The sequence below is a fragment of the Lepidochelys kempii genome, chromosome 8 (assembly GCF_965140285.1).
Source record: "Lepidochelys kempii isolate rLepKem1 chromosome 8, rLepKem1.hap1, whole genome shotgun sequence".
NCBI lineage: Eukaryota > Metazoa > Chordata > Testudines > Cheloniidae > Lepidochelys > Lepidochelys kempii.
Genome location: NC_136387.1, coordinates 75119096 through 75382522, shown reverse-complemented (window position 1 = coordinate 75382522; position 263427 = coordinate 75119096). Strand labels below are relative to the sequence as shown.

At 41.5% G+C, this 263427-nt stretch overlaps 1 protein-coding gene across 7 annotated transcripts; it reads right to left on the bottom strand.

The window, feature by feature from the left end:
• Window positions 1-83150: 83150 nt before the first annotated feature.
• TGFBR3 (transforming growth factor beta receptor 3) lies at window positions 83151-261596 on the bottom strand. Of its 7 annotated transcripts, XM_073357091.2 has the most exons (20): window positions 261291-261596; window positions 241298-241477; window positions 211534-211632; window positions 179384-179568; window positions 168350-168376; window positions 150369-150506; window positions 133936-134119; window positions 126935-127103; window positions 124439-124586; window positions 119141-119330; window positions 115315-115640; window positions 114480-114632; window positions 111917-112057; window positions 111601-111774; window positions 106879-107178; window positions 105355-105475; window positions 97285-97326; window positions 94859-94966; window positions 88238-88275; window positions 83151-86919 (listed from the first exon to the last, which is right to left on the bottom strand). In XM_073357091.2, the coding sequence occupies exons 2-20, from the start codon at window positions 241356-241358 to the stop codon at window positions 86869-86871; spliced, it is 2655 nt and encodes an 884-aa protein (XP_073213192.1). In that variant the 5' UTR covers window positions 241359-241477; window positions 261291-261596; the 3' UTR covers window positions 83151-86868. The 7 variants fall into 7 exon arrangements, with proteins under 7 accessions (XP_073213192.1, XP_073213190.1, XP_073213189.1 ...); XM_073357089.2 differs by lacking the exon at window positions 88238-88275 and having other exon boundaries at window positions 83151-86917; window positions 94859-94963; XM_073357088.2 differs by lacking the exon at window positions 88238-88275 and having other exon boundaries at window positions 83151-86917; window positions 115315-115637.
• Window positions 261597-263427: the final 1831 nt, after the last annotated feature.

Here is a 263427-nt window from a genome sequence, read left to right as displayed (position 1 = left end):
TTGAGCAAGTTTTTCAGAGTGAAAAGGAGTGACTACTTTGCCTGTAAAGTGCTCCAGGCTGAAAATTGCCCTAAAGTATCTCAGCCTAAAAGCAAGTCTAACTTCAAATTGGCTAAACCACAATTTTACTTATTTCTTTGTAAATGTTACCTTGTTTTAAAGTTGGACTGATTTTAGATATATTAACTCAGTGTTTAATTTGATAAGTGAGATAGGCAGTAGATGTTTTATAACTCATCTCCTTTCTCAATATTACTCTGTATACAGAACAGTAGTTGAAAGATTTTTTTTAAATGCAGTTATAAATGAATCAAGGTGGAGGCAAAAATTAATCCATAACGCTGCATTTGTGGAATGATTAAACACGGACGCCAGGTTTAGAGGAGTGAATCACTAATGCCATTTACTAGGTGTGCACTTGCATAACTATCAAACTCACAAGGAGGTAAATGGGGAAATATTTATGGTATGCTTCTCTTACTTTCCATTGATCATTGGGGATCCAGGCTTTGCTAAGTTGATCAAAGGCTGGGGTGAAAGTGGACAGTTTTGTGAGAGAAGACTGAACAAGTTATGTGCAATTCCTGTATACTAGCAGATAGAGCTGTCGGCATCAAGAGTTGTCAACAATGGGTCTGTCATCTGGTACTGAGAAGGGTTTAGCCTGTTATGGGGGCAGGGAGAGAACAAAATTTTCCGGACCTTTAAGACATAAATCTTAACCATGCTTTGTGGAATTGTATTGAAAAGTTTTGTCCCATTTATGGTAAAAGGAACTTAATAGAGTAGGGGTGACCCTACCGTTGACAACCATTATTAAATGGGTTTTCCAGCTCCCACTGCCTCAAAGGCAGTTTAAGGACCTGATTTCTTACTGATCCAAGCCATATTTCTAGCCTTGCTTTAGTACTAGTAATAGCAGCACTGTTGTACCATCTTGGGCTGCAGTCATGGAGCAGGGCTGTACTGCTATTCACTGTACAAACACCTACTACTATTGAAAAAATCATAGTGAGGAAATATCCTCTGGTCTCCTCTCTGAACACATCCAGGCTTAGGGAAAGGTTTTGTGGAGAAGAGGAAAAGGTTTCCATTACATAGTATAAATCTAAATACCCTCCACCTGACATGTCTACAGCTTATCTTCTCTGTGGCTACAAAGTTATGTAAGTTGAGCAAGAACTATTTCCCAAAGTGATGCAACTTTAGCACTCTGCATTGCATTTTGGCTATATCACAGTTGTGGATATACAGGGTTTTCCTCATGAACACATAAGTTTGTTATAAATTAAGGGTCTGGCTCTGCAAAACCTTATAACTAGGCATAGTTCTGACTATCATGAGTTGGCCCACTGAAGATACAGTAATACCAGGCATAATACTAAGTGCTTGCAGGATTGGGGCCTAAGCAACAACTGTCCTGTGACTTCTGAAGAAATGTGGGGGTTGTATTTAAAATGGTTAGAGTGAAACCATAAAATTAATAGATGTCACAGATCTCGCAATATTTTCATTATGCAAAGTGAAGTTGGTCTATTTTCAGCAGTTTGAAAAAAAAAAACTATTCATGCTTTCTACTGAAAGTTTAGTACAATGTCTTTCCATATAAATTTCTTGAAATACTAATGGAATTGCCACTATAAAAGGTTATGAGTAATGCTCTTTGAAAAGGTTACTGCTCTAGCATTTTTATGAAACTTTCCCATATAAGGTGGTGATTATGATAGTGTAAATGCCCTAACGAGGGCTGAAGATGAAAAGCAATTATTTCAACATAGTCAAACTTATAAAGATCTTGAATTGAATAAGAATTACTAAATGATGGTAATCTCACACCATTTCTGGCATCAGCTGTTAGAGAAAAATGTCTGCAGATGTCAGAATATTGATTGCAGAAAATCTTGAAACCCACAAAACCCTGGAGCCCAGGCTTTAGTAATTTCTGCTGTTTATGTAATTTCAGTACAGCGCATCACTGAGAAGTTATTTATCTAAAGGAACTGTGGCCAAATTTGGCAGGCAGTGCTGTCTGCCAGTGTGTATTGTTTCCTCCTACATTCACATGTGCTGTCTGTGGTCTTTCTAGAATACAAGCTGACACCAAGCAAAAATATGTCAACTGCTTAGGTTTTTGGGGTTTTTTTGGTTACTTTCTGTTTATTAGTAATAGTATGGCGCACCTTTCCATACTGGGTGGTGGAAATACTATCCATTGTATTGGTTGAATAACCAAAATGGGGAGTAATTTATTAATAAATTATTAATGTGTTACGTCAAATTGTTAGGTTTTGAGAAAAGTTCCACAAGAGACCACGCTAAGTTCATTGTTCAATATATTCACTAACAAACTAGACAAGGAGTTGCAATTTGTTACTCTAGGTTAGCCAGTGATTTGAAACTTGGAGGATAAAGTGAAAAAAATATATACGTATAAAAGATTTATAGCACTTTTAAGTTCTAGCTAAGACCTATCAAAGTACCTTGTAAAGGGAAGGAAAAAAAAGAATTGATGAAATTCAGTAAGGATAAATGCAAGGTTGTTCATGTAGTGAAGAAAAAACTTAAGGCTTAGGTAGAGGATAGGGAGATTTGGAGAAATGATTTGCCACCAGTATTTTAATGACTGCCATGCATCTTTCTCTCCTACCCCCAAGCGTAGTCCCTATTAACCCCCACCCTTGCACCATAGATGAACTCCCAAGATTCCTCTTCAGCACATCACTGATTTGGGTGATCGATAACTGAACCAGAGGCTGCAAAGGAATATTGTTGCAATAAAAGCCATTCTATACTGAGCTCTCTCAATAGAAGTACTAAAAGAGCAAGAGGGTAATTGCTGCTGCAGCATATGTTGCGAGGCCATAGCTGGAATACTGACTTTTAGACACCATACTATGAATAGGATTATTAATAAATTGCACAGAAACCAAAGGAGGTCAGCAAAAATGATTGACTTGGGAAGCATGACATATGCCCAGAGACTAGAAGAAATGAATATACAGAACCCTGAGAAAAGAAGGTTGTGGGCAGATACAACTATCTGAAAATACTCATATGGATGTAACAGGAAAGGAGTGGATTATTCTCAGTACTGTACAAGCATAGAGCAGGAATTAATCTATACTAGACTTCAGCCTCCTCCCCATCACAACTCATGCTGTTTTTTCCCCCTCATTGTAATGGCAGTTAATAGGGCAGAACTACCAAGAGAAGTTGCGGAATTGCCACCTCTAGAGAGATTCAAAGCAATATTAGAAAAGTCAGAGAGAAATATCATTTTGCCATATCATTACAGTACCAGTGCAACTGGAGTAGATGTTCTCTGTGCTCCCCTGCTTTCTCACCAGTGCAGTTCGGTTGTGCAGGGGAGGGGGAGGTATGACTTGGAGATGTGGGTGCCCACAATGTGCAGATGCAAGTAGGATCAAGATGATATGTCTTACATAGATCTAATTTTCTAACATGCACCTCAGCAGAGGCAGCTAGATCTGTGATGTATAGGGCCCTACCAAATTCACGGCCATGAAAAACACGTCACGGACCGTGAAATCTGGTCTTTTGTGTGCTTTTAACAGATTTCACGGGGAGACCAACATTTCTCAAATTGGGGGTCCTGACCCAAAAGGGAGTTGGGGGGGGTGTCACAAGGTTATTTTACAGGCATCGTGGTATTGCCACCCTTACTTCTGCATTGCCTTTAGAGCTGGGTGGCCGGAGAGCAGTGGCTAATGGCTGGGCACCCAGCTCTGAAGGCAACGCCCCGCCAGCACAGTGCAGAAGTAAGGGTGACATGGAATGGTATTGCCACCCTTACCTTCTGCGCTGCTGTCTGTAGAGATGGGCCCTCAACAGGCAGCATTGCAGAAGTAAGGCTGGCAATACCATTCCATGCCATCCTTACTTCTGCGCTGCTGTTCGTGGCAGCTCTGCCTTCACAGTTGGACTCCTGAGTGGGCAGCTGCTGGCCAGGAGCCCAGCAGTGCGGAAATAAGGGTAGCAGCACCACAACACCCCCTACAATAACTTTACAACCTCCCCCAACTTCTTTTTGGGTCAGGACTCCTATAATTACATAATCATGAAATTTCAGATTTTTAAATTTCTATGACTGTGAAATTGACCAAAAGGGACCATGAAATTTGTTAGGACCCTAGTGATGTAGCATGGTAGGGTGGATTCCTTTCCATTTTCCCTCTGTATACCTCTCCAACACCCAAACCAGCTCCTTGGCAGGATTTCGGCTTTAATATAGAGCAATCATTTATTTCCTTCAGCAGCCCTTCTAATACATGTAAAATGTAATTAGGAACTATTGCATCTGTTATTCTATTGAACTGAAATGTTTGTATCCTGTTCTGTCTTTCGTGAAGTTTTGTAGTCTAGAGAATTTTTGCTTGGCATTCATATTTCCTATGATTTTTTTTCTTAATTATTTTCATTTGTATCTTTCTGGCCATTATGTTCTAGCACTCAGTAGAAGTACTACTGAAAGTATTATGTAAATACATCCGTGCCTCTTACATGCCAAAAAGTGCTGTAGAGACAAATCACATTCTAAAGTGGGGGACACCAAAAAAAGTTTACATTAAAGGGATGCCAACTTAAATGTCACTGGTTTCCTAATGTACTGTTGATATAAGTAACCCTAAGATAAGAGGAATCTATTTGTTCAGAATTTACTATTGCATTTGACAGCACTTTGGTAATTTTTTTGTATTTCCCCTGGTGAGTCTCCTTTTGCAGCTGGTGACGTTCCTGGAAGACGCTGTTTTAATGGAATGGAGATTGGGGCTGGGGGGGACACGGGATAACTGTTTTTATGGTTTCCAGTACTTCAGTTATTGAAGCAGACAATGATCAATCCATGGAATGATAGTAAGACTACAATTCTGAGACATTACTCAATGTTCTCTACGCTATATAGTCTCTGTGTGTGTGTGTGTGTGAGAGAGAGAGAGAGAGAGAGAGAGAGAGAGAAGCTTAGAAGATAGGCTTTTCTACTAATGTAACTATAGGATGTTCTGATTTCAAATTCACTTTGTATTTTTCCCCAGAAAGTAGTACATGTACTGGATCAGTGGCTCATACTCATTTGTACGACTGCATTCCTGCTTGGCCAGTTCAAAGGGTAGTAAATGTTTAAATTGGCAGCCTGAACAGTGAGTGGAAAAAAAAAATCTGTCTTTTGGATCATATGCTTACTAAAGCTGGCATGTATAATTTTGTTATTCCTAAAGCCTCTAGTGTCATGGAGGTGACACAGGTCTAATAAATTTGTGTTTTTGCATCAGGTTGATTGTAATGTAGCCTTTCTGAAAACCTCCTCCAAACTATGTTGCAAGTTTCCTATGGTGAATTAGTTTGGAGGGATTTTTCAGGGCAACCTGAACATAGTTCAGTGTGTTGTGACTGTCCATATATAGTGACTCTTGCAACCAGTAGATTCACGTACTTGTATTACTGTGAACCTGATGGACAGAAGCTTGCGTTAGGTCATGCACACCAATTCATAAAGCTATGAAACAGGCTTTAAAAGAAATTACATGAGGGTACCTAGTAAGTAAAGTAAACTAAATTTGAGAAATATGCATGGAACTGCATTATCTATTCTGAATATGTTCGCTTTCCAAAATTGTAAACTCCTTGGAGTAGAAACCAAGTCATTTTATTTGCTCTGAAGAACAAGCACATTTTGGGGTTCTGTATACATAAGTCAAAGCATGTGGTGGATTTGACAAGTACGTACCCTTTATGGGCAGCTTATCTTGGCGTATTACTTGCTGTTTATCAAACCTCTTTTTAATTTGTTATGGCTTGCAAAGTGTCCAAAATAGTAGCCATGGGCAGAGTACGGGACATCTTGGATTAACCAGGACTTTTAAATGGAACCATTGTGTTTGATTTTTACAGACTCTCCCTCTCCATGACCCAAGTCTTTTTTTATTTTCATATCCTTTGACTCTCCAGGAAAGTTATTCCTATACAATACCACTGTACCCAGTAATGAATACTAGAAAAAAAATTCCATGATAACTTTTTCTCCTTACACCATAATGCATCCTTCCTGTAATCTTGCATCTGCTGAAGTCCTTCATGCCTTATTTCCTTGGCCATTTCGATTTCTCATTTTATGCCTTTCTTGCATAATGCTAAACTGAGAATTTCAGAACGCTAAAAGCCAGCCTCTCTTGTTTAGACTAGTCAACAGCCCTTCTTTGGATTCCCATCCATCTCTAAAGTCAGTTCAGAATTGCTCTCCTGAGTTTCAAAACTCTTCAAGGATTCATTTCGTCCTACCTCTCTGATATCACTTCCACCTACTGTGTTCCTCCAGTCTTGGCCTCCTATCTGACATTCCAAAAATGGGGGTTGTCTTGGTAACTAAATTCCTGGTTTGACACCTAAGTACGTATCTCATAAGTGGTTACACACTGCTGCTAGGATCTTAATTTTATCAACCACTGCCACCAATTCTTATCTTGCAGTGTTTTTAGGATGTCAGTTTAAGTGTCCTTAGCTTCATCCTTTTTCATATTCTCTACTTTGAACTAGAGAGTATACTACTCTGTTCATGCTTCTAGTCATTGACTTTTTTTTTTAAATGGTAAAGGAGGTAAAGATTTAATGGTTTACTGGTATTTGTCAGTAAATTAAATAAGTTTTCCATCTTCACTGATCTCCTGTTCATTAAGTATTTAAGACATGTCTGCTGTACCTTAACCTCTTACATCAGCTTCCTTTCATTTTCTACCTTTTCCTTTTAGTACTTTAATAACTGACATTTACAGGATTGCTTATAATGGACAATGAATTACAGCTGCCTGTACGCTGCTCATGACTCGAAAACAAAAGAATCATCACCTACTAGAATCCTCTACTTGTGCAACTTGGCATACAGTTTCCAGCCCTGGCCAGCATACTGTCAGCATTGCAGCTTGAGACGCACCCATTACACTTGCTTCAAGTAAAGAAAACTCTTATATCCTGGTTGGGATACCCAGAATTCTGAGCATCTGTATTACCCCCTCTAAGTAAGAGTTTTGCTGCTGCTGCTGCTAAGCCGTGTGTCAGCTCCCTGACACATCAGCTTGTTTGCCTTGCCAAAAAACTCTTCAGGACTCAGTCTAAATAGTGCCTTGCAGTAATGAATCAGTGAACCCTAATGCCAATGTGTCTCTGCAGTGATCAACTTACCTTAATCTTCTCAGGGAGTCGGAGTACCGGGGTCAACCGGAGAGCGCTCTGCCTAAATCAACCCCTACTCAGGAGTGAAAATAAGGCGATACGGGCCACTATGGCGTACTGGTAAAAAGTGGCCACTGGTACCAGCCCCATCACCTTACTTTGTGCTTCCCCGTCGGCAGGGCCGCCAACGGGGGAGCGCAAATGGGGCAGCGACATTAAAGCACTGCCGGGGCAGTGCTTTAAGCAGGGTCCTTAAGCACTGCAATGGCAGCACTTTAAAGTAAAGCCATAGGGGCTGGTACCAGCAGCCACTTTTTACCGGTACACCGTACCAGTCCCTACCACCTTATTAAATCCCTTTAAATCGCTGCTGGAGCCCCAGGGGACGCCGACCCCCCCACCCGCCCCTTCTGAGGGGGCCAGAGCCGGCCCCCATACTGGTAAGTTTTCAATTTTACTCTCACCTCTGCCCTTGCTGCAATTGATTACAACAGCATTGATCTCCCCGTTGTGAAGACCAGCCCACTGACTCAAGGAGTTCTGTTCCCTATGCCCTCTAAGTGATTATTACGAAATGATTTTTGCTTACATTTCCCAGAACTCATTTTGTCCCCAGAGTCAGGATGACCTGCTGTTCTTCCCTTCCTCTTGACTTCCCATCCCCCTGCTGCTTCATAGTAAATGGGGCTTCCATTGTTTTGATTCCATAATGTCTAATTTACATTGGAGATAGGTAGATAGCAACCTTTCCTCCTGTCTGGGGGAGAACCTGTTTCTCCTTGTTTGGAGAGACTTTAAAGCATAATATCCATAATTCCTCACATATTGTTAATATATACATTTCACAGTAATCAGTCACCAGCATGTCACCAGCTTTCCTAAAAGCCATTACTCATTACACTTTTGTAGTTCAAAACTATTGCATACAAGCAGTTGATTCAATTGCTTATTCCTTAGAGTTCAGACCCCTGTTCTCCCCGAGTGCAGGCCCTGTTCACCACAGAATTTTCACGTTTAAATTTTTAAGTGCTATCCTCCCTCTAGCACCTCCCCCCCCCTTTTTAAAGTGTGCTGGAATAGTGCCAGTGACTTCTTAGAGTGCATATATTCACTTCCCCACAGTCCATCCCATAAAGGAAGTGGCTCAAACTGTCTGCAAGTTTTGATGTTTTAGTTCTTGCTAAAATCAGCACTTTGATTAATTTAATACAATGATTTTTGTATGCAATATTTTAAATCTCCCACTAAACAGCAAAAGGGGAGAGAAATTGTTGGTAAATTATTTTGGGTGCGGCTGAACCTACAGTGGACTGAGATTGCTTTCTCTAGCTCACTGTGAGATCCCATGTACAACAGGTCTAGTTTAGAATTTTTATGTGAAATACTCCAATGAAATTTCATTAACTATGAAATGTATATGGATTGCACTACAACTGGTAAATAACATTGAGTTACTGTCCAGCAGTACTAGATATTAAATGTTTTATGGGACATACATAAACATGCCACTTCATCTGTCTTCTGGAATGTATGCAATTAATGGTTTTGCTGCCCTACCTCCTTTAAGTTACCGCATACTAATTCTTCGAGACTGTTTTCTTGTTTCTTTTGCTGTAACAGTTAAAGTCATATACTGGAATAGTAAAACCCATTCGTCACATTGGAGTGGCTATTGGCCATCATCACTGAAAAAAGCTGAATACCATCATCTTTGAATATTGATTCAATCCCCTCCCCTATTCATAGTGGAAGTCTAATGGAATAATTTGGTAAAACAAATGTCTAATGTTAAAGGTATTGAAGTCTCAAGTGGAGAAATACAATTCTGTGTTCCAGCCAAGCACACGTTTGAGTTAATCTTAACATGGTTCTAGTCTATATCATCTGTTACAGTTTGAAGTTTGGAAGAGAGTTCCTGCCTATGATTTTACTAGAAAGCATAGAAGATGCTTCTGGAAAAAGTGAGACTAATAAAAGGTCAAAATAAATATTCAGGTGGTTTCAATTGTGCTATCTGAAATTCAGTAAAGAAAATGAAAGACAGATGCTCACTTTTCAAATGACATATGAAAAAAGCTCAGGCCATTCGTAGTCAAAAATGACTTCATGGCACATAACACCCTTCTCTCCCCCCTCCAGCGCTGTGAGCCTCTCTGCCCTGGTTTAATAGGCATTAGTTATCTAGGCTTCCCAATTTTAGAAGCTTTCTATGAGAGGCATAATTGCTCAACAGAAAAAAAGCTGGGTTGATAGGGAAAAGAAAATGAATGCACTACCTTAAAGTAGGGACCTACTAAAAAGCATTCTAGAATTTGGACTTCCTGTGCCAGGTTTGCACTGGCCAAGGATAGTGGGGCTGCTCACTGTTAACTAAATCCATTTTTATAAAAAGTTTAGCTTTGTGATGGGGCATGACTCACCACCTCAGTGCCTCCTGCTGGTTGTGCTGGGAATTAGCTCCTGGTTACCAGTGCACCTTCTTCTAGTGGTGTCTCACCGCCATCACTTTTGCTCCACCTCTAAGATCCGCAGCACTCCCCAGACTGTCGTGTCCTCTTCTGAGCATGGCCCTCCAGCTGTGCCCCACTCCACTTTCTCCACACTTCCAGGGGAACCGGCTGTCTCAAGTCCATCCACTTGCCACTGTGGCCTTCAGTCTAGCCTCTCACCTCAAGGGGTAAACTGTAGTCCAAATACTGGCCACCCCTTTTGGGGCAAGTGGGCAGGGGGTCCAGGTCCACTCAGTACTCCAGGACCCGACCCAGGGACCCTATAGCCATTGGCCACATGCTGCTGCTCCTCCAACTCCCACCACCTATTTCCCTGGGCCACTTCCCCATAGCCCTAGCACCTTCCCAGCCCTTTGTATCAGGGGCCTCAGTCTAGCAGTCCTCAGTTCCCTATTGCTCTCCTGACCCTGCCCAGCAGTGCTCTGTCTAAGGTACTCCTCTCAGGCAGCCAATCCTTCTCCCTTGCACTCCAGGAAGAGACTGACTGTGTGCTGTTGAGCAGCCCTTCTTATATGGCCCTCCCTTGCCCTGATTGGCTGCTCCAACAAACCTTCTCCTGATTGGCTCTCTACAAGCCCTCCTCCCATGGGTTGGGTTTGGTGCAGCCTCCCTGAGGGCTGCTTTAACCCTCCATCTATCTGTGTGGGGCAGTTGCCCCACCGCAAGCTTGTATGGCTATTTTCTTAGAGCCATGTGGTAGCTAGCCAGGGAATAGCCCACAGGAGGGGAATGAGTATGGGAAAGTTAGTGAATAGTTTGATTTCAATGTGTTCCCTTCCAGATGCGGGGTAGGAGTTGCAGAGGGACCTTGCAAAAAAATGGTTACTAACCTTTTTGTAACTGTTGTTTTTCTAGATGTTTTGCACATGTCCATTCCAATGTAGGTGTTTGCGCACCCCAAGCACAGTTGCCAGAATTTTTTCACCCAATAGTATCTATCAGGTCTTGTTTGTGATGTGGACCAAGAATGCCTGACAAGTCAGGTGGATTGCTCTAAGTTCTCTGATATCGATATGGAGCAAAAACTCCTTGAGACCCCAGACTCTGAGTTTTGAGGTACAAACAAACCCAGAGTGTTGTGATCGGATATACCTGAAGGGAGCTTATCAAAGTCGAGATTGCATATAAGCGGTCCTCCGGAAGCAGGGTCTTTGCCTGCACGGAGTAGAGAACTGCCCTGAACTCTATTGTTTGTATGGGGATAAGAGTAGACTTCTGGCCATTTATTAATAGACCCAAAGCCTGGAATGTCAATTAGATGAGATTGATGTCGACACCACTTGCAATCTGAACCGACCCTTGATCAGCCAGTTGTCGAGATACTGGAAAATGAGAACTCTCTTTCTTCTGAGGAAGGCCACTACTACTGCCATACACTTGGCGAAGACCCACAGGGTGACCGATAGACCAAATGGCAGAATTGCAAATTGGTAATCGGCTGGTTCACCACAAATCTTAGGAACCTTCTGTGGCACTCAGGCACCTCGAAAACTGATATGTAGAAGTATGCATTTTTCAAGTTGAGGGCAGCATACCCATCCCCTGGATCCAGTGAAGGAATGATGATGACCAAGGAGACCATGCAAAACTTTATCTTCTTGAGATAGGTTTCAGAGTAGCAGCCGTGTTAGTCTGTATCCGCAAAAAGAAAAGGAGTACTTGTGGCACCTTAGAGACTAACCAATTTATTTGAGCATAAGCTTTCATGAACTACAGCTCACTTCATCGGATACATTCAGTGGAAAATACAGTGGGAAGATTTATATACACAGAGAATATGAAACAATGGGTGTTACCATACACACTGTAATGAGAGTGATCAGGTAAGGTGAGCTATTACCAGCAGGAGAGTGGGCGGGAGGGGGAACCTTTTGTAGTGATAATCTAGGTGGGCCATTTCCAGCAGTTGACAAGAATGTCTGAGGAACAGCGGGGGGGGGAAGGGGGGAATGAGGGTGAGGGAGGGGTAATAAATGTGGGAAAATAGTTTTACTTTGTGTAATGACCCATCCACTCCCAGTCTTTATTCCAGCCTAAGTTAATTGTATCCAGTTTGCAAATTAATTCCAATTCAGCAGTCTCTCGTTGGAATTTGTTTTTGAAGTTTTTTTGTTGAAGAATTGCCACATTGGTAGATGTGCAGGTGAACGAGCCTCTGATAGTGTGGCTGATGTGATTAGGCCCTATGATGGTGTCCCCTGAATAGATATGTGGACACAGTTGGCAACGGGCTTTGTTGCAAGGATAGGTTCCTGGGTTAGTGGTTCTGCTGTGTGGTATATGGTTGCTGGTGAGTATTTGCTTCAGGTTGGAGGGCTGTCTGTAAGCAAGGACTGGCCTGTCTCCCAAGATCTGTGAGAGTGATGGCCTAATCACATCAGCCACACTATCAGAGGCTTGTTCACCTGCACATCTACCAATGTGGCAATTCTTCAACAAAAAAACTTCAAAAACAGATTCCAACGAGAGACTGCGGAATTGGAATTAATTTGCAAACTGGATACAATTAACTTAGGCTGGAATAAAGACTGGGAGTGGATGGGTCATTACACAAAGTAAAACTATTTCCCCACATTTATTACCCCTCCCTACCCCCCCGCTGTTCCTCAGACGTTCTTGTCAACTGCTGGAAATGGCCCACCTTGATAATCACTACAAAAGATTTCCCCCTCCCCCACTCTCCTGCTGGTAATAGCTCACCTTACCTGATCACTCTTGTTACATTGTTTCATGTTCTCTGTGTATATAAATCTCCCCACTGTATTTTCCACTGAATGCATCTGATGAAGTGAGCTGTAGCTCGTGAAAGCTTATGCTCAGATAAATTGGTTAGTCTCTAAGGTGCCACAAGTACTCCTTTTCTTTTTGCGGATACAGACTAATACAGCTGCTACTCTGAAACCTATCTCAAGAAGATAAAGTTTTGCATGGTCTCCTTGGTCATCATCATTCCTTCACATGGGAATGAAGGGTAACTGAATCCTGAAATGAAGGGCTTGAAAAGTTGTCCTCAAGTGTCTCATCAAAACGAGTGTTTTGAGGTGCCTGAGTGACAAGGAGCAGACTGAGATAGCCCCAAGGAGGACTACTGTGGAGGGCATCTATGCCCAATTCCTTTATTCTTTCTCCTCCACTGGTTGTGTCTGGGTGGCTGAGTGTAGTCACACCCCATATGCCGGGGCCTGTAATGCCTTCTGGATGCTGCAGGTGTATAAAGGCCCTGGGATTTCAGGGTTGCCTTAGAATCCTTAAGGCTGTGCAACTTTGGGAATGGGCAACGGTGGATGGATCACTAGATGATTACCTGTTCTAGTCATTCCCTCTGGGGCACCTGGCATTGGCCACTGTTGGAAGATACTAGCCAAATGGTCTGACCCAGTATGGCTGTTCTTAACTTGGCATCTGTGTGCTCCAAAAAGATTGAGTACCCCTCAAATGGGAGGTCCTGAACAGTCTGCTGCACTGGTTGTAGCAACACCGAGGATTGTAACCACAAGCTCCTGTGCATTGTGACAGGTGTGGCAATTGATCTGACCACAAAATTGGCTGCATACAAGGCTGCCTGTAGAGAAGCCTGGGCCACTGTCTTTCCTTCTTCAACAAGCGAAGGAGATCTCTTGTCTAACATCTTGAGGAAGCATGTCCTTAAATGTTTGCATCGTCTTCCACATGTTAAAATTATGGTGACCTAGCAAAGCTTACTGGTTTGCTATGCAGCGCTGCAATCCACCTGTCGAGTAGGCTTTCCTGCCAAACAAGTCCTGCTTTTTGGGATCCTTCATCTTGGGTGCAGGTCCCGCTTGACCCTGACAGTCCTTATCATTGGCAGCTGCCACCACTAGAGACCCTGGGAGAGGGTGAGAGAATACAAATTTGCATCCCTTAGCAGGCATGAAATACTTCCAGTCAGTCCATTTGGCTGTAGGTCAGAGGGAGGCGAAGATCTGCCAGAGTGTCTTACCCGGCTCCATAATCACTTCATTAAGGGGTAGAGCACTCTTGAGGGACCTGCCGCTGATAAGAAGTCCAGTAGGCTAGAAGTTGTCTGTTTGACCACCTCAGCCTGGATGCCCAAGTTGGAGGCCACCCACTTCAATAAGTCACGGGGACCCTTGTGCTCGTCCTGGAGTGGGGATATGCCAGTAGCCACCAGTATATCATCTGGTGAAGTGGAGGAGAAGGTGGGTAAGGCTGGTAGATCCTCTGTCCTTTCCTCTGTCTCAGCTGAGACCTGCGGAACACACTCCTGAGATTCATTACTCAGCACCTGAGTCCGGATCTGGTGTCTCACAGCATGGTACCGGAGGCTCCTTACTCTCTGAGGCTACAGCGTCTGAATACCTCAAGATGGTGTCCTGGCCCGGGCAAAACCCCCACGGGTTCCAAGAAGGCCACTGCATAGGCCCACCCCCATGGGCCAAGCGTTCAGGGCATCATAGCACTCGATGTCCTGGCAGAGTATGGAGGGCGCAGGGAGTAGCTCGGGCGGTCCTGGTGGTGGGAAGAATAGGACTGCACTTCAGACCCGATGAGGAAGACCAGCTGTGACGAGGAGACTATGGTGGTGCCAATCCTCTCTGTGCCGGTGAGCGGTGCTGCAGGAATGCCTGGGGCGAGACTATCAGAGGGAGTTTACCCCTGGAGAGTGGTCATGGTGCCATTCAGAAGCCAGGGGAGGGCTTTTTGCTATTCACTGGTGCCAGGGGTACAGAGTCCTATATCTCAGGGTACTCTGGTACTGGCATAATTCCCTATGGCATATGCCTCTAGGGGTGGATGAAACTGAGAATTGTCCAGTATGCTGCCTCCTGGAGGATGGTGCCTTCCTTGCTGGAGTGTGTGGAGCCGGTGTGGGTCCCAGTGCTGATTGGCAGACAGGGGGTGGGGGGAGCTGCTGCGGTGCTGGGGAGGGAGAGCGGCCCAACGCAAGTCTTACACTGTCCCAATCCTCCTGTCTGCTCCCTTTCATCACTGGGAAGCAACTTTTGTCTTGGTAGTTACGGTGCCTCTTCTCAGACACTGGTGAGGAGGACCAGGTCTCTACTGGCAGGAGGCATGCTCCAAGCTGAAGCCGAGGTGCTTGGTACTGAGACCGATCACAGCTCTGAAGTTGGTCTCAGGACTGCCTCCAACAAGAGGATCTTCAGTCTTGTTATCCGGGTTTTCTGGGTGCAGGGCTTGAACTCCCTGCAGATCTGACAATGATCCTTCCTGTGAGTTTCCCCTAAACATTTGAGGCAACTCGAGTACATGTTGCTCAATGGCATGGACTTGCCACAGGAAAAGCTCTCCCTTTCTGTTCCCACTAATCTCGGTTCCCATTTTGTAAGGCTGACAAAAATAAACAAACTAATATACAATATGTAATCATTAAAGGAAAATATAAAAGATCCAATTTGTTTATTTTTTTTCTAATGAAGTGTACTACAGGAGAATAAGATTTTTGCTGTCAATAGAAAACAATTAACTGAGGGATGGATACTTCAGAGATCACGAAGAGCTCAGATTCCCATTAAATAAAATGGAACAATAAGCTGATCAGAAAAATACTCTCCTCTAGGTTGTGCTCATGTCCAAGAAAGGATTAGGTTCATAAAAACTTTTAGTTTGATCACATGTAATCTAACAGAATAAAGCTGAGTGCCATTATATCAAGTGAAATATTAGGAGATTTTAAGTACTTAACTTTTGTCTATAAACATGTTGTCTATAAACATGAGTTCTCTACATTTACAAATAAATTTTGTTTTTGTTGTGATAAACTTTTCTTAGATACAGCATTTATCTAACCATCCCCTTCCGAAAGTGAGCCTAATGCAATAATATGTTAGATAAATCAGACCTTGAGAGATCCGTGCCTTGAGCAAGTATTCCCAATCTTTGCTAGAATCCAAAGAGCTATAGTAATTCCCAAAAGGAAGATCAGTGCTACAACATAGCCAAGTTTTTTGAAGAATCAAAGTTCCCAAAAGGCTGTTTCCCTTCAGCACCTTCTACTAGGCTAAGTTCTCTCAGGGTGCAGTAGTTAGCTATGTTTCAAGGAATCTGATTTTTTTATGAAATAAGACACTTCTCATAAAGCAGCAGAAACCACCCAGTCTCAGACTGAATCATATTAATATCAGATAATGTTTTCATTTCACCTTCAATTGCAACAATTTTTCCATCCAGTTTATCTGAATGAGGGATCAACAGGATGGACTTTAGGTTCTAATTTTACCTCAAGGACTTTAATAACCTAGCGCAGCGTTTTCTGGAGTGTCTCAATGGCTTCACGTGGTGATACTTCACTCAGACTTTCAAGATCCATCTCACTTCAGGCACTCCTCTTCCTTTTGGAGTCAACCAACCAAAGTCAACAGAAAATATGTATTTTCCCAGCTCTTTTTTGGAAAATATTTTGGTGCACTCACTGCTCTAACGAACTCCAGCCCCTACACCAAAGAGTTTATGTGGTATACATATAACTAATCCCATTCTTGCTGGCAAAAAATAACCTGAAAGAGAAACTCAAGATTCAACCTCAAGAAATACTGCAGGAATTAAACAAATGCTACTTTTATGCTATTTTACAGCAAAACATGACCACTTAACTCTTCTCATTCAACCAGTAGATTGGTGGGGCTTATCTTAATGCTCACTATTCCTAATATTTTTAATTCTTACTTATATAATAAGTCTTTGCACTTTCTTCTGAAGATTTCAAACCATTTTAAGACATTAAGGAAACTAACTCAACTGGAGATAGGTAAATATTATCCCATCCTACTGAGCTGGGAACTGAGGCAAAGAGAGATCAAAGCCTAAGTTTTCAAGGGTCCTCTAACTTTGGATGCCTGCAAAGAGCCTGACTTTCAGAGCTTCTGAGCACTCACAACTCCCAGTGAAGTGCAGGTGCTAAGCACATGTAAAAATGGGTCTTTATGCATTTCAAGTTAGACACAGAAAAAATGAGGCACCCAAAATTAGACACTTCAGAAAATTTAGTTTTAAGTGACTTGCTCAAGGCTCCAACCAGAGTCTGGGCATGTAAACCAGGTTTTCTGACTCCTACTCCTGATCTTTAGCCACAAAATTATTAGTCTCATTTATGTGTGCTTTTTCCACCATGATTTGGACAAACCAATTAATGTCAAAATTCACTTCTAGAACCCTATGCTTCTTGTTTCAATGTACTTTCTTTGTTTTTGGATTACTATATAAGAATCTTGCAAATTGCCAAATGACTATTAACAAGGCTTATAACCATGCAGACATACAGAAGTTTATGGTATTTAGAAATCTTTGCCCTACGTCAGCCATCTTCAAGACACAGTAATTATTAGAATCAGAATATTCTTACTCGAGGCACCATTTAACAATATTTGGTCAAGCTCTGAGTAATTAGTTGTTCCAAATATTACTATTTTTATCCCTCCAGGAACCTTTGAACATCACCTGGTTATCTTTAAAAAAGTGCTTTGGGATTGAACACATTTGAATGCCGTTAGAAATCCATGTTGAAAATACCTTTTCCCCAATTAAGTGTATAATAAGCATATTATTTAGACTCCCTCAAGCCAGAGATTAAAGTCCTGCCAAATTGAACACAGCCTTTCAACCTTCCAAGATAGAAAGAGAGAGTGCCATGCATTTTATGTAATACCCATGTAATTAGGGGTAAAACCTACAGGGACAATGGAGTGGACCAACTACTGGCATGTTGAGAAAGAAACATTCTTCCATAAGGAGATATCTCCAAAAAGACAACTGCAACCATCTTTCCCCACAACCCCAAGAGAAGGTCTAGTGACATAAACCTATGGAGTCATGAGTCAATGAGCCACGTAAGGAGAGGAGTTTAGGAGAAATTCTCTCCTTTTTGGTAGCTAGAGAGCTAAGCATTCATTAGTGGAAACAGTGAACAGAATACCAAATTTCTGTAGTGTACACAAGGTCATAAAAGCAGCTATATTTCTAAAAGTACAGCAAAAGCCCTAAGCAATGAGGTGTCAGGAATGTACTGTATCTACAGAACCTACAAGTGAATATATGCTTTACACATACTTGAGTTGATCTCTTGCCTATTGTTTGAAACATTGTGTTGACTGTAATTTATTTATTCTTTCAAAGGGGCTGAATTCACTTTAGAAGCTAATTGCATTTTAAAAAAAGTTATTCTCTCTTTGCCCAGTCTTTGGCAAAAAGAGGCCTGCAGCTGGGCATGTCCTCTACCCCATGGAAACTGAACTAAACAAAAAACAAAGCCACAGAATAACTAAATTAACTGCACCCAGTCCCACCCTGACAACTGTAGGCCAACTTCCAGGATATGGTGGCTTGCAAAGCAATTGCAGAGATAATACGTTTCCAACAGACTGGTGTTCATTATAGAAAACCATCTCAACACATACTTAATATATATCATAGGATTCTGTGCATTTATATTTGAGAGTGGGGGGGAGGGTGTAGTGCGTGTTTTGTGAAAGTTTGCACATAAATATGTTGTGCTCCTATATTCTCTGTAGAAAACAGTACATCAATTACAGTTGGCAAAATATACACACAGGATGTGGTGAAATGGATTGGTATAGCCACTGCACTAACACACAAAACTCTGCCTAGGGTAACCCTGCAGTTAGCAGGCACAAAGGGTCTTTCACCAGCCCTCTGCACCAAGTTATTCAGGTACAGTGTAATAATATATTTGCTAATAAAAGGTATGTAGGGACTGGGAATACAGTATATTTTCAATTTGTTTTTATGGACATAAGGAACCGACCTCTGTGACTGTACCATACAAAAAAAACCTGCTTGGGTCTAACTGCATTTGTTCTTGATTTCCCTTTGTGTCTGATGAGCACTTATAGCAACCAGGATAATGATCCATTTCAGTAGTACCCATTTATCTGTGCTCTTCCCTTAAGGTGAAATGAATCTACTGCCTACATGTGCATATAAGGAACTGGTAGCACAATGTGCACTGACTTTGCAGAAATAGATAAACACTGAGCATAATTACCCAACCCTGCTTCTGCACAGGGCATAATCATCATGCATCAATACAAGAGATTAGAATTAGCCTTTACGTCTGTTTAAAAACAAAACAACCCTATATATTCACTCTGGTCTCTTCCCTTGTCTCCTCTTCCTGTCCATGGAAGCATGAAATTTAATATACACGCTAGTTCTTTTTTTCCTTTAAGAAACCTCCTAGGGAAAGGATGTATTATGTAACAACTACATAAAAGCTTATTATATTGGAGTATTTTTGTTTAAAAGATTTTCCTAAAATTATATTCAGAGATTAATAAATTTCCAGCCAGTCAGTAGCCTTTATAGCATATTGCAGCTTTTATACTTGTAGTTTTAGTGCTCAAACTGAGAGAAGGAAAAGACTGAGTGTGATGTAAGAGAGTTAGGGCTATGCCACATTATCATTTAGATGTAGATATGCAATATGGTGCATTTTTAATCATATTGAAAAATATTTTGTTTTCAGCTATTATAGTTATAGTCTTAAAGTAGACTTTAAAAAATCTGGATGTTTGTGTTTTCAATCACAAGAAAGCTTTAAGAGAGGAAGTAGTCAGAATTACATCTATTAACCATATCCTATGCATTTTTAAAAACATCAGATTATAAGTTTTTACAAGGCAAAGTAACTTATTTGCTCTGATTACTCTGCCAGCGCTGGTATGTCTGTTAAATCTAAGTGTGAAAGAACCAAGCCATGTTTGGCATTTCATAAAACCTCTACAATTTTTTGAAAAGTTGTAGATAACTCTCAAGCCTTTTGTGTTGTTACTTGGCCGGTGATAGCTTCCTGCAAGCCTAGTTTGGTATCAGAAATCCATATTGAATTTTGTAGGGAAGATTCCAGTATATTTTCAACAGACCACATTAGAAAATTCATTTTTTACAAGACTAAGATTTTGTACAAAATTGCAGAGTGCACCTCCAGTATCACAGAATCTATGGTGCCTTTTTCAGATCTGATTTTGCCATTTGCTTTGATAATAATAAACACATTGCTAAATTGTGAAAGACACTTATTCTTATCTCTGGAAACTTACAAATATGAAGTGATAGCTCAGAAGGGGTACATTTAGGACAATGGAATTCTTCAGTGCCTGGTTAACTGCCCCTTCACAGTACCAGTGAATTCACCTCTGGTAGGATACAATCAGTTGCCACTGACACTGTACATGTCTTTTACATAATTTAGAAGCTCTAACAAATTTGTTGATGAAACATAGTTCACAGTGATTCCAACAAGCACTTAGGGAGGCCAGTAAACTATTAACTCCAATCCACTCCTTCTTCGAGTGCTTGCTCATGTCTATTCCATATTAGGTGTGTGGTGCTCGCCGCAAGCACCGGTTCCAGAAGTTTTTCCCTCAGCACTATCCATAGGGGACCAGCTCTGGTGCCCTTTGGAGTGGCACCCGTACGGCACAGTATAAGAGGCACCGCTGACTCCCTCACCCTCAGTTCGTTTTTGCTGCCATTGATAGTGCTGGAATGTCTGCTTCTTCGGCCAGCATTGATTCCTTCTCTGTTTGTGCTAGGGTTACCAGATGTCCCGATTTTATAGGGACAGTCCCGATTTTGGGGTCTTTTTCTTATATAGGCTCCCACCCCCATCCTGATTTTTCACATTTGCTGTCTGATCACCCTAGTTTGTGTGAACTTTGAAATCCTGTAAAATAGTTATATATAGTTACTAGTTTTCTTAGTTATCCTTAGTAGTAGTTCTCAAACTCTTTGTTAGCCCCTGACGGGACCCGGTCGGGGCATGCCCCAGTCCCCAGGCTTTAAGCCCTGCGATCGCCACAAACGGCCTGTGCCTATCAGCGATCCACATACCAGCAGTCTAAGGTGCTTAGGCGAAGGGCACATAAGTGACAAGTGTCACATATGCATGTCCTTTAAACCTAGGCCAAAGGAGGAGCGCGATATCCATTTGAAAGCACTCCTGATGGAGTCAGCACTCACTCCGGCACCGGAGCAGCAGTCTGACTCCGCACCAAGCACCATGGCCTCCTTGCACTGTGCTCCACTGGCACTGTCCATGAGCTGATACCGGTCTCCCTCCATGGCTCCGATCAAGAAGCCAAAAACGACTGTGAGGGGAAGTTCTCCTACCTCCTGCAAGGGAAAGGAAAGGGCAGGGGGAGAGCCAAGATCCTTATCGGGCAGCTCAACATCCCCCTCGGGAAGTCGGGCCCCAGCTTAAGTCAAGCAGTTTAGCCCATCCCATGCTTTGCCTGCAACTCCAGATAGCAATGCAGGCCCCAGCTAGCTTCAGGTGCCGTCGACGCCCGAAGCCCTTCAAGCAGCTCAGGAGATCCTGACGCTTCCGGTGCTGCCCTCACTGGTTCCTGCAGTACCTCGGTCTCAGGGAAAACCCACGTTGGGACCTATACGTGTGTCTCCGCCTCAGCGGTACCATTCCCCATTGAGAAGGATGTCCTGCCAGTGTTAATCATAGAATCATAGAATATCAGGGTTGGAAGGGACCTCAGGAGGTCATCTAGTCCAACCCCCTGCTCAAAGCAGGACCAATCCCCAATTAAATCATCCCAGCCAGGGCTTTATCAAGCCTGACCTTAAAAACTTCTAAGGAAGGAGATTCTACCACCTCCCTAGGTAACGCATTCCAGTATTTCACCACCCTCCTAGTGAAAAAGTTTTTCCTAATATCCAACCTAAACCTCCCCCACTGCAACTTGAGACCATTACTCTTCTACCACTGAGAATAGTCTAGAACCATCCTCTCTGGAACCACCTCTCAGGTAGTTGAAAGCAGCTATCAAATCCCCCCTCATTCTTCTCTTCTAAACAATCCCAGTTCCCTCAGCCTCTCCTCATAAATCATGTGTTCCAGACCCCTAATCATTTTTGTTGCCCTTCGCTGGACTCTCTCCAATTTATCCACATCCTTCTTGTAGTGTGGGGCCCAAAACTGGACACAGTACTGCAGATGAGGCCTCACCAATGTCAAATAGAGGGGGATGATCACGTCCCTCAATCTGCTCGCTATGCCCCTACTTATACATCCCAAAATGCCATTGGCCTTCTTGGCAACAAGGGCACGCTGCTGACTCATATTCAGCTTCTCGTCCACTGTCACCCCTAGGTCCTTTTCTGCAGAACTGCTGCCTAGCCATTCGGTCCCTAGTCTGTAGCTGTGCATTGGGTTCTTCCGTCCTAAGTGCAGGACCCTGCACTTATCCCTATTGAACCTCATCAGATTTCTTTTGGCCCAATCCTCCAATTTGTCTAGGTCCCTCGGTATCCTATCCCTGCCCTCCAGCGTATCTACCACTCCTCCCAGTTTAGTATCATCCACAAATTTGCTGAGAGTGCAATCCACACCATCCTCCAGATAATTTATGAAGATATTGAACAAAAACGGCCCCAGGACCGACCCCTGGGGCACTCCACTTGACACCGGCTGCCAACTAGACATGTAGCCATTGATCACTACCCTTTGAGCCCGACAATCTAGCCAACTTTCTACCCACCTTATAGTGCATTCATCCAGCCCATACTTCTTTAACTTGCTGACAAGAATACTGTGGGAGACCGTGTCAAAAGCTTTGCTAAAGTCAAGAAACAATACATCCACTGCTTTACCTTCATCCACAGAACCAGTAATCTCATCATAGAACGCGATTAGATTAGTCAGGCATGACCTTCCCTTGGTGAATCCATGTTGACTGTTCCTGATCACTTTCCTCTCATGTAAGTGCTTCAGGATTGATTCTTTGAGGACCTGCTCCATGATTTTTCCGGGGACTGAGGTGAGGCTGACTGGCCTGTAGTTCCCAGGATTCTCCTTCTTCCCTTTTTTAAAGATTGGCACTACATTAGCCTTTTTCCAGTCATCTGGGACTTCCCCCGTTCACCACGAGTTTTCAAAGATAATGGCCAATGGCTCTGCAATCACAGCCGCCAATTCCTTTAGCACTCTCGGATGCAACTCGTCCGGCCCCATGGACTTGTGCACGTCCAGCTTTTCTAAATAGTCCCTAACCACCTCTTTCTCCACAGAGGGCTGGCCATCTATTCCCCATGTTGTGATGCCCAGCGCAGCAGTCTGGGAGCTGACCTTGTTCGTGAAGACAGAGGCAAAAAAAGCATTGAGTACATTAGCTTTTTCCACATCCTCTGTCACTAGGTTGCCTCCCTCATTCATTAAGGGGCCCACACTTTCCTTGGCTTTCTTCTTGTTGCCAACATACCTGAAGAAACCCTTCTTGTTACTCTTGACATCTCTTGCTAGCTGCAGCTCCAGGTGCGATTTGGCCTTCCTGATTTCATTCCTACATGCCCGAACAATATTTTTATACTCTTCCCTGGTCATATGTCCAACCTTCCACTTCTTGTAAGCTTCTTTTTTATGTTTAAGATCTGCTAGGATTTCACCATTAAGCCAAGCTGGTCGCCTGCCATATTTACTATTCTTTCGACTCATTGGGATGGTTTGTCCCTGTAACCTCAACAGGGATTCCTTGAAATACAGCCAGCTCTCCTGGACTCCTTTCCCCTTCATGTTAGCCCCCCAAGGGATCCTACCCATCCGTTCCCTGAGGGAGTCGAAGTCTGCTTTCCTGAAGTCCAGGGTCCGTATCCTGCTGCTTACCTTTCTTCCCTGTGTCAGGATCCTGAACTCAACCAACTCATGGTCACTGCCTCCCAGATTCCCATCCACTTTTGATTCCCCCAATAATTCTTCCCGGTTTGTGAGCAGCAGGTCAAGAAAAGCTCCCCCCCAGTTGGCTCCTCTAGCACTTGCACCAGGAAATTGTCCCCTACGCTTTCCAAAAACTTCCTGGATTGTCTATGCACCTCTGTATTGCTCTCCCAGAAGATATCAGGAAAATTAAAGTCACCCATGAGAACCAGGGCACACGATCTAGTAGCTTCCGCGAGCTGCCGGAAGAAAGCCTCATCTACCTCATCCCCCTGGTCCGGTGGTCTATAGCAGACTCCCACCACTACATCACTCTTGTTGCTCACACTTCTAAACTTAATCCAGAGACACTCAGGTTTTTCTGCAGTTTCGTACCGGAGCTCTGAGCAGTCATACTGCTCCCTTACATACAGTGCTACTCCCCCACCTTTTCTGCCCTGCCTGTCCTTCCTGAACAGTTTATAACCATCCATGACAGTACTCCAGTCATGTGAGTTATCCGACCAAGTCTCTTTTATTCCAATCACATCATAATTCCTTGACATCACCAGTACCTCCAGTTCTCCCTGCTTGTTTCCAAGGCTTTGTGCATTCGTATATAAGCACTTGAGATAACCTGTTGATCGCCCCTCATTCTCAGTATGAGACAGGAGCCCTCCCCTCACAGACATTCCTGCCTGTGCTTCCTCCCAGTATCCCGCTTTCCCACTTACCTCAGGGCTTTGGTCTCCTTCCCCCGGTGAACATAGCTTAAAGCCCTCCTCACTAGGTTAGCCAGCCTGCTGGCAAAGATGCTCTTCCCTCTCTTCGTAAGATGGAGCCCGTCTCTGCCCAGCACTCCTCCTTCATGGAACACCATCCCAGGGTCAAAGAATCCAAAGCCTTCTCTCCGACACCACCTGCGTAGCCATTCGTTGACTTCCACGATTCGACGGTCCCTACCCAGGCCTTTTCCTTCCACGGGGAGGATGGACGAGAACACCACCTGTGCCTCAAACTCCTTTATCCTTCTTTCCAGAGCCATGTAGTCCGCAGTGATCTGCTCAAGGTCATTCTTGGCAGTATCATTGGTGCCCTCGTGGAGAAGCAGGAAGGGGTAGCGATCCAAGGGCTTGATGAGTCTTGGCAGTCTCTCCGTCACATCGCGAATCTTAGCCCCTGGCAAGCAGCAGACTTCTCGGTTTTCCCAGTCAGGGCGGCAGATAGATGACTCAGTCCCCCGGAGGAGAGAGTCCCTGACCACCACCACCCGCTTCCTTCTCTTGGGAGTGGTGGTCATGGAACCCCCATTCTCAGGACAGTGCATCTCATGCCTTCCAACCAGCGGAGTCTCCTTCTCCTTTCTCCCCCCAGACATATCATCTGGTCCACTCTCCGCAATGGTACCTGTGGAGAGAACATGAAAGCGGTTAGTTACCTGTGTCTGCGTTGCTGGAACCTGGACATTCCCCCTTCTTCTTCTGGAGGTCACATGTTGCCAAGCTTCTTCACTGGCCTCTTGGCTCCACTGTGCAACCTGCTCTAAATCTTTAGAGCTTTGTGCCCGTAGAAGCATATCCTGACTTTTGTCCAGAAAATCCTCAGTTTCTCGTATGCAACGCAGGGTCGTTATCTGTTGCTCCAGACCTTCAATCTTCTCTTCCAATATGGAGACCAGCTTGCACTTTGTACAGACAAAGTCGCTTCTGTCCTGTGGAAGAAAGACAAACACGGCACATCCAGTGCAGATCACAACAGCTGAACCCCCCCCTTCCATATCACCTTCCTACTATGAGCTTCCTCAGAGAAGTTGGCAAGATGTAAGCCTCACTGGGCTCACTCCAGGCAAACTCCCAGGCAAACTCCTGCTGTGTGCTGCTCTGCTGTTCCCCGCTGCTCAGCTGGTTCGCCGCCGCTCAGCTGGTTCGCGAAGCTCTGGCTATTTTTAAACAGCCAGGCTTCCCTGAAACAAACAAACAGACAGCCCCAATGCCTGCCCCCTACAGGCTACCAGCCAATCAGGCACTCGCTCAGGCTCTCACACTGCCCTCCCGCCCACCCGCACCTGCCATGCCTCAGGATGGGAGAGGCAGACTCAGCGGAGCCCTCTTCAGTCCCCACACCGGGAGCACCAATCAAGGGACTTGAGGTATACTTCACCGGTAGATTGGTGCAGACCCTCTGAGGCACGCACCATGTGGCAAGAACTCAAGGACCAGCTCCGACCATCTTCAAGGGCCAGGTACCGATCCCAGGACCGATTGGACAACAGAGACTGCTGAGCACCGGGCCACCAGCACCAGTCTCCAAAAGGAAGGTCGCCCTATTCAGGACGATCCTCCCAGCAACCGGCCCATAGTAGCTCCTGGTCCTGTTCGACGTCCCGGTACCGGTCGAGTAGCATGAGGCATGAATCGCCGAGTATCCAATGCAGATCCTCCGAATGCTGTCGGTCCCCAAGAGCCTGACCAAAACAGTCTCACTCGGACAGGTCGGCTTCGGGATGCAGTGACTGGCACTAGTCGGACAAAAGCCACCACCCAGCCCGATCCTGGTCGCCCAGTACTGACCACTCCACTGGTAGCTCCGACTTGGAGTGAAGTTCTCTGACTGTGGGACAGGCTCCAGTACTGGTGGTGCCAACTACATTATCAGCACCAAAACCAGCGCAGTGGCTGGTGCCATGGTACCGATGGAACCCTTGGGGGTTCACCCAACCTTCCCAGGTTGCCTGATCAGTGTTGGGAGCCTCGGAGAGGCCAGCAGCCTCGGTAGCTCATCCCCCTCAGGTGCTTGAGACTTTGGGGGATAGGACCGCGCCGGTCCAGGAGGACCCAGGGGAGGAAGCTGCTGGACCACCAATGGATGTAGAGGCTCCTGTGGCATCGGCATCATCCTCACCAGACGAGGCTATCATGGGGCCCCCTCACCCAGTTCCTCATGATGACGCCAAGGTGCACCAGGAACTTTTGAAGAAGGTCACTTCTAACCTCAGGCTTCAGGCAGAGGAACTGGAGGAGCCCTCGGACTCTCTGTTTGACGTCCTCTGTTCCTCGGCTCCTGCCAGGGTGGCTCTACCCCTTCATCAAGAGGTTTCCAAGATCACTAATGCCCTGTGGCAGACCTCCTCTTCCCTGGCCCCATCTCTAAAAGGGCTGAATGTAAGTATTTCGTGTCAACCAAGGGTAATCAGAATTTTTACTCCCACCCAACCCCCAATTCCCTTGTGATCAAGGTGGTTAACCACAAGGAGAGGCACCACCCACAAAAATAAAGACTCAAGGAGGCTGGATCTTTTCAGACATAAGATTTATTCATCTTCCAGCCTTCAGCTGAGAGTAGCCAACCACTAAGCCCTCCTTAGCTGATATGACTTCAACATGTGGCAAGCCATGGCCAAGTTCGAAGGGTCATTCCCCGAGGCTTCCAAGAAGGAGTTCTGAGCGATCCTTGATGAGGGCACGACCGTGGCCAGGGAGGCCCTCCAGGTGGCATAAGATGCTGCTGATGCTAATGCCCACACCAGGGCTTCCACTATCTCCATGCAGTGAGCCTTTTGGCTGCTCCTCTCTGGGTTGTCCACCGAGGACCAGCAGTCAATGCAGGACCTGCCCTTTGATGTCTGGGCCCTATTTACAGAGCAAACAGACAACAAATTGCATGGCCTCAAGGACTCCCACACCACCCTGACGACACTGGGTCTCTGTGTTCCAGCCCCGGCTCGTAAGCAGTTCAAACTGCAGCAGCCACAGGGCCAGGGGAGTCAGCCTCGGCAGGACCAGCCCCATAAATGAGCTGGGGGGCTCGGGTGGGAAAAGGCAGGGGGGGCGGGGACTTTGGGGAAGGGGTGGAATGGGGGTGTGGCGAGGGTAGTGCAGGGGTGGGAAGAGGCGGGGCAGGGGTGGGGGGCAGGGCAAGCACCCACCGGGCAGAGGGGAAGTCAGTGCCTATGTGTGTTGCTCATGTCCATTCCATATTAGGTGATTCCTGGCAAGAAGGAACTGAGGGTGAGGGGAGTCGGAGGCACCCCGTATACCGCACCATGCGGGCACCACTCCACAGGACACCCCTACGGATACTGCTGAGGGAAAAACTTCCGGCACCGGTGCATGTGGAGAGCACACACACCTAATATGGAATGGATATAAGCAACACATCTCAAAGAACACAAATTACGGAAAACGTAATTGTCTTTTCCTGTACAACAAATTCTACAAGACTGAAATACTGCTTCATTACTAGCATACACAGCCTTCATGATACAATCTCCCTGTTTAAAAGTTTTTTGGTCCGCTGTTGCCACTATTATAGAACTGTAATAAAAAAAAAACACCAAAAAACCCTTCAGTAAGATTCTTGCTTAGGATGCTGATGGTCAAGGTATGTCATTTTAAAAACAACAAAACAAAGTTTTGTTCATCTTTCAAGAATGTATTTTTCTGATGACAAAGACAACCTCTGAGTAACTTGTGAAATAACCAGCTCCCACAGCAGCATTAAATGCATTCCTTTTCTGTGAAGTATATAGGAACTGTTTATTTCTTCATGTACTCAGAGGCAATCTGGATTTTCATTTAGCTAGTGCTGTGGCAAAGTGAAATGAGAGCTACAGCATCCTGGTAGATTAATTAGGGGGAGTTATATTGTTTTATACTTGATCCCAATTTTGCAATGGCACATGAGATACAAAAATCCATAGTGATATTTTTCTGAATACTCTATTTTTCATTTCATATTGAGAAGCATATCTTATCCATCAACAATTCAGCTGTTTAGGGTGGCAAAAACTGCAGTTTCTATATATTGTGCTACCAGGATTAGAGTTTTGAATTCACTGTACCATCAATTATTTCCTTTTTGAATTGCAACAACATTTTGAGCAATATATTTGTGTTAGGTCACAGGTTTATTTTTTAATGTTGTTTTAATAGTATTACTTTTTAAATTATCAGATAAAATATGTCCATTGTATTACTGCTAAACTCTAATCTCGGCCTTAGTTAGGGTCAGACTGCTTACTCTGTAAAGTGCCTTGCATTGGGAGCAGGCTGTAGAATCAGAGACTCAGATGGGGCTCCCGGAGAGATTGTGCTTTATATGACATAATCCATTTTAAAGCTATCCAGCTTGCAGGGAAATGTGCTTGCTATACCATCTTATAGTATGGTACAGCCTGCTTCCCACCATGCACCCAGCCAGCTGTACTGTCTGGGTACGGAGGGGGTGAGAGCATAGTCTTTGTCTGCCCTTTGGGATGTCTTGTCCCCTGGGGATATTAAGAGGGAGCAGTCCTTGTGCTCCCCTGAGTGCTGACATTGTGAGTGTCCCCAACACTTATATAGGGGGCAGGAAGGGCAAGAGAAGCATCCTCCTTGAACTTACTCTTTCATTGTGTGCCTGAAGAAGGGGCCAAGGATGAAATAGACCTTAAGATTCATAAAGGGCATGATCCTGCTCCAATTTAAATCAATTTCCAATGGCTTCCATATGAGCTAGATTAGGCCAAAAATAGTTTGACAGTCAAAAGTGCTACACTTAGAAATTAAATATGATTACATACTAGTAAGCCATCCTTAATTTATGCCATAAAACTAATTTAAGATGTTATCCTGCAGGCTGTAACAGGGAATACGCTTACTGAAATCAAATAAGCAGTGCAGGATCCTGCCCCTAATTGTCACAATCTCCCTTCAGCTTGTATTTATAAAACTAAACTAGCCATCATCTCCTTCTTGGTCACTCTTCAAGAAGAAATGCAGCTGTCTTGATACTTTTCTTTCTCCCTCAGAAAAGAGCTGTTATTAGCCCAGCTGTTAAGGTAATTTAAACCCATGCTGTCAAATAAATTGACCATGCAGTTTCTGAGGTTTGCTTCATTTAAACTTTTAAAAACCAGCCTTAGGGACTTCTGAGTTACTGTTTAAACTAAAATGTCACTGCTTTGACTTATTTTAAATATATTATTGACTTCTTTCATTCTGTTTGGACATTTTACATAAGGAAGTTACTACTATATCACAGCATTTCATTTTTGTTTTCTCTATATAATGAATCTCAAAGCCCAGTGCATTTCTGCTATACAACTTTCTGCTACTTACAATATAGCACAATAATTCTGTATGCTGAATAACTGACTGATGTTTTGCTTGCAGATTTGGCAAGTCCATATTTTACTTCCTGTAAAACTGGAAGCTGGAGTATCTAACTGAACTTTGGCTCTGGGTGTGCTGTGTATGGTAATTATTCCGTGAAACAGTTGGTCTGGGAAAGGAAAATAAGGAGGGCATCAAAGCAAACATGCTGCCTGTTTAGTGGATCAGGACTCAGCTGGAATCAAGTATGGCAATGTAGGTCAGGCTTGAGTACATCATTTTGTAAATGTGAATGACAAGTCATTTTGGTCAAATTACTGGTACTTGTGGGTCAATTGAGAAAATGTTTATATATTAATGCAGACTGCACAATAGAAGGATTCCAACCAATTGTAGCCCAGAAGAATCAAATATCATTTTACAAAGACACTGAAGTACAGATTAAGTACATGCCCAATCACATCACTTTTTCCATACAGGCTGCTCATTCAAATAAATATTCCCTTTTTGAACAAATGTTTCTGATCAATGGAAAATTGCAAAAGGGAGCAGCAACACTGAACTTGCTTGAATGGCCATCATGGTGGTAGACTAATAATGACAAAATCCATTTATTCCCTCATTCTCCTCTATCCTTTACATTAGCCCTTAAATTTGACTTGTTAAAATCTGTCATGTGCCTGGAATGATTTATTAATATCTTTATGAAGCCCAGGATTAGGAACAGGAGACCTAGATTCCCAGCCCTGTCACTATCTTCCTGTTTGCAATGTTGTATCCCTGTTGGTCCCAGGATATTATAGAAACAATGTGGGTAAAGTAATATTTTTTTATTGGACCAAATTCCGTTGGTGAAAGAGACAAGCTTTTGAGGTTACACAACTTTTCTTCAGGTCTAGGGAAAAAAGCCACCGCCCTAAGCGACGTAAGTTACATCGACTTAAAGTGGTGTCTACACCGCGCTATGTCGGTGAGAGGCGCTCTCCCGCTGACATAGCTTCTGCCTCTTGTTGAGGTGGAGTAACTACATCAATGGTAGAGTGCTCTCCCGTCGACATAGCATGTCTTCACCAGATGCACTACCAGCATGGTGTATGAGATCATTCAAGGTCAAGTGGCCAGTTAATACCTCTACAGTCATAGGACAAAAAAGGAGGGTTAGTGAGTTACTAGGAAGATCTGGATGACCTTGTAAACTGGAGTAATAGTAATAGGATGAAATTTAATAGTGAGAAGTGTAAGGTCATGCACTTAGGGATTAACAACAAGAATTTTAGTTATAAGCGGGGGACACATCAATTGGCAGTAACAGAGGAGGAGAAGGACCTTGGAGTATTGGTTGATCACAGGATGACTATGAGCCACCAATGTGATGTGGCCGTGAAAAAAGCTAATGTGGTCTTGGCATGCATCAGGCGAGGTATTTCAAGTAAAGATAAGGAGGTGTTAGTACCGTTATACAAGGCACTGGTGAGACCGCATCTGGAATACTGTGTGCAGTTTTGGTCTCCCATGTTTAAGAAGGATGAATTCAAACTGGAGCAGGTACAGAGAAGGGCTACTAGGATGATCCGAGGAATGGAAAACCTGTCTTATGAAAGGAGACTCAAGGAGCTTGGCTTGTTTAGCCTAACCAAAAGAAGGCTGAGGTGAGATATGATTCCTTTCTATAAATATATCAGAGGAATAAATACCAGGGAGGGAGAGGAATTATTTAAGATCTGTACCAATGTGGACACAAGAACAAATAGATATAAATTGGCCATCAGGAAGTTTAGACTTGAAATTAGACAAAGGTTTCTAACCATCATAGGAGTGAAGTTCTGGAACAGCCTTCCAAAGGAAGCAGTGGGGGCAAAAGACCTATCTGGCTTCAAGATTAAGCTTGATAATTTATGGAGTAGATGGTATGATGGGATAACGTGATTTTGGCAATTAATTGATCTTGGACTATTAGTGGTAAATAGGCCCAATGGCCTGTGATGGGATATTAGATGGGGTGTGTCAAGGTTCCTCCCCCACTCTGAACTCTAGGGTACAGATGTGGGGACCTGCATGAAAAACCTCCTAAGCTTATCTTTACCAGCTTAGGTCAAAACTTCCCCAAGGTACAAAATATTACACCCATTGTCCTTGGACTGGCCGCTACCACCACCAAACTAATACTGGTTACTGGGGAAGAGCTGTTTGGACGCATCCTTCCCCCCAAAATACTTCCCAAAACCTTGCACCCCACTTCCTGGACAAGGTTTGGTAAAAAGCCTCACCAATTTGCCTAGGTGACTACAGACCCAGACCCTTGGATCTTAAGAACAATCCTCCCAACACTTGCACCCCCCTTTCCTGGGGAATGTTGGATAAAAAGCCTCACCAATTTGCATAGGTGACCACAGACCCAAACCCTTGGATCTGAGAACAATGAAAAAGCATTCAGTTTTTTACAAGAAGACTTTTAATAAAAAATAGAAGTAAATAGAAATAAAGAAATCCCCCCCTGTAAAATCAGGATGGTAGATATCTTACAGGGTAATTAGATTCAAAAACATAGAGAACCCCTCTAGGCAAAACCTTAAGTTAGAAAAAAGATACACAGACAGAAATAGTTATTCTATTCAGCACAATTCTTTTCTCAGCCATTTAAAGAAATCATAATCTAACACATACCTAGCTAGATTACTTACTAAAAGTTCTAAGACTCCATTCCTGGTCTATCCCCGGCAAAGACCCAGCATACAGACAGACACAGACCCTTTGTTTCTCTCCCTCCTCCCAGCTTTTGAAAGTATCTTGTCTCCTCATTGGTCATTTTGGTCAGGTGCCAGCGAGGTTACCTTTAGCTTCTTAACCCTTTACAGGGTTTCCCCTGGCCAGGAGGGATTTCAAAGGGGTTTACCCTTCCCTTTATATTTATGACAGGGTGGGATCTGAGTTGCTACAGAGAATTCTTTCCTGGGTATCTGGCTGGTGAGTCTTGCCCACATGCTCAGGGTTGAGCTGATCACCATATCTAGGGTCGGGAAGGAATTTTCCTCCAGGGCAGATTGGCAGAGGCCCTGGAGGTTTTTTGCCTTCCCCTGCAGCATGGGGCATGGATCACTTGATGGAGGATTCTCTGCACCTTGAAGTCTTTAAACCATGATTTGAGAACTTCAATAGCTCAGACATAGGTGAGAGGTTTATTGCAGGAGTGGATGGGTGAGATTCTGTGGCCTGCGTTGTGCAGGAGGTTAGACTAGATGATCACAATGGTCCCTTCTGACCTTAAAGTCTATGAGTTACAAATTGTTGTAATAAGCCATAAATCCAATGATGTACATTTGTAATTTTTAGCATTTGCCAAAGTTATGAATTTAAACTCCCAGGCTTTTTCCTCATAGATTTCCACCACAACTTCAACCACCACATCTTACCCTTTAAACTTTTTCTAGAACACTCCCACACCAGCATCAACTTCCTGGACACCACGATCAGCTTCAACAATGACACCCTACAGATAACTATATAAAAGAAACCGATGGATCATCACATTTACTTCATGGATCCAGTAACCACCCCAAACACACCAAGAAATCTATTATCTACAGCAGGCACTCAGATACCACAGAATATACTCAAGGAGAAAGTTTGGGATATTCACTGTACCACACTTAAAAGCACCTTCATCAAACAAGGATGAAATGGGCCATCCAAATATTCCAAGAGAACTTGCTTCAATATTGGGGGAAAAACACACCTTGTTGACCACACATCCCTAGTTGTCACCTACCACCCCATACTGGAACACATAACGGGGTATCATTAAGGTTAAGATTTAGTCATGGGCATTTTTAGTAAAAGTCATGGACAGGTCACAGGCAATAAACAAAAATTCACGGCCCCATGACCTGTCCCTGACTTGTACTATATACTCCTGACCAAATCTTTAGTGTTTTGGGGGGCTCCGGGCACGCAGCTGCTGCTTCGGAGGAGGGGTGATGGGGCACTCCGAGGTGCCCGCTGGTGCTCAGGGTGGGGGTTGCTGTGCACTCACTGATGCTGGGGAGGCTCCAGGGCGCCCGCCGGTGCTCAGGGGTGGCACGGGACTGCTGGCCTGAGACCGCCACCAACATTGCTGGCAGGGGGTGTCCCAGGTCCATCGCCACTGTTGCTGGTGGGGGACAGACCTGCCGGCCTGGGACTGCCACAGCCGCTGCTGGCGGGCAGTGGGGCACGGCCTGGGACAGGGCTGGCTGGCAGGGGGCAGCCCTACCTGTCCGGGATTGCTGCACTGCTGCTGGTGGGGTGGGGGGGCAGCCCAGGACTGCCACTGTTTGCACGGGGAGGCTGTGCGGCTGGCCCCGGGGCTGCCCGAGCTGCTCAGGCAGCCCTGGGGTCAGTCGCACCTGCTGGCTGCAGAAGTCACCGAGGTCCTGGAAAGTCATGAAATCCGTGACTTTTGTGACCTCCATGACAGACTCGCAGCCTGAGGTATCATTAAACTGTTAAAGCCCTTACTCTATCAGGATCACATCCAGAAGGAAATCTTTCCCAAATCCCCTCTCTGGCTTTCAAAACAACCCTCTAACTTCGCCAAGCTCATCAGAAGCAAGCTACCCAGAGTCCAGGTCTCATGAAGTCAAAGCAGCACCAGACCCTGTCAGAACAACAGATGTAAAACCTGTAGACACAGCTACAATGATCAATACCACCTGCAACACACCTTTCAAGATCCATGGGTCCTACACATGCCTATCAGAACATGTGGTAAACTTAATGCTCCAATAACAACTATGAGGGTGCAATGAGACAATTGCTGTGCCCTTGAATGAACTCATAGAGAACAATGATAAAAGACAAAACCACCACATCACCCTGGGTGAACATTTTTCACAAAGTGATCACTCCCTATCTGACCTCTCAGTCCTTGCCCTCAAAGGAAACCTGAACAACAACTTCAAAGATGAGCCTGGGAGCTGAAATTAATGTCTTTGCTAGACACTAAAAATCATGGATTTAATATAGACTCTGGATTTATGGCTTATTACAACTATCTGTAACACCCTAACCCCTCTTTTTTTGCCCTCTGACTGAGGATTTGTTAACCTGCCACTTCACCTTACTGGTCTCTTACAATGTGTGTATCGTAACTAAATACATGGTACAACAGATTGTTTAGCACGTGACACTCTAAGTACCTTTCCCAGACCTGTGTAAGCTCAAAAGCTTGTCTCTTTCACCAACAGAAGCTGGTCGAATAAAAGATATTACCTTACCCACCTTTTTTCTCTAATATACTTCTGTGTGAACTTTGCTGCATCACTTAACTTCTCTGGCCCTCAGTTTCTGGGTCTAAAATATTAATCTCTACCTCAAGTGGGTTTGTCGGGGATTAGTTCATTAAGGTTTACAAAGTGATTTGACATCTTCTGTCAGAAGACGCTATAAAAGTGCGATAGAAACATTAATTCTGGTTTTTCCCAACTTCTGAGTGCTCAATTTTGCAACTTCAGTGTTCTTTTTACACAGGAAATAACTTATTTTTAAAGAATAAATTTTTAAACAAACCCATCATGTGGAACCATAATGAGCCCACATGGGTAATCATAAGGATTGAATCCTCTAGGGCTGCAGCACAAACCTCTGACACTTGAGTTAACAGAATAATAGGGAGCAGTAGTAGGATGCTGTTCTCTACGTCAATCAGCCACTAGAGAAGGATGAGAATCACACTTGCTGTGGGTTTCACAGATATTTACCAACAGCAGAAGACTGCTGAGACTCAATTACCCTGGATTAAATTCCAGGTTCTGGAGGGGACTGTGCTGAAGTGGTTACAGACCCTTCAACCTCCTTCCTAACCTACTCCCCTCCAGTCTGTCCCAGTTTTCTCCCTCTTTTCCCTGGTTCCTATTCCAATCTCCACACACCCCTAAGGTCTTAACACCCCTCTACATTCCAGTCAGGCTACTCTTCTCCTCCACATTGCCTGAGCAGTAATGTCAGTCACTGAGAGCACACTAAAGGCAGTCTCCTTGCTCTCAGTTCTGGTGCCTACCACACAGCAGCCCCCAGCTGCTAGCAGAAGTCATTGCAGAGACAATTCTGCTCAGTTCTGTGGCCCTAGGATAGAGCAGGCTCAGTAACCCTATGAGGATGGCACATGCGCAATCTGGAGGTCGAGCATGCTCAGTGCAGACAGACTCTTTGGAAAGTTTAGCTGCCCAAATCTAACAATCTTCTGGTCATGTGCTGATTTTTCTGACAGCAACCTCCTGCTAAATTTCAAATCCCTGCTCCAAATCATAGAGATACTTCTCAATTAAAGGTCTAAGAATGTTTTACTGTGGGCAAAAGAAACAAAGTATTTTTCCATCATCTTGTTCTTGGAAATGACTGAGCTGCTACCAGCACCACACCTATAATGAACTATATAATAACTGTGCTGTTATTATGCATCCTCCTCCAGCAGTGCACTCAAAGTGCTTTACAAACATTGATGAATTAAGCTCTTCAGAAGGAGAGCAATTGTCCCCATAGTAGAGGGGGGGGACACACTTTTTTTTTAATTGCTTCTCCATGTTTGAATTGTTGATCAAGCATTGCCAGAAGATTTGGATATTCTCCCTTGGCTAAAATCTATATGTAAAAATAGAGATGTGTTTTTCTTTGATTTGAGCACTTTTTTCTTCAATTAATAAAAAATCTGATAGGGCTCTAATTCATGCCTTGTTTGAATTGCATCTCCTTTAAGTGAAGCTTCTAGATACTCTTAGGGATCAAGGGACATGGCATTTCAATCTAATTAAACCAGTTTCAGCAATTCACCAGTTTCAACTTTCATTTAGAAAACCTCAGGTGCTTAATGTGGAATCTCCACTTGGGATAGAACTATCCCACATTTCTTTAGAATGAGGGTATATCTCAAAGGGTTGATCTATTTGCTATAACTGAAATTTAGTTAAACTACCTACCACCTTTTCTTCATATTCCTTTCATACCACAGAGCAGGCAGCAGTATGTTAGAGCAGCCCTAAGGCTGCTCTAAATTTATGCTGGGGGCTGCACTGGTCCCCATAGCCCTGGGAACCATTGGAGCACAGAGGTGCAATAAAATAACTTTTGATCCCTCAGGTACTTCATTGATAAATATATATATGAAGAAGATAGTTCTTTTCACTAAACAGTTCAAGTCACATAGCTGTGATACCAGTCAGCTATTATTTTTAATGTTTCAATCCAACTCTCAGCTTTACCAGAGAGAATCAGTTTTTTACCTCAGTAATTTTGCTGAATCTTCTCTACAATGATCTCAGAAATACAAGATAGCATTTTATAAGAACACACAGTAAGTATTCTGTTGAATTTTTGCAAGTCTATCCATGATGACTTTTTGTGCCAGTAATTTAGCTAATCATTCACTTGAGAAGAGAGGGTTAATTCTACATCTCTTTTTTAGATCTGCTTTTCTTTGGATTTTAAAATAATTTTTAATGGCTTTACAAAGTGATATCAGTTAATATTCTCCTGATTCTGGAATTTTTCAGTTTGCCTGCATTCCTATCTAGAGGAAAATCTAATCTGTACCAGCAGCTAAGGACTTGATCCTGCAACACTTACTCATGCAAGCAATTCTAACTCACTGGAAGATTATGGTACTACTTGTTCGACGAAGGCTTCAAGGATCAAGCAATTTTTTTTTCGTATTTCTGTTTAAAATTGAGTTTGTAATTAGATATCACAAGTTTTACAGCATCACAGCAATTATCTGTCTGACTAAGTCCAGGTCTCTTTACGGCCTTCCCTTGGTTAAGGTTTTCAGTGAATTACCGATTGCAAAATCTCAAGGTTTGTTCTCCTACACACAGATTATTTTGCCATTTTTTATTCAGTCAACTAATTTAGTTTTGTTTGTCCACTTTAGCTTACTTGGCTTAGTTTTCATTTTACATTATAATTAGGGCTCTCGAACAATTAAAAAAATTAATCGTGATTAATCACACGAGTAAAAATATTAATCACACTGTTAAACACTAATAGAATATCATTTAAATATTTTTGGATGTTTTCTACATTTTCAAATATATTGATTTCAATTACAACACAGAACACAAAGAGTACAGTGTTCACTTTATATTTTTTATTACAAATATTTGCACTGTAAAAAACAAAAGGAATAGTATATGTCAATTCACCAAATACAAGTATTATAGTGCAATCTCTTTATCATCAAAGTTCAATTTACAAATGTAGACTTATGCACAAAAAAATAAGTGCATTCAAAAATAAAACAATGTAAAATTTTAGAGCCCCTGCAAGTCCGTTCAGTCCTACTTCTTGTTAAGCCAATTGCTCAGACAAACAAGTTTGTTTACATTTGCAGGAGATGATACTGCCCGGTCCTTGTTTACAATGTCACCTGACAGTGAGAACAGGCATTCTGATGGCACTATTGTAGCCAGAATTGCAAGATATTTACGTGCCAAATGTGCTAAAGATTCATATGTCCCTTCATGCTTCAACCACTGTTCCAGAGGATATGTGTCCATGCTGATGACGGGTTCTGCTCGATAATGATCCAAAGCAGAGTGGACCGACACATGTTCATTTTCATCATCTGAGTCAGATGCCACCAGCAGAAGGTTGATTTTCTTTTTTGGTGGTTCGGGTTCTATGGTTTCCGCATCTGAGTGTTGTTCTTTTAAGACTTCTGAGAGCATGTTCCACATCTCGTACCTCTCAGATTTTGGACAGCACTTCAGATTCTTAAAACCTTGGGTCAAGTGCTGTAGCTATTTTTAGAAATCTCACATTGGTACCTTCTTTGCGTTTTGTCAAATCTGCAGTGAAAGTGGTCTTAAAATGAACATGTGCTGGGTCATAATCCGAGACTTCTATTACATGAAATATATGGCAGAATGCAGGTAAAACAGAAAGGAGACATACAATTCTCCCCCAAGGAGTTCAGTCACAAATTTAATTAATGCATTATTTTTGTAATAAGCATTATCAGCATGGAAGCATGTCCTCCAGAATGGTGCCTGAAGCATGAAGGGCCATAAGAATGTTTATCATATCTGGCATGTAAATACCCTGCAATGCCAGCTACGAAAGTACCATGTGAACATCTGTTCTCACTTTCAGGTGACATGGTAAATAAGAAGCAGGCAGCAGTATCTCCCGTAAATGTAAACAAACTTGTTTGTCTTAGCAATTGGCTGAACAAGAAGTAGGACTGAGTGGACTTGTAGGCTCTAAAGTTTCACATTGTTTTGGTTTTGAGTGCAGTTATGTAACAAACAAAAAAACCCTACATTTGTAAGTTACACTTTCATGATAGAGACTGCTCTACAGTACTTGCATGAGATGAATTGAAAAATACTATTTCTTTTGTTTATCATTTTTACAGTGCAAATATTTGTAATAAAATAATATAAAGTGAGCACTGTACACTTTGTATTCTGCGTTGTAATAGAAATCAACATATTTGAAAATGTAGAAAAACATCCAAAAATATTTAATAAATTTCAATTGGTATCCTATTGTTTAACGGTGCGATTAATCACAATTAATTATTTTAATTGCAGTTAATTTTTTTGAGTTAATCAAGTGAGCTAACTGCTATTAATCGACAGCCCCAATTATAATTCTTTGCTTTCAGGCTGCATGGTGTCAGGTTGGTTAGGGGAAGGGTAGATGGTCTTTTGATTTCCATTTGAAGCTCCTCAGGGTCACGGGGAATCCAAATCTACAGTTCAAATCTGATGGATAGATCTACTCCACAGGACCGGGACCTTCCTTCTTACTTGTGTTACTACTAACAGATCATTTAAAATTCAAGAATTATTTAAAGAGTGTAGTTTATTTCTCATGCTCTTTTTATAACTAAACCTAGTTTTTATCAACAAAGCACTTACAGGGATCAGTTAACTAGAGAAGAAGCTCCCCAGGTTAGCCATCTACTACCTTGGTTTGACTCAGATACGTTATGATCTACTACTATAAACAGGCTCCAAACATACCGTGGTGTACCTGTTTTCTCATCAGCCCCCATGGAAACAAGGGTTCTCCCTCTGCCCCGAGTCCCAATGTCTAGGCTTCTTTGGTGGACTTTGGGTGGGCGGGTTCTGGGCACCACCAAAATTTCTACAAACCTGCCACCCCTGATTCAGTAAACTATTAAAGCACATTGAAATCATTGAGACTACTCATGAGCTTAAGGTTATGCTCCTGCTTTAGTAACTTGTAAATACCTAATCCCTCGAAACACATCAACAAACCTATATTTTACTCCCTTTTTGTTTCATAGAATCATAGACTATTAGGGTTGGAAGAGACCTCAAGAGGTCATCTAGTCCAACCCCCTGCTCAAAGCATCATCTTTACGTTTCCTTATCTTTCTGTAGGTTTTTTTTCTCCAAACTTTTTACACATTTTAAATCAGATTATTGGTGGTCTGTCCCCTCTGATATTACAATAGTGAGTCAATTCACTTTGCCTTTATATTCTACCTGGATTTCAATTCAATTTCATGAAGGAACCCCTTCTGCTATGTAAATGTCTCATTGCCTTAGATATTGTCATTCATTTAGTACTCAGATTCTTCAAATTATGTTTTGTAAGCAGATTAGTTTGAGATCTAATGTGCAATTTGCATGTAATAATGGTATTTTTGTATCAAGTACAAATTACTTTATTCAACTTTTAAAATGCTGTTTGTGGTTTCTTTCATTAACAATCCCAGTGAAAATCTCTATTTTGAGTCTGTGGTGCATTCATTTTCAGCAATATCTGTTCCCATTCTGCTAGTGCAAAGTAGACTTGTATACTGCCTTATAATATTATGTATTTTCTCATAAGCAGGACATTCCCTCTGGAAATACAGTTTTTCTACAACTTTGGAACCACCTTTGTGCTTCATTATCCCATCCTTTACATTTGTTCAACTTTTCTTTCTTTTAGCTAACCTTGGTTTTTATTTTAGCGAGCAATGTTGATTGCTGCTATACTTTTGTCTCTTTCACGTGTTCTCACTTGAATTTGTTTAATTTCAGTGGCTTGACAAATTTGTATTGCTTTGTCTAGGATTAATCTTTTGTCCCTTAACAGCCTTTCACTTATTTAGGTACTATTAAATATAATCTCATAACAATCTGATCATGAATCAAGGGAACTCCCAGATTTCCAAAATAACAACTGGATGTTAAGCCTAAAATTAGTTGCCAGTCAAATTCTTCACTGATCTCATTTATCCTATTGCATACTTGGTTTGAAAAAGTAGTATTCATAATTTTAAGTCTTTGAAGAAATGCAAAATTCTTAACATTTTTTCATTAGGGCATCAAAATCACATTGTTTTCCATCTTGAACTAAAAGGAATTGTGTACCCAAGTTCTTGCTTACAACCAGCCTTTCTTTTTCAATCAATGATGCTTCAGGCAGGCAGAGTTGTAGGAAAGACAATTTAAGAAGTTTGCTGAGTGGCCAATGTTATGTGCTGGGGCACTGACATCTGATAGTTGGCAGCCTGGACTCAATTTACTGTGAGCCCCTCTGGAAAACACAAAACTAGATCTCTCCTGAAACCTGACCTTCTTTCTCCAGTTCCAGTCATCACACTACATAGTTCAGAAGGATTTGTAATCATGGAGTGACTTATCTCATCACCAAGAGAGAAATGAATGGACACAGGTCCATGATAGTCTCTCAATACAATAGGCACATACAGTACTTCCTATAACTACTTTGAACACAGATGAACAGGGAAAGCCTGAATGTACAAGCTCATACATTGGTGAGAGCTTGCTCACATTAACAGTCCTACTACAGCCAATGGGACTACTCATGTCAGTACTTACCAACACAAGTAAATGTTACACAACTGTGGCACTAAAAATAGCAACAACACTTACACAGACATATTACTATTTTCAAGACTCCAGGCAGAGAGCCCAGAGTTCAAATTCTCTCGCCAAACTGCTTTTCACACACAGACTCTCTGAAAACACACTGTCTGGCTGAATCCCTCTCCAACATGTTACAATCCTCTCTGAGTGGAAAAACTTTCAGTCAGAGTTACCCTCTCTTCAGCCAGGGGTATTTTTCCCTCAAAGGCACCTTGACCTTATGGTCTCCAAGTTTTTAAAGTTTTTGTCTGGGTCAGAGAGTGTAAACATTTTTTTAAAATATAGAAATTGACATATCCGATTAGACCAGTTGTTCTATTGAATCCAGTATCTGGTCTCAGAAGAAAATGCAATTTAGCCCCATAGCGAACAATATAGAATAATGTGACTAAACAAGAATTTTCTTCCTAACACCATCAGTTAGTGGTCTCCAAATTTTGCCACCTCACCTTTTCCCATACCACTTATAAATATAAACACCACCAGTTCTAGAGTGTAACATTTTGCCACATTGAGAACTGACCATTTAATTCTCCTCTTACTGTGTTTTAAGTAGTTTCTAACCCTTGACAATGCTTTGTCTCTCACCCTATGACTACTTAGTTTCCTTAATGTCTTGTAAATGACTTTAACAAGGTTTTTTAAGAGTCTAAATGAACTATATCATCCAGTTTTCTTTTTCCTCTATTTTGTTAACACGCACAAAGAAAACTAGTAAATTTAAGAGGCACAACTGTCTTTTACAGAAGCTATGCTTGCTTGTTACTATCAAATCATGTTCATATATGTATATAAGAATTCTATTTAATTACCATTTCCTGGGACTGAAGTAAAGATTTCTGGCCTATAATTTCTAGGATCACCTTAATGCCGTTTTAAAAACAGGCACACATTTACCACTCTCCAGTCATCTAGGACAACATATTTTAATGAGATTGCATATTTTTGTTAGCAGGTTAGCCATTTCATTTGTGAGTTCTTTCAGAACTCAAGATTGAATATTCATAGAATCATAGAATATCAGGGTTGGAAGGGACCTCAGGAGGTCATCTAGTCCAACCCCCTGCTCAAAGCAGGACTAATCCCCCACTAAATCATCCCAGCCAGGGCTTTTTCAAGCCTGACCTTAAAATCTTCTAAGGAAGGATATTCCACCACCTCCTTAGATAACTCATTCCAGTGCTTCACCACCCTCCTAGTTCCTAGTAATATAGTGTTTCATATTTATTCCTGCATCTATTCTTTTGACACGCCATTCTGACAGTAATTCTTCTTTATTACTTGAAAAGAGTGTTTGGGCTGGGTCTATTCCCAAAATCCTAAACAGCAAAGGCCGACGGAAAGAAAACATTGAGCTCTTCTGAAGTGTCCTTCTCCTCCTTAATTACTCCCTTTTATTTCAGCGGATCTACTGATTCTCTCAAAGATTTCTGACTCTGATATACTTAAAGACTTATCATTTGTATATCTTTGTCTAGTTGTTCTTCAATTCTCGTTTAGCCCTCCTAAATTCCATCATACACTATACCAGCCATACTTTATTATCCTTTCTGTTGGGCTGGATTTCCAGTACCTATGTGGTTCAAATAACTCCCGCAAATTTGCCATTTACCCACACTTTTTTGAAGCGTACAGTATACTGCATTAAAAAAGGAAGTTATGTTTTTGAAGTAGGTCTGTCTATTGTTAATATATTAGCTTTCCTATTCAAGTGCTTCAAACAATTACTATTCTTTCTGTATACTGGTATACAGCATGACACCATTCTTCAGACTGGATGGCTAAGGAAGCACCTTTCAAACTTCATAAACACTGCTTCAGCCACAAGATTCACTGCACTTACCAAGACAGGACGTGCCATACATACAAGACCTCTGGCCTCTGCCAGGCTAGAGAATAAACTGAAAATGTATTTATTTGTTTTGTTTTTTCACTCTGTGCAGTCAGTTATTATTCTGTCATGTATGTATTTTCATGCATTCCATGTTTCTCTTCACAACACAACGTTCCTAGCATGCACAGAAAACTGATTTTGACAAGAGACTTTCACGAGATAAAGCTTGTCGTTTTTCTCTCCTATTTGTATTTTACTTATTTTTCAAGGATACAAAACTTGTTAGTTATAATTTGTACAACTCTGGAGATGAAGTATCTGGTTTTATACCACAAACTGCAATATACTTCCCACTAACTATTTAATTAGCAAATGTTCATAGTTGATGTATATATAACATCTCATAATTTACTAGGTAGTGTTCTTTTTATCAAATTGTATATGAAATATAATTTATCTGGCAAAGTACAGTTCTTTTTTACTAGTGGAAATCACAATGGAAATCCTACTATTAAAAAAAAGCATAAACATTGTCAAAAAATCATAACCAAATAAGGTTTGTAAGGATCTTTTTATTTAAGTAGGTAACACATTATTTATACTTTTACAAGTCCTTCCTATTTTAGTAAATAGTTGGCAAAGTTACTTGATTAAGAGAGCAACCTGACCTTCATTCAACATAGTTATTTTCCATAACTAACTCTTCCATGAATTCAATTAAACTAGACAATTTTTTTTTAACCTAATGAAGAAGGCATTAAAGTAGCACTTGTTCATAGCTGGTTAAAAGTCTACTTAATTTAGGCACAATTGGCCAGGTGTCTTTTAAGAACTTAACATATACACACACAAAGATTTGTGATCACAACACAGTAAAACTAAAAAACAACCTACTATGGTGCGGGTCATGGGGACAAGGTGAACTTTTGTTTGGTTGCAGGATTCCTCTTTTATTCTCTTTACAGAGCTTTACTGCTAAAGATTTTTTTTTTTAAACAAAAAGTTATTTGATCAGAGGAAGCTTTTTAAGGGCTATGGAAATGCTGTTCCTTGCACAGGTGTCCCGAGGGAAAAGGGGGAGAACACAGTGACCCTTCCCTCCCCCACCTGTGAAACATCACAATTGCAGTCCTTGAGCTCACATGAATATAAAGACTGCCTGGTGTTAGCACTACTGAAGTGTTGGTGAGCAGACAGGGCCCTGAATCCGCACTCCCCTCTTCAATGGTTTAGCGGAGTTTGACAGTTAATGGAGATAGGACATGTTGCATCTCTTAGCCCTGGTCTACACTAGGACTTTAGGTCAAATTTAGCAGCGTTAAATCGATGTAAACCTGCACCCGTCCACACAATGAAGCCCTTTATTTCGACTTAAAGGGCTCTTAAAATCGATTTCCTTACTCCACCCCTGACAAGTGGATTAGCGCTTAAATCGACGTTGCCGGCTCGAATTTGGGGTACTGTGGACACAATTCGATGGTATTGGCCTCCAGGAGCTATCCCAGAGTGCTCCATTCTGACCGCTCTGGACAGCACTCTCAACTCAGATGCACTGGCCAGGTAGACAGGAAAAGAACCGCGAACTTTTGAATCTCATTTCCTGTTTGGCCAGCGTGGCAAGCTGCAGGTGACCATGCAGAGCTCATCAGCACAGGTGACCATGATGGAGTCCCAGAATCACAAAAGAGCTCCAGCATGGACCGAACGGGAGGTACGGGATCTGATCGCTGTTTGGGGAGAGGAATCCGTGCTATCAGAACTCCGTTCCAGTTTTCGAAATGCCAAAACCTTTGTGAAAATCTCCCAGGGCATGAAGGACAGAGGCCATAACAGGGACCCGAAGCAGTGCCGCGTGAAACTGAAGGAGCTGAGGCAAGCCTACCAGAAAACCAGAGAGGCGAACAGCCACTCTGGGTCAGAGCCCCAAACATGCCGCTTCTATGATGAGCTGCATGCCATTTTAGGGGGTTCAGCCACCACTACCCCAGCCGTGTTGTTTGACTCCTTCAATGGAGATGGAGGCAATACGGAAGCAGGTTTTGGGGACGAAGAAGATGATGAGGAGGTTGTAGATAGCTCACAGCAAGCAAGCGGAGAAACCGGTTTTCCTGACAGCCAGGAACTGTTTCTCACCCTAGACCTGGAGCCAGTACCCCCCGAACCCACCCAAGGCTGCCTCCTGGACCCAGCAGGCGGAGAAGGGACCTCTGGTGAGTGTACCTTTTAAAATAATATACATGGTTTAAAAGCAAGCATGTGAAAGGATTACTTTGCCCTGGCATTTGCGGTTCTCCTAGATGTAGTCCTAAAGCCTTTACAAAAGGTTTCTGGGGAGGGCAGCCTTATTGCGTCCTTCATGGTAGGACACTTTACCACTCCAGGCCAGTAACACGTACTCAGGAATCATTGTAGAACAAAGCATTGCAGTGTATGTTTGCTGGCATTCAAACAACATCCGTTCTTTATCTCTCTGTGTTATCCTCAGGAGAGTGAGATATAATTCATGGTCACCTGGTTGAAATAGAGTGCTTTTCTTCAGGGGACACTCAGAGGAGCCCATTCCTGCTGGGCTGTTTGCCTGTGGCTAAACAGAAATGTTCCCCGCTGTTAGCCACAGGGAGGGGGGAAGGTTGAGGGGGTAGTCACGCTGTGGGAGGAGGCAAAATGCGACCTTGTAACGAAAGCACATGTGCTATGTATGTAATGTTAACAGCAAGGTTTACCCTGAAAGAGTGTAGCCACTGTTTTATAAAATGTGTTTTTTTAAATACCGCTGTCCCTTTTTTTTTCTCCAGCAGCTGCATGTGTTTCAATGATCACAGGATCTTCTCCTTCCCAGAGGCTAGTGAAGCTTAGAAAGAAAAAAAACGCACTCGCGATGAAATGTTCTCCGAGCTCATGCTGTCCTCCCACACTGACAGAGCACAGACGAATGTGTGGAGGCAAATAATGTCAGAGTGCAGGAAAGCACAAAATGACCGGGAGGAGAGGTGGCGGACTGAAGAGAGTAAGTGGCGGGCTGAAGAGAGTAAGTGGCAGGCTGAAGACAGGGCTGAAGCTCAAATGTGGCGGCAGCGTGATGAGAGGAGGCAGGATTCAATGCTGAGGCTGCTGCAGGACCAAACCAGTATGCTCCAGTGTATGGTTGAGCTGCAGCAAAGGCAGCTGGAGCACAGACTGCCACTGCAGCCCCTCTGTAACCAACCGCCCTCCTCCCCAAGTTCCATAGCCTCCACACCCAGATGCCCAAGAATGCGGTGGGGGGGCCTCCGGCCAACCAGCCACTCCACCACAGAGGATTGCCCAAAAAAAAGAAGGCTGTCATTCAATAAATTTTAAAGTTGTAAACTTTTAAAGTGCTGTGCTTAAAGTGCTGTGTGGCATTTTCCTTCCCTCCTCCACCACCCCTCCTGGGCTACCTTGGTAGTCATCCCCCTATTTGTGTGATGAATGAATAAAGAATGCATGAATGTGAAGCAACAATGACTTTATTGCCTCTGCAAGTGGTGATTGAAGGGAGGAGGGGCGGGTGGTTAGCTTACAGGGAAGTAGAGTGAACCAAGGGGCGGGGGGTTTCATCAAGGAGAAACAAACAGAACTTTCACACCGTAGCCTGGCCAGTCATGAAACTGGTTTTCAAAGCTTCTCTGATGCGTACCGCGCCCTCCTGTGCTCTTCTAACCGCCCTGGTGTCTGGCTGCGCGTAACCAGCAGCCAGGCGATTTGCCTCAACCTCCCACCCCGCCATAAACGTCTCCCCCTTACTCTCACAGATATTGTGGAGCACACAGCAAGCAGTAATAACAGTGGGAATATTGGTTTCGCTGAGGTCTAAGCGAGTCAGTAAACTGCGCCAGTGCGCCTTTAAACGTCCAAATGCACATTCTACCACCATTCTGCACTTGCTCAGCCTGTAGTTGAACAGCTCCTGACTACTGTCCAGGCTGCCTGTGTACGGCTTCATGAGCCATGGCATTAAGGGGTAGGCTGGGTCCCCAAGGATACATATAGGCATTTCAACATCCCCAACAGTTATTTTCTGGTCTGGGAATAAAGTCCCTTCCTGCAGCTTTTGAAACAGACCAGAGTTCCTGAAGATGCGAGCATCATGCACCTTTCCCGGCCATCCCACATTGATGTTGGTGAAACGTCCCTTGTGATCCACCAGAGCTTGCAGCACTATCGAAAAGTACCCCTTGCGGTTTATGTACTCGGCGGCTTGGTGCTCCGGTGCCAAGATAGGGATATGGGTTCCGTCTATAGCCCCACCACAGTTAGGGAATCCCATTGCAGCAAAGCCATCCACTATGACCTGCACATTTCCCAGGGTCACTACCCTTGATATCAGCAGATCTTTGATTGCGTGGACTACTTGCATCACAGCAGCCCCCACAGTAGATTTGCCCACTCCAAATTGATTCCCAACTGACCGGTAGCTGTCTGGCGTTGCAAGCTTCCACAGGGCTATCGCCACTCGCTTCTCAACTGTGAGGGCTGCTCTCATCTTGGTATTCATGCGCCTCAGGGCAGGGGAAAGCAAGTCACAAAGTTCCATGAAAGTGCCCTTACGCATGCAAAAGTTTCGCAGCCACTGGGAATCGTCCCAGACCTGCAACACTATGCGGTCCCACCAGTCTGTGCTTGTTTCCCGAGCCCAGAATCGGCCTTCCACAGCATGAACCTGCCCCATTAGCACCATGATGCATGCATTGGCAGGGCCCATGCTTTCAGAGAAATCTGTGTCCATGTCCTGATCACTCACGTGACCGCGCTGACGTCGCCTCCTCGCCCGGTATCGCTTTGCCAGGTTCTGGTGCTGCATATACTGCTGGATAATGCGTGTGGTGTTTAATGTGCTCCTAATTGCCAAAGTGAGCTGAGCGGCCTCCATGCTTGCCTTGGTATGGCGTCCGCACAGAAAAAAGGCGCGGAACGATTGTCTGCCGTTGCTCTGACGGAGGGAGGGGCGACTGACGACACGGCTTACAGGGTTGGCTTCAGGGAGCTAAAATCAACAAAGCGTGTGCCTGTACATCAAGGAGTATTTCAGGCAGGACTTCACGGAGGGTTCCAATAAGAAATGGTGCACCTAAGTTATCGTTCTTATTGGAACAAGGAGGTTAGCCTGGCCTCTGATTGATACATGGCTAGATTTACCTCACTGCACCTTCTCTGTGAGTGACTGCAGTGTGACCTAGAGGAATGAGTCCCCTAGACAGGGGAGGAGGCAAATGAGTACAAAACAAATCTGGTCTATTTCTTGTTTTGACCCACTCCATCTATCTTTTACATCTTTGGCTGGCAGCAGACTGTGCAGAAGGACTGCATGCCATCCACATCTCATGGCTGCTCGGCAGAAGATGGTACAGTACGACTGCTAGCCATCCTCATCTCTTGCCTGCCTGGCAGAAGATAGTACAGTACGACTGCTAGCAGTCCGTATCGCCTGCCTGCTCACCATAAGATGGTTCAATAGGACTGACTGCAGGACTACAGAGAATGACCTGGTCAAGTCACTCCAAATTTAGTCCCTGCGCTCATGTCTGCCCAGGCGCTCCCAGCCGACGTGGCCAGGAGCACCTCGGACACGACGAGGACGACTACTAGTCGTATTGCACCGTCTGCTGCCAGAAGGCAATGGGTTGCTGCTACTGTGCAGCAAAGCCGTACCGCGTCTGCCAGCACCCAGGAGACATAGGGTGACGGTTATCTGAGCGGGCTCCATGCTTGCCGTGGTTTGGCGTCTGCACAGGTAACTCAGGAATAAAAGGCCCGAAATGATTGTCTGCCCTTGCTTTCACGGAGGGAGGGAGGGAACGGGGGCCTGACGATATGTACCCAGAACCACCCGCGACAATGTTTTAGCCCCATCAGGCATTGGGATCTCAACCCAGAATTCCAATGGGCAGCGGAGACTGCGGGAACTGTGGGATAGCTACCCACAGTGCAACGCTCCGGAAGTCGACTCTAGCCTCAGTACTGTGGAAGCGCTCCGCCGAGTTAATGCACTTAGAGCATTTTCTGTGGGGACACACACACTCGAATATATAAAACCGATTTCTAAAAAACCGACTTCTATAAATTCGACCTTATTCCGTAGTGTAGACATACCCTTAAGGGCTGTAGCATCTGCAGCACTACCTATGCTTGCCACGATGCTCAATGCTTCCTAAGGTCCGTATTGTTCCCAGACACAAGTCACAAACTGTACCTACAATCACAGAATCATAGTGCACCATCTTGCCCTAAAGATTTGCAGAGATGAATTAAAAACAAATCAACAATCTTCTGTCACCAAGCCTCATTAAGTTTAAGACCCAGAGCCCAATTTCTCATTTCTGATTACAGCCTAATCCCCCATCAACTTCAAGGAGAGTTTTGGGTGTTTGAGGGAATGCAGGATCAGGCCTCTAATAGAGTTCTGGGATGGATGAATTGTTCCAGCTGAACCTTCTGAAAGAACTGTTTCAGATTTGGCCCTGACTACTTCAAAGTTTAAGCCGGGCTAGCCAGAAGGCTGTCTGATCGCTGTACACCACTGGTCACAGACTCTCAAATAGAAGAATCATAGGTGTCAAACCCAGTCAGACCTCCTGGGCAAGCACAGTTGATACACAGTACTGTAGCCCAGAGCCTGGTCTAAGAGTGAAAGAACTGCAGGACTGTACTCAGAGAGAACTCAAAGGGGACAGAAGTGCAGCTAGCCCTGGAACCATGATGCCTGTCTACACTACAAATTTGGAACATGTTGTAATAGGGTTAGGGGACAACCGTGTTGTAACTGGGCCCCTGATAGGTTCTACCTGTAGTGCAGATAGGGCCTTAAGGACTTGCATTTGAGTCCTATGAACTTCTGTATGTCTTATGAAGTTTAATCAGCTTTGTCATTCAATTCCACATGTTTCTCTCAGTTGCAACAATCTGTGGGAAACACTTTTTATGCAGACTGTTTTAGTTACAGTAAACCAGGCTCTTTGTGAAATTTATAACAGTTCTTTAGCAGTGGTGCCAGAACCCGGGAGACCATGAGGCCATGGCCCTCATATTTTTGAAAGTGGACGGGCTAGGCCTGTCCACTTTTCACTGGGTGGACCCCATCCCCTTCTTCTCCTCTTCCACCCAGAAGCCCCAGCCAGGCTAGCGTGGAGCCCAGACGGGGAGGGGAGCCTGGGCAGTTGTGGGAGCTGTATGCATGGACCCTCCATCTGCCCCTGGTGTGGGTGCAGTGAGAGCAGCCCCCAGGCTCCCCACCTGACCCAGGGCAGGTGGAGGGTCCACAACTCCACACCGACTCCCACAGCTGCCCGCGGGCCTCTCCCTGACCCAGCTCCGGCCAGGTAGGAGGACCTCAGAGCCACAGCCTAGCCATGGTAAGAGCCGCGTGGGCAGCTGTGGGGAGTTGTGCCGTGGACGTTCAACCCACCCTTGGCATGAGTCTGGGGTTGGAGACATGGGCTGGGGGCTGCTTTCGGCAGGCTCCTCCCCCGGACAGGTAAAAGGCAGATGAAAATCAATGTTGATAAATGCAAAGTAATGCAGCTGGAAAATATAATCCCAACTATACATATAAAATGATGGGGTCTAACTTAGCGGTTACCACTCAAGAAAGAGATCTTGGACTCATTGTGAATAGTTCTCTGAAAATATCCACTCAGTGTGCAGCAGCAGTCAAGAAAGCGAACGGAATGTTAGGAATTATTAAGAAAGGGATAGATAATAAGACAGAAAATATCATACTGCCTCTATATAAATCCATGGTCAACCCACATCTTGAATACTGCGTACAGATGTGGTCACCCCATCTCAAAAAAGATAGATTGGAATTGGAAAAGGTTCAGAAAAGGGCAACAAAAATTATTAGGCATACAGAACAGCTTCCATAGGACGAGCAATTAATAAGACTGACTGGGACTTGTCAGCTTGGAAAAGAGATGACTAAGCGGGGAAATGATAGAGGTCTATAAAATCATAACTGGTGTGGAGAAAGTAAATAAGGAAGTGTTATTTACTCCTTCTCATAACACAAGAACAAGGGGTCACCAAATGAAATTAACAGACAGCAGGTTTAAAACAAACAAAAGGAAATATTTTTTCACACAACGCACAGTCAACCTGTGGAAATCCTTTCCAGAGGATGTTCTGAAGGCCAAGGCTATAACAGGGTTCAAAAAAGAACTAGATAAATTCATGGAGGATAGGTCCATCAATGGCTATTAGCCAGGATGGGCAGGGATGATGTCCCTAACCTCGGTTCGCTAGAAGCTTGGAATGGGCAACAGGGGATGGATCACTTGATGATTACCTGTTCTGTTCATTCCCTCTGGGGCACCTGGCATGGGCCACTGTCGGAAGATGGGATACTGGGCTAGATGGACCTTTGGTCTGAACCAGTATGGCCATTCTTATGTTCTTAAGACAAGTTGGCTGAGGCTTCTTCCAGATAAACTGAAGTTATGCTGGTGAGATGAAGGAAACAAACTTAAAGAAATATTAGAGGTGTCATTAGCTCCCTCCATTACGGGAGGGTGCTTGCCTTTTGTTACTCAATTTTGCAACCTGGGGTATCCTGTTGTATCTCCAGCTGCTTCTGCATGCCCAGCTAGGAGCAGTATCTGAGAGTGCTTTTTATCAACACATGGATCTAAACTGTTGTTGCTGTGCGTAAATAATCTTTAACAATTTACCCATCCAGGGCATTAAGTATATCAAGTAACTCTAATAAAATAGAAGAAAGGAGTAAAAGAATCAACATTCAAAACAAATAGGTGCACCAAATGTAAATAAAAAGCTCCAGAAGAGACTGAAAAGGCAACATTTGTGTTTTTATTGAGTTGTCAAGATTTACCAAACCTTTTCACTGTAATAGAAAATGGCAGCAAACATGGTTTTAAAGAGACTGACTTGTGGGAAGACATCTTCAGTATAGGGGCAGAGAGTCTGGAAAGATCAGCATCTGAGAAGAAGGCAGGTTTCCTGAGGGAGAGTGGATTTCAGAGCTATCGAGGGATGTGTCTGTGGCTCAGCTCCAAAGTATCCACACACACCCCCAGCCTCCTCCTATGTCCTAATCTACAACCCCCAGAACCTTCCCTGAAAAAACAGTCAAAGAGATTTAGGAGACATATCTATAAATAGGACTAATGACACCACTCCTATAATGAGGTAGGAGTTCTATTTAATGGAATACAAGCAGTATGCCTCTGAAATAATTTCACAAATGCACTGAAACAAACAATGTTAGACTAAAATAGTACAACTCCTGAAGCACTAAGTTTTTAAAGGAAATCAGCAGAGCCAAATCAGCCTCTGTTTCTTCTGTGGGCACACAAAAAAATACACTGTACTTCTCATGGTAGAAATTTGTGCGGAGAGCAAGATCAAGATCAGAAAATGGATTCTTCAAATTCCTCTTAACCAAAGATCAGTCTGAAGAAAGCATGCTGAGAGAAGCCTGAAGTGCAAAGGTAGCTTCCCCTTTTAAAAAAGACCTAGTACAGCAATATGTGCTGTTGTAAACTGCTAATGTTTTGGACCATTGTGGGAGTATTTTCTCCTAGGAGGATTACTTCCAAGAACATGGAATGAGGAGGTCATGTTGTTGCAGCAGTGCTTCATTTGGCTACCAATACATTAGTAAATAAATAATAAATAATAAATAGTTTAAAGTTTTATTAGGTTTACTGGACTACCACATGGTCTCAGCCTGTTTGGAGATGAAATATCCATGTATCAGGGTTAATCAGCAACAGCAAATGCTAAATCTATGCAAATATCAGAGAACATTCTCTCCATGAACCTGTAACGCTTTTTAACATTAACAGGAGTTATGCCTCTGCATTGAGAGGAGATGATATTGCCCAGAGAGGTTACTTTAACCCCAGAACTCTGCAGAAGGGAAGCCTAGTAGGCAGTTGTAATCCATTTCTTAATGTTCCTGTTCTTTTGAAGTATAACAGTCCATAGGCACGAAGTACATTTCCTGAAAAACAGAAAATTCTCTGCTTTCTTTTCTGATTGTCAGATATTTCATTTGGAATCAGTCTAAGGACAAAATCCTGCAGTCTTTACTCAAGGCAGTGGTAATGTTGCTTGAGTAGAGAATTGCAAAATTTGACCCTAAGGGCCCAATCCTGAGAGGTGTTAAGATCCTTGTACAGCAAGCTACACAAGTACCCTGCAAATGGCAACAGGTTTAAAGTCCAACACAACCCAGGAACTCTACTACATATTGTTCAGCATTGGCACCGTAACTTTTTACACATGTATCACATTCAGTGTCTGGTCCAACATCCCTTGAAGTCAATGAGAGCCTTTCCATTGACTTCAAAGGGCTTTGAATCAGGATTTTAAGAGCACTCATGTAAAAAAAGGTGCTGTGATTGTCCATTCCCATTGGCTCCAGGAAGTTTAAATTATGAACCTGTTGACATTCAGAAGATCTCAATGGTTTCCAGGGGAGCTGAGGAAACTCAGCACCTCAAAAGATCTCTGTATACAGAGCCTGATGCTGATCTTCTTAGATCAAATTTGTTTCCCTTTAGGGAACACTTTTTCCCATAACATAATTTTCTATTCTTAATTCACCAAGTGCAGCACCCTTGTTGCATACTGCTGTAGTTTACAAAAAGTAAATGTGGCAGAAGCCTCCCCTCGGGAAGAGATTTTTAGAAACAGCCTTAAACCAAACAGAGGAAAGTGAAAATTATTACTGATATTATTTGTTTGGGGTAGTATCAACGGGCCCCAGTCAGGAACCAGAACCCATTGGACTAGGCACTGTACAATCACAGAACAAAAAGATAATCCCTGCTCCAAATAGTTTACAATCCAAACAAAAATACTTGATTAAAAAACTTGTTCTATAATCACTCTTGACAGTACAGTGCCTCTGCTTTTGTCTGTGAGGTTAAAACTCAAGAATTCAAGATCAGAAATGAGGTTTTAATTAAAATTCGGGTCCTCTTTTTCTAAGCACAGGTTTAAAAAGAAGCATAGAACAAAGATACAGTAAAATATGCTTAGTATGATCATACCAAAATAAGAATGCAGTAACAACATGCCTAAATGCCTTTCAGACACCAAGCAACTTCCATTCAGACTGGAGGGCCCACCAGATCAAGCCTTAATATTGTACTGATAATTCTCTCTATTCCTGGCCAAATGGGGTTAATTTACACTGCAGTGTATTAAATCATAAAATATAATATAAAACATGTGCTTCAAATCCACACAACTATTTACACTTAATAAATACTGCAGTGTAAATTCTGCATCTCTGCATCCATTATGCAGAGCTCCTCAGTGTCAATTACACTCTGGAGACTTAAGGAGCATCAAGTTGGTTCATAAAGAGGCACTCCTAGCAACTGCTAATGAAATGCCTCTACATAGGAAGAAAATCCACTGTTGTGAAAGCTAAAGAAAAGGAATTTTAGGGGTGGAAGGTGACTCGATAGCTCATTATTTCCAGCTCCCACTGTGAATTAGAACATTTTTTCTTAAGAGAATCCTTCACTGTCTTAAGGTTTCTACTGTCAGGTATATGCACTTAGTTTTCCTATTAAATACCACTGTTTTAATTTTTAAATTATTTCTTTAAATTTTTATAATTCAGGCATAGGTGTCCATCCAATGCATCCCGAACAATTCTAAATTACAGTATGCATATATCCACCTCAAGAGAAGGAGAAAGATTGACTTTGCATCATGCCTGGAATCTCAACAACCTCAATCTCTGGCAGACCATTGGGGATAGAAAGTTCCCAAATATATGACCTCTCACAGAGAGCACCTTGCCCACGTCTCCCCCTCATTTATACTGAAGGAGCTCCAGTTCAAGCCCCTCTACTGATCTCAGCTGTGGCACTATACTGCACACAGAGAGAAAATCTCTAAGATAGCCAGGTCCCAAACCATTTAGGGCTTTATAGGATAAAACCAACAACATGAATCGAAGCAGTGCAAATCATGGACCACTAGTGTAATGTGTTCTCCCAACATGAGGGAGTAAGCACTCTGCACTAGCTTCAGCTTCCAAATGGTCCAAAGGTGTAGTCCCATCCAGAAGGCATTACAGTAATGGAATCTTAAGTAACAAAATCATGCTTAATTGTGGCAAGAAAAGGTTGCACTCTTTTTGCCAAGCATATATTACTCCTGGGGGCATTCTGCACCAAAAAAATAAAAATAAAAATTCTGTACCAAAAAATTAAAAAGTCTGCAAAATTCTGCATATGTTATTTGTCAACATAACACTACATACTCACGCCAGTTTCAATTATTTTGGTAATTTATTTCAAAATACCTGTCAGCAAGTATGTCTGTAACAATACAGACACACAGAAAAATTCACCCAGGAATAGAGAGTTAAAGAAACCCCTACGACAACCCAGTTCCTGTTTCTCTGCCCCTTTCCCTCTCCCCGCCAGAGCCCAGCCAGGGGGCCAGACATCCACAACCCTGCCCCGCCAAGCCCAGCTGCGGGGGCCTCCTGGCTCAGATACCCACACCCCCTTCCCACGCCCCCCCAGAGCTCAGCCATGGAGCCCCTCCTTGTCCAGAACCCCCGGAGTCCAGGGATTCAGAAGGAGAAACAGCCTGATGCTTGGTTCCAGGCTTGCACAGAGTTTCCCGCGCGCCACCATCTCCTTCCCTCAGGGCACGCTGGGAACTGCAGCTGTGAGGAACCCACTAGCTCCCTCCTCCTTCCTCCTAACAGTATCTTTTATGCATGAGCTGGGCTCTGGTGAGTCCAGCGGCCCCTAGTGGCGGCTAGCAGCACTGCAGCCCATTTCTGTAGGGGGAAAGGAAATACTGCACATACAACGTTAATTTCTGCAAAATTCTGCATTGTGCGGTGGTGCAGGATTCCCCCAGGAGTAATATATAGAAAAACACTCTTGGCCATATCTTCTATCTGAGCATCCAAGAACAGCCTAGGATCTAACAACTTGCTCACCTGTTTTACAAATGGCAATCACACTCCGTATGTGGGGGGCACTGATATAAATTCTGTCAACCCTTTGGCTGCTTACTGTGGCCCAACATCATTCCATAGCACCTTTCATCTGAGGATCTCAAGTGCTTTACAAATATTGATTATCCCTCACTGTGAAGAGTAAGGGACCTCTTCACCTGTCACTGAAATGCCACTAATGCGGGGTGGAACACAACAATTAACAATTTGCAGTAAGGATACACAAAATTGGAATTAATTTGCAAACTGGATACAATTAATTTAGGTTTGAATAAAGACTGGGAGTGAATGGGTCATTACATAAAGTAAAACTATTTCCCCATGTTTATTCCCCCGCCCCGTTCCTCAGATGTTCTCGTCAACTGCTGGAAACGGCCCACCTTGATTATCACTACAAAAGGTTTTCCTCCCCCCGCTCTCCTGCTGGTAATAGCTCACCTTACCTGATCACTCTCGGTACAGTGTGCATGGTAACACCCATTGTTTCATGTTCTCTTTGTATATAAATTTTCCCACTGTATTTTCTACTGAATGCATCCGATGAAGTGAGCTGTAGCTCACGAAAGCTTATGCTCAAATAAATTTGTTAGTCTCTAAGTTGTCACAAGTCCTCCTTTTGTTTTTGCTACACAAAATGTGTATGACTATCCTGACTTGAAGGAGTTTGATCAGAGAGCAGTGTTTGAAAGAGTACCACTGCTTCTCTGACCCTGCCATCAAATTGACCCCTGTAAAAACAAAATAAAACAGCATTTAACATTTGAACCTCATTATTTAACTTATTAACCTCATTTTGACCCATATGTTAACACCTCGCTTCTACCCATCAATCTGCTTAAGGTCTTTTGATTTCAGAAAGAGAATATTTACTTATTGGAATATACCCAGTGTATAGCTCACAATAGCAGGCACCTCTACTCCTTCCTGAAGGGCTGCTTAACTTTTCTTTTTCTTTTTCCTGAATTACTCTGTTGAGATCGAGTAACAAAGATCCTCTTGTAGGAGAATTTTTGTTTGGGGTTTCTCTTAATATGGTGAGATCTTGCTCTTTGTTGCCCTCAACCCCCTCCCCAGTCCAGAAAGATACATTAATTATGACAGACACTAATTTCCTCCTTTTATTCATTTGTGCCCTAGTTGGGTGAATGCTGCAGGCGCAAACTTAACAGTTCTGAGTTGGCACTTACGTATCCCTCTTCACAGTGCAAACCCAGGACCTTTAAGTTCACACAGGAGAGCTCCTGCCCAGTACTTCAGGGAGCACTGCTACTCAGATCTGCTTAGTCCAAATTGCAAGGCACTGCAGACATGCCTTAGGCCACAAGCTAATTATCCCGGGGCAACTAATAACATTTCTTTGTTCCTAACTGAAGCCAAATTTCACAGAGTATTTATTGTGCTTTGGTCAGCTATTTACTTTTTCTCCAAATTGTTCTTGACCACTTTAGTTTGCTGTAAATTATTTATCAGAGGGGTAGCTGTGCTGGTCTGTATCCACAAAAAAACGCAGAGCTGGACTCATTGTTTTTGTAAGTTATTTAAATATTCAACTACTCCTTCCACCCTAGCTAGCTCAGCTGTCCAGTTTTCTACATCTGTTTCTCTTATAGTACATGCTCTCTGAAGTAATGACAGCGAACTTTCCTTTCAGTAAGCTAGTCCTAAAAGGGACACAGCTTCCTTCAAGGCTAGCTATCTGGATCAATCAACAGAGACTGTGAAAGCAAGTTCACACCAGAGTATCAACCTCATGGAGTACCAACACCTCTTGCACTTATACTGCTCCCCAGAGCTGCGTATGGTTGAAAATCTCTGGTAATATTAAAGGCTATAGGTAACAGCAGCCGGACACTCAATTAGTCTGTAAAACATTATTCACCCAACCAGAGCACAAATAAATAAGAGGAAATTAGTGTCTGTCATAATTGGGTTTACATATTAAATTGTGCATTATTGGAAATATACATTATCACGGAGACTGCTTCTTCATCCCAAAATTACTTTTAAAAGGGGGCAGAGAAAGAGTTCCTCTTCAGAAATCTTGATAATTTACAGAGCAATGTTCCCTCAGGAAAGCAGCTGAGCAAGAATCACACCCTGGTTTGCTTTTTGTCAATCTAAAAGAGGGGGAAATTGACTGTGATTGAGGTAGAGTCCGATCTAAGTCAGTGCTGGCAACGACTGTATCATGAGTCTTGAATTTTGTCCTGGAGGCATAGTTCATGAAAATCTTAGTTTTCATTTAAGAAAAAAAAAGTGTCTAGTCCTTGTGATTGCAGAGAAAATCTTGAAAGCATGACGCCTAAAAGTGTGAAGTTCAGAGGCTGTGATTTTAATACAGATCCTTTCCCCCAGTTCAGCAGCAAATGGAGTTCAAACACTGGTGCTGGCTATGTGCCATGCTTTGTCCTTCTCAGACCAAGGAATGGGTGCCATGATGCACGGCATTGGAGGAGGCAATGGGGGGATGGGAGAGAGTGGGATGGGAGAGAGAAATGCACAAAATATAAAGGGGAATGCAAGAGAAGAAAATTACCTGAACTGATTCATTTCACTGGGGACTTCAGCCAGACAACATGTGAAGCTGTTTGTGTTTTGTTTTTTGGTTACTACACCAAATTCAATTAATAGTGACAGATTATTGGAGTGATAGCTGAGACTCAGAAATAAAAATCTATTCTCCAAGATATTAGAATTTCCTTCCCCCCAGATTCAAATGCTACCCCGCCACCAGGAGAGACATACATACATACACACACACCCCCCTCTCCCCCCCCCCCCACCACCGCCCCAACTCAGCTCTTACTAAATGCCTGTCAGAAAAACATGAACTTTGAAGTATGCCATTTGGGCTATTTCAGGCCAAATGAGAGTGAATGCTATAGAGAAAGGGCCCTCCCAAAGCCTCTTCAGTTTGAACACTGAGTACTGTATAAGGATAAATGCACCTCCACTACAGATATAACTGTTCCACGAAGCACCATGATCAAACAACCTCTCCCCTCAGACGGGGAATTGTTTAAAGGTCAAACTATAATATTACTTTGTAAAAAGCACAGGTCTACGAGTGCAGTGCTGAACAAAATGTACTTCTTTTAACATTTGATTCTAGTAGTTATCAGCTCAAGGATATTGAAGCGAAAGGTTGTTGTTAATGACCTTCTGTATCTTATTTGATCTGAGCTGCCTTGTCCAAGGCCAGATAATGAAGTATACTAGTCCTTGATTTATTAGTGTGACTTGACTGTATTAAATACACTCTTACTCACAATAATACAGTAAGGATTTGAAAGTTCAATGTCTTATACTTTGTTCTTTCTAAGTAAAAAATCATAAATCAGCATTGCAAACTCTCATTAAACCATAAAATACAAGTCTTTTAAAATATAACATAAAACATGCTCCTGAGAACATGCCCAGTGGCTTTAGATTCAATATTCAGTGGCACACTGATTGTTAAAACAAAATCTTTAAACCCCAGCATCCCCGCTGTGTTTCAGACCTTTACATTTCTAGTTGTGAATGATCAAGGAGTGACTGTCTGCGGGCAAGTCTACATGTAAAATGCTGCATCTGCACTGATGTAGGTGTGCTGCTGTAGAGCTTTAATGAAGATGCTCTGTGCCAACAGAGTTCTCTGGTGGGCGTAGTTAATCCATCTCCCTGGGATGTGGTAGCTAAGTCGATGGGAAAAACTGTCCCACTGACACAGCACGGTCTATGCAGGGGGTTAGGTCGATATAACTACATCTCTCAGGGGCATGAATTTTTCACACACCCCTGAGAGACATAGTTTTACTCATAGGTCTTTAGTGTAGACCAGACCCAAGTCTCCCCTTAGTAGAGGTAATATGGAGAGGTCTCCCCCAGCTTTGTGCAACTGGTTTGGTGTCCACATAACTGAGAGAGCCCCTTGTCAAAGGAGTGCCATGTTCCCTAGTGATCATCACTATAATGTATTTTAAATATGAGGGATTTTTAGCTTATTGTATTGTTTTCATTGGTTGATTTATTATCTCAGTTGTAATAAAAAATTATTACTTTTTTGTGAGATCAGTCACTGTTGCCATACACGTTGATTATTGCTTAGGAATTAGGGAATCCTTTATAGTATTAACATTAGATCTTTCATTGGTTTTTCACTTAATTACTAGTCTTTGTCAAACCAGTGACCAGTGCAAGTTCATCATGGGGCAGATCCACTGAAGTCACTGGAGATACCCCAAACATGAATTTGCTTGTACTTCCCCCAACTTTACTACTAGACCAATAGACAAGAAATTAGAACATTCATGTCATTTGAATACAAAGCTAAACCCACTGGAATTTGTCACTATCACTTACATTGCATAGAACTATTGTTGCAAAAAGAACTTGTCGCATCTTTATCGTCTCTTGTATTAGTATTTTACAACCACAGGAAAGTTTTCTCACACTTGAGTAAGGTCCATTTGGTAGTATCCAATGTGTCTGATCAGCTGAAACAAAGAACATGGATTTGCTTGCTCTGCTTATCCATTAAAAGGTGACCAACAAAGAAAATTAAAGATGCTTCAGCTGTTACAGCCAAGGCACATTTGTGGGGCTGGGGCTTCGGAGGACGTAGACCACACACCCGCGACATGCATGCTTGGTGGGCAGGCCCCTCTTTACAGGGAAACCCCCACGGGGTGGTTCATGTCACCTGTAAGGGAATCAGTGATTGTTTGTCTATGGGCTGGAGCAGCCTGCAAGACGCCCTGCAGCCTGGAAGCTGCACTATGTCATCTTACAAATTAGGCATCTACCTCTGCAAAGTTTGGAATCAAATAACCCCTCAAGAACACAAGCACAACATATGTTATAGAAGACCTGTGACATGCCTCCTTTAGAGACTCGACTATTGATTAGTATTTATGAGAGGCACTCAGATCCTGTGATGATGGGACTATTTGATATTTAGATAGATAAGAACCAGCGATAGATAGAAGTTCCATGTGTACCTCAACGCCTCACTCTAGATCCAGGTAATTTAAATTAAGGTTAAGTTACATACACCAGAAACTCTCAATCATATAACTGAGATTATCGACATTTTTACTGAGGCTAAAATATCATTGCTGTATAATTGAAATTAATTGCACTGTTGTTTATCTCACATTTTAGATGTTTGTCCTATGTTTCTGGGGCCCCATAGTGAATAATTATCCCATTAAGGGTATATATTGCTCATGAAGATTCTAAAACAGAAAAAGTTAGCCCAACAGAAAAGAATGATGTTTCTGTATGACATCAGAGGACTAATAGTAAGTTTCGTTGTGGGCACTAACAACAAGAAGTCTGCACTAGCATTAGAAACACACCTAAACCGGGAAAAGTTTTCATCAGCTGTGTCAATTATTTTTAACTAAACAAAGGCAAACCCTTTAACACCAAAACCAGAGATGGAGGCTGATTGGCACTAACATCAGATTTAAAATCAGGAAGAAATAGTCAGGAGTCCTTGGGGGATAGCTGCATTTTGTAACAAACAATACCTGCCTCTGCTACACACACTGAGGGGGTGGGAAGATAGAACAAAGGGAATGAGAATAAAAATCCTGCCAATCAATTGCACCATTTTTGGGAAACATTACAACACTACATAACAAAATGCCTCCATTGTTTTTCTTCCCTTATTTCATTTCCATATGGTTGAATAATTTTCTTTCTTGGTCCATGGTACTGGTTTCATATTATTAATTTACATTTATGGAGAATCTTTCAAAAGGTTTCCCCAAAGCACTTCATAAACTGATATAAAACCTGTGTAATAATATGTATTCATTATACAATAATAATACAATTCATACAGCACTTAACTGTTTCTTCAGTCTCCCATCCAACAACTACCCCACCTTGTTTAGCTGGTGAAATATTATGGGATCACAGCACAAGGTGAAATGGCTATACTCTTCCTACCCCCTTTGTTTCAAAGATCAGAGAAAAAGCAAATAAACTACCACCTGCATAGGGCATTCAATGGTCATTAAGCAAACATTGTATCCAGGTTACTTTCTATCTTACAAACAAAGGTTTTACTGAAGTCAATACATTACACAACAGTGTCTGTACAAAGAAAGGTTAGTTTTTCCAGACTTGGAACTGTACCAGAGACATTGCAGACACATTCACAGCTGTTTTTTTCTGGCCCTAATCTTGAGGTGACTGAACATTGAGCAGGTGGTGATCTGATGCTCATTTGTCAGTAGAACTCAGTTAAAGGAGAGAGTTCAGCCACCAGGTTTGCCATGATAGTATCGGGGATGCTATTCCTGACAGCTTGTAGTCCCTCTTTGTGTGGAATGTTCATGAAGAGCTTCTACATCCATAGTGGCTAGGATGGTGTTTTGTGGAAGATCACCAAAGGATTATAGTTTCCTCAGGAAGTCAGTGGTGTCTCGAAGATAGCTGGGAGTGCTGGTAGACTAGGGCCTGAGGAGAGAGTCTACATAGCCAGATAATCCTGCGGTCAGGGTGCCAATGCCTGAGATGATGGGGTGTCCAGGATTCCCAGGTTTATGGATTTTGGGTAGCAGATAGAATACCCCTGGTCGGGGCTCTAGGGGTGTGTCCGTGTAGATTTGCTCCTTTGCTTCTTTAGGGAGTTTCTTGAGCAGATGGTGTAGCTTCTTTTGGTAAACCTCAGTGGGGTCACAACAGCCACACCATCAGGGGCTCGTTCACCAGCACATCTACCAATATGATATATGCCATCATGTGCCAGCAATGCCCCTCTGCCATGTACATTGGCCAAACCGGACAGTCTCTACGCAAAAGAATAAATGGACACAAATCTGACATCCGGAATTATAACATTCAAAAACCAGTAGGAGAACACTTCAATCTCCCTGGTCACTGAATAACAGACCTAAAAGTGGCAATTCTTCAACAAAAAAAACTTCAAAAACAGACTCCAACGTGAAGCTGCAGAACTGGAATTAATTTGCAAACTGGACACCATCAAATTAGGCCTGAACAAAGATTGGGAGTGGTTGGGTCATTACAAAACCTAAACCTATTTTCCCCCTACTGTTACTCACACCCTTCTGTCAACTGTTTGAAATGGGTCATTCTCATTACCACCACAAAAGTTATTTTTCCTCCCTTGGTATCCTACTGTTAATTGAATTGTCTCGTTAGACTGACATCACACTTGGTAAGGCAACTCCCATCTTTTCATTTATTTACACCTGCTCCTGTATTTTCCACTCCATGCATCTGATGAAGTGGGTTCTAGCCCAAGAAAGCTTATGCCCAAATACATTTGTTAGTCTCTAAGGTGCCACAAGGACTCCTCGTTGTTTTTGCTGACACAGACTAACACGGTTGCCACTCTGAAACATATCCTCTTTACTGAGTTTATACGTGCCAAATCAACAAATCCTAGATATTTCTTGAGCATTTCAGTACAGATCATTATTACTAATATTAAATTTAAAATGTATTTTGTTTTAGGTGTTATTAATGCAGTTTACAAAACTAGTGCATTTTAATAAAATAACATGCAAAATGTAAAATGTAGTTATGGCAAAATCCCTTCATAGTTGCCTTTACTAATAATCTTTCCTGTATTTTCCTTTTCTCTTACAAACCAGACTCAGTAACCAGAGCGCCGTAGATAAACAACTAGCCATATCCAAAAGAAACAACAGTAAGATTCAGAGAAAATCCTTAGTCAATAACATTTAAAAATGTGATACTTTCAAATCACTAATATTTCAAACAGTCTATGATTTCTTAGATCTTAGCATTAGCATCACTTACAGAATTTGTTTAAAGCTGCAAACTCACTTGGGAAAGAGTATACTAGATTTTGTTGTCTATATATAAAGAGCAGCTGCCTCTGTAAAAAGATTCAATTATTATTTATATTTCAAAAAGGGGCACTTTTAAAATAAAAAAGCCTCACGGGTCTGATCCTCCGTCACTTGAAGTCAATGAGAGACTACTTATGTAGGACCCACTTCTACACCCCTGAAATCCATGGCAAAACTCCCATTGACTTGGTGAAGGATTAGATCACTAACTTTATTACTTTCATGACTGAAAAAGAACTGTGAACATTAGATGTATTGTTCCCCATTCATTCTGTTAGACTAACTTTCAATTTAATTCAGCCTGAACAATGACTCCAGGCTAGCCAGTTCTCCCTTCTGGGTCTCTGGCACTAAGCACAATCCTGTTATGTTGGAGGCTGCAACATTTCTAGGAAATGTTAGAATTTTTTTTAAAAAAGGGTATTTTCTTGAAATTTTTATATAATTTTCACTGAAAGTTAAAATACATGAAAGCCCAATTCCTCATGCCAGCCTCCACCCTGAGCAGCTGGGCTCAGCTCTGGGCAGATGCATGCTCGGCTGAAGAGGGGAGAATCGAATTGGCTGAAGTAGTTCTGTTTCTTCATTCCTTTGCCATGGTGGGGAGGATAGGGAAGGGGGGAAACCAGAGGATTTGCTCAGTGTTGTATCTTTGGCCCATTCCTACTTAGTCTGTCCCCACTGCCCCCACCCCCATTCATTGGCACACAGGGAGCCCCCAGGGGTCAGGACTCTGTGCAGTGTAATGGGTATGGCCCCACCCTGTGCCATTTTAGAGAGTCTCTTTTCAGCGTATAATCACAGCTTAAAACAACACACAATAAACAGATAATTATTTTAGTCTCTTCCTTGGAGATAACTCCCTTCCTCACTGCAGAAAATGGCATGGTTGACATAGGTGATTGGTCCTCATTAACAATAGTGACAAAATTCCCTATTACTTTGCCAAAAAATAAAAAAAAATCTTTTAGATGCACATCTCTTTACATAGAACATTACTAGTCAAAATATTAACCTCATCGTACATGCAGTAAGAAAATGTAACTCAGAAAAGTAAAGAACCAGATGTTGTTGCGCTTATTGACTGTTAAAAGATTTCAGTTACAGTCATAGCTGGATGATTACATAGTAAGAGAAATATTTCATACACCCCCCAACCACCCATAAATTTCACTGAATTATATACTTGGCTTTTGATTAAATCCTTATTTTGCTCTCCACTTCTCCCTGCCTCAGTATTTACTTTGCTCATCTCCCTCATGACCTTCGCTGCAGGCTGCGTAGATAGTTGAGAAAGTGTCTTCCTTTGAAAGCAATGTCATGCTTAGTCTCAGAATAAGAGGGGAGTAGTTCAACTGAAATGGGAAAGCATGAGTTCCACAGGGAGTTGACTGAAAAACCTCTGCAGTGATATAGCCAGCCTCTTCTGTTTCTCTCTGATCCCTATGCACCCCGACAACAATGAATGAGTCACCTCTATGATACATCCACTAGTTAGTTCACACAGATCCATCCCAAAAAAATAATGTGGAAAGGGAATCTGTGCTAATGTAGATTAACATTGTGAGAAGGGTGTGTGCGTGACCTATTTCCCAGAGAAGTCCCAGGAGAAAGTGCTTTATGTTGGGCCACCATCTTCTTCCATTCCCTAATTTCACAGTGGCCAGGCTGGACAAAGTGCACTCACACCATAGAAGCATTTGCCATACCCCTCCCATTTTTAACTGTTCTTGGTTTGTTTGTTTAGAACTTACCTGTTTCTGACTGTTCTCAACCAAAGGATCTGTGAGAGGAAGAGTCCAACATGGAGGAGGACAGGCAATTGATAGAAGGAAGTATTTCTGTGGGCTGAACTATGCTAATTGGTAGGTGGAGTTATGGCTCTCTCTCTAGAGAGAGAGTTCTGTACAGTACGGTTTACAGCAGATTATTAAAGTAGTGCTAGAGAAGGGAGGAGCTGGTGAACCCTCAGCCCCTGGAAACCCTTCTGTCTTTTTCTAGCATAGAAAAAGCACAGATTCAAGCATAGATTCATAGCTGTTCACACCAAAAGGAACCACCATTATGTTCATCTAGTCTGATCTGCTGCTTAACACATGCTATAGAATTTCACCAAGTGATTTCTTCATCAAGCCTATAACTTCGGGTTGAGTTAAAGCAATACATTATGTATATATTTATTATTTTTTCTTTCTAATTTATACTGTCTTTATAATAAATGACCCACAAGCACTTTGTGCTAAGCCTAAAAGTTTAGAAACCTGTTATTACGGATCATTCAGCATCACATGATATATGTGGTGTTAACGAACAGGACAGTCCGACAGATGAGGACCTGAATCAAGGGTGAGGCTTCAAGAGCTCACCACCTCCACTAGCCACAAGCCATGCTGTGTGTATTCCAGTCTGTATACAGGAATGGGGAGTAATGGAGAACAGAAAAGAGAGTCTCCCCTCTCTACAGGCTGGGGCACACAGAAAATCTATGAAGTAGTGCTCAGTAGTGTTCAGAATCACACACTGCTACATGGGGTCCCCAAATCCAGTTTTGTCCCTTCTAACTAGAGACAGGGAGCACCACAGAGAAATGGCCACATTATTTAGGTTTCCTCACACCAGTCTAGATATCCCTGTCAACACTAACTAAATTCTGAAGGTGCATGTAGCTGAGCATTAGTTACTGAAGGGGAAAGACACACAACAGACGTCTAAGGCAGGTGTTCTCAATCTTTTTCTTCTGAAGCTCCACCAAACATGCTATAAAAACTTCATGGCCTGCCTGTGCCACAGCAACTGGTTTTCTGCTTATAAAAGCAAGGGCCGGCATTAAGGGGTAGTAAGCAGTGTGGTTGCCTGGGGCCCCATGCCACAACGGCCCCCATGAAGCTAAGTTGCACAGGCTTTGGCTTCAGCCCCCTGGTGGCGGGGCTTAGGGCACCAGGCTTCAGCCCCATGCAGTGGGGCTTCAGCTTTCTGCCCTGGGCTCCAATGAGTCTAATACTGGCCTTGCTTGGTGGACTCCCTGAAACCTGTTTGAGGCTCCCCAGGGGCTCTCAGACCCCTGGTTGAGAACCACTGGTCTAATGTTATAACAGTGAAGGCAAGGGGAATCTTCCAAAATCAACTCCCTTTTGCTCATACGTGGTCAGAGGAGAACCCAAATGTTCATGCCTGAAGGCTCTATCTATTTGGACCCAAATCCAATCAGCCCTAAAGTTCAGGATAGTTCTAGTTTTGGCTCATTTCTAATTTAGAGGAAGAAGTGGGTAGCCAAGAGCAGATTGGCGCGGGCCGGGCATCTGGCATTAGAGTGTTCTTGCAGCAGTTGCAGGATAGGATCACAGAATCCTAAGATTGGAAGGGACCTCGAGTGGTCATCTAGTCCAGTCCCCTTCACTCATGGCAGGACTAAGTATTATCTAGGCCATCCCTAACAGGTGTTTGTCTAACCTGCTCTTAACAATATCCAATGACGGAGTTTCCACAACCTCCCTAGGCAATTTATTCCAGTGCTTAACCACCCTGACAGGAAGCTTTTTCTACCGTCCAATGTAAGCCTCCCTTGCTGCAGTTTAAGTCAATTGCTTCTTGTCCTATCCTCAGATGTTAAGGAGAACAATTTTCCTCCTTCCTCCTTGTAACAACCTTTTATGTACCTGAAAACTGTTATCATATCCCCTCTCAGTCTTCTCTTCTCCAAACTAAACAAACCCAATTTTTTCCAATCCTCCCTCATAGGTCATGTTTTCTAGACCTTTAATCATTTTTGTTGCTCTTCTCTGGACTTTCTCCAATTTGTCCCCATCTTTCCTGAAATGTGGTGCCCAGAAATGGACACAATACTCCAGTTGAGGTCTAATCAGTGCTGAGTAGAGCAGAATTACTCCTCGTGTCTTGCTTACAACACTCCTGCTAATACATTCCAGAATGATGTTTGCTTTTTTTGCGACAGTGTTACACTGTTGACTCATATTTAACTTGTGATCCACTATGATCCCCAGATCCCTTTCCACAGTACCCCTTCCTGGGCAGTCATTTTCCATTTTGTATGCAGCTGTTTGTTCCTTCCTAAATGGAGTACTTTGCATTTGTCCTTACTGAATTTCATTCTATTTACTTTGAACCATTTCTCCAGTTTTCCAGGTTAGGGATATAAAGATTGGTTAAAAAAAGTTAACCAGTTAAATTATTAAAATTATATTGTTTAACTGATTAACCGTTAACCGAGGTTGCTCTGGCCAGTTGGCAGGGGGCGGCTGGGGCCACACTGGCCTGGCTAGCATGGGGAGACCGGGACTGGGGTCACTCCAGTCGGCCAGCACAGCACGGCTGGGTTCCCACCACCTGGCCGGGGCTGGGGTCCTGCCAGCCCGGCCAGCAGGGCACAGCCGGGGCTGGGTTCCCTCTGGCTGGCCATCCCAATGCAGCCAGGACTGGGGTCCTTCTGGCCAATACAGGGCCGCTGGGGTTAACGGTTACGGTCAATTAACTGTAAGCCTAATGCTTACTGATTTACCGGTTAACCAATTAACCTTTTACATCCCTAGTTCAGATCATTTTGAATTTTAATCCTATCCTCAAAAGCACTTGCAACATGCCAGCTTGGTATTGTCTGCAAACTTTATAAATGTACTCTCTATTCCATTAGGTAAAGCTATTCAACAGAACCAGACCCAGATCTGATCTCCACAGGACGCCACTTAATAGACCCTTGCAGCTTGACTGTGAACTACTCTCTGGAAACAGTTTTCCAACCACTAATACACCCATCTTATAGTAGCTCCATGTAGGTTGTATTTCCATAATTTGTTTATGAGAAGATCATGCCAGACAGTATCAAAAGCCTTACTACAGTCAAGATATACCAAATCTACCTCTTTCTCCCTATCAACAAGACTTGTTACCCTGTCAAAGAAAGCTATTAAGTTGGTTTGACACAACTTGTTCTTGACAAATCCATGCTGACTGTTACTTATCACCTTATTATCTTCCAAGTGTTTGCAAATTGATTGTTTATTTATTTGCTCCATTAACTTTACAGGTACTGTAGTTAAGTTGACTGGTCTGTAATTCCCCGAGTTGTCTTTATTTCCCTTTTTATAGATGAGCACTACATTTTCCCTTTTCCAGTCCTCTGGAATCTCCCTCATCTTCCATGATTTTTTGAAGATAATCACTAATGGCTCAGATATCTCCTCAGTCAGCTCCTTGAGCAGTCTAGAACGTATTTCATGAGGCCCTAGTGACTGGAAGACATCTAACTTGTCTAAATAATTTTTAACTTGATCTTTCCCTATTTTATTTTAAGATGGCTCAGACCAGGCCAGGGGATGTGCTGGTTGGTATGCTTTGCTATTTCTTTTTAGACCAGCAGCATGTGCTCCTGGCTACCATGTGCTGACCATGGCACATATACAAGCTAACTAGGGCGTTGGATGTCTCCTCCTCTGATGATGTTAAAGTGTTAAGAGACTCTTTAACTTTATTTCTTGGCCCCAATCACCTGAAGTGGATCCTAGGTACAAAGTCTAATTACCCCCATCACATGGAAGAGTGAATATTCACTGACTATAGTAGTTACAGATGCATTTGAGATATCCAATATGGCTTGAGTAGTCCAATTCCCAATATTATCTGAAATGCCCTGAAGAGTTCCTGCCCTGCTACTTGTGTATAAGGTAGGGGTGGTGTCTATACCTTCTCTGCACCACGCACCACACACAACCCACCACACACCACTCATGTGGCACAGGCCAGGATTTTGTCCCTAATTTCCTTGAAATTCTATAGTTTAAAATATGGAATACTGTGAAAAGTCTTGTGTAGGATTCAAGCTGCAGGAGTACTGCACAGTGCTGAAGCAGAGAGGCCGAAGAACACCTATTACTTATTTGTATTACAGTAGCACCTAGAGCTCCCAATTGAGGTAGGGGCCTTGTTGTGTGAATCACTGTACAAACACGTAGGGAGAGGCAGCTTCCTGACACAAAAAATATTTATTGTAAGTAAACAAAGGGTGAGAACAAAAACAGAGAGGGAAAGGCCCAGATCCCCAGGAGGTATTTAGGCACCTAACTCCTCTTGGGCAAAGTACTTGTCCAAGGTCACAGATCAGGTTAGGACAGAGCGAGGATTAGAACTCAGTCCTCAATTCCCAATGCAGTGGCCTTATCTGCTAGATAAACTACTTAGGAACCTAAATGTTTGCCCTTGGGAGTGTGATGTAGAGATTGGCTCACTCTCCTCACACTCAGATCTACAAATGAAGATACCATATACTGAATGCCTCAGTGTTCATGATGTGCAAAGCCCTATTGTTACATCTAAGAGTACAGCATGAACAATTTTAAGGTAAACTAGCTTTGGTGGAAGTGATAGATCCAATTTATTTCAAAAACCTTTAAGTATTCATCATGATGATGATGAATTTTAAACCAAATTCTCCTTATACTGACCTACAAATCAAGTGTATTAAGCTAAGATATTTTCTGTCCATTATCAACAGAACATTCTCCTTAAAGTGAAAAGTTGCATTAAGTAAAAAAATGAGAGCCCTACATTCATCTCTCAGAGCTGAAGTAGATTCAGAACATGCAATTAGTTTTGAAATATACAGTCAACAAAACACAGTTGTTTTAAGTTTACCTTGGATAAAGATATTTCCTCACCATGAGAAACCCTTTCTGGGGCCTCTTGTTCCTTCGAGTGTTTAGTTTACAGCATGACATTTAATACTTGTGCAGACTTACTCTTCCACAAATTACATCTGTTGTGACATACAAATGGTTCTGTATCCACACCAGATGCTAACCAAAAAAAAAAGACTAGATAACACTGAGGCTTCTCTCTCATACTCAAGGTATTGTCCTTTTATGTAGCTAAAGAATTTCCGAGTACACAGATTTTCATCTGAAAGGCAGGTATGTCAATAAGGAGATCACTTTCCCATAAAATAGCAGCTCCTTGGTTCTAGTTCTTCATGCAACTACACTTAGCTAACAATAAAACTGCCTCATTTAATTCTAATTCATGGTGTTATTTACAGAGGAAAATACAATTAAATATTTCACTGAGCTTTACTGTTGCAGATAGCTTGGACGAAAATAGATAAATGATTGAAATAAGAAAAGACCCAGAATTTAGTTAAAAATTTAATTAAAGCTTTCGTCACTTAACACCTGAAAAAAGTTCAGAGAATTCTGAAAAAAAGATGGAAAATTAAAATTTTAGCACTTCCAGCTGGCATAAAACATGAAGCTGTTCAGTAAGGGAACCACTTAGTGAAAACAGGTTTTTTTAATAATCTTTGGTTTTGGTGCTAACTCACTTTAAATACTTTATGTAGAATTCCTTGAGCAATCAAGATATAATATAAAGAAGAAAAGAGACCCAATACTTTTAATTTAGATAGTGTCTTGCATCTATGGTTTCACACCCTTCTTTGTAAGGTGCTTTCCACTTTACAGGCAAGAAAAATGAGGCACCAAAAAATTAAACAACTTGGCATTGTTACTGGCAGAGTGAAGAATGCAATCCGGTTCATGTGACTCAACAGGTTTGATTCTCTACTGGCTTGCACCTTGTGTAGTTGTTTATACCTGTGCAAAGTGGGTAAAAATGGTACTCTATCAGAATGTATTTTGACCACAATCACTAGGGCAAACCACTGCTTGTAGGGGCCCGGGCTCTTTAATGAGCATACAGGGGCAGACAAGAAATGCACCAAAAGTGCTGCAAAGAGTAAACTGCATGCATCTCAATTTATTTTCCATAAAGTATGAAGGACTGATTTTCTGGGATTTTTAATCTGTGTTTCCTGAGTCTGGGTGCCTGATTCTGATCTCACTCTGCTGAGAGTCAGGAGTAATGCCACTCAAGTCATTGGCATTACCTCAGTATGAACTTTGAATCAGACTCGCTTGGTGCTTTCAACCTAATAGGCCAGATAATCCGACTTGGTGTCTTCCATGTCTAATTTACCATATCTGAACCTTTTATTCTGAAGGTCAGTGCACAAGTATTGCGGAGCTTGGGGCACATAAAGGCAACAGGAGCCAACAAAAGGTACATTGCTAAGAATTATCTGTCACTGTCAGGAATTGAAGGAGGAAAGTATGCAAGAGTAGCTTTTATTGAAAATAAACTCAAGCTATCAGAGGAGAGGATACATAAATAGAGATCAACAGTAAAGTGGCCTACTGTCCAACTCATCTGCAGGAGACTGAGATTTACATGGGAAATTCCCACAGGAGCTCAAAAGATTTGCACACAAAGCCCCTGTACATTGATGGGAAAACAGATCCTTAATATGAGATTGCATTTATATACTAGAAGGCAATGCATTTTCAATTCCTTGGAATTTGGCTGTTCATATTGACCTTATGGAATATCAAAGAACAACCTACTGCTAGAAAAGGCACTACTAGAGGGACTGTTGTTCTTTATATTCACTGCTAAAAGCTTGTCAAGCTTTCTCGAATATGTGTAATAATTTGCTGCATACACTAGGTTTATATTTTAGCTTTCACCAATCTTTTCTCTGCTCTGCTCCCTCCCCCCCATAGCAGACATCATTTTGTGACAATGTGTGAACTCTTCACAGTAGTATTCAAGAAGTCTCTCCAATATTGTATTTTACTGTTACAGTGACAGCCCACATAAAGAAAATGAACAACGCAATATCTTCAAGTCTCTAAAATAACAAAGCAAATGTGCAACGAGTCGATTTCCTCAGCCGGCTGCATCTGTAATATCAAGTCTCTGAACTCAGAGACAAAGAAATGTAACTGGATGATGTAACTTCATTAAGCAACTTGAAATAGGCTTAGGTTTTAACACTAGAAAGCATCAGATAAAACGAACAGTCCTAAAGAAAATAACCTTTTCCTGTGGAAGAGTTTGACAACTGTGTTTGAATCACATATTATATAAGAGCTATCAGTCAAATATCACTTAACAGGAGTATCTAAGACAGATAAATCTAAAGAAACCGTGGAAAGACGAGAAATGCAGCAAGCATCACTCCTATAACTTAGCTCTGTAAGAAGATTAATCACATTGGGTAGGTTGAAACCGCATCTCATGTTGTATGAACAGAGATTTATTTTCATTCAATTATGTTACAAAACTGCCACAGGCTCTCTTTATATCACTGTATGACAGTTACATGTATCTGTGGAAGATTTATAATTTGAGAATTGAAATTATGATATTTTATTTATAGGACTGGGCAAAGAATTCACAATATGCAGTGTCTTTGGTGAATGTAGTCCTTTTTCCTGTTTGCTCATAGATTGAGAACAGAAAATAACTTACTATTTTGGTTGCCATTTGAATGTATTTGATGCATCTTGTGTGTGAACACGTTTCAGATTATAGATTGGTTGCAGACTCTTCACACAGAATACTTAGGGTGACCAGATGTCCCGTTTTTTGGGACTTTTCCTTATATCGGCTCCTATTACACCCAATCCCCTGTCCCATTTTTTCCACAGTTGCTATCTGGTTACCCTAAGAATACTTAAGATATGTGACTGGTTACCTGAGTCACATGCTATTGTTTCTGTTCTCTGACCGGATGATCTAACTTATAAACTACTGCTGCCAGAAGGTGAATAGCCTATACATGGGTCAAAAGTGGAGAGAAGTTTTCCCCTATCAAAATAGTACTATAGGATGGACTTTAGGTATAATTCTTAACAGTGGAGGGGCAAACAACTGAAGGGAACAAGAGCAAGAAAAGATCCTGTCTGTACTGGTCAAGGAACCATTGTTAGAATCCCACTCGCAACAATTGTGCTTAATCACAGGTAGTGCTAACTAGCATGGTCTCAGCTATAGCATGGATAGGACTTCAAAATAGTTGCCAGTTACACACATCTGGAATCATGCTATCTGGAGAGAATTCATAAATGGGTGGGATGGTTACAACTGACTCATGTGTGACTAATCCTAGCACTTTCCCTAGAGGCCTTACCACATGGATACAAATTTGGTGATGGGTCAGTGGATGATGTCATGATTATCGGAAGTGATTCTGAGGTGGGTGAGTGGCTTGGAACACAATTTGTTCCACACCTTGGGAAGTGATAACAGCTAAGGCAAGCAGATTCCATCTGAGGCATCTTTAGAAACGATTCCTCTATCTGACAGGGGCACAATGGAAGTTTGCCAAATAGCTTTCTCTCAAACTGAATGGGTATATCTGTCTCACTTCAGTTTAAGAGAGGCCATAATTTTAAGCCAAAAAATGAAGGGAAAAGACTTCAAGTGGATGTCCTTGGATAAAGTTGTTACTGATAAAGTAACTACCAAGATCTTTCCAAGAACAGAAAGAACCTGTAAGCTTTGTTGTGAAATTGATATCTAAATGACTAATTAACATTATTCAGCTGTTTGGTTGTACATTACCTAGAACACCCGCTTATACCTTCTTAGGGAGATTTGTACTAATATCTGCATTATTCACTGAGGTCAGAAGAGCCCTTTATGCAGGCACTTAGCATACCCCACTTTGGATTTTGTTTGTTTGCTTGTTTGAATCAAACCATTAAATTTGACATTTGCTCATCCCAAAATGAAACTCCCTGATATAAATACAAACATTGATGCCAACAATGTGTGAGTACCCTTTTTTGGAAATGTGAGAATCTGAGTTGGTCTGGGAAGCATTATGATCTTAGGAAAGAACTTTGGTGCTACAAATTTAAAATCGTGTGTACGGGGAGAGTGCTGGCGTAAAATTATAAGATGTATGAGTTGAGAGAGAGGGGAATAATTCCAGTTTTGAAGAAATGTAAGTAAAGGGGGAGGGAAAGAACTAAAGTCTAGGGAATAATATTTGGATCTGAGTAAATATATTGGCCTGTATTCAAACTGGCTGTTTGTCAGATTTATATTTCTGGTAGTCAGTGCAAAAGAACAGCTTGTACACTTAGGTCAGACCCTTAACTGGTGTAAACTGACATAACTCGATTGACGTCAATAGAGTTAATTTACACCAACTGAGGATTTGGCCTTTAGTGTTGCCGCCAAACTTGAAATAATCATCCTGAATAATTCCTGAATGCTAATCAATCATTCTTCCTGGCACATAGCATTGCGGCTACACACACACACACACACACACACACACAATGTAAAAGTTATGAATAAAACTTGTTTATAAAACCTCACAAGTAGTGAGGCAACAATAATCATTAAATCTTGAATTAACTTATCTGAGGAAGCAGGTAACTCCATACCCTTATTCCAGTAACCTTCATTTTCCTTTATCCCATTCCCACACAGCTGTTTGTTATCCCCATTGATTAAGTCAGAACTACACTTAGGTTGCAAGCTCTTTGTGGCAGAGACCATACCTGCCCATTTCTATTGTATAGCATTCAGCACACACAAATGCTGAGAAAATAATAATTAATAACAGTTACACCACAAGATATTTATGAACTTTTTGGATTAATGTTGCTGCCCCCGCCCCCCAGAAATATTCCAATATTTCAGGTCAGAAAAGACTTAGATACTGTGTCAATAAGCACTACAGAAAATCCCAAGATAAATATTTCCAGAACTAATAGTAAAAGGTAATTAGAATAAATATTCCTCTGCATAGTATGGATCAAATTGTCAGCATTTGCACATACACAATATGCATCCAGGGTGAATACAAGTCCCTGTTTTGAGCTCATCCATGACTAAATATGACTGCGTCTCCATATGTTTATATGCAAAATCACCTCTGTGGGCAAAAGTCCAGCTGCGTGGTATGTAAATGTACATGCACAAATACATGCCTACCTGAGCGTCATATTATCTCATCATATTAAGACATATTGTGTCTTGTTTTAACACAACAGGAACAAGAAAAAAACCCACAAAGGCATAGGTCAGTCCTGAATAACCATATTTATTTCTCATACAGAAACAAACATTCTACTGTTCAGGCTGTTTTCTGGACACTTCTAAAACAGAGAACAAGCACCACTAGAGGGCTCACAGCTAGAGATACATACATACATAAAATATAGTCTTTTGTTTGGCGAAAAAAATTTCCGTGGAACCTAACTCCCCCTATTTACATTAATTCTTATGGGGAAATTGGATTCGCTTAACATTGTTTCACTTAAAGTCGCATTTTTCAGGAACATAACTACAATGTTAAGCGAAGAGTTACTGTGCTACCCTATTCCAAGACAATACACCAACATAGGGTATGTCTACACTGCAATTAAAAACCCAGGGCTGGACCATGTCAGCTGACTCCATCTTGTGGAGCTTGGGCTAATGGACTTTCTTATTGCAGTGTAGGCATTAGGGCTCAGGCTGAAGCCAGACCGTCTACACTGCAATTAAACAGCTCCTTAGCCTGAGCCCCGGGAACTCGAGTCAGCGGACATGGTCCAGCCAGAGGTATTTAACTGCAGTGTAAACCTTCTCATAGAGCCTGATTTTCAGCACACAGTATCCCAGTCAACAGTGTAATTTTATTTAAGGTTCATTTTGTCTTGAAGAAAATCACTGGGCCCATTACTAGAAGGGTTTGCAAAGAGAAGCAGCGGTCTGATTGTTTTGAATTAGCTCAGCATAACCCTAGGGCTACTTTCAAACTTCATTTTAAGCTACACAACTGGAGATGAAAAATAATTCTCACTTCATTAATAGTTATATTTTCTCGGTCTTCTGTGAAGCACTTAGCTCACTACTGGATACTGCAATAATTAATACATTATACCGATTTGTATGGGACTAGCTAGCTGTATTTGAACATATTTTGCTGAACCTGAAATTGAGAACAGCCAAATTGTTTCTTAATTAACGGGAAAAACAAATGTGAAATCATGCTCACTAATACTTTGTTCAATTCCATAAAGATTTCAGAATCCATGCAGTCAGCATATCAAAGGAAAACTTTGAAAGGCATCTGAGAGCAGGTGCTATCACCATTCAGAATATTATAGATTCTGATTTATAAAACAAAATGTGCGCTGTTTCAGATCTCATAACGTCAAATATTCCCCTCCAGTGTAGCAGTGGCTTGTCTCACCTTACTTTTCCTCACAAGCAAGAGTTACCTCAGCTTTCCTCTTTGGTGGGTGATTTAGCTCTCTGACTAAACCAAAAAACCTCTAACCTTCCAATGTAAAGAAAGTCCAAAAATAGAAGCCAAATGTAAGGCCAAACCATCATAGTCTCTGTCCTTGTGTCACAGCTCTCCCAAAATGACTTGTCTGTCTGCCCCCTTTCTGCAGTACAACAGCAATGATCCTCTGTTAAAGGTTTCAGAGTGGTAGCCATATTAGTCTGTATCAACAAAAACAACGAGGAATCCTTGTGGCACCTTAGAGACTAAAAAATTTATTTGGGCATAGGCTTTCATGGGTTAAAACCCACTTCATCAGATGCATGGAGTGGAAAATACAGTAGAGAGGTATAAACACACAGCATTTGAAGAGATGGGAGTTGCTTTACCAAGTGGGGGGGGTGTCAGTGCTAATAAGCCAATTCAATTAAGGTGGAAGTGAGCTAGTCTCAACAGTTGACAAGAAAGGAGGAAAAATCACTCTTGTAGTGCTAATGAGTTCAATGTAATCAAGGTGGCCCATTTCAAACTACAAGAGTGATTTTTCCTCCTTTCTTGTCAACTGTTGAGACTAGCTCACTTCCACCTTAATTGAATTGGCTCGTTAGCACTGACCCGCTACTTGGTAAGGCAACTCCCATCTTTTCATATGCTGTGTATTTATACCTCCCTACTGTATTTTTCACTCCATGCATCTGATGAAGTGGGTTTTAGCCCAAGAAAGCTTATGCCCAAATAAATTTGTTAGTCTCTAAGGGCTTGTCTACACTTACATTTTATAGCGCTCTAACTTGCTGGCTCAGAGGTGTGAAAAATCACCCCCCTTAGTGCCACAAGTCTGAGTGCTTTAAAACGCTAGTGTGGACAGGCTCCAAATGCTGGGACCTGGGCTCCCAGCGCTTGGAGCTAATCCCCTCGTGGAGGTGGATTACTTGGAGTGCTGGGAGAGCTCTCTCCCAGCACTCATGCGTGACCACAATCACACTTCAAAGAGCTGCCGCAGGAGCGTTCCCATGGCAGCGCTTTGAAGTTTCCAGTGTAGAAATACCCTAAGGTGCCACAAGGACTCCTCGTTGTTTTTCCTCTGTTAAAGGAAACTCTAGCAGAGGGGACCTAAACAGTGAGGCAGATGGCAGCTCTAAACCTGGCTTCGCTTTCCCTCAGAGTTCCTTCCTGTCAGGAAGCAGGACCCACAGCAGAGCCAGGTTAGCAGCAAGGCCTGCAGCAGAGCCAGTATCCAGGCCATGTGAGGAGCGCAGCTGGCTTGTAGCAGGCTGCCTGATTAGCCACTTCGCCTAGTGGTTGGAAAAGTCAGCAGACTGGCTCTTAAGCCTAGCAACAGCAGTTCACTGGCTGCTCAAAGTGTTTGCCCATGGTTGTGATAGCCTCTGGGTGCCTGTTCCTTCCTGGCTCTTCTCCAGCCTTGGACCCCGTCTTGCCTCTCTCCAGGTAACCTGGCTCTGATTGTGGGTGTCTGGCTTGAACAACAAGGCATCACTGCGCACATCCTGGTCATATACGATACCTCGTCTGTTCTGCCCCACAAAAAACTTCTTTCAGGGCCCTTAGCAAAGAAACCTAAGGCTTTTCCTTTTCTTGGTCCCTCTTGGCTTGGAGGGAAAAGGTTGCCTGTATCTTCAGGAGCTCCTACCCAGCATCCCTTACTGAGCAAGCCTCTCATGCCCATAAGCCATGAGAACTAGAACTACAAAATTACCTTGTTCTGGATTGAATGGACCACCATCATGCTGGGCCTGTAACCTCTCTTAAAGGCCAGCACACTTTGTTACATCACATCACAGAGGGGAACAAATGGATGTTAATCAAGTGAAAATGACCCAAAAGTTTAGACATTGATACAAGGTCAACACATCAAGCCCCCTTCCTCCCCACTCCAGAAAACCTTCCCTGCAGTTGCAGAGGAGACTTCCCTAGGCAAAGGTGCTGCTGGAGCTAGGGGTGCAGGGGGTGCTGCAGCACCCCCTGGCTTGAAGTGGTTTCCATTCATTATATACAAGGTTTACAGTTTGGTTCAATGGCTCTCAGCACCCCCACTATACAAATTGTTCCAGCACCCCTGGCCCTAGGAGCTAGCTCGAGAGGAGTTTCTCTACCCTGGAAAATCTCCAGCTGGAGAGATCTGTCTGCTTTCTCACCCATTTGCATAGTCACAGCTGCAGAAGGTCCTGAACAGCAATCTGGCTCCTATCTTCTGGAGAGGACAGGGAAGAAGCTTAGTTTCATACATTGGGAGGTCTCTTCTCTTGAGTTTCTGAATGTGTTTATAATATTTGTGAAGTACCCACTGAACTCTGGATCAGTGGTTTAGAAGTGCTTTAGTAAATAACATGACCGCATCCGATTGAATATCATAAGTAATTGCACCTTAACTTGCCCTTTAATTAGGAGGTTTGTTATGGGTACCTTTTAAATTTCATAATGCTTTTTCAACTACTGTAAAAGCCTCAGAGTTGCTGTTACATAGAAAGTTTATTTTCCTAAGAACATAATTCTGTTACTATAGTCAGGCACACATTCTGGAAAGTCAGTTTCACAGGCCCTGCCACTGGAAAAAGGAACAATGTTGCTTAGTTTATACTTCTCTAATATTACCCATGATTTGTGAAAGTGAATTTCTAGTGGTATGCAATCTTGCCTTGTGGTATGGGGCCCTAACCTTAGATGCTGTTGGCATTGGTGTGGTGCAGGCCCTTACTATAACAGACAGTTTTGTATGTTGTGAAAGCTAGCCAAGACACTTAAGTGAAATGTGCCATGGACCTTAAGTTTCATTTCCAGGTCCTTTATAACTGCTTCCTTAACATTATTTTATAGTTTCCTTGGAACGATTTATATTTTTTACCATGTTCTGGCACTCATGAAGTTTTTTAAGAGGGCAAATATTATTGGTGAAAATGCTCTGTGTATATGGCAATTTTAATCCTGTTTGGTTTCTTCTTTTCATTTACTAGTTCAGTAATTACTGTGTTACTAACCACTTACCGTGAAATCATGCACTGCAGAGAAAGGCCTGTTAAGTAGAGTCTTTTCCCTGATCCCAAGTTCCTTAGGACTCTAGAGAATACTTTTACTAAGACTAATGGGTAGTCTAAGAGCTTTTTGTTCTCTTACCAGTGCTTACAAGGAAAATCTGGAAGTTATATGCTCAGCATACGAGCAGCAAACTGCTCACCAGAGCAGCTGCACATTGACTTTAACTGGGACTCCTTCAAAAATTAGCATAGCTTGCAAACTAAGCAAACTAGACTGAGCCACAGAAGGCATCTTTTAAGTTTAGGCACTCTTCTTTGCTTCACCCTCAAATTGGGGACTTGTACTGCAATAATTTAGATTTTTCTTTTATTTTAAAGTACCCTATGTCCTTTGCTGGAACTGTGTCATGGGCAGTTTACAGGCTGGAATAAGTAAGAGCAGAGTGAAAGAGACTCCACCCAAAGGGATTTTTTTTTTTTAAACAGTCTTTCAGATATAGATGCCAAAATAATTGAAAAAAGTTTCTTTTTAAAGAAATGGTTTAAGCGTAACAGCTTTTGCTCTCTTTGTTCGCATGACGGTCTGATAAACTGTTTTATGTTATACTTTTTCTAAGCATATAGCAAAACTACTGGACAAAATTGAATACTAGCTGAGGTAGACATACAACCACATCCATTGTGGTGCAGCAGACCAAAAGCCACTTCAATGTCCAAAGCTCTCCCTACAGGTTGTACAGAATCCCTCATGGTTTCTACTAAATGAAGAAATCCATAAAAATTTAATTTAAGCTGTGACCTTTTTTGGGTTGGTGAAGTGATGTCATTTGATCTTTTGTGTGTGTGGAATCCAGTCCATGTAAACGAACACAAGTTCAGAATGTCTGAAGAACTGGGAATAAAGTACAAAAATGAAGGCAGCAAACTGACTTCAATCCTCATAAATATGTTTTACAACTACAAAATGACAACTATGAAAATGTATCAAAATATTGGACCCTGTGATGGGGCAGAGTGGCCCCGCACTGTTACCGCACGGGTTAAACCTTCCTTCCTGGCAGAGGAAGCCCCACCCTGGAAGCCCTGCTGGGCATGCTCCAACTGGAGAATAGGTATAAAAGCCCGCAAAGGTGCTAAATCTGGGCTGACCACTGGAAGAGAAGTAGGCATACTGCCAGCTCCTGAGGAGGGACAGCAAATGGTCCAGGGGCCAGCCAAGAAGGGATGCACCTGGCATCCCAGACAGAGGTCCCGACAGGAGGGGATGGACCGGAGGACCTCCTGCCCCAGAGTGAAGAACACGACAGTGAAGGTAGGAAGTGACCCAGGCGAACTTTAGAGACCAGCAGCGTTAAAGCTGCACTGACGTTCGGCGTGTTGCGGGCGGATCCCCGCTGAGCTAAGCGCGAGGGGAAACCCTGCCAATAGGAGAGCCCTGGGTCGGGACCTGGTGGAGAGGGCGGGCCCGGGTCCCCCTACCACTCAGACCATTGGCACAAACTTCCCCACCTGAGAGGGGGAGCTATGGACTCTGGCCATCGGGCCACCCTGACCTGATACTTGGGGCGCGATGCATGGACTCTGGCAGTTAGGCCCTGCTGGGGTGAGCACAGGGAAACGGCCAATGGGCCACATCGGAATGCCCTTAAAGAATGGGCGTGGGAACGTAAGAGTGGCAAGGCCCCAATACCCCATCCACCCCTGCCACAAAGGGGAGCTGCGGTGCCGGATCCATCACAGACCCTTTTTGTTGTATATTTTCTTGGAGGGAATGCTGCTACACATTTAATTCTGTTTAGAGTAGAAAAGGTCTGGACTATGTTTTTCTTGAAATAGGCCCATACTAATATTTCTTCCCTCTCCAAAAAGCTTATATAATTCACAAGTGCCTGGCAGAGACCAACACTTTATAAATGTGGATAGTCACTTCGTAATATTGAAGGGTTTTATTTAAGACATTTTTAAAAAGTCATGTAATCAACACATTATAACTTGATAGCTCTGATTTTTTTTAATAAAAACTTTAAGACAGACACAGATCTTTGTTCCATATATCATTCAAAATATAAACCTTTTTAAGACAGGGGTGAAGCGCAGATCCAACTTTTTTTTTTTTTAAACACTGAAAATTAGACCGGGACAGGTCTGTGCCAAAGGAAAAATTGCAGAAACTGAAATACGGTCACTATGAAGCTCTCTCTCTATTGCACCTCTGTGAATTATAACTCCTGCAATCTGCAAACTTATGACTGCATCTTATTAGTGAGGAATTTTGCAGTTTATGGGAGTGTTGGCAGTTACAAAATGTTCAGTGATTTATTTTTATCCCTTTAATAGAAACTTAAGTTTGCAAATTAATTTGCAGGACATTTGAGCAGCTTTGAAGCTACACTCGACATGATCTTGCACAGTGCCGACGTGGAGAGTTGTGCACATAAGCACAAGGTACAAAGGAAGGAGCAGGACAGTCAGTGATCACCAAAAACTCTGGCCTGCATAAGAGCTGATGCCTGGCTGCCAAGCTACTGATGCCTAGTAGTTGGAATAGGACATATGAGGAAAAATGTATACCATAGCTCATTAACCTGATGAAAATCAGGCTTAGACCATGTCTCCCCAGACGATCTCCTCTTCTACCGTGGACACTTGTAATTAAAAGAGTGAGTGTAACAAGACTAAAGACTTCTACTGATCAGTGTGGAGGACTACTAGTGGCTCCTTAATCTTACTTGTGCCTGGCATTTGTGCTGCAGTAAAACACCCTTGTATTTTCTGCTTTGCACTATGTAAGGACTTGTAGGATCAGGATTGGGATGAACAGTAGTGGAGGAATTCAATATTTCTGTGTCTGTTTACTGACTTTGGCTGTAAACCATGGTAATGAGAAGTCTGCAAAAGGCAAGGGATGAAATGTGGAAGGGGATGGAAGGTGAGTAAGGACAAAATAAATAAGAATCAGACCGGAAGACAGAATGCTCTTGGACATGCAGCTCTGACTGAAGCTCATGGCAGGTGAATATGAGCTCTTAAGGCACAATATGGCCTATACATTTTGTCAGTGTTCAATAATGCCAGTACGACTTCAGAAAATGAAGCAACACATTTATTAATTGATATATAACTTTATTATGCACAGATTAAGATGACATGACACTGTGGTTATCAAAACCGTACAACTAAGCATTTCCCCAAGTCTTCTGAACACACAACTAAATACCAATGGGCTGTTCAGACTGGCCAGAGGGAATAATTTCTCCCATTGATTTTTTAAAAAAATACATCTGTAATGAGATTTTGCTAATTAAGAACTGATTTAAAAAAATCAAAGTACTGTGTTTGGAACCAGTTGAAAACATGATCGCTAATACCAATTAATTTCATGAACACCCCGTCTGACTGACGAAAACAGAGCACAACAGTTACCTCACAGAAAGTGCTGTCAGCATAACCAGCAGTACAAGTCTTCTTGTGAAGCATGAGGTAGATACACATTACAGAAAAGACTGGTGTATACATTACAGAAAACAATTAGAAAGAGGAACAAAAAGAATTTACAATCATCTCGAGAGACATTATGCAAAACCCTCTTCCATCTGGTAAATGCAATGGAAAAGCCCAGTTCAGAATGTTTTGACTTCTTAAAATGATAATGTAACAGCTGCCCAACACCAAATATTTGTAAAGGTTAAAGCTAGTGATTAGAAAATATATGAACACAACAAGCAGTTTGCTTTGGAGTTTAAATATTTCACTAATGGATTTTATCGTCAGAAGCTGTCTTTTTTTTTTTTTAAAGCCCAATTCTGCCATCCTTCCACCAGATATCCCACTGGACTCAAAGAGATTACCTGTAAAATTCACCTTGGGAGAGAAGGCCAGCACCAATTAAGTCTCTTGTGAGCCCCATTTTGAGGAACTAAATGGGAAGTAAATGGCACATAGGCTTTGTGCTGCTCCTCTGAACAAGGTAAATATCTCATTTGAGTAATGATGGCAGGATCAGGCCTCTTGATAGACTCAAACTGTGGCTTTGCAGTGAAACATTCAAATGATATATAACACAATATAACTTTAAAGAAACTTGCAGTAAATATAAATGGCTGTTTTATAAAAAGAGTTTACGTTTGTAGCAGTATTCTGAATTGCAGTAGTCAATGACTGCTGCAAGGTACGGTACATTCTTCTAATAAAGCTATTAACTGGGAAATGCCCTTGTTTTACGTCTCTTGCCTACAGAAGTGACTGTTCAATCCTATAAGAAATGACACTTGCATTTGATGACATCCACTGTCCAATTAACATATTGGTAACTTTCCATGAACTCAGTTTGATATATTCTTAACTCTAAACAGCTGAGTACATCAAGATGAGGCTTAATTTAAATTGTGTCCTGGATAGAAGGCTAAAAATTCAATTTTTTTTTATGCATTTTATATTTTGGTTTGTCAGTTTGGAAATATAAATCTGTAAATTATTTTAAAATTAGAGTAAATTATTGATAAAATCATTGATAATGCAGCATGTTTCTCTCAAAAATATACAATTAACTATCTTACACACAAGGTTTTAAACTTGTCCATCACAACAGAATTTTCTAAGACTCCTTGTGAGACTCTACTTTTTTTTAATCTGAGAAGGAAAGGGTTAAAATGGTATTAAGACATTACAAAAATGTAAAATTCACAGTAACTGAAATTAAACATATATAGAGTAATTTAAATTTATCTAAAACCACTTAAATATATCTTTATACACAAATGTAATGTAGTAAAATATAGCTATGATTGACTTAAAGGCTTTAGTCTTCTTTGAAGACATCTTTAAAGATTTTATACATAGAATATGCTTACACAATACATTCTGCTGAAGGTTAGGCAAAGCGCATTATTTTCAAAGACACAGGTAGCATATTTGTTCTTCCCACACGAAGGACACAATCCTGCAAACACTTATGTGAGTTATCCTGTTGAACTCAAAGTAATTATTCATTGGTCTGATCTTGCAAAGACTTTCACATGTGCTTAACTTTACTCACTGTGAGCAGTCCCCCATTGACACTGAGACTGATCACAGGGCATAAAGTTAAGTACATTTATAAGCCCTTGCAACATCAGGGTCAGTCAGTAAGTTTACTCATGTGCATAAGCATTTGCAGGATCAGAGCCAAATGTGTTTAAAAATTAAGGGCAAAATTCTGCTCTCTGATCCTGAGTACATATCTCTATTGCACATTTTGATCTCATTATACAGACTGAATATCCATTGACAATATGAGTTGTATACATGGCATGAGTGTAGAGTTAGCAATAGAAATCTTGAGTTCAGATTTAGGAGAATATCACCCTAATATAAAGAATCCTATTCTCCTGCTGCAGAATACAAGCAGCTTCTACTGAAATTAATGGGAGTCATTTATATCCTGTGACAAGAGAATAGCATTCACTTAAAAAACAAAACAAACAAACCAGAAACAGAGCAATCAGAGCATATTACAGTTGCAAAGTGACACCATAATATTCAAAGTAATTCACATCTAATTTTTCCCTCCTTTTGGGATTTATTGTAAGGTCAGGGTATGGCAAAAGCACTAAAATACTATGAAAATTAGTGCCTTGTTGCCCATCTCACATTCTAACATTACTTTGAGAATATCCAATTGCAAAGTTCATATGACTAACTAGTAGTTTGACACAAACCACTGTGGACTGTTATCTTAAAAGAAGAGTTTCATTTTTATATGCAGTGTTTTATACAGATAGGCTCAGTTGTATATCCCTTGTGCACTCAAAACCACAGTGATGTCAACTGGAATTCGGGGCGCACAAAGAACGTAGGACTGAGCCAAGTATCTTTCAATATACTTTCTTTGTATATTAGTCTCAAAATATTCATATAAACTAAAGTCAATTATAAATATCTAACAACATTTTCATGGGTAGAGTGGGATATTAAGATGTTTTTCCCAGTCTAAAAAAATAGACATGCTAGATTAAGTAAAATTGTGTATACTGTGGTATATACATTTGCATAAGATATTTCATTAAGTATACACACTAACATTAGTGCATATTATCTTTTCTTTAATCTTTGTGTGTGTATAAGGGTATAGTGGGTAAAAAACCCTAACTGAAGATAGTTTTGGCCCAGTGAACAAGAAAGGGAATGTTGCTTTAGTGAGCATTATAATTACCAAAGGCAAACACATTTTAAACACCTGAAACTGTACACAAAACAAAGCAGGTAAGATGCTATAGCAGTCAAGCTCAAGAAAACAAGGTGCTATTTTGAAGTGGTTAAATATAGCTGAAGTAATAAAATGGTTTTTAACCAAGTAGATCTGAGCTTGAGACTTTCTTCTTCTGATGTGTAGGAATCCTTTGACCGAAGATCTCCGTTGTTCTACTTATCTTGTTGAAATCCCTTTGCAAACACCTTGTCAGTGAAAAGGCTTAGGAACCAAAAATTATTTTGTACAGACAAAGCAGCATTTTTCAAACTGGCATGTGTTTCACACTGACAGCCCACACTCCCTTTTAACAGGTTGCAGTACTGTAGCATAACATGCTGTAGAAAGGTCCAAAGACTGTATTTATCCAGAAGATCAGGTGATTTTTTTTTCCTACAGTGAAATCCCTCCTTTCTCAAAAGAAACCAAATGAATCCTTCCAACTTTAGACAGCCAATGTCAACGTACTGTCTCTCTGAACCTCTGCCCTCCTATGATGCTCCCTGGACTGACTTCCCCCTGGGTTAGGCTGTACTGCTGCTAGAACAGGGGGTGCTTTGTGTGCTGCCGATACTGTGTGCAGCACTGCTGTTTTCAGAGGCTGGTGGGTATGTGGGGACCTGCTGTCTTCCTGCTGTTTCCCCTGGGGAAAAAAAGAAGGAAACTGAAAATGTTACATGCTACAGCAAAAATATTTCTACCAACTCCCAATGTTCTTGTCATTTTTATTTCCATAAAAACTCTGCACTCGATATATATTTCAAATGGAAACGTTTGTTAAAGATGTTACTTGATTTTGACACCTCTGGGTAGTATTTACATAAGAAAAAATCTTTTCTAGCTGCTTTCTTAATTGTATAAAAGCAGCTGACAGTGAGCTCAGCTATGGATGCTTTGTGTATCCTGCCGTCAGCTGCCCATCAACTGAGGTTCAGTCACCATACTCCTGGGGGAATTCTGTGCAATGGGAGGGGGGAGAAAGGGGGAGGTATCTGGGCCAGGGGATCCCCACATCTGGGCTCGGGGGGTGGGGAAGGGTGCAGGTATCTGGGCCAGGGAGGTCCTGTGGCTGGACTCTGGTGGGGTTGCTGGTATCTGGGCCAGCGAGGCCCTGTGGCTGGGGAGGAGATTTCAGTGTATTGGCTGGGAGGCTCCCTTTGAATAGGCCATGGTGAGAGAGGGGTTGTGGGTATCTGGCGTCCCAGCTAGGCTGGGGGGGAGGGGGAAGAAGGAGGCAGAGAAACAGGAACTGGTTTGTCATAGGGGTTTCTTTAACTCTCTACTCCTGGGGGAATTTTTGGGTGTCTGTATTGTTACAGACATACTTGTTGACAGGTATTTTCAGATAAATTACCAAAATAATTGAAGGTGGCATGATTATGTGGTGCTGTTTTCACAAATAAAATTTGCAGAATTTTAAAATATTGTGCACAGAATTTTTAATTTTTCTGGCACAGAATGCCCCCAGGAGTATCATGTAACTCGGATCAGGATCAGACCCTACATTTTTTGTGGTCTTTTCTGTTTGATGGAAAACAGCTAGAAAAGTGTAGTTTTGTCTTAATGCCAACACATGGAGCAGCGTGTACTAAAACCAATGAGTTGGATCTGAAAGCACTCTCCTCCCCCTCCTCAGTCAGGAGGATGGCACATACTGGGAGACAGAGGACCTTCTCCCCCCCCAGAGTAGGAAAATGGCCTATCCTGTAATGCTGAGTTGATTTACATATCCCACTCTAAATGTAATGTAGCAGGGTTACAGCAAGCTTCCACTTAGCTACTACAGTATGAGCAGTAGTTATAGCACAGTATAAGGTACAATATTCTTGCAATTTCATGCTCAGAGTGTAAGTACACACACGCACTATTGTTAAAAGAATGTTATTTGGATTACAAAGTCAAGCACTAAAAAGTTAGAAAATGCCTGATTTTATGGATGCCTGTGCAATATTAATACTTCCCTTTTCTTGTCCATTTTGTGCACTGAATGAGGCAGAGGTCCTGTGGGGGGAAAAATAGTATGATCGAATAATTAAAGATTGTATCACAATGCATATGGAGGGGGGGACGGGGGATTAAGGTTGCACAGGCAACCATAAATCTGGCATTGCCTAACTTTGAAGTGCTTAACTTTGTAACCTTAATGTTCTTTTAATGTAGCCATGTGGTTTCCTAATGGTTTTTAAAGAAAAAGGTTACAAGTTCTATTATGTGGATCTGTAGCCCTCCTCCCAATCATCAGCAATGTCAGAACCCCGAGTCTTCAGCATTACAGCATAGACTTCTGCTACTTGAGCTACAAGATTAACAATGTTGGCTAGCAGTAGGGTGACCATATTTCCCAAAAGGAAAACAGGACACCATGCGGGGCTGGCCTGAGACCCTTCCTCCATCTGCCCCTCCCCCCCCAACGGGGCTGGCCCCAGGCCCCCACTTGAGGCTGTCGCTGGTTGCTTGAACCATGCCCCCCCACATCCACATCGTTCCTCCACACTGCACCGCTTTTTTGACAAATGGGCATTTGTCCCGTTTGCTCTTGCCAACTGATCCAACTTTTGCCAAAAAAGTCCGGATGGCCAGGACAGGGCTTAAAAAAGGGACAGACTGTCCTGGCCAAAACGGGATGTTTGGTCACCTTAGGCCTAGAAGTAAGAGGGGAGACAGGATTGCTGGTTCTGGAGAGTGCTCGGGAAGCCCAGGCCAGCCATAGCTGGGATAGCTACTGTCCCATGAGTTGCCCCCAGATGGGTGACTGACCCCTGGTACCATGTGCTGGATCCATAGGGGCAATTAAGGGAACGCTGACCTGGCTGTCTGTCCCTCCCTCTCCCACTCCTTCCCTGCCCAGGAGTTGGGAGAGCTCCTACCCCCAGTGGTAAATGGACTACAGGGGACCGAGTGTTGGATCCTAGGATTTACAGGGTTGGAGCAGGCTGGCTCACTCTCCTCCTTGCCCCCTAAAAGCTGCTCTGGCAGCTCCCTGTTCCCACTGCAATGTGGGCTGCTGCAGCAGCAACACGAGCCCAGCCTTGGAATGGTTCAGAGATTTTGGTAGGTTGCCAAAAGTTTCCAGAGGAACACGAGTGACAGAAAGGAAGTGGTGATTTTGAACACTTTGTAGCTCACCCAATTTTTTTTATTTAAACTTTATTTGTATTGTTTTTACATAAAATATAAACACTTAACAAAACGCATACAAACAACCGCCTTAAATGTCACTATTTGTAAAACCTGGACAAAACAAAAACAAAAAAAACCTCTGACCCAGTAGCAGTCAGGCAGGGCATCAGAGCTCACCCATATCTGAATGGAATATCATGGGTGAATGAAGATGCACTTCTGCAGCACAAGGGGTTTCCCACCTATTAAATAGCAAAGCCCTGATGCAAACAATGGAGGTATGAGAGCTTGTCAAGTGAAGGGGTCACAAGAATCCTTCACAATGAAAAGTGCTAGGCAACCTAAATGTAGGGGTTGCTACCAGCTCATCCTACAATCACTGCCATATTCCTACTCTCGAAAGAGTGCACAGCTTTTGCCTTGCACCCCACTATTTTCACAAATAGGAAGAAAACTCCCCCAAACACTCTTCCTCAATTAAGTCAATGGCGCTGCATTGCTTTAACAGAGGTCAGAATTTTGCCCATGGATTCACTCAATAAGACATTTAATTTTGTGAGGCAGTTTCTGATCTGTACAAATCCAAAGTGATTCCACAAATTATAGACTTCTTCTATGTGTAATTGAATCTAGCACAGCATTTCTTAAATAAAATGTTTCATTCCTATCTTTTTATTAGAAACAGCTTTGTATATAAACAAAGTAAACTATAGCAGCAGTTTCTTGTTGTGTTATCTTACTATAAGCTTTTCATAAACCTTGTTGGGGCATTTTCTCCTTCATTATAAAATATATAGTTGTTTTGTGTATAAGCCTCCCTTCCTGTCATGTTAAAGGACATATCTATAAGTCAGTGATAAGCAAACTCCCTTTCATAAAAAAATGAAAATAAAAATAGAAAAAGCTGTTACCATTAGAACACAGGAACTGCAGTTACTTCTATTCCCTTAACAGGGCCCCTCAACATCTCTGCCAAGAAAGCAGTTCTGCAAAATGTAGAACTGGCCCATATTCCCTGCTGTTAGGTCTTATTACAGCTTCGCTGTCACCCATTTTACAAACCGCATGATTACACATAGTTTTGCCTCAGCCACAGCATATCAATACGATCTGTATAAACTTAACCATAACTTAGTTTATATGCTGAATACCTCTTCTTTTTTAGGCAAAATGACAAGCACAGCTGTCACAATCTCTTTAGAAGCCAAACAGCACCACACATCCCGTTCCTTTGCTCTTCTGGAAAACTTCCTAGGAGGCATCTTCCTTTAAAAGTTTGGGGGTTGAGCACTTTGCCTCAGTGGCAAAGACTCTGCTGTCATTTAATTTCCTCTTCACTGCTCCATGTCTAGAAAATTATTGGCAGTTCTGACATAACAATCTGTTTGTGTAACAGAGATACCAGCAGAATTTGCACTGCCCTTCAACTGAAGTATCAAAATCTTAGTGAGACTATGAACAGAACCTACCAATATATTTAGACTGACTTTTGCTTGGTCTTACAGTTATTGTTCACCACCTTGATAAACTGTCAAATCCTCTCGATAAAAAACTCAAAATAATTTCAGTGAAGAGAAAAAATGTATTTAATACACCACCACCTACTGCCTTATTTATGTAAACAGCTTCATGTGTCTAATGTTAGTGCTTGATCACGCCTCAAAATGGCCATGTCCTATCTATTGACAGTAAACAAGCTTTTACCCATCTGAATGTGACAACATGTACTTTATTATTCACACTTAGGAAAACTGCCAGTAGTACTCCCTGTCCAGGAAGTCTGAATGTTTGCTTTTCTATCTCCATTTGCCAAATATAATTGGTTGCTATGTCGGTTTATTTTAAATCAGATCCCATTTTAAAAACAAGAGAAGGGGAGGCCTTTAACTTCCAGAGCTCTGGAAAATTTTATCCTGTTAATTTGAAGCATTGTCCGAATAAGAGAAAAATCATACTTTCTAAGAGGATTATGTGACTGATGTGCGTGCCATACATAATGCAAGGTTTTAAATTGTTGGGTTTATGTTTAGCAAAGTCTAATAACTTATAAAGCTGTTCCATGTCCCTTGTATTTATCCTTAAGCATGATAGTTTATTCACTTAAAGCAGAGGTCTCCAGTCAGATAATTTCACAATCACTCCTGAAGGGTTACTGCACACAAACAGGGCTGGAGCAAGACTTTTACTTCTTCTAAAGAGGCTCAGGTAAACAGTATTCAATACTCGCCAAGCTCCTCTGCCTTCATTTGTTCTAGGATCCTCTCCAGACAGATATTCTATTATTGTGGAAAAGTTGGTAGCTACCTTTCAAGTTCTTTAACCATTTAGAAAAAATAGTCTAAAATAGGGAGCTTTTGGCTGAGGAGGAGGATAGAACACCTCTCAATTCCTCTACTCACTTCGATGCCTCTCCCTCCTTAAGTACTCTCTGAGCTCAAAGCCCCGTGTGCTCAATGGCAAACTAGACCCAAATTTTGCAGTAAAGCTCCTAGATTTTTTGTTAACGTTCTGGTGGAAACTTTGCAGCAGTTTCTGATTTTTTAAAAATGTATTTGAATGAAATAATCGAAGTGAGTAATACAATCAATAACTTAGCTGCTGAGTTGTTTGTTTTGATATTCAATTGCATTTATTTTATGCGGTCTCCTCTACATTTTCAGTTATCTTTTGGTTTCAGCATTAACAACACATTAAGATAAATGGGGGAGTTCATTCATTTAGGGCCTGGTCTATATTAGAAAGGGTTTGCTGGTATATACTAGCAAACCTTCCTAATGTAGACACAGCTAATACCAGCAAAGTAATTCTTTTGCTGATGTAATTTATACCAATTCCCCAAACAAAATAAGGTAAACTGGCAAAAATACTTCTTTTGTTGGTATAACCACATCTACAGTCTGGCTTTTGCCAGTATCAACAGTAATTTAAACACCCTTCACCCCCACCACGCATCGCTACTATGCCAGTAAAAGTTTCTAGTGTAGACCAGGCCTAAGAGATTGTTTCATGCTGCCTGCAAACCTAGGATGAAACCATGGCATCACTTTTGAAAGATAATGTTATGTAAAATGAAAATTGGATTATGTTCTGGAATCCCAATTACAAGGGCTGAATTATATGGCTGTAGTATACACAAGACCCTATCTAAGATATGCAGGTTAGCTACATATTTATTTATGCTTTATCAAAAAAAGTCTTCAGCAGACCCCAAAGCCTTTCAGCTGGGGCTGAATTATCTTGTACACTGCAATTCTCCACTGAGGGGTTATGGTGACCAGCGGAAGTCCCTAATAGAAAATCTCTACTACAAATCCCAATTTGTAGATGCAAGTGTGGGGGGGACAAAATATGTGCCCAGGAACAGCAGTCCATTTTGAGGCGCCTTTAAAAATCTGCCCACTATATCTAATTTCTAAAATTCTCTAATCCAAGGAATTAGAGAGCCTGCTTCCTTTCTTCCCTTTTATTCTTTCCCCTTATTTTTGTCTCTCAGGCAATAAGGAACGTCAGAACAGCTGCTCCTCTTGCTGTTTTACATGGTAACTATGACTGATGTAGTTAGTCACTAATTATTTTAATAGGGTTGGTCCAAGTTCCATTTTCTTGAAGGATTTATTATGTCAACTTCCCATTGTTTTTGACAACGGGATTTTGTCAATTTTAATTACTCTCTCGTCTCCTGTATAATGCTCCTATTTATTAATACTGTAAAGTTTAACACACAACTTCTGACATACAACACATGTCCCTCTAGATATCTCTGTAACTGAACAGAGATTCAATACCTATTGATAAAGGATGAAGGCTTAACAGTGGGGCAATTTTCCCCAGGCCCTGGGCCCCACAGGGGCCCCCACGAGAGTTTTCGGCAGCACTTCGTCCTTCAGTCCTTCTTCCGCTCTGGGTCTTTGGCCCGGAGTGGAAGGACCCCCGCCGCTGAAAACCCCAGTCCCCCGAATCCTCTGGGAGGCCCTGGTGGCCAGGAGTGGAAGTGGCCCAGAGCAGAGACTACTTTGGGGATTCTGGGATGGAGAGCAGCCCATAGGGAGCCCAGGAAAGACCGCTGCATGTTAGAATAGTCCATGGTGCTGGTCTAACCATAGCAGAGTGGTTCTATTTACTGTGGCAGCTCAGAATCCAAGTGGAGCAAAAGATGATGTAAAGCCACCTGTGCCTCCCCTTCTCTTCCTCCTGTGTGGCATGTCTCAGGAGACACAGCAGACAACCTAGCCCAGGGGTGGGCAAACTTTTTGGCCTGAGGGCCACATCGGGGTTGCAAAACTGTATCAAGGGTCGGGTATGGAAGGCTGTGCCTCCCCAAACAGCCTAGCCCCCGCCCCCATCCGCCCCCTCCCATTTCCCACCCCTCTGACTGCCCCGCTTAGAATCCATGCCCCATCCAACTCCCCCCGTTCCTTGTCCCCCGACCGCCCTCTCCTGAGACTCCCCCACCCCATCCAACCCCCCTTTTGCTCCCTGTCTTCTAACTGCCCCGACCCCTATCCACACCCCGCCCCCTGAAAGGCCACCCGGGACTCCCACACCCATCCAACCCCCCCTGCTCTCTGTCTCCTAATCGCTCTCCACTCCATCCAACCGCCCCCTGCTCCCTTACCATGGCTGGGAGCTCAAGGGCTGGGCCGGACGTGGGCTGCGGGCCGGACGTGCGCTGCGGGCCGTAGTTTACCTACCTCTCACCTAGCCCATGATTAAGTACAGATTTATCTAGTTTGCCACAGAAGAAACTACTGGATAGGAGTTCCTCAAAGACTGGTTTTCATAGAATTTGCACTGGTTCAACTAAAATTGGTTTTCATATCAATTTACTTAAACCCATGGAAACTCTTGCTTGGCTCACACTTAAATCAGCTATCAGTGGCTATAAATTTAGCTTAACTTTTTAAAAACTGAGAATTTTAATTAAACCAATGTAAGGTTTTGAATAAACAAAGCCTACAAAACATTTTAAATTGCAGCTGGAGTCAGAAAAGGGCCTATGTAAATATGGTGTCTTTTTAGTCATTTGATCTGCTCTTGGTGTATAGTCAAAGTCACATCTGCGTACTTTACTAGCTAAAAAGATTTAATGGATTCTCTTCTGGCTCGCACATCAATAGAATTAACTAAATTCCAGTAACAGAATCTTTATTGGTGATGGCACATGAGCTATAAAATCTCAGTTGGACTTTCAGACCCCAGGGTAAGTTTTCACAGTTAGTCAAAAATCTCCAAATTTCTAAACCAAATATCAAAAGACATAATATGCCCCATTACTGAGAGAGGCAGATACAGCTACCTGGTTAACACCTTCAGTCTGCTGTGGGGAGTTGCTGGAAAGCACCTTAGGGAGAATGTGGAAAGCAGCAAAGAAGACCTAGTCTCCTGATTCATAAGCATTCGATCTCACTGCCTCCATTGTAATGTGCTATGCCAAATGGAAGCCGGTGAAAACAACTGTACTAACCTGTGTGAGAATAGATAAACCACAGTGCTCCTGTCAGCAGTGCTCCAATCACAAATGCTGCAAAGGCGATGCCCACAACGGTCAGAGTGTCCAGACCATAGAAAACTGCTACAAATAAAAACCATTTTTTTCATTTTGAATGCTGAATAGTATTTTTAAAAATTCCTCCTCCCGTTTTCACACAGAGCTTTGACATTTTCATATTTAATTAACCAGCATTTTAAATGCAAGAAAAGAAAGCCCCATGATACTTAGCAGATTACTGTGATTTGTGTCTAAGCAGGACAAGCAATGCGTATGCTGGCAGAGGTGAGTTTAACAAACTGTTTAACAAACTGTTCTGTCAAAAACCCAGCTCAATACATCCCAAATCTAGCAAAACCGGAATGAATTCGAAGTGTTCTCAGTTTCTTGTTAATTATTCTTTGTTTTCAGTTAAATACCAGGTTTCACTTAAATATATATTTAAAAAGCTGTGCAGTCTTACTAAAAGGTTACTTTTTATTCACATCCTACCATGCAAGCCAACTTTACTCTATATCCTCTGTAACTTCAGCCCTATATCTAGGTGGAGAACGGAAGTGCTGTTAAGTGAGAAGTGGTGCCAGCTCAAAAGTCAGCAAAAACATAAATAGGAGCAATTGTTTTTCATATTTGGCAATGTTCTTAATAAAAAATTAATTCCAGATCACAAAAATAGAACAAAAAACTCAGTTTCTAGGGGATGGGATCTTTATGCAGTATAGTTTGTACAGTACTGCATCTGGTTCCTGAATGTATGGCTCCAAATGTTACTGACACAATTACAGCAACTTCCAGCCATTGTCCTGCATATTTCTTCTCTTTGATCAAAAACACCTTAATGTGGTTCTCATACTGAATCAATTATTTTTTGTATTTTTTCTTACATGACTAATTTCAGATGTAGTTTTTCTAGTGTCTCCCATAAACATATGAAATGTTGTAAGCTAGTAAATAACTTTTTAGTAATTGAGTAAATAATGGAAAAGAACTGAACACACAGACTCCAATTCATCCCAGGGTCTGCGTTGGTGGGTGCGGGAGACACGAAGGAGGCTGGCCAGGGCATGCTTAGCAGATCTCCTCCAATTCACCTGCTTTCTACCTCGTTTCCTGCATCCAGCAGAAATTCCTTGGAAAGGCAGGCAGCAGCACTGGTACTTGCTTTCCCTCTGTTATTGACAGGCACACTTGCATGGGTACTGTACCTTTCAGACCCCTGCATCCGCTAAGGGAGTTCTTCAGAACCCCTTTCTGAGTATGTGCAGCCAGATTTGGGACAGAAAGAACAGCCCAGGTAGCGGCTAACTGGAGTTTTCTCCCGTTTTTGACTTGGAGCCATTTCTGAGCCACTTGGTCATGTTTGATTATTTTAAATCCAAACTATAATTGTGTTTGTTAACCAGAGATACCTCTTTTACAACTGCATCATCTTCTTGCCTTAAGATGCAGTTCACAGACAACTAGGTCCCACTCATCGCAGGACACAGGTAGCCCAGCTGGTGGAGGGAGGTAAATGTTATTCTCTGTGCCACCTTGTGTGAATCTAGCTCCAAGACCCAAAGAGACCAGCTCTTTTCCCTCACTTCTTTCCCTCCGCACTTTCTAAATTCTCACCCTTCAGCTACCATTTTTCCTTCCCTCCCATCATGATGTATTTCTAGTGCTACGCACTCTCCTTAGAGCTGATTGGGCCCTTTAGCATGGTTGAGATTTTTGGCTTCCCCAACTCCGCTGATGCTGATGTTGAACTCAGAGTGAAAGTCACAGAGCCACATTTTATCACATCTGTGGTGGTCTTGATGTTGGAGTACTGCAATCACTTACAAATTACTGCTCATGTAATACCCCTCATGAATTCCTCTCTCAAAATTCGTGGGAATGGCCTAGATCCTGGGAGTCATGTGCCTAACTATGTTTGAGGATCTGGGATGGTGTCCCCAGGGGCACTAAAACCAAAGACTTAATTCCGCTCTAAGTTTAAAAAGCTTTACAATAAACTATCTTTGACTTAACCTTTTGTTTGGAAGTTGTTAGATCAGTGGTTCTCAAACTGTGGATCAGGACTCCAAAGTGGGTCGCGACCCTGTTTTAATGGGGTTGCCGGGGCTGGCATTAGCCTTGCTAGAGCCTGGGGCTGAGGCCGAAGCTGAAGCCCAAGCTCCAGTGCCCAGGACCAAAGCCCAAGGGCTTCAGGTTATAGACCCCCTGCCTGGAGCTGAAGCTCTTGGGATTCAGCCTTTGGCTTTGTCCTCCGCCCAGGGTGGCGGGGCTTGGGTGGGCTTAAGCTTCAGTCCCCCTTCCTGGGGTCGTATAGTAATTTTTGTTGTCAGAAGAGGGTACAGTACAATGAAGTTTGAGAACGCGTGTTAGATCAACAAAGTAGACAGATATGTATAACTTACGTGGCTGCAACCCATTGCCTTTTGACTTGTGAATAGGTGGACCTGTTTAAAAAACACGAACACATTAATTGCATGATGTGCCATAGAAATACTACACACTATATAAGCAATCTTCAGCATCTCACTGGGAGGAAAGTCTTTAAATGCTGCATAATGTATTGGTAACATTTCAGGAAATCCTGTCAGAATTTATTAACCTGGATCAGTATGTAAAAAATCCATTTGTATCTTGTTTAGTCTTCAGAGGAATATATCCATAGCACAATGCAAGCAGCATGTTACGGAGTGCTGGCAGATGCTGTGCAAACCTCCCCACCCAGTAGTCATCAATTCTCACCTGCAATAACTCCCTCTTATTCCTATGCTGGGCTCTCCTTCAGCACAGATTGCTAAAATTGTTTCCTGTCTCCAGTCATGAGAGACCAGCACATGAAATCATTTCAAGACCCAGCCCCCCTTTTCCACTCCTGGGAAATGTTGCTTCTAGATATGATGGACCCTGTTCTGACCAGCTTAAATGCACATGTTTTGACTTGTACATTTCCACTGTGCTCTGTAATGTGTATAAATTACTTGGTATTCTATCTTATTTATACTGGAAGACAAAGATCATAGCTATGATGTTAAAGCTACTATTTTGAAATAATAATCAAATAGCATCAGCATGGAATGGAAAGAAATACAAAACTGTCTTTAGAAATGCATCATTACCCCTACTCTCTCTCTTATTTGACATCCCTTCTTCATATACATGCCTGGTATCTCCATGGAGGAACTATTAGATGTCGGGAGTCCCCTTCCTCTCAGGATACCCATGCCAAATTGAGGAATCAGAAACCCAGATTTGGATTCTAATTCAAACATCTTGTTTGGTAACCCATGTTGCACTCTCTAGATCAACAAGCTGCCCGAAGGATATAATTTAAATTCTGACATGTTTGAGTGTACCAGATGCTTCCACTATGAGAAGATTTGGTAAGGAACTGTAATGATACATATTTTTATATCCTTTAACAATTGGGAAAAAATTGCTTTGATCTGGAGGCAAGAGCAGTTCTATAAGTTCCAAAATATACTGAAAGTTATCGGTTTTCTTTTTATTGTTTATCCAGTACGTATTTATATGTCAGGATTAGTGTTCCAAACCTCTTCAGTAGTAACTGCATTAACTAACTTGAACCACACAGGGTACCATGTGGCCAAAATTCTCTCTCAGATTCATTACATGTTCCTCTCAGAAACACATACCTGCAATATCCAAAGCATTTTTATTTACTCTGAGAACAAACTAAAGCAGTGTAGTTTACCAAGTGGTTATCATCATCATCATCATCATCTTTTTTTTTTTAATATATCATTCATGCCAAGTGGACTAGACACACAGGTTAAAACAAGGATGGGGAAATTGGGACAAAGGTAAGGTTTTTTGGGTGACCTTAAGAATTTGTTTCCTGATTTAAGTGCTTTTTTAATTCATGCATTTTGGAATATGTTATTGTTTTTAATATCTCAGCGTTAGCTTTCTCAAAATGTACGGTTTTTTGTTTGTGAATATACTAACAAGTTATCAAATGGAAGTCAAAGCAGAAGTATAAATGAACGTTTATGAAAGGCACTGGATTGAAATACTAGAGAGTGAAATAGTACAACATGAGTAGCAGCACTATATTTGTCCATATATCCAGCTAGCATATCCCAAACTTCGACTAATCCGAACGTCTCCAGTGGTGACAGGAATTAATTTTCCTTGCTAACTCTGTCATTGGCCTCTCCACAGAATAGGAAGGTTGCCAAACAACAACTTTGCCAATTCACTGAATTAGTTATCCAGTTCCTTGGCATTAATGTGTGTTGCTTGCTGCAGCTTTGTGCAACACAAGAAGGGTGAAAGTTCATGAGGCCCAGGGAAAGTGTATAATTTTAAAACAACAGAAGCAGGCTTGAACTAATGCACATGGTTTTCTATATCTTGGTTTAGGAAAAGTGTTGGTCAGTTGCTCACTTGATCTTGTTCCCTTCACTGAAAAAAAAAAAACACCTTATTTTCCACATCTTGCATAAATTGAACAAACAGTGAAAGGGACATAACTATTCAATAGAAGAATATCAATTTCATAGACTTTAAATAAGTTTCTCTCTACACCTTTCACTTAAATTGTGCCAAAGAACAGATGTGACTTAGAGATGCCAGGATATGAATAATTTGTTGTGTTTTTTTTTAAACTTGTATGGTCTTTTTTAGGAGGTTTCACGGGAATCTGATACAATAAGGTGAAGAACCAAGCTTGTAAAAACCTATAAAGCAAAATGCAAACTGTGTGTGTGTGTGTTTTTCTCTAGCTATAGAGGCAGGGTTTCCATTACAGTCAATGGCAGTCATGTGCATGACGTATGGAGAAGAAAACAGACACCTTTGCATTGAACAATTTGTGCTGGCTCCCCAAATGTCAAACATACAAGCTCTTCATTTGGCTTATAGAGCAGATGTAACAGAATAGTTCCAATAACATGGTTTGTAACAATACCCACGAAAGCTGGCCTGTTCCACATCAAAGCAAATGACAACTGACATCTTTAAGATGAAAATACTCAGATTTTAGTAGTGCAATATAATTTGTTCTCAATCTTACAGATTCACTGTGCCAGTCAACCACAGCAGTTATAGAAAAGGGCCATTTGATTCGTTGTGGAACAACTGCATAACAGCGATGTTAAGGTGCTAATAGTTGTGCATTATGCTCAAAATCTGCAATATGCTGGGATGAGTTCCACCAAACATTTAGCCAAACTATTGTTGCATTGTGGGTGATCTTATCAAGCAACTGTCTCTTAGCGTGTAAAAGTAAAACCAGATTTACTAAGACCTCATACTCTTTATACAGACAAAACTCCAGCTGAAGTTATCCTTGGGAGTTGCACACACAGCCCTGCACACCCAAAGGGAGAATAGAGCTCTGGGTGTAAACCTGTTTGCTGAAGGATAAACATCAGTTACACAGTTTGATGTGTTCCGTCAGGAATGGATAATCACTGAGATGAGTGGGCATTTTGCATGAGGAAAGGGTACAGAATCAGGCCCAAAAGCAGAGTTTTAATTGTACTGCATTTACCAATCAAATACTTGCCTTTAATTCTTAGTGAATTTAATTTGCATGAAGAAGAATCGTGTAAAAACATGGGCTGCCTTGCAGAGTTAAACAAAAACAGTTGTTGCTTATGTCCCCCAGCAATGCTCCATGGTACCATATGCTGTTTAAACATTAAAAAGCACGCACTGCAGAACTGAGGTTAAAGGATTTCTGATCCCCCATCCTTTGACTCTCTCTGGAAAGCATTCCAAAATTTCCAACAGACATTGCATGCAAATAGAAGATTTTGATCTGCAAGTGAAGTGAGCTGTAGCTCACGAAAGCTTATGCTCTAATAAATTTGTTAGTCTCTAAGGTGCCACAAGTCCTCCTTTTCTTTTTATGAAACCCTCTAAACTACCATGCTGGAGCTAAAAGAGAATGGACAATGCAATTATTAGTGTTCTAATGTGCATCCCTGCTGTTGTCAGAAGGGCCCCAGTAAGAAATACATTCACAAAAGATGAAGGTCATAACAGTTCTGGTTTTCCCATCTTTTTATACATACACAGGGGCAGAGCCTCAGCTGGTGTGAGTTATCAGAATTCCATTGACTTCAGTGAACAATGACAGTTTACACCAGCTGAGGATCTACCCTGCTGGATCCAGTTTGCCTTTAGATATGTGGGTACAGCTCCCATTGACTTGTTCTGGAGTTGTAGCTTATGCTAGAGGGCAGAACTGAGCCCTCTGTACTAACTTGTATTTGCTACGCTATAAATGTAAACAAATGTTCTCATAAATGTACAAACACTGAAATAAGATATTAAAATGTCAAATGCACACACCATGGGGCTTCACGGGATCCATCACAAACGTGTAGGATCTGGAGGCAACATTTACAGCTGAATTTCTACACAGAGAATAGTTCTGTACTGAATCCCACTTAGGGTCTGGAGTGGGTCAGTGGCCTAGTCACATGCCAAAAGAATGCATCTGATTTTAGCAATCTTGATGGCCACCTTCCTCAGAGTCCAATCAATTAACTATTTCATTTTCCTAAAATCATCAATACAAGTCTGATAATACTACACAGTCTGTTTCCTACCCATGGCATAAAGCTTAGGTTTTTTTCAGGGGAAAACCGAATTATGACACAGTGTAGGTAAAACAATGGGTTAATCAATATGAAGTCTAATTTTCACTTTTGGGACAAATACCAAAAGATGAAAAGCTGCCTTTGTCCTGAAAAAGCTCAAGTTATGAAGGGAGGTTATCAAGAAGCTTAGCTCCTTCATCCATCCACCAGAAGAAAGCTTATGACCTCCAGAAAGTTCTTTATCTAAAAGTTCAGGCTCTCTGCAGCTGGGCAGTGTGGATATACTCTGGTTAGGCTAAGGCAATGGATGCCTGAGAAAGAGAGGAGACTTATCTCCATCAGGAGTTGGTCCATCACCAGTTTCATTGACTGTGGTGCTGAGAGTTAATGAGATCACCTGGAAGTCAGCAGAAGGAAAAATTACTCATGCCCTGTCTCTCCTGGCTTTCTTCATAACTCTTTAATCAGGGAGAGCTGGAGGAAAAGGGCAGGCTCCCCAATTTCCTCGCCCATTGCCAGATGAAGGCATCTGAGTATAGAGCTCTGGGGATGTAAACCCATGAGCAGTAACAGGGAACAAGTCACTGACTCAAACTGAACTGGTCTATGGGATCTAACAGGGACACATGAGGTGCTGGTAGAAACTCAGGAATACTTGGCTTTCTGGGAATTAGCTGGTGATTGCCGAGTCAGTCTGCAGTAGAGCTGATCTTTCCCTACAAGATATAGTGCTTGAAATGAGTGGAGACAGGATTATGTCCTTCAGAAGTCGCTGCAACAGAAGCTACTGATACTGCCCTGATGTTTACATAGGCTATCATTACTTGGTTGTACATAGTTACCATTTGCTGGTCCTGAATCACACACTCATAGGCTTGGAGAACTAAGGGATTGCCTAGAGCTCCAGGAGGGTAATACTAAGCTTCTGCTTCACAAGCAGAAGAGGGAGGTGCATCCCAAGCTGAGAGGGAGGTGCACACTCCAAAAGCCTGCCATCAGCATGGGTAGCAAGGAGGAAGGGGGAGAAGTAAATAAAAGGCACACACATCATGCCAGAAAAATCTTGAATGATTGGGGCAGAAGGAGAATTCTCTTGCAGTTGCAATCAGTGTCTTTTCCCCAGCTGTCACTGTAGAATACAGCCCCACAAATTTAAGATGTTCTCCTGCTGGAGAGTGTGATAGAGGATGGTGGGGACATGGCCACTCATAGGAGAAGGAAGGTGAGAAAAATGGAAACAAGTTTCCTGTTTGTCGTCATGACCAGCCACACTCAGAATATCCTATTTCTCTTTGAAAGAGAAAGCAGAGGAGGAACTATGCACTGAGAAAGGGAAGCTACTTCTAGGAAACCAGCTTAAAAGGGTGAGAAGTGTCAAGCGTGCTGGGTAAAAAAGGGTTACTACATAATTTGGAAAGTGTGTGTTAGTGAGCTTCTGGGGATTCTTCCTTAAAAGTGAGATTTTTTTTCGCATGTAAAAAAGTCCAGGTATTTTAGGGCTTGTCTACATGGGGAGTTATTCACGATTAGCTCCGTGCGTGGATGCTCTTATTCCAGAATAAGATAATTCTAACATTCCTATTCTGGAACATAAGTGTCAACATATGGAGTTAATCTACTTTAAATTCATAGTTAATCCACTTTAAATTCACACTTTACCTTATTCTGGATTAATTTTCATGTGTAAATAAACCCTTAAATTTGGCATGTAACTGTTCCAGCCTTCAAGCCAAATGTATTTTGGGCCACTGTCAAAGGCAATGTAACAAAAGAAAGTTGTGGGCATAATCTATTGAAGTATCCAAGTACCTGGAGGGAAGCTACCAGAAAACAGATTTTCTCCAAGTCTATCTGAAGAGCATGGAAAACAAAAAAGCCAATAGGTGACAATCCTGAGCACCAAAGGGGCAGCCTCATAAATTCTATGCAAGATGAAGTTTAGCCTTATTCTTCACATTTCAGAGTATGGGGGTGGGGCAGAGTGAATGTTGAGGTGGGGAAGAGGGTGTTAGTGGCCACTAAGGACATGGGAAATACCCGATGGAGGCTTGTCAGAGGACAGGGAGCCTCTGTAGGGCAGGGATGAGGTTGAGGCTAGAAGGGTTGAGAGAAAAGGCAACTTGAACCTCTGAAAAGGGTCCCATTTAAAACTCTTATTCCTGGACAGAGCTTTGGGGCTGTCCACACCAAAGATTGCCAAAGTACAAAGGTTCAGAATCACAAGCAGTTGAGCAGGATGTCAGGAAAGGGAGTCTAGAATGGTGTCAGGGTTCTGGAATAGGTAAGTGCTGGACCTGGGTCATCTTCCTGGCTATTGCCCTGCAGCACGGGAGCATTTCCTGCACCAGAGATTGAGGAATCTGAGATGTCCGTAAAGGCAGGATTATGGGTAGGCACAGAGTGGAAGATGGCTCTGATTGTTAGCTTTAAGTGAGCCTGAAAGAAGCCAGTTTGGGCAGGTGGATCCTCATACGAAGGAAATGATGTTGGTTGCTAGGAAGTAGGCTAGGCCCAGCTGCTTGAATGAGCCATGGAGGAAAAGCTGCACCATGGAATCAAAGTGGAAACACCAGAGAAGAGTTCCTGTGAAGCATGAGTGGCAAAGGCATGAGTTGTAACCGAACAACAGGGGGAAGATGGATGGGAGTATCAAAGATGCAATGCCTGAGCTGCTCATAGCTCCAAAGCAGCAGAAAAGTTGGCCTATAGCTACAGAATTGTAGGTGCTGGCAGGGATGTGAGGAGGGAGCAGAGTCCTCATCTCCCAGGAGCAAGCTGCAGTGGGGAGAAAGTATCAGACAGGCTGTTGGAGGCTGAAGGAGCTTCAGGGACAAAGACTGTTGATTACAAGTGAATTAGTTCAGAAATCTGAAGGATGGATTTAAGTGAGGGTTTTGCTGACTCTGGACAGTTTTTGGATTAGACCTTTTCAGTCACCCTCGCTCAGAGCATCTAGTACAGAAACAGAGTTTTCTATCTGCTACCCAGGTTCTTCTCCTTTTCTTCCTGAACCTCCTCTCTTTAGTGTTTAGACTTTTCTTTTTCTTTCTTAGAGCAAGAGAACTAAGTCAAATGCTTCATGTTTACAAGAAGGAGACGACAAAAGAAAACCGAAGAAATGTGGATGGGCTGTCATTTCTATACAGACCTTGTCAGCCCCTTTGCCTCCAGACTTCTTGGCAGGTGGAGCCATAATGCTGTCTGCTCTAACTGCCTCTGGTGGGATGACGGCAGAAATGGACTATTTGACAAAGAGTCATGTGCATTTGAAGCAGCACATCACCCAGGAAACGACACATTTTCATGACTCTGTTCTTGGAGTTTTTTGTAAAGATGCTAAAAGAGTTAAACAAACCCCAACAGAAGAAAACGAATGAAACACTACAGTTTCATCTCTTCATTTTACTGAACTAATCTTCTAGTGGAACTGGTTTCCCTCTAGCTACCTCTTTACTTTACAAACCCCTCAAGCTTTAATATTTCCAATACATTGGCATTTCAATTAAATTATCATGCTTAAATATTTTCAGCCACAAAGAAGAAATTATACAGCAGACAGTAAAGCATTGCTTTCAATTTCCAAACCAGAATTAATTGCTAGAAGCAATTCTTCTACATTAATACTTATGAAACCTATATTGTTGTAAAACATAGGAAGAGTATTCCTTTCTCAACACCAGCCAAATTACATTTCCATAAAAAAAGTAAGTAGCTGCGGGCGTTCAGATAAGATGGTGGACTGTATCACACAAATATCTCTAAATGAACACATTTTATAACAAGAGCACCCTTTAAAATATAAAATTGTATACTCCTAAAGCTATCTTTTTTTGGACTACAAATGGTTATATGTTTTTTAATGCAACATATTTACGTTAAGAAGTTCAAAATGTATGTTGGTACCTTTTGGCTTTTCTTCATGGGTTATTACAGCAAGGGGCTTGGTGAAAGTTTTCTTATTGTGCATCATGGCCAAGATCATATCAACATTGAGTGAGGTGCAGGCTTCGTCAGGAGGAATGCACTGTGGATGGAAACATGTGAGGTCAGGGATTCACTCAAAATAAAACACAATATCAGCCAGAGCAGCTGCACAGCTGCCTCATTATCAGTGTTTGCTCAGTATTGTTTACTAAAGAGAAACAGGAGATCTGAACGTTATCAACCCCTCCCAAAAACAGTCTACGTAATATACTGGCAAAGAAAACTTATTCTCAGCTAGAATGTCCAGATGTCCCGATATTAGGGGCTTTGCCTTATATAGGACCCTATTACTCTCCCTATTCCTGCCCCCCCCAGCCCGATTTTTCACACTTGCTGTCTGGTCACCCTATTCTCAGCTGCATCTTAAGATATAAACTTGCTTTAGTGCTAAATTACTTAAAACTCTATTGAAGTTTTACTATTGAATTGTTGCTGTAATAGTTGCATATTAGGATATCAAAGGCTGATGTTAATTACACAGAGGGTCAATATCTTCAAAGAGCTCTCACCTCAGTTTCCAAAACTACCTTCACTTGTCACAGCTAACTTTTGTACTTATTGAGTAATTAATTGATTTTTCATATACAAATGCTGTGTGTATATGCAAATCCAGGCTTCTATACAAAAATTTGGACACACAGATTTACAACCACAAAAATAAGGGTCCACTTTTGAAAATCCAAGGGCCAGTTCTGTAGCTCACTAGTGCATATATAGCACAATAACGTATGAGTCTTTTCTTATGTTAAAGAACTACTAAAAATAACTCAAATTTTAGAAGTTTACCTAACAGTTCATTTTTTTACAAAAAGATGTATTTTTTGTTATATACTATTTTTAAAGTAATAGTTTGGGCAGCAGTCTCTACAATAATCAAACAGGAAATGTTAATTCTACTTAAATATATTGGAGTGATCATTCAATACAGAGCATTTACTATAAATACAAAAAAGTAACCACACTGAAATCTGGAAAACAAATGCTAACATTTACTTATTTCCCATCGAAGTCCTCCTGAGATGGTCCAACCTTACAGGTCACATATGGATGTTCAAAAACAATTACAATATTATCTCAGCAGGCTCTGGAAAATTAATGTTAATTTTGTTTATCCTATTGCTGTGTGATCTGAATAGAACAGATAAATCTGGACCACTCCCTTAATGAAAAGCAATCTCTGTTTACCACATGTAACCACTTACTGACATTTTAAAGTGGAAAATGTAGACCATGTGATCAAGATTCAGCATAGCTCTGAATAAAAAGAACTTATAAAAATTATCAGGTCCACTGATAAAATGTTCATTACACTAATCTAAGTCTATAGAATCTTCAAATAGAAAAATCAATCTCAGGAACTACTATGATCTGAACTTGTTTATCTTGTAAACAGTCTCATTTTTTAATCTAAATCTGAAAGCTTAAGGAAGTTAAACTACTGACCTTCGGCAGTCCTTGAGTGTCTTTTTCTTTATTTGTACACAAAGTCAGCTCACAATGAAGAAAGAGCAATGAGATGTTGAATATAGGTTTAAACACAAAGCTAAACCTCTTTTTGTCCATCTGTGCATGTGGTATAGGAAAGTTCACCTTCTGGACATTGTAGAATTTAACAGATTCATCTTTAGGACAAATGTTTTCTATGATGGTGTAATCAGATATCATATCAGGGTTTGAATATGGTGAAACAAAACATGTTTGGATTGCAAAGCCCAGGGCTCTGTCAGCTTTCGTCACAGAAACCTGCATATGAAAAATAATTTATTAAAAACTTAGCAGTGGCATTTTTGTTAGCAGCATTCACATTTTGGATGATTATGGGGTTTTCAGATGCCAGTTCCAATCAAATATTTCAAACCTAAATTGTGAGGATGTACGGTCTAGTATATACTTAAAGGACAGATGACAAGTTTTGTGAGTTCAAATCCAACTTAGCCATTGTCTTGGCATGTGATTTTTATTTTTTTTTTTTGGAGGGTCAACCCTCCCTGTATTTCAGCCAGCTCACCTGAAATATCCAGTGAAAAAACAGGCCCACTCAGTAGAATGAATGCTAGATTGGAACTGAGTTTTTGGGAAAGGGGAGGGCACTAACACCACTCTCCCAATAAGTTTACAAACCATAGTAGAAGGCTATGGGAGCTGATTACAAGTTCCCCCCTGTTGTATCTGCATTAATCTTCACTTAAATATAAATGAGAGCATCCATAAGAGGTGGGGTGGAGGGTGGTCACGCTCTTGGTTGATTTCCCTTAGTAACTTTCCTAGGAGAACCTGGGTAGACGCTTCCTCAGGGAGATCCAAACAAGCTAGGTGAATGCGTAACACTGCAGCAAATGAAATTTGGTGCTGAGAAATGCAAAATACACCCTTCTGCAGCAGATAAGACGCTCAGAGTGTGAAGTGGCCCATTCATCTGATGGATATTCTTAAATTAAAAAGTACACTTCAAGGTGATAAATGAAGCCAGTAACAATACCTCTTAGATGTGATAACTGTTCTGCTCATAACAATGGATGTTCTCACTTGCTCCTGAGTTCCTAGATGTCTGTATAATTTACGGAGCATGCCCATTCTTAATCCCTCCCCCCAGGTCCCAGTGGTATATACCTAATGAAAGGACTGAGCATGCCTGTTCCCAGAGCCTGGTACAGATTCAGCAATGAAGTGAGCGCAGTAATTAGAAATAAAAAGCAATACGTATATAACACATGGGGAGAACAGTACAAGCAACATGAATTAGAAGTTATGAAGTGCAGAAAATTGATAACGGACGCAAAAGATATGAGGGGAAAGTCCATAGCTGGCAGCGCTTAGCATAATAATGAGTTTCTAAAATATATTTTATGAACTAAAGAAATGCCAGCAGTAGTATAGCCCCATTACCAGATGTAGATGGTAACACTTAATGATGAAGACAGACAAACGTGTGTAACAAATATTTCTGTATTTGGAAAGAAGCAGGATGATGCACTTGTATCAGATGAGGATGATGAACAATTTTCTAGTCCATTAGAACTAAAGAGGATGTTGAACAACATCTTATAGGACCAAACCTTTTAAAATCTGTAGTCCCAGATAACTTGCACCCAAGAGTCCAAAAAGATTTGGCTGAGGAGATTTCTGGCTCTCTGATGTTAATTTTTAAAAAATCTTGGAACATTGGGGAAAATACTAGAGGACTGGAGGAGTGCTAGTGCTATGCCAATATTCAAAAAGGGCAAGTGGGATGACCTGGGTAACTATAGGTCAGTAAGCCTGAGGTCAATCCTGGGCAAAATAATGGAAAAGCTGATACAGGACTGGATCAATAAAGAATTAAAAGCGGGAATATAATTAATGCCAATCAACATGGTTTTATGGAAAACCAATCTTGTCAAAAAATGTGATTTCATTCTTTGATAAGTTATTATGTTTGGTTGATAAAGGTAACTGCATAGATGCAATAGACTTAGACTTTAGTAAGGTGTTTAACTTGGTACCACATGACATTCTGATTAAAATTAGCACAATACAATATCGATAAAGCACACATTAAATGCATTAAGAACTGGATGACAGATCTCAAAGTAGATGTCAGTGAGCGAATCCTCATCATATGTTTCTAGTGGGGATCCATAGGAGTTGGTTCTGGGTTTGATATTATTCAACATCTTTATCAATGATGTGAAAGTAAATATCAAATCTGTGGGTGACAAAAAGATTGGCGGAGTGGTAAATTATGGTGATGACAGAGCACTCATGTAGAACGATCTGGATCCCTTGGTAAGCTGGGCCCATTCAAACAAAATGCATTTTAATACATCCAAATGCAAAGTTATACATCTAGGAACAAGGAATGCAGGCCATACCTACAGAAGGGGGTGGGAAGAGGGGGGACGACTGTATCCTGGAAAGCAGTGACTCGGAAGGGATTTGGGAATCCTAGTAGACAAACAACTCAACAGCTCCAGTATGATGCTGTGGCAAGAAGGGCTGGTGCAATCCTTGGATGTATAAATGGGGGAGTAATGCAAAGGAGTAGGGAGGTAATTTTACCTATCTGGATGGCACTGGTGAGAGTGATGCTGAGGGGCTGCGTCCAATTCTGGTGTTCACATTTTAAAAAGGATACTGAGAAACTGGAGAGAGTGCAGAGAAGAGCCACAAAAATGATTGGAAGGTTGGAGAAAATCCCTTAACATGAGAGAGAGAGCTCAATCTGTTTAGTGTATCAAAAAGAACGAGAGGTGATTGATTATAAAGTACCTCAACAGGGAGAAAATACCAGATAGTAGAGGGGTCTTTCATCTAGTGGAGAAAGGCATAAAAAGAACCAATGGAAGCTGAAGGCAGCCAATGTCAAATTAAAAGTGAGGCACGGGTTTTTTGGTTTTTACAGTGAGGATGATTAACCAGTGGAACAAACTTTCAAAGGAGGTAGTGGATTCTCCATCTCTTGATGTCTTCAGATAAAAACTGGATCCTTTTTTGGAAGATATGCTTTAGCCAAACTCAAGTTGTTAGGCCCAATACAGGAGTAACTGGGTGAAGTTTAATGGCCTGTAATATACAGGAGACCAGACTAGATGATCTAATGGCTCCTTCTTGCCTTAAGCACTATGAATTATAACATTCTGAATTTCATCCAGTAACCAAGTGATTTTAGAAGAAAAGTAGGTGAGCAAGGATGAGCAAAAAGTCACCACATAAGAAAAGAGATAAACAAGATCTACACAGACAGCATGTGAGATGATTACAGAATTAACATACTGATAAGAAAAACCAAAGCAGAGATAAAGGAAAAATGCACAAGTGATTATAATAAAGAAAACAATTCTTCTAGAAACAGAATCTACACAGGAGAGACAAGTACCAGGTCCTTAGAGATTATGCATGAGTAATTTATTGACGAAAGAGATGGACTTTTTCCAAACAAACACTATACAATGTTTTTTCTATCAGCGGAGGATGGAGGAACAAATGCCTGAAACAGATACTAATTTTCCACTGTGCAGAAAGGAGAAACAGAGAAAAACACATCAAGCTCATCCCAGGACAGGTGATAAAGAAATTAGAGTATGTGTTTGAAGAAATAACTCCAAGACCAGACAAATCCAGAGCCAGAGGGATGCATCCCAGAATGCCAAAGGAAGTTGACAATCTTTGTCCAAGTAAAAAACTAATACCTTTTACTTTAAAAAAAACGTATCTAATGTTGATCTATTTTAACCTTGCTTCAATTTCTTTTGGTGTATTTTTCACAACAGAATTGTAAAGTATTTGAAAGAAAGTAATTTTTATAGGTAGAGGACTAACAGGCAACTAAACATTTACAGAAGCACATAAAATGAACTGTTACACTAACTGAAAGTACTAAAAATCATATTTGAATATTGTTCCCAACTGTGTTTGTTAAATATCACTGGCAATTGCTGCTAGAAAGATGTACTTCTGTTTAAAGAAGGTTTGCTTATATAGTGGACCTTATTTTCTAAGGTCTTCTAAGTACATGGGCAAGCTCCTGTGATATTCTCTTGTCATTCTACTTAGTTGGTATCTTACTAACAAAGATGCATATCCAATATAAAGATTTTCACAGCATATGTTAACCACTGAATAAAAACAATAATTTCTTATAAAAGAGGAAGTTTGACACCTGTTTGGTATACCAAAATGTGACTGGAAGTGGCTTAAAGGTGAGATGGAGTTATGATGACACTGTTAGACCCTTTCCTCCACCATGTAACCAATGGGGGGAAGGGGAAGCTATAACTGTTTTGTACATAGCTTCATCTGGGAAATGCAGCTAAGCCATATTTTTGTATAAAATGAACTCATTCCTCACTGACAACTCTTTGTTTACCAGTGTTTGTAATTATCCAATAAAAGTCTGTAAGAGCTAAGAGACCAGATTCAAATACTGTCCCATACTGCATATCTGATCAGAATGACAGACTTCTTTTAGTTAGATTTACCCATTTTGAGAGGATTTTTTGGTCTTCATCACTAAGTATTATCTTATTAACCTACGATGTCCCTTTTGTGAAACCACAGAAGTACACACCTGTCTGAGAGAGGCAATCACACAATGCCAGTTTACTGCAGGCAAGCACAAACTTGGCTAAATTTACATGGCTTTGCGGAACATTTTGGCTAATCTGAAAGCCTTTCAAAGTTTGTTACCTCAACATAAATCTGTCCATTCTCAGCAACAGAGAAGAGTCCTTGTGAGGGAGCAAGGAAGAGGTCTGTTTTATAAAGCTCCATGTTGAAGGTCACATTGCTGATAGGGGGTTCAGGAGGCGCAGGATTAAGTGAGCGTTTGCCACCCTCTGCCTGGTGGAGTGTGCAGTTAAACTAAAACAAACGAAACACAAATAAATCCCAGAACTTTTGCCCCATGCAACCCTCCAGTAGGGTCATATGGGATGGAAATGAGAACAGAATTAGGCCATAGCTAAAAACTTTAATTTCAATATAAATATAAGGTATTACATACCACAACTATTTCAGGCCTGCTTGGAAAGGTAACATCTGCTTCATCAGTGTCTCCTGGAAATCCATTATCACCCGATTCCACATCTTCATCATCAATTCCCCAACCACTACTTTCCACTGGTGATGACAGCTGAATAACAATCTACATAAAGGAAGTGGGAAGTAGAAACTGAAAACTTTCTTACAAAGGTGATTGTGACTCCCTTTTCATGTTAATTGTTTCTTCCTTTCTTCAGAACATGAAGACCAAGAAGTTGTGACAGCCATCCCTGCAGCCCAGCACTAAGCTTTTAAAGTATGTATACTATATATGCGGAATAACCTTCAGTTTGTTCCCAGATGTCAAAACCAGTAGAGCCATAAAACTGCTCTCTATGTTGGAAAAGCAGCCTGGGTATTGGTATGTAAATGAGCATACCAGCAGTCCAACTCTGCTTCTGGAATTTCTGTATCCAACACTGCTAAAAGAAGCGGTTCTCTGAAATGGATTAACATACCTTCCAACATTCAATAACTGACTCCTGGAAAAATCACAAAAAGTTCTAGCGGTTAACAGGATTTTCTCCTGTAAAATCTCTGTATCCCCCCACCCTCCTCTTTATTTATTTAATATTAAAGGCATAAGCCAGAAAACTTGCTATCCCATTTCACACTTCTCTCTTCTCTGGACCCCTACCTGACCCCTCTTTTCCCCTCTTCCACTCTGTTTTTTCTCTTTCCTCTGAGACACCTTCTCTTTGGTGCTCCACTCATCCTCTGTCTGCTTTTCTCTCTCTCTCTAACCTTCACCACTAAGCTTCTGTGTTTCCCCATCTGCTCCTCCATTGCTCTTTTGCTTCTCTCACAACTTCAGCTTTGTTTTCTCAGATATAGCACAACTTCTAACAAGTGCCATTTTCTTCTGAATTGTTTGGACACCTCACCCTTTCTGCAGACTGCTGAATCACCTTTCAGTGGGAATTCTCCCAAACCCTTGGAAGCTCGGGAAATTGTACAGTAACGTGGAGCTCCAAATCAGTTTTTTTACTGAGAGGTGCTCAGATCAGTTTTAGTTTGACCCACTCTACGGACTGGGTCCAGACACAAAGTTTATATTGAGATGTGTATTTTCCACAGTTTTGGGGTGTTTAGGTTCAAGTTTTTGGTTTGGGCCCATCTCTAAGTCAAAAGCTATTTTGTCTTGCCAGTACAGAATAGTTTTACCCAGGCTAGGTCTGATCAAGTGGCTGTAGCTATTCTTGGGTTTCCTTTATTTGCCAGGGATACTGCAATGTGCTCAAAACCCCCAAAAGAGTAAAACACATCAGTGCTTGTTGGCCTGGCCTGGCCAATATCCATTCAAGTTCACAGCGCAACTGCTGTGCAAATTCTGGTAGTAGAAAGCCTAGAAGCAAAGTGGGATTCTTTCTGTGGTCACTTACCTATCCGTATCCAGATTACATTCCAAGCATGCAGCTGTATGAGAATTCTGAAACCAATTTTCAAACTGGGGGGCCTATCTTGGGTGTTCAGATCAGCACTTAGCTATCTGGGTACCCACAGTACCCATTCAAGTAGTTGTTTGGGTACCCAAATTGGGGAAGTGAATTCTGTACTTGGATTCAAACTTGAAGTCAAGGCCTGTCTTGCACACAAATAGATGAGAACTGAATATTTATTTTAAAACACATACTTGTAATGAGGCTAATGCTCATGTGAAAAGTAATAAGTGACAACAGCATACAATACTGCCTTCCTGTATCCAGAGAATAAACACACTTGAAAGCACATTTGAGGAGCTTATTGGTAGAGTCCACCAGCCTTTCATTGTGGAAGAGCTGGGTTCAGGTATTACGTTAGTGGACACAGGTGAAAGTGTGTGTTTTAGTGGGCACTTGTTCCATTGTAAAATAGCACTACACAATTTGCCATGACCAGCAGTCTGTGCTCAGGAAAAGCCCAGGCCTTCATTGAATGGCAAAAGAGCAAGATAGAAGCCTGCACAGATTGGACCACTCCCCTCAATTTCAGCAGCATTATTCATTCAAAATTGTAAAAGAAAAATGTTACCTACAGGAATTTTAATTTATGTAAATTTATATTTTCTTTTGTGATCATACATTTTTGTTGCTATACCAGCTCAGGGCTGACTTGTGCCAGTAGGGTGGGTGGGGTACTGCAGAGTTGCCCTGGGGGAGCTCAAGGAAGACTTGTGCTTCCCTCTCCAAGCAGCATGGTGCATGAAGGAAGGCTGCATCATCTTTTGGAATAGTGTAGCCAGTTCCCCACAGTGCACTTGGCTTGCTCCAATGCCTAGTGCGGAAGAGGGGAACACACACTCATCTCCTCCCACTCTCTTTGGGATGTCATGTGCACCCAGCAGCACACTGAGGGAGCAGCCTTGCACTTTCCTAAGTACACGGACTGTAACTGTGACTGGCCCTAGACTGGGCATGAAAAGATTGAGAAGGAGGCACACCTCCTGAATACTCATACTAGGGCCAGTCACAATTTGGTCTTTATAGCCTTATTGTGCCATAACAACACACAGCAAAGAAAAACATCTCTCCTTATAAAATACTCACAGAGTTAAAATAAACTATGTTATCCAAGGCATAGCCTATCTGTTGAGTCCCACAGCTGTGCAATGAAGATTCCAAAATGAAATGGGTACCATTCATCTTCGCTTTACAGGCAGGATCTAGTAGTGAGAGTTCTGTCCCTGTGTAACCATTAGCCTAAACAATGACATTGCATAAGTGGCTGAAACCTCGGTGAAAATACAATTGCATGAGATACATACAAGTTATACTCTTATTTTAAGCAGAGCTTAATATATTTTTGCATGACTGTTAATAAGATTGCCATTGAACTGCATGTCCTGTGACATTTACTACAAAATACTGCCACACAATGACATTAGTTGTTGGAACAACAGAAGGGACAAGCATCACATGGAGTAAAAAAAGAAAAAAAAAAACCCTACATTTTCATTGTTTGTCCAAAGCTGAACTTTAAAAAAAAAAAAAAAAAGTCTTATTCTGTACAAGACTTCCATCCACAATGCAAATTATTCCTCCCTAAGGCACAAACAACCTCTGTGTAGAAGGTGAAGGGTAGGAGAGCTGTAGATGGCATTTTTTTTTTTAGGGATCATAGTGGATGTCCATCACAGTCCCAATCTATAGTCTCTGGCATCCACCAATTGCCTCTTCACATTTCCAGTTGTGAAGAGCCTGTAGAACCACCGGTCTACAAATTCTGGGACAGGCCAGAACGCAGAATTGGGGGAAAGAATTTTTGCCATATGTTTCCCCTTCAATCTGTGGGTTATCTGGCATGTGGCTATAGGTAATGGCTGGCCAGGATCTGACCTTCTGTAAAGTGTTTCACAGTCTGGGATTAAGAGAGCAGACTAACCTGCAGGGAGTCTTTTTCTACGGCAACAGTCATCATTTTGTCATCACATTTTACTGAGAGGGCTACATCAATGCTTCCCTGAACCTCTTCAGGTTCTTCAGATTTTTGAAGCAGTTGCTCATAGAAACGACTCATTATTGTGTCTACTGTATCCCTTGATAAGGAGATTCCTTCTCCCATCTTATCATGCCTTCCTCTGTTAATGTGAAAAGGAAAACCCAGGCCGTCGCTTAATGTGGGCTCCTTCAGAGCAGGCAGAGGGTTAGTACCTAGCAGTTCGGTCAGCTCTGGGGGAAGAAAAGGGTGGTCTTCGTCTTTCATCTCTTCTAGAAACAGAAAAGAGTAAATCAAATTATTATCATAGAAGATTAGGGTTGGAAGAGACCTCAGGAGGTCATCTAGTCCAACCCCCTGCTCAAAGCAGGGCCAACCCCAACTAAATCATCCCAGCCAGGGCTATGTCAAGCCGGGCCTTAAAAACTTCTGAGGATGGAGATTTCACCACTTCCCCAGGTATCCCATTCCAGTGCTTCACCACTCTCCTAGTGAAATAGTTTTTCCTAATATCCAACCTAGACCTCTCCCACTGCAACTTGAGACCACTGCTCCTTGTTCTGTCATCTGCGACCACTGAGAACAGCCTAGCTCCATCCTATTCGGAACTCCCCTTCAGGTAGTTGAAGGCTGCTATCAAATCCCCCCTCACTCTTCTCTTCTGGAGACTAAATAAGCCAAATTCCCTCAGCCTCTCCTTGTAAGTCATGTGCCCCAGCTCCCTAATAATTTTCGTTGCCCTCTGCTAGGACTCTCTCTAATTTGTCCACATCCTTTCTGTAGTGAGGAGTCCAAAACTGGACTCAATACTCCAGATGTAGCCTCACCAGTGCCGAATAGAGGGGAATAATCACTTCCCTCGATCTGCTGACAATGCTCCTACTAATGCAGTCCAATATGCCAACAGCCTTCTTGGCAACAAAGGCAAAAAAATCCCCAAGTCCTTTTCTGCAGAACTGCCGCTTAGCCAGTTGGTCCCCAGCCAGTAGCAATGAATGGGATTCTTCCATCCTAAGTGCAGGACTCTGCACTTGTCCTTGTTGAACCTCAAATTTCTTTTAGCCCAATCCTCCAATTTGTCTATGTCACACCGGACCATATCACTACCCTCTGGCGTATCTACCTCTCCCCCCAGCTTAGCGTCATCCGAAAATTGTATTGTATTGTATCCCTTTCATCATGTTCTTTATAATTTGAACATTTCCTACCTAAATGTGAATGCTAATTAATGAAACCACTGTGATGATATCTAACAGGTCACTAGTTCTCTGACGCTGGCAGACCATCTCAGATTAGAGCAATAGGGCAATTCACTTGTGTATGAATACCAAAGAAATGCTAAAAGGTCATAGTGTGTTCAAACTAATTCACTTGCTAGTATAGATCAAAAGGAAATACTAATGTTATTGTATCCTCTTGTCTATTTCCTGTGCTTGCTATCCTTATACTTAATTAACCCTAAAACAATAATGTGTGTTAATTTTTACATGTAAATTTACTTGACCTGTAAAACTACATGAAAACTAATGAAGGATTGTTTCTGGCTATTACATTGTCTTTACATTATATTTACCCATTGGAGACTGGAGCCTCGGAAATGTAAATGAAAGATTTTTTAACTTCAAAGCAAGGGCCATTAAGCAAAAATGGAAGATACACAAACTCTGTTTGTTTAGTCAACAGTGGCAGAGCCCATGCTGTGTTAAAAGCACTTTCCAGACTGTTTTCAACTATAAGAAGGAACTCTGGGAGGAATTCTGCATCTCTGATCTATTTGGATGCTGTCAGGAGGCGTTCCAGATATAAGACAGAGGTCCCCAAAAATATTTTGGGAAACCATGAGAGACTTCTCTAAGGTGCCACAAGTACTCCTTTTCTTTTTGCGAATACAGACTAACACGGCTGTTCCTCTGAAACCTGTCATTATAGGAACTAGCAGACATTACATCTCTGCTATCAATTGGACTTACAAACTGTGACACACCTGTTCTATATTTTATCTTCTTTAACCTCTCAATAACTCTAATTCCTTTTTCTTTAGTTTGATAAAAGACATTGGCTGTCAGCATTGTTTTTGGTATGAGATCCAGAGCATCCATTAACCTGGGGTGAGTGACTGATCCTTTGGGTTGGAAGAACCTACTGTGAGGTGAATTTTGGTTTTAATCACCTTTCATCACTAAGTCCAATTTGTCTGAGTGGCAAGATATGATGAAGAGCCTAAGGGGATTTTCTGTGGCTCCATGGTAAGGCTAATATAATAATCCAGGAGTGCACACTTGGTATTAGTTTGGTAAAATTTAATTATAGAATATAACACCAGTTTGGGGTATCTGTCCTGTTTTCTGACAGGCCGACCTGACTTTGGCACTCTTGGTTTTGAGCCACATCCTAGACACCGTGTCAAACATTATCCAGAATAACTGTCTTGCAGGACCGCAAAAGCAACAGCATCTTCATATTTACTAGATGACTACAACAATTTTTCCTTTATAAAATGCAGTAGTGGATGATGGGCCCAATCCTGTAAGTCTTTAATTAGGCATATCTACTACTGGAATTTTGTTTCAGTAAGGACTGAAAAAGGACTTCAAGGAATGGGCCTATTATCTGCAAAGGGTAAACAAATGAGAAGGAAACATCACAACCAATGAATACGGTATATTCATTTCAACAATGCTGCTGTCACACATCAATTCCTGGAGTAAAATTTTACTGTTACCTGCCAGTGTAAATCCAGAATTAACTCAACTGGAGTTCCAGACATACACCAGGGTAACCTCAATATTCAATCAAGTTCTCTTGATTTACACTGGTGGGCAAATAAGAGTAGTATTTGACCCTAGGCTCTCTGCATTGTTATTCAGGGTTGAAATCACAACATCTGGTCTTAAGCAGTTAATTATATGGAAGCCACACAACTACTCTCGATACACAAATATAAGCTTTTTTATTATGTAAAACATTATTCTCAATGGGCCAAATTCAGATCTAGTGTAAGAGTGGCTATTACTTAACTAAAAGAAAAGGAGTACTTGTGGCACCTTAGAGACTAACCAATTTATTTGAGCATAAGCTTTCGTGAGCTACAGCTCACTTCATCGGATGCATCCGAGGAAGTGAGCTGTAGCTCACGAAAGCTTATGCTCAAATAAATTGGTTAGTCTCTAAGGTGCTACAAGTCCTCCTTTTCCTTTTGCGAATACAGACTAAAATGGCTGTTACTCTGAAACCTGTCATTATTACTTAACTGGCTTCAATGGAGTTTGACCCACTTTTGTCATCAGTGACTTTGGTCCAATAACTATCTTTTAAAAGCCTTTCGATTTACTATCTTTGCCCAGGCTCTTCTGTTGAGACAATTTTGTGTGTAAACCATTTAAAATAACTCAGGGAAATATTATGTTCATATTTGAAAGACAAAGCCAGACTAACTAACAACCTATCCAGCCATTGGCAGTCCCTAATTCCAGGGATCACTGAGTACAGTTAACTGTATTAGCTTCAGGTTGTGGTAAATGCAGCTACTCAATTCCACCCCAATATTTCAGGTAATAGCACAGTCTACTGGGGTTTCCTACTAGAACTCTCATAACTTTTTGGGGGTAAGATTTTGCTGACTGGAAGATGTGAGCTCCCTTGGTGTTTTAAGCTTGGAAGTATTGAGATCCCAGTGAATGAAACCTCAAACACATGAGGCTCTGTCAAAATGTCACTTACCAAAGAGTATGGTATGTTTTTGTATATGATAAAAATCCACATTCATACTTACCACTGTCTTCAATTCGTAGATGGAACCTATTAGCTACAGGGGCTATTGTGTAGGAAGTAACTGGGCTATAGCCATGGTCATAAGCCCACTTAATCAAATCCTCATGAGACGAGGGAATATCAGGTATTACTAATTTATTCATAGTCATAGATCGTTCTGTTTCTTTTCCAAAGCCAATACTGTTTGGTGCCTGCATATAAAACAGAAAGAGACTGGTTCCGTGAATTGGCACTTGAAGCTTTTTCCAGTCATAGAAAAATGAATTTAAAAATATGAAAGATCATCATCTATTGCATTTGGTTTGTCAACATATTTTACCCTTTCCTACTAAAAGTTCACTGGGACAAACATATGGCCCTTAATATAACCATATAATTTTCAGACCATGAGTTGAGGTGAACCACAATAAGAGACCTGATTTTTTCAAATGTCCACCTTGCCTCACCAGTCACTGGGGTGGTGTCATTTTAATTATGTATGCAAAAATCTTCACTGTACCACTAATCAGGTCTCCTGCACAGTATGGTAGCAATGAAAAAGGCACAGCCTACGACCCAATCCTTTATGGTACAGCTGCATATCATCTATTCCATCTTTGAAGCCAATGGGACTTGAGGACACTGAGACCCAGATCCTTTGAGTATTTATGCACTAACTCCCATTGAAATCAGATGGGCCTCAGTGTCTCACTAAAAGAGGCTCTTAGAAATTGATCCTCTGAAGTACTGAATGCCTCCCGAAAAATGCTGAGCATCCTCAAACATCACTGTAAATTTTTCAGTCACTGGAAACCTACAATACTCAGCACCTTTCAAAACTATAGCTAACTATAAGACATGTTTAAAAATATATATAAATACCATGTATATTCTCATAAATACAACTTGTGCATAACTTGATAAGCTACAATATGAATTTATTTGTGTACACACTTTTCATAGTGACATTACACAACAATTTCCAGCTGATTACAGATGTCCGTCATCTTTCATTTTATTATAAATAATTATGCTAAATTTCAAAACCTCTCGTTTATATCTGCAAGTCAAAGGGATAAAACAAGCATCTCTAGCTGTTACAGGGTAAGACAAAATATTTGCTGTTATTCCACTTTAAATTTATTTTAAATATTTGGCATCTTGAGTTTAAACATATATTTACACAAAATTAAGTTCAGTAACAATCACATTAACTACAGACCAAGCTGAATGCGATAATAATGTCCAGTAAAGAGGAAAATGCACCACCTTTTAACTGCTGACATGTGCCTGCATTGTATTTTCTGTATGTAGATCATACTATTTTCGTGCTGCACAAAAAACACTTTCATTTCCAAGCCTGATTATTTTCTCCATCATATACGCTGCACTTTTGCTAAAATCCCCATTTGTTTCCCATTTTGTTTGCCATCAACATGACCAAATCTTAATCCTTTCCCACTGTAGGACTTTAAAAGATTTACAGTGCTGATCTGTCTTTGCCAGCTTGCTGCAGGACATTTGTCATATCTGCCTGCTGCTTCAGATTAAGGTTCAAAGAAATACATTTCCTCTTAAGGTGTCATCAACCAAGTTTTCGGACAAGGAGATATGAGTAGGTAGGTCCGCTGATAAAACTAAAGGTCCAATCCGACATTCTTTATACTCTCAACTTCCAGAAAAGTTAATGGAAATTCATTATCAGGCTCTTTAAACATAAAAATTTGATATCTATAGTTTAAAGATCATGCTATCCGAACAAAGTATAATGAGAAGCGAGCTGGGTGATCTGTAGCCACAAAGTTTTCTGCAGCATTATCAATATAGGAAAATCCCTCAAGAAGGAGGAAAAAAAAGGAAACAAGGGACATCCCAATTTTAGTGTCTCATCTTAATGCCTTGGTTCAAATTTTTACTTTTCAGCAGATACTAATCTGGATACAGCTTCATATACATTTCAAATAAACATAGTTCTGACTGGCTGGAATTACTATATGCCCCAAATTTGCCATTATTTCCCTTTCTGCCCTCACTTTTTAAATTTTGTTGTTAGGACAACACAACTGAACAAATATTTTTGTCATAACTAGCACTGGCCTATTTTAGTATTTGTTTGCACCTCTCCATTGCCCACTGAACCTGCACTCCTTCACTCCTGTGCATAAACCCAGCAAGACTAAGTGTAGTAACAAGGGTTGGCAGAATTGGGCAATTCATTTGTATGCCCTGTCAACATCCTGGTTCACACCTTGAGGACCCATATTCATAAACCATTATGTGTTAGAGATAGAAAGCTATTTACATATTTTCCAGATGTTCTTGTGAAGATGTAACAGCAGTTTCCGCTGGTAGGTTCCAGAATCTTTTCTCCTTTATACTTGGCAGGCATCCCAAAACAAATACACAAACAAACACAGCTACCCCAAATGCAGTCTGAAATGAATGGAGACCATTTCAGAACTTGGCATCATTTATGGTACTTGGTTATTTTTTCTTATCCAAAGCACAGTCCTAACATTTCTTCAAGTGTTTAAATCTTTTGGTTTTTACCCATTCCCACTTGCACTTTTATATGCTAAAATGAATGGGAGATAATAGAACTTGGCAATACATTGTATATTCTCTTCCTCACCCACAGCACAACCTATAGGTTTGCAAAACTTGGTATGCTTGAATGGAGTGGTTAGAACGCCAGGCATTCCAAGTGGTGTTCTACATGTGTGAGAGAAAATAATTTGCATTAATCTACCCAGGTACAATACCAATTCAAATATGTAATGCCGTACAAAATGGGCCAAATTCAGCCACGCTGTGAGTGGAACTGTGCCCACTTACCTCAGGCTGAATTTGGATCAGTGTGCACTATAATTTTGTAATTCCTTTTTCCATACGAAATACATTACTGGGCTGTAGTATTTAATCAAAAATCTCATGAGCATAGCAAACTGTGGGATGGACTAGATGACCTAATTGGTCTTTCCATCTCTAATTTCTACGAGTCTATGAATCTGGACCTTAAACTCCCTTCCCTGGTTTAGAGGCAGCTTAGTATTCACCTTTCACTGTTTGCCAGTACTTTCTCCCAGGACAATTGTGATTTGTGCTGAGGGCAAGTTAGGAAAATTCAGAAGTGTGGAACTGATTCAGCTAATAAACGAAAAAGAACATAATGAAACATTACCTAATTGTTTTGTAATGTTTTTACGCAATATCCAAAATTGGGCTTGGAAAGGACTTCATCTGAATAAAGGAATAAACACAGCCCAATTCTTGGATGAGAACTGTAATGTATAGTCTTCTTGAATGATATGGAGACATTCAGTTCTTTCCCCCCATAATTACTGTAGGCCAAGGATGTATATTCAGAAAGGGACACATTTTGAATGACACAATGGAGGAAATATTTGCCCAAGAACTTTAGCATGGAAATAAAAATGATCAGATGTCCTAACATTTCAAAATGTAATATTGTTTCCTGTTTTTGTTATGCTAAATGAGAAACATTACATTATTGTTCATCCACTTAACCAGGATGGACAGGGATGTTGTCCCTATCCTGTTTGCCAGAAGCTGGGAATGAGCAACAGGGGATGGATCACTTGATGATTACCTGTTCTGTTCATTCCCTGTGGGGCACCTGGCATTGGCCACTGTCGGAAGACAGGATACTGGGCTCAATGGACCTTTGGTCTGACCCAGTATGGCTGTTCTTATGGTCTTATGAAAGAATACATTTTATCGTTTTTATTGAATATTTAATTGAACTATAAAAAGGGACCATGTTAAAAAAATCAGTAATCTTGCTTTGTGCTCTTAACACCCAAACATTTGAGACATTTTACTGTCCTTTAGGATTTCATATGACGGCAAATACATAAGCCACAAATGGCAATTTTTTCAGGTAGCTACATGCACATGCAATTTAGGTTCTAGCTGCCTCTGAGCATGCAGTGGATTTGCTCTCAATCCTACAGCATGCAAAAATACTCCTTCAAAAAGGCATAGTTTCAGTTTATGTCTAAAACATTTAATAGCAAATTCTACGCAGCAATCCCGAATGAGAACTTAAACTCTTTTGTTTTGGGGGGGAGGGGGTGTCCCTGTGCTTACGGATGTGCTAAGCTCAGTAAACTAAGCTTGGGCTTTCCCTTACTGCACATGTCTACCCAGGGCACACTTTACCCTTCCACACACTGGCATGGGAGGGGAATTTTGAGATGTCACACAGGATGTCACAAAGAATAACTTTTCCTTCCATAGCTTGAACATCCTTCCTGTTTTCCCTTTACTTCTCTTACCCCCAAGATGCTGCACCCTGCCTACAATTCTCCCAGGAGATCTAGATTCAGCTCTCTCCAGGGCCTGTAGTACTGCTCCTGAATCAGCAAGAGAGGAGAGCTGCCAAGCAAAGTGATGTTCTTATAAATGCACTACAGCTCACAGAGTGTCCTGCAGTTAGCTTGCAGCACTTAACCATTAGGACATAGGTCTGGCTCCCAACAAAGATATCTTTTATTTAGCTTATTAAGCTAAACAGAGAGCATGCAATGTAACTAATCAAACATGACAGATATGGGCCATGCTGTTTATATGGTCAAGATCAATCTATTTTTCACTAGGGAAAGCTCATTATTGTGTTCTCAACCAATATGGTGCTGAGCCAAGGAATATGCATCAGGTGTCTTTCTGAAATGGAACTTCCAGCTATGCCTAAATATGGATTTAGGAGTCTAACTTCAGGTTTGAAACCCTGTATTTGCAGCCTGAGCAAAGGTGAGGGCGGTCTGGCCAAACACTATATGTGGGTAGAAATGTTGGCAAGGGACAGCCTAGCCATGAAGTCCAGTGTTATTCCCAGCATAAGCAGAACTAACCAGTTCCCACTTCTGTAGGAGATATGGGTGTGTTACTTGTAGTTACGATTATGCCCTTGCAGGCATCTTGCCAACTTCTGAGATGAACTTATGAATTCATTCACTGAGGTACCGGCACATGAGAAGTGAACGTGTAAGGAATCTGCATACATCTCATGGATGTCAGATAAGTGGGAGGGATTTACGTTCTAATCAGCAGCACTGTCCATACCTGGCCCAAATGTCACCAGCTGCGAGAAGAGTTTTTCTGTGTATGTGTTCCTCTGTATATATGTAGAGACTTCTGAATGCTGCTTTGTGAAAAGTGCTAATAACTCAGGGATGTTAGCTAGGAGGAAGAAAACATTCGGCGAGCAGTATGTTATTGTACTCTAACTCATTCACATAACATATTAGCTATTAACAGCATTTTGCCTCTTGAAAAATTAAAAAATGCCTTAACTTACAACCACTTCCAGTTTTCCCTGAACATCATGTGACTTGATAACCCAATTGACAGACTTTTTACACTTGAGGATAAGTATGAGGTCCTTGACAAGCATGACGTCTGGTTGAGATGGTCTAATGTCAATGATTATATCCACCTGGAAAGCACTGTATGTGGAAAATAAAGACAAAGTAAGTCCAGAATGCCAGAAATTTTCAGCTATCAAACTTCTTCCAGTCCATCATGATTCCAGTGTCTGGCCAGCTGATTAAAATCCTGGAGATTATCCCAGGCACCACAACATGTGCAAAACAGATTGCTACTTCACACACTAAAACGATTTTACATAACAGAATCAAGTGCTTTTTCAGACTAATAATTATTGTTCAATATTTATCTCCTATTTACAGAAAGTTTTTGTTACTTGTTCCAGCTGTTTGCTTTATACAATATTTTTACCTCATTTCAGCCAAACAAGTCTTAAATATAGTTATTTCAGTTTTCCATGGGTATAGATATATTGAAGATCAAAATCACTCCATCGTACCAAAAACCAAAATAAACTAGGCAGGTTCAGCAACACAAAAGAGTACAAATAATGTATTTTAGTAATACATCTGCCTGTGCAGTTAAACTGTAGAAATTATTTTCACTTAAAATTTTGCATGTGTTGTAGAGTTATTATACTATCGTGTTTAGTTTACAATACTTCTAGATATATAGTTATTTTAAAAAGAAAAGAAAACAGACATCCAACCTACTGATTGCTGGAAAATTGAGGAATACAATCCAGGTTTTTAACAGCACAGTAAAATAAGTAGAGCAAGTGGATTTGTACCCAGCAATAACATTTCCTGATGCAGAATATAAATTCAACAGAAAATCTTCATTTCCATCATGATTTTACCAAGTCGTAGACCATAAAAGTATGCTTGTTGCCAATTAATAGGCCTCAACTAAACTTTGCATTTTGATTTAGTGTCTCAGGGGCCTTTGTCTTATCTCCTGTAGTTATGCACATGTCCCTCTTAGTTCCTGTTGGTTTTTGTGTAGCTCAGTGGGCATACACTTTGCACAGACAGCTGCCCTTTCAACATAGGCAGCATCTGGGCATATAACAGGATTGAGGCAGGTTCTGAATTAGTACACTTCTTCTTTAATTGTAAGTTTTACTAGTACATTTAAACTAAGAAAAATGTGCAGTTTAAATATCTGAAAAGTAAACTCCCATTACGCACTTTCAGCCAAAACCAAGACCCAGATCTCCACTCAAGCAGAAGGCTGTAACTGGGTATCTCTGCATGAGACCTGTGGTGGCAGTGATGGAAAGGAACTGCTCCATAGAAGCTTTGCTTCAGCACAATGTCTGAAGGAGCCCTTTATTCATGCCATGCAGCAACAAATCCATGGGCCCTACCCTGCCCTTCTTCTGTCATGACCCAGCCCCCCCCTCAAGTTCCCAGGCACTGCTATTTAAGGAACACCTGCAGAGCTGGGTTCAGCATCATGCTGGGTATGTGCAAGCCCTGTGTAGCCCCCTCCCAAGCCAACTCCTTTGTATAATTGAGGTGTACCAATTCCACTGCCAAGGAGATGGATTTGCTCTTAATGAAATAACTAAATTTGGACAAAATTGGGTAACTTTTAGAGATCTGCCTGGTCTCTTCGGCAAGCAGACATTAGTCTCTTTCCATTGTCTTTGAGGAATACACACTTCTACTGGTGCCTGTGGAAAAGTTGCACTGCTATGCTGACAGCGAAAGACAGATTTTATGTACAATAACAGTACTTAGCACCTATATAGGACTTTACAGGTGGGATTTAAAAAATGCTCCACATTGGCCTAACTCTGCTTCCATTGAAATCAAGCAGAAATTTACCATTGACTCCACTGTGACCAGTTAGGCTACAAGTTAATACTCTTTCCAAAAAAAAACAACCCAACAACAACAAAAAAACCACACCCCAAAATTTGCCTTACATCTTCATGGCATTTTAGCTAAGCTGAATACCCTAGAAAGCAATACTGCGAGGAAAACGGAGTCACAAAGGTTAAATGATTTGGCAAGTCACTGATAGTGCCGTGATTACAATTTGGGAGTGCTCGCTACCAGATAATGCTCACTTCTTTGTGCCAGATGAGTCCTCTTGAACACTTCAGGCCAGACTCTGCCACCCTTACTCTGTGGTAGTCCCACAATTTGAATAGGAGTTCTGCCTGCAGAACAATGGCAGGATATGGCCCACAGGAACTACACTTTACTTTTACAGTCCAAACAGGAAAATGAATGTATCATTTTGAGGCATCAATCCAGGGTCGGGCTCCAATATCCTTCTTGTACTAAACATCTCAGATGTCTACCTAATTTAAAGTATAACCGGTCAGATTCTTCAACTCTTTCTTATAATGACCAGGAAGTCCCATTCATTTTATTTTTGATGGACACTAGGATTTTTACTTTAAGTTATAAAGTAAACTTGTGAGGATTAGATAACTAATTTGTGGACACTTTACCTGTAGGGATTGGAGTTTGGAGTGATTAATTCAATTATATGAACCTCTCTCTCTTGGTCTGTGGCAGACATGAGACACCCCTCCGCTGTCTTTGGTTGTAGATATCCCGCAAGATAATTCAGAGAGAGGAAATTCTTTTCTATGTTGCATGTGGGAGGAAAAACTTGATCTGGGGAAAAAAAAAGTATACACATCTTCACTGATATATATGTACCCCCACCCAACACTCACTCACTCCACTTAAATTCAACACTTCCTGATATAAGTATATTTACTTTCATAAGTATGGATGATACACCAAGAATCTTGAAAAAAATGGTGTTACTATTCTAACAATACAGGATATCTCTGAAGCAAAAGCTATAAATAATTTATAATTGACAGTTTCCATTTACAACACTCAGACATCTGAAACAGGTGTAGTAAAGGTGATATCTGAAAAATGACAGGTGTAGTAAACTTTCTTCAGAATTAATAAAAGTACAGTTAATTTGGTGCACTGTGTTAAAAAAATATTTCTTCTGAATGTAATTCACAGAAAATATTTAAAAGGGATACCTTCAACATAAAAGCTAGACTTCCTTCCTTCAGAAATGTTTTTAGTCATTAGTCATAACATCCAAGATTAATATAAGTGAAAGATCAGATATTTTCTCTCTCTATTTTCAGTTTTCTTACTTTGTGTGTTTGACCATACGTATACCCTTCACACAGCAAGAGGGAAAACGGATTATAAAGTCACAACAGATAGGTTCAAGGGCAAATGTGGTACCTGAAACTACTATACTTCTTTTTTTTTTTTAATACTGCTGAGATTTCAAGTTGACGGTGGCCTTTTGAATCTGTGATGCAAAACAACAGAAACAAGAGTTTGGGGGCCAGATTTTTAAACGGGGTCTGTAAAATTGCGTTCAAAATACCAGTATTTCCATAATACTACTTTCTGTAGGACCTTTCATCCAAGGAAGTGAAAGTACTTTAACATAAGAATTAATCTTCATGATAAGCTGTGAGGCAGTTATCCTCATTTTACAGATGGAGACACTGTGGCACACAGGTTTTAAGTGACATGTCCAAGGTCATACAAGAAATCAGTGGCAAGGACAGAAATAAAACCCCAACTCCTAGCCTTTGCTCTAACCACAAGATTATCCTTCCAAAATAGCAGGATGAACAGTTACTTAGTTTTCATGAGCAAACTCAGGATATGGTGCAGACAAAATTGCACAACAGACCTAGCTCAGTTTCTAAAACCACTTGTAACATTTGGTTCTCTATGTTATGGCTGACATCATCCTTCAAGTGACTTCTAGTTTGGTACATAACTTCTTATAGAGACTCCTGCAATCCCTAGGTATAGTGCAACCAGCTAAGATGGCTCCTTTCCCCAACCCTGCACAAAATGGTCTTTGAATACTCACTTTGCTTCCTCCTCTAGATAATCTTTCTATCACAACTATATGAGACTACATTATGCAGGCTGCCCAACAGGCTCCCCCAACATCTGTTATGTGCCGGGCCAGATGATGAGCCCTGAATGCAGCTGCAATTCTGCCAACTCCTCCCACATAGCAGAGGATGGAAAATGATCCATACTGAACTCAAATAAATAGATATTTAACCCTCAGCAGCAGCACTGTAATACATTTCTTGCCATAAAATAATTGCCTCTCAGTAGGTCATGGATGATCACCACATGCTTTATATCATTAGCCACCGCAAAGAGCTTGATTCCTGTTCCTGGCATCTTCATTAAGTGTTTCTAGAATTTTCAATCAATCAATCTGTTTCTCCAGCTGCCATTGGTACTGAGACTCCTCACACTGGGCCTCTTCTTGATAGTACACTCTCCCTCTGCTCTTCATTTTAACTCTATCTCACTGGCTATTTGACATATACATGTCGTTTCTTTTTCCTCCTCAAAAAAACTGTTTACTCTTGCCACTGCTAGTTTCCAAGACACTGATTGTAACACAAGATAAAAGGAACCCCATGCTGTCTGCCCTTGGTCATTATTTTCTAGTTTATGAAAACAACAAGGAGTCCGGTGGCACCTTAAAGACTAACAGGTTTATTTGAGCATAAGCTTTCATGGGTAAAAACCTCACTTCTTCAGATGCATGGAGTGAAAGTTACAGATGCAGACATAAATATACTGACACATGAAGAGAAGGGAGTTACCTCACAAGTGGAGAACCAGTGTTGACAGGGCCAATTTGATCAGGGTGGATGTAGTCCACTCCCAATAATAGATGAGGAGGTGACAATTCCAGGAGAGGCAAAGCTGCTTTTGTAATGAGCCAGCCACTCTCAGTCCCTATTCAAGCCCAAATTAATGGTGTTAAATATGCAAATGAATTTTAGTTCTGCTGTTTCTCTTTGAAGTCTGTTTCTGAAGGTTTTTTTGTTCAAGTATAGCTACTTTATATCTGTTATAGAATGTCCAGGAAGATTGAAGTGTTCTCCTACTGGCTTTTGTGTGTTACCATTCCTGGTGTCCGATTTGTGTCCATTTATTCTTTTACGTAGGAACCGTCCGGTTTGGCCAATGTACATGGTGGCAGAGGGGCATTGCTGGCACATGATGGCATATATAACCTCTGATGGCATATATGATCCTTCTCTTTATGTGTCAGTATAATAATGCCTGCATCTGTAATTTTCACTCCATGCATCTGAGGAAGTGGGTTCTAGCCCACGAAAGCTTATGCCCAAATAAATCTGTTAGTCTTTAAGGTGCCACCGGATTCCTTGTTGTTTTTGTGGATACAGACTGACATGGCTACCCCCCGATACTTTCTAGTTTATGAATTTTCTAGTTGTTTGAGAGGGGGAGTTTACGGTTTTAATAATCTATTTAACTGGTGTTTAAAAAATGATTTATGGAGTGGTTGGTTTACGGCCTCTGCACCTTCCTGTAATCTCCAGACAATACTACTATGGAATTTGTTGTAAAATATGCATGAAAGAATACATGATAGGGTATCTGGTCACAATATACAGATGCCTTGAAACACAGTTTGCCAAAGTGTACCCACCGGAATTCTGCAATGTAGCCGGCAGCTGCTTCATCTTCAAAGCCTGCCAGATTGCTTGGATTAATATGGAATACTGTACATTGGGACCTGTAGTTTCTGTGGGTAGCACTTCCATTTTAAAGATGAGAGAGGCTGCATTCTGCTACATTCTGTATGAATTGGGTGTTACCCTTGGGTTCTTGGCCAATGTGACCCTAAATTAGTGCTCCTGGCTTAAGAGCATTAGGAGCCATTACTTGCATCACCTTTCCATGATAAACCACTGTTGCCAAGGGTTTAGAATTCAGCTGTAAAAATTCCATCCAACTGGAACTCGCCTTTCAAAGTCTAAGTCTGGTATGAGAGAAAGGTTTGGGATTTCAGCCCAGGAGCAAGCAGAGAAATCTCTCTGTCACGCATGTTGGTGGTTTAACTCATTTCTTTGCACACTGCTATTCCAGAATGTTGAAGACAGCACAGAATTGTCAGCCTTAAAATGGTACCAAGGAGAATTTAAAACTACTGTGGAGATTTTGTGCCCCAGCAGGGGAGTTGGTGCAATTCTTCAGTGCAAGGGATGGGGAGGAGTTTGGAAGGTGGGGTGAGGAAGGGGCAGGCCAGGGAGATGAGAGGTGAATGTGATTTCAAGCAGCAACCTCAAAACCATTAAAATGATTCAGTACAAAATTCTGTAGATTAATTAGCAAAAGCTTGAATATTAATTCAGTGAAATATATAAAGCAGTAATCCTGCAAACCATGTAGTATAACATCACTTTCTATTCACCACACCCATCACTGACAAAGAAATTAAACTACAGGGCAGGTACCCAAATATTTATGGAGCTTATACTCACAGGATTTTTGAACTGAACAACAAAGCCATCAACTGTAGTAAATGGTTGGAGTAACAATTAGTACAGTAGCTACACTAATAGCATGCAACAGGCTATTTGTTAACTGATGCTAACCAAACCTGGGTTCTGTCCTACATAGAAGTTTCAGCATCTGCACCAGCAAAGTCTGATTAAATTTGATCCCACGTGTTGTACAGTCTGTGTCTCAAAACATACATGTTTTGTCATAAAAAGTTATCCTAACTTTATCCTTGCCAGACAAGGAATTGCTGTCATCACATCTGTATCAAAAACATCCTTTTAAATATCATTAAAGGCATTTCTCCTTGTGTGTGCCTGGCTGAGGTCTTGTATTGTATTCTTGTATTCTCACTGACATGTCCCTGCAAACAGAATCCAGTCTCACTCTCTGAACTCTGATAATATAGTGATCAGACTGCTCTCCACTTCAGTTCTTTTCTGAGTCCCTCTTCATTTTACATAGTAACACCATTTTACATATGTTTCCTTGGCCCAGGATTTCAGTGCAGTCTGTCTAACGTTCTGATTATGCCCATCCAGCTGATCTCTAATCAGCCAGTTCCATTATATCCTTGAGATATGGCATCCCCATGATTTATATGCTCCTAGCTGACCTGATTTTCTAGATTTCCACCCTCCCTTCAGCAGCCATTCCTTGCTTCAACAGTGTTGTCTTAGAACAGCAAAGTTAGAAGTGATTTTGTTCTGGGAATGAGCTTTCTTCTTCAGGTGCCAGTCTTTTCTTCCCCGTGAACTGAATTTTCTGTTCAAGTTTATTCACAGTTAGGGCCTGAACCTCTAAAGTGCTGAGCTCTTCCTGGACCAGATTCTGCCTCCTTTACTCATGTTGAGTAGTACCATGCTATGTGAACAGTCCTTTTGAAATCAAGTACTACACAACACAGTTATAGGTGACACACTCAGGTGTCCTAATTTATGCCAACCACAATCGACTCTCACTGTAGCCAGTGGAAGTGGAGGGTGCTTAGCACTTTACAGGAGCCAATCATCATCTTGCATGCTGGGCTCTGGGTAGCTTAACCTTTGTTTCAAAAGCCTGAAAGCGCTCATTCAGTGTAGGCTGCATTTTGTCCAGTTCAGTATTTTGTTTCTCAGCAATTCCCTTATTAAACTTGCAAGGAGGGATATTGCAAAGAGATACTGTATGCAATGGATCTTCTTGTCATTAGACTGCTGTGGTGCATACGCTGAAGAAATCTGATTTTTCACTCTTCTGCCTATTTGAGGACTCAAATCTCACAACTTGCCAGGAGTTAAAAGACAGTTTGAATCTAAAAACCAAATAGGGGTTACACTTCAACTTGTTCGTAGGAACTCCTTGAAAAAGTGTTGATCTTGGTTGCCTGCCAAGCCCCATCTCATGTTGATATTCCTAGTTCAATTGTGGTGTTCAACAGTTTTTAGCTGTAGCAAGCTTCTTATATATTTCACTGCTTATCTGATTGGAGACTTGCAGATCAGACTACAAAATTCAGTCAGATTTTTGAAGCATCTAACTAATTGTTCATCTCCACAGCATACAGAGAACTACCACCAGTGTACATATGTTCCAAGAACAGCAGTGAAGGAAGTTTAGTTTAATAAACTAATAAATATATTTAAGAATGACCCTCTGGCATTAAAGTCTTAAACTGGTGCCAAGTAGAAAAGAAATCAAACGGGGGAATCCCTGCAGAAATTTGGCAGGTTTTTTGGATAAAACCAACAGGCATGTTCTGATTTGCGGGGGCAAGACTCATGCTTCAGGAAATAAAGTGATCATATGCAGGCGCTTCAGAAAGTGGGTTTTCTCCACATAGTCTTGTGTAACTGGCTAGGTGAATTACGCAGCAGTTTTGTCTTCTCCAGCATTACTGCAGGAGCACTGCTGAATTAGGCAGCCCACTGGTTCTGGTAAATGCTATATTTCTAATACTTGCTGGAGTTTGCTAAAATTTCCCACTGATTTCTACTATTCCCAGTCATAGTACTTGAAGGAGCCTCATATGGCTGGATAATATTCTGTGCCAGTTTTACGATACCTGGGCACTACCAGTTGTGCTGAAGATGAAGCCCTCATTTTCAACTGCTGGACTGTGCTCAGTGTGTATCTCAATTATTATTTACACTGTGTTTGGATATCAACATTGCTTTGATCTACAACTCTGATTATGCCTTCAGAGCACAAAATTGAGAGTTGCAGCAAGTTAGTGAATGACTCTACTTTTTCTGATGCAAAATATGCATGCAGAATATGCTGGCACCCTCCACCTATCATCCAGGCCTGCATGAAAATTGTCCCCGCATGGAAAGCTGCACTCAGTACTCCCCACCCTCTTTGTGAAGATGTGGGGCATTATATGGCCAGATAGCATGAAAAGACTTTCAACTGCCTTTGTAAGTGGTAAGAATTTCCTAATGGGCTAACTGAATGGGTTCATGCAGTAAGTATGCTGCAGGTCAGCATCATATAGCAACTCTCCTGAACTGACTAACTCACAGAGTGTGTTCAGAAAAAAGGCAGCTGGAGGGAGAAAAAAAAAAAGTTCACATTCTTTTAATTCAGACTGAATCCTTGAGGATACAAAGTACACATGTCCAAGTTGGGGGCTACTTATCTTTCAAAATGGTAGAAGGGAACAATTCTTTGTGCAAAGCAGTTTAGTCCCCGTTCATTTCTTGGATAAAGCAATAAACAGAGAAAAACCTCAGTGACTTTCTGGCTAGCAAAAATAAATCCCACTCATCTTCATTTTTTGAGGATCAATTCTTTAAATGAAGAGTACAGGCTACCTGATTAGTCAGCATGATTCATTTACCCTTTTAGAAAATGTGACTTCTTAAATATTTGACTCCTCTAATGGATTCTGGACAAAATTTCCAAACTCGGCTGCCTAAAATAAGACACCAAAATCCCTACATAGGAACTTAATTCCATGGCCTGATTTTCAGACTTTTTATTCCCCTCTCCCACATGCCTCTTAACGAGGTCTCCATTCTAAAATATTGAGCATTATATTTAATAATTAAGACACAGAATGTAAAATACAAACTAAAATGTGCCTCATTCTCACCACTCCCTGTTCTGTTAAAAAAAAAAAACATACCTTCTCCCACTTTGATGTAAATGTTTCTCGATATTTTGAGTTCAGTGAAAGATGTGACTGCTCCATATTCCTTTTGGGCCCACTGTAACAGATGTTCATTTCCCTGAGGGAAAGGCTTTTCCTCAGTTTCTGCTGCCAAGGAGAAATTTCCCTTCTCAAACTGAAGAACGGAACCTGGAGATACCTGATGGGAACAAAACCCTATTTTTAATTGGACACATTTACCTAGGACAGAAGTATATTTTTTTAAAAAAAGCCATTTAATCTGTCACACAGAAATCCGTTCATTGCAAGTGATGAAGTGACATTTGCATGTTTTAAAATTTGCTTAACAGACAGTTTTTTAACACTGTTTAGACCACATATAATCATTTTAAATATCACATGATCAGAAAGAACACAAGGTCATGCTTGTCCAGGTTAGCCGAAGATAATGACTGAAAGCCTCACCAGATGAGAATACCTTATTAAATAAAAACTCATATTGTTGCTTTCTTAACAGGAGCCTGTGTCTGGAGGCTTGAAATATCTGGTCCAAAATGTAAGAGCAACCATACACCTTTAGAAAGGAGTTGAAAAATACACTACACTATGAGGCCCTGATGGGCAACCTAACACCTCACTCATAACTTTAAAAATAATGAAAACTGAGGAATAGTGCATGTCACTATAATGAGGATATGTGCAAAAGCCTTGGGATATTCAAATATGTCGGCTGCAGAAGCAGAACAGAGTGAAATGAAGAATGAGAGCCGAATAATTCTTAGTTGTGTCATGGTAAGTCCAAGCAACTCCATGGACTTTGGTGGAGCAACAATGGAGTCAATCTGCAGCAGGTGAGATCAGAGGGCCAGACTGGCCCCTGCATTGGGCTGATTTCTGTCATACTGGTGGTGAAAAGCAGCCCTAAAGCAAGCATTACTAGCCCAAGGAAGATCATCCCAGTCTCAGGGGATCGTCTGGTGGCACCGAACTGGCATTACAACTCCTATGACATCCTCTTCCCTGCAGCTGGTGTATGGGACAATTCCCTGCACCCTGGCAACTCCTGGCTGTCATATTGATCCTTTGGGGCTGGCCACTGACAGCTAGGGTAATTTAGAGCATCTGTAGATGGTTCTAATGTACATCTTCGAACTGGATCAGTGCACAGTGGGCTCAGGATTCGAGGAGCTCAAAGGCAGCTAAAAATCATCAATCCTAGACTGTATTTTGTGCTTGTTCAATGTGACTGATAATTATGGCCTGATATCTGCTCCACATGGTCTACCAATGTTGGTCCTTCAAGTCCTGGTTTCAGCAGAGACTATCCAGTCAAGTCTAATGAGAACATGGGGGGGAAGGGGGGCGGAGAAGAGATACAGGAAGATAGATAACTTTTTGTTGTGATATCTCAGTGCAAAAAGGATTACAACCTAGAAAATTTCCTTCTGTGAGAAAGCACGAAACTCTCTGATGCTGGAGCAGAGCAAAGCAATGATAAGGGGAGACAGAGATATTTAAGATTTCTTCAGACTGTATATTTTCCATAGCAGTATGAAAAATGTTTGAAAGAATATACTACTCAAGTCCTGCATGTACCCCAGATAATTAAATCAATGGGCCATTGGTCCAAATAACCTGTTCTGAACAAATTAGAAAACATTTTCCTGACTTCATCCCAGAAGGCCTAGACATATCTTATAACCACACTGGATGTGCATAAAGCTGAGCTGCAATTACATTTAAACAAAGATTTAGGTGGTGGCAGTATGATCAGGCCCCAGCCTGAGAGGGAGATGGTGACTCCAGAAGTCTCCTCACTGCTTTGAAGAAAGAGTACATTGCAACAGGTCTACCACAGTCTATCACACACTCTGGTGCTGAAGAGTGTGTTGGTGGGAATAGGAGGTGTAGAGTCTTGACTCCACCCCCTACCCATCCACCATGCATGATTGGGGGAGGGGGTAACATAGCTGCTGTGCAAAGCTGGAAATGGCAGTATGATGTTGCAGTGCAAGGGAGAAAGGGGGTGTATCATGCACTTTTCTCACTTACACAAACAAGCAAAACAGGCCACACTACTTCTCCAAGAGAACAGATATTTGTTCATATTTCTGCAACGTGAACATCTTTTTACTGCAATTCATCCTGCACTCTTCTTTTGATGGACTGAACATGCAGTCTGGTTTTGAACTGCAAGTCTAATGCGACTTTAAGCATTACAATCAGAGCAATGAATAAAACATCATAATCTCTGCTCTATCCTGCACATTATTTATGCACATGCTTCTCCAGAATAATAGCCATTTACATCTGTCTAGCTTTATAAACAACAAAATACAACAATGAGCTCATTCAAAGGAATAAACTAAAATCGGTTATTTTTATATTAAACATCCATCATTGCAAACCAACAGCAACTCGTTATTAACTTTGCTAGAACCATTATTAAAAGTACCAGTTTGGGACACTGTAAACCAACCTGCTTAGCAAATACAAATGCTCATCGAAGTGGAGAAACAGCTTGTATGTTCTAGCATGTTAAACTCTTCTAAAGTTCTTTCCTACATCCATTGATATTTGTTAGTATTATCAATCATTTTTTGTGAGGACACACTGCACAGATCACATAAACTTCTCTTTTTTGAAGAGAGAAGACCCTTGAACTTCAGAGTTCATTTTGACCAGACCTGTCACAGAAAATAGCTTAGGAATCCTTTATCCCTTTGCCAGAATAGTTTTAAAATTTAGTCTAACATTTGTTTCAACTCTGGATGATCTTTATTTGTTGCTGTTCATATGATTATCATAAAACATTTTTCATAAAAAGGTTATATTCAGCACAACATAAGATACACGAGTTTAGCACATTTCTGAAGCAAGAAAGTAAACTCTGCATACCATAGGAAAAAACAGTGAGGGACCAAAACACTGTCTAAAATGTATTTGACAATTATGGCTTGATTTTCAAAGATGTTGGGCACCTGTATGTCCCCATTAAAGTCTGTCTACAGTAGGATAACCCCAGTTCTATGGTTTTGGGAAAAGGCAGCAACAAGGAGACATATCCTAAACAGAAAAGTACAATTTGTTAAAAGAATTAATCATGTTATAATGCAGATTTTGAAGTCTGCCTTAAATTGGAGCCAAACCAATTTCTGGAGAAATTCCAGTGTCCAAGATGCAGCTACACTATGGATTAATTTGACCCAACACATCTCTAAGGTATGTTCACATTGCATATTAAGGTGTAATACAAGGTGCCTTACAAGTTTTAATCTAGCTACCACCGGTAACAATAGTAGTGATGACATGGTGGCAGAGGTTTAGTATGGACTAACAATCCAAGTACGAGCCTGCTGGGCCACTGCGTGTTCACTGCAGCATACACATACCCTAAAATGTAATTAATTAGGCCCTACAAATATTTATGCACGTTCCTACCTTTACATATGTGAGTTAGTCCCATGGAACAATTCTTGTGCATATAGTCAAGCACATATATGTTTGCAGGATCAGGGCCTTGATCAGCTATGACTTTACACTAGAAGTCAATGGACACCAGTATACCACTGCACTTCCCACTATCAGCAATAAGATAAACCCTGAATTACCACAGTTATGCTACACAGTACTGAAGAAATGTGGGTCCTGATTGTCATTTAAACACTTGAAAATGCCGAGTGAAGGTGCCTTACTATAAATGAGCATCAGGCCTATGAGCTTTAAAGACTAGAGTGTCATGAAACATAATTCATCTGACAATAGAAAAACTTTGGGATCTTTGGATGGAAATGGTTATCTACTATTAATGACCGTAAGTTATTACATCATTTCAAATAAAATTTTAGTGCAGGCATGTTGTTCTGACATTTACTTATCTGATTCATTTTAAAGACACATTGAATGAGAACTTTCTATGCAGAGGAAGAAAGGATACTTTTGAACACTGAGCTGAAAAATATATTAATATGTGGTAGCTTACTGCAATGCACTTGTCATTCTATTTTCCATTTATGTTTCAACTGATCCCATGTCTGTTAACAGCATAGGTTTCCTCCTCAGAATTCGTTTGATTTTCTATTTGTTTGCGAATTAAAACTTTGAAACACTCTACAACATTCTTTGGCATGACAAATGTCTTCCTGTGGGAATGAAGCTGACAACAAGATCTAAGTAGGAACAAACTGAAGGACAGAAGGCAAAACAACTAGCAAATGTAAGGGTATATTATAGAATGTAGATGTTAGATAGTTAATAAAACATCTTTAAATACATATTAAGCTTTTCATTCACTTTTTAAAAAATCATGCACAAGTTTGCATATGAAATTTTGGTCCCACTACCAGATTTGAAAAAGAAGAGCAGAACTCTGCTTTGTCTGCCAGTGCTGGGATTTTTACTACAAGGACTTAAGGCTAGGTTAAGTGAGCCAACCACATTATTTTTTTTGGACTGGGTTCAACAAACTCTTCCAAAAGAAAGAAAGAAAAAATCAACCATCACTTTGTTTCAACACCTGCCTTTGTACATTAACTACTTACCCTATAGAACCAATCTCTCGGAAAGCAGCCTTACTCCTTAAAGCACCCAGGACATGTAGGTGCACTGAAATTAAAAGTACCATCATTCAATCAAAGATATTTATAACGTTTATCTGAGTGCTACACAGCTCAATTGGTCGGCTAGCAACACACTGTGTCAGGCATGCTATTGTCCTCTCACTCCATCTCCTTCTTTATTTGCTGGCTTCATAGCCATGGGGTGGAAAAAGTATTCCCTTACACTCTTTCTTGCTGTTGCATTTGATGTGGTGATTTCTAATGCCCTCAGTACTGCTGTCACCATTTCTTCTCCTTTTGAATGCACTGATCTCAGATGATGGAGTGAAGGGGAATTTCTCAAACTTGACACACTAAGTCTGGAAAACAGTGTGCAGGCCCAAAAGATACCGATGAGGGAAGTTACTAATCACAGAAGAGAAAGTATTTCTAAGGGCTATTCTGCCTTTCAAGTAAATGAGAACTGGGCAGCTACATCCCTTTCTCCATGAAATATTCTCATTCTCTCCCCCCCACCCACCCCCCAAATATCCATTCTTGGGGCTTGGAGAGAATTTCTACAGAAAACAAAAACTATTTAGGAAGAGATATTGTCTTACTGCACACTCCTATCCAGCAGCAGCATATTGGTCACAGAGGGGAACTCGCACTGCAACAGGGATTTCCTTTGATTGTCCAGAGACAAAAAAAACATATGTCCCTGATTCTAAAGAAGATCCTGTATATGTCTCTTAAGAGAGCTATTCAGCCTTATAGAAAATGTGTCCTTGTAATGCTGCCAAGGTCCTTTTGTGCTTGACTTATTTTATGAGTGAGTGCTTATTATGCAAGTAATAGCGCCTCAGGGGCAATATTAACTTGAATGCCCCATTTTAAACAACTTCATAAATATTCCACTGGTGAATGAAAACAGTTTACACATTCAAGATGGTTCCTTCTGCCTCCACAGGTTAGCTATCTTCGCGGGAGATTATCTATATTAATCATATATAGCTAGCCATACATGTCACATTAATTTATCTGAATGCGTAACAATATTCAAAACTGACATGTTTAACTTACACAACTGAATGCACATAAAGATCAACAAACTAAATAAGCCTGTTAAAGGCTTCTGATAGAGTCTACTAGAATATTTCTAGGAACCATTTCAATTTAGTAGGAAGAAAAGAAGGCGAGAACTAAGATATAGACATGCAAGTCATTACAGCTGCCTGGTTTCCACTGAAATCGAGGACTAACACACACTGTAGTGATTTGTTATTTCTGCATTAATCACTAGGCTCCGTTAGTGGGATGCAGAAGCCTTCTCCCCACTTCTGCAAACTTCCACAGGCTACAGCACTAATTCCCTGTGGCACAGTAAACCTAGTCACTGAAGCAAGAGAAGAGGAGGAGGAGCCATGATGATACAAGGGAGGAAGATAACCCTGAATGCCAGCTCCACCCCTTCTAGTTTCTCACTGGAAGAAGGAGGTGGGCGAAACTGCCATCTGGGAACACATTTCACTCTTTGTACCAATATGGCTGCTCATCTTTACCTTCACGTCTTGGCTTAGTGTCAGGCCAAGGATGCATATATGGAGTGGTGGTCCTAAGAGTCAGGCTTCCTGTCACCTGGCATTAGCTGCGGGGTGGGACTTCCTATAAGAGGGAGCCTGCTTGACCAGTCATAGGAAGGGCAGGGACTTGAGGGGATACAGAGGTGGTGAGGGGATACAGGCAGGGGCTCTTCACACCAGCCATATGAAAAGGCCTGGATATAGTGTAAGGCAGGAGCTATAGTCTAAGAGGCTTGAAGAAATACTAGGCAGCAGGACCTAGGTTTTGGAAAGAACTGTTGAGCCCAGCAAGAGGCTGAAGTAACTGGAGTGGGAGAAAGCCATGTTTTGATTTAAGCTGACATTTGACGATATTGTTTTAATAAATTGATCCCAACGAGTGTAACTGGACTCAAAAGCAGCTGGATGCAGAGTCCTGGAAGGAAAACTGAGGCAGGATGCTAGATAGGGTAAAACCTCATTACACTCATGCTGAAGCATAGAGCAGCTTTTCCAAACAGGGAGGGCTCTAGGTTTTTTGCCACCCCAAGCAAAAAATTTGCCGCCCCAAGCTCTGAGAGCACAACTGCCCAAGCAGAAAAAAAAAAGGGTGGCCGGAATGCCACCCCTTGAAATGTGCCGCCCCAAGCACATGCTTGGTTTGCTGGTGCCTAGAGCCGGCCCTGTTTCCAAAGATTCCTGCCTGGCTCAAATCCAGAGAAAGTGATACACAATATAGCTGAAAGGTGTTTACATATTATAAAGTTCAGAACAATATTTTGGGATGTCACTGTAATACACAGATATGTTTGTCATGTACCTCATAATTGTGTAGCTTAGTCGAATTGCTGCCTCTCCTTTCTCGGATTCCTTTGTGAAACAATTTTAAAATGAAAAATCCAGTTATTTAAAGAAACACTAGTGGAGTTTTAGGCTTACATCTGATTTATTGTACTGTAAAATTTGATCTGATTTGGATAGTTCATCAGATTCTAAATATATATTTAACCTATCATTTTCCATCACCCCACCCCATAAATCCTTCATCTATTGCCCATAACTTTAAAAAAGCAACAGCATGAGTGGCCTGAGCTTCCACCTGATATGCATGAAAGTAGAGTAAAGATTCCAGTTTTGTAGCCCCGATAAAAACAATACTTAGTATTCTAAATTTGTCTATGTGACAAAAGTTCACAGAGCAATTTTCTGTCATGATAAAGCTCTACAGAAGTTACTGTACACTGAACACTATTTTTAATTATACCAGTGTATTATGCTGAAGTTATTTCAAAATATTTCTGTGGGAGACATTTGCCATGTAGAAAAGGGTAAAAAACTGGAAGGATGGGGAATTATTTTCAGGCTTCTGAGTGGAAAAACAATGGAGATTTAAAAAACCTCTCAATCCAATATAAATTGTAAATGTCCTTTTAAATTATTCTAAGCACAATTTCCCGACACTGAAAATCAGCTGCATTCTCTTGCAGTCATGAAAGGTCACTATTTATACACATTTTATCACTAGTTATGTATTTCCTATCCTATCTCACTCTTCTTCTAGCAGAGCACTTTGCTTACATCTGCAGCTGTTTAACAAGTGATTGCAAATTTAGCCTCCTGATTTCCCGTTAAATACTAGGCACAGGAAAACAAATAGCACTTGTTTTTCAGTGAGTTTTGTCAATCATCCAAAATATAGTGCAAACCATACAACTGCCTGTGGTTTGGTGGCAGAGACCCAAAATATTTGAGCCATATTTTTTTGTCAAGTAAAGAGAGTAAACCAACTTTTGGCAGAAATAATGAGTACCCAGCTTCCCTCCTTCCCCTTCAAAAATTCATAAATGTTTTTTAATTACTAAGCTTTATTCTGGAATTAATTTTTTTCACTACTATAAGTTTTTTTTTAAATGTCAAGCCTACAGATATAATACAGTTATTTGTTATTTTTTTAACTTGTTCCACCTTCCCCCAGACTCCATTTTACTAACTTTACTGACATGAGTAATCCCTTTAAAGTCATTAGGGTTGTTCACATGAGTAAAGTTACTCATTTGTATAAGTGCTTTCAGGGCTCATATCCGTTACTCACTAGGATTACTTAAGTACGTACCCTTCAAAGTAAGGGTTGTAGGATCAGGTTCTTCATAAACAAACAGTTATAAATAATTACACATGATGATTTCTGCCAGAAAGTCACAAAGGACTGAGTATAAATTTTCTATGGCAATTTAATTCTCATTTCTGCACTAAGATGTTTCACTTTCCTAGCAAAGGTGTTTATACCTTCAAGTCAGCGGGACTGCTAGGGGTACCCGCATGGCCCCACAGTATGCCAATACTTTTATGCCTGACTTAGAACAATGCTTCCTCAGCTCTCGTCCCCTAACGCCCCTACTCTACTTGCGCTACATTGATGACATCTTCATTGTCTGGACCCATGGGAAGGAGGCCCTTGAGGAATTCCACCAGGATTTCAACAATTCCCACCATCAACCTCAGCCTGGACCAGTCCACACAAGGGATCCACTTCCTAGACACTACAGTGCTAATAAGCGATGGTCACATAACCACCACCCTATACCGGAAATCTACTGACCTACATGCTTACCTACATGGCTACAGCTTTCATCCAGACCACATCACATGATCCATTGTCTACAGCCACGCTCTAAGATACAACCACCTTTGCTCCAATCCCTCAGACAAACACCTACAGGATCTCTATCAAGTGTTCTTAAAACTACAATATCCACTTGAAGTGAAGTGAAGAAACAGACTGAGAGCCAGAAGGGTACCCAGAAGTCACCTACTACAGGACAGACCCAACAAAGAAAGTAACAGAACGCCATTAGCCGTCACCTATAGCCCCCAACTAAAACCTCTCCAGCGCATCATCAAGGATCTACAACCAATCCAGAAGGACGATCCCTTACTCTCACAGACCTTGGGAGACAGGCCAGTCCTCGCTTACAGACAGCCCCACAACCTGAAGCAAATACTCACCAGCAACTACATACCACACAACAAAAACACTAACCCAGAAACCAAACCCTGCAACAAACCCCAGTGCCAAATCTGTCTGCATATCTATTCAAAGGACACCATCATAGGACCTAACCACATCAGCCACACCATCAGGGGCTCATTCACCTGCACATCTACCAATGTGATATATATGCCATCCTGTGCCAGCAATGCCCCTCTGCCATGTACATTGGCCAAACCGGACAGTCTCTACGCAAAAGAACAAATCTGACATCCGGAATTGTAACATTCAAAAACCAGTAGGAGAACACTTCAATCTCCCTGGTCACTCAATAACAGACTTAAAAGTGACAATTCGTGAACCAAAAAAACTTCAAACATGGACTCCAACTGAATTGTCTCATTAGACTGACTCCCCACTTGGTAAGGCAACTCCGATCTTTTCATGTACTCTGTATATATACCTGCTACTGTATTTTCCACTCCATGCATCTGATGAAGTGGGTTCTAGCCCACAAAAGCTTATGCTTAAATAAATGTGTTAGTCTCTAAGGTGCCACAAGGACTCCTCGTTGTTTTTGCTGATACAGACTAACACGGCTACCACTCTGAAACCTGTCTTCTGCATGGTGTTTTTGTTTGGTTGTTTTTTTTGCAAGCCTCCCCTCCACCCCCGAGCTGTAGCACAGGCAAGATGTTTTCTACAGGTTTGGGGAGCTGTTTTTATAAATTTTCAGGCATCAGAATCTAGTTATATCAATTGCAATACTCAATTCTGACCTATAGAATCCTGATAGTCTGACCCAGAGTCTCTTGAGCAGAGAGCTGCCAAACTGTATGGTGTTTCTATGATGTGTAAAAATATCCAGTCAGGACCAAATACATTTCATCCTGTGACCTAATTGAGGATTTTAACTTGCATCTCCAGAGTAAAGTGAGTGCACCCATTCTACAATGCAACCCTTTTTGCAATGCATCAGAGGACTTCAAAATACCTAATACCCATAAATCTACTTTTGGAATAAATAAAGCAAATCAGTTAAGATTTTTCTTCTCATACAAATCTCAACTATTTCCCCACTGCTACTAAATTAACCAGTTAGTGCAGTCCTAACTCATGTCCTAACCAAGCGTTTGAAAATAAAGTCTACCTAATGTTCAGTGCAATTTTGTTCACCATGCAAATAAAAAATAAATAAAACCATTTAGTCATCATGCATTCACTTTTTTGTGACTCATATACAGAAATTCATCATTTGACTCACTGCCCACAACTTCAATACTCTTGATCATGCTGCTGTTTCCTAGGTAGCCAGCACAGCTTCAGACAGAGCACACTGTCAGCAGAAACCAGGCCCCAGAAATCTCACCCTTCAAAATACTTTTTGAAAAAAAAAACACAAAAGAAATTATTACTAAGAAATAGTGTAGTAAAAACAAACTAAAACAGTGGGAGTAAGATGAAATTAGCCCATTTAACCTTTTGTACAGCACTATGTACAGAGACTACAATACTGCAATCCTTATTGGGTCACTTTTGAGGATGGGGATTACAGTATTTATGTTGACTTCACCTCTTATGAGTTACTGATCCCATCTTTCTCGTTACAATGAGGACACCACTGGGCTAAATTTTCCTGTGACTTGTTTACCATGTAACTCCATTCATTTCAACAGTGTTGCCCAGGTTGTGAGTTGCTACTGTTTGCTAGATGCCAGCAATTGAATCTCAGTGATGTCCAAGACAATGCAGAGTGGGTCCAAAATTTGCATCTAAATGACCATAATTTTTTATGGATACAATATAATATAATAATATACTGATAGAATAATAATATTTAGCTCTTAAATGCAACTTTCTATCCAAGATCCCAACACATTTTGTCAAGGTCGGTAAGTAATATAATCCTAAATTTACAGATGGGGGAATGAGGCAGAAAGAGATGAGGTGACTTGAGGAAGATTACACAATAAATCACTGGATGAGTGGGAAACTTCTTACTCTCAGTCCAGTGCCCTGTTCATAGTACAACACTATTTTCCTATTTATAACACTACAACTCTATGGGTATGTCTACACTACAAAATTAGGTTGAATTTATAGAAGTCGGTTTTTTAGAAATCGGTTTTATATATTCGAGTGTGTGTGTCCCCACAGAAAATGCTCTAAGTGCATTAACTCGGCGGAGTGCTTCCACAGTACTGAGGCTAGAGTAGACTTCCAGAGCGTTGCACTGTGGGTAGCTATCCCACAGTTCCCGCAGTCTCCACTGCCCATTGGAATTCTGGGTTGAGATCCCAATGCCTGATGGGGCTAAAACATTGTCGCGGGTGGTTCTGGGTACATATCGTCAGGCCCCCGTTCCTTCCCTCCCTCCGTGAAAGCAAGGGCAGACAATCGTTTTGTGCCTTTTTTCCTGAGTTATCTGTGCAGATGCAAGCATGGAGCCCGCTCAGCTCACTGTCATCGTATGTCTCCTGGGTGCTGGCAGACGCGGTACTGCATTGCTACACAGCAGCAGCAACCCATTGTCTTGTGGCAGCAGACGGTGCAATAGGACTGGTAGCCGTCATCGTCATGTCCGAGGTGCTCCTGGTCACGTGTGTGAGGTCTATCAGGAGTGCCTTGGCAGACATGGGCGTAGGGACTAAATTTGGAGTGACTTGATCAAGTCATTCTCTTTAGTCCTGCAGTCAGTCCTATTGAACCATCTTATGGTGAGCAGGCAGGTGATACAGATTGCTAGCAGTCCTATTGCATCATCTTCTGCCAGGCAGGCAAGAGAGGAGGATGGCTAGCAGTCCTATTGTACCATCTTCTGCCGAGCAGCCATGAGATGTGGATGGCATGCAGTCCTTCTGCACCGTCTACTGCTAGCCAAAGATGTAAAAGATAGATGGAGTGTATCAAAACAAGGAATAGACCCAGATTTGTTTTGTACTCAAATGCAAACACTTCCCCCCCACCCCGTCCCCCGTTTAGGGGACTCATTCCTCTAGGTCACACTGCAATCACTCACAGAGAAGGTGCAGCGAGGTAAATCTAGCCATGTATCAATCAGAGGCCAGACTAACCTCCTTGTTCCTATAAGAACAATAACTTAGGTGCATCATTTCTTATTGGAACCCTCCGTGAAGTCCTGCCTGAAATACTCCTTGATGTAAAGCCACCTCCTTTGATGATTTTAGCTCCCTGTAAGCCAACCCTGTAAGCCGTGTCGTCAGTCGCCCCTCCCTGCGTCAGAGCAACGGCAGACAATCGTGCATCTGAGTTGAGAGTGCTGTCCAGAGCAGTCACAATGGAGCACTCTGGGATAGCTCTCAGAGGCCAATACCGTCGAATTGTGTCTACAGTACCCCAAATTCGACCCGGCAAGGCCGATTTAAGCGCTAATCCACTTGTCGGGGTGGAATAAGGAAATCAATTTTAAGAGCCCTTTAAGTTGAAATAAAGGGCTTCATCGTGTGGACAGGTGCAGGTTTACATCGATTTAAAGCTGCTAAATTCGACCTAAAGTCCCAGTGTAGACCAGGGCTTAGAAGCATTACCTCACTTCAACTCACATTGTATAAAAGATTATGTTAAAGCAAACTGAAGTTAACAATGTAAGAGGCATGGCTCAAGTGCATAGCACTCTAAAGAGGATGCAGTATACCCTACTTCAAATGTAAATCATAGTAGATCTTTTGTTGTTTAGTAGTTTTCTACAGGATTTTAGTAATATTTTGGTCCACTGTTTGGCTTAACTGATAAACAGGAACTTCTTGTAAAGAAATGGCTAAACTGTGAGCCACTCACATTATATTTATGAATAGACACTTTACCCAAGTCACTTTTCCCTGAATTAAACTATGTGTATAACAAGGTAAAAAAAAAAAAGTATTTTAATTTTTTTCTATGTGCACCAAACCATTCAGAAATGCTTTTTACATTTTTCTACCTTAAAGTATCTTGCAGGAAGATTTCTAGATACTTATGCTTCTTAATTACATTTAAAATTATACTAAAACAATGGATTCTTTTCATAGTTCAAATTTCCTCCCAAAACAGAGTCAGGCATGATACAAAATCCCAACTCTAAGCATATTGTTAGAAAGTTCAGATTCAAATACTGGCCCTTGTCTGTGTAATGGGCTACAATGGATTGAATTCTCCTGAATTCTGGGAAAGTCCTGATCTGATCTTTGTAGCCTGAGCCCATCTCCATTCCAAAGTGGTTCTATCTTAAAACGGCAACTCTGTGCTGTCTTCTGTTACATTCCTTGAACAAATTAGTTCCAATGAAAAACTGAATACAATATTCCACAGACAGGAGGCAGCACTATACAATGGTCAGAGCACCACAGTGGTAACAAAGAGAAAGAGGTCTGATCCTGGCTGTTGCACTGACTCACAACATAACCTTGGATGAGTCATTTACCTTCACTGTGCCTTACTTTCCCCATCTGTAAATTGGGGCTAATAAAGCTGATAACCTTTGTATAGTGCGTGCAAAGGACTACGTTATGTGCTATTACTATTATCATCCTCTGTAGTACAGGGGCCTTTTAACTAAAGTGTTTAGCTTGGGTGCTAGGTTTTAGTCAGTTCAAGTCCATAAACTAGCCAGCTGAACATCTTTTCATGTCTTCATTTTCCTTACTGGTTGGGGATTAATCTCTAAAGAAACTGCAGATTGCATTAAAACACAATTGGGGTAAAAAAAGTATATCTATTTGTTTTGTGAAATGCTTGAAAGAAAAGCTAGAAAGTCAGCAATTACCCCAGGGAAATGCTTCCATAGAGACAGACACAATAGTTATGATACTGCAGCAGAATGTGTGACTTACATTTCTGCTTTGAACATATAATTTGTGGAAATAAAATAAGGAATTTATTTAAATTTGAAACCTGCTAGGAAAGAACACATTAGTAATTAAGATTCAGAATAATCTGTTTTCCACCTTGACCAAAAGTTCAAGAGAAGTGAACAACAGAGATAAAGCTGAAGTGGTGCATGGATAAGTCAAAATATTTTAACACAAAGAGGGCCAGGTAACATATCCTTCATTCTACACCTAACGGAACCTTGAGCTAGAACTGTGTCAAACTTTGCTAGATGTTGTGGCAAGAAGGAAGGGTGCCTTTCACTCCCTAGGTTAGAAATATTGTGTATGTCTGTTCCATGGTTCACTTTGAAATAAGGATCACCCAAAGTGCTTCCAAACCCTGCAGGCCAGAGAGGGAAGAGTGGAAGCCTCTAGGGTATGTATGTCTTCACTGCAGATTTAGCCTGGATGATGAGCACTGGGGTTAGCCTAGCCACCCTATGAAGCCATAACCCAAGTTACTGTGTCTTCACTGGTGCTGCGCTCCCCCATATGTGGCACTTGGACTTCTGAGGAGCACAGTCTGTGGTTCTGTGTGCCGCTGTAAGCTGAGCTGCTCTGATTCTTTCCCAGTGAATTGTGCGCGAACTTGACTGTCCTTCTTGGCACAGAGAGAGAATTGTGGAAAGGTACTGGAGGACTGACAGAACTCCAGTGATTTAGTCTACATCCTCACTGCAAAGTGGTTGGGTTCCCAGCCCAAGTGAAAGAGAACCCAACCTCTACCTCACACCCTGAGTCAGGGCATCTAGACCAGGTTTAAAGCATCACTAAACTGAGGTGAGAGGTTTTTGTATGTGGACAGGCAGGGAGTTAGGTATAATATCTGGGTAAGAACCCAGGCTAACTGCAGTGAAGACATGCCTGAACAGTGAAGGGAGAGGAAGAGAATGAAATGCTGGGTTGGGAGGCACTGCAGGTCGCGAACTGCAGCAGGTCGTGCTGAGTCAGTGCTATGGCACCCTTTGGATGCAGCACTCTATTAAAAAACAAAACAAAACAACCCCAAACCTCTATTCCTCATGGTTATGGAGAACACCTTACACATGGGAAGCAGGCATAAACCGATGCAGTGATTCCTAACTGCATCTACAGAGCACCTGCTATTCATCCCAGTGACTAAATTAGTGCAGATGCTTAGTGATGATCCTTTAAATGTCAACACTGGTAACTAATTTGCTGCCGTCCCACATGTGAATATGGAAAGGGAGGGTCATGCTCTGCACAGCCTACTGTTAGTAAAGTCTTTTTTGGTGCCATGAAGTGGACATTCTTTGAGAACATTGTCCAGGATGGGCTGGGTCGAAATGGAGACAATGGGTTGCTACTTTACATGCTATTTTGAGTGTATCTGAAATTAGCCATAAAGATGCACAGGATAGAGCTCAATCCTGCTCCTACTGAAGCTAATCTGAATTTTGACAAACTTAACTAGAAGCAGGATCAGGTCCTTCAAAGTTTAAAACATTAAGGGCTCAACCCCCCCCCCTCTTCTCTTCAACAGGGCTTGAGGAAAATAGCAGCCCTTGCATTCCACTGAATACTAGGGTTACTGGAGTCTACCACCGCAGCTGGCCAGCTGCAGGGGCAGTACACAGTGCATCCTCTTCACTTTGCACTCCTGGTGGCATTTTACCTGAGGCACAATGACTCCAGAAGCTCTCACTGGGCAGTGCACCACTGTACTGTCCACCATTGCCAGCTGTGCCTTAAAAGCAAAATTAAGCCCCAGATGGATATCCTGCAGCTATAAATAATAATGTTTACTTCTGAGATTATGATTGAAAATAGTAAAGCTGCAATTCTAATAGAGAAGACTCATCCTTAGACATTATGTCATATGCTAAAAATCTAATCCAAACCACCAGTCTGTTTCACTACAAATAGGAAACTTGAATGTCCTGGCAAACTGAAAGAACATGATTTACAAACAGAAGGTAGCATTTGGAGCTTGCCATATAAGCAGTGCTCCAGCCTTTTGAGAAACACTAATGGCTTCATTTTAGATTTCGTTTGGTCCTTCCTAGCAGTGCAACAAAACCTCATGTAAGAAATAAACTTTGCATTGTACACACGAGAAGCTCAGCTTATACGTATTTGTATTTTGGTGACAGACCACACAGTTAGCAGCTACTTGTAAGATTTCCTATTGCTCTGATGTTTTTAGCATTATAGTGCATTCAAGACTTCTAATCAGGACAGGTGATATGTCCTAGGCTACACAACTTCTCAAACTAGAAGTACTGCTAGAGTTAATAATCACACAATAGGTAGATTCCACAAAACCAGTTATTTTTTTAAAATTCACATAACAAGTAACTGGGCACTTTCCCAAACTGCTTTCCCATGCCACCTAATTGCTCCCCAGAGTCTCACACTGAAACTTGATCTTCTGTTAAGTTTTTTAAAGATACGCTTAAAATCCTTCAAAATGAATACTATTCACTCCACGTGCTGTGTTACAGAGCAGCAGGGGACTTGGTATACTTACGAAGAAAAATCTTCGGACTCCAGATGCCAATCTTTCTGTTTTTAGCTTCCAGGTCAGGGGCTGAGGAGAGTTCAGTAGGAACACCACAGGCTTATGGTGGATGTGCACTGAGGAAATGGGATTCAAATGTAACGTGACCTGCAGAGCAACAGAAAAAGATGTGACTATTTCCCTCTAACTGTTCAAAACAAAATGAAAGATAAAACTCTGATTGAGTAACAGGTCATCTTTACATACATTAAAGTTTCTAGAATTCAGACCTTCTGACCCAGGACTGATGGATTAGCCCTTCCCAAACTGTCAGTCTGTGCTGACATTTATGTTCTGAAGATGCTGCAAAAGTATTTAAGAAAACCTTGGCAAAAGCTGATCAAAAATAGTGTGGGCAGAAGGTCAAACCACTAAAGCTGAGGGTTAGAGAACACAGAGATAAACCAAAAGAACTGCAACCTGCATGGGGAGCTCAGATTTCTGATCTCTAAATGAAAGGCTGCAGAGGTTGTCTAGCAAGAGGCCTGAACCTGCTGATACTGATGGGACTGAAATCACACCTGGAAAATACAAAAAACAACCACCACCAAACAAAAACAAAGCACACACACAAGAGGAACAACAAGTCCAGTAACACAAGAAGATAGCATTATACCAGCCCTGACTTTCCTAGAGAAGGGATTCCAGCAGAAATCTAGGCCTACAAAGGAATACATAAGAAAATTAGTAGAATTTCTGAAATGGCCATGTGGAAAAAGGTATGATAAACAGGACTTTACAGTACAAAATAATGGGCTTTATAACCAAGCCCCTGTATTTCCTTAGACCTGCAGGGAACAAAGGAACAGAAAGAATCATCTGTGATCAACAGGCTAGGAACAAAGCCAGTGCTCTATTCTTTCTAAGGAGAATATCAACAGCAGTAGGGGATTGCTGCCTCCGTAAAGGTGGTCCCACAAGACAATGAAAGGAAAGTTAGATGACCCACATGGCCACCAACGGGAGGGGAGGTGTTCCACATAAAGATTAATGGGAGTGGAGTGCCTAAGAGACTATTTGTGTGATTCACACTATGAAGAAGTTTGAGACTAGCTAGTATTTGGAATATCACAAAGAGTAATCAAATCAGCTACACTGCTGCAATAAAGGTTCATTGTTTATAATGGCTCTTGGTACAGTCTATCAAACTAAGGTTCTATATAGGTAGGGTTCTCCAGCCAATAGACCATGCTCTACCACTATATCCCACAAGCCTTTGCCACACAGATCACCAGTTGCCTCCTCTTCTCCCCAAGCCAGCAATGTCCACAGGTCACTGATCAATCTGTAGTGCCTTCTGCTTTCTTTAGAGCAACAGGATGTGCTGCAAAGACAGCGAAAGACCTTCTGCCACTAAGGTAGCTGGCTGGGGGAGCACAACATATTAATCTTGCTTGGAGAGTGAAGATATCCACCCAACGACTGAGGAGGAGATGAAATCCTCCCCTTTGATCACGCTCACATTCAAAGGGCAAGATGAGAGTTGCAAGCGTGGCCAGCAACTCAGTCTGCAGGAGACAAAGAAAAGGATAAACCTCGTTGTTGGCATTGAGTGGAGAGCAGCCAAAAGGGGATACCCAGGGAAGAGAACTTTGGAGAATTTGTTATTTTGGGTTAAACCAAACCAAACCACACATAACATAAGAACTGCCATATTGGGTCAGACCAAAGTCCATCTAGCCCAGTATCCTGTCTTCCGACAATGGCCAATGCCAGGTGCCCCAGAGGGAATGAACAGGTAATCATCAAGTGATCCATTCCCTGTCGCCCATTCCCAGCTTCTGGCAAACAAAGGTTAGGGACACCATCCCTGCCCAACCTGGCTAATAGCAATTGATGGACCTATCCATGAACTTATCTAGTTCTTTTTTGAACCCTGTTATAGTTTTGGCCTTCCCAACATCCTCTGGAAAAGAGTTCCACAGGTTGACTGTACATTGTGTGAAGACATACTTCCTTTTGTTTGTTTTAAACTTGCTGCCTATTAATTTCATTTGGTGACCCCTAGTTCTTGTGTTCTGAGAAGGAGCAAATAACACTTCCTTATTTACTTTCTCCACGCCAGTCATGATTTTATGGACCTCAATCATATTCCCCCCCTCAGTCGTCTCTTTTCTAAGCTGACAAGTCCCAGTCTTATTAATCTCTCCTCATACGGAAACCGTTCCATACCCCTAATCATTTTTGTTGGTCTTTTCTGAACCTTTTCCAAGTCCAATATATCTTTTTTGAGATGGGGTTACCACATCTGCACGCAGTATTCAAGATGTGGGCATACCATGGATTTATATAGAGGCAGTATGATATTTTCTGTCTTATTATCTATCCCTTTCTTAATGAATCCCAAGATTCTGTTAGCTTTTTTGACTGCCGCTGTACACTGAGTGGATGTTTTCAGAGAACTATCCACAAAGACTCCAAGATTTCTTTTTTGAGGGGTAACTGCTAATTTAGACCCCATTATTTTATATGTATAGTTGGAATTACGTTTTCCAATGTGCATTACTTTGCATTTATCAATCATTAGTGATTTATCTGGACCTTTGGGCACAGGGGGAGAAAGAGGAGAAGAGTATCATTTACACGAAGAAGGAGAGAGAAGAAAGTTATATTTACTACTGGAAAGTGTATGCACCTGCCATCTCACACCCATGTCAGCAGCATATGTGGCTGCGTAGGGCACCCGAAAATTTGGGGCACCCCTGGGTCCTAATGTCTTCCCTCCCGCCTCTTCCTATACCTGTTCTGACCCTTCCTGTAGGCTCCCACCTCAGCTGGCTGCTGCAGCCTGGTGAGTCTTCCTCAGGAGGGGATCAGATACTTAAAAGTGAAAAAGCCTTCCAGTCTGCCAGACTTATTAGCACAACATTGAAACTGTTAAAGAGCCATTCAAGTGGTAATGAAGCCATTTAATAGGCATTTGTCAGTTTCTGAATTTACTGACAAAAACAGTTGTGCATTATGGTAATATTTACTCAGAACATGTTAGTTAAACATTAAAATTTAGCATTTAAATTTAAATTTGATTTAGCATTAAACATGCTTTAAAAATATTCCATTAGTGTGTTGCTGAAGATTATAAAATCATATCTCTAAAAAATCCTTGCATAGATTTTTAGATGCACAATCTGAATATTCATCTTTAGCCTTAAATGCTTGGATCTTCAGAAATATATTTTTTTAAATAAATCCTTCAAAAGACCACCCTTATCTAAAATACACATGCTGGCGTCGGACATAGGGGCACCAGTTTAATAATACTGCATAGGGCCCCATAAATCCTAAGGATGGCCCTGGCTGGAGCAGGGGGTTGGTGTGCGGGATGGGGTAAGGGCTCCGGCTGAGGGTGCAGGCTCTGGGGTAAGGCCAGGGATGAGGGGTTTGGGGGTGTAGGAGGGGCTCCGGGTTGGGGCCGAGGGGTTTGGAGTGCAGGAGGGGGCGTGGGCTCTGAGGTAGGGCAGGGGATGAGGGGTTTGGGGTACAGGAGGGGGCTCTGGCCTGGGGCTGAGGTGTATAGGGTGCAGGAAGGGGCTGGGACAGGAGGTTGGTGTGTGGGATGCAGGCTCCAGGAGGGAATTTGAGTACAGGAGGGGGCTCAGGGCTGGGGCAGGGAGTTGGGGTGCAGGCTTTGGGAGGAAGTTAGCGTGTGGGAAGGAGGTTCTGACCTGGGGCTGCGGATTGGGGAATGGGCGGGGATATGGGGTGTGGGCTCCAGGCCATGCTTACCTTAGGCAGCTCCTGGGAGTGGCTAGCAGATCCCTCTGGCTCTGAGGCAGAGGGGCCGGGGGCTCTGTGTGCTGCCCGCACCCACAGGTGCTGCTGCAGTTCCCAGCCAATGGGAGCGCTCAGAGTGGGGGCAGCGTGCGGTGACCCCGTGGCCACCCCTGAGCCTAGGAGCCAAACACGCTGGCTGCTTCTGGGAGCCACGCAGAGCCAGGGCACGCAGGGAGTCTGCCTTAGCCCCGCTGCACCACTGACCAGACTTTTAGGGCACGTCTTCACTGGCAACATTAAAGCGCTCTCCCAGCACTCTAAAAAAACCCCACCTCCCTGAGGGGTGTGGCTCCCAGCGCTGGTGCACTGTCTACACTGGCACTTTATGGCGCTGAAACTTGCTGCACTCAGGGGGGTGTTTTTTCACACCCCCAAGCGAGAAAGTTGCAGCACTGTAAATTGCCAGTGTAGACAAGCCCTTAGTGGCCCAGTCAACGGTGTTCCTTTTTGACTGGGCATTCTGGTCAAAACCCGGATGCCTGGGAACCCTATTCTTGATGCCGTTTCCACCCATTAATGACAGCTGATTCTTTCTGGACCCTGTTGACTCTAATATACCCCTTTCCTACCAAGTAAGGTAATAAATCATAATTATAAGTCCTCCATGACTTTTTAAAAAATTAAGAGAATACCTCAAAAAACCCTCTATATAGAAAAATTAAGAAACAGGTACTTGAATGCCCGTGATTAGAAAATAATATTAATTTATTAGCCCACATTGTCCTGGTTTTTTTTTACAAGAAGTATTCCCAGCTGATTTTAATAGGGAATTTCTATTTAGAACTCATAACACAATATACACTGTTGAATGCAAAATACTTGATTGTTGAATGTCTTTCTACTGCAGAGAATTAGTAAGAATTCTTACTATTTAGAACCTCTGGGGTTTGCTGTTTTGTTTTTTAAACCACAGAAGTCAAGTCTATGACAAAAGAAGCATTTGTCAAGTTTTACTAATAGACCCAGCAAATTCCATCTCTGCAGCACCTGGTACAGGTCCAATGGGTAATAAGAAAATGAAGCTACATCATTATCTATATTTAAACTGATCTCAAACAACTGTGTTCAAAACTAATAACTAGAGTCCACATAATGAAGTACAAAGTTTGACTCCATCTTAGACTTTCTGAAGATTTTTGCTTGTCAGCAAAGTTGTGAGAGACAAAGAAAAAAAAAAAAAAAAAAACCATATTGCTGAAGCTGGAAAGTCAGAGGGATTACCCTAACTGGATGTGCCATAAGAATTCTTGGTTGTTATTCCAGTAGGTTTTGGCTATTTTACTCTTTAGTTTTTTTTAATCATCATTGCTGAATCTGGCTTTTCCCCACAGGCTTCAGCACATGGGCCCACCTGCCATATAGACACAACACTGCCCTCTTTGCAACCGTCTTGTGGCTCCTAGCTGGGCTGAGGGGATGGGGAGGAGTTAAACTATATGTCAGTCTTCCCACATTCCCAAAAGAAAAGTGCACGCTGGTCCTTGGGAAAAGTCACAGAAAGTTACAATTGAAAAGGAATTTTTCACAAGTAAAATCTGTCTTTTTGTGAAAATTCTCTAACGAAACACAAAACCAGCACAATTTTGCATTGTTATCCTCTCCAAACAAAAACAAACAAAACAAAACTTATCTGAAACGTAGGCCTGGAAGCCTCTTAGACCCAGACTCAATGGAAATAACGTGCAAAAAAATGCACACACTTTTCTAGAAGACTCTGTCATGATGTTCCACCAGAGTGGATAGAATCCTCAGTCCCAGCTGTTTCTTAGAAGCAGAGCCATCCGGACTCCACACTCTCCATCTCATTACTCCTCAGGTCCCACCTAAGTCAGTGAGTCTCCATTAGCCCCTTATCCCCCACCTCCATTCCTGTCATTTGCTATTTTTTTGCTAATGGGTCTGTCAGATTTTAAAACCTGAACTAATAATCTAAATACAAGTACAATGCGATTTCTACAATATATTTAATTTAGGTCTTGATCCAGAGTCAGGTTAGTTTCCTCCTATTTTTCTTTTGAGGCACACTGAGCAAAGAACTTCTCCACTTGCCTCTCTTCTGTAACGCTGTTGACATCACCATCTTCCCCATCCCTCTGGCCTGCAGTGTGGCAGCCATTTTTGATCATGTCACTCCCCTTTTCAAATCCTTCCACTGGCTCCCAAAGTGCTACTGCATCAAGTGTAAGCTATGTCAGCACATTCAAATCTCTGTGTAAAACTCTGCCCCTCTCTGCTTATCCGACCTTGACAAGCTTCTTGCCACCTTGGTTCTGCCAACTGTTCCCAGCCTCTTCTGCTTGTCCATCAGCTTCTTGCACAACTGCCTCCTTGACAATGTTCCTTATGTATGGTACCACCTCCCTGAGGGCATTCGCATACATCTAAGTCCCTCTTCACAAACCACGTCTGCCATGCTGCTCACAATGAATCTAGCATACATGAATAAAAAGAACCCTATTTGTTGTTCCCCTTCTCCTAACCTCTGAGTGCCTGTCTATCTGTTCTTCGACTGTGAGCTCCTCAAAGCAGGGACTTCCCCCTCTTCAATGTCTGGACAGTGACTAGCATACTGTAAGTACTACATAAACAAATTAATAAAAGAGTATTTGACCATTTCAAACCAGTAAGCCAGGGTGTATTTAAAGAAAATGTTAGCAGAAGAGACAAGTTAAATAGAAAGTTTTTCCTTCTTGTTCTCTTTTTGTATTTTCCTCAGACTGAATGCTTATTATTATTAAATATTTATATTATGTAGTGCCAAGAGGCCCCAATAAGAATCGCAGCCCTACCATGTTAGGCTCTGTACAAACAGCTATGAAGACATAGTGTCAAAAATTGGCTCCACTGAAGTTCACAGTGGAAGACCCAGGGGGCCAGAATTTCACCCATGATTTACCTGAAAGCAGTAGGGAAGTTACTGTATTTTATATGATGCCTTATGAAGCGATACTCCCCCATCCATCCTTCTAATTTAATTTATATATGTTACATTTTTATTCCGTTCAGCATCATAATATCTTAGCCAACAACTATTAAGCAGTCATCCTCCATTTTAGATGGCGCTTGTAATTCTATCTGAGCACTTAACTCAGAGAATATCAACATAAAATAAAAAGTGAATAATTAAATGTGGCAAAGAGCTATTAGGTCATCTAGTTCATCTACCAGCCAGCTACAACATAGTTTATATTGCTTTATCCAGCCTCCTTTTAAAATGCCCTAAATGATGGAGCTCTCACCATTTCCCTTGGAATTACTATTAGCATTTTATGCATTAGTAATACGCACATGTCCCAGTATCCTCCCTTGATGAAGGTTTCACTTAGATTATTGATGTATCACAGTTAACATTTTCATAAACATTCATTTAACATTTCTGGGCATGCTTTTAAACAACAGTCCTTTCAGTTAAGCTTAAGTCCCAGAAGCTTTGTATGTCAAAATAGTTCTGTTCTTCCAGAATCTGTCTGCCTATCTCTTCGCCTCCTTTGGGTCACACTCACTCACTCCCCCAAGTAACTCATTCATAGACAAAATTTAACTTTAGGGCTATTCCAAAATGCATATACTCAAAATGATGGCAAATTCATTAAAAAAATCATTCTTCCGTTGGCAATTGTTTCAACAACAAAATATATAGTTGCAGGTGGGAAATGATACATACAAAAGGTCTAGTTGTCAGGTCAGTTAGAAAAATCATTTAATATATGCTGTAAAAGGCTTTAAAACTATTAAACGAGTTCAAAAACATAACATGTTTTATAGGGGACACAGCTATCAAACTAAAGCAAGTATTACCTAGCAAACAATATTTGTGTGGGTGATTATGCATGTAACCACTGTCTATACAGTTTGTAAAAAGCTCTTTTAAGGCTTATATCTAACATACATAGTATCTACAAGGTTAAGACAGCTGCAAAGGTTTCTGTTTCCCTGGAGATGATAGTTTCATGGAAGGCTGAATATCACCACAGCAACCAAACTACAAAAACAGTCCATGGGTTCCTGCCCCATTACTCTGGTAAAGCAATTTGTACTACGTGAAAGGCTAGAGCACAAATGTTGAAAAATGATCAAAGTAAACACCGCTGTTAAAGTACCATTTGTTTTGCTGACTTCAAGGCATCAAGTCACAGATTCAGTTTTGTTAAGAAAGATGAAAGTCAAGTGCCAGGAATTTGTAAAGTTGAATTAACTACTCTAGTGTGAAGGTCTTGCAATAAATTCATAGCACATTTTCCAAAACAACCGTTACAAATTTGTGCTAATAGACCAGGGCAAAAATATGCTATTATATCAAGTTACACTGCCCATACTAAGACAGCTGTTCAGTAAAGCAGAAGAGAAAAAGGAGATTTAACCCCAAGAGCATACACCACACTACATCACGCCATTTCTTCAAGTCACAAAAACTGAACAAGACGCACTGAAGGAGAACTTAGGTGAACGTAATTACTCAGCTGCAAGTATAAAATTGACCCTTTTTCCTCTGACCAAATACAAATTGGATCTAAATTGCATTTAGAATAGATATATGGAAGCATACCGCTTTTCTTCAGTTCTGTCTATAAATACTTTAAAACCTGTTGAGTCAATATTCATAATTAATCATTATCCATAGGTTACAAGTTATTTTGATAATACATACTAATGAACAGAATTAGTGTGATGAGAAGATCAGCCTATCTTAACATTCCACTAAGTCCTACTATCCAATATAAGAGATTCAGAAATTCTACAGGAATTCATTTGATGAAACATAATGCTAATGCACTGGCTACAGTGGAGTTCCACCCAGGATGAATTTCATCTATGAGTAAAATCATGATTTTAAAAACAAGGGATGTAGGATTATGTCATTTCTAGAGAAGTATTTGCTTTTTCAGTTGTTTGGGTTTTTTGTCCACAGGAGACAAGTTACCTTAATTTTCCTCCAGAAATAAAGAGAAAATATTCTTCAGGCAGGGACTGTAAATCCAAAATGGCAGCCACATATTTTACTCAGATTTTCGTCTTATTTTTGTAAGGTTTACTTTACTCTCTTTAAAAGATTTTGGGTGTTACAAATATGAAATTAATAGGTTGCAATTTACAGTTTTAGGGAACCAACAGCTTTTGAGAAACTGAGTGTGCCAACCTTTCAAAGACAGGAAAAGTTGAGTTCTGCACATGGTAATTACACTCATAGTATGTATCTGCACACATAAAACAAACAATTGCATGTGCAAGTATCCATCTGCATATAAAATCCCATTCCACAGTTTCTGGTTTTCAAGGGTACTTACTTCTTCTTACAAATGCAACTTAAGCACTAATTTTTCAAAATTTGGCCCAGAAAGGGAGACAGGAGCATGTCTGTGTACATGCAAGTCTGTAACAGAGATGACTCAATAAAACATATATACCTGCACCCTAAGAGAAATTCTGCCTAGAAACGTTACATATTTTGAAGAGTTTTGTGATCAACTTTGAGAAAGAAAATACTGATTAACAAAAGCTTTTGTTAAAACTTCCATAATGAAGCAAAAGGAATATTTGTCAAGATCTTCCTGCTTTCTCACTTGAAACCGTCATCTAAAATACATTCTTCAGCTAGTGTGGAGAAGCATCAAGTGGTTTTTATTTTCATTTTACCACTGGTTTCTGATACAGTTAAAAACTTTAAGTAGGAAATCAATATGCACATAATGTTATACTCATTCTTCTGAAACTCAGCTGTGTCCTTTACTTGGAATCGGAGGTGGTACTAGACACCCCAAAGCATCACACAGCTGACAGCCATGCTGTTACAGTGAAATCTTAAGTTAACAAAACTAGCAGTAGTCACTTGAATAGAGTAAATGTCATTAGCAAAGCCCTGATGTTCCCTTCCAGACCCTACAGAAAGAGGCTCAGATTGACCAAACAGCAGCTTTCAGCTCGTTTCACCCCTAGCATAATCCCACTGAAACTATGGGAGTTAAGCCAGGGATTACTTTGATCCCAACATGTTTTACCTAAGAAAAACGAATACTATCGCATAACTTGCTGACCATTACAACCTACCACCCTGACAGGAGAACCAGGTTTCTTCAAAAAGGAGGTGAGAGCACAGCAGCTTCAGAGTCAGCAAGGGCTACACGGCTAGAATGCAGGGCCCAATGCATTTGTTTCCTTTGCCCTTGCACACTTCCCATTAGGAGACAGCCAGGAACCAGCAGCCTATAGAAGTCTGTTTTTATTTATTATTATTATTATTATTATTAATTTGTCCTGTAATAGTGCCTAGAGGCCAAGACCTCACTGTATTAGACACTGTACAAATTTAAAGAGACAGTCCCTTTCCCAAAGAGCTTAGAAATCAAGGAGTCCAAATCCTATTCTTTTAATATTTGTTACAAACTATTTAAAATATCTTGAGAGTATCCCTATAATATAGTGTGTATTATGAACAATTCAGAGTGGAAACCCTGGCCACTTTGAAGTGAATCACAAACCTCCCATTTACTTCAACGGGTCCAGGATTTTACCCCGGTTTCAGTACTATAGGCTCTGTGAAGCAAAGCAATGTATTGAAATACAAATACAATCTTTAAAGAGGATCTAGGGTCCATTCTGAAAACCAGACATAAAAGCTGACCTGATCCAACCTCTGTTAACACAGCAGTTTTACTTGTGAATCTCAAGGCCCGCTAAAGTATTGTGCATAAAATGAAAGCTTGAGAGTTTACAGAATATCAAAATATAATCTGCAGCCCCTCTCTTTCGCCCCTCCTCCCCTGCAAGCCACCTTTAGAGTCTGTTATATCTCTAGAACAGAGGTCCTCAAAATGGGGGGCAGGTCCCCCGAGGAGAGCACAAAATGTATTCTAGGGGGCACAGGCACCAACTCTGTGGGTGCTCTGGGGCTGGAGCACCCACGGGAAAAAATTGGTGGGTGCTCTGCACCCACCAGCAACTCCCCGCCCCCCCACTCCAGCTCCGCCTCTGCCTCCTCCCCGGAGCATGCCACAGCGTCCTGCTTTTCCCCCCTCCCTCCTAGCGCTTGCACCGTGAAACAGCTGTTTCATGCAGCAAGCGCTGGGAGGGAGGGGGAGAAGCAGGACGCGGCGCGCTTGGGGAAGAGGCGGGGCTGGGGTGGGGATCTGGGGAGGGGTCCAAGAGGGGCAGGGAGGGGGTGGAGTCTGGGCAGGACCAAGGGCAGGGTCCGGGGAGCGCGAGCACCCACCAGCGCCAAGGAAAGCAAGCAGCTTTAGGGAAGAAAAAAAAAAACTTATTGTGTACATTTTGCCCACAGCAATGAACAACTAGCAAAACTGATTCCTCTGGACAAGTCAGGTCCTCAGATGACGCTGTGCATTTTGATGGATTTCTGTTAAGCTTGCATAGCATTATACAAAGTTGTTGCCCTCTATATGTTAATCTGTTTGTTACGACATGGTGTACACATTTAATAGTAAGCATGGACCACAATCACAGTTTCACTTTTGCTCTTATTACAATGGATAGTTGGCTCATTCATGCAACGGAAAACCCCCCAACTCAAATGAAAAATAAAGAACTTGAAACTGATTCAAGTGAAGCACCACCGCCGCATATCCATATATGTACTTGTGTGGCGGAGGGAGAGGGAGGAGGTAAATTACCACAGACACAAAGAAGGGGAGTGCAATCAAATAAGTTTGAGAACCACTGCTCTAGAACTAAAACACTAAAGGTCAAATTCAGATCTGGTGTAAGAGGATGCAATTCCAGTAAACTTGCATCCTCTTACGCTGGGTCTCCATTCAGACACACCAGCCAGCAGAGCAAAAAAAGTGAACTGCTAGCAGCAGTTCAGTACTGGATCATGGAAAAATAGGTTTGGATATAGTAAGAAACACACTATTATAGATGTAGTAAGTACAACATGTACTATATTAGAACTATTCTTCAGCACCTGGCAACAGCACTATGTACAACTAATTTTTAACAGATGTTTTAGTGTAGCAGAAAGACTTTCTCCTAAATAGTTTTAAAGTAACACAACAATATTGATAGGCTCTTACTGGAGGTAAAGTAGTTCAAATGCAACTTCAAAGGGCACCACAGTTAGCAGAAGTGTGTCAGAAAGTTCCCCACACAAACTGGAATTAGGAAGCGTTCTCCATTTTACTTTATTACAACTATTATCATTTCTGGACAGGACTTGTTCATATAGCATTTACTTTAGACAAAGACTGCTAAATCATTTCTCTTACTCCAAAGCATCTTTTTAAACTACAGCTGCCAACTTCTTCAGATTACATTAAATGTAAATAATTTACACAAATATATAGAGAGAGATAATATACACATTAAAAGAAAGGCCTTTCAAAGTGCTTCTTATACACGTTACCTATTGTCCCATTGGTAGGACAATTACTAAGGGGTTCTCTACACTAGAAAGTTGTACCACTTTAACTGTGCAAGTATAGCTAGTGATACCACCCTTCCACACCCAAGTGTGGACACACAATTATGCTAGTATTAAGGTGCTCTATATATAGTATAGATATTCTTTTACAGAAAGGAACAACTATAGGGATTATAAGGGCTTATCTATACTTGAAAGGCTACAGTGGCATAAGCAGCTGCGACACTGCAGCGTCTACACATGCTGACATGAGGAGTTCTACCATCGGTGTAGGTAATCCACCTCCCCGAGAGATGGTAGCCAGGTCGATGGAAAAATTCTTTCATTGGCCTAGCACTATCTACACCAGGAGTTAGGTCGACTTCACTATGTCACTCAGGGTGCTGAGCATTTTTCACATCCCTGAGCAATGCAGCTGAGTCGATCTAACTGTTTAGGGTAGACCAGGCTTTATACCAGTCACCTTTATACCAGTCTACCTTCATTCACACTAGGACTTTAACCATTTTAATTATTTTGGTAAAAAGATCAAACCCCTAATCAAAACAAGTATGCTGGTAAATCTTGTAAGTGTAGACCAGGCATTCGTGTCTGTGCTGCTCAGCTGCCCATGTTAACTTCCCCTATCTATTTGCTACCAAGTCCAACTTATCCTGGACATATGAAATTGTAGTTTCAATTTGTTCTTAATAATCAAAAACATTAGTAAGGCTCAAGATGCCTCAGGGAAGCAGAGGCAACTAGGATCATCAGAGCTCAGTTACGGGCAAGTTCAATAGGCAAATACTGAACCAGCAAAAAGACTTCAGAGAGACAGTGATGAAGAAGCCCCCCCGAGGAGACTACCATCTAGGTGCAGTGATCTTCCTTTATGTTTTTGCGTGTTTGGGGTTTTTAATTTAAAAAGAATAATTTTCACAAAATCCAGGAAAAGTTTTATGTAGAATTCAAATTTTTGCCCAGCTCCAGCAAATCTAAACTTTAGCCAACATTCTCTCCTCCTTTTATTTATCCTTAATATCAAGAGCAGGCTGCATATTTTAACAAAATGAATAGCTTATCACAAAAAGAAAAGGAGTACTTGTGGCACCTTAGAGAATAACCAATTTATTTGAGCATAAGCTTTCGTGAGCTACAACTCACTTCATCGGATGCATACTGTGGCAAGTGTAGAAGATCTTTTTATATACACACAAAGCATGAAAAAATACCTCCTCCCACCCCACTCTCCTGCTGGTAATAGCTTATCGAAAGCACAATGTGTTTGATAATCTCCTTACAATGTGTATGATAATCAAGTTGGGCCATTTGCAGCACAAATCCAGGTTCTCTCACAACCCCTCCCCCCCCTCCCCCCACAAACCCACTCTCCTGCTGGTAATAGCTTATCTAAAGTGACCACTCTCCTTACAATGTGTATGATAATCAAGGTGGGCCATTTCCAGCACAAATCCAGGGTTTAACAAGAACGTGGGGGGGGGGGGGGGGGGCAGGCGGAAACATGGGGAAATAGGTTACCTTGCATAATGACTTAGCCATTCCCAGTCTCTATTCAAGCCTAAGTTAATTGTATCCAATTTGCAAATGAATTCCAATTCAACAGTTTCTCGCTGGAGTCTGGATTTGAAGTTTTTTTGTTGTAATATAGCAACTCTCATGTTATTACCAGCAGGAGAGTGGGTTTGTGTGTATGTGTGGGGCGGGGCGGGGCGGGGGGGTTGTGAGAAAACCTGGATTTGTGCTGCAAATGGCCCAACTTGATTATCATACACATTGTAAGGAGAGTGATCACTTTAGATAAGCTATTACCAGCAGGAGAGTGGGGTGGGAGGAGGTATTTTTTCATGCTTTGTGTGTATATAAAAAGATCTTCTACACTTTCCACAGTATGCATCCGATGAAGTGAGTTGTTGCTCACGAAAGCTTATGCTCAAATAAATTGGTTAGTCTCTAAGGTGTCACAAGTACTCCTTTTCTTTTTGCGAAAACAGACTAACACGGCTGTTACTCTGTAGCCCATCACAGTGCATCTGTGCTCCAAACAGATATACTTTTCTTGGCCTCTAAGTTAACAGTGAACAAAATTTGCTTTCTGTTTTCTTTTTTGCTCTATTTTATTTAATGTAAATACTTTTAGAAAAAGAGTTTAAAAGAACTGGCTACAGCACATAGTGTAGGCAGACTACGTGCAAACTTCCCCATGTAGTTCTGCCAATACAGTTTAATCCTCATCTGCTATCCTAGTTCTGGGCACCTGCTAAGCAGAAGCTGCCAACAGTGTTGAGTCCTGACAAATTATATGATGGTTTTGTAATATGGACAAAAGCCCATGAGGCTGAGACCACCAAACTTATTTCATCTCTGACCTAAACCACATACAAATGTAGGCTCCCAAAGATGAAATGAAACTATCTGTGCCATTTGCCCCTTCATAACACAATTAGGCTTTCAATCAAAAGGACCTAAAACACTGTATTGTCTTAACTCTGCATAGTGGAATAGAGGTCAATACTGTTCACATACGTACAATGCAGCCTAAGGGGAAAGTCATTCTTTTACACATTTCATGGGGAAGTTTCTTGTTTATTTTAAATCTATTTAAAGGCACAGAGCCCAATCCTGCAGCCCTTATTCAAGGCAGTAGTCATAGTGATGTCAATGGGACTACAATTCTACAGGAATTCATTTGATGAAACATAATGCCAATGCACTGGCTACAGCGGAGTTCCACCCAGGATGAATTTGTCAATTAGTCAAAGGGTCTACTCATAAAAGGAATTATTACATTACTAAGGTTGCAAAGTCAAGCACTCAAAAGTTAGGAAACGCCAGAATTCAGGAGGGGGTGAAGGGTGTGGGCTCTGGGCAGCACCTATCTCAGGTAACTCCCGGGAAGCGGCTGGCATGGCCCTCTGGCTCCTAGGCGCAGGGGCAGCCATGGGGGGCTTCTGCACACTGCTTTGGCCCGGAGGTGCCACCCCCACAGCTCCCACTGGCCATGGTTCCCGGCCAATGGGAGCTGTGGAGCCGGCACTCGGGCAGCGCACAGAGCCCCCATGGCCGCCTCTACGTCTAGGAACAGCAGGGGCATCCAAGAGCTGCATGGAGCTCATTAGGGAGCCTGCTAGCCCCACTCCAACTGGACTTTTAATGGCGGGGTCAGCAGTGCTGACCTGCACCACCAGGGTACCTTTTCGACAGGGCATTCTGGTCAAAAACCGGACACCCAGCAACCCTATTCCCCTCCCTTCTCCCCCAGTCTGGTTCTTGTCCCCTTTGCATTGAAGTAAGGTTGCCAGTTCCTCCACAATGACCGAGTACCAGCTGGGGGAGCACTGAGAGCACAGGACAGAGTGTCTCTCTGCTCTCAGTTCCTGTGCCTTGCACAATACCAACCTGCAGCAGCTGGAAGCAGCAATTACAGGAAAAGTCCTACTCAGCCCCTGCAGTCCTGGGCTGGAGCATGCTCAGTGCAGACAGAATCTGCAAGAATTTAGCTACGAAACTCTAATCCATCTCAACTGAGCATGCATGAAGTGAGATTTTTTGAGGTCTATAACTTGGCCAAATTTGTTTCATAAGAACAATAAAAGGCACAGCTCTGTCCCAAAGGCAACCCCCCTACCTAATTTCTCATCCCTGCTCCAAAGCATAGAAGCACTAGACACTAGGCACTAACTTAAACAGTTATACTAATTGGTTTTAACATGGACAAAACAACATATTTTCCCCCAGTCTCATTCTCAGAAACAGCTGAACCATTTGTGCTGAAAGTTTTCAAAACAATTCAGCCTGAGGCAGACACTTTGCATGCATAATTTCAGACTGAATAGTTAAAATTTGATAGTTCTAAGAAACTGAAAGTTTCCAGCAAGCTTAAACATAGAATTTACTACCAGTTTTACCTATAATTCCCACCTCACACAAAAGTTAGGTGCCATAACTTCCCACCCCAAAAGAGTACCACCTATCTGATTCTAACTCAATCCAATACAATTATATCTATTGGGAACATATGGGATTTGGGGAAAATCTATGAAACGAACATCAACTTGATCCCAAAATCCCAGGATTGCAAAATGACTCTAGAATTCCATTCTCTACAGCCACAATTAGGATTTAATTTCCCAAAGTGTGACAATATCATTTCTACGGCTGCATCTTTTCTTTAAAAGATGTCATAAATCAACATAATGTGGCAGATTAATAGATTTGTTTTTGGATGTCTCCACCACACTCCTTATTTAATTACCAGAAGTTGTGGGAATGATAACTTGGGAAAATCCATAGAATTAAAGGCAGTGATGCCATTACAATAATAATAGTGAAGGATGGTCATGTGACTAAGGCACTAGACTAGGGTCAGATGTTGAATGAGGGCCTCTTGCTTCTACTAGACTACAAGCAGCGACTGCTGTGGAAACAGTGCCATTAATGCGCATGCAATTTAGTGACTTCAACTTGCACAAGTAAGATCAGTGCATGCCATGGTTTGTGAAATAAAGGTTATGTGTCGGTTATTATATCTCCTGGAATTTCTGAATTAGCAGACATCAGAGTGTTGCTTATTTGATTCCTATGTTTGTGACAAAGCATGTTGACACAACTAGGGTTTCCTGCACGTGACTGAATTCCTAGGTCTTCAGATCGGAAAGATCTACATCTATCAAAGAAACAGATATTTTTCACAAAAAGAAAAGGAGTACTTGTGGCACCTTAGAGACTAACCAATTTATTTGAGCATGAGCTTTCGTGAGCTACAGCTCACTTCATCAGATGTTTTAGCTCACGAAAGCTCATGCTCAAATAAATTGGTTAGTCTCTAAGGTGCCACAAGTACTCCTTTTCTTTTTGCGAATACAGACTAACACGGCTGTTCCTCTGAAACCAGATATTTTTCAGAACACTTCAGAGAAAACAGCAGCACACAATGGTGCCTATTTAGTAGTGAATGAGATATTACAAGCACTAGAGGAACAATCATGGTCTCACACATGGTGTTTCATAGTCTGCTCTTTAAAGGGAAGGAACTCTTACTTTTAAATAAAAGACTAAAATTTTTACATTTTAGATATGTAAAAACACAGTAGAATTATTAAGGCCTTTCCATTTTTAAAAAATAAAAAAATGACATTTACTGAAAAATCCAATCTTCGTTACCAAGTCTTAACTTCATTCAAATACATGTCTTCCCCAACTTACAAATGTGATCATCTTTTCCCAATGCTACAATCATATCCATGTGGCTTGAGCCTCTCTCTTATGTGGAGTTTCACTGACTACAGTGGGGCTCTGTATTAGCATAAGAGTCCGGTCACACAGATCTCCTATTGCAGGACTGGGGCCTAAGTGAGCAATTTCAGTAAATAAGATGAAGAGACAAGCTTTAGGTAGGGGACGTGTGAGACTGTATTTACATTATTGTGGACATATACTGTATCAGCATGAGGAAAGAGCGGCACGTATGTCTCTGTAACTCACTTTTATGTGGAGTTACAATTGGATGTAGAGGAAACATCTTCATTAATGGGATTCCACGTAACATTATTTAACATAATTCTACTATCAGCACTGGGAAGATCCTCGGCTATCCAGATTATTTTTATTTCAAATATTCAGTGTTTTTTTATTTTCATGATCAAAGTTTTCTTCCAGGTACAAATAAAAAATGGAATTGTTTAAAAGAAACAATAAATATGGGAATTATTTTAGTACTTTCAGGACATGAATTGCATTTGAATAAAACCAAGGAACCAGAGTTACTCAGCTCAGTGAGACGACTTCTGTCGGTAAAGCTACTCACAAGCATAAATGCTTCCAGGATCAGGATCTACAAAACAGAAAAAAGAATATTTCCAGGAACTATGAGAAACTCATAAGTGTCTTAAGTATGGCATCACTGTTGTGAAAATAGTCTTTTGACCTGCATTGTCCGGCTTCTACTTGTTTACAAATTGATTTATAGCACCAAATACCAGCTTAACTTTGAACTACTATTTAATATCCCTGTGTTACTTCCTGTTTACATTATTTGTGTGCATAACCTCAGGTATATTCTGTGTGGCCAACTTTTCCTCCTGTAACTTCCTTCCTGTAACTATCACTTTGAAATACAAATAAATTGTTGTAGGAGGGGAAAGTCGTAGATATCTATTCAGAGAAGAGTACTTTAAAAAAAAAGCAAGTCTCCTGTTCCCTTGAGTTTTTTCATATAATAATAGGTAACAAGGGACTGCTACATATATCCAAGAAAAAAATAAATGCCAAGGCACCCAGAAAACAAAAAGCAGTACAAATAGAGGCCCCCCCCATTTGCTAATGCACCCCTTTTCAAAAAGCGAAGTCCCACTGAAGTCAAAAGTATTAAGCACATGCTTAAGTGCTTTTCTGAATCAGGGTCATAAGCTCTGACCCTGCAATGCAATATGTCCACAATGGGTCAACTTGTCAAGTGGGCCTCTAAATTACATTTACATATTTTGTATGTGCACAACATACATCTGTGCTTTCAAAACAGATCATGTTCAATTGCTTGACTTGAACATGCATATCTGAATTTTGCACATGTAAACAGGTGCTTAAATGAAATCTGTCAATGGAATTGTATAGGCCCCTTTCTTCATTTGACACGATATGTTTCTGTTACTATAAAAAAAGCAAAATTTTCATGAGGATAACAAAGGCCACATGTTAAAGATCTCTAATGGTTAAGCACTCCAGCCTTTAGTAGGAACATAATTACAAAGACCATTGAAAGAAAAGTATGTGGAGGACATATCTACAATGAAAAAAGTCAGGAAGAATAGAAGTCCAATCTGTAAAGCCACAGAATCAAGGTTATTTCCAGCAAGATAATATGTTTGATTATTAGAGTTCTTTCCCATCACTAGGGTTCTGGACCACCACCAAATTCAGCTCTCATTTCTAGCAATGTTAACTGACACTCATGCTCATCACATATGTGATAGATGGACCATGGCCATCAGAAAACATTTCTCATTTTAAACTATAATGGCATGTAAACAGGAAACATGATTACTGTATTCTGGCAGTCTTCTTGGTAGCTGTTAAAGGGACAGTGTCAATTTAAAATCTAGGCAGCTTCCAAAAACAAGTTAAAAGTATTTTCAGGTACTACACCTGATCCTGAGTCCCTGATTAATACCAATCTTGCTGGCTCGAAGAGTCTCTATAGGCAGTAACTCTAAACAGATGATCTCTCATGACCCTGAGAAATGGTGGCTCAAGCACAAAAACTAGAGCCTGAAGAAATAATAAAACCTACCCAACTTGTCTATGATATAAAGGTGCACCTAAAGCTGTAGTGCTGCCATCACTTTCTTAATTACTTTTCCAAAGACAAGGGAATTGAAGACAGGGTGGCAGTCAACATACTCCAGAGTATGTCATGAAGAGACCTTGTGAGGATGGGTCAGTGACGCCAAGAACTGGAACCACAGTTGATTTTCAGAGAACGCAAACCAAATGTATCTGTCTGAAATTGTGTGTGTCTGCATGCATGAGTGGAAAAGAAGGAAAAGACATCTTTCTACCATACATGCCTTTAAAAAATTAAATAAAAATTCTAAAAATAAATACCTTTTAGGGTCTGTGCCTCAGTGCCAGAAGCCCAGTTCTTGTAAGAACCCTACAATAACAAATCAGTATCTGTGTACACACAGTACAAGTAGGGTGACCAGATAGCAAGTGTGAAAAATCAGGACAGGGAGTATGGGGTAATAGCCACCTAGATAAGAAAGAGCCCCAAATATTAGTACTGTCCCTATAAAATCGGGACATCTGGTCACCCTGAGTGCAAGAGAACAAATGTCAGTAAAACAGATTCTCATTTCAAGGTCCCAACAGGTCATTTTAAATAACGGGGGGGCGAGGCGGGAGGGGAAGAGAAGAGATTTGAATAATTATGAAAGTCACTCTGACATTTTCCTTTTAGCCCTTTTTCTTGTTTGCCTTGCCATTATTTGACAGCCAATTCCAGGCATCTTTGTGAAACTGTATTTTCACTGTCATTTTCAACTGGTGTACAGCAAATCATCTCATTTCTAAGAACAGAAAATACTTGAGGTTTTACATGGAACTTCCACCCCACGAAAATTCATTCCTGTTTCTTTAAGAATATACAGTCATCAATTGATGCTTCAGACGAACATCCTGCTCTAAATAAACAGACTCTTCTGGCTGTCACACAACTTCCTCCTGAAGTTCTGGTGGGTAAAAGTTGAAAAAATTGCCAAATTCAGTGACCAGCGACTTCTGAGCTGACTTAGATAACAATCTACACAGACTTCAGTCCAGAGCAAACAAGATGAAAAGCCACATTAAACATGGCTGGATTTCTATACTAGCATGAATACCTTAAAGTGCTCACAGGAGGCAGTGGGGGCTGGGGTGTCTATCCAGGTTTTTTTGGATATGGGAAGACACTATGCCTCAACCAAAGCAATTAAACTAATGGCACCTGTCACATTATTAGTTGTGTAGGAGTCCCTGCTGTCAGAATGAGAACCTTAATTCTAATATGTACAGCATCACATTTGAAAAGCGATACTGACTGACTTACCACAAGGTTTAATAATGGGCCCAGAACTGTGAAAGTGCCCTTGTTATACCAATAAAATAAAAACCAGCAGGATCTTATTAAAGGGAAAAAGGCAAAATACCACATTTATTGTGAATACAGAAAGAATCATAGTAAGCAGTTAGTTATAGCTATAACATTCCATTCAATCTCATATTTATTCACACATTCATTCATACAAACACACACACACAGGTTCTGCAAGGTTGTTATCATAGTTACCAGCCTTAGAGTTGCTCATGCCAAGCCACTGGCCAGGTGGTCTGGACATGAGGAGGGAGCAGGGCCTTGTCAGATGCTCATCTGATGCTCCTGGAAGTTGGTTTGCAGAATCAGACCCCAAAGTTCTCACTTTTTAGAGTCTATTTTTATAGAAGTTTCTTCCTATGCCAGTCTATGAGAATTGCTTCATCATGCTGTTGCTGAATCAATCAGCAGATAGCACATTCCTGACGGCTCCGTGCCGCTAGATGTTATCTTGTTCTTTGGTTCTCCCATTCTTGAGGCTGTTGGGTGGATTCCAGTCTGCCCTCCGGGGGTCCTCTGGTTATTTCCACTTGACGCCTTCTTTAGCCGATGGACACTGGATTCTTAGGCTGGCACCTCCCTGATCATTCAGTTATTATCCACACCAAGCATCCATCCACATACATCCTCTATCTCTATTTTAATCACAATTGTTAATACAACAAAAGGGCGGGGAGTCTCTGGGTGCTGTTTCTGTTGTTAGAGTATTGCTTTGAGTCTCTCTCTCTGTGAATTGCTTTGAGAACAGACTCTGTCTTAGAATGTACTAACACAATTAGCAGCTTGCAAGATTCACACAGAGGGAGAGAAACAGTACCAAAAACCAAGACACCTCTTAATTAGTAATACTCTGGAATTTAAACTATGGGGAATCAAACTCATTTGTGATTTTAATACAGAACTTCTTTAATATGATCCAACACCCTCTTCTGCAGCCCTGATTCACCAGAGCAGTCTCATGTAAGTCAAATAACCTACTCCAGCGAATATGGATTACAGAACCAGTGCACTAAACAGGACAACCCGAGTATTTTGAATATTTCTGGTGAGACTCCTACCAGCCAGCAGTAGACTTGAAGGTCTGTGCTCTGGGTTCTTTCAAAACTTTTAAGACTGCTGACCTGGCTATCCCCAATTTCAGAGGAAGTCAGTCAGTTTGACAAAGGCTCGTCAGATCTAGGAGGGCTGCAAAAATGGCTGGCCTTATCTTTACTGAGTCTGGGCTTGGAAGTCCCAGAGCAGAGTGAGAAGTTTAGAACAACCCTAAAAGAACATTACTGAGCGTCTATTAAAAGGAGTTTGGTAAATCAGGGCTGTGGTGTATTTTAACAAATGTTTAGAGGTTGAAGTAAATGTATAAATCAAGTCTACACATAATACCAGATTAGGAGGGATCATGAACAGAAAAAAGGACAGAGATAAATTGCAAAAGGATCTTGAGAGCATGGAGACATGGATAATTATTAACAAGTTGAGATTTAATTCTGATAAATGCAAAGCAATATGCTTAGGGGAAAAATAATAATGAGAAGTACCAGAGAAGAGACCAATGGTCAGAATGTAGTAATGCAGAGAAGGATATATGGGATGAATTGTAATACCGAACTGGACACACTCAGTGTGATGATGTTACAAAATAAAAAAAAAAAAAAAGAGCTGATACAATACAGCAAATACCCAGATAACTCAACCCCTCTTAACTAAACGTCTTGATTAACAAATCTGAATTCTTTCTCCCCCTTCCAACACCTCATCAAGAGCTATACAGACATATTTCAGAGTAACAGCCGTGTTAGTCTGTATTCGCAAAAAGAAAAGGAGTACTTGTGGTACCTTAGAGACTAACCAATTTATTTGAGCATGAGCTTCGTGAGCTACAGCTCACTTCATCGGATGCATACCGTGGAAACTGCAGCAGACTTTATATATACACAGAGAATATGAAACAATACCTCCTCCCACCCCACTGTCCTACTGGTAATAGCTTATCTAAAGTGATCATCAGGTTGGGCCATTTCCAGCACAAATCCAGGTTTTCTAGCTATGGCTATCACCAGCAGGAGAGTGAATTTGTGGGGGGGGTGGAGGGTGAGAAAACCTGGATTTGTGCTGGAAATGGCCCAACCTGATGATCACTTTAGTTAAGCTATTACCAGCAGGACAGTGGGGTGGGAGGAGGTATTGTTTCATATTCTCTGTGTATATATAAAGTCTGCTGCAGTTTCCACGGTATGCATCCGATGAAGTGAGCTGTAGCTCACAAAAGCTCATGCTCAAATAAATTGGTTAGTCTCTAAGGTGCCACAAGTACTCCTTTTCTTTTTGCGTATACAGACATAGTAACCCTGGATGAGAACATTCTCAGCCCTAAATCACAGCCCCTATACAACAGGTCAGTCTCTTTTCAGTGTACTGCATGTGTAAACTCTTCATCCAAAGCTCCATTTATCTGAAGGTTGTGGTTGGTCCCAAAGACCATTGGATACTCGGGGTCAACTGGAGGCCCGAACAGGGAATGAATTATTACACTAAATATAGCATTAATAAGGCCACACTAGTGTCCTTTGTACATTAGACTACAGAATAATTCATGAAGGGATGGTGTTAGATACCTAACGTGAAGGGGTTCATTTTCAAAAGGACCTTTACCAGCCCTCCACTTGTATCAGCATAAAACAACATGCAACCATACACAGGCCCACCACCTTTAGCATACCTGCAGGCACTTGAAACAGCCTAAAACTTGGGTGCATACAGATGTTAGATTACTGTTTAAGTGTACACACTGGTATTTTCACTTCTTCAGTGTGTGAAAACTTGGAACATAAACATATTCAACTTGAAGTCTGAAAATGTATCCCTAAACGTGTATCTAAGTTTTCTTTTGAAAACAGCTGAGATTAGTAGAGTGGAAAATCCAGTACTCATGCACAAGAATGGATTAGATGACCCAGGATTCCATTCCAATACCCATCATCCAAAACTCTACAATACTAAAAACAAATTACTTTGATGGAGAATGAAGAATAATCTGTTGTTATGAAGTTCTACAAGAATAACTGAAAAATGTTGGTTCAGGATACGTTGCCAAGGTCTTACGGTAGGAAGAGTTTATCAGATGGTCTATGTTTCAGTTTCTCCAGAACTAGATGAATTAGTGTCTCTTCTGTTCCAAATTTTAACTACTTCTAAAGAGTCAAAGCTGGATCTTTTTGGAGTATCTCTTATAAATTTGGGCTATGATAATTTCCCATTCACATGAAGCAGCCATTACACAATGGGGGAAATTATCATAGCCCAAATTTACTAGAGATACTTCAAAAAGATCCAGCTTTGAATTTTTAAAAGTAGTAAAACTGGGAACAAGACACTAATTCAGCGAGATCTGGACAAACTTGCCACTTTACTGCAGGTACTGCATCTTCAAATTATTGAGGAAGAAGATGTAAGTGAAAACAATGGTGAATGTATTGCCAGGAATTCTGATTTAAATTCTAAGTAGTCACATGAGATTAATTTTGTATTTCTTTTCCTTTAGTATTTTGATCATTAGCTGTGTAATTGAAGAAACTCAGGGCAGTTTAAATCAACATTTAGTAGTAACAGAATCTGCCACTAAGATTGTGTTACACCGCTATATTAACAAACAGTGTTCTTCATCTTTGAAGAATTTTATTTATAATTTTATCTCTGTGTATAATTCTCTGCTGCTAATCTCTCCACAGTGCCTTTACAAACATGAATTAATTCTCCCAACAGCTCACAATAGGCAAAGATTATCCTCTTTTTACAGATGGAGAAGCTGAGGCTGAGAGGCTGCCCAACGCCAAAGAGAAAGTTGGTGTTAGAGGTAAAATTAGAACACATTGGAACCTGGCTCCCGTATTAGTTCTCAGACCAGTCCATGCACTTTCTGGTGACTATTTGATCAAATAAACGGAAAAAAATGGCTCAAATTTTCCATGCCAAAGCCAACATTCACGCTCACATCTATTACGCCTCCTGTATTCAACTTCCCATGGTAAAGTATGGCAAAACTGAAATGTTAGGGCACAGACCATGAAACACTAATGGCTGAAAAATACTGAAGTTCAGTATCAGAATGCTCATTTAAAGAAAATGCTTCAATATTTTCAGATAATGAGATGCCACCCAAATAATTACAAAATTAATGAAGTGAAATGGAAATACAGAAAAGCAAATAAACCCCTTGAAAACAGCAGCTATGAAGTCCCCAGAAAAATCATGGAGCAGGTCCTCAAGGAATCAATCCTGAAGCACTTACACAAGAGGAAAGTGATCAGGAACAGTCAGCATGGATTCACCAAGGGAAGGTCATGCATGACTAATCTAATCGCCTTCTATGATGAGATTATTGGTTCTGTGGATGAAGGGAAAGCAGTGGATATATTGTTTCTTGACTTTAGCAAAGCTTTTGACATGGTCTCCCACAGTATTCTTGTCAGCAAGTTAAAGAAGTACAGGCTGGATGAATGCACTATAAGGTGGGTAGAAAGTTGGCTAGATTGTTGGGCTCAACGGGTAGTGATCGATGGCTCCATGTCTAGTTGGCAGCCGGTATCAAGTGGAGTGCCCCAAGGGTCGGTCCTCAGGCCGGTTTTGTTCAATATCTTCATAAATGATCTGGAGAATGGAGTGGATTGCACCCTCAGCAAGTTTGCGGATGATACTAAACTAGGAGGAGTGGTAGATACGCTGGAGGGCAGGGATAGGATACAGAGGGACCTAGACAAATTGGAGGATTGAGCCAAAAGAAATCTGATGAGGTTCAATAAGGATAAGTGCAGGGTCCTGCACTTAGGACGGAAGAACCCAATGCACAGCTACAGACTAGGGACCAAATGGCTAGGCAGCAGTTCGGCGGAAAAGGACCTAGGGGTGACAGTGGACGAGAAGCTGGATATGAGTCAACAGTGTGCCCTTGTTGCCAAGAAGGCCAATGGCATTTTGGGATGTATAAGTAGGGGCATAGCCAGCAGATCGAGGGACGTGATTGTTCCCCTCTATTCGACATTGGTGAGGCCTCATCTGGAGTACTGTGTCCAATTTTGGGCCCCGCACTACAAGAAGGATATGGATAAATTGGAGAGAGTCCAGTGAAGGGCAACAAAAATGATTAAGGGTCTGCAACACATGACTTATGAGGAGAGGCTGAGGGAACTGGGATTGTTTAGTCTGCAGAAGAGAAGAATGAGGGGGGATTTGATAGCTGCTTTCAACTACCTGAGAGGTGGTTCCAGAGAGGATGGTTCTAGACTATTCTCAGTGGTAGAAGAGGACAGGACAAGGAGTAATGGTCTCAAGTTGCAGTGGGGGAGGTTTAGGTTGGATATTAGGAAAAACTTTTTCACTAGGAGGATGGTGAAACACTGGAATGCGTTACCTAGGGAGGTGGCAGAATCTCCTTCCTTAGAAGTTTTTAAGGTCAGGCTTGACAAAGCCCTGGCTGGGATGATTTAATTGGGGATTGGTCCTGCTTTGAGCAGGGGGTTGGACTAGATGACCTCCTGAGGTCCCTTCCAACCCTGATATTCTATGATTCTATGACCTTTTCATTGAGCAGGTTTTAACCTTAATCTGAGTGATCACCTATTTAGTATTTTGCTGGCTGCTACAAACACTGCAAGTTTCTAAACCAGCGATTGTTTTCAGTTTAACGTGCATAAATAATTCCCATTAACCTTACTGGGAACGTTGTGCAGGTGGCCTGGGAAGAAAAGATGCCCCCAAATGTTTAAGTTCAAGAGATCTTGTTTTCTACATGTTCTAAAAAAGTGTCACAGTAAATTATTTGTGTGTGTGCACGCGCACACCTTGTATATTTATGAGTATCATGATAACTAAACAAACATGTTTAATGCATCAGTCCTACAGAGGATTTACTGCAGGAAGGGTTTACGCTCCTCTCAGTAAATAAGGAATGTCTAACTTAACAGCACCCGTAATAGGGCAAGTTAAAAAAAACAAAACAAAGCAAAAAGAAAAGAAAACCCACACCACACTTAAATCCAAGACTTAAATAATTTAAAGCATTTTAAGTCCTATATTCCATGCTATCAGAACCTTGAGAGATCAGAGTGCATGTGCAATCTGTTTTAAATACAGTTTAAATGTTGCATCTGAAAAGAAGGTATTTGCAAACAAAAAGACTATTTTTATTCCTATAGACATATTGTACTGTAAACAAATAAATCTCTGCCTTTGCTATCAGCATTTGCAGGCATCAGGAAACATCCTAAATGTTGAAGTGACCTGACCTAACCTAACACGAGGTGATGGATGCATTTTACTTTTTAAGTCAAAAGGGCACTTACAGTTGATTTTTACAATGATGAAAAAGATAACATTTGCTCTGCTTTGTTTTCAAACTCTTATCCTAGAAGTAAAATCTGATCTTTGAGTTGTTTACTCTCTTCTGCTCTCCGCTGTTGCCAGAAAGGCTTTCTCGGCTTCCTGTTCATTTTCAGAGGAGTTATCTCCAAAGGCTATGATTGTGGTAGGGTTGGGAGACAGGGGAAGGAGGTTAAGGGCTGCCAATACAAAATATATGTATGCCACTACAGCATCAGTGTGTCACCTAATACCCCAAAGAACACTGGAAAGATAGATATGGACAAACTGTTTTGATAAAATAAGTGAGTTAGATGTGACATAAGCAACCTCTTTCTGCTAGACAGAAAACATTTTGATCTAAAAGTTAAATATTTATCTGCTATAAGTGTGTCTATGAGATGTTAAGTGCAGAGTCCTGCAGCCTTTATATTTACATGACTTCTACTGAAGTGGTGTGCCTATGCAACAACTGCAGAATCAGGATAATCCAAAAACAAGCTTTCAAATTACAGTATGGGTTACATGCCCATATAGTAGAATGTACAGCACCTGTATCTTTCTAGACATTTATACTGCCCTCATCACAGTAGTATGTAAATACTTTATGAATTCTAAAAGTGCTACACCAAAGCAGATCTACTTTTCTTGCCTATCCCTAGCAGGACTGGTATTATATCTGTACTTGTTGCAAGATGGTTAGTCTGAAGCAGATCTCATGTCTGGCTGAGGGCAAACAGTGAGGATGTCCACTGAAAAGATAATGAATCACCTTTCCATCATAATCTGGAATTTTCAGACTGTGTAAATATTTCAGATGTACACAACAGCTGAAATTTCAGTTGGAATATACAATATACATTCCACTGACACCACAGCCTGGGCTCAGCTGCCCTGCTCCCATTGAAGTCAATGGCAAGATTTCTACTCACTTCAGAGGTGACCCTGTATATTAGAAGTCAGTGAACTTTATTTAACATTTTTTTAAGCACAGACTTAAGATCTTAGGCCTCTAAGCAATCAGCTTTCTCCCACTGGATCTGCTTCTTTTTCTAATGTTACCAATTCAGCTACTTATATACATATATGGTGCTTTCACAGGCAGCAGTAGTGGTTTGGGGTTTCTTTTGCTTTGCTTTTTGCTGTTGTTGTTGTTGGGGTTTTGGGGGCATAATATTGTAAGTACAAGAGCTAGGGAGCTGAGCTGTCCTGACATGAAATATTTTCTTTCCACTTCAGCAGTCTGTTTTGATGTATTTTCAGAGTAAACAACAGTACTGCACAAGTTAACATCAAGAGTTTTCTGCTGCTTTCATAGCAACTAGAACAAAAGTTCTCTCCAATCCATCTGAGTGAAGCCTACATAAGTAAGTAATTGCATTGTGCTTAAGAACTACTATAGTCAGCAACACTTCCTATCTGAACTACATTCCTTAGCAGTTAAGAATTAAAGATGTATTACAGGCGTAAAAGAATCTGAATTTAAGTATTTGTTTACAGAGGCCATGGCAAGGATCTGAAGGTATTTGTGATAATTTACAAACACACACATTTTGGTAAACGATGAGCAATTCAATACAGGCCTCCTCCAGATGAAAATCTGTTTCTTATTCTTCATTCTATTTTTCGTTAGTGAACTTCTTGCTTGTGAAAGCTGTAGCTGGACGGACAGCTTGGAACACCAAAGGAATCTGTTCCTCTACTAAGCAAAGCATGGATGGGCAGCAATAGTGCAAACTCCCCACATTTCCCTGTAGTGCTTCTGTTTATGCTGAAGAAAGATTTCTTAAACAAGTAAATGCAAAAAGAAAAGCTATTTTTGTACTTTCTTGTTTGGAAAGTGCACAATCCTCCCTTTACCTCTTTTTCATGATGGCCAAGACCTTCCTCTGGATTTCTGAGGTTGAGGATGTGCACCTCCTGTGGCATGCCCATTGTGCCTCTGCTTGCACAACCAGATAAGACGGTAAAGCTCTCCAGCAAGGCATGAACTGGGTGGGAACTATTGACAGGTGATAACACACATTCGCTCCTAGGCACAGGACCTGTAGAGGAAATCACAGATACACACCATTCAGAGACAAGAGCCAGAGTAAATGACACCTTTTGAACTAGAAAAGGAGTACTTGTGGCACCTTAGAGACTAACCAATTTATATAAATTAAATAAATTGGTTAGTCTCTAAGGTGCCACAAGTACTCCTTTTCTTTTTGCGAATACAGACTAACACGGCTGTTACTCTGAAATCTTTTAAACTAGAACTGTCTTTTTGATTACAAAACCGGTTGGAACACAAACAACAGAGGCTTCAATTAGTTATTTGCAATATATAACAGAAATAACTTTGTTTCAATTACTTTGCGTATTTACTTATTTTGTCATTCCTTTTTGGTGCTAGATCTTTAATTAATTTCTCTGACAATTCTCATTTGAATCTGTATTCCTCTCCTTCCCAAAACTGTAGGAAGTCCACCCTACACCAAGAAAATAAGGAAGGAAATGAGGACTGAGAAAGAAAAGAATGAAACAAATAAAAAACGGGGATTGGTTTGCCTGAGATGCAGATTATTTATGTGAAACATCTTTATGACAAAAACAGAAAACATAACTACACAATCACATATAGTCCTTTTGAAGTAGAGCAGATATATAATGCAAACATAGTTCAGGTGTCCTGCCACATTACTGCAGACATTTATTACATGGCAAACTGAAATTTTGTTTGTCAAGTATATTTTGAGTCTGACAGTGATGATCTAAACTGATAACAGCTATCTAGTCCACAACATAGCCAATTTCAGAGTAACAGCCGTGTTAGTCTGTATTCGCAAAAAGAAAAGGAGTACTTGTGACACCTTAGAGACTAACCAATTTATTTGAGCATAAGCTTTTGTGAGCTACAGCTCACTTCATCAGATGCATACTGTGGAAAGTGTAGAAGATCTCTTTATACACACAAAGCATGAAAAAATAACATAGCCAATGTCCTTTCAAATAATTATTACCATGCTCTTATGTTGTATTTGAGACAGCGTGATGTGATATAGCAGGACAGCCCCACAGTGACTGTGTATGGAGTAGTTTACATATAAACTATATCTGCAGGAAACTAAAGCAAGACAAATTTATGAAAAGCAGCCCAACTTTTCCAAAATGGTTCAAACACACTGTTATAACAACGGATACAATAAGTTTTTGATTGCGAAGGTCACTGCATTAGGCCCAGGTCAACTCAAAGATTACACATAGAAAAGACTGGGCACAGGCTTGAAGAATTGTGATATCTCAGCCTGCTATAAATTTGCTAGAAAAAAAAATGGTTTCCACTAGAGAAACTTTGAAATAAAAAAAACAAAATTTCAACAGAAATATTTTGCAGATTTTTGTATATGGTTCATAAGCAGTTACATATCGCTAAAGATCATCAGATCCAAACTGTATAATCAGCAAGTATATATATTTTAATTCTTGTTTTAGCATTGACCCATAGTTTGCTCATTAAATAAAAAGTACGATCAACAACTGATCATTTGAGAGTTGGATAGTTTCTTTTAAAACAGATTTTTTCTAAAGAAAGCAAAGGTGTCGAGAACAATGAGATTTTTGCAGTGCCTTAGATCATGCAGGTCCTGTCCTGTGAAAGGGGCTGTTTCTATTCTAAAACCCACTGGTACATACTACAAAGTCCTGCCCGCTCCCAGAAGACAGGCATGCTTTTTAAAGGCACCACTTGACGCATGATTTGCACCTGCCCAGACATGGAGTGCAAAGGATGAGCAAACAGCATACTCTCAACATGAGAAGCTTGGCAACAGCACTGAATGAACACTGACACGTGGGAGACTTTGAATTTTTTTTAAGCAAGATTAAATGATACAGCTACATAAAATAAAAATACAGTCCTCAAGCAGTGATATGTAATATACTTTATGAAAGAGTAATAAGAATGTTGTTTCTTTTATTGCTTTAAAAAAGTAGTTATCAGTAACAATAATACAACTGACAAATTAGTATATTACTATTATTATTATTACTGTACCGGTATGATGATAATGCCTTGGAGCCCCATTCATAGATTGGGCCAGGACCAGATTGTGCAAGGCGCTGTACAAACACAGTGCAATGAGACAGTCCTCACCCCAATCAGCCCAACCATCAGTGTAACAGTCTTGCAGCTAAGTGAGTTATTATATGAGCTATAGTCCCAAATGCCATGCCAGATACTTGGGTAAGGGAATGAAACAAGAATTAAGGAATGAATGGTCATTCACTTGAGCTCCTTTTTGCTGGCCAATTTATTGAATGGATTTGGGGTCTGTCACCCAGCCTCTCTTCCAACTGTCGAAGCAATGCAACAGTAGAACAATTCATTCATAAGAAGCGGCTCAAGAAAAATACAGCGCAAGCCAGCAACCTCTACCTAAAGCACAGTCAGGTGCTCATCTGAGCCAGCATTTGCATCAAGGGCAGAGCAGGCGAAGTGAAGGGTGCACACCAAAAGGTCCATGGAGGTGTGATGGGGTGGGAAGAAGTGGAGTTGACGAAGCAATGTTGACAAAAACTTGCACTTTCCTTAGTGAGGTGCTGGAGGAAGAGCAACTATCTGCTTTCCAACAGGATATTTCAAAGCCCCTTAATTCATTTCTAAAAACACCCCCCATCCTTCCCCTCCATCTTCCATCCTGGTCTTCTGTAACAACAATGTGTATTTGTGCTGGGTGCTACATCAAGCTTTCTAGGGCTCTCAGATTCTCAGGAACAGCAATTCCTTCTGATCTTGCAACACTGGAAATTACATGAACATAGAACTGTGCAATGACTGGTGTGATTTTGCACGTCTACAGCCAATGTCACACGAAAACCTGAATGATTTCCATATAGTTCCATATATTTTCACCAGGTCTGAATATGACCTGAAGCAATTCTTTCTAGCACTGCATACAGGGTGCCAATCCTCTTCTCATAAAAGAAGTCCTATTATCCTGCAACCCTGTCTATATAGGTTCTTATACTGCACTCATCACCGTATCGAACATGTAGAATTTATAATGCTGAAAAACCAAACAGATTAAATACAAAAATAAAAAACACTCTTTGATACCACTAATCATCTTATTTATCAAAAAGAAAAGGAGTACTTGTGGCACCTTAGAGACTAACCAATTTATTTGAGCATGAGCTTTCGTGAGCTGAAGTGAGTTGTAGCTCACGAAAGCTCATGCTCAAATAAATTGGTTAGTCTCTAAGGTGCCACAAGTACTCCTTTTCTTTTTGCGACTACAGACCAACACGGCTGTTACTCTGAAACCTGTCATCTTATTTATCTTCCCCTGCACAGCCTGCTCATAGCTGAAGCCTTACATAAAACCACTGCCTCATCCTGCCTCAGCTTTACTTTCCTGTTTAGCCATGCACCAGCTTTAGATCCACTTCTGCCAGCCTTCTCACGACATGCCCACATCCTGGCCTTACCTTTTCTACTTCACTGTCATCAACTATGATAACATGCCACCCATACTTGACATTATCACTGTTAAACAGCTGGTCCCTCCAATTGTAAGTCATCACTACTCTCTCACAAACAACACATACAAAATAATTGATATTCTGCCCCTCCCCTTTCATCACTGGCACTCAAGAAGCCAGAAATTGTATTTTAATGACTTTTTAACCCTCAGTTTAAATTGGGATTGGCTTCAAGCCTTCAGAATACAGACTTACCCCTCTTGAGACTATGTATTTTAAGTTGAGCTTGTACTCACCTGTCTTGCTATTGTATTGCATGTTTCATTTCTTTAACAGTTTTCTTATTTAAAAAGATCATGGCTTGTATTGCAACTGAAGATTAATTAGTTAAGGTTTGTAAAGCCCTCTGAAGATGAGAACCAGGTTAAGTACGCTCATTATAACGGACTAATATATACTCCCACGTAGCACAACATATATCAGGGTAACAATTGTTAGAGAATTGAATTAAACGTTTTTCCAATTTCAATAAATAGCAATTTTTTTTTAAAAGGCCCTTAATATAGATCCAATTCTGTTTGATACTAACATCTGGAAATTATTCAACATAATTTAAGCACTCTGCTTTCCCATATCACCCAACCTCCTAATGAGTAACGTGTGTTCTGTGGTAATAAAATAGGTAGAGATGGGGTGGGGAAATAATATAACCCAAAACCAACTCATAATTATCGTGGATTTGATTCAAAATAATAATATAGATTAATATAGTTTCTGTTATATTTCCATAGGGACTTCTGCAGCTCTGTCAGCTTAAAAGCGTGACCAACTCCCGCAAACTGTGTGAATCTGCATGGCAGGCTCCAAGCATGTTAACATTGTTCCACAGGAATCCCAGAAGGCCCTGCGGGAGCCTGCAAACTGCAACAACAGAATCCAACACTTCTTAGAGGAAAGCACAGATTTAGTCTAATGGATTTTCATATGAGGAAATGTTCCATATCTGGGCATTTTGCATAAAGGCAAAAGTTTAAAAACATCTGGAAACAGCAGAGTCCAGAAACACCAGGGATCTCTGAGCTGTTAAGTCTGAAGTAATGTAAATTACTATCGACCAGCTCTTTAGGCCATTGGGAATCTACCTAGATTTCACCACTTTTAATATCTAAAAAGACTCCCTATGCTTTTGCTGGTAAGACTATCCCAAATGGGCCTAAATGTCCAAACAAGAATCAAATATGCCCAGGTGACAAACTTGTACAAAGAAGTGGCTTGGGGGTGTGTGGTAATTTAGTGGCACTTTTTATTGGTCTGTAGCATGATGAATGGAACTAGACAAAGAGGGTCAGATTTCAGGAGAGATCTAGTTTGATGCATCACCAGTGGGTTCAGGAATACAAGCAGAGGCCAAGCTGCTATTCTAGAAAGCAGGGATTGGCAACCTTTGGCACACGGCCTGCCGGGGAAAGCCCCTGGCGGGCGAAACCGGTTTGTTTACCTGCAGCATCTGCGGGTTTGGCCAATTGCAGCTCCCAATGGCCGCGGTTCGCTGTCCCAGGCCCATGGGGGCTGCGGGAAGGGCGGCAAGCACATCCCTTGGCCCGCGCCACCTCCCGCAGCCCCCATGGGCCTGGGACGGCGAACAGCGGCCAGTGGGAGCTGAGATCGGCCCAACCTGCAGACAGTACAGGTAAAAAAACTGGCCCGGCCCGCCAAGAGCTTTCCCTGATGGGCCACATGCCAAAGGTTGCCAATCCCTGCTATAGAGCGTCAGCATGAAACACCAACCACTCTGCATACTCAGTAAAGATCTCTTTCATACAATTCTGCTGCACCACTTATTACTAATGAAAAATAGCCAATGCAGGGGGTGCAGACAGAGACTCTCCATTCCACAGACAGCTCAGGGAGGGACTGTAATCTCCTATATCAGGGGTGGCCAACCTGTGGCTCCGGAGTCACATGCAGCTCTTCAGAAGTTAATATGCAGCTCCTTGTATAGGCACTGACTCCGGGGCTGGAGCTACAGATGCCAACTTTCCAATGGCCCAGGAGTGCTCACTGCTCAACCCCTGGCTCTGACACAGGCCCTGCCCCCACTCTACCCCTTCCCATGCCCTCCCCTGAGCCTGCCATGCCCTCACTCCTCTCCCTTCCCCCAGAGCCTCCTGCACACCACAAAACAGCTGATCAGGAGGTGCGGGGAGGGAGGGGGAGGTGCTGGGAGCTGCTGACGTATTACTGTGGCTCTTTGGCAATGTATATTGGTAAATTCTGCCTCCTTTTCAGGCTCAGGTAGGCCACCCATGTCCTATATGCTCTCCTTTGATCAAGGACTTTTTACTGAAAAAGCACATTTATCTGAGCATTTACACTGTACTAATATGCCAGGGAGAGATCCAACGCAAAGAAACTGGTAGAGGCCTCAGTACTTCAACTTTTCAAAAGAGAAAATATTAAACTTCCACTTGCCTTTCTTGTATGTAAACTATTCCATGCTGTGAATAGACCACCCTATGTGACTCATCCTGAGAAACTATAGCCTTTGGCAAAAACGAGGAGTACTTCTGGCACCTTAGAGACCAACAAATTTATTTGGGCATAAGCTTCCGTGGGCTAAAACCCACTTTATCAAATGCATGGAGTGGAAAAAAAACAGTAGGCAGGTATCTATACACAGAAACCTATAGCTTTTGGGTTGTTTTGCTTTATGCACATCAAAATTACACACAACAAATTTTAAAGGAACGTCACTAAACTGATAGCCAAGTGAGAAAAAGCAAGTAGTAAAGTGTGGGAGCAAAGGGAAAACGGGGATATCTAGGTAAGGTAAGGGGATAAAGACCATCCAATATCCCCTAGAGCCCAGAATTTCTCTTGGGAACCCAACATCTAAGATCACTCAACTTCAACAAGGAAAGAAAAGTGTTAAAGAATTAAAGAAAGGGAGAGAAAGGAAGAAAAAGAAAAAGGAGAGCCTTCACTCAAAAAAATTATACTGAATTTAAGAGAACTATTCCCATTCGGTACCTCTTAAAAGGATCACAGTACTGTAATACAAATATGACTATCAGGACAAATGAGATTTCTTTGAAGATTTATGGTTTCTGCTGATGGTAATGGCATAGTTTCCATTGCCTCATATGGTAATCTGTTGGCATGGACTGTGCTCTGAAGTGCCTGGATAGTAAAAACCCAAGAAACTGTCAGAGTAGGAATTACACCACAAGTTATTCTTTTTAGAGTATCTGTTTGAGCGAAGGAACAGGAGTAACAGCAGGAGGAAGGCAGCTAGGTAGTTTCTGGATAAGGGAAAGTCAGACAACAGTGTCAAGTTAGTGTATGCACTCAAGCATATTAGATTACAGGCCACATGAAATGATAATTCTAGATCTCTCTGTTTCTGCATATTGCTAATTATATTAGGAAAGACAAATCTTTACCTATGTTAGTGATAATTAACAATATGCATCATTAGCCATCTCATTTCAAGAGATAGGGAGGTGTGTTAAAATTGTATTTACAAGTGAGTAGGAGATATCCATTTACTGTTACAGATTCCTCCATGACAAAGAATTGCACCATCTGCCATCTTTTTGAGAAGGAGGAAGCAAATGAGAGAGAAAATCTACACAGTCACTGTAACACATGGCCAGACAGTCTTTCATCCTTAACTTAGAACCCACCTGAACACCAGAGTTCTTAGATTTAATCCAGAACCTTTGAGGATCCAGTATCATTTGGTTCTGGTAAAAAGCAAGTTCTGGAGACTCTAAAACTTATCTTATTCCTTAGAAGTAGAACAAGGATTACTTTCAAACAAATAATCTTAATTGTTTACATAGCGCAAACATCCATTTAGCTATAGAAGCTATGTTATTAAACTGAAAATGTATTGAAAATAAACTACATTTCTTTTTGCGATAAGTCTAAGATATTTCACACAACCCAACATTTCTGGAGGGAAGAGAGGGGAAAGGGAATGATCTTACGGTATCAAATAACTGTTGTTTCTTTTGTTCTAAATTGTGGTGTTTTCTCTTTTTTGCCATTCTGATGTGCTTGTTGAGTAAAAAAACCAAACCTCTCCCCTCCCCCCCCAAAAAACCCAAACAGAGAATTTCAGAAGTGCTCAGCATTGGCCTAACTCCACTCCGACTGACATCAGTAGCAATACTGCCATAAATGTCAGTGGTGCACTTTTAAACCAACAATGAATACTTTTGAAAAACCCGTCCTGAAAGTGTTAGGGGAGTATTGTGAGGATGCTATCCCGAATATCGCAATACTTTTCCACCGCCACCATCATGGACTAAATCCTGAACACAAATCTCACATGTAGGCCCAGTGAAGGAGTAGGCCCAGAGAAGGCTTCAACAGGTGAAGGGGCAAACTTGATTTCTACAAGACTACTTGTGGATGTAAATTTAAGCAGGATTTTGTCCCAGGAGTTGCTCTTAGGGTGACCAGACAGCAAATGTGAAAAATAAGGATGGGGGTGGGGGGTAATAGGAGCCCATACAAGAAAAAGACCCAAAAATTGGGACTGTCCCTATAAAATCGGGACATCTGGTCACCCTAGTTGCTCTACAACAGTGGTTCTCAACCAGGGTACACGTACCCTGGAAGAGGAGATAGGGTCAGGGGACACAGAGGTCTTCTGGGGGTTGTGTCATTATGCTCCATATTCTTCATAGTAATATTATTATGATATGAGTATGGCATAATTATGATGTATTTTGTGCAAGATAAGGCATGTGAGATATCACTGGAAAGGTAGGTTTCAGAGTGACAGCCGTGTTAGTCTGTATTCGCAAAAAGAAAAGGAGTACTTGTGGCACCTTAGAGACTAACCAATTTATTTGAGCATAAGCTTTCGTGAGCTACAGCTCACTTCATCGGATGCATACTGTGGAAAGTGTAGAAGATCTTTTTATATACACACAAGAGAGTGGTCACTTTAGATAAGCTATTACCAGCAGGAGAGTGGGTTTGTGTGTGAGTGTGAGAAAACCTGGATTTGTGCTGGAAATGGCCCAACTTGATTATCATACACATTGTAAGGAGAGTGATCACTTTAGATAAGCTATTACCAGTAGGAGAGTGGGGTGGGAGGAGGTATTTTTTCATGCTTTGAGTGTATATAAAAAGATCTTCTACACTTTCCACAGTATGCATCCGATGAAGTGAGCTGTAGCTCACAAAAGCTTATGCTCAAATAAATTGGTTAGTCTCTAAGGTGCCACAAGTACTCCTTTTCTTACTGGAAAGGTAATGATTTACTGAATATGATTATCTTGTTTACATGCATGTATCATTTTGGTATCTGAAGTTAGGAATATTGTCTATACATCTATTACAAGTGTGTTTACACCTGGGGAACGCCCACTAGTCAGAATTCAATCAGTCTAGATGGCTGGTTGGGAAGGGCCATTAGGGAGAACAATAGGTCTTAGAAGATGCAAATCTCCCACTGGGAAGCCTTCCTGGGGATGCTGCAAACAGCCTCTGAGACATGGCTGCAGTGACCCTATAGGGGCATGTGACCAAGTCACCTGGTACTAGACTCCACAATACTATAACTAACAGGCATGGGATTCCACTAACCGGGCGTGGGAATCAAATGGGGGGAGACAAAGGGTTCCCCCCATATGCTAAAGCTATTTAAGGCAGGGGAATGACATCATCGTGGTTCGTTCTTCACTGACTCCCTACCCAAGAAGGAGGACTGCTTGAAACACCTGAGAAACAAAAAGACTGAACTAGGGGAGAAGGGCTGAACACAGGTTAAGGGGTTGTCTAGCCTGTGAAAGGAATAACTGGAGTTTTAAGCTATAATGAAGTGCAGCTTGCCTTCAGAATCTCAGCAATCTGCCTAAAACAACATTTAGGGTGAGAATTTGCTAATTCTAACCAATTTCTTTAGTATATTAAGCTTAGATTGCATGTTTGTTTTATTTGCTAGGTAATCTGCTTTGATCTGTTTCATTTCCCTCATAATCATTTAAAATATATCTTTTGTAGTTAATAAACTTGTTTTGTTTTAAGACCAGTGTGCGGAAAACATTACTGGTGGGCAAAAGCTGTTGCATATCTTCCTCCACGTTGAGGGAAGGGGCTAATTTCATGAGCTTATGCTGTACAGATATCTGTGCAGTGCAAGACAGTATAATTTTGGGTTTACCCTCTAGAGTGGGGTGCGCACTTGAGTACTGGGCAGTTCCTTAGCTGAGCCTTCCCATGCAAAGCCGATTTCAGTGTCCTGTGTGTTTCTGCAGTTGGGTCTGTCCCTACCTGTATGTGTGCTGGTAAAATGCAGTCTGAAGCCTGAGGGAGGGCTTGGCAGGCTGCACAGCAGTACAATGTAAAGGGAACCAAGGCTGGTGGAAAGGGAAGCCAGACTAGTGGGTCAGGCAGGCTCAGTGGTACCCCAGTTCCAACTGGCACTCTGTGGGAAAGGGGCAGTCACAGGGGTATGTCAACTTATCTAGATATTTGCCTAGTTTTACAACACGCTACATAAAAAGCGTTAGCAAAGTCAGTACAAACTAAAATTTCATACAACTTGTTTATTATACTGCTCTATATACACTATACACTGAAACGTAAGTACAATATTTATATTCTAATTGATTTATTTTATAATTATATGGTAAAAATGAGAAAGTAAAGCAACTTTTCAGTAAAAGCGTGTTGTGACACCTTTGCATTTTTATATCTGATTTTGGAAGCAAGAAGTTTTTAAGTGAGGTGAAACTATTGGGGCTTCGCAGGGCTCCTGAATGGGGTACAGTAGTCTGGAAAGGTTGAGAGCCACTGCTCTACAAAACTAAAGCTTTTCACTTGTTTATTCTCTGATTTGAGCATTATGCATTCAATTCACCTCACACATTGAATTAGTGTAAGTGAATTTGGGCCAGATCCTATTTTAATTGAAGTCAATGGCAAAACACACATGAAGCAAGATTGAGGTTGAGCAACATTTCTGGAAGCACATGTAGCATGTCTTTCCAAAGAGGAAAGATGAGTAGGACACTAATAACTGCTGATGTAAAGCCAAGAGCCAAACTCCGAGACACATGTACCAAGGCGACATAAAGGAGATGCAGCAAACATTGGGCAGTATATGACCTGTAGTGTAAAACCACAAAGGGCAGGTGGGTAAAGATAAGCAACTATTAGGGACAGCTATATTTGTTTAGTGTAACACTAAAACCGTCTGAAGGCAGTAGATTCAAAAGTTTGACTGTTTCTCAAATGTTACTGGTTTCATACTTTGCATAGAACAGATTGGGAGGAAAAGAATGAGGGGGTGGAATCATAGAATCACAGAATATCAGGGTTGGAAGGGACCCCTGAAGGTCATCTAGTCCAACCCCCTGCTCGAAGCAGGACCAATTCCCAGTTAAATCATCCCAGCCAGGGCTTTGTCAAGCCTGACCTTAAAAACCTCTAAGGAAGGAGATTCTACCACCTCCCTAGGTAACGCATTCCAGTGTTTCACCACCCTCTTAGTGAAAAAGTTTTTCCTAATATCCAATCTAAACCTCCCCCACTGCAACTTGAGACCATTACTCCTCGTTCTGTCATCTGCCACCATTGAGAACAGTCTAGAGCCATCCTCTTTGGAACCCCCTTTCAGGTAGTTGAAAGCAGCTATCAAATCCCCCCTCATTCTTCTCTTCTGCAGACTAAACAATCCCAGCTCCCTCAGCCTCTCCTCATAAGTCATGTGTTCTAGACCCCTAATCATTTTTGTTGCCCTTTGCTGGACTCTCTCCAATTTGTCCACATCCTTCTTGAAGTGTGGGGCCCAAAACTGGACACAGTACTCCAGATGAGGCCTCACCAATGTCGAATAGAGGGGAACGATCACGTCCCTCGATCTGCTCGCTATGCCCCTACTTATACATGCAATGAGGATGCAATGAGAAAACCATGTGCAAAGAAAACCAAATACAGAAAGAGCGTGAAAATGGAGGAAAAAAAACCTTCTATTGAAATAATAAATGGCATAGATATCATATCCAAGTCTACATATACTGCTCTTAGGGGACCTTAACTTTCTGGAGGTTCTTTTATTGCCAACATTTAGCATGAGATTACCTTCAGCTAGAAAGGTACGTTTTCAGTAGTGGTTTTTTTGAATTGAATCACCGCTGAGGCAAGGGAGAAGTTTAGAATTAAAGGGAAAAAGTTCAGACTCAGACTACTTTTGTCAACTCAAAACCCACTATGCACCACCACCTAATCTCTGTAAGGAAGTAAATTTGGCCTTTACATTACCTTCATATTGGTGTACTTCTGCAATAGCATATTAAGATACATGCCAATCTCTGTGATTTGTTTTCAGGTTGTTCAGTAATCCTGCATGCAACCAGAGTACGAATGAATGCATTCCTCATCCCACCCAGTATTATCACCCATATTAATTCCTATTCTGTACTATGATCAATTCTATCCCAGAGTATTGGCATGCAACACCCAATCCACTCTTTTCCTTTAACATTGCACTGCAAGTCAAAAGTAAGTTTAACCAAGATACTATTTTCCTCCTTTATTTTCTGTAGTGTTTTTAGAGGATTTTTACCATATATAGCATAAGTATCTGACTTCTCCTACCTGCCCATTTCAGAACCATCCTAGACTCCTGCAGAAGCTGTGTGCTGTTCTCTTGTTGGATTTAACTATGTATGGCACAATCCCACATATCTGATTTTCTCCCCGTGCAGAGGGATTTTTGATGCCTCTTTTGAAATGTTTATTCCCTCCATTCCTGGCTACTGATAAAACCATATGGCCCACTGCCTCTGTCACAGCAGAAGTAATCTAACCTTCTGTACTGCCTGCATACTTCTGGCATTTTCCCTTACGCAGGAATGCAAATTGCCTTTGGAACTAGAAACTTTTCCTTCCACTTTTTAAAAGCAAGTTTCTGCCTCTGTGTTTTGTGTTTCTGTGTGCGTGCACTGCCAAGAAGCAAAACTGAGGTTAGTTAAATTATAAATGGTGTGCTTGGAACACTGCAGGATTAATTTGAAAAAGATAACTATCAGATAAAACTCAGACTTTGGTGCAAGGTATGGTTACTTATGAAGGAGTAAATTACAGATAAAGGAGTAAGTTTATGAATGAATAAGATGACCAAATCAAATTAGTTCTTGATTATACATTAAAGTCCAGTTCAATATCAGCTGAAGCAGAGGAAAGTTAGCCAGTGTAAACAATATACTGTAAACCAAGTTTAGCAAGAGACTACAGTTGTTTAGATACATAGTAATTTGATTATACAAAAACAGGGAATGAATGAGAAACCTGTTCAGCTCAACATCTGCTGACCACAACTTCATGACAGTATTACAAATACAGCATTACTCTAGAAAACAAACATCTGTACCTGGGGGAAAAAAGTCCTTCCAAACAGATGTACTGTATGTTTTATCAAAGTACTAAATTTTATGCAATTTTTCCTGTACTTATTTTATGAACAAAAACTGTCAAGGTTCAAATTTCTGCTTTTCTGAATTTTGCAGTAACATGCTGTTTACAGGGAACTTTTCCCCTAGTACTTTTCCATCTCCAAATACTACTCTCCCTCTCTTCCTCCCAAGTGAGCTTTCAGGAAATACTCAGGAATTCATCTTTTCTCTGAATAATCAGCATAGTCCAAATGGACTGTTTTCCATTTAAATAATCCTAACATGCAGAGCTTTTGTTTTGAATGCCAGTGAACTAAAGACAGAATCGTTTGTGTTACAGACTTCATCACCGAAAATATTCAGACTACACTGATCCACAACACAAAAGTGAAGTTTCCAGTGACAAAATTTTAATTTAGCTTATTCTACTGTGTGTACCTAAGCTCTCCTTACAGTACTAAGTGCATCTAATATGCTCTTTCTAACCAAATCTGTTATTTAGTGTTGCTGTGTCCTATTAACCATGGTCCACATCCTATTAACCATGGATGCATTTCAGTGATGGCTGACTTCCAGCATGTACAGAGACTGAAAAACACTATAGGATTCCGTCACATGGAAGTCTACGTAAAAACAGGATATGGCTGTTATTTGAACAGAGACTAATGGGGGGGGGGGGAATAAAATGTAATCAATCAAGTGGTGTTTAAATCCATGGCTACTGAAAGAAGAAGAAATGAACAAATCTATAACTACTGCATTATTTCAAGCTGTGGTTAACTTTAAAAATGCTTTTTGTTGTGAAATAGTTCCTTTCCCCAGAGATAGCTCATAATGGTCTTGGATTTTAACCTTCTTACTGTAGAAAGGATAGGAAGTTGCATGGAAACAATGAATGGAAGTGCACTTTTTATCACACAAGGACAGGAAGCATTCAGCTCACTTGACATTAGAATTCCATACTGGGGCCAGAGAAAAAAAATAAACCATGTGGTTGTTTTTTAAAAAGCCTATTTAGATTCAAAACCATTGTATTTTTAATAGATTACTATTGAAACTATACAAACCAACCTACCCACATTACTGCTGCGATTGTATTGCTGAAAATGGGTCATAATAAACTTTTGATAAATTAAAGACAATAAGTAATGAAATTCCAGGCCAATTTCATGAGGTGAAAACAGAACTATATTTGTTTTTATATCCAAATAGACAGGAATTCATAAGGCACTAAATAACACACACACACGAATGAGACTTCAACATCTATGGTAGGAGATTCACAGAAACCAATGTCCGCTGACTTTTCCTTTCACTTAAAGGGAAAGGGTTACTTCTTTAAACTGAGAATAAAAAGACCTCAATTCTTTCGATGCTCTGATCTCCAATCTAACAGACCCTTTTAAGAGCAGCACATGCTATCTACAGTACTTACACAGCCCCTATCTCTGTAGTATCCAAGTGCCTCACAATCTTCAAGGATATATCCTCATAACAGCCCTATAAAATAGGGAAGTCCTAGGATTCCCATTATACAGATGGGGATTGAGGCAAAAAGAGACTCATGGTAAAATTTTCAAAAGCACTTACATGCCTTAAGATGTATCCCATTTCCAAAAAAAGGCCTATTGATTTTCAAGATCACACAGGAAGTCTGCAGTAGTGCAATGAATCAAACTCAAGTCTCCCAAATCCCAGGTTAGCACCCTAAACACTATACCATCCTTTCAGGGGATATTTCATGGAGAGGAACTGCCCTACTGAAGCAGGATAGCGTTCGATCTAGTTTGGTATCCTGTCTCTGGCCATGTCGGTACGTGTACATAAACGTACCAAAACATGCACCAACTTCGTGCCAATGACACTGCACTTAGTTAGTACAGTAACTCCTCGCTTAACATTATAGTTATGTTCCTGAAAAATGCGATTTTAAGCTAAATGATGTTAAGTGAATCCAATTTCCCCATAAGAATTAACGTAAGGGGGTGGGAAGGTAGGTTCCAGGGAAATTTTTTTCACCAGACAAAAAAAAAAAAAAACTAACTAAATATATATACATACACACACACACACACACACACACACACACTCACAGTTTTAAACAATTTAATACCGTACACAGCAATGATGATTGTGAAGCTTGGTTGAGGTGGTGAAGTTTAGAGGGTGGAAGAGGGTGGGATATTTCCCAGGGAATGTCTTACTGCTAAATGATGAACTAGCATTCGGCTGAGCCCTCAAGGGTTAACACATTGTTGTTAATGTAGCCTCACACTCTACAAGGCAGCATGAACGGAGGGAGGGGAGACAACATGGCAGACAGACAGAGAGAGAGAGAGATGTGCATTGCCCCTTTAAGTACGCTGACACCACATTCTAAGTACTTTGCCTTTAAAAAGATCAGGAAGTTGAGACAGCAGCTGTGGTCAGCACTCCCCCCAAGCCCTGTTGTGTCTCCCCCATACTCTATATGGAGAAGGCATAAGCAGGGGGCAGGAGTAGGGGGGAAGAGGGATACCCCAACATTAGTCTCCCTCTTCCCCCCTCCTCTGCACAGCAAGCAGGAGGCTCCGGGAAGCAGCTACAAGGCAGAGGGCAGGAGCAACACATGGCAGTCGGGCCAGGGATATCTGAACTGCTGACAACTGGTAGCCTGCTGGGCAGCTGCTGCACAGGTAACTTTGGGGAGCGGGGAGCCGATAGGGGGGCTGCCGGTCCACCCTGGTTCCAAGCCCCCACCAGCTAGCTGCAATGGGCTGCTCTTCCTGCAAGCAGTGGACAAAGCAGGTGGCTGCCATACAACGTTATAAAGGAGTACTGCACAACTTTAAACGAGCACGTTCCCTAATTGATCAGCAACGTAACAATGAAACAACTTTAACCGGGACAACTTTCACTGAGGAGTTCCTGTATAATATGAAGACTATACATGCCACACTTATTAATTCCCTGGAGTTTTTTTGAAAGTCTGAATGATTGAAAAACCAGGAGAGGAGATATTTTTCAAAGGCACAAATAGCATTTAAGACACCTAACTTCCAGTTGAAAGTCAATGAGAGTCAAACACCTAAGTGTCATTTGTGCATTTGAAATTTCCCCCAACATGTCCACAATTACAAGGTCATTCATTGCTCTGCACTAACAGGGCAGACACAGTGCAGTACAACAGTCTACAGCTGATGTTTTTATACATGCCTAATGTGGATGACCTCAAGGATGCCACACAAGATTGTGGCTGGCTCCTCAAGTTAACCTCTTGCAGCACAGCATACCACACTCATTAGCTACGCTTCCACTTTGGCAATATCTTACAGCTATTGCTCTTGAAGCCAGGCAATTCTACTATAAAGACAGGATATCCAACACATAGCAATGAACCCATTACTGTGTGAGATTATAGCTGCAGTGTTCAAACTATGGGCCTCCCAAGAGAGTGTAGGAATGTGTCAAGGGAGGCACGAGCAGTGTGCTTTTCTATATATATATATATATATATATATATATATATATATATATATATATATATATATATATATATATATATATATATATATATATATATATATAAGAGCTCTGGGTGTCAGCCCCGGGTTGCTGGAGCTCGGGCAGAAGAGCCATGCAGATGTGGGAGGCAGGAGGGAGGGACAGCCAGAGCCCCACTGCCTAGGACTGACAGCTGAAGCCCCGATGCCCAGGCTCGGGCTCTCCTTCCCCACCCCTCCATCCTTCACCAGGAAGCAGCCAGGGATCGGGCTCTCCTTCCTCCCTCTCCCCCAATCCCTAACCTTGAGGAGGCGGCAGCCAGCCTCCGGTGTGGGGGGCTCTACTAACAGCTCAGGCTGCCAGCCCTGGGGTGGTAGCAGCAGCACAGAAGTCAGGGTGGCAATGGAGTGTCAAGTCTACTATGAAAACGGATATTGACAAAATATCATTTTTCACATTGCCACCCTTATTTCTGAGCTGCTGCTGGTGTGGTGCTGCTTTCAGAACTGGGCACCCAGCCAGCAGCCACTACTCTCTGCTCTGCCTTCAGAGCAGGGCGGAGTATACGTACTTCTGTGGTTTGAGGAGCATAAACGACTACAGACACAAAGAATGTGGGCGTGATACAAATAAGTTTGAGAACCACTGGATTATTGTATATACCAGTGATACTCCGATCTCAGTGGTTCAGGAGCCAAGTAGCAATCAACATTACCCAAAGAGCCACAGTAGTGTGAATTCATTGTTTCATTTACTCTCTATATAGAATTCTCACTGCAAAATGACTGATGAAGTATTTTTATTTTATCAACTACAATTGGTTAATAGCATAGGAAAAGCATCCTGACTGGTTAATAATTAAATCACACAGCATTTTAATACCATGTGCTGCAAAGAGCCACTTACAGCTCGCAAGCCTCAATCTGAGTATCACTGATATATACAAACGACTCAAACATTTTCCCTGTGGTTTACGGCATCACCATATCCTCACCCAAACTCAGAGGTGGAATTATAACTGTATAGTTCAATGTTTGTCTGTTTTTATATGGGACAAAACTAGCTTGTCTTTCTCACACAGGCAGAGGCACCGAGCCCAATGGGATTATATGCATAACTAAGGCAATCAGGATTCAGCCCTATGTTTATCCACTCCCTCTTTTCTCTCTATTCTCTCCCTTCCACACCACTTCCAAGCCTCCTCTTCATTTGTATCTTCCCACCAACTCTTCCCCCTTCATCAATTGGCTGCTGTACAGCCCAGTTCGGCTTCAGCTAGGATGTCACCGTGTCACGCATTGTCTCTAAACACAAACAGAGCAGCTCTTCTTTGTATGAACTGGATTGTTTCTACTTCTGCATGTTGGATTAGTGGCAGCCACAGGGGGTATATCTACACTGCAGCTGGGAGTAAGCCTCCTAGGCTGGGGAGACAGACCTACACTAGCGGGACTCAAACCAGCATGCTAAAAACAGCAGTGTGGATGTTGTGGGCTCAGGCAGAAATTCAGGCTAGCCACCTGAGCTGAGACCCAGGAGGTTGGGTGTGCTTGGGAGCCCCAGTTGCCACCTGAGTCGCAGTGTCCATGCTGCTATTTTTAGTGCACTAGCTAGAGCTGAGTGAGCATGAGTCTGACTACTCATGCTGGGAATTACACTTCCCAGCTGCAGAGTAGACATACTCTGTTGGAGACACTTTGTCTGCTCATGCCGGACTAATTTTCTTCTCTAGGGAGCCAGGTAGCAGTGACCCCTGTCCAGATTGGGCTATTGCTGAAGTACCTGGGCCATGACCCCAGAAGATTCACATATCCAGGCACTCAAGGAGAGGGGAGGAGCAGGAGACACAGGGCCTTCCTTTTCCTTAGCCTTGTCTGCCACAATTCTCTTTGCATGGTTCACAGAAGTTCCAGCCACTGCAGACCTTCAAGCAAGGACATTAAGTAGGAGACTTTAAATGTACTCTGCTCTCTGAGCCCAGCAGAGCCATGGAGCACAGCTAACAATTAGAAAGTGACAATTTATTCTGCTAAAAATAATTGGAACATTTTACTTTGAGCTGTATGTCAGGAAGGTCTGATGAACTTGTCGCCAGCTGTGGAGGCAGAATGAAACTGACAGGCTCTGAAAGGAGCGTGATTCTCCCAACTCCTGCATTAATAATCATGGACAGCTCTGATTCTGCCTCACCCCCGTCCCAAAGTGTAAGCAGGCTCAAGACCCACTTTAATGGCTGTGGATCCTCAATGAGATGAAGAAAAAATATGGTTCTCACTCAGGTTTATAGGGTCTGGTTAGCAACTTCAGTATGTCTTAGTAAGTTGCAAGAACGTTACTCCAAGGACAGAATTTGGCCTACTGCTGGTAAAGGTCATATTTACATTGCTCTGTGCCACCAAATGCAGACACATAGGTCTCAGAAAAAAAGCCAGAAGCCAAAAGGGAGGAAACAGGTTTAGGGGGAAGAGGAGTCCATAACTTACAACATGCCAGTCCTTTTCTAATTAAAAATAACAAGATTACAAGTTCAAATGAAGGCTGAATTCCTATAACTGACCCTTTAAGGGTAAGTTCACTATCATTAAATGTCTCATTGCACAAACCTTGAAAACTGATCTTGTTTCCACAGCTTAAGCAAAACAAAACTCCTCCATAATACTCTAAGCTTCAGCCTGGTCTTTGAGAAAATGTTCTGCCAAAGGTAACAAAAGTGATGGCAAATATTTATTTTCTTCTTTGTCCCCTCTTTCACTCAGTAGTCACCGTTACTTAGTAGCTCTGCAATGTGAAGGGACTGCAAAGCTAACCCAGCTGGATAAGTGCAACCATGACATTGGCTATGCAAGCTTAAAGTTTTTTCTTGTTTGTTTGGGGTATTTTTTGTTTCCTAATTATTTTAAATTTAAGAAGGAAGGATGTGTAGGGCTGAACTCTGTGCCCAGAATTGTGAGGGTATACAGTGGAGGAAGAAGGAAGAGGACACGAAGTCCTCCCCAGATCAAGGACTGTATGTGGCGTCCTTGCACTATTCTGACCTTGAGAACTCTGAGTCTAGCACTCTCAGAAGGGATGCGGAGAGAGGGCCCTCCTATTCACTGGCCAGCATGGGCAAGTCATTTGTCTGGTTTGAAGCCAGGCAGTCCTGTTTTTAAATGGTTTGTCCCCTGCTCATTACTGAGACAAAACCCCAGATGAGGCCCAGGGGACACCATTTTGAAGATCCCACTGCTCTGCCTGGCTGGTGTGACCGTACCTGCGAGGTCATGCTGGAGGGGGCAGGGCACTCTTCAAAATGGCATCCTCCATATAGCCTGACCTCGGATGCATGGTTATGCCAGTGGGAGCAGTCACTCAGGCAGCGGTGGGCAATGCCATTCCCAGAATGTCTGGTATTCTGGGTGTGCATGAGTGGCCAATGACCAAACAGTGACAGACTGTGTTCTCAGAGTTCCAGGAGACATTACACCTGACACTCAGTGCTTCCTGAATCTACTGCTGGGTGGGCGTGGCTCCACATTATCCCCTGATCTGAATAGCAATTTAAACCCAACAGAGCCCATGGCAGAAGCAACAAATTTAATATAGTACTCACTCTGCTATTACTCCAAAAAATGTCCTTCTGTGTCATACTGAATTGCATTTCATTGGTCTCCATGATGAGTGAACAAAAAACTAAAATCCCTTTTGTGGTCTATGGAAATTTGTTTTCAATCAAACAATGGCTATTAAAACTTCTGGTGGAGAATGGAGAGCCCAAACACAGTTCTGTATCAGTGAGATTGGTGCTGTAGACACATCACACCTTTTATAACTTCAGAAAAATATAATGTGATGAAAGATTTAAATACAAGCTATATTTTTCCTCCCCCCCCCACCCCAAAAAGCTGCTTTTCTTCTGAATACCCTGGGCCAAATTCTGCTTCTCCACTTCACTTGTGTGCATCCATAGGTGCAAAGTTACACTGGACCATAGAGAAAGAAAATTAGAGTAGAATTAAATATATGGGCCAAATTCTACAGTAGGGTGAGCAGCTGGCTTAATTTAGGCTTATGGAAACATTTATCTTCAGCTATTCCATATGTTCTGGTTATTCCTCAAAAATCTCTCATGATGAAGTTTTTGAGTGTATGTGTGTTTTTTGCTTGTTTTTTTAATTCCTCTTTGCCCATAACTTTCGATCTACTCAACAAGATACACATTGTACTGTAAATAATTTGCAGGCCTGGGCGAACTGCAGCTAGCATTAAACAATATGTTAATACATGAATCTATGTTTTTGCAAACAGAGTATCAAAGAACATCTCGTAAAAAAAGAGGAAGGAAGGGCATTTTCTAAAGTCCAGTTGCTGGAATCTTTAAAACATGATTTAAGATACTTATTATCATAAAAGAGATTCAATTCCCTGCTTCACAACAAGGTCAGCTACAAAAGGGATGTTATGACCTGGGTTTAAAACACTCAAGACTCAGACAAATAATTGCAAAAATAAAAAAGCAAGGCCTATTTAAAACTTCAGTATATTTTTTGTTTACACTAGAAGAAGAATTAAAGAATGGGCAACAAACTGTCTTCAAGTTACCATAGTGATATTCCTTCCCCATGGAGTTTACCATTGTGAGTTAGTCCCTGTGGATATCATTTTTAAAACTGCCTAAGCACAACAAATGTTGGCCCATGTACTCCAGCAGAGCCATGAATATTCTGAAGGTCAGAGACAAGCATGGATTATTTCCAATTAGAAAGCCAATTTTGTTGGAAGATATCCAGAAATAAAGTTTGGCCTTGGCTCAGTGTGTTCAAAAAGCATACAAACCAGCAAGCATTAAAAAAATCCTCCATTTTGAACTGGTCTGACACCAAGCATACTATTTTAACAGTGAGAAAAAGGAGATTTGTCTTCACTAACAAGGTCTTCTCCCAGACTGCTGCGCTGGGCATCACAACCTGGGGAGTAGATGGTCAGCCCTCTGTGGAGAAAGAGGTGGTTAGGGACTATTTAGAAAAGCTGGATGTGCACAAGTCCATGGGGCCGGACGAGCTGCATCCGAGAGTGCTAAAGGAATTGGCGGCTGTGATTGCAGAGCCACTGGCCATTATCTTTGAAAACTCGTGGCGAACGGGGGAAGTCCCAGATGACTGGAAAAAGGCTAATGTAGTGCCAATCTTTAAAAAAGGGAAGAAGGAGGATCCTGAGAACTACAGGCCAGTCAGCCTCACCTCAGTCCCCGGAAAAATCATGGAGCAGGTCCTCAAAGAATCAACCCTGAAGCACTTACATGAGAGGAAAGTGATCAGGAACAGTTAGCATGGATTCACCAAGGGAATGTCATGCATGACTAATCTAATCGCCTTCTATGATGAGATTACTGGTTCTGTGGATGAAGGGAAAGCAGTGGATGTATTGTTTCTTGACTTTAGCAAAGCTTTTGACATGGTCTCCCACAGTATTCTTGTCAGCAAGTTAAAGAAGTACGGGCTGGATGAATGCACTATAAGGTGGGTAGAAAGTTGGCTAGATTGTTGGGCTCAATGGGTAGTGATCAATGGCTCCATGTCTAGTTGGCAGCCAGTATCAAGTGGAGTGCCCCAAGGGTCGGTCCTCAGGCCGGTTTTGTTCAATATCTTCATAAATGATCTGGAGAATGGTGTGGATTGCACTCTTAGCAAATTTGCGGATGATATTAAACTAGGAGGAGTGGTAGATACGCTGGAGGGCAGGGATAGGATACAGAGGGACCTAGACAAATTGGAGGATTGGGCCAAAAGAAATCTGATGAGGTTCAATAAGGATAAGTGCAGGGTCCTGCACTTAGGACGGAAGAACCCAATGCACAGCTACAGACTAGGGACCAAATGGCTAGGCAGCAGTTCTGCGGAAAAGGACCTGGGGTGACAGTGGACAAGAAGCTGGATATGAGTCAGCAGTGTTGCCAAGAAGGCCAATGGCATTTTGGGATGCATAAGTAGGAGCATAGCCAGCAGATCGAAGGACGTGATCGTTCCCCTCTATTCGACATTGGTGAGGCCTCATCTGGAGTACTGTGTCCAGTTTTGGGCCCCGCACTACAAGAAGGATGTGGATAAATTGGAGGGAGTCCAGCGAAGGGCAACAAAAATGATTAAGGGTCTGCAACACATGACTTATGAGGAGAGGCTGAGGGAACTGGGATTTGATTTGATAGGGGGATTTGATAGCTGCTTTCAACTACCTGAGAGGTGGTTCCAGAGAGGATGGTTCTAGACTATTCTCAGTGGTAGAAGAGGACAGGACAAGGAGTAATGGTCTCAAGTTGCAGTGGGGGAGGTTTAGGTTGGATATTAGGAAAAACTTTTTCACTAGGAGGGTGGTGAAACACTGGAATGCGTTACCTAGGGAGGTGGTAGAATCTCCTTCCTTAGAAGTTTTTAAGGTCAGGCTTGACAAAGCCCTGGCTGGGATGATTTAATTGGGGATCGGTCCTGCTTTGAGCAGGGGGTTAGACTAGATGACCTCCTGAGGTCCCTTCCAACCCTGATATTCTATGATTTGCATATACTGTACACTCAGTTTCATTCCATCGGTCTCAACAACTTAGTTACTCTACATTTACACTTACGTAAATGAGGGTAGAATTTGGCCCACTGAACTGGATATGACTTAGTAGAAGAACAATCCGAAGAGACCAATTTGAATAAATTACCCCTATATGTACTATTAATTCTGTATAAGGATTATGGACAAACAGGAAACAAATGTAAAGAGACCTTCCTATACAGGTACAGTTCTTTTTCCCTCCTAGTTCATGTTTAGCACAGTTGTAGCACAAAATACTAGCTCAACAGCTCCATTTGCATTCTCACTCTTAATAGTTTCAGCAGTCCACCTAACATACAGCATGCTTACAGAATCCCAAGTAAATGTATTCTCGTGATGTCTTCTGTTTAGTGGATCTGCTATTTATTCATTACCTTTACACATATATCATATCTCTCGGGATGTCGTCAGGAATATGTTTGGGAGAGAAGATGAAGTGTTTGAGGCTGTAATTACATTTAAATACTCATCTGGGCCAATCTAATTTTTTCAAATGGATGTGGAATAAGGACCTTTAGTCCTAAGCCTGGCTACATTCATGCTCTCTAGATTAATATACAGAAGATGTACACATACAGTTGTTGAAAACACCATATGGTGTTAACCAAGATAATTTTATGATACTTTTATTCCCTTGCAGAGGCTATTTGTTCATTTTTGACAAATCTCATGTCACAATGGAAAGTACAATAATCATACTAGCATTGCCTTGGCATGCTTAATAAATGTATTAAATTGCTATTCATATTTTAGGGCTGTCAATAAATTGCAGTTAACACAAGCACTTAATGCAAAACAAATTAGCCAGATTAAAAAATAGTTGTGATTAATCACAGTTTTAATCGCACTATTAAACAATAATAGAATACCAATTGAAATGTATTAAATATTTTGGATATTTTTCTATATTTTCAAAAATATTGGTTTCAGTTACAACACAGAATACAAAGTGTACAGTGCTCACTGCTCACTTTTATAATTTATTACAAATATTTGCACTGTAAAAAAGATAAACAAAAGATATAGTATTTTTCAATTCACCCCACATAAGTACCGTATTGCAATCTCTATCATGAAAGTGCAATTTACAAATCTAGAAATATTTTTTTACATAGCACTCAAAAACAAAATAATGTAAAACTTTAGAGCCTACAAGTTCACTCAGTCCTACTTCTTGTTCACTAAGACAAACAAGTTTGTTTATATTTATGGGAGATAATGCTGCCTGCTTATTTATGACATCACCTGAAAGTGAGAACAGGCGTTCGCATGGCACTGTTGTAGATGGCATTGCAAGGTATATCTGTCACATAAGGTATATCTGGCAGGTAAATAACTTGTTTGTCTTAGTGACTGGCTGAACAAGAAGTAGGACTGAGTGGACTTGTGGGCTCTCAAGTTTTACATTGCGGTTTTTTGAGTGTAGGTATGTAAAAAAAAATCTACATTTGTAAGTTGCTCTTTCAAGATAAAGAGATTGCAATACCATACTTGTATGAGGTGAACTGAAAAATACAATTTATTGTTTATCTTCTTTTACAGTGCAAATATTTGTAATTATAAAAGTGAGCACTGTACACTTTGTATTCTATGTTGTAACGGAATTCAATATTTTTGAAAATGTAGGGAAACATCCAAAAGATTTATAATAAATTTAAATTGGTGTTCTATTATTGTTTAACAGTGTGATTAAAACTGCAATTAATCACGACTATTTTTAATCTCATGATTAACTGCCATAATTTTTTATTTGACAGTCCTATAAATTTTACTTAATAAAAATATGCCTCATGCAATAGATCAATCTAAATTTCATGTTACTATATCTACTTAAAACTACTATTTGACCTATATTTACTGGAAACAAGCACAATCAATTACACTTAAGACATATAAAAGGATCTGTTCCACTCTTGGGTACACACAGGAGATTGTTTTTTCTAAATATAAAGCTTTTCCTGGCATGAATTCATTTACTTTTCTCAGCATTACTAAATTCACCCTTTACAATGGCAGGACATTGTTGTCATGACATAAGGTCTCTCAGTAATGCTTCTCTCCCCAGTCTCACGGCAAGCACACTATTCATGCCTCCGAAAGGGATGGCGAGACTGGGGCTAACTATTTCTTAAAAGACAGCTAAAACAGCGACATGTCAAATGCTGAAAATTTAAAACATTCATCAGAGATCTGAGGTCTGGAACAGTTTTAATGATTTTTTTTTTTAAACAGGACACAACTGTAGCCTTGATTAATTTACACAAAAGACTATTATGACAGCAGTCCTTCAGATACCACGGAGTTACTCATTCTTTTTGAAAGAATCACTCTCTACTTTCTGGTCTAACCATTTTTCAAGAGGCTTTAGAGGGCTTAGTATTGCTTTCAATTGACTAGCTCTTACTGTACGTCTACACTGCAAAAAAGGTTCACTTTGCTAACTCAGGTTAAAATAGCAGTGAAGACACAGCAACTCTGCTTTTAAGTCTGGACAGCAGCTAAAATTAAAGCCTATATGGGAGCATGGGGCTGAACTTGAGCTGCTAAATTGAAAGTTGAGTTGAAAGTCGAGCTAGTCTGTCTTCACCACTTTTTAAACCCTAGTTAGCTACCACAGGTTAGCTAACTGAGTTAAGAACACAGAAGTTTTTTGGTTTTTGATTTTTGCAGTGTAGACAGAATCTTCACATCAACTCTTTCTCCCAACTTCAAAGAAAAAAAGGCTGCTTAAAAAACTAAGAATGGGGGTCAGGTGTAAGAATACTGTTCTGAATTAACTGCCTGCATTATGGATTTGTGAAAACACAATTAATTATGTTACTATTTAAATGACCAAAACCACTATTTTAGAGCTTTAAAAAGTGTGATTACAGCTATAAATGTACTCTAGAGTGGAAAACAATTGCACATCTTATCTCCAGCCATAATTATCTTATGTATCCGCTCTTCAATATTACTGGCCAAGCTGGAAGCCTAACCCAACCACCATGCCCACTTGCAGCTTTCACCAAATAATAGTTTGCTAGCAAAACAAGACTATTTCCAAAAGGAACACAAGTATGTTAGAGTAAGAATTTACTGTACTGCTCTTCAATAAACACGCAGAAATCTAGGGGAACAGTCTAAAATCACTCCATGTAAAAGTAATGGTATTGCAGCAATCAGATAGGGAAGAAAAAATATCAAATAGAAAGCATGAAGTATTAGGAGTGTAACACCATCAAACCACATACATTTTAACTTCACTCTTCAGTAAAAGGAGAATCAGTCATTTCACTCATCACTGAAGTCGGAAAGTTCACAGGTTAGAAAGCACTTATGAATAAGCTGTGACTTTTTAAAAATACTTTTAAATCTCACTGATGCAAAAGGGTTAAATTTGAGGAAAACTAATGGTTATTTGAATTCTAGTATTTTTTTTTTTTAAATTTGCTCTTTTGAGGAGTTAGTACCTCCGTTCACAATGGACTCCAGTTCTGGTTTCCAGTAGCTGCAGATTAAGAACTCCCCATTAGTAGGTCCTAGGTGATAGTTACTCAGACCTCTGTTTTGCCTGGAAAGCTCCTTCCTTAAGAAAACTGATGTACTCTAAATTCTACTGGGATCTGTTGAGGGACAGCGTGCGTAGGCACTTGATGAAAAATAAGGTATAGCAGTATAGAGAGTGTAAAACGCTTTGTACATCTCACTGTTGGGAAGGGCAAGGAAGAGCTGGATCATATTTTCATATTTACTCTATTGTAGGAATGGTCCATAACACACGGTATCTGGGATTAAGTATATCCTCATGAAGCAAAAAAATATTACTTACTTGAATGGTAGCCGTTGTACTTGGGAAATATCATGCATATGTGTATTCCTCACAGGTATGTATGCACAAAGCTGGAAAATTTTGTCTAGCAGTACTGTAGGGGGGCACTCACACCTTGTGGCTGTAGGCCCTCCCCTGGCTACATGGGGTGGCATGGCGTCAACTGCTATCAGTTCTTTCTCACTGAACTTCAAGAGCATAGACTCCAATTCAGAGGGGGACTGAGGGTGGGTAGAACCCACATCTGCATCACATCTCAAGAACAACAGTTACAGTTCAGTTAAGTAACTGTTTTTTATTCTTCAAGTAGATGCAGCTGGTATTCCACATAGGTGACTCACAAGCAGCACTCACAGTGGGTGGAGCTGGGAGTCTAGTTAAACAAGGATTGCAGAACTGCCTTCCCAAAGTTTGCATCTGCTCTAGATGCTGCAGTAATAGCATAATGGTTTGCACATGTGTGTACAATTGAGCAAGTGCCAGGCCTGCAGATTGGTGTTTTTAGGTGACATTTCAATATTGGACATTGACATAGCCTGCACTCAGGTAGAATGACGGGGGGGACAGCTTAATGGTTTGAGCATTGGCCTGCTAAACCCAGGGTTGTGAGTTCAATCCTTGAGGGGGCCATTTCGGGATCTGGGGCAAAAATTGGGGATTGGTCCCGCTTTGAGCAAGGGGTTGGACGAGATGATCTCCTGAGGTCCCTTCCAACCCTGATATTCTATGATTCTATGAGCTCACACATGGGGAATGATCAGAGCTCTCTTGTATTCTGTCTCTCTATATATGAAGTTTTCCCTAGAGACTGTCTGCGAAGAGATTGCTTGTCCTTTCATTCAGTCTGCCTATTACAAATAGATGAGGAGAAGCACAAAAAGACTAAGTCCTTTCCAGGTAAAAAGTCAGACACTGCCTGACATCCAACATGTGAAGACGCTGCTCTGCTGGGGTTGAATGTGGCTTAGGACAGAACACAGGTAAATACACCACCTGGTTTAAATGAAACTGAGAAACCACAATAGATAAAACCAGAGGGTGTTGTCACAAGGTCACTTTGTCTTTGGAGAACTGCATGTAAGGAGACTCTGCCATCAAAGCCTGCAACTCAAACACTCTCTTCGTATATGTTACTGCCATCAGGAACATTGTTTTGACACAAAAGAGAAAAGGAAGAAGATGCTGCAGACTCAAACAAAGGTCCCTTCAGAGCCACTAAGGCCTTAATAAGGTTCCACAAAGAACTGCTTCTCTCAATAGCTGGTGGAAACAAAGAATTCCTTTCAAGAACGTTGTTACCACAGTATTCAAAAATACCGACCTCCTAAGGATGAGCAGATGAAACACTGAAATCACCACCAGATGCACCATCAACAAGCTAAGTACAAGACCTGACGACTGGAGATATAAGTATTCCAAGATGTCCTGGATATAAGCCAGCTTTGACTGAACTCCGTGGGCCAACAACCATATCGAAAAATACTTCCATTTGGCAAAATAAGCCATTTAGTAGAGGGCTTCCTACTATTGAGCAGAAGCTGTCATACAGCTTCTGAATATCACTCTTCCTTCTCCTGTAGCCATGCACACAGTGGCATGGAGAAAGAGCGCAGGATGCAAAATCTGTCCGTGATGCTGAGTCAAGGGGTTGGGATGAAAAGGAAGGGATGTGGAAGGCTGAAACATTAATGTGAGAAGGTCTAAGAACCAACATGGCCTCAGCCATGCCAGAGCAATGAGGAGGAGTCTGGCATGGTCCAATTTCAATATGAGAATGACCTGCAGAATGATTGGAATCAGAAGAAAAGCATACAGGAATGCTGATTCCCAATTCAGGTGAAAAGTGTTGGCCAGGGAGCCTGGACTGAGACCCCCTTAAGGGCAAAACTGACAACATTACTAGTTGTCTCTCATGGCAAACAGGTTGATCGTCTGCATACCCCAAGCTGCAAAGGCAGATGGCAGGACACAGAGCTTCAGAGACACAGGGAGAAATTCCTCATGAGGTGACCCGCAAGTTGATTCTGAACCCCAGGTAAGTGATCAGCTCCTGGAGTAATGCTTTGTCTGATACAAAACCGCCAGAGCCTTATCACCTCCTGACACAGAACACTTGACTGTAGTCCCCTTTGTCTGTTCACATAATACATTACAGCAATATTGTCAGTGAGTATGTGAAAGACTGAGCCTTTGACGTGGACTTGGAAAGTGAGACAGGGACTGTAGGTGGCCCAAAGCTCCTGGATTTTGAAGTCCAGCAGTGAAGTTTCCTATTCTGACCACAGGCCCAGAACTTTCAGTGACCCCAGATGAGCTCCCAAGACCATCAAGGAGATGTTATTGACAATAGTCCTGGTTAGCAGGAGCTGAAAGAAAGAAACACCCTGGCATATGTTGTCATGAACTGTCCATCACTGTAAGGAGTCCATGATCAGCACAGGAAGTGGACAGATTTGTCCAAGAGATGGATAGACTGACAAGCCACATTCGGAGAGGATGAAGATGCAATCTGACAGAATGGACCACTTGTGTGCATGCAGCCATGTGTGCAGATCCAGACAAAGCTGGTCAGCCAGCAACAATGCTCTCAACCTCACAGAATCTATTAGGGCCCCAACGAACTTGCTTTTTTGAGTGGGGACAAACACTGACTTCCTGTTTAGGATAAGGCCCAGGCAATTGAGTCAGTGTAGTGTGACATGTACATGAGAGAGGTCTTCTTCCCTGGACTTGCCTCTCAGTCACCAATCATCCAGATATAGCAAGATATGAATTCCTTTCAGCCTGTGGTAAGCCATCACTGCAACTACAATTTGTTAAAAGACCTGGGTAGCAGAGAATAGGCAAAAAGGAGTATGGTGTACTGATAGTGACAGTTCACCATGACAAACCAGAAGACTTTCCTGTTGCTTGGGAGAACCACTATGTGGAAATAAGTATCCTGAAGGCCCAGGGTAGCAAGCCACATTGTGATTTAATGTGGGGAGGACAGTTGTTATGGTGACCATCTGGAACCTCCCAAACCTAATATAGTTGTTAAAGTGCGGAGCTCAAGAATAGGTCTCACCTCTCCCTTGGATTTGGGAACCAGAAAGTACTGAAAATAAACCCCCCCAATCCCACTGCTGCAGAGGAACCTCCTCCACAGCTCCCAAAGCTAGCAGAGACTAAACCTGCTTGAAGAGCAGTGTCTAGGAAGAGGAGTCCCTGAAGAGGGATTGGGAAGGAGGGTAGGGAGGAAGGATGGAAAAAAACTGGATGGCATAACCTGATCTGACAGTGCTTAGGACCCAGTTGTCTGTGGTAACTGAGTCCCAAACATTGTAAAAGTGAGCCAGTCTGTCCCTGAAAGGGGGGACAGGTATGTAGAAATCATGACTGGATCACTGCCCCAGACACAGAGTCAAAAACAGTCACTCAGTAGATGCTGGGAAGGACATGAGTCAATTGGCTGAAACTAGAACCTGAAGGCCTTTGCCTCTGAGATCTAAGACACTTTCTGGGGTATTTCCACTACTTTGAGTGAAAGAAGGACTGCCCAATGAAGTGCCGAGAGCAGTACTGCTGTTGCTGACTCCCAAAATGGTACCTTTGAACCACTACAGGATACACCTCTAAAGAATGCAGCTTGGCTCATGAATCTTTAAAAGAGTGCAAGTTCTCATCTGTCTTGTCTGAGAATAGCACCCAACCATAGAAGGAAAGATCCTCAATAGCCTGTTGCACCTGAGAACCAGTGCCTGAATTCTGCAGCCATGACACCTTCCTAATGGTCACAGCTGAGGCCATAATTCTGGCCAATGTATCAGTCATGTCCAATGCTGACTACTGAGAAAACTTGATCATCAAACAGCCTTCAACCACAAAAGCATTCTGGAGGCATCCAGCAACTTGTCTGCAAATTTAGATACGGCAGTCCAATTAACGGAAGTCATATTTATGTTGGTTGTTGATACACATTTGCAGGGAAGAGGAGGTAAAAAAAAAAAATCTTTCTCCCAAGTCCATCTTCTTGGACTCCTTTTCCTTGGGAGTAGATTGATATCTACCCTGTCAAGCCCTATCGTTCGCTGCAGTCATAACAAGAGAATTAGGGCCTGAGTGAGACTAGAAACCCACAAAACCCTGCACAGGGATGAAAGAGCACTTCTCCAAATGCTTTGCAGTGGGCAACACTGAAGCCCTTGCCTTTGCAGGTTCCAGGGCAGTTTCATTAATAGGGAGCACTATTCTCCCCAGCACAGACAGTTGGAGAATGTTGAGAACTTGTGCATATTCTCCTGTAAAAATTCTGCCTGGATGCCCAAGAAAGCAGCCATAAGCTGCAAAAGATCCTGGTATGCCTTGAAATTCTCAGGTACTGAGGGAGAAGGAGAATCTGGCACAATTGAATTGTCAGGAGATGACAAAGAAATAATCAAATGAACCAAATGCTGTATTTAAAGAAAACCTTCCAATTTTCAGGGGAAAAGAAGGCAGAATGGACTTTCCTGAGACTTCAAGCAATGTAGTTCCAAAGTAGAGATCTGAATGTCCCTCACAAAATGTGTAAACCTAATAATCAAGTGTCTGATTTTTCCATTTTAGGATATGAATAATTCCTGTGAATCTTAAGAGGATTATTCTTGTGCAAATACTCTACAGTGGGAGACTTGGACCCTTGTTCTTTTGGGAGACTCAGTAGAGCAAACAGCTGCCTTGGACCACCCTGGACTTCGTCTCCATCTGTAGTAAAGACATGTGACTGTTTACTTCAGCTGTAATGCAATACAGAACTGAAAAAAAATATGCTCTGATTGGTCCAACATTTGCCTGAAATAACAAAAAGGTTTTCATTCCAATTGGCATTTTGAGCCTGCTGCTGGAAGGAGCCATCCTGATTAAAAGGGAAGTCAAGATGTGTTACTAGTGATGTGGGAGCCCAAAGTAGGAATACAAGCTTGTTTCCAAACTGCTGTAACAGTGGTTTAAACAACCCTACACAAATAATTGTATGTGGATTTATGACATTATACTACACTTTTGAATCACTTTATCTTAAAATTTACATACATTTTGCTTGCTGGGCTGTTTGTTAACAGAGTGGGTGAAATCCATGTTTCATCATTTACTGTTGTTCTGGAAAACGCCCAATGGTAATTTGCTAACAAAATACCCATATCAAATACGACAATGAGAGTGAGACAACATCACATTTACCATATACAGAATAGTGAAAACAAGTAGCATGAGTCATCTGATTCAAATCAATTTACCATACTGGTCTGATTGTAGCAGGTGATGTGTAGTCTGTTGCCTCAAATGTGAAAGGAGAGAGCTTTTCAGAGGTGGGGTGATGGGGGAAGATGTGTTCTCTGTAAAGGAAAGAAGCATCTCTGATTACACAGAGACTTTGTAAGTACGTTACACTGAACTGCAGATAGCTTTAATCCATAACAGAAGACTTTTCCTCCCCTACCATAGGTAATCTCATAGTTTCATAGATCATAGAGCCAGAAGGGGCCAGAGGGGACCACTGTGATCATCTATTCCAGTGGTTCACAACCTTTCAAAACTATTATACCCCTTTCAGGAGTCTGATTTGTCTTGTGTACTCCCAAGTTTCACCTCACTTAAAAACCACTTGCTTAGAAAATCAGACATAAAAATACAAAAGTGTCTCAGCACACTATTACTGAAAAATTGTTTACTTTCTCATTTTTACCATATATTTTAAAATAAATCAACTGGAATTTAAATATTGTACTTACATTTCAGTGTACAATATAGTACATAGTATGGTATATAAACAAGTATATATAGTATATAAACAAGTCATTGTCTGTATGAAATTAAGTTTGTACTGACTTCGCTAGCGCTTTTTATGTAGCCTGGTGTAAAACTAGGAAAATATCTAGATGAGTTGATGTACCCTCTGGAAGACCTCTGCATATCCACAGGGGTACACATACCTCTGGTTAAGAACCACTGTCCAACCAACTGTAAAACATAGGCCATAGGACTTCACACTCCTGTTTGAACTAGATGCTTTTAGAAAAGCATCCAATCTTGATTTAAAAATTGCCATTGATGGACAATCCACCAAAGACCCTTGGTAAATTGTTCCAATGGTTAATCACTCGCACTGTCAAAAATGTACGCCTTATTTCCAGCCTGAATTTGTCCATCTCCAACTTCCATCCACTGGATCTTGTTATACATTTGAAGAGTCTTCAATCTACCAGACAATCTATCAATTTCCCCCCCCCCACATGTAGGTATTTACAGACTGATCAAGTGACCCCTTTACCTTCTCTTAAGGAAACTAAAGAGATTGCACTCGAGTCTTTCACTACAAGGCAAGTTTTCCAATCCTTTAGTCAGTCATTCTCATGGCTCTTCTCTAAACCCTCCCAAATTTATCCACTTCCTTCTTGAACTGTGGAGTCCAGAACTGGACACAATATTCCACTAGTGGTTGCACCAGTGCCAAATACAGAGGTAATATTATGTGTCTTCTCGTACTCAAGATTCCTGTTTATACATCTCAGGATTGCATTAGCCTTTTTGCTGCAGCATTGCATGGAAAGCTCATGTTTAGCTGATTATCCTCCATGAACCCCAATCCTTTTCTGAGTCACTGTTTCCCTGGACAGAGTCTGCCATCTTGTATCTCACTATTCTGTAACTTAAACTAGAGACCCATTTAGCAGTTTTCCATAATATCTGTCTACATAAGTGTGTTTTGCTTATCTTTTAACTTTTCTATTTCTGTAACGTCAATAACATTTACTTTTATTTAATCTAAATGTCATGCGATTGTAGATATACGGTGGCAACAATTTCTGGCAGGTGTCTTGGAAAGATACTGAACTTTGATCTTGGATAAAACTGACTCAGTAATGAGTGGCAATCTCAATACAAGGCCAGGGGCCAAGTGGCTTGTGATATTCCCACTATGAACATTGCCACAAAAGGGACTGACAAGGAAAAATATGGGTACCAGAAAAATCTAAGCAACATGAACATTAGTAGGTTAATGCACAGGCTTTGTAAGCTGTTTAAATTAACAGTCCACATTAAACTTTTCTTTCTATTAAGCTAATAATAAAGAGTTCAAGAAACTACCTCACTGGCCCTAGGTTCAGAAATGCCAGCTCTAATTATAAACCTAAACAAATAAGTTTCATAATATTTCCAAAAGGTCAAGGGCTTCTTACCTTGAACTTGTAAACTGTCTGACCTCAGCAAAATTGGTGCAGATTTTCTAAAGCCGTCACTCGTTAAAAGGGAATTTTGAGATAAATGCTTTGCACAAACATGACTGTGACTATATTCTCCTTTTTTACAACCTCTTACTGTTACAACCACTAATTTACAAGGCAAAAGAAATACAGGTATTTAAAGAGTTTGCCCCTTAGGCAAATAATTCAATGGTTTTAAATTTAAAGACTTCCAATTAATTTCTATTTACCTAAAGCAGCATGTTTCTTTTGAGTGCTAGATCATGATAACCTGCTTTGACCTCCTGCACTTTGCAGGCCACAGAACCTCACCCACCCATTCCTGTAATAGACCCATAACCTCTGGTTGAGTTACTGAAGTCTTCAAATCTGGATTTAAAGACTTCGAGTTACAGAAATTCTACCATTTACCTAGGTCAAACCAGCAAGTGATCTGTGCCCCATGCTGCAGAGGAAGAAAAAAAAAAAACAACAAAACACCCTAGGGTCTCTGCCATTGTGGCCTGGAGGGAAATTCCTTCCTGATCCCAAATATCACAATCAGTTAGTCCCCGAGCAGGTGGGTGAGACCCACCAGCCAGACACTTGGGAAATAGTCTCTGTAGTAACTCAGAGCCCTCCCCAAATAACAGCCATTGGAGTTATTTGTTAATAGCAGTCTTGCGTGGGCCACATGCCATTGTAGGCAGTCTCATTACATCATCCATTCCATAAACTTATCGCTCAGTCTTGAAACAAGTTAAGTTTTTGCCCCTACTGATCCCTTTGGAAGGCTGTTCTAGAACTTCACTCCTCTGATGGTTAGAAACCTTTGTCTAATTTCAAGCCTAAACTTGTTGACGATGGCCAATTTATATCCATTTGTTCTTGTGCCAACATTGGCCTTAAATAACTCCTCTCCCTCCTTGGCATTTATACCTCTGATGTATTATAGAGAGAAATCTTATCTTCCCTCAGCCTTCATTTGGGAAGGCTAAATTTGCCAAGCTCCTTATGTCTCCTCTCATAAGGAAGGTTTTCCATTCCTCTGATCATACTAGTAGCCTCTCTCTGCATCTCTTCCAGTTTGAATTCATCTTTCTTGAACAAGTGAGAACAGAATTGCACAGAGTGTTCCAGATGAGGTCTAACCAATGCCCTGTATAATGATAAGAACACTTCCATCTCTCTACTGGAAATACCTCGACTGATGCATCCTAGGACTACATTAGCCTTTTTCACAGCTGCATCACATCGTTGGCTCATAATCACCCTGTGGTTGACCAATACATCCAGATCTTTCTTCTCCTCTGTCCCTTCAACTGACATATCCCCCAGCTTATAGCAAAAATTCTTGTTGTCAGTCCCTAAGTGCAGGACCTTGCACTTAACATTACTAAATTTTATCCCATTACTCCAGTTTTCAAGGTCATCTAAATCAGGGGTTCTCAACCAGGGGTACACATACCCCTGGGGATACACAGAGGTCTGCCAGGAAGCACCTAAATTCAGGAAGGTGTTGTCTAGTTTTACAACAGGCTACATAAAAAGCACGAGTGAAGTCAGTACAAACTAAAATTTCATACAATGACCTGTTTATAATGCTGTATATACGATACACTGAAATGTAAGTACAATATTTATATTCCAGTTGATTTTATAATTCTATGGTAAAAAAATAAGAACATAAGCAATTTTTCAGTAATAATCTCACTATTGTATATTTATGTCTGATTTTGTAAGCAAGTAATTTTTAAGTGAAGTGAAACTTGGGCATATGCAAGGCAAATCAGGCTCCTGCAAGGGGTACAGTCGACTGGAAAGGTTGAGAACCACTGATCTAAATCTTTGATGATATTCTGGTCCTCCTCCAAATTGGCAACACCTCAATTGTGTGTCATCTGCAACTTTATTAGCACACTCCCACTTTTTGTGCTAAGGTCATTAATGAAAATGTTAAATAAGATTGGTCCCAAGACCGATCTCTGAGAAACTCAACCAGTAACCTCCCTCCAGCCAGACAGTTCACCTTTCACTATGACCCACAGTAGCCTCCTCTTTAACTAGGTCCTTATCCATCTTTCAATTCTCGTATTAATCCCCATCATCTTCAATTTAACTAATAATTTCCTATGTGGGAAATGCCTTACTGAGATCCAGGTAGATCAGATCTGCTACATTTCCTTTGTCTAGAACAGTGGTTCTTAACCTAGGGTGCGAGATACCCTTTCTGGGGGTGCGAGACATGCCAGATTTTTTTAGAAGGTAAATCATCGAAAATACAAATTAAGCACAGGCACGTAAGTACAACTACTTTGTTTCATCAAACCTATGTATTTATTAACAATACACATTTTTATTGATTACTGTAATATACAAAAAATACAGATATCTAGGTTTAAAGAACTGACCTACTTCAACGATTTTTAATAAGGGGTGCGAGAACATATTTTGAGAACCAAAGGGGTGCTGGCTGCAGTAAAGGTTAACCACCACTGGTCTAGAAGACCAGTTAACTTCTCAAAGAAAGAGATCAGGTTGGTCTAACACAATACACCATTTGTAAAACCTTGTTGTATTTTATCCCAATAACAGTTTGCCTCTATATCCTTAACGAGTTTCTCCTTCAAAATTGGTCACAGTAGGACCCGGTTACAGTTATTATTATTATTTTCAAAGGTTTTGAACATAGTTTGGTGCACACCCAACAGCTTCTGTATGTTAAACAGAACCAGAAATTGGGAACAACTAATTGTATGAAATTCTTCAGTTAATTCAGACTAAAGGGGCCGCTAGCAACATCCATTATTGCCCATAACTCCCCACCACCACAAGGCCCCACTGAAATTAAAATCTCAATTATATTAGAAATGTGGGTTTAGGAAGTACTCTTCTGCAGCAATAGCCAGGAGCACCAGGGCAGGGATAGGCCCAGCCAGAGCCCCATGGAAATTAGCAGGACAAGCTCTCCACCTCCAGTCACGAGGCCTTAGTAGTCCCCCTTCCCCAGCCATATGGGCTGGGAGATGAAAGTCAGACCCCCCAGGGGGTGGGAGGAGCCATCCCTAAAAGCAGCAAGGGAGGAAGAGGCCCAGGGCCCCAACTCTCATCCACTGCCCACCCTCCCCCATATACTCATGATGTCAGCGAACGGCTCTAAACGTTGTGAAGTCTGGATGCTATTTTCTGTCCGCTGACTGGCTATTTGCCTTGACCTCCTTTCCCCTTTCCTTTCCTTCGAAGTCCCTCACCTTCCTGTCTCCTCTCCCTTTTCTTCCACTCTCCCCTCATCTCCCCTCCCTGCACCCCCCCCGCCCTGAGACCCCAAGCTCACCTATCGGGGCCTGATCCAGTAGGTGATGTCAGAGCATGCATACCAGATTGGGCCCCGCAGAGGAGATAGGTGTAGGAATGCCATTCTTTCCCCAGTTCATGAATAGGAAACAGAACCAAGTCAGGAACCCATCACCACCCTGATCCCTCTGTTTATACACTGCACCCCTTATCACCACCACATTTTACGTCATTTTTTATGGTAAGCACTCTGCAGCAGGGATCACATCTTATGTGTTTTTACAGCACCTAGGTCTGGACCCCACGGTACTAGCCCGAGATCTTTGTGCACTATCACAATATCAAAATAAAACAAATAATTATTTTAACAACATATATATGAAGCATCTCATCTCAGAAATTCTTTGCACCTCTGCACAGTTATTTGGTTTAATTTTATCATCTTTGAAACTTGTTTCGGAATTATATTAAAATGTATACTATATTTCCCTTTAAATTATGCTCTGCTTTGATGGCTTTTTACCGTTCTTTGTTCTAGGAAGTCTGTTTTATTAAAATTCCAAAAGCAGAGCAAAGCCAAAACTATGTTATGCATACATGCAGCTAAAGTTACTATCCAACTTTGCTAATTTTTAATATACAGCCTGTTTCTCTTAACATGTTTGCTTCTGTGTCTTGATAACAAGCTATGAATTGATTATTTTTGATAAATGTTTGCAAATACCTGTATGTTTAAGGAAATGTAAGACGAATCATCATCAAAGGCTTTGTCTGGGTCCAAGTCAATAAAAGTTATGGCATTTTTTAGATCTTACATTCGATGGGCCAAATACCACATGGAAACAACTAGCCCAGACTCTTGTGTCCATGAAGATCCTACTGCACAAATGGGGTCTATATTAATAAGGTGCTCAGCATAGATACATCTGATATAAAGTATTGACTTCAGGATTTGGCTGTGATACAGTTCACATGCTTGCTGGTCCCTAGACTGGTTAAACTGCAAGAATATTACCATGATTTGAATTCTCTGTGGGAAATGTAATTGCATGGTCTGTTTGTGGAACTGTGGCTCACTGAAAATTAATTTTCATTTTCTGAACACAGGTATCAAGACCTTCACAAAAGGTGGACGAGGGACTTGAACTGAGGATCTTTCACATCCAAGCTGAGTACACTAACTGCTAAGCTAAAAGTTAGGAGGGAAGGCCTCCTTACCCACACTACTGTGTTGTGTAAGCTCACCTATTGGGGCCTGACCCAGTAGGTGACATCAGAGTATGCATACCAGATTGGGCCCAGCAGAGTAGATAGGTGTAGGAACGCCAATCTTTCCTCAGTTCATGAATCGCTCAGGGACTTCGGTGTCTGGATGAGAAGCAGAGGGCTGTAATGTGCATGCCCAGAGGCAGAAACAGAAATTTACTGCAAAAAGTAACGTTTACTGCAAAAAGTTTAGGCACCTACAGGGTTAGACGGCAGCTGAGCTGGGGTTTTGTGAATCCCAGCAGGGCCTGGTTCTGGGATTTAGGCACGTAAAGTGACAGTTGGATGCTCAAGTCCTTTTGTGAATCTAGCTTAGCCTACCCTGGATTTTCCTTAATCAGGGAAGACTCCTGTTGAAGTTCATAGGAGATTTTCCAGAGAAAGGACTAAATGAAAAGTGAGAAAGGATGGTCCTATAAATTTGGGAGTGGATGTTTTATGCAAATTTATAGGGGATAACTCATATCTCATGTAGATGGCAACCATATGCAAGAGGATTTAGCCATAAAATGTCCTTTGCCTGCTTGCTTCTTGCTTTTTTTTGCCCCCCCCCCTTTTTTTTTTTTTTTGGTGTGCTCAGTAGAGAAATGGTTACAGCTAACATTACTTTGAGGACCTATTTGTAACCCTTCTGCCCGTCAGAGTTGCAGCAACAAGGGCCGGGTTCAGTATCTAGGGGTTCCATTCCAATAACACAATGCAAAACCGGCTCAAGCCCCCACCCAGTGACCTGGGACAATTATATACCACCCCTGCTGGGCGCCCCTAAGAGGCAATACTTCCCCTCTCGGAAGCACAAAGTCTGAGTGTAGCAAAAGCCTTTTATTAACAGAGAGAAACAATGTGGCATTATGTTGGGGAAACACCACCAACAGGATTCATGACACAACCCATGAGCAAAAAATCCACCCCAAGCAAACTGGGCCATGTCCTTTCCCTTTGATTCTTGAGTCCAGCAACCCAAAAGTCAACCAAAGTCCCAAAAGTCCAACAACCCAAACGTCTCTGTCCCTGGTCAGTGCAGCCCCAGAGTTCAAAAGTTTATCTGCAGAGTTTTACCTCCCCACCTGGGTGGAGATGGGGGGGGGGCGTTAAAGGGCACCTTCCGTGGTCCAAAGCGGATTGCCTCACCAGCCGTCCCACAAATCGCTCTGCTCTGCCAGCCACCCCATGAGCTGCCCCAGCCATCCCGCAAGCTGCTCCGCAATATATCTTCAGGGCCCCCCCACACTTAACACAACACTCAGTGATTTCAGCTCTTAGTAATTTTAGCTCTTTTGTGATTTCAGTTTGCCATAGAGAAGCCTCAGTGATGGTGCACCATTGGCCCAAAGTGAATTCAACTCAGCAGCCTGTAACTAGACTCTAAGGGAATCAAAATTAGCTCTGATATTCCATACTGGAGAGAGGAGGAGGTGCAATAGGTATGTAGGGCCCTCACCAGGGGCCCATACCACCAGGTATTAATACCTGTCCACAGCCTCTCTCAATTCATTGAGTTTTGGAACCCATGTCCCTTGCCTAGTGAGTGCTACTTAGTTGATGGCGAGTCCCTCCATCATAACAAAAGGCCAAGTACAGTTCCACTGTCCTTGAGTCACATAATCAGGATAACAATTTATTTTTCCTGCCCCAATAACAGAGGAACTGGGGATCCCACAGCAACCAAAGTGACCATTTGGGCAGCTATGGGCTCATGCTAGGTGGGGTGGGTGTGCCTATGCAAATCAGATCAACCCCTGAAGTTCTTTGCCACAACTCGCCACCAGATGTCAGGGTGGAGCTCATCCTGACTCTGCTTACATCTTTACTCCAACGAGACCCTGCCCCACGTCCTGTGCAGCTGTAAGCCCCATTCCAGAGCCTGGCAGCTGCTCCACAATGCCATCCAGAACCGCCTGGTAAAAGCCATCGCAACACGCCTGGGGGAGGTCGCCGTGAACTGCACCATCCCCGGTACTGACAGCCAGTTGCGACCTGACATGGTAGTCACTGACAAGGCCCAGAAAAAGATCATCCTCGTTGACGTCACGGTCTCCTTTGAGAACAGGACCCCAGCCTTCCGTGAAGCCCAAGCTCATAAGCTGGAAAAATAAGCCCCCCTGGCCAACACCCTGAGAGCGAAGGGCTACAAGGTGCAGAGGGATGCCCGGATCGTCGGAGCCCTGGGCGCTTGGGACCCCTTCAATGAGCGTGCACTGCGGACCTGTGGGATCAGTCGACGCTACACACAGCTCATGTGGCGTCTCATGGTCTCGGACACCATCAACGGACCAGGGACATCTACAATCAGACACATCACCATCCACCGACAGTACCAGGAGGTATGAGTCGGTACAACATCGTGCATCAACTATGAAAAAGGGACAGAGACTTTTTCCATTGGACCATATGAACTGGAAACAAACTCACTGAACATTAAATCTCACCAAATGAGGGTAAATCCATCCTCATCATCGTATCTACTCATTATACTCCACACCTGAACATAGCCATTATATGAACATACCCCCATATCTCACTGTCTGTGCTTTGACCCGTTAACCTTTTACCCCCAATCGGGGAGATTACAGATTATGTATTCACACCCCTTGATAATCTGTACCTTATTCCTTGATAACCAGAAACTTCTATGCTTAAACTCTGTACCGTTTTCTTTTTATTTCAACATCATCTTAATAAAATTATTAAATCTGTAAAATATGGCAGAACGTCACTTCTCTAAGATATAAATAACTTCAATTTTGAAGGTAACCACAACAAATATAAAACATACAGTTTACACAGTCAAAATGTGCAAACGAAACTTCAGTTTGGGGCTATGCCCTGAAGTAACCAAAGGGGGAAGAAAAAACCCCCCAAAAAACAAAAACAAAAACAAAACAGGAACCTAGCCTGAAAGCAAACCATCTAGGGAAGAAGAAACTGATTGATGTGCTCTCTTTCCATCTGCCCTGATCTATGTTTTGTTTAGGAATTTCTCTGTTAAACATTAAGCATGTATTTTTCTTCATTCTCTGACAAACACAAAATGCAGCCTGTTACCAGCGACTCCCATTCCTCCCGCCCCCAAAAAAGTGGACAGATTATTTTTTTGTTCTTGTTTTCTTTCTTCCCTTCTTTCCAAGCGCCCCTCCCTTTTAAATATATGCTGTTTTCCATATATCATTGGATTTGTCTTGTACTGTTCTGATATAGTGATATTTAAGGAAGCGAGAAATGTAGCTCTGCAAGAGTTAACCAACTCTGTATTTTGTTAATGCTCTGACCAGCTGTTTCTTGTTAACTGTAACAGAAGAGAGCATGCACATTGGTGGCTAACTCATTTTCCACAATACTAAGAAGTTAAACAATTCAAGTCCAGGACATCAGCGTGCTGTTCTCCCAAATCAGCATTAGCTACGAAAGGAGAACCGATGTGGTCTTTCTATGAAAGCACAATGGCCCTTCTCCTTGAAAAATCTTTCACGCCATTTTATTCATTAAGGGGAGGTAGGGAAGGGAGTTAATTCATGGTCTAAGTCATATGTGTCTAATAGAGATACATGTATTATAAAGAATGTATCCCAATGATCACTGCAACTTGGATAAACACCTAATGGAAATATAAAACTGATTAAAGTTTAATTGAAAACACAAATGTTCACAAACAGTATATTAGAAGTTCATCTCTTGCTAAGACCTTGTTAAAGTGGGAGGTCTATTCCTGCACTGATTAGAGAATAACACTTTCTTGTTATGCTCCCTTAGCGAGCAAAGTGTATTTATTCTCACTGGACTTTGATTAGAATTATTTAGAACTAAAAAGGTCTCCAAAATATATGTTTTGGACATATTATTTTTTAGTGCTTGGTGCCCAAAGTCCCGCGGTGCCTTAAAACAAAACAAATTATAATAAAAAAATCCAAACAATCGCTTAGTTGTTCCAATGCTTATGGTTAGATTCCCACATTTACAATCAATTGAGTATTGCATCTGTATTGAAATATACACACACTGGGTTGACTGTAGAGCAGGCAAGAAGGTCATGGAAGCCTATTTTTAATATCTTGGATTTTATGTTTGATTCCATCAAATCATTAGGATTTGAGGTTCTTGACGCTGCCACAGATGGAAAAAAAAGAATTTGGTTTGGTATGAAGTAGAAGGTGATGGTCCTGTTACCTGGACACACATTTAGTTATAGCCTTAGTTATGGCAGTGCACACATATAGAAGAGTGAATTTGAAGACAGATTATAGTGGTCCTCAAGCCATGATTTGTCACCAAGCATTAGTGCAAATCAAGTCACACCCTGACCTTGATTAAACTCAAGCAACCCTAGCATAATGGCATCCTGGTCCCAGACTAGGGCTGCAAGATGCTATGGTAATACACATCATGCAAAATAATAATGAAGTTTGCACATGTGCAATGAGTGGAGAGTGTGCTCGTGTGATTTCAATTTTACACTTTGTACTAAACTAACTTCTGAAAGATTGTATCCAGTAATCACAGGTACAGCGGTATGTTTACTTTTATTCGTTTGTACAGTAACAGTAAGTTTAAAATTTTTCACATTACCAGTGACTGAAATTATTCTCACATGCATTTTCTGAACATGTACAAAGTCCTTAAGAGATAGCAAAGATGCTGAGAGTTCAAAGGCTGTGCCAAATTATGTTTTGCATTTCCCCCATATAAAGAGATCTACACACAGCTGCAGTCTCTCTCATACACGTGCAAATGTGGGTTTAACTCTGGGTTTAGATAAGGTATTGCAGTTGTGTGGGGTGGCTTATTAACAAAACAAAATTTTCTTCCATATAGCAAGATTAGTGCATGGGCTTTTTATACTCTTGCAGTACTGTAAACAATTTGAGAGGCCTAAAAGGTTGTCCATGTACTTTGAAGCTGTCACTTTCCCCCACAAAGGGCATAGAAAGCACACACAGAGCATTAAGCAATATGAGTAACATGACCTCCTGCTAAACATTAGAAATACATGTACAAGCTATTATTACTGAGTCAGCACTCAGCTGGGGCAGTTCCCACCATAAAATCAGTTTTGCAGGAATTTATACCTGCTGATATTACATCAGACTGATCACTGCCTTACAAGTTGCACACCAGATTCAGGGGACTCAGCAAGCTGGACTCCACTTACTAGTGTCTCCCACCTAGAACCTAGTGGGAAGAGATCGGTCCTCCGCTCAAGGCTGGGTCCTTCTGAACTGAGCTTCTCCCATTCAAGGCTCCTTCTCAGAGACTGGTATGCCTCACGGATGGGGCCTGCCTGAGTCCTCAGCTGCTTTTTAGCCCATTCTCACCTGCTATGGGGTTTGTGTACCCCATCACAAGGAGATTCTAACTCTAAAAACCCTTGAATTAATGTAGTGCCAGACACAGGCCTGTTCGTCATCCCAACAGAGTCAGTGGTAAAACCTCCACTTACTTCAATGAAATCAGGACCCCACTGTATTTTATTTGCATGTCACAAGATGCATGATAAATTAAAGATTATATAATGCAGAAGTTGTCTTCTGATTGTCTCAGTTTCTCATTTCCTTTGTGCTCTACAAAAGAAACATCCTTGTTTCCAGTTTGAGAGGGAAAGACTAGCATTGCCTAACAACGACCTTTTCCTTGGTAATCAAGAAATGGTACAGATACAGGTCTAAAGGGACATTTTCATCTGGAAAGATGGTACGAGCAACATGCAACTTCAAGGGAGAAAAATGGGGAGGGAGGATTCCTTAATGATCAAACTGAGAACAGGGAATTTGGTTCAGCTGGAAAAAAATAAATCCTTACTTTAAGCACAAACACACTTGTTGGGTTAGGAAATGGCAGGCCACCAAATTATCTGCCATGTTTGTTTGTAGTGGGTTTTTTTCTTTTGTAGCTGTGTTGGTCCCAGGACATGACACAGACAAGGTAGGTGAGACAATACCTTTTATCGGACCAACTTGGTGAGATAATTCCTCACCTACCTTGTCTCTCCCGTGTCCTGGGACCAACACAGCTATAAGTATGGTTGTGCTTAAAGCAAGGATTTATTTTTTTCCAGCTAAACCAAATTCCCTGTTCTCAGTCTAGCAAAGTTCCAATTATGTTAGTAACTAAATGTATTAGAAGTTAGTATTCAAGTGTATCCCTAACCACCATCTTTATAACTGCCCATGACAGTCACTAACAATGCAGCCACATGATTAATAAAGCCAGCTGCAATTTTCACTCACTGGAAATTGAAACAGACACCAAAAATAAACACAGGGTAATCCCATTTCCATTGCATGCATTTATTTTGTTTATATTAAGAGACTACAATTTAACTGCATTGTTGGAATTAAATGTTCCTGAGATTATCTGAGAGATTAGAAGGCTGGTTGTTTTAAAGTCCAAGTCATTTAAATGCACATGTATATTTTAGAAATATTACAAGCAACCACACACACATTAGGAATACATCACTCAGACGATATATCAACATATTCCTGTGATATCAGAGACACAAGGTCGATGAGGTAATATCTTTTAATAAACCGACTTTTCTTGATGAAACATCCTGGGATATCAACATTTACATTATTGACAACAAAGTATTAGAACTAGGAGAAACAACACGCCCTGACATAAGATAGCAAAAAGTAGGAGTGTCACAGATGTGATCCACTTTATCTCTGGGAAAGAGGGATTATGCTTATTGGGTCACTCTGAAGAATTTGACCCTCGATAGCAACCTCTCACTTAACGGACTATTTCACTGGCTAAAACTGCACCAGCTATGGCTTGCGTGACAAAAATTAAGGATGGAATAACTAATGAAAAGCGGGACTGGGTGCGTGTGGGAAGGGAATACATATGGAAAAGAAATTACCAAATCAAGACAATCAAGCAATCAGGTAGTCAACAGCTCAGCACAAAATCCCGAAAGCTAATTCCTTCGGGGAATCCCAGGAATGAGCTATATGAATCTGAAATCCCCCCAAAAGCTCTTCCACCACTAAATCTTTAAAGATATAGCAACATGTGATCACATCTGAGGCCAACACATGCTGACTCTGGGGGAAATCAGAGATCAAATCTTGAACTCATCCCTACTTGCAAGTACTGGCTGCACTACAGAAGAAGCAGACTGAATCCCCAGGGAAGAGTGCCTCGTGTTATTCAGGAAAAAAGCCTCTCATGTAGTTCATGTGTGCCAATGCATGGGCCAGCACTGAAAAGTTCCCAAAGGAGTCACAGCCAGACCTTTCCAGCTGGAGAGAGAATGGCTGTAATCAAAAACACTGAAAGGAGTTGGGGAAATGGAAAGAAAGTGATACCCAGAAGATCCCCCAGAATATACAGTAATAAATGATCATCTAGTCTCACAGTTTGTCCATTTAGAAAACAAATCCAGCTCTAAGAAATTCTCATTTCTTTGCTCAAGAAAAAGTTAAGACTCTCTTAAGATCACAACAGGTACTTGAACACTCGACCTTTAAAATCATTATTAAGTACAATATTATTTCTTTAGGGAGTGCACAGGCCAGGGAAGTAGTGTGGTGCAGTGGAGTGGGTACGGGACTAGGACTTGGGAGACCTGGGTTCTATTCCTGGCTCTACCATGGACCTGCTGGGTGACCTTGGGCAAGTCACTTCATCTCTCTGTGCTCTAGTGGGCATGTGTGGCTGCCAGGCAGTTCATGTAGGCAAAGGAAAACTGTTTTCAAATCAAGAATGTCAGAGTAACCAGTCTATTTGTAAAAGTTGTGCCAATCACACAGGCTCTATGGGTCACTGGCTCTATGGGTCAACACAGCTAGCCCCAGCTAATGAGACACAATAGGTAGATTTATGCAAGGATAAGGGTCCTGCAACTGGCCCAGATGAACTAACTTGGGCTGACTCGGCTAAAAATCACTGTGTAGACATTTGGGCTTGGGTTGGAGCCAAGATTGGGACCCTCCACCCTGGCAGGGTCTTGGAGCTCAGGTTCCCAACTGAGCCTGAACATCTATACAGTGATTTTTCAGTCCTGGAGTCCAAGCCCCATGAGCCCAAATCAGCTGTCCAGGGCCAACCACAGGTTTATCATCCCTGTGTAGACATACCCAGTGAAGTGAGTGAGCACCCACAATGGGATTCCTCATGGAGGAAATATTTCCTCTGTAAACAAATACCACACACAGTTTTTATGTATAACATTTGCTTAAGGCATTTCAAGTGAAGAAAAAAACAGAAGAAATAGCTGGTTCTGTTATGCCTTTTCTACATACAGAAAGATTTAACAAAACTAATAAATAGCTCAACACTGAGAAAAGTTTAATTAGAATTCTTTTCTTCTGAATCACGTCAATAAAGTCAAGGATTGGTCTGGTATTCGTAAGTGTTGACTTACGCACATACTTCTCACTGCAGATGTACAGCTGAGATCCTGTAAATATAACATAGGGCTAGAAAATTATACACAGTGGTATCTTAGGCCTGAAACTGGTTTAAGAGATCTGGTTTTGCTTATTTTATATAAAGGGCAGAAGAGAAAGTTTATCAGATTACACAAACAACGGAATAGGATTTTTTGGTGTCATTTTCATGCCATTAATAGCAAAAATAATATTTCCAGTAACACTGAACTTTTTGCATTAATAATGTGAATCTACTGCTATTGCAGAGGCTACAGCTGAAGTAAACCAGCTTGCCTCCTAACAAGAAACACTTAGGAAGTATTTAATTAATGCAGTTCAGGAGATTTTGCTTTTATAAAAGAAAACACATGAAAGAAATTCCCTCTGATAATGCATATTTTAGCCCTCCAACTTCCATCTGTGAAGATATCTGGTATCAGAGAGATCAAACATTAGTGCCTGTAGAAATGAAGGGGAATGCAGGGAACAATATGGACATGAGCACTATTTCAGCAAGAAAAACAACTATTATTGGCCGAGATCCAAAAAGCAATCGAGACGGGTAAGGTTCAACCTACCAATTTCTTGCCAACAGTTTTCTTGCCAATTTTCTCAAACAAGCATCAGTTTTTCAGATTGAGCTTCAATGGTAAAATATACCCTAAAACAATTAATAAATTACTGCTTTGAATTCATTAGCACTATACAATGAAACTCTGCCAGACAGTTTTGGTACAACATTTCAGAGCCTAATTAAATGTACTTTTAAACTGAGGAAAACTGGTACCCAGAATAAGCGTTTTAGGAAGTGTGAAGTTAATGAATCTTTGAACTGCCCCATTCTCTCTAAAGGTCAAGTTTGCCCCAGTGCAGACAGCCCAGACAATTTAAACCTCACTTAAGAGTCCTTACCATGTAACTCAAGCAGTGCATGAGATCTTGTGCAGGCCATATGCACAGGTGCAGGGTCATCCTAAGTGATCTGTTAGGAATGAGTTTTAGTATGGCTCTTCCTAAAAAGTGATGTTTAAATTATGGATGGGACTTTAGACCATAAAATCAATAAAAACTTTTCAGGGCATCATAAATAATTCACAATTTCCCCATTTTTCAAAACCTCTCCATTTTCAAAACCTTTCCCTACCTGAAAGCACAGAGAATTTCTACACTCCTGCATACATATGCATACACAATTAACTTTGACTAAAAAAAAATTAGAGGATGGGAACAAGAAGTCTGGTAATATTTTCATTATACCCTTTGCCGTTTTCATGCCTTAAAAAAATGGAGAAATATGAAGAATTAGGAGATTATTAAATAAAATAGCAGCAGCACTTAATTTGATCCAAGTGAAACCCACACACCTTCTGGATATGGTGTTCTGTCCCATCTAGTGGCACCAAGACCACTTAGAGAGAGATAAAATTAGTCTGCTAACTAGGGTGAGCAGATCGCAAGAGTGAAATATCAGGACAGACTGAGCAAGCACGGGGGGGGGGGGGCGAGGAGGAGGGTAGAAGAGAGACAGACACAGGTGCACAGCCCCAACTGGAGCCAGAGGCACACTGGTCCACTTGGCCCTGTGCTACCAGTGTGCCTCTTCCTCTTCGGGGTGGGCCCATGTTGCACCACACAGCTCCCCTGCCCAGAACCCCCCTACAAGCCTTCCACCACAAATGCACAGTGCTGTGCACATACACAGCGCGCCCAGCGCCCCCCTGCCCACAGCCCCACCACAGCTGCCCAGCACCCCACACAGAACCCCCCACTCTCTAGTTTCCCAATACACACAGATTTCCCCTCCCTGCCCTTCCCCACAACTACACAATGCCCCACACAGACTCCCACTGCCCAGTGCCCTGACACACACAGATCTCCCCCACTTCCCAGCACCCTCCAACAGGACCCCATTGCCCAGCACCCCAAAACACACAAACCTCCCCCACTGCCCAGCGCCCTCCACGCCCTCACAGCCCAGCACCCTCCCCCCACACCTCCCAGACACTCACTCCACCACACCCTGCCCCCTTTCCTGGCCGCACTCACCAGCCCTGCTGGGAGATCTCTGGCTCCTAGGGTCAGAGCGGCGAGGGGGCTCTCTAGACTCTCCACATGCTGCGTCTGCCACAAGCGCGAGCTCCATGGCTCCCACTCGCCAGGAAAAGCGCCAATGGGAGCTGCCGGAGCCACAGAGCGGGGCTTGCAGGCGCCAGCAGCATGCAGAGCACCCCCTTCCCTCCCCCCAAGAGCCAGAGAGACCTGCCAGGGGGTGAGGTGGGGAGTCCCGGCAGTGCTTACCTGGGGCGGCTTCCGTCCTGGGAGGCATCCGGCAGGCAGGTGCCTAAGGCTCCTAGGGTCATGGGGCAGAGGGGGTACGGAGGGCTCTCTGCCCGCTCCTGGTGCCTGCAAGCACTGCCCCTGCAGCACACGGCGCTCCTGCCAGCTGCTGTCCGGACGGTCCCGATATCGGGACAAAGGACAAGTCCCCTAAAATCGGAACTGTCTCGATAAAAATCGGGATGTCTAGTCACCCTACTGCTAACAGCCAATTGGCTTTTAGCTCATGCTGTAGAGGCTCATTCACTAAGCTCCAGAGATCCCAGGTTTGATCCTGCCCGCTGACAAGCAGGGTCTGTCGGCGTTACGCAAGCACTTTACAGACATTAAATTAACCCTCCCATATCCCTGTAAAGTAGGTAGGCAGGCTAACATGCCCATTTTACAGCTCAACCCCCTCAACAAAAATACTGTGCCCTCTATTGTGGAAAGTCTTCTCACTTTTCAGAGAATTCTCCAGAGTAAACCAAATATAGAAAGAAGAAAATGTAAGCACTTCAGCCTTTTTTGCCTCTTTTCTTCTTCACTGACCTCTGCATTTCCACTTTGACAGAAGTTTTGGGGAAAAAAAAAAAAAAAGGCACCACTGCATGATGCAAGCTGCTATTTATACCCATCTTGGATGATCACACGTGCTCTAGTGCAGTGGTTCTCAACCAGGGGTACATGTACCCCTGGGGGTACACAGAGGTCTGCCAGGGGGTACATCAACTCAGAAAGATATTTGCCTAGTTTTATAACAGGCTACATAAAAAGCACTAGCGAAGTCATTACAAACTAAAATTTCATACATACAATGATTTGTTTATACTGCTCTATATACTATACACTGAAATGTAAGTACAATATTTATATTCCAATTGATTTATTTTATAATTATATAGTAAAAAGTAAGCAATTTTTCAGTACTATTGTGATGTGACACTTTTGTCTTGTTCTGTCTGATTTCGTAAGCAAGTAGTTTTTCAGTGAGTCAACTTGGGGGTATGCAAGAGAAATCAGTCTCCTGAAAGGGGTCCAGTCGTCTGGAATGGTTGAGAGCCGCTGCCCTAGTAAAATAGGTATACCACTCTGCGAATGAGCAAAATTATAACACAACACACAGGCACAAGTCTATGTAGCTTGAAGAGGATTTCAAGGTTGAAACAGGTTTTCATAAACCAGGCTGAGGTGGAAGGATCAATAAATATAGACTAAAGCTGGATTTGCTCCTCAATAAATAATAATAAAAAGCCTTTATAGCTGCATAAGCACCAAGCAAATGTTTAGAATCTAATGGATCACAGTGAAAATTCTGCCTGAAGGAAGGTGAAAAGTGGAGAAAAGAATGATAAAATAAATAATAAAAAAAATTTCACTCCCTTTTGGTTCTCAACACCACTTTTTTTTCAAACAAGGAAAGTAAGGTTTCTTGAAGAGGAAAAAGGGCAAATTCCACAAAACTTTCTGCTGCATAAGCTTTGAATTTCTTCATTCGTGACTCCTTCGGTGTACTACTTTTTCATAATTAACAGGGCTGGAAATATATTCTCAGTTTACCACTTATCCTGCGAGGTAGAATCCCCCTTTTAACAACTGCTTCTTAACAAGTCCCACAATGCAGCAGCTGCCAGATAGATAATGAAACAATAGCTCCATGTTCCATAAATTGTAACAAGTACAACTATCTTTCATGCAATTATATGCAACCATGGCTATTGTCATTTTGGATCAAATTAATCCAATCCCCAATTAAATTCTACTGACTTCAAATGAACCTACACCCAGGAGGAATCTGGCCTAATGTCTTCAAATAACAGAAAACTGAAGAATATCATTTTTGTACTAAAATATATTTTTCCTCAAAATTCATCTGTGCTAGGATACATGGACTGAGGAATTTAAAATTCCATTTATTCTGTCATTAACAAAAGAAGATTCTAGACAGCAAAAAGTCAGTGCAAGACATACATCTGGCACAATGTTGGCACATGCAAATATTATTCCAGTGGAAAAGACAAGAACTGTGGGATCTCAATAACAATTTTAATGAGAACATCATGATAGTGATTGTTTTTCCAACAGCAGATGCTCCATTTCTCATTAAGACGCTTACAACCATATTACAATTTCTTTTTGGTATTACTGTATGTGTAGCCTGATTTCTCCTCCAGACATTCTATACTGTTTGACAAGCATGCGTGTTCTATACACAGTATTCAGAGCTCTACAGGCTGTCAGTTGTTTGGGCACACCGTGTCATGGGGACTATCTTTAAGTGGTCACATTAAGAAAACAAACAAGACTATCCAGAAGATCCATGGAGACAGACCTACTGAAGAGGCTCAAGAAGTTCTACTGGAAGAATTTATACTATATTTCAAAACACAGAAAATAACCTAAGAGAAAAGGGAATGTCATTCTCCCCGGTGTTCATTTTTTCCTGCATACTGCCATGAACATGGAATAAAATTATGGTTCTCTAATATGGCACCTCATATTATGATGAGGTAACCAGTTTCAAGATGTCCATAGGATGGAGCAAGTAAGGCAGCTGAGGAAATCAGAAGGTATGAAGAGAGAGTAATTTAAAAAGTTATGTCCCAAAACACATATGGGCTCACTTTGCACACTTCTGGATTAAGGCAACTGCTTAGGCTCTTTCTTTGAGCTGAGGCAAGAGAAGAATGCTGATTTTTAATTTAATTAATTATGGTCTTTGACATTCTTCATCTTAATTTCTCTTATTTCTTAAATTTGAAGGAGAGATGAAGAAAAGGACAGATGAGGAAGGGAAAGAACTTTCACTAAATCAGAGCCTACTCAGGGAGAAGAAGGAAAAAAAAGGGGAGCTACAAGAAAGGACAACATCTCACTGCCCTCTTTCAAATATACAGATGATTTTTTGCATGCTATTTATGAAATGGTTGCATGGTATTTTGAGCTTGTTAAAAAATGAATTACAGAATTTAAGATCATCTATTTCCTGACAAAGATAAGGACAAATGTCACTTTAATTGTAATATACAATTAAAGACACCAATTTTTAGAAATGTAATCCTGAGCTTTTCCCTCTAGAAGTACTGGGTGATATTGTTGGGTGGGACAGTACAATTCAATCATTGCATGCTCTGTTTCCTTCCCTGGGGATTTCACCTTGAGGTGGTAGAAAGGCATGTTTGTTCCAGTGACCCTGAGGGTATACCTATACTGCAAAAAAAAAAGTGTTTTTTAGCTTGGGTTACCTAAACCATATTAGCTAATTTGGGTTAAAATAGCAGTGAAGACATGGCTCTTAACTTGGATTAGCAGTTCAAGTTCATATTTAGGCTCCCCTATCAGCTAAAACTCAAACGCCTAGCCTGAGCTAAAAGCTTAGTTGTTGTGTTTTCACCACTATTTTAAACCGAACTAGCTAATGGGATTAGGTAACCATGAGTTAAATACACGCTTCTGCAGTGTAGACCCTGAGAGCTATGCTAACAGGAGCTTTAACTCCTGGTAGGGACACCCAACCTGGACAGGTGAAAGAACAGGGAGCAGATGAAAAGCAATCCACTGGTCTTCCATGTTGGGGGCTGAGCAGTAAGGCAACAACCTCGCCATATATTTATAAAAAGTTATAGAAACAAAAGGCAGCCATTCCACTTAGATATGGAAGAGCCTTGTTTGTACCCTAAGCGATGTTTGACAGCATAGAATGTATTCGGATGGTCTGCTTGGTGTTTATGAGAAGAACTCCACTAGAGTCAGCTCTAATTAAAGTGCCAGACTTTCACGTTTGCTCAAAGTCTCCAATTCAGCAAAGCACTTAACACATTCAGTGTTTCACTGAATCTGCACTTAAGCTCCATCATTGCAGAAGATTGCCTGAAGGGAGCAGTTTGCAATATCGTAGCCTTGCTGATGAAGGGAAAATGAATCTGCTGTCTGAACAATTTTAGCTCCTTTTGCACAAATTTTCTTTCCTCTAAAATTGGAAACCCTGTTCCCTTCCCCTATCGTTCAAGTGATGAAATCTTCGCACCATTTGTGGAAAGCCGAATACTGCTTCCAAGTGACTTAAATGAGATAGGACTTGACTCTGTCAAGTAAGTTGTGCAAAGAAAAGAGTTGGGCAATGCCAAAATAATGAGTCTAGACGACCAGAGTAGAAAACTAAAATATACAGAAACAGGTGAGCAAAACCTTCAATGCTGAAATTGGAGCAGCCATTAGTTCAGAACAGAATTGTCAGACAGATAGATTAACATAATTTGTTGAGGAAGAGTCAATGTGTTTTTTGTAAAGGGAAATCATGCCTCACCAATCTATGAGAATTCTTTGAGGGAGTCAACAAGCATGTGGACAAGGAGGAATCCAGTGAACAGAACACAGATTTTCAGAAAGCCTTGACAAGGTTCCTCACCAAAGGCTTTTAAGCAAAGTAAGTTGTCATAGGGTAAGAGGGTAGGTCCTCTCATGGACTGGTAACTGGTTAAAAGATGGGAAACAAAGGGTAGGAATAAATGGTCAGTTTTCAGAATTGAGAGAGAGTTAAATAGTGGTGTCTCCCAGGGGTCAGTCCTGGGATCAGTCCTATTCAACATATTCATAAACAATCAGGAAAAAGGGCAGGGGTGCCATTTGGGGGGGGTGTGGGAGGGGCAGGGGAAGGCTCTAGCCTCATGCTCCCCCCACCAAGTTTCGTTGGGGAGGTCTACTTATCCTAGCCCCAGACAGAGCTCTTAACTGCAAGGCAACTTGAATGTGATACGTGATGAGTTTGGAAGCTGGGAGCAGCACAGCCTTTGTGGCAGGGAGTTTGTTTATAAACAAAGGCAGAGTGATACGATAACAAAAAGCTTGTCATTAAAGTAAATTAAGGATCGTTAAATGCAGGGCCAGCTCCAGGCACCAGCGAACTAAGCAAGTGCCTGGGGCAGCAAATGTAAAGGGGCGGCAGGACGCCGGGCTCTGGGGTGGCAATCTGCCCGCGGCAGCGGGAATTTGGTGGCCGCTCCGTCACAGCACATTTCGTGCTCAGCGGCAATTTGGCAACGGGGACGCGACTCTTCTTTGGTCGCCGGCGGCAATTCGGCAGCCGCACCATCACTCCGCCTCCCCGTTCGGCGGGCAGGATTCTGCCTCCCCGTTCTCCGGCAACCAAGTCCAGCGACTTGGGTTTTTTTGCCGCTTGGGGCAGCAAAAACACTGGAGCCGGCCCTGGTCAGATGATCCTGAAAGCACTGCCCGGCACTCCAGTTAAAAGATAGGGAACAAAGGGTAGGAATAAAAGGTGAAAATGGAGAGAGTTAAATAGTGGTGTCTCTCAGGGTACTGTACTGGGACCTACTCAACATATTCATAAATGATCTGGAAAAAGGGGTAAACAGTGAGGTGGTAAAATTTGCAGATGATACAAAACTACTCAAGATAGTTAAGTCCAAAGCAGACTGCGAAGAGCTACAAAGGGATCTCACAAAACTGGGTGCCTGGGCAACAAAATGGCAGATGAAATTCAATGTTAATAAATGCAAAGTAATGCACATCGTTTAAGAAGGAAAGATCTGAATGCCTGCCTACCTCACAACTTATTCATTTTTTTCCACCAATTTGTGTCCTTCACCTTACTATGGAAGGACTTTCTGTTAGACCAGTGGTTCCCAAACTTCAACAGCCCGCGAACCCCTTTCACTAAATTGTGAAATCTCGTGAACTCCCTCCTAAAAATGAATATTTCCAAGGATTTAAGTTTAACTTTCCTCCGCACTCTGTGGGGCTCCTGGTGCTGGATCCCGTTGACTGCCCCGGTCAACTGAGCTCCACTGAGCTCGGGCTGCAGGTCCTGCTGACCGCCGGGGCTCGGGCTGCCAGCCCCAGCTGCCTGGCCCCACTCTTCCTGGGGCTTGGGCTGCCAGCCTTATGCAGAGCACTGGGGTTTGGGCGGCTGGCTCCCCCACTGACTGAGGCAGGGCTCGGGCTGCCAGCCCCAACTGCCCTGCCCCGCTCTCCCTGGGGCTCAGGCTGTCTGCCCTGCAACTGGGTCCCACCTGCTGCCTCCAATGCCTGGGGTCCTCTGGCTGCCATTAGTGAAATTTTTCTGGTAACCCCCCTGTAACATTCTGCGAACCCCAGTTTGGAAACCACTGTGTTAGACTCTATTGAGGCCTGGATTGCTTCTGCAACTACAGCATATAGGGACAGTGGGAAGTTCCTCTTGAAAGAAGGATGGCATGATATGGCCTGTTTATTCCTACTGTTACACACATTTCTGCGGTGGCCCATCACCACAGTACTTGGGGGCTCAGATCCAAGATTCGTGTTCACATAAATGCAGGCAACCTTACCAAAGATGGAGTGTCGTATCCAATGGGACTTGAGAAAGTAAACAGCAAGCAAGTAAAGTGCTTCTCAAGTATGAGGTTATTTAGAAGAACTAATGAAGCAATTAAAAAAAGGGATGTTGAGAACCAATTTAGGAAGAAAGGCAGTTTTTTAGCTAAAAATCTTAAAGGGCAGCTTGAACCAGCATATGTGAACAAGTCTCTAACGGGGAACCTATAACAAGTCTTTGGCTGTCTAGTTACTATCCATTTCTGTCTCCAAACCCCATCTGTCTTCCTGACCACAACTGTGCCAATTTGGCACAGGGAAAGGGGCACTACCAAACACTGAAGAGTCTAGAGGCAGTGCACAGGTATAGGTACAGCCAGTGTTAATTGTCAGAGTGCCACGGACTTTCATGGAGTTATAACAATTTACACAAGCTGAAAAAATCTGCCTCACGGCTTCTGAATGGATGTCTCTGGCCTCTGCAGATCCATAAGATGTAGGAGACTAAACTTCCCCTTGTTTTTCAGGAGATTAAATCACCCCCCAATTGAACGAGAAAGTGGAAACACAAGGAGGTCAAACTTTAAAAAAAAAAAAAAAGTTTTCTGTCTCCTCGCATAAATAACCACCTTAGAGGATGATTTGGCCCTCAGAGTTTGCAGCATCTATTATTTTCTGTTCACCTCTGTTAAGTCATTTCATCACCATGTACCCAACTAACAAATATTTGCCAGATGGTAAAAGAAATGTGGCTTAAATCAAAGACTGAAACCAATCACACTGATAACTCATTGTGAATAGCTGTACTCCTAAAGGCTATAGAGCCAAACTTGCTTATGAGGTTATCCAAGATTGTGTTGTTTGCACTTGTAATTATTTATGTGGAGTTCCTACAATCCATTCCAGGATGCTAGATCTTTGTTTATCCTCACTTCAAAGGTAAAATTCTTTTAGACAGCCAGGTAGTTTGGCAGCAACTCACTACTCTGCCTTCAACAAAGGAGTCCAGGATTTTCCATGGTAAAAAAAATAATTTTTTTTTTTAAACAGAAATCCAGGTTTTCCTCCCAGAGCTTTTACCTAAAAGCCAAAAACCATAAACAAATGATTAAAAACAATGTTTGCAAACTAGAAGTAAGGTGTGATTTTGGTAAGCAGCCACAGACACATCTGGGTAGTAAAAAGGGATCCAGAAATGGGTATATACCCTCTTGGATATTACATGGATCAATTCCAATGCAGTATTTGCAAAATTTATATAACTATCTATGAGCTAGAAAAACACATGGAACATATGCAGTGTTATAGCTTAGATCTGAATTGATTCTCCTGCACACCATGACATCCTTCTCATTTTTCTTTTTACGTTACTAACCTGCATGGCATTTGGGGCACAATTAACACTGGTACCCTTCAGGGCAAGAATGGAAAAAAATCAGTAGTCATTTAAGCAGTCAGTCTAGAATTGCCCCATTTTATCCATATCCAAAATGCAACACTGCTGAAAATAAGAGAAAACAGGTCAGCATCAGCAAGTGTGTCAGCAGCACAGAAGTAAATGTAGGCCTCCTGGGCTTCACAAAGAGGTGTCCTCTTCTATGCAACTTTACCATTTAAGAACACTATAAGGGCAGAGAAACTCTAGCTGGGGAAAAAATTCAGTGTGTACCAGATATCTCCTCAGGGAGGTGGCATGCTGCCCCCTGCCTCACTTATCCTTCACCACAGGGACAAAGGGAAATACTTTTACCAATATATTTCTTATTTATATTTCTGCTATCAGGAAGAACTGAACATAAAGGACCCAAGCCTGAAAAAACTCTCTCAGTATAGAGCCCCTACGGATTTCACGAGCCAGCTTATGCCACTGACACTCTCATAGCAGAGATACATTATGCTTCTTTGCCATGTTGTTCCTTTGGGCACATACGTATGGAAAACCTCTGTCTTGCCTACAGTTTTTCCTACCAGCACCATAATACTATATCTTTATATTTAAAAAACACTATTTGATATAATAGCTCTAAAGGCTCAGTGCTGCCCACGGAAAACCTCTTAGAAAGCTCTATTTTAAAAAATATAGTCTATTTCTATAGATCTTTCCCCTTAATTTTAATTATTCTAAGGGATATTTGACTGAAAACATTATTTTTGTTTCATAAAAGCACCTGCTCATGGGACTCATTTCTAACCTGCAAACTCCTCTGTAAGTGACATGAAAATCAGTTGGTTTGGAAGTTATCCTAGCATAGACAGATGAATGGCGAAGGCAGAAAAAGCCACAGGAGGGTGTCAGCATATGCCAAGGTTGCCATGCCTCAACTGAACTCTGACTAGTACATAACTGGAACAGTCTAGCTCACCTGTGTGGTGTTACTGTTAAAACAGGTATTACAGTTCTAAGAATGTATTTAGACTTCATGGAATGCTTGTGAGTTGCTGCATGCATTAATCTCACTTATGACCTCTGTATCCCATACTTCAACATAATATAGGACCATTTGTATTGTAAGCCTATGCAGTTATGGAAATCAGCAGATAGGAGAGAGACATTCATTACTGTGAAATGCTGGCCAGCCCCGCAGAGAAGGCCCACCAGCACCAGATGTTCTATAATAGTTCATGTAAGAGGACAAAAAGACTGTTGATTACTCTCATCTAGTCCCATAGTGAGGAGATGTGCAAATGAATTTCTCCCACCAGCTGAGCTGGTAGTTCAGAGAAGGGGGAAAAGGGAATAAAAATCCCTGGCAAAGAGAAACCCTCTCTATGCTGCTCGGTCTCTGGAGGGTAAGGTTTTCTACGCATAAAGTAAGACCTCCCCAGTGTTTAGCCTGGGTTAGCCCTAAGGGACATATGGAGCTTGCTTATTACAGATGTTTCTATTACCTTTTGAAACATAAGACTAACTCATTTGAGTGTGTTTACCTGCTTTAACCTCGTAAATAACTCGTTTCCTTTTCCTAGTGAATACATCTTTAGATTGTTTTTGGTGTGATATCTAAGGGGCAACAGACCTGGGAGAAGTGACTATCCCTTGAGACTGGGAGTAACCTGAATATGGCTGTGATTTTTGGTGTAAGGGACTAGCTACAACAAAGGCAAGCTTGCCTTGGTGAAAGGTAGATCGGAGTACCTATGATTCCACGGCTAGGCTGTTAGTGCCTGAGGAGTTTACACTTGATAACTGGTTGGTAAAATTTAAGTATAGACCTTACAACCAATTTGGTGTATGCGCCCTGCTTCTCAACAGTCTGCCCTGAGGTTGGTATTCATACTCTTGAGCCATTGCAGGACAACTTGATAGAGGGAAACAGATCCCACAAAACCATTTCTAGCCTACCTACTCTCCCACTCCAGATTCAAGCTCTGAGTGAGGAAAAAGCAGCTGCTAAATTCCTGGGCAATAGCAATTTTGCTCTTTCATGAAAAAGCAAATAGAAACAAGAGAAAAAATAAATCGACAAAGAAGTTTCAAGTTGGACAGATATTCCAACATTCCCATGAGGTGTGAATGACTTTTTAATACTGATACTGAGTCTGCTATCACTATATTTGGTAGTGCTCTTAGTTAATATCAGCATTGGGGTGTTGGTTATGCTTGGATTAGTAAATTGTCCCTTTGCCAGAAGACATGTAAACGAATTGCCAATACGATTAATAAGAAATAAAATCAACAAGTCAGATTTAGATACTGGCACTTTTTTAAAAGTAGGTTTCTTTCTTTTTAGAACAGTTATGATTTTCTCTAATAAGCCGTTATCCTTTTCCCCATCCCACACCGGCACTCATCTCCTCATCTCCACATGCAAACATGCTCACAGACACATCCCATATTGCTCATTAAGATCACTGCAGAATCTTAGCATCAAGTACTATTAAATAATCAGAGTTACTAATACTGACTGGATGCTTACAGTGTAGCTCAGCCCTGGACAAAGTCCCTAAAGGTCTGAGGGCATTCTTGAAACAGAATTATTTTCCATGTAATTGATGAAAGGAAGCCAGATGGCAACGTACTTGATTGCTTAGACATGTCTCTTCTAAAGTTGGTAATCTTTTCCACAATGAGGACATCCCAAATTTCAACAAGTCATATGTCCAGTCTCCCCACTACCTCATTTTGACTGGCTGCATCTCTGTTTGCCACTCCCCAGTGATCAGTTTTGGACAATATTCTTGCATGTGAGGACGACACAAAGCGAAGGGTGCCTCACTAAGGAGGGACAACTTCAAACATACCTAAATTTAGTGGACTTTTCAGATTATCACTTGCAGAAAATGCATGTAAAAGTGTGTGTGTGTGTGTGTGTGTGTGTGTATAGAGACGTGAACCTTCAGATCTTTTTATTGCTGCATTTGGATGATGTTGTAACACACTAGTTGAGAAGTATTTACATGGGACAAAAGATGGAGCAGATCCAATTCCTATAAATGGGAATGTATCTCCCTTGTCTATATAACTCCTGCTAACTTTAATACAATAGTCACCATTAAAAGTCTTTACAGCCATCCTTTAAAATAAACAGTGTTCTCCATACCAAGTATAGGCCCTGACCCTGCAAACATTAAGTCCATACATAACCCAAGCAACCCTATAGAAAGGGCTTGAAAAATTTACCCAGGACCTAATAGTCCAAGGATTAAGCCTACTCCCCAGACAGAAATATGCTAGTGCCTGAGCTGGTCAGATACTCACTCCTACAGGATCTTCAGGCCCAAGAACTCCTCACCTCCAATTCATACTACACATACAGTGCGCACACGCACACACCCCACACGTTGTAATTCACGTGTATTATGAGAGCCTAGAGGTCTCAACCAGAATTGGGGCCTCATTTACTATGCGCTGTAAAAACATATAAAGACACAGTCTCAAAGATCCTTATTGGCCCCAGCCCTAACCCCAGCTTGGGGATACTTACTGGCTCCAACCCAAAACTCTAGCCTAGGGAGCCTGCCAACCCCAACCCTAACCAAAGCCCTGACTGGCTTAATTTGCCCCAACCTACTCCATCCCACCAACAGATGAATTTATTCTCAGTTTGCACACCGAATCTTCTTTTTGATTAGCAAGAACATCCTTCCTCCAGTGTACTCTGCTGGGGTGACAAGGTCGTTTTGGCAGGATCCTCCCACACATGCACTGGGTGACTGACCATCTGTCCTCTCATCCTGGGATACCTGCAAAGATGGCCACCCTGAGAGCACAGCTGCCATGTCTCATAAGGGTATGTCTTCCCTGGGTTTTAGCCCAACCTCTCCCCACCATCCACACAGAAAAACCTCTAACCAGATTAGGAGGTGCTTTAAACCTGGGCTATCTTAAACAGCTGAGGGGGGTTAGTTAGAGCCTGTTTCAACTCAGTTGGAACACAGGCAAAAATAAAAAAAAAATTAGTCAAGTTTGATAGTTCCTAATTCCCCTGCCAATGACAGACCAGTTCTCCTGCAATTGAGACAACTGACTGGGAAAGAATCCTAGAACACTGCAGTACAAAGGACCACGGGATATGCCCCCAAACACACATGGGCAAGTGCAGAAACAGTGAGGACACAGTAACATAAGTAGAACTTTGTTGAGGGGATGCTTGCAACTGGACTAGACTAATCTGATTGCTCAGACCCAGGTGCCAACCAACCAGGCTAACCACCAATGAAGACACACACTAACAGTGGCAACAGCACAGGAGCTGTCTCTCTGCAGACTTAGGAAGACATCGATGCACTGTTTACAATTAGTCCACGTTTGGAAAGATTTCTTCAAAACCCAGAAAACCAGAAACTTAATTCTTTTTTAAATGAAAGCTTAGATTCTGCAGAAGTTGATAGCACTCACCCACACAGATTCCTACTGGCCCTGGACAAGACAATTTTTTCAAGTCTTGGTCATAGGGATTACCATAAATATTGCCACTGACATAATAAATCAGTAAGGCATCTTAGAAATCCTATATAGACAAAATTAGAACAGAATGAATGCCAGTGAATATTAACTATTTGAAAATAATTTAAAGAGTCTAACAGCAACCATAAGTAAGAGGGCTCCATTACAGAAGCAGTTATTTCTCATCAAATACTCATACCAGAAAGTACTATCACAATAATACATTATTGCTTTATATCTGCAATTAGATTCTACATGAGTCTTAGCTGACCTAAATTCTTCTAGCATGAACATCTATTTTTGATCAATAATTCCAAATGCACACAATGAGTTACAATGCACACATGATTTACATAATGCCACCTACCTGCAGCTGCTAAACACAAAATCATCAAAGTAAACACTGGAATCACACAACTTGAAGTCATTTTTGCAACACTGGGTCTTCTCAAATCAGCTCCTTTTGTAGCTCTTCATGTAGACATGCTTCCTTTGAAATCAGTGGTATATGCTTTGAAATCAAGTCTTCCAGACTTTTAATTGCCTACTGAGAGAAAAAAATACATTTTAATAGAAATATGTCTTACAGAAATGTCCTCATCTATTTAAAATTATATCTTTTTGTATCATATCTAACAAAACAGAGATATTTCTTAAAAGAGAATTATACAAGTATATTTTACACTGCTGAATATCCTAAGTACCAAAAGGGACACTAAGCACATAACTAATCTTTTCCCCTTTTGTTTTTCTACCTTGTCCATCCTCCCAAAATAATCATACCAGCTATGTCCTGTTCCAAACAGAAGGACACAGCTAGAATTGGAGTCCTGCTGAAGCCCAGAAGATGCCCATATGGTCTCAAGTAAATTTATTTTAAGTATGCAAATTTCTTTGGGTCACTGAAGTCAGAAGATATATTATCCAATCTTAAGAATATCATGAGAGGAGTTGCCCACACACAGTTTATAAGTAACACAGCAACTCTGACTTGCATTTCTAAATTGGCACCACAAACTCGAAAACCATTTGAAAGATCCTGAAACTAAAACACTTGTTAGAGTAAACACAAAAACCCCTAAAACCTACAACTAACATAATATACTTTTACAAGAGAAAGTAGAATGCCCCTACCCTATACTGGCTCTCTTTCAAGCAGCTAGCTGCCCAGAATAAGGGCATGAAATTACACTACAAAATTAGATCAATTTTATAGAAGTCAATCTTTAGAAAACAATTTTGTACAGTCGATTGTGTATGTCCCCACTAAGCGCAGTAGGTCGGTGGAGCGTGTCCTCAATACTGTGGCTAGCATCGACTCACTGAGTGGTGCACTTTCGGTAGCTATTCCACAGTCCCCGCTCCTGACTGGAAATCTGGGTTAAGCTCCCAATGCCTGATGGGGCAAAAACATTGTCACGGGTGGTTTGGGGTACATGTCATCAGTTTCTCCTCCCTTTTTCCCTCCGTCCTTGAAAGCAACGGCAAACAGTCATTTCGCGCCTTTTTTCCTGGGTTATCCATGCAGATGCCATAGTATGGCGAGCATGGAGCCCGCTCAGCTGCACACTGCTGTTGTGAGCATTGTGAACACCTTGCACATTATCCTGCAGTATGTACAGAGCCTGGCTAGGAGCCGCCAGCACGAGGAAGACTGTGAGGAGGACAGACAGACACAGACATTCCTGAAAACATGGGCTGTGACAATTAGGACATCATGGCAGAAGTGGGGCAGGTTGATACAGTGGAATGCCGATTCTGGTCCCGGCAAACAAGCACAGACTGGAGGGACCGCATAGTGTGGCGGGTATGGGATGATTCCCAGTGGCTGCGCAACTTTTGCGGGCATAAGGCCTCTTTCATGGAACTTTGTGAGTTGCTTTCCAGCCGCCCTGAAGTGCAGGAATACCAAGATGAGACCTGCCCTGATAGTTGAGAAGCGAGTGGTGATAGCCCTGTGGAAGCTTGCAACGCCTGACTCCTACCAGTCAGTTAGGAATCAATTCGGAATGGGCAAATCTACCAAATCTGCTGTGATCCAAGTAGCCAAGGCAATCAATAACCTTCTGTTAACAAGGGTAGTGACTCTGGGAAATGTGCAGGTCATAGTGGATGGCTTTGCTGCAATGGGGTTCCCTAACTGAAGTGGGGTGAAAGATAGAATGCATATCCTGATCTTGGCACCGCACCTCCTTGCCAAATAGTACATAAACTGCAAGGGGAACTTCTCAAGGGTGCTGCAAGCACTAGTGGATCACAAGGGACATTTCACCAACATCAACGTGGGAAAGTCGGGAAAGGTGCATGATGCTCGCATCTTTCGGAACTCCAGGCTGTTTGAAAAGCTGCAAGAAGGGACTTTCTTCCCAGACCAAAAAATTACCATTGGGGATGTTGAAATGCCAATAGTTATCCTTGGAGACCCAGCCTGCCTCCTGCTCTCAAGGCTCATAAAGCCGTACACAGGCAGCCTGGAGAGCAGTAAGGAGCAGTTCAACTATAGGCTGAGCAAGTGCAGAATGGTGGTAGAAAGCTCCCCCCTCCTCGCCTCCTTCTCCTCACCCCCAGTGCACCACGTCCCTGCTCGTCCCCCTCCCTCCCTGCACTTCCTGCCACCTAACAGCTATTTGGAGGCGCTTAGGACTTTCCATGAGGGAGGGGGAGGAGCGGGGACGTGGTGCGCTCAGGGGAGGAGTCGGAGAAGAGACAGGGTGGGGCAGGGATTTGGGGGAAGGGGGTGGAATGGGAGCAGAAAATGGGCGGGGCTGGGGTTGGAAAAGGTGGGGTGGGGCAGGGACTGTGGGGAAGGGGTGGAATGGGAGCCGAGAAGAGAGGCGGGGCAGGGGCAAGGCCAGGGGTGGGGCAGGAGTCGAGCACCCATAGGGCAGAGGGGAAGTCAGTGCCTATGATCTGGGATGGCTCCTGGAGGCCAACATCATCGAATTAGACAGCGCTGTGTCTGCACTACCCCAAACTCGACCCAGGAAGGTTGATTTTAGCACTACTCCTCTCGTTGGGGAGGAGCATAGCAGTCGATTTTAAGAGGCCTTTAGGTCGGTGGAAGGGGTTGGTTGTGTAGCTGCATTGCTTATAAAATCGACCTAACGCAACTAAATTCGACCTAACCTCGTAGAGAAGACCAGACCTAAGAATCTGAAGTCAGCAAGAAGGGAACTGGAACGCTGATAACGTTCAATCAAATAAAGCAAATATATTTTATTTCACTAGCAGCCTTCTCAAAACACAAAATGACAGAAGATGCCTCAGCAACCACCAATAGATTACTATAAAGCAATGTAAGGTCTTAAAATCTGGGTGATAGAACAGAACAGAGCTGAGCTGACAGAGAATTCCAAACTGAAGACTAACTCTTCGTTAGTCAATGTTTCTCTATGGCTCTCAATTCATTCTTCAATTTCTTCCTCAAGGATGTTGACGAAGCCATCACCACCCACTTGCCTGGCCACCTGAACAATGTGTTTCACTTCTTTGTCAATGGTCGGGAAACTGTTAAAATCATTCACACATTCTTTCCATAGGTTTCACCAACATGCATTGACTGTTTCAGGCTTGATTGCATCACTTGTATTAAACATTCAATGGATGTAACTGGCAATGTTGAAGGACTTCCAACACTCCATCACATTAAGATTGGGATCAGCATCCATACTGCTACGTATCCATGAGAACGTAAGCCTCGTGTACGTGGCCTTGAAACAGCGAATCATGCCTTGGTCGAGAGGTTGGAAGATGGAGGTGGTATTGGGGGGGGGGGGCGAGGGGGGAGAAAGACTACTTCAATGTCGTTATGGGCAAACTGGAGTGCCGCAGGGTGGCCAGGAGCATTGTCTACGATTAGCAACACTTTAAAAAGTCAAGTCCTTTCTCTTCTCTTTAAGGTACCATTTGACCTCCGGAATGAAATGCTTGTGGAACCAATCCAGAAGCGATGCTGCCGTCACCCAAGCCTTTTTATTTGATTGCCAGAACACAGGCAGGAGATTTTTTGTTCTTGCCTTTTACGGCACGGGAATTTGCAGCTTGTAGAGCAAGCCTGGCTTTATTAAATGCCCAGACACATTGCCACAAAACACAGTCACACTGTCTTTAGCTGCTTTGAAGCCAGGGGCTTGTCTTTCTGATTTTGAAGTGTAAGTGCGGTTGGGCATTTTTTTTTTTTTCCAGAAGAGCCCAGTCTCGTCAGCATTAAAAATTTGTTCCGGAAGATAGTCCTTTTCTTCTCTGATTTTCTTTAATTGTTCGGGGTAGGCTTTTGCCGCCTCTTCATTCACAGATGCAGCTTCACCAGTAGTATGCACGTTTTTGAAGTTGAAGCGGTTCCTAAAAAACTGTTAAGCCAACCTTGGCTGGCTTTGAATTCCTTCTCATCAGAAAGCTGTCCCTCTTTGGTGGGAGGTTGGAACAGCACAGAGAGGCTAAGAGCCTTTTCTCGCAACGTGTTGCCATCGATAGGCACATGTTTACAGTTCATGTCTTCCAGCCATAAGTTTAATGCTTTTTCAGTCTTCACTAAAGTCTTATCACGCACCTGGCTCGTCACCTTAGCAGTTATTGGAGCACTTGATGCCACGGCTTGACGAATTGCTCTCTCTCGAATCTTGATGGCACGGATGCTAGATTTGTTGCGGCCACATTTACGCACCACGCTGGAGACCGACATACCGCCAGTTATTCCTCCTGCGTTGGAACAGATCACTGTTTCTTCAGTTGAGCACCAGATGAAGTAGTTGGCTTGCATTTAGGGGCCATGTTGTACGAAAAATATGTACAGTATCTTTAAACACTAGAATCACACTCAGCGCAGCAAGATGCTCACACTATGAAAGGCACATAGGAACTGAGACTGACTGAGGGAACAGCAGATTCATGTCTCCCATCTCATGCTCACTCCGAGGCATATGATCATTGAATGGGATGGTGGGCGGAATTGCCCGCACTATTTACAGGTATCTTGTTATTTTTCTCTCTTTTTTTTTTTTTTTTTTGACAAGCACATATAGTTGAATTCATGCAAGTTAAATGCGTGTATTGTGCGACTCATAGCAAATCCATATTTGCTAAAGAACAGAATGAATATTGAGAAAATTACTTTTAAAATGATGAGTCTTTTCTGTTTAAACTCTAACACAAACAAAGCAATCCAGCTGTAGGTTGAAAGCTACTGTCAGCAAGATTAACATGTGAAAGTCTGGTGGTTAGCACAAAGAACAGACAGCCCACTAAGTGGGAGGGATGACTGCTTTGAATTAAGATGTGAAAAATGTACAGAAAAACAGGAACCTAAACTGTTCAACTACAGTAGCAAATGGAGTTGAGACAAGAGACATTTCCAAGAGACTCATCCCCACGAGGGTACACCTGGATAACTACTTTTGTGAGCAAGGTCACAGGAGAGCAAATCAAAACTGTGATAACTGAAGGATCCCAGTGAGGAAGAATGAGAGAGGATGACATGAAACATCCAAGAGCAGAATTTGCATCTCCAACACTGGCTGCCAAAAAGGGTCTCAGAGACCAACTAGACCTCAAAAAAAACGTAGTGCAGAAAAGCAAAATACTGCTATTTTCCTAAAATGACACAAAGGGAATACACCTAGATTAGTTAAGCAGAATATAAAACTAGATACATTGTGCATGCTATTTACTTGTTTGAATTCAATTGTCTCTGCTTATTCTTAATAAATCTTGTGTTACTTGTGAGGATTTCATGCACACCATCCCAGAGATGTGAGACAACCTTCCAACTATAAGAGAGAGTGCCAAGGAAGAGCATCTAGAGCCCAGTCCAGTGAGGATTTTTCAGTCAAGAAGGCACAGCCAAGAGGATCCTTTTAATTTAGGTCTGTTGCAGTAAGGCCTGTGGTCCTAATCAAGAAGAAATGTCTAATGACTACAGACAAGGATCAGATTTAAGAGGACAAAAAACAATAATCAAGGTGCAATCACCACCTATTCAAGTCAAGAAAAACATGTATTCTACATGTTAATGGAGCTAGAGAGAGAGACTGAAACCTATACAATGATGAAGACTATTACGGAGCAGAGAGACTGAATTAATTGCCGAGTTTTAATTTGTATCTTAGAAACATTCAGTAAACCTGTGTATTTTGATATATGAAAAATTGAATCTACGTAACAATACAAATAGAAAACACAATGTAAAAAAAACCAAAACAAAACACATAAACAGGAAGTTCCTAGATGGCTGTCACTATGCTAAACACTATGGCTGTTCTGAACCACATGGTAACAGCAGGGACAGATCTCAGATCCTCCTCCCTCCAAAAGCACAACTCTCGCCACCTCTTAAAGAATCTGTTATCTGCTAGCACAGTCTGTGGCAGACAGCTGAGAGAATCTGATGCCGTCCTGCTAGCACAAAGTGGTAAACACATATACAAGACAGTTCACTACAATAGCTCACCAATTTCCCTACCTTTACATTTGCTTCATATTTGTTTCTTTGTAAGTATCTAAAAATCAAATTTCCCCAGAACTTCCAGTCTTCTCACAGGAGTCTTTAAAACTATTTTCTTCTGCATCAGCATAAAGGCTGTGTGAGAAAGTCAGTTTTAATACTAAAACTTGCTCAGGGTTTTCAGAAGTTAAAGCATCCTGCTTCAGACAATGTCTTTACTTAAAGATGTCTTTCTCATAGGCGGCTTCCTGTTCTCACTGACAGAGACTGCCAAGCTCTGCATATTGAATACCCAAGCACACTTTTACTTGGTCTACTTCTGTATTTTTAGCTAAATGACTATTGCATCGTATTCCCATTAGCATCTTTACTCCTATCTCCTTTTCTTCTTCTTCTTCTAATTCTTTAAGCTACTTCTCCCTACTACTCCTTTTTCTCTAAGGCCCAGCACAGTAATAAGTATGTCTGCATAAGGCCACAGAACAATTCTGGGGGGCTTCTGTTTTCTATTTTGGACTTGCATTGCATGGGAGCTGGACATACTCATTGTTCAACCAGGTCCTTAATGCTCTAATTTTACCTTTTATTTCTGTTCCTCCAAACCCTTTCTCCAAATGTCACCATCTGTTTAATTATATCCTCCCCTTTGTATATATGTCCTGGCTTTGCTTTAAATCCATCTCCACTCTATCATCTTCCCCATGGAGACCTTTCCTTCGCTGGCTGAAGAATAGCTTCCACTTCCTCTTTTCCTTGTCACAACAGGCTCTATTTCATGCTGTCTCCCTTCCATGCTCACAGCCAGAGGTTGTAACCCTCAAAAGGTAAAATACCACACCACAGTACTCCCCCATCATGCTGCAACAGCTCATAAACACTTTGGTTACCAATGTGAGCCAAATCCTACTCACCTTAATCATGGACTTCAATGGGAACTACTCAGGAGAAGCAAGCAGGATTTGTCCCTGTGTTGCTTTGCCATAGCAATGCGAACCCACGTTTCTAGGGCATCCAAGAAAACCCTTCAAAGCCAAAGCTTCTTCATTGTTTGTTTGTTTTAAACATGGCAGCCATTTTACTTATTTAACCACATTCCCATTGGTTCCTTGTACAATAAAAATGTGCATTCCACTGCACAAATAAAAAGCCAATGATTTGTAATCAAATATGCCCAAGCCCAATTTAGATGCTAGATTCAGTTATACAAGCATTCAATACACGAAGTGAAACATGGTTTTTCAAAAAGAAATATTATAACCCCAATCCTATTAACATCCATTTTTCAAGATATGTCTTTTTTTAAAACTTGATGACACTTATTCTCTTAATACTGTATGATTTGCATATGTACAGGCTAGAAGGCAGACTAACTGTATTAGCAAATATTACTGTGGGATTCAAAATGCACATCAATCGTTTTCATGTCTACATCTAAAACCGTGCAGAACTTAAACAGTAACTTATTCATAAACTATTAAGGAGACTGATTCTGCTTTATAAACACCAAAGCAGTTTCATTTCCAGGGAATAAGGAGAGTAATAAAACTAAATATCCTGACATATCAAAAGCCCAGGGAAAAAGTTATTCTGATGCCTAGCAGTTCATATGCTGCTGTGCTTGTAATGGGACATTTCAACAAGTCACAGTTAAAGGCTATGGGAACTGGAACAGGACCAAGGGAAGAGGCTTTATGCCACTTAGAAACTGTGCCCCCTCTATTTCAGATTGCTTTTGTTTTAACATTTTGTTTGTTTATTTGTACACTAATGTTTTACTATGTGTTCTGTCAAATTACAGGAAGCTACAACACATGCACAATCGGTCCCTGAAAGAAAAGACAATTTCACCCTTTTTGCTTGCAAGGCCCTGATAGCAGCAAATCAGACTTGCACCACAGCATGAATATTGCACGCATTTGGCACAAAGGTCTGGCTAGGATCAGAGACAGCCATTCTCAGTCTAAATCTACACTCAAGTTTCCCTTCAGCCTACACAGGATTTGCTGTCAACTCACTTTAATTGTTGTGAGTTTACATCAGAAAAGCAAAATCATTAAACCAGACACTGTGGTGTCTGAACCACCACTGCAGGATAGGTCCTGAATGCAAAAGAATAGACTGGAAGAAGACAGAAGAGAAACCATCTTCTTGTAGGTTATAGAGATTTTTCCTAAAGAGCGAGCTAGGGGGGCAGCTCTTTCGAGGGTCAGGGCAGGGTTTCTTTGTTACAGGAACTAAGGGACAATGCACATGGAACAAGCACTTGAGAAGTCTCTATAAGAGAATCAGGGAGGACATGGAGGTAGCTCCTGATAGGATTCAGGCATAAGGGGCTTTCCCAGGTGGAAGGGGAAAGTCTTCTCAGCAAAAACATCTGATGGCATATATAAGACTGATACTTTTGAAAATGTTACCCTCAAAGTGACTTAAGAGCCTAAGCCCCATTTTCAAAAATAACTTAAGTCTCATTGAAAGTCAGTGGGCGGCCAGGAGGCCAAATTCCATTGCAAGTCAATAGGAGCCTAAATCATTTCTGAAAATGGGACTTAGGCTCCAAATTTAGGATAAAATTTTCAAAAGTGCCTAAGAAAAACAAGTTTCAGAGTAACAGCCGTGTTAGTCTGTATTCGTAAAAAGAAAAGGAGTACTTGTGGCACCTTAGAGACTAACCAATTTATTTGAGCATAAGCTTTCGTGAGCTACAGCTCACTTCATGCAGTATGCATCCGATGAAGTGAGCTATAGCTCATGAAAGCTTATGCTCAAATAAATTGGTTAGTCTCTAAGGTGCCACAAGTACTCCTTTTCTTTTTAAGGAAAACAAAAAACCCACAGTAACTACAGCACAGAGATCTGCAGGACAGACCTAGAGACCATCAGAAAAGATTAGCAGGCTCTAAGGAATAGGTCTATACAACCCTTCCCCTTCAAAAGTTATGTTTCTTTGGCCTAATCACCTTATTTTTATGGTTTCTAATTGGAAACAGAATAAGTTTCCTGGCATTAGATTATCTTACTCACTACAAATACGCTTGCCAACTACCTCACGCAAATACCATTAATCTTGGTTTTATTTGGCTCAGTCCCTAACTGCACACCTAAGCCAAAATGATAATCTCTCAAAAACCCTTGCTGTAACCCTGGATAAGGCATCATCTTCTATGGCCAGTCATAGCAACAGAGTCACAGCAGGATGGAACCTTACCTCCACCCAGGTCTTGTCTAGGTAAGAGATCTCATCGAAGGCACTCTCTTACAAATCACTGATGCAATTATTTTTTTCATACATAGCAAAAGATTATCTAAAACAAGCCCTAATGGGAGAACTCCCTATCATAAAACAAACTGCATTAATCTCTGGCAGATTTAAATCTGGGGTAGGAGCCATGTTCCCTTAAGGAAGTAAAATAATGATTGTTTGCAAGTTTGCACACAAAGAATCCCCTGAAGGGGAAAAAGTGGGCAAAGTTTTTACAAACAAACTTCCCCATGGTCATTTGCAATAGGAAGTTAAAAGTGATAAATGGGTTAAAATAATAGGAAACAGTTATGTAAAAAATGGCAAAAAGATGCATTAAAATGTTTATAAGAGCAATAAGAGACAAAAGTTTCACTCTGGAGCAGCATTTACTGAATTTTACTCACTAAAATACATACTTTAGAAAGAAAGCATAACAGTTTATCTCCTAAAGCTGCTAAGCAAAAATCCCATTAAGATATTCATCAGTCAGTAATCAGTCTCTAAATCTTCAGAAGCACATTTATGAGTTAGGAAACTTCTCCCACATATGTGGGGAAGACCTTATAGTGCAACATTGGTAAAACAATGAGTCAAAAGGTGCTTCCCTTTGAGTAGGCGTCATCTATCCTCCCACAAATTGTCTACCAGATAATCATTGTAATCTATTTATTATGCAGAAAAGCACATTTAAGTTGAAGTGAGATATTTGTTCTTAAAAAATTAATATAGGAAAATAAAGGCATGTTCCAAAACAGTGTGCGAAAGGATTTGGCACACAAATTTCTGTGCATCACCTGCACATGCCACTCTGAGTTTACAATCCATATATTTCAATTCAACTACAACTTGTGAAAACACTTGGGGTTTTTTAGGAAAAGGGAAGACTTTCAATCGCCTAATGAACATTAAAAAAAAAAAAAACAACCAACCCTCATTTATCCATAAGGGCTGAAAAAAGCTCCAAACAGCATGTAATTAGTTATGACTGCAAGGATTGGAGGGAGTGGGGTAGGAAGACTGCAAGAAGTCCGTGAGCCTACACAAATGGTATGCAAATCTTATAACACATGGAGCATTATAATACCTTTGCACCCTAGTGAACTTTTGGTGGGTGAACCAAGGCCACTGGATCTATGACTATTGGGATATGCTGTGTATATCTCCCTATTCAAGAAGGTGGTAGGGGAAAAGAACAAGTTATACCAACTGTGGCTCCACTACTGCTCAGAACCCTTAAGAGGAACTGATCCCTACTGACCTCTGGAGACTTCCTTAGCACACAGTACAAGCTGCATATGGGGGAGATAATTTGGCCTTTTCATGTGAACAACTGTAGCAGTCATACCAAAGAGAAGCCTTCCCAACTCAGAATAGCAATTTTGTAAATCATAACAAAATTTGACTAACCTGTCATAACTAAAATACAAAGTATTTTAAGACTATTGTTAATACCATACTACCATCATTCTCAAGTACATTGGACCAAATTTATCCCTAGTATAACCCCAATGCTTCTGTAAATTTAAGGAAGATTAAAACATTCAGAGCGTGTCTACATTTGAAAGTTGTTGTGGGTTTTGTTCTGAATCACTTAACACAGATAAGTTGTTGTGTGAGCAGTGCATCCACAATGCATTGTTATCCCCAGTTAAACTATCTCCTTTTGGGATCAGTACTTCTACCTTGGCCCTGAATGGTTTCAAAATAAGCACTCGGCCTTCTAGGCAGACCGCCCATAGTGCAATGATCTGCCAGTAGACTCTGAGCATTCTTGGATTTTTCTCAATTCACAGTGCAGATCACTGCTTATGGGCTCAGCCAACAAGCACTGACTGGTGGGACATGATCGCGATACAGACTGGCATGACCAGGAATGGTGGCTGAACTTCAGGATGACAAAGGCCACCTTCTTAGAAACCCTATGCAGAGCTCACCCTGGAGCTGCAACTGTGGAACAACTACATGAGAGTTCCCCTCAGTGTAGATATGCACGTGGCCATTGTTATCTGGAAGCTCACAACCCCCTAATTTCTACCAGTGAGTATCTAACCAGTTTGGTGCTGGTAGATCAGCCATTAGGGCAGTTGTAATGGAGTTGTGGCCTGCTATCAAGAAAGTGCTGTTCCCCCAGATAATATGGCTAGGCAATGCATACAAAGCTATTGATGGACTTGCACAGCTGGGGTTCCCAAATTGTACTACAACCATTAAAAGGACTCATGTGCCCATTCTTTACCCAACCATCTCCCAAGCAGGCCTCAGGCTTCATCAACAGAAACAGCTGTTCCTCCACGATGCTCCTGGTCTGGTTGATCACTGTGGCAGATTCATCAATAATATGTGGGCTGGGCTGAAAAGGTCCATGATACCATGATCTTTAGAAATTCTGGGCTGTTTTCTGTAATGAGAAATGGAGCTTCTGGTCCTATTATCTGTGGACACGGATGATGTTGACATTCCTCCAGTCAACTCTGCTTCCCTTGCTTATGAAACTGGGCACCTGAATAACTGAAAGGACTTATTAAAAAAAATTAAAAAAATAAAAAGTTCAGCATGCATTCAAATTAGTGCTTTTGTGGTCACAGATTTGTGTATGTTTTGGGGGTTGGGTCAGAAATGTTCTTTGCATCTTGGGGCGTGGAACGGTGGTAGAAGGACCTGAGTCCTGTGAATAAGACAGTGAAGGGGGTTCTCCCAGTATGCACGGTTCTCCATGTCATCTGGTGGCACGGAATTTTGAGAAAATGTTCCTTGAAGTTGAAGTGAAGGGTGTATCCTGGTATACAGAGTTCCGAGGGAGAGGGCTGCAGAACACGGGTAGGTTGGGGTGGTGTCCTTCAGTATAATGTCACTATGTTCTCCATTAAGGTTGTTTGCCTCTCCATGATCCTCAGCAACTGTGCCTGTGAAGTACTAGCCAGTGCCCTGTCCTTTTTCTCTTCTATCATGCTTAAGGAAACCTTCCCTCCACTCCTCTGTCCACACACTGAGGTTGGTAAACATGTCAACCCTTGTTCTCTCTCTTCATATGTAGATTGGTCAGATATTCACTCACTGATAGTACCCCTATCCATGGTCATGCCAACGTGTTAGGTGCTACGTAGGGAAAGAGGGGAAAGTGAGTTATTGTCCAAATTGTACTCTCTATGCCAACAGTGATAAAATGTTGCTTTTTCCTGATTTTGGAATCCCTTTCCCAAAGACTCTCCCCAGACTTCAGGGAGCTTAGAGATGGTAAGATGTTTTCAGACAGACATTCTTCCCTGTTTGTGTAGGACTGCTGGGCCTGTGGGGATGAGGCGTGGTTGGAGGATGGGTTGGGTCACCTAGAAGGAAGTTTATTACTTGCATGTGCACCTATGCAGGCTGCCAGTGGCAGGGCAGAGAGGAAGACGGGCCAGCAGGGAGAGGCCATTAGTTGCATATGTACCTCTGCAGGCTGGGGATTGAGTTTGGGAAGGGTGAGGGAGAGCAGCAGATGCAGGCTACTAACTGGATGAGCACCTTGGTAGCCTATCTTGAAGGATGTTACCCTGTGGCATGTTCCCAAAAGGCAGAAAAGGATTTTGTTAAAAAAAAGCAATGCGCAAACCAGGACAACGTGCTATACTATTACTTGCCAGGATGGTGCTTGAGAGCTTGTGCAGAAGTGGAAAGGAAATGCAAGGTATACGAGCAATACTGAGAAAGCTGCACCGCTGTGCAGCTAGCATGCCAAAACAGAACACTATCATTCTCTAACACCCAAGGATCAGCATAAAATGAACCACAAAATAAAAACAAATTCCATAGTAGCCCAAAGAGGGGTATACTTGAATGCCTTAAAATCCCTTTCCTTTTTGAAGTGTCTGTGTAACATGAGTTGGATGATTTACCTCAAAAGAACTAAAGTTTGCTCAAATCTGAAGGAAGGCATTAATAAAACTGTGAGTCAGAAAAGCATTTGTAGTGCTTTTTCTTTCCTGTATCTGCTGCTACAAGAAGTGTGCCTTCCTTTCAATCTCTCATTTTTACCCACATGATGGTGCCCTCTTGAACAGAAGGGTGGGCTGCTGACAGGAGAAAGATGGAGCAATAAGCACCATGGCAAGTGCTGTGGAGGTGGGACCTGGTAACACTGAGTGGTGGTTGGGTTTGCATATTTCAGAGAAATAACAGTAAAGAGTTTTTAAAAGCTATGGCACAGCCCCCATTTTGAACACTGGGCATGTTGGAGATTAAAAGCTGAAGAGGTGGAGGGAGGATAGCCCAACATGGTGGCATCCTGACGGTATCTAAGTTGTTTAAATCTCCCAGTACAGTTGTATTGTAATACAGCACATAATACTTACTGGAAGAGGTCTCCTCCCCAAGCTGGATGTCCACCTAAGATTCAGGTTGGTCCTCTGCTTGTGTTTTTTGAGAGGAGGTCTTTTGGGTCTCTAGCATTGTCTGAGTTGGGGTTCAGTGGGCCGATGAGATCCTGAATTTTAGGATAAATCCCTCTGGATCTGCATCTGCCAGGGTATCCTCAATGGAGTCTATAATATGCTGTGGTTCAGTGGTGGCATCTCTGTCAAAAATATGGTCCAGCTAATCATAGTAGCTGCAGAGCTCTTCCAGAGACTTTATTATGTCCCTAATAGTCTTATGACAGGACCATGACAAGCACAGGGCATGGCTGCTGGATAATCAGTTTTTTACTTGATATGTGTGAATTTGCCATAAGTTGTAGTCACATAGTGCCTCTTCTGGCTGTGGCCAACACTTTAACAGAGAAATTATATCTTGTCAAGATGACCCATGAGCAATCGAGAGCACACAGGTAAAATAGACAGGCCAATCCAGATAGCCAGCAAAGCAGTGTAGGATACCAGGGAGAGGATTGCCAGATGCATAACAGTTGTTTCAGGATGGGGATGCAGCCAGAACTCTCTGTTGCTGGTAAACTCATCTCACAGTTTAGGAAACCTCAAATAGTAAACCTGCTTCCCAAGTGGGTTTCTTATCACAGGGTAAGACACCAGAAGATTCGCAACAAGAACTCTGGCACATGGATGTAAGGCATCTTATCACAAAGTAACTCAGGTTAACCTACAACATCTTTCAAGTGTAGATAAGACCTTAGTCTCCTAGTCTACCTACCTGGCTCCTGACAAGAAAACCCTGCTTTTTTTACAAATACATGGTATGTGGTAAGACTGTTGGACATTACAGAAGTTTTTATTGCCCCTGATGCACACAAACACCCCACTGATTTCAATGGGAACTGCATAGCATGCAGAAGATATAGCATAAGCTTTAAATGAACTTCCATCTTTTCCTCCTCATCATAAAAATTACTTCACAGCCTGCAGTCCTCACTACCTTTTCCCACAGAAAAACAATCTATGTATGTTAGTCCTAAATTTAACCAGCTTCAGCTCATGACCTTTAGATAAGCCATTCTCCTGGAATCTAAACCAGTCTTTTTCAAGGTCACAGAGGCACCCTTTTAAAAGGAGAGTCCCCTCTCAGTTGAATTTTCTCCCAATCTTGTGATATACTGTTACAATAAACATAAAAACTAACTTGGGTCACCTGTATTACTTAATGACAGGTTTTATTGCAGTGAAAAAATTCTCAATGAATATTTTTTAATTACCAGTCACACCATGCACATGTGAAACAATACTGCTATATCTCAGTTTCCTCAAGAAAAACAAAACACTTATTTAATTATAAATACTGTCATAAACTAGCACACAACTTACCAATTTAAAAAGCTTCTATCTCAGGACTATAAGAGTCTGCTCTGCTGAGCTTTACAAATCAGAGACTTTGCATACAGCAAAACATAAGGACCCTGCTTACAACAACAAATGATGTTTAAAGAAATTTTCACTCCTGTGAAATAAGCAAACAAGAAATTCTGGGATGGAAATAGACCAAGAAACTACTCCAATGTCCATCCCCCAAAGGACTTCAGAGTTGTGTTCATTTATTTCAGTTTGGCTATGAACAGAACTAACTGCTGCCATCAGAGTGCTGCTCTACTGGACGATCACCACTACTGTGTGATGGCTTTCCACGGTTATGGAATAAAAGCAATTTCCACTTTACTACTTCTTAGTGGATTAAGGTATGCTTAGCTATAAATATACTACTAAAGTTGTTAAATGCTCATGTACATTTATTAATCCCCATACATATTAGTGCTATGGAAGAAATAATCCCGTATTTATTGTATACATACATCTTTTAGAATTAAAGGTCAATATCAAAATGCACTAAAAAGCTATTTCTAATCTGCAGCCCACAGAATTTTTTTTTTTTTTACCACTCTGGATAAATTGTATGCACCTAGATAATTAATTTAAACTAAATATTTATTTGGCAACCAAATTATCAAATAAAATATTTTTAAAAGCTCTAGTTGATTTCAGTTTTCTCCAAGTCTTTGCCAGTTGGCTGCACCAAGTTTCACTCACCCTACTGATAAACAGTATGGGCTTAGTGTTGCATACATAAGACCATCAAAAACAATGCTTTTTTTTTTTTTTAAGTAAGTACCGCACAGAAGAGACAACAAGAAGATCAGTACAGACAAAAATGGAAAATCATTTGTGTTTGACCTTTGATAAAATAAGCAAACAATGGGTCAAGGACATTAACAATTCCCTTAAGCATGAAAGGGTGAACTTCCATACCTAAAAATATTCCCTTCTGTAGCAAAAAATCTTATGGCAATCTTAAACAGTAGGAATGGTTTTGAGGGAGCTACAGTTCCCTGGTGACAGAATGGAAATCCTGACAACTTTAGCACTAACATTGTAAAAGTATGTTATTACTTGTGGACTACAGTTCACTTTTGAAGAAACACTATTAAAAGTACAACCCCCAAATTTAACTAATTGCAATTAGTTAGAAGAGCCTACATGAATACAGTTTTTGGTGTTCCCCCTGCTGGCTTTGCACTTAACTTACAAATACTATTCCTCAGAGCTGGGTATTACTTGATAATACTGATGTTTAAAGGATGTTTTGGCATGACAAGGAAATGGAAAAGGGAAAAATAAGATTAGGCCTGTCTATCTTAGAAAATAGATGACTAAGGGAGGTTGGGGGTGCAGGAAATATGATAGAAGTCTATAAAACCATGAGTGGTGTGGCAAAAAGTGAAGAGAGAAGTGTTATTTACCCTTTCACACAATACCAAAGCTAGGGGTCACTTGATGAAATTAATAAGCAGCAGGTTCAATACAAACAAGAGCAAGTGTGGAAAAAGTACAATGCAGAACCACCTTGTGAAACTTATAACCATGGGGATGTTATGATGGCCAAAAGTATAACTGGGTTCAAAAAAGAACAGGATAAGTTAATGAAGGATAGGTCCATCAGTGGCTATTAGCCAAGATGATCAGGGTCACAACCCCATGCTCGGGGTGACCCCCCACTTCTGACTACTAGAAGTGGATCACTCCAAATTGCCCTGTTCTGTACCCTCCCCTAAAGCTCTCGTACAGGCCACTGTCAGAGACAAGATACTAGGAAAGATGGACCATGGTCTAACCCACTATAGGAGTCCTTATGTTCTTATAATGCTGAAGTTGTGTTTGTTAAAAGAAAAAGGCATGATCATTTCAAATACATTTTTATTCACATAATCTATCTGAAGTTCTGGATATATGTCCAAAAGCTAAATAATCAAATACATGTATTAGCACAAGTGCCCAACATGAACCCGGCTCCCAACTAGGACTCTCCCATCACCCATTAAACCCCACTTTTACAGAAAAAGCCTGAGACAAAAGAAACTCTGAAGTGTGACCTCAAGTTTAGCAAATTTGGGTTTGAGCAAACAACCGAGGGAAGCAAGTTCCAGAACTGAAATTATAAAAGTGTAGTGCTGGAAGGGACCTCAAGAGGTCATCAAGTCCAGACCCTTGCGCTGAGGACCCTTCATTGAAGTAAACAATATGCCTCAACCCCCTCCTGATTAAACCGAGGAGTTTTTAGTTCATACACCTCAGCTGATTTCAAAAGCTGCAGTATCTTCCAGAAACAGGGCTAATCTCTCCAGTAGCCAGGATCCAAACCATCTACCACTTTATAGGTTAAATAAAAGTTGTTCTAAAGAATACATTTTTCCATGAAAACTTTCATGAAAGTTCTTGCTGAGAATATATTTTTGAGTATATTTTTATACATTTTCTATACAGCTCTAGTTAAAACCAATCAGTACCTGGAATTCAGTAGGTAAGGTACTTTTTGCAGAAGTGCTACTAAAGAAATGAGTATATATATTTTGCACTAGTTGCAGTTACTGGGTAGTTCAACTTCTAAGAGGTGTGTGTTTCATAAAAGCAATCCTGAGCATTGTCACTATCCGAGACTTCCAACTCATCTTAGTCTGAGGCTGTGGACATTAGTAACAAAAGTGGGCACACTTCCTCAATCAAGGGAGCCAATTGTCTATTTACACAGTCAGTTAGCATTTTCGAGATCTTATCTAGTTTGAGTTTCAGCCAGCTTGCCCGCACATGCACACCTCAGCCACAAAGGTAAATAATATATTCAAACAGAGGTGACAGGATTATTTATTTCTGAGTAGAAGGGGGGGAAAAATCAAAGTATTTTCATTTTATCACACAGATTACAATGACTATCTGCACGCAAGAAACAGGAATCCTTTAAAAAGGTTTCCTAGTAAAGCTAAATTATATTGACTGACACCTATTGGAGAAGAAAATGATGCACAGAAAAGTTAAAATGAATTAATAATAATAATTTATAGAACTAATGTCATTGAGAAATGTCATCATTTTGATCAACATAATGGAGTTTACCCTAGAAAGTAAACACAAGGACAGAGAGCGGGGGGAAAAGGCACTGCGCAAACATATATGCCTCAACATATGCTTGAAACACTCCTTCTATTTAACAACTTAGTCAGGCTTTTTGCTATTTTGAGAACAACCACAACCTCCCTCAGTGCTGCTCAATTTCAAGTGACATAACTTTGCAACTATATGTGAAGCTGAAATTGTGAAAGGTCCAATAATTTTTTACTTACATTTAACTCTCCTTTAATTGCATACATTGCAGTACTTTGATTATTGTTATTTACAGAAGTAGTAAATACTTACAAGTCTGGAGTTACTGAATTGCAGTACTTCCACTGCAAAATATGCAGCAGTAAATCCCAGGTGTCAACAACCAAAAGCTTTCTTTTTCTGTAGTATATCAATGAAATTCTACTAAAATGACATACTACTGGGATTTGTTCTATCTTCCAATACACTAAACATTGTGAAATCATACACTGCAATACTATACTAGAAAGTTCATAAGCCAACTTCTCTGCTGGCATGATTTAAGTGCCCGTTTATATCAATAGTGAATTTGACTTGATATCTTTATATATAGTTACTAACTGACTACAAACTTCTGTAGCTTTCTTTAACATACGGGTCTGAAAAACAAAAGAATCTGCATTAAAACCCTTGTAGTCTTTATTAGGAAAACTGCCTGCCTCATAGTTCCAGTATTTATTCAAGTACAATGCTTTGCACATCTAACATTCCCGCATCTACAGGGTTTTTGATTCTTTACAAACATTAATGAATTGATCAAACATCCCATCCAGGTGGTGGACATTATCATCCTCTTTTTACCTATGTTAAATCCTTTCCCAAAATCACTCAGTTACTCACAGAAGTGTAAACAAACCCCAGATAATACTAAAACTAATAAAAATCTTTGCTACCAAACTACAAGACCCAAGTTTGTGCTAAATAAGTGTCTAGGCCCCTAATTTGCTCTGTTATAGTGGTGCCATCCAATTAAAAATCAATAGGATGCACAAGTGTAAGTGAGAATTCAGTCTCTACTGTTTAAAAGAATGTTTTTGTTTATTAAAATCTAAACCTGCCAAGAATCAAAAACAGTCATGGTCAACAAATCATTCCAATAATAATAGCAGGACCGTTTGCACAATAGCAAAGAATGTAACAGAAGACAATATGCTGGAACTACAGTCAGTCATTTTCCTGAGTTCACAGCCCGCACACAGTAAATGTCAGCGGGCCAATTTAAATGTCAGGGCACAGAATTCTGCCGTTAACGATTCCCATGCACTCCAACGAAGGCGAGTTATGCTTTGGGGCAAGCGAGCGTGACACGGGTGTAACGGGGGGAGACTGTGGCCCCGTGACTCGGCTCTCGCCAAGGTTCTGACACCCCGCAGCTGAAGCGCAGAGACCCCCAAACCCCGAGGAGACGGACACATGGGAGAGAGGCTGAGCGCACTTGCGGTGAGCTCTCATCGGGACTACACGCCGCGTTACTTCCTCTTCCCTTAGGAAGATGCCGAGCCGGGCATCCCGAGGGCGAGCCGCTCTAAGCGCCGGGCTCACCACCGACAAGCCCCCCCTAGGGAAACCGCTCCCCCACTCCGAACGTGGGTTGCCGCAAGTAAACACACCCCGGTCAAAGCGGGGGCGCCCCCGAAGCCCTGCTCGTGGGCGTGATGTCAGCTGCTCCCAGGCAGCCGCAGAGTCAGGGAAAGCGCCGGGCAGCCCCAACGCTGCGAACAGACGCAGCGGGGAGGCTGCCGAACAAGCATCCCCAGCAGCCTGCAAACTCTTCACTCCCCCCGCCTCCCCTCCCGGGGACCCCCCGCCCCGGCTGCTGCTGGGGCAGCGGCTTTCCCAGACCTACCTCTCAGCGGGTCTGTCAGCCCGGGACGCCCCCCGGGAGCCACTTCAGAGGAAACGGGCAATAACTTTCCCTGCGCTCCAGGGGTGCAGCCCGGCTACGCCATCCGCAGCCAGCTGCCCCGGGCGGAACAGGCCGCGGCGAGAGCCGCTCCGAGCTGCCTGCGAACGCCCTGGTCGCCCCGAGGAGGAGGAGAAAAGCGGCCACCCGCTCCGCCAGGAACCTGCGATTCACCCCATCGGGCTGCGACTCCCAGCAAGTTGGAGCAACACGCACCGGGGCGGGGCCTGATTCCCGGCCGCGTCAATCAGCGCCCAGCGGCCCTGCTACTGGGTGAGGGGCGGGGACTGCGCTGTGATGGGCGCGCGGAGCCTCGGCCCGCGGAGACTCCTCCTCCCTCCGGCCCGCTCGCGCTTCGCCGCCCTCCCTCCGCCAGTTGAGAGATGAGCCTCGCGCGCTCCTTCGCCTTTTTCCCCCCTGTTCCCGGGGCGGGTTGTTTCCTCGCAGCAGCGGCGAGCGGGGCCGGGAGATTTCCTCAGGCGGGGACATGCACAGCGTGTTGAAGGGAGGGACTCGTCCTCCAAGCAGCGAGACACACTGCCCGCAGTTTGTCTTGTACGTTTTACTTTGGTTTAAACCCTAGACACGTTATGCAACATTCCAGCTCCGTTTTTCCAGGACAAGTTTGCGATATTTTAACTTTGTCTTTTCAAGATCTGGGCAAAAGATTGCCCGATCTAGCCCATGCCCCCCCCCCATCTTCCTAATTCTGCCTGTTAATAACGGACAAGTGTAGATGAAGGCACTCCTTTGACATTAAAAAAATATCTAGTCATATTGCTGTAGCTGGATCCAGATCCTGTCAGTGGATCTTCCTGGATCTAGACAGTTTTTGGTTGCAGTCTCCCAAATTCTACTGCCTAAATAGAGAATATTGCCACTCTTGCTGCATCTTATAAATCTGGACCCTACAGTGCAACAGTGTTACCAAAAAAAAATTCAGATTCAGCATCTGTATCTGATGGATTCTGCCAAAGAGTACCATCAGAAGACACATCAAGTGTTGCTTCTACTATTATATACAGACACACACGCAAGTATTGCTTCTGCTATTACAGATGCACACACAAATTGACTCCAACACATCCTAATACTGAAAAAACTCAGTTTTGCCGTTGTATCCTATTGCAGCTGGCTAATTTTGGGCTGTATAACCCTGAATTTTACTGACAAAACCTTCTCTGACATATGCACCTTATCCTAATCCACTTTAATAACCCAGATCCCAAAGAATCATGGAGCAATTTAGGATGATATAGGAATTATACAGTCACAAAGTGATTGGCTGGGATGTCCCAAGGGCACTTTTAGATCCATGTTAGGTAACTAAGTTCTCTATGAACTGTATTGACTGATCTGCTAGAAGATTAATTATTGTTGTAATAAACAGGCTGAATAATTGTTTTCTATGCTAATACTGTACGTAAACATTTAACAGGACATTTAAATTTCATGTACATTATAACTCTGGAGGGAAAACATAACCGTGGTAATTCCTAGAAGAAGGAAAATAATTTGAAAAGGAGATGGTTGGTTGCTATTGTCTTCAAGAAGTTAGATGAGCGAGTCTGTGCCAAGTTCCTTGTTTTATAGATGGAAGTCTCCCTTCTGCTTATAATAACCTTCAAACTGACTCATATTAATAGAATGAATCAGGTCTTTTAATTATGCAGAACAATAGAAGAGAATGCTAGTGAGAAGTGGAGTGAGCTAACTGTAACTGCATTGGACTGGAAGGCACGACTCTTGGCTCTGTCAAGAACTCACTGCGTGACCTTCAGTAAGTGACATAACGTCTGTGGGCCTAATTCATCCCTGTTGTAACTCAGCAGAAGTTAAGGGCAGAGTTGCTTGGGAACAAGTATTTCCATTCTGTGGAGAATTCTGACACTTTGGGGAAGAATTGTTCCCAGTTGGAATGAAAAGCCAAAATTTTGAAACTTCCTGCAAAACAAAACCAAAAAAAAAAATAGAAATTTGATTTGTGACCATCTAGATGTTTTGTTTAGATAATATCAAATAGTTTTATTTTTAAAAATCAAAATGTTTCATTTTGTTAAGGTAAAAACATATTTCAATA

What these genes read in the sequence shown, in the direction of transcription:
- TGFBR3 (XM_073357087.2), bottom strand. Translation starts at nt 241,358, where the DNA reads ATGACTTCAAGTTGTGTGATTCCAGTGTTTACTTTGATGATTTTGTGT. An exon ending in GCTACAATCAGACCAGTATG is followed by an intron (nt 179,569 to 211,533) that starts GTAAATTGATTT and finishes TTTCCTCTACAG; the next exon opens with GTCCTGTGCCTAGGAGCGAA. An exon ending in ATGGACAGATTTATGTTGAG is followed by an intron (nt 107,179 to 111,600) that starts GTAACAAACTTT and finishes TTTCATATGCAG; the next exon opens with GTTTCTGTGACGAAAGCTGA.